The sequence below is a fragment of the Dermacentor albipictus genome, chromosome 2, assembly GCF_038994185.2.
Source record: "Dermacentor albipictus isolate Rhodes 1998 colony chromosome 2, USDA_Dalb.pri_finalv2, whole genome shotgun sequence".
Lineage (NCBI taxonomy): Eukaryota > Metazoa > Arthropoda > Arachnida > Ixodida > Ixodidae > Dermacentor > Dermacentor albipictus.
In genome coordinates this window covers 174964182-175235861 of record NC_091822.1, presented here as the reverse complement: position 1 = coordinate 175235861, position 271680 = coordinate 174964182, and the positions used below count along the sequence as shown (strand labels likewise).

General features: G+C 45.9%; 5 protein-coding genes and 5 long non-coding RNA genes across 34 annotated transcripts; 5 read left to right on the top strand and 5 right to left on the bottom strand.

Moving 5' to 3' along the window:
- Positions 1-2085: 2085 nt before the first annotated feature.
- LOC139055620 (uncharacterized) lies at positions 2086-2892 on the bottom strand. The gene is made up of 2 exons (XR_011511889.1): positions 2658-2892; positions 2086-2553 (listed from the first exon to the last, which is right to left on the bottom strand). It is a non-coding gene; the product is annotated as an uncharacterized lncRNA (long non-coding RNA).
- Positions 2893-5695: 2803 nt separating this feature from the next.
- On the bottom strand, positions 5696-6364 carry LOC139055619 (uncharacterized). Its single transcript, XR_011511888.1, has 2 exons — positions 6233-6364; positions 5696-6128 (listed from the first exon to the last, which is right to left on the bottom strand). It is a non-coding gene; the product is annotated as an uncharacterized lncRNA (long non-coding RNA).
- A 15625-nt stretch (positions 6365-21989) lies between these two features.
- LOC139055618 (uncharacterized) lies at positions 21990-22927 on the top strand. The gene is made up of 2 exons (XR_011511887.1): positions 21990-22352; positions 22457-22927. It is a non-coding gene; the product is annotated as an uncharacterized lncRNA (long non-coding RNA).
- A 41114-nt stretch (positions 22928-64041) lies between these two features.
- On the top strand, positions 64042-116437 carry LOC139056308 (uncharacterized). 18 transcript variants are annotated; one of them, XR_011512266.1, is made up of 7 exons: positions 64047-64305; positions 68315-68361; positions 70321-70443; positions 70757-70850; positions 72381-72632; positions 92342-92668; positions 99313-99415. XR_011512266.1 is itself a non-coding variant. In XM_070534463.1 (7 exons), exons 3-6 carry the CDS (start codon positions 70402-70404, stop codon positions 99343-99345), a joined length of 690 nt encoding a protein of 229 aa, XP_070390564.1. In that variant the 5' UTR covers positions 64051-64305; positions 68315-68361; positions 70321-70401; the 3' UTR covers positions 99346-99375; positions 102056-102144. The 18 variants fall into 18 exon arrangements, 8 of the variants coding, with proteins under 8 accessions (XP_070390566.1, XP_070390567.1, XP_070390564.1 ...); XR_011512267.1 differs by having other exon boundaries at positions 64048-64305; positions 70344-70443; XM_070534463.1 differs by lacking the exon at positions 70757-70850 and adding an exon at positions 102056-102144 and having other exon boundaries at positions 64051-64305; positions 72381-72668; positions 99313-99375.
- On the bottom strand, positions 102280-135582 carry LOC139056310 (uncharacterized). Of its 2 annotated transcripts, XR_011512276.1 has the most exons (4): positions 135335-135582; positions 133769-133920; positions 103054-108355; positions 102280-102689 (listed from the first exon to the last, which is right to left on the bottom strand). It is a non-coding gene; the product is annotated as an uncharacterized lncRNA (long non-coding RNA). The 2 variants fall into 2 exon arrangements; XR_011512275.1 differs by having other exon boundaries at positions 102280-108355; positions 135335-135581.
- LOC139056306 (uncharacterized) lies at positions 122534-134909 on the top strand. 2 transcript variants are annotated; one of them, XM_070534456.1, is made up of 2 exons: positions 122534-129575; positions 134561-134909. In XM_070534456.1, the coding sequence occupies exon 1, from the start codon at positions 124098-124100 to the stop codon at positions 125784-125786; it is 1689 nt and encodes a 562-aa protein (XP_070390557.1). In that variant the 5' UTR covers positions 122534-124097; the 3' UTR covers positions 125787-129575; positions 134561-134909. The 2 variants fall into 2 exon arrangements, with proteins under 2 accessions (XP_070390557.1, XP_070390556.1); XM_070534455.1 differs by lacking the exon at positions 134561-134909 and adding an exon at positions 129675-130829.
- A 189-nt stretch (positions 135583-135771) lies between the features above and the next one.
- Hsepi (D-glucuronyl C5-epimerase) lies at positions 135772-237113 on the top strand. 6 transcript variants are annotated; one of them, XM_070534454.1, is made up of 7 exons: positions 164578-164938; positions 201918-202088; positions 212699-213022; positions 219358-219597; positions 223568-224234; positions 225116-225192; positions 232121-237113. In XM_070534454.1, the coding sequence occupies exons 1-6, from the start codon at positions 164908-164910 to the stop codon at positions 225156-225158; spliced, it is 1476 nt and encodes a 491-aa protein (XP_070390555.1). In that variant the 5' UTR covers positions 164578-164907; the 3' UTR covers positions 225159-225192; positions 232121-237113. The 6 variants fall into 6 exon arrangements, with proteins under 6 accessions (XP_070390553.1, XP_070390552.1, XP_070390555.1 ...); XM_070534452.1 differs by lacking the exon at positions 164578-164938 and adding exons at positions 135772-135951; positions 196948-197032 and having other exon boundaries at positions 223568-237113; XM_070534453.1 differs by having other exon boundaries at positions 225116-237113.
- LOC139056304 (uncharacterized) lies at positions 141415-154351 on the top strand. The gene is made up of 4 exons (XR_011512264.1): positions 141415-141568; positions 142984-143025; positions 146135-146339; positions 149019-154351. It is a non-coding gene; the product is annotated as an uncharacterized lncRNA (long non-coding RNA).
- On the bottom strand, positions 209484-210395 carry LOC139055617 (tigger transposable element-derived protein 6-like). The gene has a single exon (XM_070533154.1). It carries the CDS (start codon positions 210393-210395, stop codon positions 209484-209486), a length of 912 nt encoding a protein of 303 aa, XP_070389255.1.
- A 6616-nt stretch (positions 237114-243729) lies between the features above and the next one.
- LOC139056303 (E3 ubiquitin-protein ligase LRSAM1-like) lies at positions 243730-247210 on the bottom strand. Its single transcript, XM_070534448.1, has one exon. The coding sequence runs from the start codon at positions 247046-247048 to the stop codon at positions 244910-244912; it is 2139 nt and encodes a 712-aa protein (XP_070390549.1). The 5' UTR covers positions 247049-247210; the 3' UTR covers positions 243730-244909.
- Positions 247211-271680: the final 24470 nt, after the last annotated feature.

The following is a 271680-nucleotide window of genomic DNA, read 5'->3' as shown; positions in this document are numbered from 1 at the left end:
ACTCACTCACTCACTCACTCACTCACTCACTCACTCACTCATCACGCGCCCCCATCAATCCCCCGCCGCAAGACGACGAGGACGACGACGCCTTCCTTGGGATAATAAGCGCGGAAGACTTCACTAAACAGCAACGAGCAGACCCGGAGCTAAAAGGCCTCGTCGAGTATTTGGAAGGGAACACCGACGTTGTCCTTGGGGCATTTGAGCGCGGGTTGTCTTCGTTCACGCTACAAAACAACCTGCCCGTGAAGAAGAACTTCTCACCAGTCCGCGGCAGCTACCTTCTTGTTGTACCGTCAGCGCTGCGTCCAGAAATACTGCACGCCCTACACGACGATCCAACCGCTGGGCACCTCGGATTCTCCCGGACGCTGTCGAGAATACAGGAAAGGTATTACTGGCCGCGCCTGACCGCCGACGTCGCCCGTTACGTCAAGACATGCCGAGACTGTCAGCGACGCAAAACACCACCGACAAGGCCAGCAGGATTACTACAGCCGATCGAACCTCCTCGCCGACCATTCCAGCAGATCGGGATGGATTTGTTGGGGCCGTTTCCGACGTCAACATCCGGGAATAAGTAGATCGTCGTAGCGACGGACTATCTTACCCGCTTTGCTGAAACTAAAGCTCCACCAAAAGGCAGCGCAGCCGAAGTGGCGAAAGTTTTCGTCGAGAACATCTTGCTGCGACATGGTGCCCCAGAAGTCCTCATCACTGACAGAGGAACGGCTTTTACAGCAGAGCTCACCCAAGCCATTCTGCAGTACAGCCAGACAAGACACAGGGGGACAACTGCTTACCATCCGCAAACGAGTGGTCTCGCGGAGCGCCTGAACAAGATTCTCGCCGACATGCTACCAATGTACATCGACGTCGAGCACAAGACGTGGGACGCGGTCCTGCCGTATGTAACCTTCGCTTACAACACGGCGGTGCAAGAAACACAGATCACGCCGTTTAAGCTGGTTTACGGGCGGAACCCGACGACGACGCTCGACGCCATGCTGCCCCACATAACTGACGAAGAGAATGTTGACGTCGCTAGCTATCTCCAGCGCGCCGAAGAAGCCCGACAGCTCGCTCGCCTACGGATCAAGAACCAACACAGGACCGTCAGCCGTCACTACAACCTCCGACGACGCTTCGTCGAGTACCAGCCCGGCGACCGTGTTTGGGTTTCGACACCGATACGCCGACGAGGACTAAGTGAGAAACTATTGCGCCGCTATTTCGGACCGTACATGGTCATTCGACGTATTGGCGCCCTGGACTATGAGGTCGTGCCAAATGGAATTTCGCATTCACAGCGGCGCCGCGCACGACCTGAAGTGGTCCACGTGGTGCGTCTGAAACCATTTTACGGACACTGACGAACTTCCTTATTTTGTTGTTTTCTTTGCTACGGGTGTTTTTCATTATTACTTTGGTTTGTATGCAGCATCGGGTCGATGCTTCTTAAGAGGGGGGTATTGACACGTGCACTTATCTTTATCGGGCGACCACGTTTCGCCGCCTAACAAATGTAATCGCACAGCGCGGGACGCGCCTGCATGTATCCGAAGTTTCTGGAAAGTGATCGATGCTTTTACCCGGCTGTCTGTTGTCGCCGAACCTTGTGTTATCCGATTTCATCGCGTGACGCGAATGGTGTAGAACTTTGTGGAAGGCGCGCGGGTCTGAGCGATTATTCTGGAACATTCGACGACTGCTGTATAAAAGTCGTCGCGCTTGACCCGCTGATCAGATTTTCGACGGTCGCCGACCGTGTTCGCCGCTATCGTTGTGCTATAAGTGTAGCCTGTTTTTGTGGGCACAGGTTCGCCCAATAAAAGTTAGTTTTGTCTTTCACAGTATTGCTACTGTGTTCTTGAACGTCACCACCACGTGACTATATATATATATATATATATATATATATATATATATATATATATATATATATATATATATATATATATATATATATATATATATATATATATATATATATATATATATATATATATATATATGCTGCAGATATACACACGAAAATATTAAAACTACGAAGGCGACCATGGGAAAAGGAATACACGATAGTGGAAGGTATAAGAATATATTTATCGACATCATCATCAAAAAAGTAGAAATTTCGAAATTCCGTAAAATAAACGAGCTATTGTAGCACAACATGCACACAAAATGCCTAATTTGGCCACACACGCAGCGTAGAGGCCCACATGTGGGTGTGTTCCGCCCGAGTGTCTGCAGACCAATCTCTACTCATGTGGCCTTCTTCGCCACACCTGAGGCATCCTCGTGGTCCTCCATAGTCAGCAGTGGCACAATCCCGGCTCATGTGCCCTTCTTGGCTGCACTTGACGTAGGTTCGGCCGGCGGTGCCTTTCGCTGATCTTCCACGCTCCCAATGGCAGACGCCCCCGCTGCTGGAAGCGAGCTCCCCCTTCTGTGGGGTTGCCTCCCCCCAGCAGTCCGCTCCAGCCGCCAAGGCACCTCCGTTGCGAAGGTTCTCGTTCCATGTAGATCCCATGGTGCCCCAACCTGCGCCTTTATAGTCGTCATTGTCAGAGCAGCCATCGGCACAGCACCCGAGCAAGAGACAGCAGAAATTGTGACGGTAACGCAGGCCCATCTGCTGCCTGACTACTTACTACAAGGCCGCCGGTAGGTTGCTGCTTCCGTTGCTATACTCTGGCTCCGCGTCCACGGCCTAGCCCAAAGAACGCGGCCGTGAAACTATTCGGGACTTCAGCCGCGATCGAACGTTCTTCACAACAGAGTTTTCTTCTTCTTCTTTCCCTACTTGCGAACACCACTTGCTTCTATGACGGTTCCACTTTCTCCTACAGGGATTACAATGATAGCGTCTAGAGTTGCGTAAATGTGTGGGCTTTTGCTGGCCCTTTTCGGTGTTCATGTTTCCGAAGTTGATGGTCAATGCTATTGGGATCGTATGTGGCGTCTAAAACTTACATTGCGCATCAAGTTCTTCACTTTCCTGAGCAACGACGACGAAGAAGAAACCTGAGACGAGCGGGAGCTGCGAATCTGTTAAAAATAGAAAGAAAAGCAGTCCGTGCACGAGAGAAGCAAAGCACAATGCAAAAATATCTCAGCACGGGGCACGTGATGCCTTCACGCGGTTAACGAACGCGGCAAAAGGCGGTGCAGATCCTCAAATCAGGCCAAAAAAAAGTTTTCGAGATGCAGTCGGCGTCGCATATCATACACGTAATTTATGGCGTGTATCACGAAACAAAGATTCGCGTTAGTTCAATACCGTTGTAATGATGTTATCAACCAAAGCGCTGAATGCGTGAGTTCTCGTGAAGAAATTGCTAGGCTTCGTTGTCTTCGTGATTCACTTCAATGAATTAATGCCAGCAGCAATGTGAGCCGCGACTTGTGGATGCGTCCATCGAATGTCATGTGCGACCTTCATAGAGCGGAAGCCCCGGTAATCGTATAAATCGTTGAGAGAACTCCAGCTCCTCATGAATTCCTGGAAATCACTCGAGAATGCTAAGAGGCATTGTCAATGGTTAGAAGGTGCACTTTTGGAAATGCGACGCCACATACAAAAATATACGGGGCGAATATTTTAAAAATTTTAAGAAATTGCCTGCTCTAGAAACAAACATAGTTCCGATGTGATTCAAACATAATTCTAGCCCTTCAGCTGGATTATTTAGAGAGGCGGACGTTAATTGCAAGAGAAATCGAAGCACATATTGAACTAACGAACAAAAAATCATGAATTTATTCCCGTATGCATAGAAGCACAACAGTAACTGAACACTCATGTATATCATCCCAATCTTTGGGAAGTAATAGGTCGAAACTGATGTCCTGTAAATGCATTTCAAATGGATGTCTTGCAGTCTCGCCGGGTACAGTTTGGAAATTGGAAAATATAGCGTAAACTAATTAACAGGTTCTCTAGAGTTGATTTTTATTTAATTGAATATGTGTTTCAGTGTCTCGTGCTAGTAATGTCAGCATTTTGGAATAATCCAACACTAGGACAAGAATTGTGCTGTTTACCACCGGATACGTTTAAAAAATCCGTAAAACTAGACATTCGTAAACATACACTATTTACGGTCTACGCTGAATTCTGCCTGTTGCGATGCTGTACACACATGCAAGAACAGCGGCTGTATTTCGAAGTGTTTTATTGCGCATTTCATCTTGAACTTGTGCTGCCAGGTTTATCTTCCCGCAAGCCAACCACAATATTCAGAACGCGAACGTACGCATATAAAAAGGCAACGAAGCGGCTGTACGCCGCCCCTGCGAGCCAAGCGCCATTTGCAGACTTGGGGACAGGGTGTTTACAATAGAGCACAGCTTCCACCTCGAGGGATCATTCGCTTTTGGCAATCGCAACATTCAAAATAGATTCACATCGGTCGCGAAGAAAGCGGTCCAGAAATAATTGTCACCGGCATCAACCAGGAGAGTGGTTGGTGCTTTCATTAAAGCATGACTCACGCGCAAATAGACAATGTCAATTAACAGACATGCGTTAATTAAAAGAATGCATTGTTTGTTTCGGTCAAACAAAATTTGCATCGTAACAAATTTTCTTAAGAGTGGTGCTTACTTTATTGCATATAAAATGTATCTATTCTTCAGTGTTTCCTGAAAAAAAAGCGTTCACGTTGTATGAGTAGCAATGCTGTACATGCATGTGGTGTCCGCAAAGGCACGCTAGCAAACTTCGTCGACTACAATATATGGCTCCTCGCACGTTTTCGTGTTTTGGACCGCCCTGTGTTCTCTGAATTTTGCTGGTGCCAGTTTGCCATTTGAGAAGTGCAGTATTTGCGCTGGTGTTTGCGAGGTTGGTTTCACTGTAAAGCAGTGATTTGGGCTTGTTGGTAAGACATGGTGAGGCTTATAGCGCGTTAGCGCCTGTGTGTGTCACGTCTCACCTTGGTTTCACTGCCGTCAACGCGTTCAGTGAAAGCTACTGAGTTGTGAAGACCGTGCAAGTGCCCAATTTAGCTTCTGTCGTGCGGCTGTGGTGGCCGACGGGCTGATCGCCTTTCGGGAAGGTACACCCAGAATCAAACACCGAATGCTTTCGTCGTAACGGAAAGAAGCGGTGCTTTGCTGTATATAGGATGCGATATAGAATGCGGCACGCCGCACGGTCGGTGCTTCCCTGCATCGCTTTCACCGCTAAACAGCTGATCTCTAGTTCAACCGCTCATCTAAGCGGCTGTGAAGTTACCACTGCCCATAGTGGGGAGCCTAATCGCGTCGAGGTGTGAGACATAATAAATGTACTGCATTGATCGCAGGCCTATATGGCGCTATTCACTACAGAAAGTGTTGTAATTTTTCCTTACATTTTACTTTTTTTTTGCGTTCTCACGACGCCGAATGCCCCATATTTGACGAGCCATAAATGTGCGAACACCACACATCCTTCTCGGAAACTTCGCACTTGTGGGCTTTGACGCTTGACAAGCGCACGATTTCTTGTTGGACCCCATGTACTTTCATTTGTTGCAATTACGTTCCATGCAATATAAAGTACCCATGTGATGTCGCATATATGAAATATATATATATATATATATATATATATATATATATATATATATATATATATGCCGCACATAAACACACGAAAATATTGAAACGATGAAAGCGAACATGGAAAAGGAATACCAGATAGTGGAAGGTATAAGACTATGTTTATCGAAATCACCGTCAAAAAGGTACAAATTTCAAAATTCCCTAAAATAATTGAGCTATTATAGCACAAGCGTAGCGGACCACATCTGGGTGCGTACCGCCGAAGTGTTTACAGATCAATCTCTACTCATGTGGCCTTCCTCGCCACACTTGAGGCATCCTCGTGGTCCTCCATAGTCAGCAGTGGCACAATCCCGGCTCATGTGCCCTTCTTGGTTGCACTTGACGTAGGTTCGGCCGGTGGTGCTTCTCGCCGATCTGCCACGCTCCCAGTGGACGACGCCCCCGCAGGTGGAAGTGAGCTCCCCCTTCTGTGGGGTTGCCTCACCCCAGCAGTCCACTCCAGCCGCCAAGGCGCCTCCGTGTTGAAGGTTATCGTTCCTGGTAGATCCCATGGGCGCCCCAACCTGCGCCTTTAGAGATGCCATTGTCAGAGCAGCCATCGGCACAGCACCCGAGCAGGAGGCAGCAGAAATTGGGATGGTAATGCAGGCCCATCTGTTGTCTGAGTACTTACCACAGGGCCGCCTGGAGGTTGCTGCTTCATTACCACTTTGTCTCCGCGTCCACAGCCTTGCCTAAAGAAAGCTGCCGTGAAACTACTCGGGACTTCAGCCGCGATGAAACGCTCTTGACAACAGCCTTCTTCTTCTTCTTTCCCTACTTGCGAACGCCACTTGCTTCTATGACTGCTCTGGTTTCTCCTACAAGGATTAGAAAAATAACCTTTAGATTGAGTTGTGGGATTTTATGGGTTTTCGTTGGCTATTTTCGGTGTTAATGTTTCTGAAGCTGTTGGTGTACACTATCGGGAGATCGCATGTGGCGTCTAAAGGAAATATATATACTTCGATTTTTTTATACTTAGCTCGTCCGCTTACTTTTAGAATGCAAAAGAAGTGGTGAGTTACTGCTGAAGGTCATGGGTTCGTGTTGCCGCGCATAATTTACAAGGAATTTCGTCAATTACTCACTCTTCCTCAGTCAAAATTTAGTTACTCTTCGCATCAAATTCTTGACTTTCCTGAGCAACGACGATGAAGAAGAAACCTGAGACGAGCGGGAGCTGCAATTGCGTGAAAAATAGAAAGAAAAGTAGTCCGTGCACGATGTAGAAGCAAAGCACAATGCGAAAATATCTCAGCACGAGGCTCGTGCTACCTTTACGCGGTTGGCGACTGCGGCCAAAGGTGGTTCACATCAAAAATGCAGGAGATGGAATCGACGTAGCATATCATCCACCTAATTTATGACATGATCACGAAACAAAGATGTGCGTTAGTTAAATACTGTCGTGATGATGTTATCAACCAAAGCGCTAAATGCGTCATTTCTCGTGAAGGAATTGCCAGGTTTCGTTGTCTCCCTGATTCACTTCGATGAATTGATGCGAGCAACAATTTTAGCCCCAACTTGTGGATGCGTTCATAAAGGGTAATGTGTCATCTAGAGTAGGAGCCCAGATAATCGCATAAAGCGTCGAGAGAACTCGAGCTCCACGTGAATTCCGCGAAATCACTCGAGAATGTTAAAAGCCAGCAACTCATGCTGAAGAAACCTGCAGCGTGCATGCAGCAACACGCGCGTGCTGTGCGCAGCACAATCTATTTGCGACAAAAACATGCGAGACACCCGCGGTTACCAAATACCATATAGAATTTCTCACTTTAACACCTAGTGGGAAATCTGGCACCGCCGTCTATGTTCCTAAAGGGCGCTGTGCCGTCATGGGAATGACGGTATGTGTGTCTGCGAGGCTTGTGTTGGCTGGTGTTGTAAGAGGCTTCGTCTAAAACGTGGATACGGCTACACAAATAACGCGTTCTTAAAGTAAAATCTTCACAAAATGTTTTCATTCACGCATGTTACATCTTCCAGTAAAGTTCACTCACCTATGCATAACCAAGCGAAGAAAAGCAAGAACAACCGACAAATTGTTCCAATGCGAGCACGAAGCTTGTCTTCTGTCATCCAAATTTGGCGGCCCGCTGATACTTTTTACGTTTCATATAATTGTACATGCAATAACAAGTTCTTATTGCTAAACAAAACATGTTTTTGCGCAATAGTCAAGCAAAACAGCTTTTTAGGTGCTGTTTTAGTAGAAAATGAATCATTGTGACAGATGGAACGGTGCTTGCTAGGCGCGCGTCTTCAAGGTGTCTTGGCTCTCCAAGAACGATGCCAATCCGAAGTCACAATACATCGGCATTCCCATGCATATCACAGCGAAGCAGCGCCAGATTTCCCTCTAGGTAATATATAGAGGAAGTCTATGTCAAGCACCCCTCGAGGAGGCCCTTATATGATCCGCTTCACAGGCAGTCCAGCTTATCAGATTCAGGCGACTCATGCAGGGAAAGCAAATAAATCGTATTGATCCAATAAATAACAGCACCTCGATGAATTCATGCATACCGTTCGACTGTGCACGACTGGAGGCGCTGTGGATATGGCGCACAAGGTGAACTTGACAAAAAAAAGTACCGTCGCCCAGAGGCGTAGCTAGGGGGGGGGGGGGGAGGCACATGGGGCTGGAGCCCCCTTACCCCCCCACCCCCCCGCGCGCCCGAAATTTTTTGGTGCTGTCATGCGCCGCCAACCAAAACAACCCCCCGGCGCCGGAAATCATTCTGGATTTTGTCTAGAATGTACTTTTCATGCACGAAAATCCATTTCGGTGAGAAGGTTGTGAACTCGGGCTGGATTCTGTGGCAACGCCCATGCACCTGTAGTCACATAACGCAAAGAGCCCCATCTGAGCACAAAGTTTCACGGGCGTTTTGATGGCGAGCGGACTCGTCGCGACATCTCGCGGAGGGAGCGGAATATACGGAGCGCATGGATTTCACACTCTAAAAAAAGTTTGCAACCTTTGGGGTGTATATCTGCCACACAACGACAATTGTCATCTGCCTTGACGCGTCTGCTTTCTGTAACACTGCGAGCCCGGTATACTTTCCAGTGACGAACGGAATGCGCGTTATCAGCCTGACATAGCATTCCCGAAAGGGAAGTAGCGGACGCGGCGTTTTCAAGAAATGAAACGCGTCAAGACAGATGACAATTATTGTTGTGTGGCAGAGATACCCTCCAAAGGGTGCAAACTTTTCTTAGAGTACAATTCCGAAACTTTATAGGTATAAATTTCCCACAAACGTTTGATGCGAAAGGTGAATTCACATTCCCATGCTTTAGATTTTTAATTCCAGTACTTTGTGAGTTTAATGTTCTTACAAGCATTTGACGCCAAAGGTGCGTTGACTTTTCTAAAGTCGTACATCGGACCGCAGAGCGAGACAAGCCAAATCAACCCACTATCAAACAAGTTGACAAAGCACGCAGAGAGGTCCGATGAGGTAAACCGTTGTGAAGTTCAGTGTTTGACGGAAGCCCGTTTGGGCTTCCGTTGTGATGGTTCATTTGCGCCGTCATGTCACAGAAAATAATATCATTTTTTTCACCTGCGCCAGAGAATCCATGTCAAGACACCAAAGCCAGCAAATGTAAATACTTTCTTATTTATTTTTTCTACTTTGACTTTTATTCGCGAGGACACATTAAGCCTCTTCAATTTTCTTCTGCTGCCAGAGCCAGCCAGAGATCATGCGCTTTTCGCGCTTTGCCCTGACCACTGCGCGACCCACTTCGGTGCGCGTTTGTTTTTCTCTGGCCGAGTGGATTTTGGCCTCACATAGTTTTGGATGCTTCCTGGCTAGCAGACGAGAAAGAGGATCAATGGTCAATCACCGCCATCACTGTGGGGACTCGACGGATTGCAACGCGCTCACTTGAAGGCATCACCTTCATTTCGATGTTATCGCAACCTCCGGAAAGTCGTTTGTCTCGTCAGTGTATTTTTTTTTTATTATGTTCCCGTGTCCACTCCTGCTTGCAGTCCAATCGTAGTCCGCAGTATCGTCAAATAAAGAAATAACGAGCAGCATGCATATGATTCTCTGTGGACCAAGCGTCTCACGTCTTCTTCGATATTTTCGGCAGCCACATTAGGTGCCCAAAGTAGGCATTCGATTGTGGCCAACATGCTTTCCTTCGCGTTTTTTTTTTTCATTTCGGTGCCCCGCCCCACAAAAGGAAAAAAAAATACATTGCTGCGGCGGAGAATCGTCGCATGGTGAAAGTTCCATATTGTTACTTCTTTTGCGGAATGTAATGGGCCACGGGACTCTTCAGTTGCCGGATGCTCTCATTATATTACTGCGGTAGCAATCATATGGACACTCAAAGCGCATTCCTGTCGTCGTCGTCGTCGACGTCATGTTCCGCATCAAGTCCAAGGATGATAACATCGTCATCGTGCGCCGCATGCTGTGTGTGCGAGTGAAAGCGTATACGGAGCGCGGATGGGGTGAACCGACGGTGGGGGCTCAGTCTTGTGTGCGCAACTAGAGCGTGCATAGACAATGGTCGAGTGGGACAGACGGCGCACTCCCGCCGAGGCGCCGCGCGTGGAAAAAGTTTGCGAGGTCGCTGCGAGCAAACAGGATTCGGGTGGAGACGCGCTTCGCGGCAGATACAACGTAATTTCGCTGCGGGCGTTGAGACCGATTGCGCGCATACGCTCTCATAATGGTGCTTTATTTCAACTGCAAATTTAGACTGACACTGTTTTGCTACGTATATATATTTGACGCATGGTTTATACAACATGGCGTCTTCAATTTTGCTGTCGCTCTTAGGTGCGTCGTCTGCTAGCGAGCGCCCGTTCGTTGCCCGAATGCTGGCGCACACCCAGTTTTCCTCGCACCCCAGAACGTTCAATTAAAATAACGAACTGGGACACTTTCCGGCGCAACAGAACCAAATCTGAACAACACGACCCGCCATCTCTACGCGAGTGGACACAACAGGTACAAGCAGATTTTAAAGCAGCCACTAAGCAACAGACATCTGCTCCATCTCTGGGATGCTCGAAGAGGCCTGACGAAACGATGGAAGAGGCAGAGGCACAACCGTAGGCTGAAACAAAGAATCGCCCGGATCACAGCAGAAGCTGAAGAATACGCCACCAGCCTCACTAATAGCAATTGGCACAACCTCTGCGACCGCCTTAATGGCACACTAAGTAGTTCAAAAACGTGGTCTCTCCTCAGAGCACTACTCGACCCAACGCACACAAAAACGCACACAACGAACACAGTCCGCACTATCATCCACAAAGAACAAATGAATGATGACGCGCTCCTGCAAACACTGCAACAAAGATACATTGCTACAGGCCACCGACCGGAGTACAAAGAGTATCCACACGAGGAAGAAACACAATTGGACGGCGACATTACAGAGACGGAAGTGAGGGCAGCCCTACAAGGCATAAGACGAAACACGGCGCCCGGAGCAGACGGCATTCACTATGCACTGCTACGCAACCTCGACGACCAGTCCATACGGCAACTCACTGCATACTACAACGACAATTGGCAAAACGGAACACTTCCACAGGAATGGCGACACGCCGATATCACCTTAATTCCGAAACCCGGGAAACCACTGTCCCTCCAAAATCTCAGACCCATTTCCTTGACTTCGTGTATTGGCAAACTCTTCTAGCACGTTGTTCTAAATCGCCTCCAGCCTCACCTCGAAGCGAACCAATTCTTTCCCAATACCTTATTCGGCTATCGACCAGGTCTGTCTGCGCAGGACATACTCCTAAAACTTAAGGAGGATGTTGTGGATGGTTCAAGTAAAGCTCAAACAAGAGCAATTCTGGCGTTGGACCTGAAAGGAGCCTTTGATAACGTCTCACATGACCTCATTCTAAACAACCTTGCATTCTCCCGATGCGGAAAGCGCATCTATGATTATGTCCGAGCCTTTTTATCTGACCGAACAGCCACCATCGGCCTAGGTGATATTCGGTCGAATATCATAAAACTTTCCGGCAGAGGGACGCCCCAGGGTTCGGTTCTCTCACCCACCCTGTTCAACGTGGCGATGGCAAAGCTACCACCGCTCCTCGACAAACTTCCGAACGTGCAGCACGCCCTGTACGCCGATGATATTACAATCTGGGTGACCACAGGGTCAGACGGCGCCATTCAAGACGCACTACAGGAAGCCGTAAATATAGTTCAAGATTATGCAACTGCCGGAGGACTCACATGCGCAGCTGAGAAGTCGGAGCTCCTGCTTGTATTCAAAAAACGGAACAAGGCCGATATTCCACCAGCCATCACATTGCATCTCAATGGCAACGTTATTCCAAGGGTAGACAGACTACGTGTACAAGGACTTCACATACAATACAACGGGAAGGCCACACATACCCTACACGTGCTCCGCCAACAAGTTGCCCAAATAACGCACATGATAAAGCGCATTACAAACCGCCGACAAGGACTGAAAGAAAAAGACGTACTCCGAATCATGCAAACCCTCATAATTAGCCGATTAAGCTACCACCTCCCCTATCATAATCTGACTCAGACTGAGATGCGCCAGATGGACACCCTCCTCCGTACGGCACTAAAGGCAGCGCTAGGACTACCCCAACATGCGTCTACGCAGCTTCTACTACGGTTGGGGGTGCACAACGCCATCCGCGAACTAGTTGAAAGTCATTTTAACAGCCAATTACAACGTCTGCAACGAACAATGCAAGGGTGCGCCACATTCTATCCCGGCTAGGATACCAAATACCAAGAACACCACAACAGGAAAACCGCACACTTCTTCCGCTTAGCATTCGCAACAAAATTCACGTGGCCCCAATTCCCCGAAATATGCACCCTTACCGTCATAAAGGTCGACGAAAGGCAAGAGCACAAGCCCTGGCTCGCCTATTTGGCGATAACAAATCAAACACTCCAGTCCTATACACCGACGTGGCCCGCTACCCACAGAAACGCGCCCTATGTCTGGTCGTACTAGATAGTGCAGACATTCTGAGAGCTTCGGCCACGCTCAACACTGTGGACAGTGGCACGGCGGAAGAAGCTTCTATTGCCCTAGCCATCGTACACGCTTCAACCATGCCTTTCAACCTCCCTGTCTTTCCTTTGCCTTTCTCTCTCTCTCTCTCTCAACCATGCCGGCGCCGGATGTACCTATCACAGTGGTCACTGATTCTCAGACCGCCTGCAGGACTTTGGCACAAGGGAAGGTGACACCCTACACACACCGCATCCTTACATCATTACACCCCACAGCGTTACACAGGGTGCGTATCGTCTGGACACCTGGACACGCCTCTCTCCATGGTAATGAACGCGCTAATGCGGTAGCCCGAGAGCTCGCTAACCGGGTGCCATTGGAAGAGCTGTCCAACCCAGACGACGCACCGACAGAACCAATGAACTACACTAAAACTGTACAATATTACAGGGACACCAGGAGACACTTCCCTCCACCACATAATTCTCTTAATCGAGAAGATGCCGTCGCGTGGCGATAGCTTCAAACTAATTCATTTCCCTGCCTCTTTTATCTTCACCTCTTCCACCCCACACACTATCCCTCATACTGTCCCTATTGTGGAGCAAAACCCACAGTATATCATTGCACCTGGGAGTGCCCACACCCTCCGGGCTACTCCCCTTTTCCTTCACCTTCCCCTTCCTCCTGGGAGACTGCGCTGACCAGCTCAGACCCGCAAGAGCAGCGACGGCTGATCCGGCGGGCACGCGGAGTGGCGCGAGCCAATGGGGCCCTGAACTAAGGGCTCCACCCTGCGAGGAAGTCGCCCAAACTGATGATAAATAAATGTTTTCTCTCTCTCTCTCCTCGCAGAAAGTCTGTGCAGCAAAATTTTTTATGCTTTTACTGGCTTTGGTGCGCCCGCTGCTCTTGTCAGCCGGTACAAATTGTAGTTTTAGCCAGTCGAACTGCTATTTTTAACATTGTTTTCTAAATGTAAGACGTAATTTTTACCACATAAGCCGCCTATCTGCAACATGAAGCTACGAAAGAAAATTTTACTCATATCGTGTCATTTTACGTGCCCTTCTTGTTGGTGGAATATTGATCAGGGACAACGATCAAAGATGACAATATTATAGTGACATAAGCCAGGTTCATTAACTACGTGGCGCGAAGAGATGCGGGTGACCAATGCACTTCTAGGTAAATCTAAGGGTGTATAAACATTTATATCCACAACTTATATGCAAAAGAAAAATTATCAAGTATTATAAGTGCACTGATTGAAAAAGTTGAATCCCGAACGGAATAAACGTGTTTCTTTTAAAATCTGCACCAGCGCCAGCTAGGTGAACCAATCGACTTTCCGAGAAAAGGAATCAAGGCAATCATTGGACGTTAATAAGATCAACAGTGTTAGGGAAAAGACACTGTCTATGTACTCAGACTGAATCAGGGAGACCGGGAAGTCTTTACCAAAGTAACCTCCGTGACTTGTCTGGCGATCTGCTTCAGCGTGCCAGCAGGCAAAATGAGGTAGAAACAGTCTAATCGAATGGTATTTGCATTCAGATCGTATTCGACTTCAGAATTCACTGTTAAAAATTACTTAATAGCCGTTTGCATTCGAATGTAACTAATAACAGCACTTTTGAAGTCTCGAAGGTGAGTGGCCAATGCAAGTGAGGGTTCTTATCCCGAATGATTGTGCTGCTGAAGAGTCGTGGCTGTTGCGCAGAGGCGCACCAGTTCCTGAAAGAATTAATGCCCAGGTGCCAATCAGTTCTGCTGAACAAGTTCCTAGCTGTCATTGAATATAAACAGCCTGTTTTCGGACAGGCTGTAAATCTGCAAACTTGATTGAGGCAAGAAAAACATTTTTTTGACAGTCACCATGTCTGCAAAACTGACACCCATTAAAAATGGGCACCCAATGTGATACCACACTTATCTTCAGCGAAAACAGCAGATCTACAAATATCTCTACGTGTATGTGAGGCATGCCGTTCCTTTAAATGGTTCATTATTGTCCTTATGATAGGTCACCGGATAACTGAAAGCAGCCGTTTCTAATACAGAAGCTGCTTAGTTAAGCGGACTTACAGCTGGGAACAGCATTAAATTTAGGTATGAAATATAATACAAGCAGAACATGTTTTTCTCAGAGGTCAGACTCGAGCATAATTTCTGTCGTTTACACCCCTAAAGAAAGGCGAACGATGCCGCTACTTCCTTTTTTTTTTGCAGTTTATTAGTTAAAAAATTCTGGCGTTTTACATCTGGCGATATGAATATGAAGCACCCTGTTCAGTTCTCATCACCTAGGGTTCTTTAACGTGCACATAAACAGGAGTACAAGAGTGTTTTCCCATTTCGTTCCCATCGAATTCTGCGACCTGGTTTAAACCCGCGAGTCAAGTCTAGCAGCACAACGTCATATCCACTGTGTAGTAGCCACTAATTGGGATACCGCACCGCCTTTTTTTCTTTCTTGTTGTTAAGCATGGACAAGACAAAAAAATTCACACGGCTTATGGGCCAAGGATTAGCATGTATAATGGCTACCTACAACTCTTTCGGCGCCCGAGGTCCGACCACAATAAAAGAACCCGTACCAATTACTCCACATTTGTTACGCGATGAAGAGAGATACATGAAAGAAATCGGGCGGGAATTTTGCGTGTATTCGCGGGGTCCTTTCACGCTCGGAAAAACACTTTTATGTAGCATGTATTGAGCAACAGAAAGCTGTATAGGGAGTTTTTCGTGTAATTAAAATATCTGAGAATTTCATTGATTAATTAAGACTAATTATGTAATAAGCGTGAATGAAAAAGAAACATGCCTCGCTAGGAAAATGACACTGGTAACGGTGGCATTGGGCAAATTATGAAAATTTTTGTAGCCTGGTTTGCTGCCGAAAGTTATGCGTGAGTAAATCATGTGTAGGACAACCAGGAAGGCAGCCCGCGAAAATGCACTTAAGGCCAACCTCCATGGAGCGAACTTTCGCGACGAATTTCACGTGACGAAAAATCCAGCGTGTTCGTCGCACCACAGTCCATGCAACCGAGAGCGGGCGAACACCGCTGTTATGGTGGCTAGAACAGCGGTGTTTTATAGTCACCGCTGGTCACCTTTTAGCCACCGTACCGCTGTCGATGCAGTCGAACGAGAAGACGCCGTCGACGCTAGTCGACGCAGCCTGCGAGGAGTCATTGTGGCCAGACGAGCTAGACTGCGAAAGCAACGTCGCGGAATGAAAGCAGAAGGCAAACATGCGCATAAACCAATATTTTTTTACACGCAAGATAACGCAACTGACTTGAAAAAGTGCGTTAATAAGTGTTCTTTGTTAGAAAGAACCTATTTAGGTTGTCCCCCTGTGATTGTTTACGGCTCGCTGCATGGAGGAAGGAAAAAGACAGGAGGACATACAGTAACGCGATTGAAGCCAACCTGGCGGCGCAACTAGTGGTCGCACGTCGAAGTGCGCGGTGTGTTTTAGTGTTCCCACTCTGCAGGCAGAGCCACGACGGGGCGGCCGAACAGACGCGCGCCGAATAAACAGTGCTGGCATAGCTACTGGGAACCGAACGTGTCGGAAAATCTCGAGTCTTGCTCCGTGATTTCGACGCAAGAGGTCACGTGCTGGGCCACCACGGCCCACGGGCGTTCAGGAGGCCAGAGTAGGTGGTAATGAAGACGGTCCTTTAGGGGAACCTCAGAATAGCATCGCCGTCAATAACAGAACAGGGAGGAAAACGAGAAAGAGGGCTCGCTATGCAATAGGCTACACAAACATGCAGGGCGGCAGAAGAAAGGAAAAGTGGGCAGAGATTGAGGAGCAGTTAAATAGAGAACAGATAGCGGTGTATGCGGTTGCAGAAACGCACCTTACAGACTCGGAAGAGCCGCCATTGATTGAGAATTATGTTTGGGAACGGTGCGATAGGAAAAAAGAGCATGAGGAAAAAAAGAACATGAAAGAGAACCAGATGGAAAAGGGGCTGGTGCAGACAAATTTCAACTGGAAGGAAGAAGAAGAGAAAATTCCGAAGCACAGAGACACAGGGCTAGACGAGGTTCCCGTTAGGCTGATTGATGAACTAGGATCATGAAGTAAGGAAGCTCTGGTGAAAGCAGTGGAAAAAACTTTAAAAGGTAGACGAATATCAGACAGTTAGCGACAAATATAATGAATTTATTTATAAAGGCAAGGGGGAGAAAGACAGAATTCACTCGTATAGACCGTTGACCATTACATCGTTAATATACAGGCTAGCAATGCAGGTAATCAAATTAAAGCTGAAAGCATGGCCAGAGAATAATGGCATTTTGGGAGAACTTCAGAATGGCTTCAGAATAGGTAGGCGTTTGGATGAAAACTTATTTGTTCTTACTCATTGTATTGAAATATCAAGAGTAGAAAGCAGACCATTATATGTGGCCTTTTTAGACATTACAGGCGCGTATGACAACGTTGACCACAACATGTTGTGGGATATTCTGGTCTAGAAGGGGAAGGCTTAGGCGACGATTGTATACAGCTTTTGAGAGAGATTTACTAGAAAATACCGTTTGCGTTCAATGGGAAGGGATGAGGAGCGAGGAGAAAGAGGACAAAGAAGAAGCGACAAGACTTTGAAAGAAGCTTATGGGCGATACCTTTTATGCGTCGCTGCTGTAGTATCTGGATAAAACTGGCCTGCATACTGACAGGTAATTTTTTACCGACATTGTGACGCCTGGTAGCCCAGATGGATAATAGTAAAGTAACAGTTGCTACTGATCACATGTCATTTAAGAACAGCAGCTCTGTTTATACACAAGTGCCATACACCATAGGCGCATCAACTGACGTGTTTTCAAATGCGACTCGGTCACAACGAGCGCGCAATATTCAGCGGCCCTTTGAAGGCCAAATTTTAAACAGCCGTTCAGTGGCCACCAGGCGGTTTTTTCTGAAAACACCCCTGGCAACTTTCGAAAATACGTTTATATCCCTTATAAACAGAGCTGCTGTTTATTAAAGCGGCATGCTTAAAGGGAAGCTGAAACACTTTTCGAAAAAAATGAGTTCTCTGCGGCATTCTACAGTTTTGAGTCCCTTGAACACGAATATCTCGTTCAAAAAGGGCGGAAACAAGCGCAAGCGGCTGTTTTTTCATGAAAACGCGCACCAGCGCCTCAGGGTATCGCGCGAACGCCGCTGTTGCCCGTGATTGGTCGGAGCCGCTGTGACGTCAGTGGCGGCAGTCGCCGGTCGGCGCCGCCGATGGCCGCCGTTTGAGATCGTAGCACTCTGTTCTGTTCTGGCTGCATACCTGAGTTGTAAGCATTATGGAACGTTCTCGCTGTCTCGGACAGCTTGTATTTTCGCCGTACATGTTCGAACCGACAGCCGATACGGAAAACGATGGCGGCAACGGCGGCAACGACGATGTTGAGTGTGCCAAAAGCGAGAGCGATGTGTACACTTTCTCGCGCGCTGGAAATCTTAGCTGTTACGTATGCTTTTTTTTTCATGTAGCTGCACGTTCCAATGACGGGAGAAAAAATGCGCTAAAGTGTCACTGGGAACTTGCTGCTGGAAGAATGCCGAAGCACTAACTTCTCATTAGATTGTAAACACGGGTACAATTCCGCGATGTCAAGCACCTTGCCGCTGCTTGTCTGAAGTCCCGTGGTTTTCTGAGCGTTGATACACGATCGCGAACATAAGTGCCGCGTTTCAAAGCGCGCACATGCAGTGCTGCGAGGTACAGTCATGGAAGTTGCTTATCATACACATCCAGATCGAGATGGTCAGGGGGATTATATGTGCAATATTCAGAATATGGTTCGACGACTTTGCGATTGTGGCTCGATCAAGAATCGGTATGCGCGCTCCATGCTAGTGTTGACATAAAGATATTAGGCAGTTTTAGCACCGCCGTGTGGTAAACATGATAACTGCAACCGTTCGTAGAATGTCACTAGGCAAGCCTATACTCCAATTTATACCTCAGGTGCAACGCTGTGGAAGCTACGCACGAAGTCCGGTTACCAAAATTTATTACTGCGCGCGTTTCCGTCTATGGTTCGCAGCGTGCCAGCGGCATTGTCTCGCGCGAGCATGCACGTGAAGCTGCCGCGACGGGCTGCAATTAAAGAATGCCGAAAAGAAAATTGATTTAAAAGAACGTGTTAGCAGCCGTATAAGTACACGGATTGTTTCTATGGGTAAATTCTTTTTTTTTTCATTCAGAACTGAGCTTATATATGAAAAGTTTTCTAAAAAATCGGGTCAAGAAACACCGAACTTTTTCTAAGTGCGAACGCAGCCACTGCAAGAAGTATCTCAAGCCTCCACAGCGTTGCACCTGATGTATGAAACGGAGTATAGCAACGCTAGCAACAACGCGTTTCCGCGTTTGTCGTAAGGCTATCCGGCTATCGCGGAAATGGTCCGAGCACAGCACAGTTGATTTCGTCGGCACGAACTTATCTCTCCTCACCGCACTGCGCTGCAAGCTTCTTGTGCTTCGGGAACCTGTGAAACACCACATCGTCTCGCCCGCGTGTGTTCGCGCAGCCGAATGTTGCACAGAACGAGGGCATGTTGGGCGCCCGTGGCTGTAGGCACTCACGCAGCACAGAAGGAAAGAACAGTTTACGAAAATCGCAAAACAAACGTGAGCGGCGGCGGCGGCAAATCTCTCGTAGCGTCGTTCAGTAAAGCGCAGGACGGAAAGAGGCATGCCAGCGCATGCCAGCACGCCGGTCCGGCAGCTCGGTCCCCGCCAGTGACGTCACTCTCGCCGGTTCTCTCCTCTGGTAACCTCCTCACCCGGCGCTCCGGGAAGCGATGGGGGCGTGTCCGCGGGGTGATTTAGAAAGCGATTTCCGCCCCTTATATTAACAAAACGAAGAAAAAAATTTCGGAACCGTAAATTATTAGGTCTGTTCTTCCCAATCCCAGCAATTCATGCAAATTGAAAACCGCTTCAGCTTCTCTTTAGCACGGGATCACATTGATTTAGGCATTTTTTGTGATCTACTTTGCTTTCTTGCGTAGCCACGTTTCGTACTGAGTCAGTACTTAACCCATGACAACGTGTTCCCATGGCAACATGTTTCCAGAAACGTGCCGTAAAGATACCATGTCATTCTAATGTTGTCGAATGCAACCAATAAGTGTTGAAGAATGTATAAATTGCGTTTTGTATTATTTTTTCTTATGTCAGTTGACATAGCTACATGTATTCCACGTGTGTGCAACCAGTTTTTTCTTCCTTTTTATTTCTTCTTTATTTTTTCTTGCTATATCCCCATGTCCTCTTTGCACGTAACGCATCTTCGAAATCGTACCCACAGATAGCCTCTTGTTCTCGTTTCAACTGTTTTTCGCGAGCTTTGTAATGATTTCTGTAGAAATATATCCACGAAGAAACGCGAAAGTGAAGAAAGCGTTCTCCAAGGTTCCTCCATTTCCGCCCTGAGGACAGGATGCAAAGAGGACAGGCCATGCTGCTTCCAGTCGACGAGTGAATGCCCACCATTTACCCTGACGCTGGTCATCGTACATCTTTTCTTCGCACAATGTAGCGGCTGCGACGGTTCTCAAATCTGTCGTAGGCGAGGCAGCTGCCATAGGCCGTTGGGCCTGACTTTACGAAGATTCCGGTTTAATGTCACGTGTCGAGAAAGTGTACGCCAGATCGCGAAGTGCGTTTCAATACTGCCGCATTCAATGACTGTGTCAATGTGCTTCAAATTTCGAAGTAACCAGCGTTTTTGGGCCAGACATGCAAAAAAAAAAAAAAGAACTGGTTATAATCGGGTCTGGCGCAGCAGTCATGAGGCACGATGCAGGATATATTGTTAGAATGCAGGAGAGGGGATGTTGAGATTGTTAAAAGTAAACGTATGTGGAAAGATTGTTTAGTCAGCGCGTCAACAACAGAAAGAAAAAAAGAATATTAGAATTGGATGTCTTCTGTTCATTTCGACGCGCTGCTTGCTGCACCATGCAGGCTCTGGCAGATGGTGTTGCGGCTGTTGCAACTTCCCACATGATCTACCGACACCATCTGCTTGGACTACGACATAAATTGGACTCTCAATAGCACCAGGCGCACACCCCTTTCCTTGCTTGCTGGAACCTCTTCTGTAACGGTGTGTTCGAATAAAGAAAATTACGGATCGTAGAAAAACGACGTCGAAATACCAAATCGAATATAGAACACTTTCTTCTCATTTCTAAATCAATTTTTAAAAAAATTTTGCATAGAGTCCATTCTGGCAAAAAGGATAGGACTAATAACATTACTTTATAAATGCATGTAATGCCTACCGCTAATGGGCACCCGCTTAATTGACGAGCTTTTAAATAAGAAACAACTGCTATTAGTCATTTCGTGTGTCATGAGAGTGATAGTAATAAAACAACGGAAGAACACGTCAACAGGTGCGCGTGAGTGCTGCGTTCGCTGGAGGAAAGAAGTGAGCAGATGCCACAGCGCATATTGTCTCAAAAGGATTCAACTATGCTGATACTGGCCGAATAATAAATTTATTTGCCCAAATTTAGACAAGTTTGAAAATTAGGCTGCGAAAAGTGAGGAATTCGTGTTGAGTGAAAAGAGTGGGCAGATGTTATGTTCCCCGTGCGTTAGCTCAAATACCGCAGTGGCTATCGCCGCGGTTCTCCTATATACCGTAGCACCGATCGGAACAATCCTCGCTCACATGGATCCTCTGCCTTCAGACTGCAAAAAGTATTCTTATTTCTTACATTCGAACAGAAACGAATAATCGACCATTAAGGAGAGTACTTTCTCGATTCGAATGCGAATGAAGTAGTAGCAAGGACTATTCGACTAGCATTGAATATTCGAATATTCGTACATGGTAAGCAGAGTGCCTGATCTACGGCCACGTTCGAACGGATACGACATGAACGTTGCTCCTTCTCTCTCTCCCTATCAACACACACACACACATTACAATATATATATATATATATATATATATATATATATATATATATATATATATATATATAATAACTGAGTCAACGAAGCCTGGCAATTTCTTTACAACAACTCGCTCATTCACCGCTTTAGTTGATAACATCATCACAACGGTATTGAACTAACGCTCATCATTGTTTCGTGATACACGCCAAAATTACGTGGATGATATGCGACGCCGTCAGCATCTCGTACACTTTGTTTTCGCCTGATTTGAGGATCTGCACCGCCTTTTGACGCATTCGTTAACCGCGTGAAGGCATCATGTGCACCGTGCTGAGATATTTTTGCGTTGTGGTTTGCTTCTCTCGTGCACGGACTGCTTTTCTTTCTATTTTTAACAGATTCGCAGCTCCCGCTCGTCTCAGGTTTCTTCTTCGTCGTCGTTGCTCAGGAAAGTGAAGAATTCGATGCACAGTGTAACATTTAGACGCCACATACGATCCCAATAGCGTTGACTATCAGCTTCAGAAACATGAACACCGAAAATGGCCAACAAAAGCCCACAAATTTACACAACTCTAGAGGCTATCATAGTAATTCTTGTAGGAGAAAGTGGAACCGTCATAGAAGCAAGTGGTGTTCGCAAGTAGGGAAAGAAGAAGAAGACTCCGTTGTGAAGAACGTTCCATCGCAGCTGAAGTCCCGAGTAGTTTCGCGGCCGCGTTCTTTGGGCTAGGCCGTGGACGCGGAGCCAGAGTATAGCAACGGAAGCAGCAACCTACCGGCGGCCTTGTGGTAAGTAGTCAGGCAGCAGATGGGCCTGCGTTACCGTCACAATTTCTGCTGTCTCTTGCTCGGGTGCTGTGCCGATGGCTGCTCTGACAATGACGACTATAAAGGCGCAGGTTGGGGCGCCATGGGATCTACATGGAACGAGAACCTTCGCAACGGAGGTGCCTTGGCGGCTGGAGCGGACTGCTGGGGGGAGGCAACCCCACAGAAGGGGGAGCTCGCTTCCAGCAACGGGGGCGTCTGCCATTGGGAGCGTGGAAGATCAGCGAAAGGCAACGCCGGCCGAACCTACGTCAAGTGCAGCCAAGAAGTGCACATGAGCAGGGATTGTGCCACTGCTGACTATGGAGGACAACGAGGATGCCTCAGGTGTGGCGAAGAAGGCCACATGAGTAGAGATTGGTCTGCAGACACTCGGGCGGAACACACCCACATGTGGGCCTCTACGCTGCGTGTGTGGCCAGATTAGGCATTTTGTGTGCATGTTGTGCTACAATAGCTCGTTTATTTTACGGAATTTCGAAATTTCTACTTTTTTGATGATGATGTCGATAAATATATTCTTATACCTGCCACTATCTTGTATATTTTTTCCGTATTCGCATTCGCAGTTTTAATATTTTCGTGCGTATATGTGCGCACTATCCATGCGACGTCAAATGGGTAATTTACACCGCATGGAACGCAATTGGAGCATGTAAAAGTAAATGCTGTCTAACAAGAAATCATGCGCTTGTCAAGCGTCAAAGCTTCGAAGTGTGAAGCGTCAAAGCCTACAAATGCGATGTTTCAGAGTTGGATGTATGTTGTTCACACATTTATGGCTCGTCAAGAATGGGGCATTCGGCGTCATTAGCAACGCGAAAAAAAAAAAAGAAAATGAAAGAAGAAAAATTACGTCACTTCTTGTAGTCAATGGCACGATTACTGCAGTATACTTAATAAATCCCAGAAGTCGACGTGATTAGGCTCTCCTCTAGGCCCTGGTAACTGCACATTCGCTTAGATGAGTGGCTGAACATCGAGATCACCTGTTTAGCAAGGAAAGCGATGAAGCGAACACCGACCTTGCGGGCTGCCGGATCCTAACGCATCCTTCTACAGAGCACCGCTTCTTTCCGTCATGACGAAAGCATTCGTCGTTTGGTTCTGGGTCTATCTCACCGAAGGACGATGAGCCCGTCGGCCACCACAGCCACACGGTGGAAGCTGAATAGGACATTTGTGCAGTCTTCATAATTCATTAGTTTTAACTGAACGCGTTGACGGAAACAGAGTGCGCACATCGTCTTGGAAGGCATAGTCCTAATAAAAAGCCGCCAATAATGGTCAAGTTTCTTTCTTTTAAGGGAAAGCCGTGTTATCAAGCGCAAAGAAATGTATAGGTTCAGATATTAATATACCATATATATAATAAGTGTGTCCTAGAAATGAGAGGACGGAATAGCTGCAAAACGCGAAACCTGCGGTTGGTGCTTCTTCGGTACCATTATCAAGGTACGGAGCTGTCTCTTCGGTTTGTGACAGGCTTGCAGTTGCTTTCAATCAACTTATTTGAGGGTGCTGCTTTATGGATGCGGGTGGGAGCGCAGTCACGTGGCATTCCTTTCATATTTCGTGAGGCTTGTTAGCAGTCGGAAAAAATTGCGCGGAATTAGTACGTCGCTGAAAACATAGCAGTTAGATGTCATTTTGGGGGTGCCTACAGATGCCTCATTGACACTTCGATAATTAGGACAGTAGTTCCAGAATTAGACATTTAATTACAATATCGAATCAAATTTCAGGAACGAAAGAATTACTGGCGGCTACTCCACTGTATTGGAAACAATATGCACAAGTTGTTGTTCGAGTAACGCAACTGCTCTTTTTTTTAAGTCTTAGTGCATGATAGTTGTGGCACCCTGCAGGTATAATTCACTCAGTAGCCGCAATGAAAACAAGCCGGAATCACTCGAAATCTGAATCAACAGCAGTCATGCGCAGGAGCGCTTATAGTCGGATGGCCCACCGCAAATCGCCCACCAACTAAGGTAAGTCCACCCATATTTTACCCTCCAATTCAGCTTGGCCCAGCCGCGCATCACACCCATGGTTAGGTTAGCCCGTCCCCATGTCAGCCCCAAATTTTGGTTTGCCCACCCCCATATCATCCCCAAATCCAGGTTCGCCCACCCCCATATCAGCCCCAAACTTAGCCTAGCCCACCCCTCTATCACCTCAAATTTAGGATGGCCCACCGCAAATCACTCCCACATTTAGGTTAGCCCACCCCCGTATCACCCCCGATTCAGCTTCGCCCAGCCCCATATCAGCCCCATGGTTAGGGTGGCCCACCCCCCCATATTTTCTACTCGGCAAGAACAGTTGTGTGACGGCCAATGCGTTATTCAATGGTTGTAAGTGTTCATGTTTTTATATGCTAACTTCTTGTTTGTGCGTTGCTGTTTTGCTCCCATTGTACTTTTTTGATGATCATGTGCCCACTCCTGTAACAATCCCTATCGGGATTGAGAGTGTTGTGAAATAAATAAAAAATGTATAACCTGTGCTGGTGGTTTTCGGATTTGTTTTACTTCGGCTATGTGCGACGTAGCACTGGGCATCGGCCCCATCTGTGATGACAGCCGCTCAACATGGCCAGCCAAGAACACGTCGGCGTGATAGCGTCTGTGTGGGGACGACCCAACGACGACGATATAATGAAAAAGAAGGTATGGTCGAAATGGAACGACGGAGGTGGCACGACGGCGACTTCATGACTTCAATTGCGTTACGATTGTGCGGTGATGGCAATCAGATATCAACCGCGTAAGGAGGAGCGCATGACGAAGCAGGAATTGGAGGACGATAGCCCCCACCACACTGCAAGGATGGTTTGACAACAAATGCATGATACCCCACTGTACGACTACAACGGCATCGGCGGAGTGATTGCATTTGAATGACGACAGCATGAATACGATATAGAATGAGGGAGATGCAACGATGAAGGCTGTGTAACGATAAATGCATGACGCTTCGGAAATATAAGGACGATGGTAGGACAACAGTGCGTAATTAAGGCCGTGCACATGACGGCAATAAACCGTCGATGACTGTATGACGAGTCTGGTGAGACAACCATGGCACGAGGACAACTGTGTGACGACGTAGCACGAAGACCACGATGTGAGAACGGTAGCGTGACGACGACGGGGCGACAAGAATCGCACGAGGAAACTAGAGTGACCACGATAGCACGCCCCCGACGGCACTGCGACCACGAGCACATGCATAGTGACTCAAGCTAGTACAGTCAGCTTGGGCAATTCGGTCGGCGTATCAGATGCTGGATAGAATCAGAGTGGCCTGGTGTATAGCGAAGAATGCTAATCGCAGTAACAATCAGACACCGGTTTTCAGTCCTTTCCTGCGTTGTGTAGAAATTGTTTCATGGTCCACAATCTTTGTTGAGTACGTCTCGGGTGGGTCCGTAAGGACCGAAATTAAGGCTCTTGGAAAAATGGGCTGAGACGTAGGTGGAGCCCATCTACATTTCCGACATGAGAGACGCAGTATATACGCGTCCCTGTACTGCACGAATCGCGAGGCCGTTAGCGCGTGCTGTCAAAATGTGTCACCCGGGAGAGATCGGTGCTCGAGCCAGACACGGTCACGAGGCGAGATGCTCGCGACGCCGAGGAGCAAGAACCCAGGGTAGCCCGACGTCGTGGAGTGGCATGCACACCATAAGAACCGTCGCGTGAGGAAAACGATAAAGGAGCACCCGTCCTTTTCACGGGCGCTCCGATTTGTAACCTTGTATCCTCTCGTCTTCTTCTTTAAATTTCGTTAGTGCTGTCCCAAAACCGGTCACTCCACACAATAAAAAACAAAAAGAAACTACACAGTATGCAAGCGCGTTGTCTGGGCCGTGTTCAGTCTTCAATTAGGGTTAGAGAGGGAGAAACAATTATTTCATACCGGTCCCCTGTCCGGGGCTACTAGGCGTATATATAGGGTAGTGGTGAAAAGCTCCTGAAAACGAGCGTGATGTTGCGACGTGGGTAGCTTCGACTCTTGATTGGGCTTGGTCCGATTATTGTGGTACTGCGAGGCCAAGCTCCGTTAATGCGGCCACACTATAGGTGGCGGTAGGTCGGCCGTTGACTCCTCCAGCGCGTGTGGTCTTTTATACGTTGCATATTGCAATCACTCAGTTCAGCCCTTGGGCGCGGCCGGGCAGCCACCATTGACCTTTAGCGCAACCACGTGACCTGACGTCACGAAAGCCGGAGGAAAAGCTGCGCCCCAACTCGCGCAATATGCGGCGCATTCTTGGCTTAACCAAGCTAAGCCTGGCCATTTTTTTTTTGGTGGTGTCCCAAGTATAGATCGCAGCGCGTGTTCACTTCCCGTGCAGTCCCAGGGTGTATAGGGTGCATTGGGGTATCCCCCGCACTGAGTGCACTTTGGGGAGCCGTGTTTGCTGGCTATGTAGTGAAGAATGTTTTGTGTGGGTATAGGCAGGGCGTTTGGGCTTGGCAAGGGGCTGCGGCCTCGCCTGTTCTGGGGTGAGGTGGAGCTGGGAGAGTATAGTTTCTTGTTCATTCCTGTATCTTTAGGCGTCCTATATTGGAAGGTATTGCTTTATTCTGTAGATGTGAGTCCGTCTGCCCACTGATGTCGAATAGGCCCCGAATATTTGCGCGGGATACAGCGTGGGCCTTTTTGTGGCGCTCGATGTTACACTGGCTAGGCACCCATTGAACACTGATATGGTGCGCCGGGCTATTCTTCGTATATTGACACGTACACTTGTTTATCTCGTGACAGCGCTTCACCGCATAACAAATATTATCGCTGAGCGCAGAACGCGCATGCATGTACTGGAAATTTCTCGAACATTATCGATGGATCTATCCGCTGTCGGTTGTCACCGAAACTTGTGCGAACTGATTGCATGTATGCGCGACGCGATTTGTACAGAACTTTCTGGAAGACACACGGGCACCAGCGATTACTCTGTATCATTTGACAACTCATGCATAAAAGCCGACGCGCTTGACTCTGTAAGATTTGGAGTCGGGCTTGTAGGACGATCGGAGGAACTTGGGGCGACCGGACTAGGCGAGCAGGATTTATTTGCAGTATTTACATTTTAAACATGGCATACATTTACACAGCCTAGCGTGACTCCCAATGGAACACACAAAACGAAGCATACACCAACCCAGCACACAGCTCACGAGTATATTGACGAGCACAGAGCACGAAGACGAACACACCGAGCAGCCGACAAAAAAACGTTTGTAAACACTTCGTCTTCCCTGAATCCCTAGGTGAGGCAAAACGTTCGACGCCATCGTAAACAAGCCGCCTCTCTGCGGGACGGTTTACATACACACGTACGCACAGTTTTCACTGCCGACTAGCAGCGGTAAACGTCAACGCAGTCGACCCGCCGCTTGCCCATTATCTTGAGTCTTGAAAGGCACGTTGGTTCTCCGAGCTGACCAGGCTCCATGCCACCGGTTGTCCCTTCCCACGAAACACAAAACCTCTTAAAAACTTCTTGAAATGGCTACAAACGGCTATAGACGTCTTGGTCTATGATAAGACTGAAAATAGAATTTCTTCTAAACATAACCTCAGCACTTGGAATATGCTAGCATATATTCTATCTGCGGCAAAACCCACTACGGGTGTCACTAGAGTCTGTTTCGGTAAACGCATTCAGAATGTCTCACTCAAGAACTTTTCTAGATCTTTTTGTCTAAAAGTGCATAAAATGCCAAACGACGTGTTAAATGTGCGGTTACCGTCGGCCGTCGACGTTAGCGAATAAAAGACGCCTCAGACAAATCGAACTCGTTCGAAGCAACATAAGTTAATTGGCTTTAATATTAAATAATTTCACACCAGAACTTCAACAATCAAGGGCGTGTTATTGTTTTCCATACAGGGCGCGCACACGACGCCTGGAAACCATTCTATGCTCGCGCAGCAGCAGGAGCGAAATGCCGGTGTTGCACAGCGGTGTCACAGAGCCACCGCGCTGCGACCACTTCGGCGGCACAATCCAAATTTGTCGGACATCTCATTCTGTGCTGGGAACACTGGGAGGCAGGAAGTTTGAAAAAAACGGCCACTCCCGCCCGCAATGTCTCGGTCGTGGGTTCGTTATGCCAGTTGTTCAAGCCGTTCTGTACATTTATACTGGATATTAACTGGAGTCATTTAGCTGTGCTGATGCTGTTTGCCGTGTGTTTTGCATCAGTGCTTCGTGACATCGGCTGTATTGCGTGTTTTCGCCGACGGCTTACTACCACAATGGCGGGATCTGCGTTCGCCGCCTTCGTGTCTCGGTGCGTCTTTGTACGTCGCACGTTCGGATAACACTTTTTCCGGTAAGTGAAATACATTGCGCTTCGTTTTTCGTCAACAATGTGAATATATTTAGGTGTTACCCGCGGCAATTCTTGATATATGGGCTCTTCTACCCTGCGAGTTTTCGTCGTGTTCAGCCGTTCAGCACTACCGCGCTCCACGACTTCCGCAACAACAGTCAGAACTTTGCCCTGCTTGTTGGTCTTTGTGGTTAACGTAGCACGAACCAACCGAAAGGAGTCCATTCGAAGACGACGCGCTGGCTGTAATGCTGAACCAGACTGAACTCGCCCTATTTTGTGTCCTTTTGTTCTTACGTGTGCGCGCGTGTGTCAGTGACTATGCAGTTTGTAGCGTTCCCACTTTATAGCAAAACAAAAAATATAACTGCAGTGTTTACTTCATCTATACAATTCCAAATTAAATCGTCTGCTGATGTACAAATTTCACTTGTGTTTTGTTCTAAATAAGCAGCAAAACCTTTACTAGTAGGTGCTTCATCTGGGAGTGAAATCACGACAGCTTGGCATTTATTAATGAATGACTGTGACTGGGTCACCTTATGTGTAATTGCAAATCTGCCTTTCAACTGACTTGATGCTATCTTATTTTGTCCCTTTGACTCTATAGACGGCTGGACATCCTTCTTGTACCTTGGCGCTAGCTGGCTGACAGGACCTCATCATGATCAGTGTAAGCCAATGTACTGTACCCTCTCTGGTCCTCCCAGTGCTTTTTATGTGGGTTAAGGCCAGGGAGCGCTTCGTGGTAAAATAGCTAGTTGGTGTCTCACCAACGGCCATTTTTTAGCTCTGGTCCATTATAAGCTGCCACTATTATAACCAATTTCTCAGTGCCAGTGTACATACACAGTTCTACTAATAATTAGTTTCCCTAAGCCTTACAAAATTTACCTGTAGGTAGTCATTGCTATGTAAGAACTCACAAATTAACTCTGCTGTGTCATAGAAGTATTCCATACATGAGTAAAAATTTTCTACAACAGTGTACATTACACCTTGCTTCCCTAATGCACAAATGTATTCAAGCCAGTATTTGATTAGTTTGGTATTCTAAATGTTTTCTGTGTGATTTAGTTTCTTTACAGGAACTTACTGTACAGCATCAGCAAGCAGTCTTATTTAAGATTTATGTGTGCTGTAAAAGGTGTGCTTTGCCGCTAGAATTGATAAAACATGGGCCAAGGCTTCCATACAAGGACAAACTTCAATTTCGTTCTACCACCATGAGCACTTGGCTGGTGCTTGCAAAATGAATCGCATCAAGTAGCTTGTGCCAGACTGTTTTTTAACCTAATTGTGAGGAGATCACAAAGTGATCTGTGGATGCGCCTGCGTCTGAGATATAGATTGCGCCGCAACATATGTGCGTGTAGAACAGGCATGATGCTGAGGGTTCCAGCAGTTTGCAGAGGTGCTTTTAAAATTTTGTGATGACTGCAATTTTACCTGTGCTGTTTTTTATCACCTATTTCAATAATATCATTGGATGTGTTATCAGAATTTATCAATCTATTTGCCCTGGCCCATTAGCCTGCCACATTTGCCTCTTCACTAGGTGGGCAATTATTCTGCATGGACCATTACTTGAATACACCTTTTTGTGTGCAGTAGCTTCTCAGTTGCAAGTCAGCATAGATGCTCAGAATTACCTGAGAGTATAGATACACTGATAATTTGCCACCTATACGAATCACTTCGCGCTTTCTCACGCAAACAGCATGTTCAGCGGGCAATGTTATCGTTTGATCACATCATGAGATACTTTCAACTTTGTATGAAGCATCATCCAAGGTGTTGCATCATTTGTGTGAGGTATTGCCCGAAGCCAATTAGGGTCACTTGAAAATATATCAACAAAAGTGATTGATCCAGCTAGGAGTGTTACTTTGGAACACTACTTTATCACCAGTCCTCCTTTGCATGCTACCTGCTTACTCTGTACTGTGTCATGTTTAAGTTTGAAAGAAAGGCAACAGCTAGGCAGCGCAAAATGCCAAACTTGCTTTTAGTTCAACAATATAAGACGCTATTTAACTTAATTAAGTTAGTACATCATTTACCTGCAGAGTGAATTACTGTTTTAAACTGATTATATTTTGCAGGAAGCTTCTCAGACTTGTTTGACAGGTTGATAAGTGGCTTTTTAGCCACAAAACACCATACAATAATTTAAAGGCTGACTTTGACTCTGCTATGCAACTTAATGACTATATGCCAGGAACAAGGCCTCTGAGTTGGGGCGCTGGCTAACACTCCCAGTGTTCTACTAGGACACATAAATACCCAAGAAAGTGGATGGGAAAACGACGCCGCTGTAGCTCAATTGTTAGACCATAGCACGCGAAATGCGAAGGTTGTGGGTTCAGTTCCCACCTGCGGCAAGGTGTTTTTTCATCCACTTTAATTTCCATTACTTTATCGATTCTTTATTTCATTTATTAAGCACAAGTAATTTCCCCTATGTTGTCCTTGGTGTCAGTGTTTGTTGGCTTCTCATGATAGGAAATATACTAGTCAATTTAAACATCATCGCATACATACCTTAAGATACCCATAATTTAAGAGAAAGGAATGCTTAAATTTATTTTTAATGCGAGCCAAACTTCTTACGTAGCACATATTGCTAATTGAAGTTCCAATTTCAACATTCCCATTTCCTCCCTTGCCCTTTTTTTCCTGTTCTGTGCAGGTATTGCTTTCCTATGTCTACAAGAACCATCACGGGTGGCCTGTGACAGCAAGCTTTTGTGGGCAGCCAGTGCTCTCCTACGAAGGCTGGCCTACTCTGGCAGCGGCGGCAATCATCTTCAAGATTTATCGATGATCACCTTTGCTGCTATTTGTCACTCTTCTTAATTACACTTTCTGCATCTTTTCTAATCTATTAGGTAATAAAGTATGAGTATGTGACATGGTGTGAAGTTGATGCCTTGCTGCATTTTAGCTTGCAATCACCTTTTATGCATGAAAAGCTCATCATACAATTTATGAAAAAAATAACAGCATATTATGATTTATCTTTCAGTATCTTGTAACATGCAACATACAAGGAATTCACTAGTGGATGGTATGCCGAAGAACTGGCCATTATTTCTGCGTGATGCTGTGCAAGCATTTGGCGTTACCTTACAAGAGGCACCCGGAAAGTAAGTTACAATTTACTTTTAAATGAAGCATGGACATCAGAAAAAATATATTTATATTGCTAGTTAGAGTGGTTCGCAGAGTGTTTTTCCAGATGTGTACTATCCTTTATTTCTTAACTCATTGCAGCACAGTGTTCTGTTTCGTATACTGGTGTAAGGCTATTGTGCCCCCTGTAGCTGAAACCAGGATATAATTTTTGCCTGAACTGCAGCATCACTGACAAAATTTTTCTTTGCTAGAAACTGAATCGGCAACACTCCCCCACATGCTGTGGGAGTGCAAACACCAATACCAAGACCTTAATCCCGTGACCCTCTCGTCGAGATGGTACGCCGCCCTGCGCAGCTCCCACCTCGACGACCAACTCTGGGCGACCCAGCAGGCCTACGAAGCGGCGAAGAGGCAAGACCTCGACGTCCCATCGTGGGAGGCCTAGGCCCAGCCGACAAAACTGCTGGTGCTTATTAAAGTTCACTCTCTCTCTCTCTAGAAACTATTTCAATTTGGTGGAGACCCAGCAGGGCGAAGTTTTGTCAATAATGGTGTGTTTCACGCAGAGATGTTCTTGTTTAGGTCAATGAGTGAACATTTGAAGTATATCAGCATACAATACAGATCTTGTTTTATTTGCAAAATAATTCTGACAGGTGGCATTCAATTGATTGGTCTAATTAAAAAGCACAGATTGACCAATGAGGCTGTACTACACTATTCCCATGTTTCACATCTGGAAAAACTACCTCTGCATCACTCTATCCGACAATATAAACTTTTTTTTTTCTGATGTCCATGCCTCGTTTAAAATAAATTGTAACTGTGGGCAAACGTCGTGTTACTGTAAGAGCTGCCGCAAAAATTTGAGGGAATGTCTAATAAAAGTCTTCAGTTGTTCTTGTCAAGCTGTTCATTAGCCAACTTTTAGCGTAACGTTAGCAGGGCTAACTGAAGTACTTCTAGACGTCCATGGCTACAAAATGTCTTGATCAAGACAGCTACTAGGCTTTTGAATTAGCCGTTGAAGACATCTTTTAGACATCAAATAGCTGCTTGCGTGTTTCGTGGGTTGTCTGGCGCCTCTAAATTCCAGAGTGGACCTCGCACAGTGGCCTTCAACGCTGTCCACTGTCTGCCGTCTTCAAAGGCCCGTGAAAAGGCACCGCAAGGCATTTCCATCCAGGAAATCCCCCTGCTTCAGTCGAACCGTGACGGCGCTGGCGATTTCACTGACAATAGTTGATCCGCCGATCGCGTTTAGTCATAGCGGTGCCAAGGGGTTGTTGACGCGCCTCCTCGGGGTCCCTACGAAACGAGTCACCGCGGCGGGTGTTCAAGGCTTCTACGGTATCTTCGGGGAAGCTCGCCACGCTCGCACCTGCAGCGGGCTGCGAAAATTTGCATGTTGCCACCTAAGCAGGCCATTCCTAACAACCCACTGACCATATTTCGACGATCGCTGACCGCGTTCGCTGATATATCGCTGTGCTTTGTGTGCCACTTGCTTTTATTGGGCAAACTTGTGCGCCCCAAAAGCAACTCACACTCAAAGCACAGCGCCTGGGAGCTGCTGCTGTGCTATTGTACCCGCCTGTTTGTATGAGAGATTAAACCCGATACTACTTCCCTATAGCTCCCTTTCCATCCTCACCACGTACATCATAAACTGCAGTGAGGATGAACTGGATATCAAGTCCCTTATTGATATCAACTTTCTCCTCCCACCTCATCCCTTCCCATTCAACGAAAACGATATTTTCTGGGTCAATTTCTCTCAAAAGCTGTATACAATCGCCGCCTGACCCTTCCCCTTCCAGAATATACCCCACAATATGTTGCGGTGTATACGTTGCCATACGCTCCTCTAATGTCTATAAAAGCCACATATAAAGTCTCCTTTCTACTCTGGATGTTTCCATACGCTGAGTAAGGACAAATAAGTTATCATTCAGGGGCCTATTCTTCCTGAAGCCATCCTGAATTTCTCCGAAAACGCCATTCTTCTCTGCCCATGCTTGCATCCGTAATTCAATTCCCTGCATTGGTAACCTGTACATTACCTTTGTAATGGGCAACGGTCTATATGAGCGAATTCTACCTTTTCCCCTCTCACATTTATAAATTAAGTTCATTTTACTTTCCTAACAACTGTCTGGTATTCAGTAACGCTTGTTGTTGGGCGAGCTGTTTCGTACTGCGAGGAAACAAATGCACTGCGCGGCATTCCAGACAAGGACAGAGTAAGCGACACGCACAAGGGCTGACTTTCAACTAACTTTATTCTTCGTCGCTCGTCAACGTATCTATATACTATCTAAAACAGTAGAGGTAACATTATGTCCCCGATTTATGTTATTATCTATCCCTTGACTTCCTTTACCTAGCCTCCCCTTCGTTACTGCCACTCTTTTCTCGTCTATTTGCCCTCGGACCCCGGGAAAACCTAATGCCCCTTCCATATCTGCCACTGTTCCCTCTGCCATGGTCGGGCGAAGGGCTGTGCATCTCAGCACTATATGATCAGTGGTCTCCATTTCGGCTCCGCAAGCTGTGCATTCGGTCCGCGTCTTCAAATTTAGCCCTGTATGTTTTCGTTCTCAAAACTCCCGTCCTAGCCTCGAATAACAGTGAGCTGCCCGCGAGTTATCAAATAAGAGCTCTCTCTTAATCTCCTGTTTTTGTGACCTATACATTGACAGCGATGGCTTTCCGAGCATTCTTTCTTCCCACATTTTTCTTTCCGTCTCCTTCACCTCCTTTCCCACACTAGAACCACTTTGGACCCCCTCCCTCAGCTGTAGGTATCTATTCCTCAGCTTCCTCGTTCTGAGTGTCCACTTTGTGTTCAAACTGTTCATGTACAGATATTTGTATACTTTTCCTGCCCACCTTTTTTCCTCCAGTGCTGGGATCGAGTCTCTGTTCAAATTTTAGTTTACTTATTGCCTCTCTACCTTCAAATGACGTCCATCCCATGTCCCCCTGCACTCCCTCATTAGGGGTGTTCCCGTGTGCTCCTAAGGCCAACCTGCCTACACTTCTCTGTCTCGTTTCCATGTATGCCTGAACTTCCGATTTCATGCACAGTACTGAATTTCCGAATGTGAGGCCAGGTACCATAACCCCTTTCCATACCCCCCTAACCACCTCGTACCTATTATATAGTTCCAAAGTGCCTTGTGTTTCATTACAGCCGAGTTCCTTTTCACTTTTTCAATCATAGTTTTTTCCTGTTCTTCCAAGTACTTTTTGCCCTCGTTTAGCCATATGCCCAAATACTTGTATTTTTCAACATGATCAATCTTAGTGCTTTGTATTTCCAATGGTTCCCCCCTTTCTTCATTGTATACTATTATCCCAGACTTCTCTCTACTGAATGGCAGTCCCAATTTTTCTCCCTCCTCTCCACATATGCTCATTAGTTCCTGTAGCCCTACTCGGGTGTCAGCAAGCAGTACAATATCATCTGCATACATCAGTCCGGCTAGTACTTGAACTACCTTCTGCCCTCCCAGCATATAGCTTATGTCGGTTCCTATTGTGCTCTGTTCTAGTCTCTTTTCCATTTGGCTCATGTAGATCATAAAAAGCAGAGGTGACAATGGACAGCCCTGCCTGAGACCTCTTCTTATTTTAGCTGGCTTTGTAGTTTCCCCCTCCCATGTTATCTCTACCTCATTATCTGTATAAACTTGTTGTAGGAACTCAATCATCTTTCTCTCTAGACCATATTCCCTCAACTGGCTCCATAACTTTTCTCGGTTTACATTATCATAAGCTCCTCTAATGTCTAAAAAGGCTATCCATAGCGGTTTCTGCCTGGCTGTTGCTATCTCTATGCACTGTGTTATAACAAATAAATTATCATCTAGCCAGTAGCAATGCAGATGGTGAAGGAGAGAATGGAGGAATGGGCAGAACGTGAAGAGATCTTGGGAGAACTGCAGAATGGATTTAGAATTCTGTTCCTTCTAAATCCATTCTGCAGTTCTCCCAAGATCTCTTCACGTTCTGCCCATTCCTCCATTCTCTCCTTCACCATCTGCATTGCTACTCTGTAAATGACTGATGTGATAGTTATTGGCCTGTAGGATTTAATGTTGTCCTTGCTTCCCTTACCTTTGTAAACTAATATCATTCTACTTGATTTCCAGTCCTGTGGAACATCTCCCCCTACTACTCTTTGTTCAATAAGTTGTCGTAGTTTTAATTTACTTTTCTGGCCTAATATGCTTATCAATTTCATAGGTATGCCATCAGGTCCTGTCGCTGTTCTCACGGGGACCTTGTGTTCAATTCTGTCCCATTCCTTACTTGTCATCCTTCTGTACTCCTCCTCTAATTCTGTCCTGCTGTTGTCATTATTCTCCACTTCGCTACCCACTGGCTCTGCAAATGCTGCCTCTATTGTTACCCTAATATATTCCTGAGCTTCCTCTCCCTCTACCTTTGTTCCTTCTGGTGTGGTCAGTGAGTGCTGAAGCACCTCTGTCTTCTTACTCTGTTGCCTAATGTGTTCCCAAAATTTCTTAGAAGCATTTCTGTCTTTTTTTCGTATCTCTAACATCCACTGTACCCCAGCTTTTGCTATCTTGGCTTGAATTAATGTCAATGCTTCTCTTTTCATTGCAAGGTAATCCTCCCATTTTGTCTCCACCTCTTCTGGTGTGGCTCCCCTTTTCTTCGCTGCTCTGTGTTTTCTGCACGCATCTTTGCGTTGCTCTATGGCCTCCTTAACTTCTCGGTCCCACCAGCTTTTCGGTTTATATTTTCCCTGCTTACTTCCTAGTTTCCTAATCTGTCCCTTCTCTAGCTCTCGTTTAAAAATACCTATTACCTCGTCGTATGTCCATGCCCTTTGTGGTTGCTTGGATACCATGCTTTCAATGTTTTTCGCCACTTCTTGTAGCTGCCTGTCATTCAATTTGCTCATACCTTTCATTTCTTTAGTTTCTACCAGTGGTACTGTCCTTCCAAAACTGATTTTGATTCGTTTGTGATCACTCCCCAGGCTTTTTGTACCTTCCTCATCAATTTCCATACATCCCAACCGTATACAGCTTGTGGGACATTAGGCAGTAGTCGATTGTCGAGTGGGTGTTATTTCTTTCCCATGTTATTTTCCCATCGCATTTAATTTCAGTATTAACTATCACAAAATCATGCACGAAGCGACGATGCCGATTGGTTCTTTGCGGCGCGTACAGGTTTCGGTTTTAAAACCTAAGACTTTTCGTTTTAACAAGTGGCATGGGTTTTCCAAGAAAAAAAAAAGCGGTCTTCTGGCGGAGACTACAGACAAATACGAAGACACTAACACTTGAATAGACTCTTAAGAAAGTTTGCACTCTCTGTGGGTAATCTTGTCTCACAACGATAACCGTCATCTTTTCTTGCGTTTACTTCCTTGAAAACGCTACGCTCGCTACTTTCCTGTCGAGAATTCCACGTCACTATGATAACCACGCGCTAAACTTGAACAAACACGAGGAAATTACAAACAAAGACCCTTCAGGGCGTCATATCTATTTAGAATGTTTCTTTCTTCCTTCTTTTTTTTTTGGCAACGAAGAAGGAGAAAAGGTCCGTTGAGTTGTTCGGGTAATGGGTGATACATCCCCGCCTAGGCGACGGCTTTGAGCCCTTGAGCGCTGGCGGCTTCCTCGGCCCGCTTAATTGGCGGCTCAGAGTTGGTCTTCGAGGGCAGAGCTGGGCATCTCCCAACGCGTTTGGTTCGAGGCTGCGCCACCGATGCGACACCCCCCCCCCCCCACCCCCGATCTTTCCAATGCTATTCACAGCGCGTTTACAGGAGGCATTCAGAGACCTGGATTGGGATGAATTGGGGATAAGAGTTAATGGAGAATACTTTAGTAACTTGCGATTCGCTGATGAGTAACTCAAGGTACCAATGGGTCTCTTGCATTGCCCAGGGATGCTGCGAAAATGGTGCTAAAAAGCGCCCTCTTTCCTGAACTGGGTAGTACCAAGCTCGGTCGTCTGCTTCGGAAAGCACGTTTACAATAGTGTTCCTGTATATGCTCCCTGCGGGAGCATATACAGGAACACTAGTTTACAATATGGACCCACCATTTTCGGTTTTGTTGTACCACGGCTTGCAGCTAATATCGGGCGCCGAAGATTTTTTTTCAGGGGCGGCACGCTGTGTAAACGCTATAAATTATGCAACTCCAAATACGTGTACGCCGTTCAAGAAATAAGCGGCGAAGTTTTAGCGCGGTGTCAATCGCAAGTGAAGCGAGCCGCGTACGAACTTGAACTTGAGGTAAGATTTGCACGCTGCTAGGTTCAGGCGCACAAACGCGAGGAAATGCTTGCTATAAATGAATTCACAGCAGCGATAAGCCGTCATCATGTGTACGGAACTGGTCGAGCGCACGATCGTACGCGCCGCGAAGGCAGCGGTCTTTCGACATGCCGCGCAACGGCGGGCCTCCTGCAATCTTTGTTGACTGCATGCCGCTGGACAAGGGGTTATGCCTGCACTGTAGTAGCGGTCATATGTCCCTTTAGCAACTGATAAATAACTGATGCAATGCATATGAGCTCGCAGTAACGTACCTGCGAATCGCGCTGCAGCGCGAGCTGGTGCTGCTCGCTTGATGTAGCTTTTAATGACAGCGCTCGAGCAAACATCGATGTGCTGCGATCTATACTACCTTGCTGCGCTGCCTCAGCGTGCTGGCTTGAGGTCAAGGATGAACACATTCAACTCTCCAACCTGTGCCGCTCGTAGTGGGATAGTGAATTGTCACCGAATCAGCCCGACCATTTGTACTCATTTGGACGCACCTGGTCACTTCACCACTTCGCACCGATCGAATTGTTAATTGTCGCTGTGGCCGGGTCTCGAATCGTGAATCACTAGCCATGCCTGCTGCTATGTCGGTCTGCTGTCGGGGCTGTAGGTGCAGAAGACCGAATTTTAGAACGCAGATAATCAAGCAAGCTTCAAGACAGGCGAAACAGTCAACATGGCGCGAAGTTTCGCTTACCCAACGCGACGAACTGCAGCTATCCAGCGCACCCGACGCCCCGCTTCGTGAGGCCTTGAAGGAACGCGGTAGAATTTGATGTTGGGATTCAGCTAGGCCTTCTTGTTCATGGCAGCCCACGACGCAGAAGTAACGACGATGACGCTTTTGCGAGGCTGAGCTAGGTCGCCGATTCCTTCTGCTTCGAGCATTACGTACGTTCCACGGCACACGAAGAGTCCGTTTTCGTTAAGCTATAGGCTGCGGCGAGCTCGCAGCGTGGTCGGCGTGGTCAGTGAGAAGCGACGAGCCTTGTGGCACTCGCAACAGGGCAGTAAAAAGCGCGCATCGACGCAAAGCTCGGGCTAGAAACTTTTCCACAGTCAGGACTACCCAAGCTTGTACTACCCAGATAACGTTTTGCGCGCCGCCACCAGGCGCCCCTACTATACCTCAAACTCCAGCGCAAGACGCCCATATTGCAATGCATGCTCACTGACTTGGAGAGGCAAAGCAGAAGGGTGGGTCTGAAAATTAATCTGCAGAAAACTAAAGTAATGTTTAACAGTCTCGGAAGAGAACAGCAGTTTACGATAGGTAGCGAGGCACTGGAAGTGGTAAGGGAATACATCTACTTAGGGCAGGTAGTGACCACGGATCCGGATCATGAGACTGAAATAACCAGAAGAATAAGAATGGGCTGGGGTGCGTTTGGCAGGCATTCACAAATCATCAACAGCAGGTTGCCACTATCCCTCAAAAGGACAGTGTATAACAGCTGTGTGTTACCAGTACTCACATATGGGGCAGAAACCTGGAGGCTTACGAAAAGGGTTCTACTCAAATTGAGGACAACGCAACAAGCTATGGAAAGAAGAATGATGGCTGTAACGTTAATGGATAAGAAAAGAGCAGATTGGGTGAGAGAACAAACGCGAGTTAATGACATCTTAGTTGAAATCAAGAAAAAGAAATGGACATGGGCAGGACATGTAATAGGGAGGGAAGATAACCGATGGTCATTAAGGGTTACGGACTGGATTCCAAGGGAAGGGAAGCGTAGCAGGGGGCGGCAGAAAGTTAGGTGGGCGGATGAGATTAAGAAGTTTACAGGGACAACATGGCCACAATTAGTGCATGACCGGGGTAGTTGGAGAAGTATGGGAGAGGCCTTTGCCCTGCAGTGGGCGTAACCAGGATGATGATGATGATGATGATGATGATGATCGCAGCACATATTGAAAGCACATATTTTTTCATTTACCTTTGATGATCTGCGATCTTCTGTCGGTTTAATGTCCATAGAGGTACGAAACTCCTTTCCCCACTTCACGCAGGTGATTTCTGACTCGGCGCAACATGAATGCACCTGCGTACCTTTGGACGTCAGACACACTTTAAAGAAAGTCAGGGGCCCTATAATTTAAAACTATTCCAATATGTTTTTATTCAAATCTCCTGACGTCAAATTTGCGTAACCGCCGACGCAAGGATCGGACGGTCACCCGCAGCGTTGTTTAAATAGACCAATCAAACACTCTCCTCGTTCATAGGAGGTCACTTTTGTTTGCTTGAAAGACGAATAGCATTGCCTACACTGAGCAGCTTGTCTTATCTAATTGGCTGACAAGAGGCGAGGAGCACGCTCAAGTGGAAAGGGATTCGATGGGGCCGAGCCACTGCACTGAAAATCGATAACCAGATCAAGAGGGTGGTGCTGGCGTCTGCGGTTTGTCCGCTTTTCCTTACTTAGCTTGTTGTGACTCGTCGAAAATCGCGGTGGCATGCAACGGAAGCTTAAGAATGACGCTGAAACTGATCCTCAGCAAAGAAGAGTTGGCAGAACGAGGTCGTCAACGTTACAGGGCCATGCAAGAAGTTTTGTTGTGCGCAATTAAGCCCATCCTCTCCGGCAGGTGCGAGTCGCCATTGCCTGGGCGATCGGCGGCAGCCATCTTTTATTGCTTTCGGAACGGGGCAGCCTGCAGCTATTCCGTAAAAAATTAAGTTTTGTTCGGCATATTAATGCATCTTTATCGCGTGCACGTCACTTTGACGCGGTGACATATTGCGGTTGTGTGACGTCGCTTGACAGGCAGGTGAAGTGGGTGCAGCCCGAAAACTTTTTAACCAATAGCCGAGGGCTAATGGCGAAAAGGGGTCGAATCAGAAATAAGTATCTTTATTTTGTTCGATCAAATCATGCATAATCAGTGTGTACACGTCGTATCACATGGGGAGCTATCACGGTTTTCGTGACGTCGCGTGACGGACAGGTTAAGTGGAGGTGGTCCAAAAAAGTTGTCGACCAATCGTGGAGGGCTGATTGCAGAATTGGAATATTTTTACGTTATAGCGCCCCAGGTTTTCGTCGTTATACGATCCTACGCAATCATCCTACCACTTTATCGCTTTTTGCTGAACCTGAGGTGTACACGCAGATAAATTTATCGGATACTTTCGATTTTGGGCACGCTGATGCACAATAAGTGGTTGGGCCCCAGGGACATCGCGCACTGGTTATTGCAACGTCGCAAGCACCAAGCACGGTCGACACCGCTTCAACGATGGCTCAGTGCTGATCGTTTGGGATACGAGCGCTGCAGCGTAGACTGCCTTAGACGTCGAATCTACGTGTCTCTTCATACATTCATTTCTGCTTGTTTTTGTTTTTGCCCATCGTAAAACGCGCACGCATTGTTGTTTATTGGGCGCTGGCGGAACTATGTACCTAAGAAATCTTCAACATTAGGCGGGGGCAAAAAATAAAGGAAAACCCTGCCGCATTGGTCCAGATCGCAATTCATCAAGAATGCCGAAGTGCAAGTCTATTTTTACTAATTCTGTCAAAAATGTTTTGAATCGTCGTTGAAGACGTCTGCACTGCCCTCAGACTGGAAGGAAGGTGGTTCCCGTGCATAAATCGGCTGATGTGCATTCTCGCAATAACTGCCATGCCGTCTCATTAATTTCCATTCCCGTTAAAATGTTAGAGAACATTACATTCGTTTATTTTTATTGATTCAGAATACTCCTAAACACCCTCGTGGGAGGATAATACATGGAAAGGGGGAGGGAGACATGCAATAAAGGAGTGGTTTACAATAAATAAAAGTAAGAAAATATAGCAAGATGGTTGCAGGATACAAGTGCTGCAGCAAAATAAACTTACAAGGTAATATATCATGCTATATTTACACAATAGATAGCATAGGTGAGAGTACTCGCCTCCCCCTACTCCCAATATAGTAACAAATAAATACTAAGAAATGCTAGTGCCGAAAAGCCCCATCGACGCTCCATGCCGGGGGCCTTCAACCGCTCGACACTCCTTCAGAGCCATTTTTTCCACGTCTGGCAACAAGTGCGTCGCTGTGGCGACAGATTACGCCACGCACTAAGCGATCACCAGAGCACTTCCAGCAAGCTGTGCCAGAGATGTCGCCGATTTTCTTTTACGCGGCGTAAATAACCTGCAGCATGGCGCTCAACACCAATTGCTCACTGACCGTGGTCGAACATTTCTTTCTAAAGACATCACAAGGAACGGAAAGGGTTATGATGCGTATTAGCTGCAGGAGCAGGGCGTGGGATTGTTTTGTTTTTATGAGTGCGGTATAGACGTCGGGTGAAAGGACATCGAAGTTCAAAAGTCAGCGCAACCGCGAAGCAACGACTGCGGTACGCGTGAGTGAAGTCAAGTAGTGTGTCTCGTCGACACTAGGAGTACCACACGCGCACCGATCGGAAGGGCTGAGACGGAAGGTATGGAGGTAATAAGGAAAGTGGCCGTGTGCAGTGAAAACAATGGGTGAAAAAACGAGCCGGGGGGAGCCAAGATGGAATTGCATATACACTACAGCAGGCACGTACCCAGGATTTTTTTTCGGGGGGGGGGCACCACCTCCATCATTATCATCATCATCATCATCAGCCTGTTTTATGTCCACTCAAGGACGAAGGCCTCCCCCACGATCTCTAATTACCTCTGTCCTGCGCCAACCGATTCCAACGAGCGCCCGCGAATTTCCTAATTTCATCGCTCCACCTAGTGTTTGTCGCCCTCGATGCGTCTTCCTTATCTTGGAGCCTATTCTGTAACCCTAATGGTCCAACGGTTATCTAACCGGCGCATTACATGACCTGCCCAGCTACATTTTTTCCTCTTGATGTCAATTAGAATATCGTCTATACCCGTTCGCTCTCTGATGCAAACCGCTCTCTTTCTCTCTCTTAACGTTATGCCTAGCAATCTTCGTTCGATCGCTCTTTGCGCGGACCTTAACTTGCTCTCAAGTCTCTGCCCCATATGTCAGCACTGGCAAAATGCACTGATTGCATGCACACCTTACTTTTCAATAATAATGGTAAGCTTCCAGTCGGGAGCTGGCAATGTCTGCCGTATGCGATCCAACTTATTTTTATTCTTTTGTGAATTTCCTCCTCATGATCAGCGTTCCCTGTGATTAATTGACCTAGGTAAACGTACTCCTTCACAGTCTCTAGTGGCCGACTGGCGATCCTGATCTCTTGTTCCTTTGCCCGGCTATTTATCATTATCTTCATCTTCTGCATATTAATATTCAACCCCACTCTTACACTTTCACTGTTAAGGTCTCCAGTCATTTGTTGTAACTCGTTTGCATTGTTCTTGAATAGAACAATGTCATCGGCAAACCGAAGGTTGCTGAGATATTTGCCGTCGATCTTTACTCCTAAGCCTTCCCAGTTTAATAGCTTGAATTCTTCTAAGCACGCAGTGAATAGCTTTGGAGAAATTGTGTCTCCCGTTTGACCCCTTTCTCTATAGGTATCTCCCTGCTCTTCTTGTGTAGAATTAAGGTAGCTGAAGAACCTCTGTAGATATTCTTACGCGAAGGACGAGTCAGTAAGACGAGAAACTATTTACATATTATGTTTACAACAACGGTAGCAGCGAAGACCAGTCAGATTCACAGCGCGAGCCCAGTTCGTTCTTCCTCCTCTTTTCTGGAGTGATGGCGCCCACGCACCTCGTTCAAACAAACAAATACCACACGCATGTAGCAATATTTTCCAAGCTTTTTACGTGAGCGTTCTGTACTCCTTGAATACGTAGTGCCTCTATGACTGCTGGTATCTCTACTGAATGAAATGCAGTTTCGTAATCTATATAAGCCACATAGAGAGGCTTATTGTACTCTGCAGATTTCACGACCAGTGGCGTAGCAACAGGGGGGCCGGGGGGCCGTGGGCCCCGGGTGCAGGGGCCAGAGGGAAGGGGGGGGGGGGTGTCATACGCCTGAAGACACCCCTTTTTCCGCCGGCTTGACTGGGCGCAAATGGCAAAGAATGCTCCGGTATCCAGTAGCCCGAGCTCATGTACCCGATGCGTTGCGCCGCAGAATTGTCGGCTGCAGCTCTATCAACACCCCATGAAATAATTGCACGAATGTGCGGGCTAAGAAATTTAATTCCCAAAATGGTCGCTAAACTATTCGCCTTAGCGGAATGTTTCATGTGGGGTGTGCCGTGCGTTCATGCTGGGAGCAGGAGTCGCTAAACATACAGTCGTTGAGGCTCTTGGGTCCCTCTTCCGTTCAGAACGCGCAGCGAAGACGAACAGACAGCAGCAAGAGGGCGTTCAACGAGCGCGCCCGGCGCTCTCGTTTACGGCGAAGCGTTCGTTGAGAGCGACGTTGCATAAGTGCGGCCGTCAAACGTCGCGAATTGGATTCTCTGCATCGTCTTTAGACTCGGTGCGGCCGAAGAGTTTGGCGGCAAATGACTCGACAGGCTGTATACAGTCGCGGGCGCCGCGATGTTCAGCTCGCTTTTACTTCCCGAACTCTCCCGCTTGCTCCGAGAAGCCGCTGCGAAACCTGCCGTTATGTTTCACGCTTTTCTTCTTACCCTCGAAAGTTTCAGAAAACCGTTGTTATTGTGTGACTTCATGTCAAGTACAGTGTGTGTCAGCTGCACAGAATTAATAAAGAACGTGAATTTTGTAAGGATATTTCCGGATATTCTATGAAGCTATGTGTCTGTGATTACTAGGAACTCGGTAGCGTGGAAAATATGGCAGGTAAGTGATAACCATATCCTTAATATTCCCCTTATTAGAGCTTATAGAGGAAGTACGTACTTCAATTCCAGAATTGAGGATTCAAAGTCATATTATTACCTCAACAAAAACTTCTTAAACAAAATCGTTTTGTGTGCTACAACCTACAGTACTTCGGCACTGCGGGCGGCACCTAGTATGGCAGTAGTGAAAGAAATGAAATAGTGGACCAGTCAGGTTGATCCCTCAACCTTCTCCATTGCGAGTGCAGGCCAACAGGTTTCGCTGGCACGGGCTTCATCGAGGTCCTTTATTTTTTTTTTATGGTGACGCCAAGAATCGACGCGAAGCGTGCTCTATTCTGTTCCCAATCTTTTGGTAGTACCACAGCTAGGATAATCACGTTTGTCCGTATAGCAGCAAATAAAAACAAGGCTTTATTGATCACAATAAAGTGAAGTCGTAATTGTCATAACATCGGCGCCCGCGCAGCAGGGAGGCTGCAGGTGGCGTTTTCCGTTTTCTAATAGGGTGGGGAGATCAGCGTCACTGAGACATAACTTAATTTTCGTTTTCGTTCAGGGCTGCCCACAGCCAAAATACTGCGGGCCATAGTACCTACGACGATTTTTGTGAAGTTGTTGTTAAGCAAGATATGAATGTCGGCCTTCAATTTTGCAAATGCAATGTTGCCGCTAAAATTGGTAAGTAAAACTTTATAATTTTTTTTTTACTTGTGACGTGAGCCGTATTTGCGACGATGTCGCATTTGTATTGTTTGCCTAGCCTTACAGTCTGACAGAAGATGGGCACATGCGCTTATCACAAGTTATCACTGCAGCACACTGAGTTATTTGGCGCAGAAAAAAACAGCGTGTATTGGCTTCGAGCTCCACTATGGTATAGCTCCACCACTGGAAAAGCTGGCGCATCGTCGGCGTGTCGTGCTATTAGGGATCACGTGGACATAGCGGCCGCGTCGGCTGCTTCGGGAGCGCCGAAGCAAGCTGAAAAGGAAAGTTTAGGTTCCCTCGTACGCTGCGGTCCTCAATTATTGGCGGGATTTTCCCGCTTCGAGTGTCTCCTTTACAACGATTGAAAGCACTAGAATAGGTAGTGGCTGCCTTTGAAGGCGCGCAACATGGTAGGCTACTGCTCGGTGCCGCAGTGCCAGACTTACGCAACGGAGCCCGGTGTCAGCATTATTCACACGTAGCCGCAGGACAAGAAGCTGCGTGAAGCTTGGCTAGCGAAACATAAAACTGGCAAACGGTCATCGGCTACGACTCGGGTATGCAGCAAGCACAGACGCGAGGAAGATTTCTGCTTGTGCGCTGTGTCTGCAATGTTCGAAAAACGCGCACTGAGACGCTCGCCCGAGTCCGCTGCCCGACTAATGTCATGACGGTTTGGTCTATGAACATGTCGATGCTATATATACTGGCAAGTTCACTGCAGTGGATAAGGAGCGGTAAGAAGCACAAGAAAAAAACGCATGGCATATGGTCATGTTTGTGTTATGAAATCATGCACTGGATTACAAAAAAAGAAGCAGCGGGAAATCGCACGCTGAGAACACCGATAAACATATAGTGTGACGCAGCTCGGGAAATAATATTTAAACGTCCAAGAATTTAGAAAAAAAAGCAGATTGAATCGTCGCGACATCCGGCACATCAGTCCCGGTAGGCGTCGAAGTATCTACAATGAAATTATTTTTGAACAGCTCTGATAGCGCCCACGCAACAATGGTTGCTTGTATACTGCCAAATGCTCATAGTCTGCGGCCTAAAACTCATGGCACGGTGCGAAAACGCGCACGCGGCGAAAGCGAAACAGTGCGCGCACAAGCATGCAGACGCACGCAGTCGGTCGCTGCGAAGCTGTGCGATCGCTGCATTGAGGCTTCATTCTATTACGCTCCATTTAGATATACAAACACTATAAGACCATATTTCACATAGTTTGGTCTCGGCGTTTGCCTACCTTTCACGCAAGAAGCCGGTTCGGGAGACTAAATCGCGGCGACCGCGCACAGTGGCGTTCACTGTACGTATTCGGTAAAGAGATAGCATCTGTAAATGATTCTGTGCTTTCAGTTTGCCCAAGATTATTATTTAGACAGTAAAAAACTTCTCTCGTTTCGAAAGTACTTACAGAAATGTCCGGGAGAGCTCGCGCGTGGTGTTTTCAGTGAGCGCTGACAGCAAAACCTATGAGGAGCGCGCCGCGTGATCCCTCATACTACGCCAGCGAGGCGCTTCTTATAGATGGCGACTCCGTAACTCCTCGCCGCCAATACCTGCTCCATTCGCGACCTCTGAGAAAGAAAGCGAAGGAGAGGGGGACCCGGGGGACGTGCGCGGTGTACAAGGCGGCTGTACTGGTGCTGAAACCCGGAAATTGTCGATATCCTCGCCTTCCTCGAGTACAAACCGGGGGGGGGGGGGGACAGAAAACCTGTGGGCCCCGGGTGCCAGACGACCTAGCTACGCCACTGTTCACGACAACCTCATTGATGACATGGATGTGATCTATTGTAAAGTATCTCTTCCTGAAGCCAGCCTGTTCCCTTAGTTGACAAAATCGAGTGTTGCCCTTATTCTATTGGAGATTATTTTGGTAAATATTTTATATAATACTGGGAGCAAGCTAATGGTCCTATAATTTTTCAATTCTTTAACGTCTCCTTTATTTTGGATTAGTATAATGTCTGCACTCTTCCAGTTTTCTGGGACCCTTGTAGTCGATAGACACTTCGTATAAAGAGCCGCCAGTTTTCCAAGCATTATGTCGCCTCCATCTTTGATTAAATAGACTGTTATTCCACCTTCTCCTCCCGCTCTTCATCGTTTCATGTCTTGCAGGGCCCTTCTGACCTCATCGCTAGTTATAGGAGAGTTTCTGTATCCTTTTCATCACTGTTTCTAAGTGAGGTATCGTGACTCCTGTGGGTACTATATACAGGTCAGCTTAGAATTTTTCCGCAGCTTTTACTATATCTTCGAGGTAGCGGATGATATTATCCTTCTTATCTTTTAGTGCATACATCATGGTTTGTCCTATGCCAGGTTTCTTTTTTACTGATTTCAGGCTGCGTTCATTTTTTACGCCTTCTTCAGTCTTTCTCATGTAATAGTTTCGAATATCAGTTATTTTCGCCTTGTTGATCAGTTTTGACTGTTCCGCGAATTTCGTAACGCTGTGCCGCCGCCAGTCCCACACAACCGCGTAGAGCGCAGGACTCTACGATTCTAGACGTTCTGCGCTCACCGCGAAAGGTTAGAAAAACACCCACATAAGCACAGCAGAGAAGTGGCTACGTGAGGCGGTTCGACGGATAACTGTAGAAGCGTCATTCAAAACAAGTAATTGTTCTCCACTTCCGGCGGCGTTTTCTATATTTCCTTTCTTAATAAAAAGATGTTGATCCATAAATATTCTCATAAACAACGGTGAACTTTTTTATTATTCGCTTTTGCTTGCAGTTTGGTTGTTGCCTTGACTCTCCGCCTTAGTAGATCGCTTAATTTCTCAACTCCTTGCGATTTTCGCTTCCAGTTCCCAATTTGGCACGAAAAGTGCTATAGAATTAGGGAAAAACAGACGAGGTAACGGGCGACAGTCATCTTGCTTATGGGTTTAAGGGTTATTGCAGGGCTTCATGATGGACGCTCTTTCACATTATTTTATTTCCCACCTTATCGAACCCATATCACGTGTATATGGTTCTGGGCATCTGCCAGCGTCGCGGCGAGCCGTAACTCAAGGAAAGAATGAAGCAAAGGGAAAAGTTAAACGCAATTGGCATTTTCTCCGGCCACAACTCGTTCCATGAGAGTACAGACCAGCTAACAGCCGCATCCCTCTCCTGGTCCCAGGATCAGCCTAAACAAAGAAGGTTGAACTAACAAAAGCAACAGCTATGCGCGTGACGGTTGAATAGATGGTGACAAGTGAACGCATCTCGAGGTAATCGCGCGGGTGCGGAATCTATAAGACAACTGTCCTTCACATTATAAGAGATGCCGATAACTACCGCCACCTGAAAAGAGTGAAAAAGGCAGCATAATGCTGACCGATGAACACCTGCCAAGTCTCAACATTGATCTGGCGGCGCTTTAGGAATGTGTGAGGAGTGGTGGCGGGGGTGGGGAGGGGGAGTATGCCACATGATTTCGGGGGGGGGGGGCGCCCCCCCCCTGGGTACGTGCCTGCACTACAGGCTGCTATCTTTGCCCTCTCGCTCCCAGTAGGAATGCCATTCGTGCAATGAGGCGTTAAATAATGACTTGCCGACCGACCGCATTGAGGTGGGACAATTGGCGGCGAGGAGTTACGGAGTCGCCCTCTATCGGAAGCGCCTCGATGCCGTGGTATGAGGGATCACGTGACGCGCTCCTCATAGGTTTTGCTGTCAGCGCTCACTGAAAACACCACGCGCGAGCTCTCCCGGACATTTCTGTAAGTACTTTCGAAACGAGAGAAGTTTCTTACTGTCTAAATAATAATCTTGGGCAAGCTGAAAGCACACAATCGTTTACAGCCGCTATCTCTTTACCGAATACGTACAGTGAACGCCACTGCGCGCGGTCGCCGCGATGGAGTCTGCCGAACCGGCTTCTTGCGTGAAAGGTAGGTAAACGCCGAGAGCAAACTATGTGAAATGTGTTCTTATAGTGTTTGTATAACTAAATGGAGCGTAATAGAATGAAGCCTCAATGCAGCGATCGCGCAGATTCGCAGCGACCGACTGCGCGTCTGCATGATTGTCCGCGCACTGTTTCGCTTTCTCCGCGCGCGCGTTTTCGCACCGTGCCATGAGCTTTAGGCCGCAGCATATGAGCATTTGACAGTATACAGGCAACCATTGTTGCGTGGGCGCTATCAGAGCTGTTCAAAAATAATTTCATTGCAGGGACTTCGACGCCTACGGGGACTGTGATGTGCCGTCGCGACGATGCAATCTTTTTTTTCTTCTAAATTCTTTGATCTTTCATTATTCTTTCTCGAGTTGCGTCGCACTGTATGTTTATCGGCGTTCTCAGCGTGCAATTTCCCGCTGCTCCTTTTTTGTAATCCAGTGCATTAATTCATAACACAAACATGACCATATGCCATGCTTTCTTTAAATGTGCTTCTCACCGCTGCCTTTCCACTCCACTGAACTTGGCAGTATCTATAGTATCGACAAGTTCATAGACCAAACCGTCATGACATTAGTCGGGCAGCGGACTCAGGCGAGCGTCTCAGTGCACGTTCTGAGAACATCGCAGACCGGGCGCCGTAGCAGAAATCTTCCTCGCGTCTGTGCTTGCTGCATACCCGAGTTGTAGCCGATGACTGCCGGTTTCATGTTTCGCGAGCCAAGCTTCACACAGCTTCTTGTCCTGCGGCTACGTGTGAATAAGGCCGACACCGGCCTCCGTTACGTGCGTCCGGCCCTGCGGCACCGAGCAGTAGCCTACCATGTTGCGCGCCTTCAAAGGCAGCCACTACCTATTGTAGTGCTTTCAAGCATTGTAAAGGAGACACTCGAAGCGGGAAAATTTCGCCACTAAATGAAAACCGCAGCGTACGAGGGAATTTAAACTCGTTTTCAGCTCGCTTCGGCGCGCCCGAAGCAGCCGACGCGGCCGTTATGTCCACGTGATCCCTCCTAGCACGTCACGCCGACGGTGGCGCCAGCTTTTCCAGTGGTGGAGCACGAGGCCAACGAGACCAGTGCGTATCGCTGACGACGCGGCCGCGTCGGCGAGTTCATTACCTACCACGCCCAGGTGACCAGGGACGTGGAAGAGGCGGATGCTTCGACCCACGAGTTGAAGGCTCGAAGTCGCCGTCAAAAGGCACAGGCAGTCTGTATATAAGTGGGTCATCACAGCATCCGCACACGTTCATATGGAATTCCAGAGCTTCCCCGCAAGCAATGGACTCGGCACTGTAGGCGCTGGTGGCGTTCTCGATTCTAAACTTGCACACCGCGATAAGGCGGCCGCGCGGGTCGAATGCCACGTACGTCGCTCCCGCCGCGACTGTCGTGAAGGCGCTGCCTGTGTACACGTGGTATGCCGGCAAGGTGGAAAGTATGGCGGCCTGGGTGGTCGTCAAACGCGTGAACGAAAAACGACAAGCCGCGCGCGGGTGATGCGACCACTCGTCGAATGGACGCGCTGTGGAGGTCGGGTGGAAAGTGACCTGGCCATAACGGGTGATTTGTCTGAGCGTCAGGATGGATAACTCCGCCCCCAACCTATCCAAATCCACATTCAAAGGTGGACCGTCGGCCAGGACATGCAGTGTTGTGGTGCGCGCCGTGTGATATGCACCGGGCAGAGCCCCGAGAATGGAGCGCTGTACAGACAGTACTCGGGTGGTTAAGAATGACGATGGAAAAGCAGGCCACCACATCGGAGACGCGTATGCAATCGCAGGAAGCAGAAGCTGACGCCGTATAAGCACGCGATGCAGCGAGAAGCGCATGCGTAGAAATTTCAGAGATCTCGCAACCAATACCTCGGCTTTGGTCTTAATAAAGTCAACATGGGCATAGAAATTGAGTTTGTCGTCAACGACCACGCCGAAAATTTTAATGTTCGTCTTTGTTTTTTCGATAAGCGCCATCCAATCTAAAGGACGGAGGCCGCTTAGAGGTGCCAATGTGCCCATTGTCGAAAAAGACGAATTATGACTTTGGTGACTTATTTTGACCTTGTTTTGCCCGGCCCAATTGCAAACCAAGGTGAGTGCATATTCTGCGAGAGCCTGCAATTGCAAGCGCTATGGACGGGAAACGGATATGACGGTGTCGACTCCATGTGCCTGGATATGAACCCCTTGTAGAAGTGGGAGGTCTGATAACGAGTAAATCACCAAATTCCCCAGCAAGAGGCTAATCGGTGAGCCCTGAGGACTACCAATAGACGGACGTGCCGATGCGTCTCCCGCGTGATCTCGAAAGACTACTTGGCGGTCCGTGAGGAAGGATTTAAGGAGGTGGTAAACATTGGCGGGGCAACAGTGTAGGCGCAGAAAAAACAACACCGAATCGTGCCACACGCTTTCAAACGCGCCGGTGAAATCAATAGAGGTCAGCACCGTCGGTTTCTTGTTTGCTTTCAGCGCACAGAGACGACGTTTAATGGCATACAGAGCCAGAGGGGCGCTCCGCGCATCCGTGAAATCGAATTGACGAGCGTGAAGGAGGTTGCGTGAGCTCAAAAAATAGTACAGGCGAGAATTTAGGAGACGTTCTAATATCTTGCCGCATACAGAATTCATCACTATGGGGCGATAAGCAAAAGGGAGAGAAGGGGGATGACCGGGTTTAGGGATGAAGATAATCCGACCACCTTCCACACGGAGGGGAAGTGGCCCAAACGGAGGGAGGCATTAAAAACGTCAAAAAAGAAACGTTGGTGTAATAGGCACAGATTGCGAGCGAACATGGCGGTGAGCCCGTCTAACCCCGGCGCCGACTGCGGATTCGCCCGGTAGACCACTCGTTCGATCTCTGCTTCGCTAAATGGGTAGTCATCCCGCACCTCAGGAAAGGGACTCTGTACAACAGCCCGGATGCGAGGATGGTATAGTCGCTGTCAGCTGTTGAGTCGTCCGAGGCTACATGTGTGCGTAATAGGAGGGCCGCCGAGTCTAAGACAGACGAGGTGGGAGTGCCGTCTGGAACTTCTAGCGAAGGAAGAGATAGTAAGGGTGGTAAGTTGTCAAAGGCTGTCCTGAAACGCACACCAAAGAGTGCCCGTGTCGTAATGTCTTGGGCAGATATATATCGGGCAGATGCGGCAGATATTGCGCTTGTACATCGTGTAGGCGGCGGCATACTGGGTACGAAAGGTCTCGCGCATGGCGGGATCACGCGTGCGCTGGAAAAGGCGTCTCATCACCCGCACCCTAGCACGCTCTTCATGCAATAGGGGTGACCACCAGTCTGACCACGAACCCTTCTAAGGTGGCGCTTGCATAAGCTGTTATAGATAGAGCAGAATACCTCTAGCACCAGGTCGAGCATTGCAGGTGTTGAATAACGACACCAGGAGACGCCGCGGAACCACTGATGTTCCCGGAAACACTCTAAGATTTGGCCGCGCGCGAAATTCATGAGACGACGCACGGTCGTCATCGTGGCAACGTAAAGAGTGAATTCGATACAGCGATGGTCCGGCAACGTCTTCTCCTCGGATAGCGACCAGCTATACCCCTGCTCCGTCAAGGGAAAGGAAGCTAGCGAAACGTCGATCCATGATCGAGCGTAAGGTGTCTCGAAAGCTGGTAACGAGTCGGAATGGTTTAAGATTTGAAGTTCATTTCCGCACGCGAATTGTACTAGTTGAGCCCTCCGCACATCGCTCACTTCGGGCCCCCACTGCGCATGTTTGGCATTAAAATCACCGCCCAAAATTAAGCTGTGGGTGAAATGCCGGGAGAACACCCGACTCAGTTCGTCCAGAATTGGGTCCGAGGGGCGATGGGGTGGCGCACAAATAGCCACAACGACGAACGCCCTCCCAGCACATTTGCAGCGGAGCGCGACGATCAACTGGGAGGCGTATACTGGGAATAGGTCAAAGTCGGGGGCCCACGCTAGCAAGACGACGCGCGGGTGCTCTGAAGCGTGAAATGGAGTGATCGAGCGGGGCAAATTCTGGATGTGGTTGCTGCGCGTATGCGGGTCGGACACCAACGCGAAACTGAATTCGCCCACGATCATGCGCTCCACAAGCAGCTTGGTAGCATCGCGCGTTCCGGCGAGATTAGCCTTGATGAATTTCATGGGTTTTTCTCTACCCATGGCGGATGAGCGCATGGGTGTCGGCGAGAACATTATGTGCACCCGGCAGACGCCACGAGGAGCGCCGTCGAAGGCACCAAGACCTCGCGCACGAAACCGACACCGCTCACGGAGGTAACTTACTAAAAGAGGGCAGCGCTGACGAGCAGCGGTGATCGGCCCAAAACCGGCCACGCGCACAATTCTGCCCTGCCCCTACAACCGTCGGACATAATTGGAAAAGGTGGTGATGTGAAAGAAGAAAGGATGCAAAACAGTGTAGACAGGGACATAGATGGATATTTTGAAGAAAAAGAAATGTGGACACGTGTAGGACGCCGCAGGATACATGCCCGAACGGATACACGAAATTAAGACTGGGGAGAGGCAATGCAACGTACTTAAATGGGTGACTAAGGCGCAGCGGCCCTGCACCCGCCCGTGGCGGCCGCGTGCGCTGTTTCCCGCGCACGCAAAAGTGGCCGACCGCCGCGGACGAAGTGGAGCCACCACGCTGCGGCAGACGGCCCATAGGATCGAGGTTAGCCATAGTCCGTTCTCACACGCAGACGGGCTATCCGGGCCATCAGAAGAGGGCAGCCCCTATCAACCGTCGAGTGCGCGCTCGGCCGCCCCGCCCGACGGCACTCGCTGCAGCACACCGTCGCATCGCCCATCCGCACCGTGCGCTGCTCGCCGATACGTTGGCCGGCACATCTGGTCCAAACTGCCCGTTCCGGTTGGTCGCGCAGAGGACACGCGCGCCGGGGCTGGCCGTACGTGGCGCAGAACGTGCCCGTTGGGACGTGCAGGTCCTCCACCACGGTGGCAGACGTCCACCCCATCGTGACGCGCCCGCGATTCGTGAGCGCTCGGAACGCTGCGGGACTCACCGCAAACAAACGTGTGAAGTTACCCTTACATTCCACAAATGAGCCTCGCACCTCGCAAGTCGAAGGGTCGAGGTTTATGTCGGGATTTCGCGAGTTGACCTGCGCAACAAGGTTTAACTCCTTGACATTGGGGTCAACGCCAGCGATCTTGACCTGAGGTTTGCGTCGGTCAACAAGCCGCACCGACATAGTCGTTTTCGTGATTACGTTTTGCGCGATCGGCGTTTCGAGTCTGTGGACAGACGCTAGGTCATTGGTAAGGACAGTGAGGCCGCGGGACGTCTTTCTTATAGTTTCGTCTCCTGTTTGTTCTTTTGCCTGTCGATGTTAGCTTTCAAGAATGTTTGAGAGATCTTTCGCAGGAGTATTGGTTGGGGCTAGCGGCGACAGAAACATAACGTGGGCGTGTTCTCGCCTCGGCAACTCGTCCTCCGAGAAACAAAGTCAAACAAGGGAACGACAATTACAAAAGTCTTTGCGGAAAGCTATCGAAGAGCTGACCAAACAGGTAGTAGAACTCAAAAAGAAGGCACAGCCCAGCCCTGCCAGCGTAGTAGTTGCCAGGCCAGTAAGTCAAAGCAACGAACAAAGCGAGGGAGACAGCTCCCGGCTACGAAAAGAAGAGCAGCAAGCCCCTAAACTGACTCGCTTTTATCAGTCCTCATCGAGCTGAAAGAGACGGAAAGAACAAACTTTAAATTGGATAAACTATGCAAATGAATGTTAACGGCCGAATAGTGATACAAGAAACTCTAAACGAGATGCGACGACGACGAATTCTAGCCGTCAGACTCAGAAAGCGTAAAATCGCTCAAGAAAAGAAAACGGTCGCGGGTAATAGCTAAATAAACCCATGCAGTAATTATGGATTGTGCCCACAGTTTTAGTTTGGAAGCGGAATTGTCGCGTATTCCTCAACAAAAAGGCATGGGTACATCAAATCATTAGAACGATCGGGGCCAAATCAAAAGTAATTCTGCAGCAGGAAGCCTTAGCGGACGAAGTCAAGCTAACCGGGTACAAATCGGTATGTAGAAAAAAAGATTGCGGGAGGGGATGGGCAACCCTCGTTGAAAAAAAACCAACCCTCTATCGAACACGATATCCATCTTGGATTAACTAAAATTGAGTATACCCTATTCGAAGTACTCAAAAGGCACAAGGGCAGGGCGCAAAGTATCTTCTGAATAAACATTTATAGTAGTGCCACCGACTAGAAACAAACCTATAGGGCACTTTTCAACAAGGCACTCGCAGTCGCAAAGAGTTCCCCGCTCATCTTCCGAGTGGATTTTAATGCTACCTACCACGCGTGGGGATACATGTTTGGAATGAAAAAAGGTGAGTGGTCATGGAACTTTGCCATGGACCTGGGACTGCTTGATCACCGATCCGGCTTTCCCCACCCACTGTGACACGTCCACGTGCAGGGAGTTTATACCCGACCTCCCTTTTCTCAACAACTCGAAACAAGCTAGTTTAGAAAACAGGGTGACCGATCTAGGCAGCGACCACTATATCAAACACACAGGTATAGGTATGCCGAAGCAAGAGACTAGAGCCTTTCTATGCACAGACTGGGACCTTTTTACGAAAGTTAGAGCAAAGAGACAAGAATCGGAACCGATAGAGGCTGGCAGACAGTCCTTCGACACCTAGGTCAACCAGCTCGAAGAGGACCTCAGAGAGGCCACGAAAAGAATTATGACCGAAGAAAACAGAGCATTGACAGTAGGCTCGCGCATCTGCTCGAGGCCAAACAATCCATCCTGCAAAAATGGAAAACGCAAAGACTGAATCGAAGGCTCAGGAAGACGATGGCGTTGCTAAACAGACGGATCGAGGAGCATTCTGGAACACTCGCGAAACAGAAGTGTGACGAAGTTTCCAACTTGGCAGAAAGCACACTCAAACGATAGGGCAGTTGAAACATCCTGAAACACTTATTGAAAGAGAGCGAAACTAAGTCAAACAAGAGAACAGCAATTACAAAACTAATACATCAGATCAGCCAGTACAGAACTGAAGATGTAGTCATGAGACAGCTCGCGGGCAAATATCTCCCGCTCAAACAAACGGGCGAGAGCGAAGAACGCGTAGAGAACTTGGGAGGACCGTGCAATGAAATGAACCGCGATTTCACCCAGGGTGAAACTCTCGAGCAAACTCTTAATGAATCTAGACGACGACTCGATCACTTTCCTGACGGATCATTTCACCAAGTTGTGGAGAAAAGGAGACAATACGGAGGAATGGAAGATATTCAACACCATCCCTATACTCAAATAGGGCAAACCGCTCCCTCTGGATAACCTACGTCCAATCTCGCTTACATCGTGCATAGGTAAAGCTATGGAACACGTTATTCTCGACAGACTCACTAGATACGTCGAACAAAACGACGTACTGCCGTATAACGTGATCGGTTTGCGCCCCGTGCTATCGACTCAGGAAGCCATGCTCCTGATCAAACACCACCTCAACCAAGTCAACCCGGTGCACGCGAGAGCGATCTAGGGACTGGACGCATAAAAAGCTTTTGATCACATAGAACACAAGGCCATCCTCGAGGTCCTCTCCGAGATTGGGTTCGGCGTGAGGCTCTTCAGCGTAGTCAAAGCATTTCTCGGCGGTAGGCAAGCGAGCCTCATGCTAGGAGAACTAAAATCGAAGGTGATGGACCTGGGAAACAGAGCCCCCCGCAAGGCGCCTTGCTCTCGCCCAGGTCATTTAATCTAGAAATGACCAGAGTCGCGAGGAAACTGGAGATTATAAAAGATATACACTTTGCAATATACGCCGATGACATAACCACATGGAGCGCCAAAGGTAAAGTATAGGCCAAATGGAGACCTGACTGCTGGAGAGCATAAACATCATGGAAAGTACACTAGGTGAGATGGGACTAAACTGTTCGGCGGCAAAATCGGAGTTTTTGGTCCTAAAACATCGACGCAGGGGTCGACGACCCAGGGGCGCGTCGCCAGGGAGGAACCCAAGATTATCTTATGCTGTCACGACGGATCCGTGATCAAGCATGTCGAAAAGATTAGAGTTTAGGCTTCCACATAGCAGCGGGTGGTACCGAGCTCAATGCCATTCAACACATTTCAAGCAAAACGGACCGTATCATCAGGTTACTAAAGAGAATCAACAACAGACACAAGGGCCTGGGTGCGGACGATGCTCTATAAGGATAGTGCACGCCTTCGCTCTCTGTAACTTCACCTACGTGCCAGGTCTGTTCCAATGGTCGCTGGCCGAGCTGAACAAGCTCAACACTATGATCAGAAAGTTAGTCAAGGCTACCCTAGGTATACCCAACAGCACCTAGAACATGAAGCTCATGAACCTAGTCGTACACGATGCGATAGAAGACATGGCGGAAGCGCAACAGATGTTGCAGCAGGAGAGACCGGCAAAAGAGCGAGCGGGCAGGATTATACTGAAAGCAATAGGGACAGACCCCAATAGATCGAGGAACCCGAAGGAAGGCGAGGTAGAGTTGAATGCGAACCTTAGAGACGCGATCAGAACTACCCCCTTTGCGAGGAACATGCACCCGGGACACAATGTTATCAGGAGAAAAGCGAGAGCGAAAGCTTTGCTGAAAAAAATTGAACAGCTAGGACAACAGGCGGCGCTGTAGACGCTGCCTGGGTCAAAGGCAAAGAGGCCTTACACGGCCGTGGTGGTCGACAGCCGGGGCGAGGCACGGGACGCCTTCACCATTTTCACCAAGGCCTCCAGGGTGGCGGAGCAAGCCGCTATTGCTCTAACCATCAGGAACCGTATATGGTCTTTCCTTTACAGCGATTCCACAGGAGTGATTAGCAGCTTTGGCAAAGGCTATGTCGCTGTTACTGCATCTAAAATAATTGACAAGGTCGAAACTACAAAAACGGAAATCAGATGCTTTCCTGCACATATGGGGCAAGTGGACGAGAGTCGGCTGAACCTCAACAAGGCGACAAACGACGTGGCACAAGGACTTGCTTGCCGTGCCGGTCAGAACCGAAACCGACGCCCACTACCATTCCGGGGAAAATAAAGATAATTTACTAACTTACAACGACATCAATAAATACTACTACTTGGGGCGTTGACAAATCCCACTCCTACACGTAAAGTTGAACGGGGCTCAGGATGTCACGCTACGTTTACAGCAAAGCGGGATGTATACCGCACTCCTTGGTTCGTAAATAAAATTCACCCCATAAGAGAAATTATGAAGGAATGTAACGTGCGCGATGGCATTATTGATATCAGACACATGCTGGCGGGCTGTCCCGCGACTCTAGCAGACCCCGAAGAAAAATTGCTTCACTGGCACAAGATGATATCAAGCTCTTCATATAAATATCAACTACGGGCTGTCCAGAGGGTCCACGATGGCGCCATAAGGCTCGGCCTGACAGTGCTGACGTGGACGCGGCCCGCCTCAATCTGAAAAGACCGGGCTTCAGGACTGTAATAATGTTTTGTGAATGAATGAATGAATGAATGAATGAATGAATGAATGAATAGCGGCCAACATTGACGAAATCTACAGCATTAATGAGAGGGTAGCAGTAATCGTAATCAAACCTATTAAGAGGTATAGATTAAAGGTAGTGCAAGCCTAGGCTCCATCGTCCAGCCACGACGGTGAGGAAGTAGATCAGTTTTATAAAGATGTTGAATTAGCGATGAGGAAAGTGTAAACTTGATATACAGTTGTAATGGGTAAGTTCAACTTAAAAGTCGGGAAAAAGCGGGCAGGTGAACGGACAATTGGCAATGACGACGTCGATTCTGGGAACGCTAGAGGAGAGATGCTGGTACAATTCCCAGAAAGGAATAAACTGAGAATAATGAACACCATTTTCAAGAAGCGTAACAACAAAAGTGGACCTGGAAACACCCTAATGGGGAAACAAGAAAAGAAATTGATTTCACACTTTCTGCCGATTGCCAACATAATGCAGGATGTAGAGGTGATAGGTAAGGTTAAGTGCAGTGATCAAAGGTTAGTGAAGGCTAGGATTTACGTTCATTTGAACAGAGAAAGAGTAAAATTAGTAAAGAAGAAACAGGTCACCTTAGAAGCACTAAGGGTAAAAGCACAAAAATTTAAGCTGATATTTGCAAATATGCAGCCTTAGAAGAGACAGATGATGATGATGATGATGATGACATAGAGGTAATTAATGAAAACGTAACGAGGCTGGCTTCAGAGGCAGCAATTGAAGTAGGGGGCAAGGCACCAAGTCAACGAGTAGGCAAGCTCTCCCAAGTAACAAAGTACTTAATAAAGAAACGACAGAGAATGAAAGTGTTAAACTCAAGAGATAAGATAGAATTCACGGAACTATCAGAACTGACAAACAAGGCGAGATGTATGCTCTGAAAGATGTGTGCAAGGTGTATGCACTGAAAGATGACCATCGTAATACCATCAAAAATCTCGAAAGTATAATAAATGTAGCGGAATAATTCTATACTAGATTTTCTAATTTTACTAATTTACTAATTCTATACTAGATAATAATTCTATGCTGGAACAACTGGCGGCTCTCTATACAAAGTTTCATCGACTGCGAAGGTCCCAGAAAACTGGAAGAATGCAAACGATATACTAATCGACAAAAGGGAGACGTTAAGGAATTGAAAAATCACAGGCCCATTAGCTTACTCCGTGTATTATTTCAAATATTTCAAACCAAGGGAACAGGCTGGCTTCAGGAAGGGACACTCTACAATGCATCACATACATGACATTAATCAGGTTATCGAGAAATCCGCCGAGAACAATAAGCGGCTCTATATGACTTTCACAGATTGCGAAAACTCATTTGATTCAGTAGAGATACCAGCAGCCATAGAGGCATTGCGTAATCAAGGAGTACAGATCTACCCTTTAGGGAAATTGCCTGGAATATACCTACAGAGATTCCACTGCTACCTTAATCCTACACAAGGAAAGTAGGAATCTAGCTATAATGAATGGGGTCAGACAAGGTGACACAATCTCTCCTATGCTATTCACTGCGTGCTTGGAAGAAGTATTCAAGCTTTTAAAATGGGAAGGTTTAGGATTTAGGATTGACGCCGAATACCTCAGCAACCTACGGTTTGCCGATGACGCTGTTCTATTCTGCAACACTGCAGACGAGTTACGACAAATGATTGATGACCTTAACATGGAGAGTCTAAGAGTGAGGCTGAAGATTATTATGCACAAGAAAAAAAAAAGGTAAGGATTAATAACCGGGCAAGGGAACAAGAGTTCAGGATTGCAACTCAGCCACTAGAGTCTGTGAAGGAGTGCATTTACCTATGTCAACTAATCACAGGGAACCTTGATCATGAGAAGGGAATTCACAGACGAATAAAAATGGCTTGGATCGCACACGGCAGACAGTGTGATTTCCTGACTTAAAGCTTACCGGTACCATTGAAATGGAAGGTATACAACCAGCATTTACACCATACTTTATGGCCTCGCAGTGTCGTGTCGAACTGACTGTTTTTCTTTTCTGCTTAATATTGTGTTTTACGGTTGGAGGATTTTTCGATTTCTTGCCGTTCGAAAACGCATGCAAGAGTGTGGAAGGTCACTGCATCGTAGAAAAATATGACACGTTTGACACAGCATTGCGTGTTTTCACACTTTGTATTTAAATCAAATAGTACGCTTTGAAAGGAACAATATTAAAAGAATGTAATGTCAATCAACTGGAAGCATAAAATAACATCCACACCACGTACGCTCCTGCAGAGCGGCGTAAACACCCCAAAGTGGCCTCAGCTGCAGGACGCACGATGCCCGTAAACGGATCCGTCGGGTTGCGCGGGTGCAGACCGGAGGAGCAAGCCGAAGTATCCTCCTGCAATGCGCGTGCGATTGCAGGCGGCTAGCGGAGGTCGCGAACACCGCGGAAGCCGGCTTCCACAATGGGCGTTATCGGCACGACGACACAGCGGGAGCCCACCCAAAGGCTCTCGGTGTCGTTGACGTCACTCTTGCGGCTGCTCTCGCACACCGGCCACGGACGACGGCGTCGCGCCCCCGATTGTTTAGCCAGGACCCCTGCACGGGGCGACGCACGACGTCGCAGGAGTCTGCTCGGCGGCGGCCACCTTGTGACGGCCCTGTGCACCCGGTGTGCCTTCCCTCGCAGCCGCGTGCTGGGCCGAGCGGCCGCCGACCAGTGACGCCCACCGTCGAGGACTCGGTTGTTCGCTCGTAACAGTCGTCCGTTGTGTGCATTGGCCTGGCGAGGATCGTGCCGAAATTTTGGGTGCCGATAAGAACCGCCATTCGAAGGCCACTTGGGGAACCAAGAAGGGGTGGTGGACATTCTCTCCTTGCTCCCTCTCACGAAGTACCGCGCTGACCTGGAGCAGTGTGGAGATGGCCTTTTTCGAAATGGCATATCACGAATCAATTGAACGGGAAACTCGACGTGTCGTTCCGTTGATGATGATCACGCGCTTGCTTTCTTTTTTTGCTTCGTATACCATTCTTCGTACCCACTACGGGAGATCGGTGTTGATGATGATGAAGCCTCAATTAATGGCACAAACCCACTATGTGGGATAGGCCACGAATTGGGTGGCATTATGTTTGAGAAAATAAAATAAATTAGTTTACAAATAAATAACGCCTAAACAAAGGAAAATAATCGGCCAAGAAGCCTGCACCACATTCCTTCTCGTCTTCATCTTCGTCTACAAAAAAAGGGCGCGACAAACGTCGCTTTATGGTAACGCTCAGGCATGTATTGAGAAATATTGCGAGTAATATGACTTCAGAGCTCTTTAGAGAAACACCCAAGAAGGCGTTTAGTATATTGTCCCTCCTATATGAACTCTTATTGCAGGCCCTTACTGTGCAGGTTCTTTATGGGGAAAGACAGAATCCCGGAAATAGTCTTGTTTTAACAAATTATGTAGTATATTGCAATGTACCTGCACAAAGAAGGCAAGCGGTTCCTTTACTGCAATACGCCGTGTAGGACATGAAGTCACTTGCGCTTTACTGTGAAGAAACAGTGCATAAGACCAACGGAAAAAGAACGTGAAAAGCTTCGCGCGCGCAGTTGGAAATAAAACGACACCTGGCAGATCACTGTGTATTTCGAGGTTATTGTATTGAAACGGCCCAAGATACCTTCTCTTCACGTAGATTTCTGCAAAAGTTGAAAGCGCTTTTCTCAGCACCACACAAATTAAAAGGCGTGCGCAAAAAAAAGTGAAAACAGAACGCAGGCAAGAAAAGCTTTTCAGGCCAAGCACATGACCTAGTAAGTCGAATGAAAGAGCCTGTGTGGTGTATCGCATTCAACTTACGTGCATTGGTCCGACCAGATGCTGCCCTAATGACAGATTAAGGATGCATAAGCGCAAGTGTCAGCTCATAACAACGCCTGGCAACTTGGTGGCCCACTGTAAATAGCGTAAATGCTTGCCCCTGCCAAATGGGGCCACAGTTATCAGAAAAGCACAAATAGAAAAAGGAGGAAGCCCTTGCAATACAAAAAGAAAGAGACCAGTGTATAAGCACTCCCACTATCATGCTCACAGAAGCTGAAATCGAGATCGTTGGACGGAATGGGCGTAATTGAACTGCCTGGTCATCCCACTTTTACAGGACATGTCACTGCTCTCCCCTCCCCCGCACTTATCAGTGTGCATCTGAACACTTTCTCGAACAAAATTAAGGAGTTGGTAGTTTTGCGCTTCGCCCGCCTGCGCCCTTGTTCCCTACTCCAATTTTTGGCCGGCGTAAACTAAGCGCAACATAATCACGAACGTGCACCAACTAGCCTCTTTCATTGCTTTAACAGATTATTTACTTCGGGTCGTTTCGATTCACCCTGCGCTTCATGAACTGGTTCCTGCCAGTTCAACGTCAGTTCTTGCTCGTGCCACACTGCCGTGGCACCTGCTGCGGACTCGTCCTGCATCGAGTGAAACCAGCGACGATGTGCAGACGCCACAAAGTTAAACTGGTGAAACGAATAGCAAAGTGCAGCACCTGGTGAAGTAATTAGAGGGACACTAAAGCGAAACAATAATTCAGTTCAGACTAATGAAGCATTGTTTAAGAACCCTGGAGGCAGACATTTCAAAAATACAGTTTGATTATTGGATGAGAAAATGAAGGTCCAAGTATCAGTACTTGAATTTCGCGCCAAAACCCCAGCGCCGGTACATCAGCGTGACATATCAGGGGTTCCAAAGTACGTTTTCGCATTTTTTGTGCCACGTTGGCTGAATAAAGGTCCCCGAAACTTGCCATGTTTAATATATGGTTCCTTTAGAACACAATGTAGTGAATCTGTACCACAATATATAATTAGTAGGCCCTGGAAGATGCCATCGAAATCAAAGACGTCACAGCCCCCAGATGCACGAGACGGTCATTTGCGGAATCGCCAGTTCACGGGATTGGCCAGTCGTTTCAGCGGGTGCGAGAGAGAAAATCTGGGGGCGTTTGCGCCTTAAATTTCTCCCTTTACCTAGGTACCACGGCGGAGCAGTTTCTTTGCTCGTTCTGTCCCTAGGCGTGCCTTGGCGTGGAGGCATTTTGCCATGTGTCGGCTGGCGATCCGTGCGTCGTGTACAAGTTTTCCTCGTGCGTCTCCTTGGGTGTTGCTGGCACAGTGCACTGGCGCGAACGATTGTTGTCGTTTGGTCAGTGGTCTCCCGTGAAGGCGAGTATGATATGGCGTTGCCCTGTCACTACCAGTGTCACACGTATACTTCTGATCGCGATCGGCACCGATCCGGATCGAAATTCTCGACTGTGATTGGGTCTCTCGCTCATTTTGTCCAAAGGAGGCAATCACGACCGCGAAATTCGATCAGGATCGGGCGTGATCGCGATCAGCGGTGAGCCAGAACACAAGATACACACACAGCGCACACTGTCAACAATTTCATTGCGAAAGCATTGCGACCTTTGAAGATTAGAGCATGGCACTAGTCACTTGATAGATATAGCATATATTACATATATAGCAAAATATATAGCATCTTTACAGTTTGCCCTGTGTGCGCGTTTTCGTTCCTTGCTTGTGCCTCTGTCACACTGGTATCTTACCGTCCTCGCGAATTTTTCCATGCGTCGAACGCTTCGAGAGGGCTCAGTTGCGCGTTATTCAATTGCCATAATTTAAACTTTAAAATACTACTAACTTGTAGCGTGGGGTCCTTTTTTTCACGTTTCTGTGTCTTCGTCCGCTTCCGCTGCTGCCTTAGTATGTCAAACGGCAAACTTCTGACTGCTGTTGCAGAAGTCTTGGCGTCACAAGTTGGCGGCTGGACGTAATAATATTTATTTTAAGTCCAGCACGCTTAGGCCTCCGCCACTCCAATCTACGGACTATCCTGCTTCCAGCTTTGATCTCCCCACTACCCCTTGGGTGCCCTGGGGATCCTGCACCGCCTGCTTTATTATAACCTCAGGTCCTCTCCTGAGGCCTCCGGTTGCATGTGCCCTCCTGGAGCAGTGCTTGTAAAAAATCCAATCTATCGTCGCGACTTAAAAAGCGACCTGCGACTTATACTTATACAACACCAGTCAGAACCTTGCCTGTCGAACCAAGTCATTCTCACCTAATTATTTAAATGATTAAGCGACTTCTGTAGGTGTCGGTCAATGTCATATTAAGCGACTGGTGAATTTGTTCTCTTTACTGGACGGATCCTGCATCTCGGCATGTATTTTGTAGCTGTGTATTCGTATAGATGTAGGAGCTCGGTGGGAGATCTATCAGTGCAGGCAGCATGTGCTAACACCATGTGGCAGATACTGCTTGATAATTTCTAGTATATCATACCCGCGCGCAGCTATCGTGTGCGCCACAGCCCTTATAAGTTATTTGGCTCAGCCATAAGTTCCAGCTTTGCTCCGACACCACTTAAGTGCTGGTTTCCCATGTCTGTCTGTCCACCCAGTTCTTTAAGCTGACAATGGCCGCTGTCATATTAATTTTCATTTTTCGTTGCCAGGATCGTGATCCCCAACTTCACATTGCATTGGTACAAATAATAAGAAAACTTTGACCACTATTGTCACCACTTTGATTAAAGTTCAGGTCCTTGCAATAATGTGCATTTCACTGTTCAGTGAAAAAGCGCTGAACAGACTTGAGTGCCCGACTATAGACATCCTACACCTAAGTTCTCTCTCTTTCACTCCCCATTCCCCTCCCCACATGTAGGGTAGCAAACTGGACTCAGTCTGGTTAACCTCCCTGCCTTTCCGTCTTCCCTTCTCTCTCTCTCTCACTGTTCAGCTACCCACAGCACTAGCTATTAAGCACTTTTGCTCCATTGTATATCTGTCATGAAAAACTAGCATCAACATACATAATTACGGACGCTATGATTCAATTATGCACTCAGCATCTCTGTAAACTTGCAACATTCACCCTCTCAAGCATAAAGCGCACTCTCAAGGGCCATCATAAAACAATATCTATACATTTCTTTTCTTGGTAGTTCTTTGAAAGTATATTTTTTTCACTAGAAGGTTGGTAACAATGAGCACCTCACCGTCATGGGCTACCAGTTTGGTGCAATGTCCCACTCATTATAAAAATCTTATACTAGATGGATCGTCATTTGAAGAAAACCAATTCTTTAACAAATGGTCCATTCTGCGTTATGGTTCTACCTACCTGTCTTCTACAAGCAATGCATTCACATATGAAAGAACTGTACATAATGATAGTGATGAAGCAGTGCATCTGAAATAACCTTTGACATCATCACAGGAACTTGGAAACAGGTACCACATAGTGATAACTTCGATAATCATTAATCATGTCTTATACATGGCTGGACATGTTTTCGTTCGCTTCCGGCCTTCCTTGGGTCACATGATATTTTCTGTACCTCACAATGAGACCTTGAAGCATAGGCATCTAAGGCTTTCACCTTAAAATGGAAGGACGCAAAATTGATTGCTTCAGTGTTGCTTCCCCTGAAAATGAACTACTTGTACTTTGTTTAATTTATTCACTTGAGAAATGCACATATAATACCATACATATTAACATAGCAGCATAGGCGGAGACTATGTGGGGGGCTCTGGGGCCCGAGCCCCCTCCGGAGATTTCCCGGGGGAGGGGGGGGGCTGAGCCCCCCACCCTAGGCGAAGCCGAAGCCTCCCTCCCCCTTCCCCCCCACACACACACCTAAAGTGCCAATACCAGTGCTTTGTCACCCACATCATTTGAGGTTTCTTTTCACTTTCCTCGACTTTTTCCCTTGAAATTTTGCTGAGGCTAATAGCTTACTGCATCCTTGTTGGCGCAGACTTGAACGGCTTTTAATTAATATTTTCGATTATTTCTGCAAAAAAGAATGTTAAATTATGCGGTTTTATTTGCCGAAACCACGATCTCATTGTGAGGCACCGCATAGTGGGGGACTCCGGAAACTTGGACCACGGGGGGCTCTTTAACATGTACATAAATGTAAGTACATTGGTGTTTTCACATTTCGCCCCCATCGAAATGCGGCCGTCGTGGCCGGGATTAGATGTGGCGATATCGAGCTTAGCAGCCATATTATCTCGAGCTTAACACGAGATAACATGGCTGTTAAGCTCGAGATCTCGCGATCTTGAGCTTAACACCATAGCCACAAAGCAACCACGGCGGGTCACTTTATTTCTTCAAATCCTGACAATAGGGGGACACGGCCATCAGAAGCACTCGCGGTGGCTGCCTTATCCATACTTTCTCACTTCAACATTATTTTAAATTTCCACTGTAAACACCATGCACATATGCAATATATTTAAATATACACACAGGACAAAGTTTATAATATTTTTGAAAGAGATGGAGGCAGCCAATCAAGAATTATTTATAACGGTACGGATAGCCTATGTCTAGAGAATGAATATGTTGTTGTATGCTCACGACGCTTCAAATTGTTTTGCGTGCTTTTTTGATCATGAATGAAACCTATGAACTTCACTGACTCCGTCAGCAAACTCTTTTATCAACGGCGTATGAAATGCACGTGAATGTTGTGTGTCTCGGTGTTGCTTCTTTTTACAGTAAGTAATGTCAACGACTCATGAAAAAAAGAACATTTCTAATAACTTACAACATTTATTACGGATGGTAACATCATCACTTACATGTAAACGTAAATATATAGAGTGTCCCAATTAATTATAATGCACCAAGATTTAAAAAGAGAGCAATGCTTTACTCGAAGAAAACCTAGCGAATATTGTTTACAGTACATTGCAGTAGCTGCTAGTAATTTTTTCGTGACAGATTTAATTTGATCATTTAATTAATTATCTAAGTCGACATGTACTATCCTAATTATCAAATTATAAATGAGGCATCTAAAGGCACAGCCAAGGGACATCTAACTGCGATATTTTCAGCGACGTACTAATTGCATACTAATTTTTTATGATAGATAAATAAACCCTGTGAAATATGGAGAATACCACATGACTGTGCTCCCACTCGCATCATAAAGCAGCGCCCTCGAACATGCTCCCTCTGAGTAATCCAGGATGAAATAAAGGAAATAAAGAAAAATATTGTGATCGACCTAATGCCTCATCTGCCGCATCCCTGCTGAAGTAACACGTCTCGTTTGGTGTTACCTGGAAAAAAGTTGTGATAGCTGTTGTTTTAGCGTAGATAAAGTGCACGGATTTTTTTTTTTTTTTTTTTGCTGCAGAACCTGTCACCACAAAAGTGAATTGACGTCAGTGCAAAGATTTAAAGGTACGTTTTGTTCCATCCCATTTGCCATGTGTTTCTCTAATGAGCACCCAGTAAGCATGATCCTCGCCTTGGCATCTGCAAATGGCAACAAGAGGAAGACTGCAAATATGTATATCACTAATGGAAGTGTGGCGGTAGACCAAATGCATCGACTATCATCAGAAGTTGTGAAAACCTGAGACAAACCGGCAGCTTCAACAAACCGGCTGAAGACTCCACGTTTGAGTCCTAGCCTACGCAGGGATGTTCTAGCATTTATGGCCTCAAATCCTCATGCTAGCATGCGGAACGTGGCCGCCCAGGTACCAATTTCCAAGTCAGTTTGGAGAATTCTAAATGACAGTCTTTCACCCGTCCCACCTTAACCAGCAACAATGCTTGGAAGATAGGGACCCGTAGAATCGTTTAAATTTCTCGCAAAAGCCCATGAGTCATCATACCTTTTGAGCAACATCATGTGCACAGATGAAGCCAATTTTCGCCGAAACGCCTAGGTACATTTGCATAATGCGCACTAGTGGAGGGACTCCAATGCACGCTGTGTGAAGTGCAATAGGCACCAGTACCAGTAGTTGCCCAAATTGTGATTCAGAATTTATGCTGGTGCTATAATCGGTCCCATCTTCTTTGATCACATACTCACTGGACAGTGTTACATCAACAAAATCCTTGAAGGAGTGATAGATGAGTTTCTCTGTGAAGTCCCGCTGTCACCTCTTCCGCTTCTGTGGTATCAGCAAGATAGGGCACCCGCACACAGCAGCAGCCAAGCACGAAACTGGTTGGATGCGACTTTCAATGCGCAATAGATTGGAAGGCACAGGCCTGTGAATTGGCCCGCTAGGTCATGTGACCTCTCTCCACTCGATTTCTTTCTTTGGGGTTATTTATGTGAATGATCTTGCTTACGTAATTGAGATAGAGTCAGATTAGTTCAAGGCAAGGATAACGGATGTCTGCCGTAGAACTCCGGCGTCGGTCATCAAGAAAGCCACTGAAGATGTTTCATATTTAAAACAGCACCAAAATACACGGACAAGGAAGGACACAGAACGAGCGCTGACTGCCGACAACACCTTTATTGAAGTGTGCACAAATATATACAATTCGCAATGGGCATAAAGAGAGTAAAAGAAGAAAGGCAAGGCGAGTCATTGTCGTTCAACTCCTGCTGCGCATGCGTCAATAACATTAAACTTGAGCAAGGTTAGTGACATGTTAGTCGCACATTCAGCCACACAAACTATAAACAAAAATACTAGTGACATATTTCACTAAGTGCCCCTTAATTCATAGAATAAGGGTTCTCTCTTCTTTAACATGTCCAGCCTGCTCAATTGTTAGCGGCGGTGTGGTGTACAATCTTTACAACGAAGTAACCAGTATTACGAACGATTTTGGAGGTCCCAGGCACTTTCTTATGTCTTTGACTGTACATGTCAATGCCCATGTATCTGTAACCCTGAAGGTCCAAGCCAAGTAGGTCCACTTGCTAAGTTTCTGTTACTGAGTAAGATGCATGCTAATCCCATTTTTTTTAAGACTTGCATGCCAAAGAACCAGCAATAAGTGCAACATTTTTGCTGAAAGTATAGATCAGAAGACACTTCTTGAAGCAAACCAGCTTGGTGCCTTTGTACAAATGCTGCTTAGTCACTAAAAGTCGTACCATAACATGTTTGAGGAAAATCGATTAGAACATTGATGCTTTAATGCAGTGCTGCTGTCGTGCTTAACACCGCACTGTAAGTCAATTAGAACGCAGTATTTTCTCATTCCAGTTACAGTGGAATCTTGCTAATCCCAGTGGTTCTGAGGCACCACAATGCATTATTGCTGTAAAAATTTTGCAAAGCCTTTGCCAGTAGGCATTGAGCTGTCATGCTCATTTCAATATGCCTTTGTCTTCTTCACAACCTTGTGTTATACTGTGAGATGTGGATCCTTCAAATATTACAGGAACTTGCATGGCTTGTGTACAGGATACAACATTTCTTGGGAGTGTTCTCAGCCTAGGTTGTGAAAGACTGCTTTAAACTCATGGGGACAACTGAGAGTGACAAGAGGCATTATTTTGTTGAGGTAAGCAATCCTTAAGCTAAACCAAGAGGTAGTATGCATGATTGGAACTGAACTTTCATATTGAGTGAGCAATCCTCTAGCAGCACTGGCACGATGCTTAGATCTCTGTGCTTCGTGGCAGTTCTTTTTCTTTGCCTTGTTGTTGCCACAGTGTTTCACTTTCCTGCATTCGTGTCATTGACTCTTGCTAAGCTTGTGCAATTTTTCCTCCATGCAAGCATGGACTGATTTATCTTCTGTTTGGGAAACAGTCATAGTTTGTCCAGTGACCCACTGGGCTATGTGAATAATGTACACAATGATACCATTTCAGACTTTTCAATCATCATGATGTCAATGGCACTGTCTTCAAAAATCACCATTGGATTGCCCCTCTTCAGCGGGCAAGGCAGCAGCAGCACCAATAGGTGTGGTACCATGATAATGCTTACTGCATATGTTCTGACCATCCCTTCATTGCTTCATAGCTTCATTGCCCACATAGTCGGTGCCTTAATTTTATTCCTACATATGCCCAGGTGGTGTCCCAATCCTGTAGCCCTCTGGTGAGCGGGGATATTGAGATGAACCATCGCCCTATTAGACCAACTAAATGTCCACAGGATAAAAATTGTAATCTTGGTCCCCCACTTGATTAATGGCTAATGTCATGACTATTGTAGGGTTGATAGCTCAGATATGTTGAAATAATTTTTGCTCTTCAAAATGAGAAAACACGACATTGCTGAACTGTGGCTGTTCGTCAACTCTTGATATTAAACAATAAAAAATCTTACCGCCCTCAAATAGTTTGTGCGCGGTTTACAAGCTGGAACATACATTCAACAAACTTTCTCCTCAAAACTTAATAACCGCTTCTCAGAATTACAATATTGAAAATTGTTCATGGCAGAACAGCTCTTTTTGCATCATTTTGTGGAGTCTTGATAACAGCAATCCCTTGCTATTGAAAGTTGTAACATTCTTTTCATTAACAGTGAAGTTCGAATTCTTTCAAGTCCTTTTAAATAAAAAAAAAATAGGAGGCTTGGGACATATTGTGATATAGGGCCTATGCAGGCATTTTTAAACTACTGGAATAACAAGTTAACATTCACGAATGCTTGTACTGAGAAAAAGGTACTGAGTTCGATTTATCTAAGCAGTGGTTCATACACACCTCTAACACCACCCCAGGAGGAGCCAAACACTGCCAAACTTTTTCCAATATAACCCCCCCCCCTCCCCCTCCTTACTTTCTCCCGCACGCAAGAGGTATTTGCCAAATGCCAGTTAGGTCAGAAGAGACAAAATAGAAAGGTGTCTTTTTGCACCTCTTGTTCATCGAGCAATGTTTAAGAAAAAATGAGGACATACAAGGCACTGTTTCCAACTAAATTTTTTATCCAAGAAAACCAATATACAGTAAACTACCACTTGAACGTCACTTGAACAAATTATTCAGCTGTACGAACTTTTTTATATCCCCCATCGAAACGCCATTCAACCCAATGCAAATGCCTTTCAGTTTAACAAAATTCAGTACAGTGGCATTTCACTTCTGTGAACATATTCTGCTACATCGTCATCATCATCATAATTTTTATTTTCACCACTGGATACAAGGTGAAAAAGGGAGAGCCGGAAAAAAAGCCGAATTCTCTTCGGCTTGACAAAGTTCCGGTCTCCCAGACAGGCACGGAAGCAGCTGGTGTAGCAATACAATTACGGATAAAGTGTGGATATAAGAGTTTTTAAGCGCAAATACATATAGAAATTTTCATGTTATTACATGGAAACTAGTTGTAATACAGTTGTGTCAAATGACTCCCAGTATACAATTATAATCTGTTATCTTGCATATTATTATTTAACACAGGCTCAGTTGCATATATCATAGTGGACTTGGAAGCACCAAACGAGCGCGGATGCTGATCAAATTTTTTCTGATCGCACAGATCGTGCTGTCGAGGACTGGATTCGTCGACGCAGGGTCTGAGCATGCGCTGCATCAGGCCTATCTACTGCTACCTCTGGCTGTCTGCCCTGCTGGCTTCATCGGACGAAACAAGTCGCAGGAAGCTGTACCACGTGCACTGCACTGGGACCACCTGACCAGCACGGTGACGTCGACAGAGACACCATGGCACCCGGATAAAAGCAGCAGCCTTTTCGACGTTACCTTCAGTGGACTTGGAAGCACTGAACGAGTACGGATGCTGATCGATTTTTTTCTGATCGCGCAGGTTAGTGACCAGCATTTAGTCTCTTCAACTAGAGACAATGACGTAACGTTAATGGTGCTCCCAAGTCCACAATGCTGTGTTGCTATTTTGCAAGATTGTTTTAATGTTGTCTGCTTAATGTTACTAACATTCGGAGACGTTGAACAAAATCCAGGTCCTGGCTCTGATTCAGATGAATGTTCGCAGCGGGAACTAATGAAACGCATTCTAAGAGAACAAAAGGAAACGAACAAAACACTGAAACAACTGTCTTCAAATATCAAGCACGTGGAGACAATAGTTGCAGATTTGCAAGAAAGAATGACAGTTATTGAGAATGAAAGGGGATTATGGAAAGAATGCGAAGACAAGATAGTACACTGCGAGGAATCTTGTAAATCTACCATGACGCAAGTAGAATTTCTGGCATCGAAGGTCGATGATCTAGAAAATAGAAGTAGGCGGAATAACCTAGTAATTTATGGATTAAGAGAGAGCTCTGCTGAAGATGTTAAAACACTTGAAGAAGAAGTGCGAGACGGTATATTTAGGAAGATCCTAGGAATAGAAGTTAACTCAATAGAACGACTTCACAAAATTGGTACAAAGCAAAGCCAAAGGACACGCCCTGTTATTATCAGGCTATTCAACTTCGCTGAGAAAAACAAAATATTATCAAGCTGCTTCAAGCTGAAAAACACCCAGATTTCAATATCCGAAGATTTCTCAAAGAAAGTATGCGACACACTTGCTAAATTATGGCGTTCTGCAGTAAGTGACAAGGCGAAAGGGGCAAAGGTATCTCTGGCATTTGATAAACTAAAAATAAATGGCAAAACCTTCATATGGAATGAGTGTGAGGACAGAAGAATTGAACTATCTAAACCGATAACTTCTGCACATGCTGGCTCAGCAGCTCGCGATTGCACGTGACAACAATGTACGAAATGTATCAGAGTGTTATCACTGAATGCGCGCAGCGTAGTCAATAACTTCAGCCTACCTGAAAGCATAGTTGCAGCCCATCACCCACACGTTATAGTCATCACGGAAACCTGGCTTCACGAAAGCGTCCAGGATTCCGAAGTGTTTCCGCCTTATCGGCTCATACGGAAAGACAGAGAATCGCGGGGGGGAGGTGTTGCTGTCGCAATTAAATCTAACATAAAATTCACAGTTTTAAACAGCATACCTGACCATGAAAGCGTATGGTGTAAACTTACATTTAATGGAAAAAGCATATTTCTGGGTGGCCTATATCGACCTCCGAATGCGCCCCCTGTATACCTAGACGTTATGCACAATTACATTGCACAACACACTAATTCACGTTCCAATATTATCATCACAGGTGATTTCAATTTACCAGGAATCAACTGGTCTAATCTTTTGCACAACAGCTGTGACGCAAAAAGTGCTGAATCTCTGTTGTTCATGTCATTTACCTTTTCTCTAGACCAGCTAGTTTCCGAACCGACTAGAATAGCTGGTCCGTCATGTTCTGTGCTTAATCTGATGTTCGTAAGCAGTCTATTTCAAAATAACACATTAAACGTTGAAAATAGCATTTCGGACCATAAAATGATTGTATTCTCCTGTCCAATTTTAGGAAACCGTGAACGCGTTAAGCCATCGATTGCTGTTATCAGGGATTACTCAAGAGCGGATGACAATGCTATCTCAGAATATTTAAACGCCTCCTTTCTGCAGTTTTCATTACTTCATGACGTAAATTAATTATGGTTATGTTTTAAGCGTATTGTGCACTTTTGTGAAGAAAACTACATTCCCTCCAGAAAGAAACGAGTGAACAGAGAACATCCTTGGGTATCGCGCGAAGTAATATATTTAAAACGAAAAATTAAGAGGAAGCGCAGAAAGAAAACCACACGTGACCTTCAAGATCTCATACGCTTACTACAATATAAGATCCATATGGCCAAGGAGCGTTTTTTCACTGTTACTCTGCCTTCTTACCTGACGAATAAACCACAAAAATTCTGGCGCTACCTATCGAGGGAGCGGCACACCGTATCGCAGATTACTGTTTCGAACGAGACAGTTGTTCAGCCTGACGTCATAGCAAGCAAATTTAATGAATTTTTTCAATCTGTATTTAACAGAACTACCTTTAACGGTCCCTCTCCACAGTATCAGTTCGAGAATCCAATGCCTGAAATAGATATTGACCTACAAGGAATTTTTTTACTCTTACAAAAACTGGATGTAAAGAATCCCTGTGGCTCTGATCTTATATCAAATGCTTTTTTGCAAAAACATGCAGTTTGGACGTCAAAATACTTACACGTAATTTACAGGCGATCTTTGGAAACTTCAGTGATACCTGATGACTGGCGAAGGGCCAAAGTAATACCTGTGCACAAATCTGGCTCTAAACTCGACGTAACTATAGACCTGTTTCATTAACATGTACATCCAGTAAATTGTTTGAACATATTATTTATAAGGCCATAATATTGCACTTGGAGAATAATAACCTACAATACAGCCGGCAACATGGATTCTGTTCAAGTCTAAGTACTATTACTCAGCTGAGTTAACCCATGATGTAGCTACATCAATAAATAACAGAAGCCAAATAGATGCCATTTTCTTAGATATTTCAAAGGCCTTTGATGTTATTCCTCATCCAGATCTTATTACTAAACTAATTGCCATTGGTGTACACGAGAAAACAGTATCGTGGATCAAGAACTATCCCGAAAACCGAAAGCAATGCGTAGCTGTGAATGATATTACATCTGATTACATCAACGTTTTTTTTCTGGTGTTCCGCAACGCTCGGTTCTTGCGCCCCTCCTATTTCTGATCTACATCAATGATATTCGTTCATGCGTTCAGCCGCCTATTCAAATGCGCCTATTCGCCGATTAACGTGTAGTGTACACAACAGTGAATACTGTAGCACGGCTGAATCTGCAGTCGTCACGGTGCACCAGTAATCCCGTGATCTGTTACGTCACGTAGGCTTCACTATATATGTAACTTGCGCAACCGCAATAAGGTTGTTGCTCACCCAACTGCTGGCCTGGCTACATGGTAGCAGCGGTGGCAGCGAAACCCAGCCAATATGTCGATGGCGTCCGCGCTACTACCGCCCCCGAAGCCTATGGATCCGTCGCACGACCCTTGGATTGCCTGGAAAACTTGGAAAAGTGAGTTTCTGCTGTTTTCCATTGTTACGCAATTGAACAAGCAGCCAAAAGACGTTCAAGCAGCCACATTGCTAGTTACCATAGGCGAAGAGGCTAGGAAGTCGTATAGTACCTTCAAGTTCGATGAAGCGGAAGACAGGAATGACGTTGAAGTTCTGATTAAGAAATTTGAGGATCATTACAAGCCTGCAACGAACTTAACATTCCAAGAATTCCGTTTCGGTTCAAGGAACCAAAAAGAAGGCGAGATGTTTAACGAGTGGCTAACAGAACTGCGTGTGTTAGCGAAGAACTGTGAATTTGGGGACGCACCAGTGATCCCGTGATCTGTTACGTCACGTAGGCTTCACTATATATGTAACTTGCGCAACCGCAATAAAGTTGTTGTTCGCCCAGCTGCTGGCCTGGCTACAGATACCAGAGAGGATCAGGTAAAACTAAATGATTCGTTAGCTGCTGTACAAAATTGGTGCAACATTTGTGGTGTGACGAAGAAGATCGGCAGGCTGAAAAGTCCCGTTGCCATCGCATGGCACGTACCCAGTTCGTTCGCTGGCTGTGCCCTACCTGCTGGTGCTGAGTTTGTCGCTGCTGCTCTACGAGCCGAATAAACCCCCTTTACAATTGGTGGAGGTGCTGGGTACGTGCCACGCGATGGCAACGGGGCTTTTCAGCCTGCCGATCTTCTTCGTCACAATCACCTACTCACGTCTCCGCCAATCTTGTGGCATTTTGATCCCAGCGCACCTACAGAACTTCACACTGACGCCAGTGGTGTCGGCCTTGGTGCCGTGCTCGCACAACGCAAGAACACTAATGCCGAATACGTAGTCACCTATGCCAGTCGTGCCCTCACGAAACCTGAGGCCAATTCCTCAGTAACAGAAAAAGAGTGCCTGGCTATCGTATGGGCTCTTCAAAAATTTCGTCCATATGTCTACGGTCGATGCTTTGATGTGGTGACGGATTATCACACTCTTAGCTGGTTGTCCAACCTAAAAGACCCATCGGGCCGCCTCGCTTGGTGGGCCCTCCGAATCCAGGAATATGATATCCGTGTCGTTTATCGCTCTGGACGCAAACACGCTGACGCCGATGCCCTCTCGCGCTCCCCAGTGACTTCAGACAGCAGCACTTCTACCGACAGACATGACATCTCACCACTTGACATCCTGGACATGGCATCGGAGCAACAAAAAGACCCATGGATCGTCATGGTGTTCGACTTTTTGTCAAATCCTCCGGCAACTTCGGCACCTCGAGCGCTACGTCAACAGGTGCAGCATTTCACAATCCGGGATGGACTTTTATACCGCCGCAACTACCACAATGACGGCCGCAAATGGCTTTTAGTAGTACCTCGCCACCTACGACAAGAGTTCTGCTCCGCTTTTCATTCTGACCCACAGTGTGGTCACGGCGGAGTGTCAAAAACGTGCACACGGCTTTGCCTACAATATTATTAGCGAGGGATGTACACCTTCGTCCACAAATATTTACGCTCCTGCATTGCCTGCCAGCAATGCCAATGTGTCCCGCATCTCTCCACCGCATCTCTCCAACCACTTCCCTGCCCAGCTCAGCCATTTGACCGTGTCGGCATTGATATCTATGGGCCTCTTCCATCTACTGGCGCGGGCAACTGATGGATTGTTGTCGCCGTAGATCATTTGACACGGTATGCTGAAACCGCTGCCTTGCCTGCCGCATCAGCAAAAAACATCGCCTCGTTCATTATAAACAACTTCGTTCTCCGCCATGGCACACCATGTGAACTGTTGAGCGATCGGGGCTGCGTATTCCTCTCAGATGTCCTGCAGTCACTCTTATCTGAATGCCAAATTATTCACCGCACTACTACTGCTTATCATCCACAGACCAATGGCTTAACAGAACGATTCAACAGAACTCTTGGTGACATGCTATCAATTTATGTTGCATCTGACCACTCCAACTGGGACCTTGTACTTCCGTTCGTCACTTACGCATATAACACTGCCTCTCAAGCCACCACCGGATTCTCACCATTTTTTTCTGCTTTACGGCCGGCCGCCATCCCTCCAGCACCATTGATACGGTTCTCCCATACCGGCCGGACCCTGCTGAATGCTCACCTGTTTCTACGGTTGCTCAGCACGCCGAGAAATGCCACCAACTAGCCCGTTCGTTGACGTCTGCTCAACAGTGCCGCCAAAAAGAATGCCATGACCTCAATCCTCCCCCTCACCCCTGCCCCGTCGACTCACTCGTGTGGCTTTGGGTCCCGCCTGTTGCTGCTCCTGGCTTTTCGTCCAAGCTCCTCCCGAAGTACCACGGGCCCTACTGCGTAGTTGCACAAACATCACCAATGAACTACGTGGTCGAACCCGTATCGCCATCTTCCGATCTGCGTCGTCGGGGGCGAGAGACTGTGCACATTGACCGGCTGAAGCAGTATTACGATCCGCCCACCTCTTCCTAGGTCGCCAGGATGGCTACTCTTCAATTCCGGGGGTGATTGTGACGAAGAAGATCGGCAGGCTGAAAAGCCCCGTTGCCACCGCGTGGCACGTACCCAGTTCGTTCGCTGGCTGCGCCCTACCTGCTGGTGCTGAGTTTGTCGCTGCTGCTCTACGAGCCGAATAAACCCCCCTTACAGGGGGATGAAACTGAATGCATCAAAAACTACCAGTATCTCCTTCACTCACAAGAAAAATGCGCTTCAGTTTACATACACAATAAACAATATATCACTAAGAAAATACGAGGAGGTCACATATCTCGGGGTCACTCCTACAATGAAATTAGATTGGGAAACTCATATAAATAATGTGTATGACAAGGCCCTAGGTAAACTACATTTCTTGAGAAGAAAAGTTAGAAACACACCTCCTAGTGTTAAATGCACACAGAACCCTCATTAGACCCTCTTTAGAGTATGCTGACATTATTTGGGCCCCACACCAGAAGTATTTAACCGAGAAACTAGAACGCATACAGAACTTAGCATTGAGATTTATATATTCACAATATTCACGTCAAACGAGCATTACAAACCTGCGCGTCAAGGCTAACGTTCAATCACTGGCTCAACGTAGAATGATTTCCAGATTAAAATTTCTATGCTTACTTTATCACGGTTCCTATTGAGTACCACAAGCAACATACATTCAAGCGCCATTCAGACTTTCTGCCTGAACCAACCATAATAAATCAATACGACACCATCCCAGCCATAATAACACTCGCAAGTACTCTTTATTCCCACACGCCATTTCCCATTGGAACATAGTACCCTCTAGAGCCGTAAATTGCCCATCTGCCAACGCAATTATTGACAGTATTGAGAATCTGGAATTCGAATGGTGATATTGCCTGTATTTCATATGCAGCCTCTGTAGATGCATTCTTATGGTAAACGCTGTTTCGCCTGCTTCCCGGACGGCTCATTTAAACAGTGTATATATTTATTGAGTATGTTCATTTTTGTGTGTGCTAATGCTCTTTGTTTTGGATACACTAGTTTAAGTTTATTCTTTTTTTTGTACTGTATTCCATGTTGTAACCACTCCTGCATGGGCCCGACAATGGCCTGCAGTATTGTAAAATAAATAAATAAATAAGAATGCAAAAACAATATATGTATACATATATACACATATACATACACACACATACATATATAGATATAACAAATTTCACAGAAGTTTACAATAAACACAAGTTACCATCAGGAAACGTTCTTTTTTTTAGAAATTATTTTACATACTTGCAAATATATATGTGCATCTATGTTAAAAAACATAAAAAAAGAAAAATCTGCATATAGGCTGCTGCTTTCGCGACAGACATCTCGGCAATGTAGCCCAGGGCGTCGTCACATCCTTGAATTTTAACAAACGTGAAGACGCCCTTTGCAGCATCCAGTTTACGACACGAAACCCTGCCACGTGGTTTGGGCACAATCACTGCAGTGGAAACCTGGATTCTAGGAATAGTAGTTACTAGTGTGAACGTATAAACAAAATGAGAATATATGACAAGTTCTACGGAACTGTTGGAGCAGTTGACAATACACATCTATAAGAACAAATCCAATATTTTAGTTATGTTTAGAGATAACACATCAACATGTTGGTTAAAATAGTTAAGTAGGGAAGGTAGTGTATGTTTAAGGCATTGGCAGCCATATTTAGTATGTGAAAAAGGGATCTGCCATGGTGCCTGGTGACGATATGAATATGCACTTCTATTTTGTTGTAGAGTTGCCGGGGCTAGGAATGAATCGAGTTTTCCCAGCATAGTATTTCTATAGCTTAGTAATGTTTTGAATTTATATATGTCACGGGCTCTGATTATTCTGTTTTGTTGGAAAAGCTCTTGCGTATGCTCGAAAAAACAAACGTTCGCTATCACCCGAATTGCTTTCTCATGAAGTATTTCCAGCATTTGAATATTTTGCGCTGTAGTGTTACCCTATATAAGTGAACAGTAACTGAGGTGTGGATGGAGAAGAGCATGATAAATGAGACGCTTAACTTGAAAAGGTAATGCACTTCAATTGCAATTTAACACACCTACAACTTTTCATACCTTTGAGCAAATATGACTAACGTGTTCATTCCAGGACATATGCTCTGTGAGTATTATGCCTAGGGTTTTTATGGATGACGTAATGTTAATTTTATACAGACCCCACACAATATTATCTGGCAATGTAGTAGAACTTCCCAGAGCATGAAAAACAACGCATTTTGTTTTGGTTTCATTGAGGATGAGGCCGTTTGCCTTAGACCATGCTCAAAGTCCATAACAAACGGAGCTTGCTATAGGTGTTATTTCTTTTAAATCTTTACCTGTAAAGAAAACAGAGCAATCATCTGCATATGTGACAAATTTACACATATCGCTCACTTGTACAATATCACTAATGTAATACAGGAAAAGTATCAGGCCAAGAATGCTACCTTGGGGCACACCCGCTCTCAAAGATTTTATCTGCGATCTGTTCTCATTAATTTCAGAAAACTGACGTCGGCTTTCTAAATAAGATCAGATAAGTTCAAGTGTTATTCCTCGGAAGCCATATTTTTCCAGCTTTATCAGCAGCAATTTCTGGTTGACCCTATCAAAGGCTTTGCTGAAGTCTACGTATAACCCTAAAGTCAGAAAATTTTTTTCAGTGTTCTCTAGAATAAGCTTCTTCTGTATACTTAAAGCAGTTTCCGTAGACCGCTTTTTCTTAAACCCGTGTTGACAGTTGGTTAGCAGGCTATGTTTTTGCGAAAAATTATCAATATGAAAGTTAAAAATTTTTTCGAGTCCCTTTGATAGCACAGGAAGTATAGATACTGGCCGATAATTGCCCATATTACTTTTGTCACCTCCTTTGTGAACTATTACTCTCGCTACCTGCATATTACGCAGGAAAACTCCGGTTGACAGGAAAATATTAAAAATGTGCATTACTGCAGTTGCAAGTAAGTCTACGACGTACTTAATTGGCCTAATTTCTAAATCATCGACGTATCGACTATGGCTATTCTTCAAGGATGGAAATGTTGTAATCATCTCAGGGATGCTAGTAGGCTTTAGGAATAAAGATTCTCTTAATGAAGCGGCATGCATTGTATCTTGAATGTCGTGATCTATGCATCCTACTTTAACAAAAAAATTGTTAAAATGGTCTGCAAGTTCTGTACCACCTACAAAAGTGCAATCAATGTTCAACGTATTTGTTTGTGTATCGACTGACTTCCGATTTAGTGCTTCGTTTATTTTCTTCCATACTTTGACACTTCTGCTATTACCTCCATGGAGTTGTTAGTTGAGTTTTCTTCTCTATTAGTTGCATCGTCTATTAGTTGCAGGTGTGCCTAATACAGTGTTTTCACTTTAACCTCCTTATTTGCCTTTCTTCACTCTCATTTCCACTTGAAAATTTTGAACTTTGAGTGCCTATAACCTATATTAGGAAGTAGCCGCTAGCAACACTTGGGGAAGCAGTGTTCTTTTTTATTTTAAGCATGAATGGCATTGTCATTCACTGAATTTTGTGTGTAGTGCACAAAGCATCACATGGCAATAATTTCTTTGTTAAAAGAACTATAAAAGACAGACTGGCAAAGATTACTGCATATTTCATTTGGGATAAGTAAGTTGAAAACCTTGTATTGTTTTAGAATGCTTTTCTTCCCAATTAGATGTTTTACAGGAAAACATTTTGCAGCAGAAAACATGTTCCTGTGTCGTTCTTCCAAAAGACATAGTGAAACTTGTGATCCCACTTAGTGTCTGCAAAACTGAATGAATTGGTTTTATGTGTAAGATTAAATTGCCCAAATTATACGGAATTTTTAATGTTAATTATTAAGCTCAAGGATGTAATTAATGCTTTGAAACATTCGTTCTATGCTTCCATATATGTAAATGTAAGCTTTCACACAGTGAACACACTAAATTAGAAATATGCCTGCTATCCATGCTTTTTGCGCGTTGAAGGAACTTGCATGCTTTTGCATGTTTAGGAAATTGCCTTTCATTCTGTTTATACGGCATAATTTTCTCACCTATACTAGTAGCTACAGTGTACTGAGGTTGAGTGCCAAGGCAAGGAACCCAGAAGTTTTATGGGAATAACTACCCAAAATTACTGTCGATGGATCTGGCAGTGGGGGCGGTTCAGGAAGTGCACTGAAACTTGGAAATTAATGTTCAGTGTGACCTGCAGCATTCTGGAGTGAGGGTCTGCGCTGGAAGGAAACTATGAAATATGTTAGCAACTAGTCAAACATTGTTTTAACTCCAATGAGTGCTTTTAATGGTGCACAATGGGAAAGGACAACCAGTGACATCGATGCGAGCCTTCCGACTCTAAAGTTTGCTCTATGCATTCCTCTGTGTCGTTTCATCAATGGCAACAGGGCAGGCGCGTACGCTGTAATTTTTTTCGAGGGGGGGGGGGGCAACCTTAGGTCTCCTTCCTATGCAAATTAGGGGAAGGGTACCTTTATTATACAAATATGAATAATGCCCACCATTCACCATAAAGACACATAAGGCCTGTGAGATGCACCTCTCCTTTACATGGCAAACAAGGAACCACATCAAATGGACTCACGCTGGAAAGAACTGCAGGAAGAACTCTACCAAGAACAAGTAAACAAGTGAAAATGTAAATTAAAGATTTCTATAGTAGAATACATAGCAAGCATGGCACGTGAACCGCGCGGGGTTGTGTTGCTTAGCCAGCCAATCACAAAACAAACAAAATCATCGTCATGTGGCCTTTTCAACAATGCATCCTACTTGATAGATCCGGAGAGTCTGCTGTTCTTGAAGAGCCTTTTCATCGGCGGAAGCAGTGAGGTGTGCAACAGGCATGGACAAAGTGTATGGAGTCTGAGCATTTCACTCTTCAAAAGTCTGCGGTACAGTTCATTTCACTGCTGAACCCGTTTTACTCATGAAACTTCACTGCCAACTGCACTGAAACTTGAAAACAAATAGTTGCAGCAAAGCAAGCATTTTATAATTTTCAGTTCGAAAAGAATTCGACTTTCGCCATTATACTTTAATAAGGGAGGGAAAATGTATAAAATTTTGCGCTAATAATTTTATTTTTGTGGTCACCGCCTTATTTGCCTAACAGGAAAAGTTTGAAGTATGAATTGTATTTGCAGCCTCGCAGAGGAACAGTGGCTGGCGGTTATGAGGCCGTGGGCGGGGCTTCGCTGCATACTTAAGTTGCATCCGACTATAGTTTCGTTTTTTGAATTACCTCTAGAAGAATGATAGAGAAATATATATTTGCGGAACATATTTGCGGAACAATCACATTTTTTTTTTGATCCCTCGTATACTGCTCTACTAAGTGCCAAACTGACTCTTATTGTTATTTGGGAAGTTGTGTAACGATGCGTGGCCACCAGTCCCGTGCAACAGGATAGACCGCAGGACGCTGTGGTTCTGGACATGCTGCACCCACTGTGAAAGGTTAGAAAAAAGCCCACATAAGCACAGCAGAGAAGTGGCAACATTAGGCGGTTTGACTGATAACTGTACAAGCGTCATTCAAGACACACGGAATTCTTCCTCACTTCTGGCGGCGTTTACAGTAACGAACGGCACACGCGTTATCAGCATGATAGCATTGCCTGTTACTTTCCTGTCGGGAATGATAATGCGCATGCCGTTCGTTACTGGAAAGTACCGGACTCGCCGCGTTAAAGAAAGGAAATGCGGACAAGCAGATGACGATTATCGTTGTGTGGCAAGAGGGTGTAATTATGCCTAAGAGTGTATGCTAGCCACCATACCCTTAATATAAACATATCTTCTCTGTAAAAAAAAAAAAAAAGTTTAACACAGCGATTTTTGTCTGGCAACAAAAAAAAAGAAGAAGAAAGTTGCTTCCAAAGATTGTGCGCATCTATTAGCGGCGAGAATTAGGAGTGGCGCCCTCTCGCGAGTGACGTCACGGCCAAGACGCCGCTCGCTCCGGCTCGCTCGGCTGCCGCGCGCGCTCGTTCCCTTCGTGTATGCTTGAGGTATGGGTGGCTCGAGCCGTACGTATTGAAGAATACGTCGGCTTCTTTCAGCTGCCATACCTTAACCACAGTTTCCTCTTCAAAGGCGTGTGAGTCGAGAAACTTTGCGGCTTGGATATCGCAAGCTAAGTAGCGTTAAAGGGGTCTACTAGGTTTTGCAATGCATATATGCGCCGTGTGTATCGGTAAATTTTGACTAAAAAAAGAATATCTGCAAATTCAACGCGCGAAGTTGTGTATGATGCTTCGCTAAACACTTAACAATCATTTAGTATTTAGCTATGAGATAAGAAAAATTTGGTAATTGGCATCAACATGTTATCCGATGTTAGAAAGACACTGCCAAGCGAAGCTGTCATCACGATTCCTATTACTCTGGTGTGTTGTTCTTTTCAAATATGGCCATTCATTGTTGCGTAAAAAAATAGTTAGGCGTGCATTTCTTATGAAAAAGTTTGCTGCTACTTTCATCCCCCTCTGAAACAGGCCTCCAAAAAACGAATTGCTCATGGCTGCTAACACGACGGCGCGTCATGTAGAGTATTTACATAGTTAATTCACAAACACCATAGTAGCAATCACCTGAGAGATAAGTTTCGTTGTTAAGATCGAGAGCCACTCAATTGAAAGTGATGAAATGTTTCATAGTGGCCCTCAGTAGCCTTTATCGACAATATGGCACACCCCTGATCACGTAACGGTAGCAATCGACTGTCCGTATGGCGAGGCACGCTATGTTCGTGAAACCCATCAGTTCACTACAACTTCGAATTAAAACCATAAAGCATTTTTTTACAGCGCCAACTGGAATGGCTAAAGTATTCTCGAGCTACTACACCGCAGCTTAGATTGCCTACAAAAGGAAAATTCAAGCACCTTCTGTCTCACAATGTCTCGATCCAGCGTTATTTAATTATACAAACGGATAACAATTCGCTTCGTCGGTACATAAATTAAGGCTAAATTAAGTTTGCTCCAATCCAATCGCAAACATTCATAAAGAAAGCACCACAAGCCTTGCACATACTTTCACTTGATTTCTGACCCTCCACCGGGGGAATTTCGATATCTTGAATATGTCCCATACTACTAGTCATTGACGCTTCGACGTCTTTCTGGCTGCAGCTATGCGGTCCAGCAGGCATGCTTCACTAAAAAAATTGGGCCGAGCAGCCTGTGTCAGTTCGCCAAACAGATTCGTCATGTATATTCCTCAAGCAACAAGCACCAGTAAATTTCTCAAGTGAGTTTGATTTGATTTGATTTATTAATTTCCATTTACACACACACATGTACAGAGGAGTGGTAGATGGAGGTGGATGAGGGAAAAAAGCCGCACAGACGTGGCTTGAGGTAACCTCACCCCCTTAGGTACAATATGGCTGCATGGGGTAACACATCAAGCGCCATATAAATTACATTTATATAGTGGCCATAAAACATTGCAGTTATACAATATATGAAAGAACAGTAAAATATTTCCACAATAACAATGCAAAACACACTGTGGCATTGAAATAAATAAATGATATACACTAGGTAACATAGACAAAAAAAGAGGAACATAACATACATTATTAATCATTAGCAAACGCGCTCTAAAGAGGCGAGTTGAACGTGTAGCACGGAAAAGGGAATATATATTGGTACATTCCTATTTGTACTCTGTAAATAGCTGTAAGCCTTCATTAACTTTACTTCAAGTTTCCACCGCTTAAAAAAAAATAAACATGTGAAGAACCGCCTAATGTTGACAAGCAGGTAAAGAAGCAAGTGAGGCGTGTAGAATCTAAGCTCCAGTATTAGTTAAGTCCCCGTGCTACTGCCGAGCGTTTCTGTGAGGAAATGCAAAAATTCGATATTATGCTATGAACTACTCGTCGTGAGCAAACCTGTTTTAGCGGAATAAAATCAACGTGACTGCTGTAGAAGTCATATATAGCCAGCTTTGTGACATACTTGTTGCACCGCGGCAGGTATGGTATCATAACTGGATTCCTATAGGCTATGCTTTTGTGATTGTCTATCCGCGTATGAAAAACCCGCAATGGGCTGGTCTGCGTCGCTTCGGCTGGCACTGTAGCGTTGCCTTCGAGAGCTGCATTGTTGTCTAAGAACTTAGCTCTTTGAATAAATGTTCGCAAAGAAAGACGTCGTAAAAATATATTTGAGACGACCACCATAAGTATACAAGCAGAGAGAACGAGGGTGAACAAACGAAAACACCGCAGAAAGCGCCCGGACAACGCCCGAACTGTAGCAGACGACAGGCGCGAGTCCGTGCCCTGACGTCACGCGAGCGGCGCTCGCAGCGCCGCTCGTGTTCGTTCTCGGGGCTAATAGCCAAGCCGATCCATGCCTAAAGCTTCCCAAAATGGCCGATTGCATCGTCGAAGTCGTTAATACACTCTAATCGTTCACTTGATTTTTCGCTGCATTGGAAATGCAAGCGGTTAATTTCGCCGAATGAAATGTCTCGACGCTTTTCAGCGCCCGTCTCGTGCTTCTGAAAAGTGCTTGCGGTATTGGCGTGAACAGACAGGCAAGTGGACGTATTTATTCTACAGTTATTGAACAGTTACTTATCGATGCATCTTGAAGTTAGCCTAGAAGCTGTCGTTAAAAGTTCCGTCTTTCAGTAGACCTTGTGCAGCGTACTCTCAGCTCAATACGAAATTCTTGACTGCGTTCTCGAGTTTTGTTTAACGGCAATGAGAAGGAGTTAGATAATGCACAAAGGCAAGGTTTTGTCTGGTCTTGCAGGAGTCCCAGGTGCTTTTTGCGCCGCGTACACTGTCGCAATCGTTACACGTCTGAGGAACCAGACTGGCGGCGCATAGGTAAAGCCGGCTGCCAGTGCAAGCCGCAGTCCCCTACATTGTCGCTATAAAGAGGAAATTTGTACGTGTACTAAGGGTACGCAACGTTTCTTTGTTCAGTATAATTTGGCGGTGCCTCCAGCAGAGAAAATGTGGATCCCGTACTGCTCCTTCGGTTTGGGCTCGGCAATGCCTCCGCGTGGCGGGCGCGTTTAAGAGGAAGTTTTAGCTCGGGTGTTCCAATCTAAGTACATGTAAACGGAGTATTCGTTTTTCTCGGCAACCACTGCACCAAATTTGACGAGGTTTGTTACATTTAAAACAAAAGCTTAGAATCTAGAATTTCTGCTGGGTACACAAAAGATTTAAGCGAAACAATTGAAGCAGAGCGGGGCATGGTGCTTTCAGTGCCCAATTTTTTATAGAACATGTAGTTTTCCATTATAAAGGGGACTGTAATGCGATGTCTTGTAAGTAGGGGGTTGTCTTATATTCAGAGTCGACTTATGTTTCAATATGAACGGGAATGAAGTGTTACGCAGTTCTTTTAACGAAATTTACCTCTGCTGTTTAGTTTCCATATTGTGCGTAGAAGCAACAGTGCGTGCGCTTTCAGCTGCTCAGTTTATCTTCAATGCTGCTCTCAGTTTGTAGAGTTCATCACATGTGCATGTGCAACACATTGGCGAAGGCAATACGAACTGCATTTCTCGCTAGCTGGACAAGTTGGAATGGCAATGCACCTTGGAGAACAAGACTCGAATAGTGAAAGTCTGGTGGTAAGTCTGAAGTAATATATTTTCATTTATATTTGGTGTTAACTTTCCAGCGCAAACTTTCTATCCTATTGAAGAAACATTTAGCCCCCTGTTTGGCCTATTTTTTGAGGGCCTTATACATCAGGCCCCCTAGCAAGTTTTATAGCGTCCTCAATCACCTTGCCCCGGGGTTGCCCCGAAACCAGAATGATGCGCCTTGCACCGCTGTGGTGGCGCACTGCAAAGGGTCAACATCGAGGACAAAACTGCACCCATTGCAGGGTGCTTGCATGCAGCGCTATTTTGCCCCTGGCGCGCAAGACGTGCGCGAACACGCGCGCGCACACATTTTGTTGTTTGCAGGTGCTGAGCATCTGTGGCAAGCGCTCGAACCTTGTCAAACTGCGTGCTCTGACATACCTGGTTGCAAGCAAACACCAATGGATCTTATAATTAATCCTGACTACCCGTTCCTGACGACCCTTTCAACGAACCTGTCCACTTTCGGCCGCTCTTCACCACATTGTTTTTGGACGAGGTTGATAAGCATGCCGTCTTCGCTGTCAGAAGAACTTGAAAAAAAAGCTCATCGATTGCGGCAATTAGCAGCGCTTCCTTTCTCATTGCCGACATCTCCACTGGCTAACTCCGTTGCAACCGCAGCTATCGGGCCAGAGCATCCACGGTTCTGAAGTCGGCAGTGCGCGCGCGCGTCCCGCAGTGCTTGCTGGGGATTGCACCCTGGCGCACCGCCGATTTTCTCGGTGTGAGACGGGGCAATGGAAAACCGCTCCAACAGGGTGTGCTTCCGGTGATCGAGGATGAAAGTGCGCACCAAGGCGCCCCGGTGCGGGTGATCGAGGACGCTATTACTTTACACTGCAATTTAAAGCTTCTTGAGACCCGAATACAGCCATGGGACATAATTACTTTTCAAGCTGGTTATTATTGCCTCCAGGCATGTTTCAAACATGAAAGATGTTTTTTTAATAACATAGTTTTAAATAACTGGCACCTTTTTTAAATATCACAGTCATACGTAGACAGGCTAAGAGCTGCATCTCCAAGTAAACATCTCATGCTCGCTATGGTAAAAACTGCATTTCATTGCCTGAACGCAGAGGTGAAGATGGAGTTATGTGTAGTAGACTGTTACTTGGCTGCTGCATCCTGGATTTTCATGCATTAATGAGGAATTCAAAACATACTTCAAGGTTGCTTCCTGCTGTTTGTGACAATGCAGAGGTCTACATCAATTTAGTGTGAAATTTCTTGAAAGTAGATGAGAAGAATATGAGTGAACCACTTTCGACAGTTCCGCATGCATTAGACTTCATATCCACGATGAATGTTTGGAGTAACGACTTCAGACTTCTGGCATTTCTTTATCGAAATAATCTTTTAAACTGGTTTGTTATTAGAGGAGACAGCAGAAATTGAATGCCCTCTTACCACACCACCATGAGGTGAGCGTGACTGCCAACAGAGAGACACTCTCCCTCTGCCTTGAGTAGCCTCCGCAAGCGACGTTCCTTCCTCACCTTGTCACATACTTGAGCCGAAGAACCACATCGGGTTCACGTGACTAGCACCACCCGCTTTTTTTTTCTTATCCAGTTTTGTTGCGTGGCACATTTTCCACCGTGGCATTGCGCATCCTGAATTGGGCGATTTACCGAAGTAATGCATCATGGCGAGCGACACTTTTAAGACTGTGTTTTGCATTGCACTGTTTGTTTGTGTTGCCTTGACTCTGGCTGGGTGTGGCGCTTTCTCAAGAGGGAGGAAAGTGGTGTTTCATTTGAAGTTTCAGCTGTCTGTATGACATGCACAGATTTGTCATGAATACCTGTGTCATGTGCTGTAAGGCTGTAAACTTAAGAACAGCATTAAATACATTCTCTTAGTGGTGAATGCAACGCATACTTATCTTTTGCGCACAAAGAAAATGTGAACAGTGTACAGTGCTCCCACTTCTGCGTCAGTCTGATAAAAAGGTCAACAAAGAGTGATACTGCACTAAATCAAGTATCTTGAAATTGGGAGACATACTAGGGATGCTTCTGCAGCAGACATGATTGGCCAGAAAGGTTAACAATGTACAGCTGCTTGCAGTGACCAAATGCACAGCACCATCAGTTTTGTGCCATGCTATAGTTCTATCAAAACCGCCTAAATTCTTGCAGCTTTTTAGGAAAGGATTAGTGGCACATAACAGTGTGCCTATTTTTCCTGTTTTTTGAATGTATATTTTGCTCCCACGTAGCTGATGTGACTCAAAGGTTTATAGTCCTGAAAGCTTGTTTGCTTTGTTATGAATGTTACCAAAAACTTACGTGTACAAGCTTACCCCTGCCCACACTAACGCAGACCCAGTGAGTTTATTTAGTATGGAAAGCTAAAACAATGTAGTGACTGCACTATTGTTATGAATCTGTTGTAATGATAGATGTTGCTGATTTTATGGAGTGCTTGTTTTCATCACTCAGGATATCACCCAAAATGCTAGGAGGCAAAAAAAAAAAAGATGTATATATTGTTCACAAGATATGGTTGAGTAGAGACTGGGTGGTGGCAACCGATTGAGGGAACGAGCTCGCCTGCGGATCTTGCGACAACAAGAGGTTCAAGTAGATTTTATCGCATTAAAGTGCAACAAGTGACTAGAAAAAAAAAAGCCTGGGCATGTCATCAAAAGATACCGTTGGGAACAAAAGTCTATGGATCTACACGCACCATGAAATACCCAAATTTCTTTTATTACTTCCCGTGTTGGCATACACTGGTCCACAGTAAAGTTGCAAAATGGGGCGGGCCCTCCATTTCATTCCTACTTGACAAAGTTGAGATTTCTTAATTCCACTCTTTTTAACTCCCCAGAATGCCAAGAGTTGTACTATTTCTCCAACTTTAAATGAAATTCTTACTATAGTTGTTTACTAGTTGTGCCTTTGAACAAAAAACTTATTTTTGAAGTTCTAACAACATTGCAGATAATGTTATGCTTCTTTAACGAGAACATATTTGCTTTGTGACCTTTCATTTTTGCAGTGCGTTGCGAGCTGTATAATCTCTCATATCTACTCTTGACAGTACATGCATGTTACCTGCGCAAGTGTAATTTATGAATAAATAATGTGATTGCAGAATATATTCAGTAATGTTAATCTATAATGGCATCAATTGGGCAGATGTAGTTGGAATGGAACTGGCACAGTCCTGTAGTGCTAAACCTTCACTAGTATAAGACTGCAAAACAGGTATCTTTGCCAATTACTCTAAATTAGACTAGGCCAAATTTTTTTACATTTATAAGTTTTTACTGAATACTGGCTCTTTCAGTATCTACCTATAGGTCACTATCTCTGCCGTGGTACTTACCAACAAAATGGTATTCTACTTATTGTGAAATTCTGAAGTCCTGGAGACTGTTCCAATGAGGAGCTTTAATTGCACTTAAACACTAACCTTTAGTTGCCAAGAATGATTCTATTTAGCAAGAGCATGCTTGACTATGACACAAGGATGGAGGCCAAAAAAGTTACTGCCCTTCCACTGCTGTGAAGCGGGGTGCAAGCGAAGCTTGGGATCTGAGGCTCTTTGTAACGCCTCACGGCGAGGGCGGCACGTCAACGTCGACCCCATCTAGAATGAGTTCCCGGTGGCATCAATCAAACACTGCCTGTTCTTTGGCCAAACGCACAACACGTGGCCTGCTCCCACTGCCATTCCTTCAATGCAGCCTGCTCTTTGGCAGAACAGACCAAACGCGGCCTCCCCATCTGACTGCTGGGCCTGAACTGGTGTGGGAAACTGCGGGTGTCGGGCGAGCAAACACGCGAACACACCCTTTCCCTCCTCCGGAAGAAGGGGATGCCCGTGATTGGCTCATGCCTTGCGCTGCTTCTACTTACCCATCTTAAAGGCAGCGTTTGATGAACTGACAGTGGCTGAATCTGTTAGCGTGGTGGTCTCGCGATCCGGAGGTCGGTGGTTCGAATCCGCAGCCTGATAAGCAATTTCTATTTTTGCGCAGCTTGGGTTTTTTCGCACGGTAACACCGACACCAGTGAGGCAATACAAGCTTCTGTTAAAAAGGTCGCAAATGGTTGCATCTTATGCCCGTTCCTGTTGACGTGGACATTCAGTGTTATTTTTCACTGTCAGAAGTATCCTTGAAGAAGGGGGGGGGGGGTCAACAAAGTATCGGCACTAAAGAAGCAACGTCGACGTACATGGTAGTTGAAATAAATCGATGATTAAATGTTGATTATGCTGTCATGTACGACGCACAAATTGTTAGATGGATCTGGCGAGCTTCAAGCTCACGTGTCAGCACTCTCATTGGCCTGTTGAGCATGTTGAGCCGACGCCGCTACGACAATGGGACGCTCACCGCTTCTGTTGTAACAGTTCCTCCTGCTCGGGCTGACCTGCCGGCCTCCCGTCATTCTGGAACTTGGCTCCGTGGGTGTGTCACGTACCTTGGACGCGCATGCGTGGTCCCCTTGGCCGAGCCCTGTCAACAATGGTATCGTCGATCTACCGCAGAACGAGGGAGCGCCTACGTGGCATGCGGCACCAGCTTTGGCGGATGACGGAATCATCACCTGGCAACGCGGGCAATGCACCAGCATGAACATCGGATCCGGCGCGCAATATAAAAGCCCGCCACAACTGCTCTCTGCTGGGCACGACGCCGCTACGACAATGGGACGCTCCCCGCTTCTGTTGTTACAGGTTAGTTACCTGGACAATACCAGTGGCTATAAGTGCAATAATCGCTGTCTAATAGCGGTGTCGTGCCTGATTGAGCTCTATGACAGTGTCAAACGCGCACTCTGCTGCTTTGTGCGACTTGTTGCGGTTGATGCTGTCTGGGGATGTCGAACTTAATCCTGGACCTGAAGATTCTGTTTTAGACATTGTACGCAGGATAGCAGCAGGCCAAACTGCAATTTTGGTGGAGCTTAAGGGGATAAAAGAGAAGCAGGACGCCACAGACGTTGAGGTGAAATGCCTTAAGGACAGAGTCGCCACTCTCAAGTCCACCCTTAGCCTACGTGAAACCTTTGGGACAGACATACCTGACGGCATCCAGTCATTTTCACACCAGTTAAAAACCATAGCTTCAAGGTGCGAGGACGCCGAAAACAGACTACGTAGATCAAATTTACTGTTTTTTGGCATCAGCGATGAGTCCGGTGAAGATTGGACGACTTCAGAGCAAAACGTCGTCAAACTCTGCACTGAAAGGCTGGGGCTTACTTTATCAAGCGACCAGTTTGAACGAGTGCACAGAATTGGTCGATTCGCTCATGACAAATGCAGGCCAATAATCGCTAAGCTGGTCACATTTAAAGACAAACAGAATATTTTGGCTTCTGCAAGGAAGCTAAAAGGCTCCCGCTGATCTGTCCGCGAGGATTTCGCGCCAAGCACTCGCTTAGCAAGAAAAAAGCTGTTAGAATATGCAAGAGCACAGGACAAACCCCGCAAACTTTCACTTGACAAGATGCGCATTAACAACAAGGAATACATGTACGATGTTGATAGAGACACCGTCGTATTATGTAACAGATAGCTAAAGAAATCTACGGGGGCGCAGGTCCCTAAACTTCCCTCTTCTACTGAATCATCTCGTTTGCTCACAATATCGTACACTAACATACGCAGCATACTAAATAAGCGCGATATATTTTGTTCCTTTATAGAAGATAGCAAACCCGACGTTCTAGCTCTAACAGAAACATGGCTACACCACGATGTTTCAGATAGTGAAATTTTTGTAGAAAGTGACATATTCAGCATTTATCGGCATGACCACAATGATAAAAAGGGCGGTGGTGTCTTACTTGCAATATATAAAAGGATTTCTTCTTATGAAGTTGACACCTCATCATCACTTGAGATTATCTGGGCTACCTGTGAAACCATTTGTGGAAACATATTAGTTGGTGTCTGTTACCGCCCACCTGAAGTGTCCCTTCCATTTGTTGATAAACTACGCGAAAGCATTGTCACTGCCATGCAGAAATGTTCAACTACCGTATTTACTCGCATAATGATCGCACTCGCGTAATGATCGCACCCCTAAAATTTGTCGTCAAAATTCGATTTTTTTTATTTCCCGCGTAATGATCGCACCCCGAACTTGCCGCAGCGATATGTCGTGTGCTAAGTCTAGCGAATAATGATCGCGCTTACCACCTGTCGAATGCTACGCGAACGACTCTTCAAGACAAGCCAAGCGGCCTGCACGCACTAAACATTCTTAAGTAGATGCCTCATTTCATTACTTTCATCACTTTCCGCACTTCCATGACAAAATGAGGTACAACCAAACTTGCCTTTATTATGGGTTGGCTTTATAATGGCTGATGTCAACAAAAACAATAAAGGCGCATTTCGATTCTTTTCATCTGCTTTTGCACTCGTGAGCACGCAACAAATCGCGCGCGGCAATGATAGTAGCCACGTTTACTCTGATACGTTAAAAGTGTACCCTATTCATACGCCGACGCTTGTAACACAGCTAAGATATTCGCCCACCATTAGCGGAAAGTAGTGAAGACAGATGCCGCAGTTTCCGCAGCATGCCCGTCATGTGTTTCTGTCACTGGCAGCTAAGCGCGCCCACCTATTTCTGTCCCCTCAAAGTGGACATGGCTACGTTATTGCCGCAAACTTGCCGATATTAACGATATTATTCATCACTAATACGGAAGAAACTGTTTCAATGCACGTAATGTACTCACGAGAAGAAAAAAAAAAATCGCGTTCGGCTCGCTCCGCTAGCCGCCATTTTTGTTTTGGTGTCCCGCACCCGCAATCTCGCATCCCGCGGCAAACGCGGACGAAAAAAAAAAATTTTTTTTCCCGGGAAATTTAACCCGCGTAATGATCGCACCCCTGAATTTGCTTCAATTTTTCTGACAAAAAAAGTGCGATCATTATGCGAGTAAATATGGTAGTTATGTTTATCTGCTTGGCGATTTCAATTTTCCCCAAATCAATTGGCCATGCTTGTCATCGTCGTGCAAGCACGCAACCGATTTCATTGAATTAACCTTGGACTTAAATCTTTCTCAGGTAATCAATCAACCCACCCATGACAATAACCTCTTAGATTTGGCACTAACTACCGCACCTGAAACCGTGTGTCCTGTGTTAATTTCTGACGGTTTCAGTGACCATAAGCTGCTTCAGCTGACGCTCCGAATTCCCATGTTATTCACTGGGTTTCAACATAAAAAAATTCGGGATTACAACAAAGCTAACTACATTTTCATCAACAGTGACTCATTCTTTCCGTCTTTTTCCCAACGTTCCGTTAACGAAAACTGGATACTTTACAAAGACAAATATATTCCGTACGTTTCGGCAGCGAACGACAAATCTAAACCATGGTTCAATAAAAAACTTCGAACACTACGTAATAAAAAAAAAAACGTCTGTACCGCAATGCTATAAATCGGGAGAGTCCTCATGGAGCAAGTACAAAAATTTCCTTAGCGAGTACACTTTAGCCTTACGCACTTCTAAAGACAAGTACTTCGCTCACGACTTACCTTCTCTCCTGAAGACTAATCCGCAAAAATTTTGGCAACCGTTAATACCCGGTCACACTTCTGGTATTTCTCTGCTAGACGACAAACAACCACCTCTTTCAGACGGGGAATGTTCATCACTATTTAATGCATATTTTTCTTTTGTTTTTACAAGGGAAGACCATTCCGATATTCCAGTGGTTCCGGATTACGATTACCCATTTATGGCACCTATAAATATCTCAACTGAAGGCATTGTTAGCCTCATTAACGGACTTAAAACCACATCTGCTTGTGGTATTGACAATATTAACACTAAGCTATTAAAAAACACAGTATCTACTTCAAGTGTCATCCTATATCATATCTTTAAGCAGTCCTTGTCGTCTGGTGTCTTGCCCGTTGAGTAGAAGATTGCGAAGGTTTCCCCATTTTTAAAACTGGAGATAGACATAGGCCTGAAAACTATCGCCCAATATCGCTAACATCTGTGTCATGCAAACTATTTGAACACATAATCGCCTCGCACATTTACACGCACCTAGAAAAAAATAACTTTTTCTTTCAGAAACAGCATGGCTTCAGGAAAGGTCTATCTTGTGAAACACAGTTACTAGAATTTACCACCGATCTACATAGCAGTATGAACAACAGTCAACAAATAGACGCCATTTTCCTGGACTTTTCAAAAGCATTTGATCGCGTTGCCCATTGCTGGCTCATTTCTAAAATATCTCATCTAGGTATCGACTCACTAACCCTTTCTTGGCTTAGAAACTTTTTCTCCTTCTCCTGTCACTGAGGTCACGTCTGGTGTACCACAGGGGAGTGTGTTAGGGCCTCTGCTTTTCCTAATATTTATTAACGACCTACCTTCAAACATTTCCTCCGGCATACGACTGTTCGCCGACGATTGCGTTGTTTACCGACAAATTAATTCTATTAACCATCATACTGCCTTGCAGCATGACCTTCACATTATTACCGACTGGTGTAATATATGGAAAATGTCTCTTAACCCTTACAAATGTAATAATATATCGTTCTCACGCAAGCGCACTAGCTCCATATTCACATACACCATAAATAACACGAACCTGTCACGTACCACTACTTACAAATACCTTGTGTAAACCTCACTAGTAACCTTTCTTGGTCTCCGCATATCACTACAATTTGCGCAACTGCATCTAAAACCTTTGGCTTTCTGAGGCGCAACTTGCAAAATTCATCTGCTGACGTGCGTAAATTAGCATACCTAACATTTGTACGCCCGCAATTAGAATTTGCATCAGCTGTATGGTCACCACACCAAGAATATTCAATAACCATGCTGGAACGCATCCAGAACAGAGCTGCCCGACATATAACTCGGAATTTTGATCGAAAGTCAAGTATAACGCAGATCAAGCTCAATATTTCTTTACAGCCCCTAGACATCCGCCGGAAGATTGCTTTGCTCTGTCTATTTCACAAATATGTTCATTCCGTTAAGCCATGCATATTACCCCTCGAAACCCCCGTCCGTACGTCCTCAAGATTACATAATCATTTTAGCTTCTAGCGCATTTTCGGTAAAACCACTGCTTTCAATTTATCTGCTGTACCTCGTGGCATATCCCACTGGAATGGTCTTCCCAATGATATCGTCACGATAACTGATCGTAAAATATTTCGTGAACGCCTGTGCGTGCTTTTTACATAATCTCCTTCCTTTTATATATCTGCTATGCTTGATCATGCTGTGCTTTGTTTTGTTTTTAGTTCAGCCACTGTACAGTTGTCTTAGGTTTATTTTTGAGTTGTTTCCATTGTACTTAACAGTTCTTTGTTACATTGCCCCCCTTACTCAATACCCGACAGGGCCTGTAAGGTGTTTTCTAAATAAATAAATAAATAAATAAAAAAATGTGCAGCGTCGGTAAGATTAGCATTTCCTCTCTTCATGGTGGATCTACACGACGGACGGCGCATCACGTGACTACGCGTCACGAATTTGTGCCGTCCGCGCGTCATCCGCGACCCCCACGGACAACAAATGCCGTGCTATTTTTCGCATCCGGATTTTGGGAGTCGAATGCTGCGGATTTAGCCTAGCATGCTCTACAGTCTGGCAACAAGCGCGGCTTTGGGATCTTTCTGAAACAGCTTCATCGCTGCTGACACCATTCGTGTCTGTTCGCGAGCGTGCGATTCGCACAAGAGCGACTGAAATGAACCTGAGTGGATGAGGTAACTTTGTTCTTACATCTCGTGGAGCAGTTCGCCGCGTTGTGGGACATGGCTCTCACTGATTACGCGGACACGAGAGCGTAACAAGACCTCTTTCGATGAAACAAGCACTCGTCATCATCCAATTCGGACAAAACGACAGCCATTGCGGCCAACCGTTGTTTCCTTTCGATTGCCATTTTCATTCAGAGTGAAAAACACGTATGACAAAGTCTTTGTTACACCGATGGCGCCATCTAGAGTGAGTAGAAACAAGCAATCATAATAACTTACGTCCACTGAGATCCACCCGGGCCGCCACAACATCGTCGAGGCCATGTTCAGCCATACAGCCACTCTAAGCCTACACGCAGAGAATCTGAGTATCTCTTTCGGAAACGGTGCCCACTCATCACGAATAGATTGCTGTCGAAGCTTCTGGGCACAAATATAAACCAAATACAAGCCTCAGTTTGAAAATTACGGGTCACACAGTGGACGACGACGACTTGACAGGTTCGAGGCGGACGGCAGTCGCTTCGGGTGGTGTCGCCATGTTTATTTTTCCGGCGCGGTCGTCTGCTCAGTCCGTCCGTCGTCTGGATGGGCTTCGCAGCCAGACGGGCGGCGGATTAAGCGTCCGCGGCACAGATTTGCACGGAGCCGTCCGGCGTGTGGATACACCATCAGCGTTGACTGCTGCATTGTGGCGTGGTGGAGCACTGCCATTACGAATCCCCTCACAAACTATGAGCTACCAAGCTGCACTAAGACCAGTGCACCAGTTTCAAGGATTACAGCACGCATGCATGCGCACTCAGATGTGCATACATACAAATTGTTGATTACGTCTCTCATTGTACTGTTACACTAAGGTACGTTTTAATACTGGATAAAATTGCTGCTTACTTTGCACATCACATAGCAGTAATTATAAAAAATTCAGCATGTGCATATTATAGCCGGCTATAAAAAAAAAATTTACGGGGCTCCTTCCAACACATCATGCTATGTTTCGCAAGCTGTTCCAACAATTAAATAGATGATTACACAATGGTGGCCGCTTTTCATAAGTTAGCTTCGCTGGAATACATCCGTGTTAGTGGCAAAGCATACGAATTTGGTTTCGTGTCTTGGTGAACTGTGCAAGCTATTTCCGGCCCAAATTTCTTTTTAAAGAGTTGCACGCATTCACCATCATCATCATCCTACCTTAAAGTTCAATGCAGAACGAAGGAGCCTCCCTGCAATTATCATTGTCTTGCACTAGCTGATGCGAACTTGTGCTTTCAAATTTCATCATCTCACCTAGTTTTCTGTCATCCTTGGCGAAACTTCCCTTCCCTTGGCGCCCATTCTGCAACTCTAATGGTCCTCTGGTTATCTACCCTATTCATTACATGGCCTGCCCAGCTTCATTTTTTCCTCTTAATGTCTACTAGAATATCGACCATCCCTATTTGCTCTCTGATTCAGACCGCATTTATCATTGCATTGCTCTTTGTACGGTCCTTAACGTGTTCTCGAGATTCTTCGTTAACCTCCAGGCTTATGTGCCATACTGCATGCTTAGAAGAACAATGTATCCAAGTTGACATTTTCAAATTCCCCGATTTTTTTCAGGTTTTCACCAAGTTTCACGTCAAGATGGGCTGACACCATGTCACCTGATGCTGTCACTCTCTGGTAAGCATGTTAAAAAAATAAAAACAATGCAGTTTGAACAGTAAGGAGTAGTGTTTATTTTATTCAAAATAGAAAACTGAAACAAGGGGTTTGTAAAATGCACAGCTACTAAAATATCTTCCAAAGAAACTCGGTGCCCTTTAATCTGTGAAGGCTGACCAGCGGAGCTGCGTATGTGGGCCCCTTAATGGTGAACTGCACTTCTGCCGCGGGTCAGCCTGGTATTGCACTACCTATGGGATTGGCCCATGTGTGGGGAGTGCTTAAAGCCTGCTTCATATCCGCTGCAGGTTGGACTGGCATTTCATGACCTTCGGGATTAGCCCACATATGGGGAGTGCTTAATGCTTGCTTTACTTCTGCCTCGGGTTGGCATGGTATTGCACTTTCTTCGGGATCGGCCCATCGTATGAAAAATTGTTGGTCTATGCGCGGATGCGATCTGCCAGATCTTAGCAATAGACAGCTTCACTGTAAAAAAAAAGTGGTCTAGCTCACAGCAAATAGTCAAACATTTTAAAATGCGAATAAAAAGAGATGCATACAAAAGCAAATAGAGCTACCGTATTTACTCGCATAATGATCGCACTCGCGTAATGATCGCACCCCTAAAATTTGTCGTCAAAATTCGATTTTTTTTATTTCCCGCGTAATGATCGCACCCCGAACTTGCCGCAGCGATATGTCGTGTGCTAAGTCTAGCGAATAATGATCGCGCTTACCACCTGTCGAATGCTACGCGAACGACTCTTCAAGACTAGCCAAGCGGCCTGCACGCACTAAACATTCTTAAGTAGATGCCTCATTTCATTACTTTCATCACTTTCCGCACTTCCATGACAAAATTAGGTACAACCAAACTTGCCTTTATTATGGGTTGGCTTTATAATGGCTGATGTCAACAAAAATAAAGGCGCATTTCGATTCTTTTCATCTGCTTTTGCACTCGTGAGCACGCAACAAATCGCGCGCGGCAATGATAGTAGCCACGTTTACTCTGATACGTTAAAAGTGTACCCTATTCATACGCCGACGCTTGTAACACAGCTAAGATATTCGCCCACCCTTAGCGGAAAGTAGTGAAGACAGATGCCGCAGTTTCCGCAGCATGCCCGTCATGTGTTTCTGTCACTGGCAGCTAAGCGCGCCCACCTATTTCTGTCCCCTCAAAGTGGACATGGCTACGTTATTGCCGCAAACTTGCCGATATTCACTAATACGGAAGAAACTGTTTCAATGCACGTAATGTACTCACGAGAAGAAAAAAAAAAATCGCGTTCGGCGCGTTCGGCTCGCTCCGCTAGCCGCCATTTTTGTTTTGGTGTCCCGCACCCGCAATCTCGCATCCCGCAGCAAACGCGGACGAAAAAAAAAATTTTTTTTTTCCCCGGGAAATTTAACCCGCGTAATGATCGCACCCCTGAATTTGCTTCAATTTTTCTGACAAAAAAAGTGCGATCATTATGCGAGTAAATACGGTATTTGTATCAACTGATAGCAAGCTCATTGGTATTATGCCCGAACTTTGTCACATATCAGATTCTCCAAGCAACTGGAAAGTCAACCTCAACTGTCCTGAGATACTCTCAGACTGCGCATAATGCTTCAGTGTTGCATTTCACTGCTTTAAGGGGTTTATTTTGGTGTGGATGTGGGTAACCTGCATCTTAGTGTAAGCCAACACTTTGCTTTTTGAGCTCAAGCTCCTTCAAAGAGGCGGCGGCACAGTTCCTTTCCCAGTCATTCCTCAATGCAATGGTCCTTCCTATTCTTGTCCTCGTTCCGCTGCGTGTTCGCCCCATGGACCATTTGAAGCATCCTTTTGGTCAGTTGTACAGTCCGATTTTTCAGAGTCCCTAAGGGCCGCTACAATGTCAAAAAAAAATGAATGCATGTCTTTTACTGCCCTTAAGGGCCCAAATCTCCACAGGCACGTCCAAAAAAGCTCTGGTCTGCCAGTACACTGATTAAGAGTGTCTCAAGAGTGTCTTGCTTCACTCTTGAGCAGCACTTACTGACTGCACAGTAATAACAAGCTCCACCAAAGGGCTAGATTACTTCTGTACTACTCCAAGTGTTCCAAAAAAACTTTTGGAACACGAAGTAGAAAAAAAAATTCTGCTCCTAAACTGCTCCAGAATGACAACTTTGTGCTTGAAATCCTAAACTGTCTTGACCACCACCACTGAGGGGTTAATCTTCAACATCACTTACGTATGTAAGATAAAATCTTAAGTAACACTTACTGGTTGTCTAAACATTTTGAAATGGTTTCACAGGTTCTAATTTAACACTTCTTATATGCACTTTTTAAAACATAACAGTGAATAACGATTTTGGTATTAATTTCGGTAACATATTTCAGTATTCTGCAGTTGATTTGGAGGATTATGCGTCATCACTGGTCTGCAATTATGGAAGTTTAGAGATAAAAAAGTGGGGGCAAGAATGCCGACGTTTTACACATTGTCGTTGTACAGAACAAAACCTATGCAACTTGCTATAAAACTTGTTTATATAGTATTTGAAATTACCCTAAGAGAGTATGTAAACAGCTGGGGTTTCATAGTTCTAGGTTCTTATGTTTTCGACTAGCACCTCCCTTTAAATGGCAGTAAAAGGCATGCATTAATTTTTTTTTTTTGGACTGCCTGATTTTCTAAATGTTTTGTTTTTGCAGTCCTCAGGGAACCACCCCTTGCCGCCAAGAAAAAGCACCTTTGACTGTAGCAGTAATCAGTGATTCGCCTAATTGGCAAACAGTTCAGTATGCCAAACAGCCTCGAGACAGCTGTACCTCTGACAGAAGGCACTAATACACAGTGCAATACACTGTTTCTGCACCCTAGACTGTGGGATTCTCATCCCGTACTCTTGGGTCAAAGGAACGACAATACAGTAGTACAAACAATCACAAAGGCATTTATTGCACCTTTCATTGATCAATGCCTGCTAGCCAAGTTGCTATCCACAAAACATGCCAATGGGCGCGCGACAAATCGCGGAAGTCCGACTCACCGTGACCGGATAGCGAGCGAATATGTTCGCCCCTTGCTGGATCCCAACGCCTGGTTGTTCGCGTGTACGGTCACGCGAACGGTCATATAAGGCCTCACGAGACGGTCTTGCAGAAGCATGGATCGGCGCACGCCTGGCACGTCCGCGCTGCTTGCCGTCCCGAACCAAAGAGGAAGCGTGTTCTCCCTTGCGCCCCCAAGTAACCCTGCCGTGAGGCGGCGTTGGCAGCGCAACACTCGCGCCATCTCTCGCATGGCCTGGGGCCCGCGGCGAAGCCGCAATGCAGGAGACGGAAGCTATACAGGAAAAACAACATATCAGGGGACGTGCGACAGTCGCTTATCCCCACAAGACAAATGTGATAAGAGCTATATTATGTGACCTATCATAACTGCGTGGTGCCAATACAGACAGGATATGCAGGGCATGTAGCGATGTGGACAGTAGCAATGGAATGATATCACCAGTGTACAGAGCGATGAATTCATTCTTTCTCTGTTACTGATAATCGAGAACTGCATCAATTAAAAAATGTGAGAAAAATTAAGAGAAAAATCATGTGTGAAGGAATACTACTCATCATATCTATTGCAATTATTCTCAGACAGCATTCCCTCTTTTTTGCTTTTATTATTAGTGCATTTATATAGTACTGCTCACCTGCTGTTCCATGTGTTCCATCGACACATACACGATCAGTTCCAAGCCTCTTGAAAAGCTCCTGTTGTGGTGTGGTCATGATGACTAGCATAAAATATGTCATCCAAAAGGTCCTCATTTTTTCTCTAAAAGAATGTCACTTTTTGGTGTTTAAAGAAGAGCAATGGGTTCTCCTTTTCACTATGCATCCTCTCAACCCAGAGTTGCACGCTCACATAGTCATTATCATGCAGCCGCTCGGTCTTTGAGACTCTGGCATCCCTCATTATGTTGCGGAGACCCTGCTTGCTTAACAGGTTGATGCAGTGCAATGTCTCATCCACGTTGGACCGCACATTATCCAGTACTGCATCAATGGACACGCCTTCTCGCAGCTTGTCTTGAGAGAGTAGAGAAAAAGTGTATATTAGTTGAAGCATAAATAACTATTACCGAGCACGCAAGGAAGTGAAATGGGCACTGATGAACATTTTTTAATATCATTATTTAGAATTCCTTTAATTGAATAATGAGTTACATTGACTTACAAAAACCTTTTGCAATGGGGGGTGTTAAATAGTTCAAGCTGTCGCAATTTTTGTTCTTTTTAGGCCAGCTCTTTGCAAGGACATGGTGCTATGCAGCCTTCAGCTGCTGAAGAGGCAAAATTACATTTCTGAATTACACTACACGGTTACATTACATTTGAAGAGGCAAGATTACATATTTAAGTGTTTCAATGTTTGGTGTCATTGATAAACCGTCATAGGGATTATCTGCACCAGTGTTATCAGGTACGTAAGTGAAGAAATTTATTGTGTGTACCAAGTTTACAGCTAGGCTGCCAATTTCATCCTTCACTGTTGGTAACCTTGTTCGCACAAAAGACATTACTGAAGCATTGTGAAAGCATTGCACTGGACTGGACATGTGAAGATTGTGGTTCATATCCTACCCAGGGCAAAAATGTCTTCCACTTTTATTTCCTTTACTAAATATTGCCATTATTTACAATTTCTATCCTTCAGTTAGGACTTCATTTTCCAATTGCATTCCATAGCAGAAGTTATTGCCACTTCCATAGTGGCATGCCACCATAGAAGGGCAAAACAGAGTCGGCAATCGAAAACGTGCAGCATTTCTAGATTAACTTAAATATAAACATCACTGTTACTGACTGCATTGATGGACATAATTTTATTAATGTCAATATAAAAACTGTCAATTAAAGCTTTCAGCAATTATTTATATAGTTGATTTACGGAGCAGACACACCTGTGAATGTATGCTTTGAAGGCTATGCAGTCATGTGGGTTTTTGAGTTAAAGGTATTATTTCAGTCAAGTAGAGTACTGACTGGACACTTGAAGCTGTTTTACGAGTTCACGTCTAATACTCAGGGTGTCTACCAAGTTGACATTTCGAAATTCCCCAAGTTTTCCCCGAGTGCCACTGCAAATTTCCCTGAGTGATGCAGAACTGTTTTATATCAACACGGGCTGAAACCATATCGCCTGATGCTGTCACTCTCTAGTAAGCACATGAAAAAAAAAGCAACTTAGTCCAATTTGAATACTAAGGAGCAGTGTTTATGTTATTCAAAAAGAGAATAGACGGCAGGGGTTAGTAAAATGCACAGCAAATAAAGTGTCTTCGAAAACAATTGCAAATAAGGTCGGACATTATCAAATACGAATAAAAAGGAGATGCATACAAAGGCAAATATTTTCTAATATGAGCTATTTCTATCAACTGATAGCAACCTCAGTGGCATGAGGCCTGAACTCTGTCACAATTGAGATTCTCTCTCAACAGCTCGTATGTCAACCTCAATAGTCCTGACATACTCTCAGCCCACGCACGACGCCAGAGTGTTGTGTTGCACTGCTTCAAAGAGTGTATTTTGGTTTGGATGAGGGACACCTGCATCTCGGCATCAGCCAAAACTTTACTTTTTGAGCTCAAGCTCTTTCAAAACGGCGGCAACAAGCTTCCTTTCTCATTTATTCCTCAATGCGTAGGTCACTTCTGTTCTTGTCCGCCTTCCGCCACTCGTTTGCCCCAAGAACCATTTGAAGCATCTTGATCAGTTGCACAGTCCACGACCGATTTTTCGAGCTCCCTAGGGGCCGCGAAAACGTCCGAAAAATCGGCCAGTTGGAAAAAAATAAATGCGTGTCATTTACTGCCCTTAGGGGCTCAAACCGCCACAGGCACGTTCGAAAACGCTCTGAAGGCCTGTCGGTACACATATTAGGCATACCTGTGCTCGTACTGTGACAGGAAATGCCGGGTGCCCGCGTGCATAATTAAGATATACATACTGTATTCCGTGGCGCCCCTTCCCACGCTTGTTATGCTTCACTGCAATACTTTTCCGTAAGCTTTACCGAGTAACATTTCTGTACAGTGGCTGACTTTCACGAACCGGCATTATGCAACACACCGTGTTTTCCAAGTTTCTAAGCCAATCGCAAGGACCACAAAGGTGGAGTCCGTGCCATTGCTGACAGCAGCGAATTCTTTCAATAAAAAGTTCGGCACCCAATGGCAAGAAGCTTCGTAGCGAACGTCGAAGCAGCTAGGCCTAGCGTTGCCGCAGTGGTGGCAACGGGTGCCAGCGGATCTGCGTGCGAGTGCCGGTTCGAGGCGGCGAAGTAATGAAAACGGCAGCGGTGGTGCCTTTGATTAATGCCGTTTCGAACCTGCGGTCGCGGCAAAACGTCCGGAAAATCTAACGGCAAGGAGTTCTTGCGTCGGAAATTTGACACGTTCTGATACGTTGACATTATAGGGTACGAGGTGGCGCCGCGAAGCCGTCCAAATTATCAGGAATCTGGAAAGTCGCTCGTTGACTGTACACTGGCAACTCCTCCTGCCAACGACGAGTCATTACAATTCCTGTCTGCTACTCGAGCCAGCATATTACCGCGACTTTCGACCCTTTCAATAAAATTGCCGCTAATTTTCCCTGATAGAGGCCCAAATTCCCTGAGTTTTCCCTGACTTTTTCCAGACTACTCAAAATCCCTGAGAATTCCCAGTTTTCCCGGTTGGTAGGCACCCTGAATACCCCTGTCACACGGCTAATCTAATGTCATTTACAACGAATGACATTTGCTGATAATGCCATTTCTTTAGTGTCACACGGTAAAACATAAGAACATTTTCGTATATGACATTTACAAACAAATGAGTTCGCCAAACTCATTTGCATTAGTTTGGAACTGAATGTGTATCCTCGACACCACAAGTTTACCAGTGTTTTACAAACAGTACATGCTTCTTTGTTGTTTTAACAAAAAATCACTGTTATTCTATCCATTTTATTACCTAATTATTGCTTTAACGACGTTAAAGTCCATCACGTGCGTAAATACAGAAAACTACTCTCAGTCCAGTGACCAGACAGCCGTCTTTAGCTTTCGCTGCAGCAGTTGTGTTGGTTCTCACCGGAGCATCGGCCGCGGCCACTTCAATTGACTTGGCATAAAAGCGTGCGCGTGTTTACCTGTGGCACGCACCAAGAATGAGGATATTAGAAGCTCGCATGCACATCAGAACGGCGATGACATGCAACTGCCCTTCTTTTACCACTTTAGCAGATGTAGCGGACGCACGTATCGTTCTCTTCGCCCTGTTGCTTGCCTTAGCTCGACTCGACTTCGTTGGCAATGTCGACAAGTTAGTGATCGAATGCTACGGTTTGAAAGCAACGATCACGTATTATAGTGAAATTTAGCACATTGGAAAATAATTATTGGACAAAAGTGAGTTTGAGGCGTGTCTTTTTTTTTTTACTATCATCATTTTCAAATGACAGTTTTCGCCTTGTGGCAGCGTGCTGCAATAATGACATTAATCGCAAGAAATGTCATTTGTTGGAAATGACATTAGATTTGCCGTGTGACAGGGGTATAAGCCTAATTATCGTGATCGTTCCAATCATGTTTCATTCACATAGCTGATTCATGAGCATTCAAAATATTTAGGTACCATATTTTCCAAACCATAGGTGCCACTATTCTTTTCATTTTCGTCCAAGCGTATTATACAACAGTGTAACTTATATATGCAAGACCAACATGAGACACTCTTTTTCTCCAGCAATGTACTTGCAGTTTATTTTACCTGCTAGAATGTGCGGCTCATGAAATTTTTTTTTTACTGAAGTTTAGTGCCCTGAAATAGGTAAGTACGACATATTAGGATAAGTGTATAAACATGCACAATCGCATTTCACGATGCTGACCCAAGTTAAGATAGATGCATCTTATACAATGAGTTATATACACATAATTTTTCTTTGAAGGTTGTGAAAAGAGGGGGAAAGGGGGTGACTTGTACAACAGTTCAAATTATAGTCCAGAAAGTATGGCACATGGTTTGTGAGCCCTACATATAGTAGAGTAAAATACAACTTGAGCTGATGAAAGTTTTACATGGAAAGCACATCTGCTGTGGATGACCTACAGTAGTGGTGAGAGGTCGCAGTTTCATCGATGTCTGTAATACTTGCACATCAGTTTTGGCAAAATGGCAGACATAATTATGTACAATGCACCTTAAGTAATCCCAAGTGGAAATTATTCCAGCTTACTGCTATTTTGAGACACTGAATCCCACTAGGATCATAAGTCATACCAATCCAGTTAACTGCAAGCCTGAAAAATAAAGCAGAAAGAGAAAAAGCCACAGTCTGCTGCGTGGCCTACAGTGCACCAGGAGGCACTACACCTTCCTGCTTGGTACATGAAATGATGCAAACAAGTATAACTAAAGTTGTTGCCTGCAATAAGAATAGCCATATAGGTCAAATATAGGCCACTGGCTGTGCCAAGGTAGTTGTTACCACTGTGAAATTGGAGAACGGTTCCCTTTTTTCTCTCTCTCTCTGAACTCTTCAGGCATTGATACAATGTAGCAAAATGATAAACATGTTTATGATGTCATTAACTATAATGCCCTGCAGTCAGTAAAGGTGGCCTCGAATGATGTGGAAATCATGAATTTCAAGCGCACTAACATGTGCTCCAAGTTCACTGCATGGTCTGGCATGAGTATTGCCTTGTATTTGGGGTGTTGAAAACTCAACAACCACTCTTTATGTATTATAAAGCAGAGCAAAAGTGGTTTCTTACCAGCAATAGCAGCTCATTCCGACTTGGACAGAAAAACACTACCCAGTTCAATGTCGTGGCCTCTGTGCTTGAATTGGAAAACCACATACATACCTGTGTTGTCTTCGGTCACAGCCATTGCCGCAAAACATCTTTTTCCACACTTAACACTTGAAGGCCGCTTCAGCTTTTGTTTACTGTAGCTGTGGAAAAAGATAACCGGGTGGTTTATTCTAACTTAAGCACTGGACTTCCAACACATGCTTAATGGTGGTTCTACTACACCATTTACACCATTTAGCTACTATTCAACTTGCCTGAAACCTGGCTACATGAACTGCGCAAAGGTGCGGTATTTTCACGCTTTCAGGGCAACGCAGCGTTTTCAGCAGGGGTATGAGAAGAAGACTTAAATATAAGAAACAAATAGTGAACGTGCAAGTAATTCAGTTTGAGATGGATCATCTACTAGACTTTTCAAATAGTGAGTAATATTTGCAGTAATGCAATGGATTGCCTGAAGTCAATGCGCTGCATGCAGCATTTCAAGGGCACTTGGTTTGTCTCTAAACAAGAACACAAAACAAATCTGCGTTTTTACATGCCAATACCACGATCTGATTATCAGGCATGCCTCTCTCAGTAAAAGTCTCGTCCTGGCTGTCAACACCAATCGAAGGAATTACTATATGCAATGCTAACAGGGTACGGTGACAAAATCAGCATTCATAGCAAGCACAAGGCATGCGCTAAGACCCATTGACCACTGGAAGGCACACAGTTTGCATTGCATACATGTATTCTTGCATGTGGTTCAGAACTGTATGGCAATTTTCAATCAGCTGCTTTCATTAGCCCACAAAAGTTTTATTTAATTATTTACAAAGGCTTTCTACCTACTCAAATAAAAGTACTTGCAACATACTGGCATGGTACCAATTGGCTGGTTCTGGGTGTTAAAATTTTCTTAAATGTGTAAGCATCTCTATGCTTACCAAACGTCCATCACGCAAGATAAAAATGTGGGCCGATCCCAGAGATAGTGCAATACTGGGCCAACCCACGGCGGAGGTGAACAGCCTTCAAGCACTGAACAAAGTGAAAAGTGCACACAATATAGATAGAGCATGCAGCAGCGAGTGGCTTTACCTTTGTTCTGCCTGTCGCTACCACGAGATCGCTCGCAAATCTCTCAGCACACACCGCACCCTGCCCCTTTCGCAGATCGCTTTCAAGATATGGGCCCGCTCTTCAAGGCAAAGCGACGAGAACACGGCGTTCAAGATATGGTCCACGCAACGCATAGTGGTTTGACGTAGATGGATAAGGCACTAAAGAGCAGTATCAGCTTATAATGATCAGAACGTCATCAGCACACCTGGCGCTGCCGTCTGCAGCAGTCCGTGTTGCTGCGACGCTCCTGTTTATACCGGTCATATTAACTTCCATAACACTTTTTTTTTGTTCAAGTACTCTAAAGAGCCCAGGAGGCATAGGGGTGGGGGATGTTACGATTGGCTAGCGGGGATAGTGACCTTCTGGCTTCGCTGCAATGAATCGCTTCGTGAAGCCAACAACATGCCCCCTTCGAATAGCCCTTCGGAGCCAGTAAGGCTAGACACGTTTGGCGGACAGGATTGTTAGCTGGTTCGCTGTCACCTTCAGGGACCAATTGGAGCAAGAAAACTCCTGGAAATGTTTGTTCTATGGCGTTCGCCCATGTACTCTGGTAAAAGTCACAGTCATGACAGATTCAGCAGCTAACTGCAGAGTCAGCTCAGGAACCAAGACGTGCCAGCTTGAGTCAAACGTGACAACACCTGTCTATGAGGCCCCACTCATTTTGGTGTGTTCAGTAAAACAAAAGTGCAAGAGAGTGTGTGAACCTTCGCCCTCAAAGGCGGGTACTTCGACGACTTTGGACGCTTTGGTTGGATGAAGGTTGGATGGCAGCTTTTCCTGGCCTAGGGATCTAGTTTTTCCTGGCCTAGGGATCTAGTAAGGACAGAGAGTGTTTAAGCAGACATTTTCGGCTGTTCAGTGTGCATCTCAGTCATGCTAGACTGATCAGATGTAATGTTCTCCACTCTTCATGTAGATATTGTAAATAAATCCCCTACTCCTCATTCTTAACGAGAACAAGTTCCTCCCTTCAACAACATCCTTAGCATGAATGAGTCGAACAATGGTATGGGCCAGGTACCCTTTTCATGGCAGACACCAACTCTTACAGGGATTACAATGAAAGGAGCAAAAAATACCAAAAGTACACAACTAAACAAGAAATATGAATTGGAACAACATGAATTAGTGCAAAAAAATGACTTATTACAGGGTATATACAATGTGTGAAAAAAACATAGTGATGACAAGGGTCAAGGTTCCTAAAATACTTATCACAATGAGCTGTTTCACATTACAAAACAATGGAAAAAAATTTAAGTATAGATTACTAAACAGGAAAGCAAAATTGCATATTAAATAAGAACATCAAGAAATGCAACTGGAACAGAACAGCAAGGTAAGAGGTAGTTCAGATTTCTAGGAACAACTTCAAATTATGTACAAATGAGTCGTGTCAGATAGCGAGGAGGAGAGGTGAGTGGAAAAACGGATTAGTGTGGGCGAAGATGGGTGCGATTTTAAGTTGGTGATCAAGCCGTCAAGACACGCGTCACAAGCTACTCTGATATTTAGAGTAACGTGGGATAACCGGTTGGAGTAAATGAAAGAAGGACAATAGTGTCAGAAGCCTGCGTATATTGAGAGGAGCTAAATTAATTTAATATTTGATTTCCGTAACTCTAGATGTATGCGAGTAGTTTCTTGTGATGAAGCGAGCAACCTTATTTTGCAAAAGACTCGAGTTTGTGCTCGAGGTAGGCCTCGACACAAACTAGAGTCAGCGTCAATTAAGTAATTAATTAAGACACAAACTAGAGTCAGAGTCAATTAAGTAAGCGAGAAATTTTGTCTTGGAGTTAGCCGAGTGCAAATAGTGCCTTATGAAGCCAAGAGATGTGGTTGCTTTAGTAGAGTTTGCCGTTTTTACACTCTGCTAAGCAGCTGAGCGGAGCGGATGTGCGAATGCACATGCGCCCTCCACTTAGCTGCAAGCGGGCTGGCGGAGTCAGAAACACGGTCCGCTTACAAGCTGCCTGAACAGAAGGTTGCTGCCATTTTTTCCTAGCAAGGTGGTCGATGCACACACCCACTCTGGCTTGTGCATCGAGGCACCTTGCCTGCCTTGCTCTTTACAAGATAGATTTGCACAGATGAAGACTTATGTCTGCTAGAAGGTGCGCATGCTGACCCATTTGAAAACCTCGCAGCGCGGGAGTATGTGATGCACGCTGTGCAGCATGTTAGCATCAGAAAGGATCAGATTGTATGCAAAATGCAAGCTCGCTGGCTATCACGTGGCATTCCCCAAGATGGGGCTTTATTTTCCACTGGATAAAATGGACCGGTAACACATTACAAGTTCATGTTTAGATGCTTTATGGACAAACAAGCTATATGTATTCGTTTTACTTATAAATGTTTTACTTATAGGTGCTTTTATTTTGTTTCATTACCCTGAATTCGGCCAGAAGGCACTGCAAATACGAAAGGAACATCAAGCGGAAAGCCAGAGAAGCCGAGATAATCTCGTGGGTGGCGGCAATGGAAAATAAACCTGCTACGAGTAACTACTGAAGAGGAAATAAGGATATCGGGAAAGAAACAATCTATTATAACTCAAAGGGAAGTTTATTACTTTCTGAAACGAGCTCAGGATGCCTTAGAACACGCACTTATACAGCAAAATATAAGAAGGAAGAAGCATGTGCTTGCTGCGGTAAAGCTAGGGAAACAATAGAGCATGCTTTACTAGAATGTGAAATATCTCCCCAGCAGTAGATTTAGGCACCACTGGCCTATACACCATTAATAAAATATATCCAGAGAGGGAGATTAAGATGGACTGCAATGATTGTAATGGCATCATTGGAATCGGACATATGCTGGCGGGGTGTCCTGCGACTCTCCCCAACCTCGTTGAAGAATGGACACAGTGGGAGAGAAGGATACAAAGCGCATTGTTTCAGGACCAACTAAGGGCAGTCCAGGGGGCCCATGATGTCGCTGAAAGGCTTGGCCTGACAGTGCCAACGTGGGAGCGGCCCGCCTTGGCTTGAGAAGTCAAGCCTCTGGACCTCATTACAATAAAAGTTTTCACACACACACACACCATTGGCCTGCTTGAAGCCCTTGGGTTCAGCAAGAGCAGGGGGAAAGTAAAAATGTATGCAGTAAAGATTGGTAAGCAGCGAATGGAAGATTGGTGGACAAAAAGTAGGGAAACGACAAACAACAGAGGCTTGCAAAGACAAAGTTCAGAAAGTTTGGTTATGGGAAGTCATCGTGGGTTTTTTTTTTTTCTTTGTTAACATAGGTCGAACATTAGGCAATACAAGAGCTTCATGGCGCAACCCACACCTCTTTCCAAAGGGGACACTCGTAGCACCTATCCATCCATCCCTCTGCTCTGCTAGGCTAGACATACAACTAAAACGTGCAATCACCCACCACTCCACCATGTGGCTAAGCGGGGAAACTTGGAGCGGGGAGAACTGTAAAGACACTAAACTAAAACATTCTAGTGAAAATCACATCTACGCAAATGTTCCATGACAGATCGAATGACAAATGAACACCCAGATATTGTGAATACCAAGGCTACGGGCATGTTTTATAATTTTGTAATTACATAACACGGGTTTAGCTGTAGTCCTGAATCTGATAGCTTTTGTAATATTAATGTTGATTTCCGCTTGCTTACTGCCCCACTTACAGAGATTGTCTAGGTAAGATAGAAGGTAGCAGGTATCCTCAGGGTTACTAGATCACGCAATCATCAGCAAATAGTCTATGACCATAAACGCCTACCATTACTAATATCGTTAATGTAATCTAAAAACAAAATAGGCCTGAGCATGGAACCTTGCGGTACTCCAGATTTGACATGATTTAATGGAGACAAATGGTCATTGATGAAAACTGATTGCTACCGGTTAGTTAAAAAGTTGGTAGTCCACCTAGTTATTCTCACATGTATGTTAAGATCTGTCAGTTTATGAATAAGCCACAATTGAGGAACCTTGCCAAAAGCCTTCGCAAAGGCCACAGATATTACATTGATTCGATAAAAAAGATAATCAATCGTGTAAAAGTCCATGCCAATTGATAAAGAAAAAGTTTTGTTCTGTAAGAAACTTCATTAGAGCAGATGAAATGATGAGTTTGCAGTACATGCTGGTAAAGAAATTAGTCTGTAATTTGATGGGTTAGACGAATCACCAGATTTAAATATGAGAATTATGCAAGCTGCTTTCCAATCATTTGGGACGCATCCCGTGTCAATACATTGCTGAAAAAGCTTGGCTAAAATGCGACATATTGCAGGTTTGAATATCTTAAGAAGTTTAGGGCAGATGCCATCACAACCAGGAGCAGAGTTAGTTGGAAGACAATCGATACAGGACTGTACTACTTCAGAAGCGATATTAATGTTGTGCATGCTTGAATGCAAAATAGGGGCCTGAAAGCTTCTAGGTACACCAGTCTCATCTGTGAAAACGGATGAAAAAAACTTGAATTCAATAGCAACACGTGCCGGAGAAAGAATGTTACCATCCTTAGATAACGGTACCGTCAAGTTCGATAATTTGGGTTTCCTAAATTTTTGTGTCATTGCTAAGCATGTCTGAAATGTCATGGTTGAAAAATTTATCTTTGGCTGTTGTTGTTACAGTCCTGCATAAGTGTGCGTGCTCACGATAGGGCCTCCAATCTTCCACAGATGCTCATAGTTTAGCTCTGCAATATAATGGTTTCACATGCGTCACAAACCAAGTGCTTTCTGTGCAGGCTGTTATTTTGAATTTTGGAATATGCTTTGCTTTTAAGTGTGATCAGCCCATCACGAAGTACCCAGTTTGTGGCCGTATCCTTGAAAAGGGGTTGATAATGACATTCGGCTGCGTGGAGATGAGCAAGTGGTACAATGCTTAAGCGTACTTAAGTCCCAGAGGAGTTTCTGCATGAATTTTTCAATTGTTTATGAAGGTTTCTTACCTATTCAAAGGAAAGTGTTTGCAACATACTGATGTGGTACTAATTGGCTGCTGCTGGCTGTTGGCCTTGGTATCTTCCTTTGCTGTTGAGCAGCATTTACTGAGTGCGCAGTAATAATGAGCTGCACCAAATGGCTACACATTACTGCTGTACTACTCCAACTATTCCAAAAGGACCAATTTTTCTGCTCCAAAATGCACCACGACTACTTATTTCCTAGTCCAAATCCTTAACTGGCTAGGCCACCACTGCATGCTGACACACCACCCACTGTGGGTGTGGGCTGTATTAGCCAAGTCTCAGTAAGACAAAAATAACTGTGGCACTGTTCTTTTTGAGCTTTGTTACTTAATGAAAAGGCTTTGAATTCAGGCCACCAGTGCTGCAATAAAGTATTCCTATTCCAGCCGCCCCACTTGTTAAGAGCTGCATGCCACCTGCATTACTGGCTGGGCCAGTCACTTGAAATCGGTGGACTATAAGGTTAGAGTAGAATCAAACAGAAGAATTTTTTTCATATACTGGCTTTGGACGTCCCCAAATTTTTGGGATGGGCCTGCTATAAATTTTACGTATTCATAACATAGGAAGGTTATGACGACATGTAACCCAGGCAGGCAATGCTTTTGGAAACGAACTTTAAACTTTGCCACTCCGACAGTGGTGAATAGAGTGATCTGTTGTCATGCTTAGCAGTACTACTTGCATCTGACCGCTGGATGTATTGTGTCACTGTTCATTATTTATTACATGTGCTTATACCATGTGCTCCAAAAAGATGTTCCAATCATTGGTGCAATCTACTAATACCAGCTATGTACTTTCGCAATGTCTCTGTAGGCATCTCTTTAAATCTTTTTATGTCTAACACGATACACAAGGACTCCCCTGTAATCACTGACACAGAAATAGTACAGTGAAGTTCTAAAACAAATGTGCTTAACTCATATTGGTGACAACAAATAGTTTAACATTGGTGCTGTCATAGGTCTGGTTTGCGATTACAGCCGACGTCTTGTGGTTGATTAAAGGAGTTCTTTAACAGCAAGGTCCAGCATTACTAGAGCCTGATGGCTTGTAGACCCACCATGTTGTATTAGTGGTTTGGGTGTTGCGCTGCGAAAGTGAGGTTGTGGGATCACATCTCGGTCGTGGAGGCCACATTTCGACGGGGTTCGATGAGGTAAAAATGCAATGCCCGTGTACCGTATGTTGAATGCACGTTAACGAATCCCGCGAGGTGAAAATTAATCCGCAGTTCACCGCTACAGTGTGCCTCATCAGATCTTGGCTTTGGCACGTGAAGTGTCAAAATTTGAATGTTTTATTAACCGCAGGTACGGTTGCTGCCTAGTTCCTGCGTCATTTTAGATTACCTTTATCGTTAATTTCTACCTCCGTTTCCTCTGTTTGGGCTCCCTGAGACTAGGCCATAGTGGCTATGGCTAGACGCACCAATGAAAAAATCTACGAGTCCAGAAGCGTTGCAAATTTCGGTTCCTTAAAGTCAACTTTGCCATCATACACTGCGGTGAAGTATACCACGAATGCAAAGGGGCCACTGTGAGGGGACACAGCACGAATTCCTTCATTATACACATGCATTCCAGTTTTCTGTCACAGTATGAGCACGGAGACAACTAATAATCAGAACTTTATTTCTAAGAAGTCGTTACAATTTGTTGGGGTCCGTCAAGCGAGAAGCTGTTGCAAACAGCTTGAAAGTGCTTGACAGCACAGCAGTCAGTGTAGAAGAAAATAAAGCACGCATATAATTATATATTATATATTGACACGTGTATACATACATTTATCGGGCGACCACGTTTCGCCGCCTAACAAATCTTATCGCACAGCGCGGCACGCGCCTGCATGTATCCGAAGTTTCTGGAAAGTTATCGATGCTTCTATCCGCTGTCTGTTGTCGCTGAACCTTGTGTTATCTGATTTCATCGCGTGACGCGAATGGTGTAGAACTTTGTGGAAGGCACACGAGCCCCAACAAGTCTGGAACATTCGATGACTACTGTATAAAAGCTGACACGCTGGACCAGCTGATCAGATTTTCGACGATTGCCGACTGTGTTCGCTGCTATCATTGTGCTTTAAGTGTAGGCTGTTTTGTGTGCACAGGTTCGCCCAATAAAAGCTAGTTTTGTCTTTCACAGTACTGCTGCTGTGTTCTTTAACATCACTACCACGTGACAATATAGTGATATACTACATACTATATTAGCTCGTGCTTAACAATGGTAATTGCACAGTTATAAAATAGTAAAGAGGGGTGGACAGTGCAACTGTATGTCCCAACCGAAACTAACATGAACACTGTGTGTACAATATATATATACATATATACACTGTGTTCATGTTATGTCATGTTCATGTGTGTGTGTGTCTGTGTGTGTATATATATATATACATATAGAGAGAGAGAGAGAGAAAGAACAGCGCATTAGTAACTTCCAGTGACAGATATCCATACATTTGTTCCCGCGTGCAGGCATCATGTAATGAATGATTCTAGACCAAAAATTATTTCGCGTTTCCGGATAAAGACATGAACATTAATAATGCCTTGGTTTTCATACTTATTTAGAAGTTAAGGAACATTACAGGTTAGCGATTGCATTAGATAAATTGTTAGCCTTTTTGGCACGAGCCATCTATCCTGGCTGTAGTCCCGACAGTAATTTTACAAGTGAAGAGACTTTGTTAGAGGAAAAAATATGAATACAGTAAAGGAAGGCCATTCACATCTGGCAGTTTGAAAAGTGGTGATGTTGTGTGGAGGTATGGAATGTTAGAAATAATTCCGACGAGCACGTTTCTGAAGAAAAAGCTTGTGTTAGTGTTCACGGTGGTGCCCCACACACGCATGCAGTAGTTAATGTGAGACGCAAATAGTGCTGGGTAAATTTGTAATTTCAACTGTTCTGGAAAGAAATAATATTTTTAAGGCTGTTGTGGCTGGACCATCCCAATGAAGTGGAAAGGAGCGCGTTCGCTTTAGGAATGACATCGCAAGCCTCCAGACCAGAGACAAACAGGCTGGTATCATCCACATATAGAATGGTTGTTGCCTCGGTTTCTGCGAGGGTTCATCGAGCAATAAGGTTCCCAAAGAGCTCCAGCCCCACGGGAAGGTGCGAGGTGAAGTCCGGCAACACTCATGCATGCGGCTGTTCCCCCACTCTCCATTCCCCCCAGCTGCGCTTTGCTTCGCTGCACCGCTCATTCTTGGCTCAGCAGCCGTCCGACATGGAGGTTCCCATTGTTGATCCCGCCAAGTACGAGATTCGTTCCGTAATTCGCTTTTTGCACGCCAAAGTGACTCCACCCGTGGATATTCATCATCAGTTGACAGAGGTGTATGGCGACAAGTGCATGTCCGTTCAACACGTCCGAAAGTGGTTCAGGGAGTTTAGTGCTGGTTGAAAGAAAGTCCACGATGAAGAACAGAGTGGAAGACCGTCAGTTTCGAAGGTGGTTATCAAGATGGCCCAACGCAAAATGCTTCAATCGAGGAGGATCAACATCCGTGAACTTATTGCTCAAATTCCTGGAAGTTCTTACGGTACAGTGGAAAGAGCTTTGACTAAAGTATTGGGGTATCAGAAGTGTTGTGCTCAATGGATACCGCAGCTATTGACATCAGACTACAAGGAGAAACGCCTTGACTGTGCTCGCCAGTTTCTTCAAAATTGTCAAGAAGATAAGGAAGGATTGTTGGACTCCATTTTTATGGGAGACAAAAAGTGGGTGTTTCATTTCACTCCTAATATGAAATAAAAATCCAAAGAGTGGCGTCACCCAGAGTCACCAGTCGCAAAGAAGTTCAAGCTCCTTCTGCTGGCAAAGTCATGGCCACTGTTTTTTGGGATCATAAGGGGGTACTGCTGATCGATTTAATGGAACGTGGGACAACAATGAACTCTGAGAGCTATTGTGCAACACTATGAAAACTCAGGCAAGCTATCCAGAACTGCCGGCGAGAACGACTGGCAGCCAGTGTAACACTGCTTCACGACAACGCTTGACCTGACATCTCCTGTCAAACCCAGGAACTTTTGACAAACTTTGGGTCGACTGTCATGCCCCACCCACCGTACAGTCCGGACCTCGCACCTAGTGATTATCACTTGTTCCCCAAGCTAAAGGAACATTTGAGTGGCCAACGCTTCCGGAGCGATGAAGAAGTCGGAAGAGGTGAAATGCTTCCTCAACGGGTCGGCGGCAGACTTCTGTGACACTGGGATACAGAAATTGGAGCACTGTATACAAAAATGCGTAGAAAAAGATGCCGATTATGTAAGTTTCATCTTTCCAATAATGTAAATTTCTATGAGAATAAACAATGTCTTTTTCTAAAACTGATGGGAACCTTATTTCTGGATCAACCCTCGTATGTCTATCATGTCATTAACGTAAATGTCGAAGGGGACCTAAAATGCTGCCCTGTGGGACACCGAACAATATTGCCCTGTCGGAGGAAATACTATTTCCAATGACAATGTATTGCCTGCAATCAAGCAGATACGAACACAACAAAATGTGTCATTCCGTGTACACCGTTGGCAGTCAACTCTGTTAATAGAATCTTGTGTTGCATTGTCAAAAGCCTTGCTGTAGTCAATAAATATCCGGACTACTAGGTTTCATTTTTCTAGCTTCTTGATTAACGCCTGCTGAACAAGCAGTGCAGTTTCGGTAGAGCAGGTCATCAAAGCTGTTTCTCCATCGCCAGGGTTCGTGTCATGCTCTCCAACCATGATTCCTCGCTCCTTTGTGCCCTCCAGAGGGGCATGGTCATGGACCCCCAAACAAGGGGCTTAAATCACCACAGCAATTAAACTGCAATTTTTCGCTTTTAATATGCTTCAATGCAATACACTGCATAAGCTTCCTTGCTTAACTCAACTGTAATGCGGCAGAGGTGACTTTAGGAACACTTTCTAGACATACCAAACATTATGTGCATTCTGGTCGGAACTACACCTGACTTAACATTCCGACACGTCGACATATGGATGGCCCTTGTGCAGTTTAAGAGCACGAATACGCATGCTGGTTGTGGCTTGAGGAAATGTGATTGCTTAAACAAGTTTCAATGCCAATGCCCTAGACTGAGCTTCACCACAATGCAGTTGTGTTATGCACTGGAGCTTCCGTTATGTATTGCGGTCCATCACTGCAGCAACGTCAGAACCAGCTTTGAATGGGTGTCAGGTGAGTTATTAGATGTCTCGGTGCTCATACTGTGACAGATGACGGCACATGTGCGCATGTATAGTCGGGAACATGTGCAAGGCTGTGTTGCAGTCTCGTATACGGAGCTTGCAAGATGGGCGAAGCAAGGGCCCAAATCACCACAACCCTGCCGGAAATAGCTCTAAATCCCTGCCTGTACACTTCTTAGGGTCTCGGTGCTTTTACCGTAACCGGAGATTGCACATATAATAGTATATTTTCAAAACTGAGCTCATTGGAACATCTTCCTGTTCATGCTACGCACACAAAAATGAGGAAAAAGAGAAAAATTATGCAGATCCCACACCCTGTGGGAATTGATGTAAGTGAAGCTTTCCATGCTGGATGCTCTGATTGATGATAATTAGCAGTGTTGACGGCTAAAGCTTAATTTCTTCAACATTTAGGCTAACATGAGATTGGTGAATTGATGTTAAACGTTACCTTGTGGGCACCACTGCTGTTTGCCTGCGTAATAGGCAGAACACACAGGGAGAGGGGTGTTTGCATGAGGCATTTTAGTGGGCCATATCTTATAACCCCTGAGAGGGTTGAGTGTTGTCATTTCCTCATATGGCACATCGCGTTATGGCAGAAGTATTAAACTTGAATTGGATTATGGGGCTGTACGTGCCAAAACGACACTCAGATTATGAAGCACGGCATAGTGGCAGACTCCAGATTAATTTTGACACCGTGATGTTCTTCAATGTGTCCCAAAATCTAAGTGCACATGGGTTTTCTATTTCGCCCCCGTCGAAATGTGGCTCCCACGATTGGGTTCAAATCCATGACCTCTCGCAATGCCATAGCAGCAAAGCTAATGCGGCAGGCACAGAAGTGTTGATTTGACGGTCAACCACTTCTGTAGTGTTTCCTGGACGCTGCGGTGCATTTTAATTAATGCGGCTCTGCTTCTGCACGCCCTGTGCGAGGTGCCCGCTTGACATATTTGCATGGTGTTTATTTTTTCAGAAATAGCAGCAACATATTGCACTGTGCCTTGAACATAAGCACCCCACAACCGCTGTTGTATGTTAGTGGAGTTTCCTTGCCTTCTCATGTCACTTCCCCCATCTTATACGGGAACTGCCTCTTCTCCTCCCTCTTCTCTCTACAGTTCTGTCTGTGTCCCCTCTCGCCTCGCACGTAAGCGCTGCAGTTTCTTCTGTGCTTCCGAAAGGAGTCACGGATAATTGCAGCTGTCAGGTGGCTAATGTGACAACGGCCAGGGAGCTCCAGAGGGCATTGTGCACATTCGATGCAGTGGGGTGAAAACAAGCTTCTCCCATCTCCTTTCCTCTCTTACTTGTGCCTGTCATGTATATACACACTCTGAACACTCCCCCCCCCCCCCCTTCCCGACGTGGCATGTGTGACATTAGCAGCTGGAGTGGGAAAGTCAAAGGAAGAGACACATGCGTAAAGGATTCTATGCTTACCCAATGAGGAAACCCGTCCGTCACGTAAGATGATTACTTTCAAGATAAGGCCGGCATGAGCGAGCTAATTGTAAGATCGGGCCTGCGCAGCCGCGCCATAAGCAGCGGCCGCTGATGTACAGTTGATAATGGTTTGCATCGAGAGGAGGCAGCATCATTGACCACATCTACGTATGACGTCTACCTAACGTGACACTGTTCAATTACGTCACGTAGAACAGCACGCATTGGCCAGTGCTCATCTTCCATGAAGCAGCAACATCATCCAAACGCACCATGATATAAAAGGAGTGAACAGTGCTACTACTGGCCTCTGCTTCATACTCATGCTGGTCTTGGTTTAACATTTTGGTGTTGCATCTGCGCTTCTCCATTTCATGATTTTTTCGTGGCATTTCTCGCAATTATATGAAACGCAGCAGCATATGATGACAAAACAGTAGGTGATCAGTAGCAAATGCTTATGCGTCATTTAGATAACTCCGACAGGATACTCTGCATGTAATTTTATCTTTTTCCACTTTCAGTATGCTTCAGCGCTATGGTATGCTTGACCGCGTAACCTTGCTATGTCCAGTGTTTGTGACCCTTTCCCACTGTTGGTATACTTCATCACAATGCTAAGTGCATAGTTGAATGCGTAACACCACTGTATTGGGATGAAGCTAACTTATGGGTCTGACATTAGACAGCTTTAAGCAGCTGTAGCGTATGCCATAGTATATATAGCGTATGCTAATCAGCACACATTTTTTTTAGTTTTAGTTGGCCTGTGAGATGTTCAGATCTCAGAGGCCATGTGCCGTCATTGCGGCTATCTCCCGACTGTAGCTATAGGTGGTGCTAACATGTCGGATGTTTCTTTCGTTAGGCTTCGACTCACTCGAAACGAGAAGCGATCTCGAAAACACTACAAGGTTATCCATAATACTCTGTCATCGTAGCAGCCTGAGACTAAGCGAAAGCCATTTACACAGTCAGTTGCTAAGAACGAAGTCCATATACAAAAGCAACGCCAAATTCAATTCGAAGCTGGCAGCCGGGGCCGCCGCCATGTTTCACGCAAATTCCGCAAACCACACAAAGACGCTAATGCTAAATCTGAGAAATAGTGTGTGTACGCTATATGCAATGGGTCGTTTAGCGTTCTGCGCATGCGCAGTGATGTACGCTAAACTAAAACTGTCTATTATGCAGCACATTTTAGATGCTTGCTGGTTTTAAAGTCCGAAAGCTGAGATACAACAGCGTCACACACTATCACGTGAGGAAAACGAACCGCTGCATGCAGCAAGTAGCGTCAGCATAAGCACTAGATTACAATCGAACAGCTCTACAATGAAGACCACAATTAATTTGCCTGTGAAACAAAGAAACTTATGCGTCCCTGGCGGCTGATTTATGTTTATAAAACGAATGCCGCAGCAGTGCCGCCACTGCCCCGCGAAGATGTCACCAGCGTAAGCTGTGCCCTAGTGCTAACAGCAGTGTATTTGAAGAGCGTGCTGATATTACTAGTTCCGTTGCTCTGCCCCAGGATTCACTCACCTCTTATGCTACTTGTAACGGACCAACGGCTGACGAATGCATGGATAGGCCGCGAATGTCAACGAAGGCGACCAAAAATTTTGTAGCAAGGGAGGCTTAGGGGCACTAGACAATCGGGGGCTTAGCTTTGCATGGTTCCTGCATTTGCTTGGAGAGCAAGCTGGGAACCTCAATGGAGCACAGCGTGGCTACAGTAGAACATGCTGTCAAGGATATTTTGCAGAGAAAGATTAGCGGTCTATTTCATTAAGCCTCTCTTGAATTCTTGTTAAAGATTTTCTTTTGTTGAAAGTGCTTAGCTATTGTGAGCAGTGAGCTGCGCAACCTTTAAAACAAAGTGACCTGCATAGCGAAGGATTTTGAAGGTGCGAGCACTTTGTTAAAAAGGCTTTGACAACATAGATACATTCAGAGCAGCGCTTTCTGCCCTTTAGCCCATGCAGAATTTGTAGGTCCTATTTGCGCCACCAGGATCTGCCAATGTACTGCAGTGAAGCCTTTAATATGTGTCCCAATGTCCAATGCTGCGGAGTTCAATATATCCATTTACTGTCTGAGCAAGTTTGATGTATGAAGTTTCATATACATGTAGTTCTCTTGGTGATTCACCACCTGTTATTTAAGCAATAATTCTATTTATAATTGTTTCATACAACAAGGTTCAATTGTAATGAATTATTGCTATATGACATTCTTCCCATTATTATAACTAGTACTCTCAAGCTTCGAACCTCCTAGCTTCCTCATACAGTTGGCCAATGTGACAGTACACCTGACACAACAAGCCATGTCGTACACTTACTCTGTGCATGTTCACAGCCCATGCAAGCTTGTGCTGAAAGCTTGTTGCTGCTTGCAGAGGTAAACATTTCACTTGACTGTTGTAATGATCTCGCTGACTATGTGACAGAATAAACAGTTACTCCACAATAAAACATAGTATGAGGCCATTTTGTAAACACGAGTTTGAAGTAAAACTGTGCCATGCATCGTCGAAAAAGGAAAACAACATTACAGGGATGAGCATAGTTATCGTGGGCTTGTCTCTATAGCTTTTATGTCTTGCTTTGTCCACATTATGCTGCACAGTTTTAGTTGAAGCGGTTATTGGCTGGCAGACGTCTTCCCATCATGTTACTACGAGTTTTGATGAAAGCAGTCTTGGCTAGCCTCTCTAGCCCTGGTTCTCTGGCTTAGGTGCTGGTGCCTCCAGTAGTTCAGATTTGAATGGGTGCAAATTAATTTTCCCTCTCAGTGAAATCAGGGGAGGCGCTGCGATCGCCGAGGAGTGTAGACGTGCTCGCGTCGGCTCTGTGTTCGTGAAATGATTTTGCAGCATTTTCTTGCGAATTGTGGCCTAATTTTTACACCAGTCGATCCGTGAAGATACCAGGACTCCGTAGACGCCTCATTTTCAGGTGGAACACTCGATTTCCCTGTGCTACGGACATTTTCCTGTGCTGCGAACGTTTTTGTGAATCGCCCACGCCGCCGCCGCACGTGCACGCCGGGCGCACCGGATGCGCGGCGCGCACTCGAGCGAGTTCCGTATCGCCGATCAAGTTTCTCTGCCCCAGCAACGAGCATGGAGCTCGAAGTGGCCGCCGAGACGGGCTGGCGAACAACTCGCCTTCGCCAACCGGCGAAGCTGAGGGACGACTCTTCACCCCAAAATGACTCTACCCAAACCTCAAGCACTCGTTCTCGTTCCAAGACCAGGCCACCAGTCAAGGCACAAGTTCTAAAGGCTGGACGCATGCCTCCGCTACCTTCCAACCAAATCAAAATTATCATTCGCCCCAAGGGAGCCCTCAACATTGCCAAAATTGGTAGTCCTACCGTGACTACAGCCGTTCTCCAAGCCGCACAGCTCAGCCCAGCAGATATTCAGCAAGACACGGTGTGCCCCAACACCCAACAAAACATTGTCGTTGTAAGTACGCCAAGTCTGCAGAACGCCGACCGGTATGTCTGCATAAAATCAATTCAAGTCAGTGGGGTCACGCACGATGTTAACGCGTATGAGACGGCCGCCGAGGACACCACGAAGGGAGTCATCTGCGGAATCCCCCTCTCCGATACCCCACAGCAAGTCAACGCCAATATCATCAATACCCACAACCCCCTCGCACTAGCCGCAAAATGCATTGGAACAACAACCACCGTTGTTATCGCCTTCAGTGGCCCCGACGTGCCATATCTGGTCTGTTACGGAGCTACCTTAATCCCATGCTCATTATTCCGCAAGCAAATAGAAATTTGCTACCAATGCGGCCGCCTCGGACATCGCATGGATGTCTGCCCTTTTCCCAATAACAAGATCTGCAGAGGTTGTGGAGTCCGCAACCCACCTCCCGATCACACGTGTAACCCCAAATGGTCACTGTGCGGCGGCCCTCATCTTACAGCGGACAAATCGTGTACGGCTCGCTGCAAGACACCATACGTTATTCGCAAGCGCGTTGGGGAACGCCGAGCTGCAATGCAAGCCACCCTTCAAGAAAGCGACTTCCCGCCCTTGAACTCCAAGCCCCGCTCCAGATCTCGGACTCCATCACGCTCGAGGCAACATTGTTCCCGGACCCCTTCACGTTCGAGACAGCGCCGTTCCCGATCCAGATCTACCTATACCCCACCCGCCAAGTCTCCTACTAACAAGGTGAGCTTTGCAGAAGCCCTTAAGGGCACCTCGCGAGAGGGTCGCAACACACCTTCTCCACAGTCCACGAGCACCAATGATAACGCAGAAATAGCTCACCTCAAAAAAGAAAATGCCATTATGCGCGACCTAATTCACAAGCTCTCGCAAGAGGTTCGCGATCTTAAACAATCCAGGACACCTGCTCCTACACCACCCACCAAAGCGTCCCACTCCTCTAGCCACGACGCTCTACTGACACCAGCCCCCAAAAAGCGGGCCCTCCAAGAGGGAGCCACAGGCCAAGTGCGCTCAGAGGTTAAGGACATGCTAGTCTCACTTCAAAGCACGATGACCGCACTCCAGAACGCAGTCAAATCCATGCAACACGCCGTTCTCGCACTGGCACAGCGCGTCACAAACATTGAAACCCACGTACAAACTCTCCCCGTGCCCGCTCATCCTACCCTCCAAACCCCCCGCACTGCCCCTGACGGCATCCCCCAATCCCCATCATGGCCCACACTAACAGAGATACACTTATCTGGCAGTGGAACTGCCGAGGCTATCTCCGCAAACAGCCAGTCATCCGTCAACACCTTCGTACCCTCACCCGGCAACCGGACGTCATCATGATTCAGGAAACCCATATCGATTCGGTCACCCTCCCAGGTTACCAACCTTTCATCCCGATACATGCTTCTCGCCGCCTCTGCACTTTCGTCCACAAGAGAATCACCGCCATCGAACACAATCTCCACGACCGAAACATCGAACACCTTCTCGTTGAACTTATCCCCACCAGGAGATGTAAGGAAAGTATTTTTCTCCTTAACGTGTACAGCCATCCCTTTGCCAAAGTTCGAGGCCGTTTTCTCACCCTCTTCCAGAAGGCCCTTAACGTAGCTGGCACCAACCCCCTCGTTATTGGTGGAGACTTCAATCTCCCCCACACGGTATGGGGATATGGCTACTCGACGACGGCGGCTCAAAACCTTTGGAAAGACTCCCAAGATCTCGGCCTCACTTTCATTACAGACCCCACGTTCCCCACACGCCTCGGTAGCTCCACTTCCCGCGACACGACCCCCGACCTGACATTTACCAAGAATGTCACCAACGCTCAATGGAGCAACACACAACATGATCTCAGTAGTGACCATTCCATCATTGCCATACTTATCCCTCGGATAGCTGCAGTTACTGCCAAACCCCGTGAGTTCACTTGGGTTGACTGGGATGCATTTCGCAAGCATCGATCCGCTGACCAGCACGCGGAACGCATAGAGGACATTGATGCATGGACCCGAAATCTCCACTCCGATACCAATGTAGCCACGCGCACCGTTACAACCGATGCCCCCGTCGAGCGCATGGACAGTAGATTGGCCCATCTCCTCGCGGCTAAAACATCCATCCTATCCCGCTGGAAAGGGCAACGTCTCAACAGGCGCCTCCGCGCTAAAATAGCCCTCCTCAATAAGGAAATCGAAGCCCATTGCCTCACTCTGAGCCGTCAGCAGTGGACTGAACTGTGCAATACTGCTGACGGACAGATCCATTGTCCCTCTTCTTGGAAGCTTATCAAACACCTCCTCGATAGCCAAGCCACCCGCTCTTCCCAACAAGATCGCCTCACTAAACTTCTCTATACAGAAAGGAAGAAACGGCCGCGCCCAAGTCTTAGACTACCTCACCAACAAGTATCTCCCCGTGGGCCCAGTGCAATCTCACGGCTCCTACACCGGGGCCCCCAACCCCCCACTGGACGAAGACTTTAGTGTCGCTGAGATCCAAGCCACCCTGCATAAATTAAACAGCCGTTCTGCCCCTGGTCCCGATGGGGTCACTAACAAAGCCCTCCGTAATCTGGATGATGCCTCCATCACCCACCTGACAAATTATATCAATGACTGCTGGCGTAATGGTGCCATTCCGCCGGCCTGGAAAACAGCAAAGGTCATCCTTATTCCCAAACCTGGCAAACCTTCTAGCCTCGATCATCTTCGTCCCATCTCACTAACCTCATGCGTGGGAAAGGTTATGGAGCATGCCTTCCTCACGCAAATCAACACCCATCTGGAAGACACTGCAGCGTATCCTCACTCTGTCATTGGCTTCCGGGCCCACCTGTCGACCCAAGACGCCATGCTACAACTTAAGTACCATATACTAGAAGATAGAACACGTAGTACTAAAGCTATACTCGGCCTCGACCTCGAAAAAGCATTTGACAGCATAGCCCATTTCACCATTCTTGACCGCATCTCACGCCTTAATATCGGTGCGCGCGCTTATAATTACGTCAGAGACTTTCTCTCTAATCGCACGGCCTTCCTTTCGGTGGGGGATCTCCGCTCCGACGCCCAGACTTTGGGCAGCGCGGAAACCCCCCAGGGCTCCGTTATCTCCCCAATGCTTTTTAATCTTGTCATGATCGATCTTGCCAAGTAGTTGCAGCAAGTGGACGGTGTCACCCACACCATATACGCTGACGATATAACCATCTGGGCCCACAAAGGCAGTGACGGCGAAATAGAAACGGCGCTACAATCCGCCATTGAAACAGTCGAGACCTATATCCAAGGCACGGGGCTTCGCTGCTCCCCTGCAAAGTCCGAACTCCTTCTCTACAGGCCTACTCTCCGTGGCCGCCATCCAAAATACTCCACCGCTAAACGCCATTACGAAGACATTGCGCTTCATCTCACGGATGGCAGCCCCATACCCCTCGTCACCAATATCCGTGTGCTCGGCTTGTTCATAGAGGCGAACGGAGCGAATGGCATGGCCCTCGCCAAAATCAAGAGAAATACAGCCAACACCATGAGACTTTTGAAGCGGGTCTCCAACCGCCGTGGGGGTATGAAAGAGGAGAATCTGCTCCGGTTAATCCAGTCGTTCGTAATTTGCCACATCATCTACGTTGCTGCGTATCTAAACTGGTACAAGGCTGAACAAACCAAGCTCAACATCCTCCTACGCGGTGTCTATAAACAAGCCCTCGGCCTCCCCGGTTGCACCAGCACTGACCTCCTCCTTCAACTAGGCGTCCATAACACACTGGACGAGCTCATCGAGGCCCAACGTCGCTCTCAGCTGGAGAGACTCACTCTCACAGCCACGGGTCGCCATATCCTCACCTCGCACGGCATCACCTACCACCATCAACACGGCCATAAGCACTAGATCCCCTCCACCATACAAGCTTGGATTCACGCTGATCCTATCCCCAGAAACATGCACCCCAAATACAACCACGCACGTCGCACAGCACGTGCCACGGTTCTCACCAAATCGCTTACTCGCCACGACGGTGTGAGTTTCGTCAACGCTGCCGAATATCCCCACGGTACCCGCTTTGCAGCCGTCACCACGCGTGAAGGGTCTCTCCAACATGCTATCAGCCTAGTAACCCCACACGCTGAGGAAGCTGAAGAAGTGGCCATCGCGCTAGCCACCCTAGACCCAACATGCCATACCATCGTCTCTGACTCCCGCTCCGCCGTTATCAACTATATCAACGGCCGTATTTCACACCAAGCCTTGCGCATCTTGCAACAAGAGCCCCGCTCAACCGACCATCAGGTTACACTCGTCTGGTTCCCGGCTCATGCAGGCACCGTCCACCCGCACCTCCCCAACCTCAACGAGGTTACCCACTCCCTAGCGCGAGGCCTAGTTGACTGCGCGGGAGAAGGGGAGGCTGCCCCCACCGGTAGGGATCGCCTGACACGCTACAATGATCTTGTGAAGTCCTTCTACTTAGAGCGTAGAACCTTCCCCGGCCCACACAACAAACTATCCCGAGCGCAGGCTACAACTTTCCGCCTGCTACAAACCAATACTTACCCCTCATTACAACTTTATAACAAGATTTACCCAGACATTTACCCCAATCCCACGTGCCATATCTGCAAGACACAGCCAGCCACACTTCCACACATGCTTTGGGACTGTAGGCACCAATACCCCGACACTAACCCCACGACCCTCTCGTCGAGATGGCACGCTGCCCTGCGTAGCCCCAACCTTGACGACCAACTCTGGGCGACCCAGCAGGCCTGCGAGGCGGCGAAGAGGCAACACCTCGACGTCTCCATGTGGGAGGCCTAGGCCCAGTCACCATCTCTTGCTGGTTTCAATAAAGTTTATTCAGTCAGTCAGTCAGTGAAATAATACCAACTTTCCCTGGTTACCGGGCTTCTACAATTCCTCCTGAGATGGACTTGTTCAACAGCTCTACCGAGTACTTTAAGTAGGCAGTGTATTCTATGTCGTAGGGCAAACAGAAAATTAGCATAAGCACTCTTGCTTTCAGGCTGCCATAGACTTCGAGTTAAAAGTGCAGTCCAGATCAACATGCCCGACCTTGATCCCTCCAGCCTATGTGCCAGCCTTCCCTATGAGCCAATACTTGTGCAGGTGAACATACCTTCTCTGTTCCATGCAAAACATTTTGTTAACTGTTTCCAGGAAAAAGTACTTCAAGCATAAATGGCTAACACATGCTCTTCATACCAGGTTGCCATGGATAATGGAGACGATAGGAAAGTACAGGCCAGCGTCGCTGTCCCAGATCCATCCGGCAGCTTCTCTGTCTCTGTGTCCTAACTGCTGGTCTTCAATGGGAGTTGACACTGTCTCCTTCTATAGGGGCATTTTCTGACACGCTCTTCTGTGGGAGAATGCCCCATTCATAAAAAGAAACAACAAAGATTGGACACGAAATGGTGCAGCTCAAAAAAAAATTACTTGTTGGGTTCGCCACCGGGCCATATGCGTCGGCGCTCGTGACTCGACAAAAAGCAGCCGCAGCGGCACGCGCAAGCTCAGGCTTCACATAGTTTTGCGCCCATCGCAAGAGAGGCACCTCACGGCTACATTCGGATATTGCCAGCGCACAATGAGGAAGTGCAGAAACATGCACGCTTGCAATCTCGGAGGGATGCGCATGCGTGCAAACTCGATACCATGGGTGCACAGCTAGAAGGGGAGAAGGGTCGTTTTGCCACACGCTCGCACACCCTGTAATATTTTGGGGGCAAGTGTACATACTAGACATATTGTCTGTAGTGCTTATTTTTGAAATGTGATATTTTGGGACATATAATACATATAATATGCATCTTGGCTTTGTTGCACATTAAGAATTTATTTTATAAGTACTATATAATTATCTGAAAAGATGAATGTTTCTTTAGATTTCACACATTTCTTTTGCTACATTGTAAATGTATATCCTGATAGATTAATGTTTCGTATGTTATATGTTTGCCGATAGGAGACTTACTGCTGCCATGCGAGGGCCTTCAGGCACATTAAAGCTGTATGTTGCAGCTTTTCGCCTGGAGGACAGCCAACAAAGTTTGTTGGAAATAAAACCATTTCTGGTACGACAAGTCGAAAATTCTATTTGAAGTCGCTGCCTCTAGACCCTTCATGCCAACCGCCATTTTGGCAAGGCTGTGTGATGTCTGGGAATAAGGCTGCTTCGATGGATTTCAAGACCAGATAGCAGCCTTCCTTCACACACTCTGGCACCAAAAAGGGCAGCACAGGTGTCAGTGTTACTTGTGCTACAATTCCTTCACTTGTGCTATAAATAGCAGCAGCAAACTGCCAAGATGCAAAAGCAAAACAATGAATGAGGGCCATAACGTATTTCCCAGCTCCTGAAATCAGTTCCAGTTTTTGCAGTAGACCAAAGCATGGCCTTCAAGATCAACTTCGATTACCAGTGGGAACAGTTTCCGAGGGTGCCAATTCATTTCATCAAGACTCAGTGTTGCCACACTGCTTTTGATTCAAGTGTGAGAAAAAAAATTGAAGTGAACATTTTCTAACACATTGAATGCAGTCGAATTTTCTTTCTGTTATGCTTTCCTCTTATTTCAAAGCAAAAAAAACCCCAAAAATTTAAGAAAACAAGAAGCAAAACAGAAAGAAAAATATCTCAGTATAGGGCGAACATCATTGCACAGTGTTGTGAAACCAGATGTGCATGCCTGTGAGGGTGATGATTGAAGTGTGTGCACTATACATTCAGTGATGCTACAGGCACGCACTGTGCTGTTTGCATTTCATTTGATGGTGATAGTACATCCACACAATGTAGCCGCAGGGACAAGTGAGCAGTCAAGTGAAGCTTTTTGAGATCATGTTTAGTTGGATCATGCAAATAAAATGCATTAATTAATCATATGCCATGGAAGAATCAAGCACAAGTACACAAATTACTGTGCATGACAGGAGTGGCTGCGAAGATGTATAAGGCTCACACAAAGGACGGACAGCAGACAAGGGACGATGATATTTAACTAATTTCGCCATGGAAAATGACTTCGAAGTTTGTGCATCAAGTACGAAGAAAATCCGAGGACACCTAAGCACTTCTTATGAGTTGTGAATACTTTAATGTCCAACTGAACGCCACTGAGCAGGCCGAGATATGAACTCCTCGCAGGCAAGCGGGCACGTTAAGACGCTTGGCATATATTGATTTAGCCTTACCGAGGCGCAGTTAGAACACACACAAGAGCTTGAGTAGACAAGGAACAGGTGGTAACACAGGCTTGCGAGAGGGAAGGTGATGTGTTGTCGTAGCAATGCACTCTCCCCTCGCGAAGTAGCGCAGCAGCAGATGTTCCCCTTCGCTCGCGTTCCTCTGCTGAGACACGAGCCAGCAAGTGCAAGCTAGTGTCATGAGCGCGCCTCGTGTGCTCACATGGTGTCACAGTCAACGGGAAATTAGGCACCGTTTTGCTGCTACAGATGCTGCCGGCTTTTTCACTGAAAGAACCATTTAACTCTTGCATTAAAAAAATCCTGTCACTGACCACATAATAAACAGCAATAAAGAAATTCCATTAAAAGTATTGCATCAAACCAGCTCAGAGCACAAAAAATTTACCAGAACTGTCAGGCTTGGCTGCTGAAAATTAATGTCTTGTAGCAAGGTTTAACGAGCACAAATGATATGCAAGAATACTCAGAATGATGCGAATGCTCAGATGCTAAGCGCTGCTCTTGTGCAGGAGCTTGGCAATGCAGCTGGCATAAATGCCAGTCTTCTGACTACTACACTGGTTTCATGAAAAGTAGGTTATTCTGGCAAGAGTATCACTGCAACATCACTGCACTACACTTTTACTTCACTGTGTCAGATAAACAAGTCAACAGACGTCTGAAGTGGTTCAACCACAATTCACAGCTGGAGAACAGGATAGCATCCATAGAATTTGGCGAGATTATTAGACAACAGGCAAAGGAGAGTGGACAAAAGTTGGAGGTGAAAGCTGTTCTGTTTGACTGTGACGAGGTGTATTGGAGTCGTCAAGCAACAGGCAATAGCGATGGTTCTTCCTAGCGTGCCGATATTGTTCTGGCTTCAAGGCACATAATGGTGATTATTGCATTTTATAGTGTCCCATTCTTCTTTAGATGACAAATTATTTAAATCTGTGTATTGGTTACATTTGCAGTGACGTCCAAAATCTAGATTTGTACTGGGCAACGACAATACTTAAAAATTAAGCTCAGTGGTTTTACATGCCAAAATCACTAAATGATGATGAGGGATGCAATAGTGAGAAACTGGATTAATTCTGAGCGCCTGGGTTTAACGTGCACCCAATACATGGCGCACAGCATTTTTTGCATTTTGCCCCGATCGAAATGTGGCCGCAGGGGCGCAGGACCAAAGCCACAGCACCAGTAACATTAAAACAAAGCAGTGATTTGATAAAGCGTGTAAGAGCACAACAGTTTTTAAGCATTGCTTCATGCTAAGGTCTAAGTCATAAGCTCGGTACCGTCACACAACAGCCACATTAACGAGATGAACAACGGGGATAAAATGCCAAATTAAGCTGCAAAATTATGAAGCAAAAGCCTTTGAAGCTGTGAAGTTCTTTAGGAACTTGGAAGGTGTGGACATTTGGACATGCAAAGGATGCAGTCTTTGGAAACAACTTGCCAAGTTAATTAGTTGTTTTTTACCAAAGCAATATTTCATCACAAAGCAAATAGCTATAATTTAAATATGCTCCAAGATTGAATGCCCTATGATAAAAATTTCTATTGCATTTTTAGCAAGTTATATGGAGCAACCAAAGGTAAGAGACATTTGATGCTAGTGTTCAATAAATTTCAGTTATTAGAAAGCCCTCGTCCTGTGCCCTTCTGTGTGTCTTCCGTTATTTCCGCACTGATTAGTAAGTATGACGCTAGTGACTGCCATAGAATACGTGAAGGCCGAGAAAATAGCAATGGCAATGAAGAGCTATTGCTTGAACAACGACAAAAAAAGCTTAGGTGTAGTGACAAAGCAGAAAGGAGAACATGAACGAAAAGTATGTGCGAAGTCATACATGACAAGAGAAACCCAGCAGGCAAGATGTGGTGAGCAGGGGGGCGGGGAGAAGTATTCCGTAAGAGCCGACCTAGTGGACTGTCCATTTTGGCCGCTACTGATTGGCTAGGGCTGCTGGTCTCCTCCTCTCACAGCTGAATCCAATCAGCAGTGGCCGAAATGGACAGCCCACTAGGTGTACTCTTACAGAATACCTCCCCCCCCCCCCCCCCCCGCAGGAGAAAATGATGAGATGGATTCTTGCCTTGTGAAGTGCAGCAACTGTTTTTTTTTTTTTTCTGTTCAGAGCGAACGTGAGTGAGACTGGAGATGTAAAGGCTTTGATGTGGAGATAAGCTGTGGTCTGGGATGAAGCACAATATTGGTTTCCAGCTGTGGATGAATTTCCAGGAGACCCTGCAGATAAAAGTTTTTTTAGCAATTAATAATTCACGTATCTGGCGAAGGAAATCATTACAGTGAACATGCGGCATAAGCAATAGACAGCCAGGCACATATAGCAAAAGACAGTGCCACTGTAGAGGAATGGCGACAGGGAAGAGCAACAAAAAGTGATCAAGTATGTGCAGGGAGAAGGGTACAGAAAAAGTACAAGGGATCACACAAAGGAGATCAGTTTGACAGTGACAACAAGAGCAGCACTTATGAGCACAAATTTCAGAAGAAAGTAGCAAATTAATTGGGTCATCAGTTGCCAAAGAGCAAGCATTTTCTGTCACGAAGGCTACTGATGCCAAGCATCAGTCCTGGCGCTGTTAAAGAAGTGAACGCGCAGTTGTGGCAAGGGATAGCAGCAGCAGGTGTCTCATAAAAATGGCAGTAACAGGCTGGTACACTTGGCTACAGTGAGCCAAGTGTACCAGCCTGTGCTTCTGGAAATCTGTGACCTATGTCGAGTTGAAATGTACTGCTAAAGTGGGTGTACGTCGGAAAGACTTTCTCGCCCGTGCGGCGCTCGTGCCGAGTTGGTGATGGCGGATTATTGATTTAATGAGCCATCTTTCGTCACATTAAAGATGTTTTGTGTCTCTTCCAGGGCGAGGAGTAGGGGCCATAGTGTAGACCACTGGCATATCCCCTTCGATATAAATAAAGGTTCTTCAGCAAAACCATGTGCAATAAATCGGTAAGCGGGAGCCGCAGAGCTAGCGAAGCAGGCACGTCGGACGTAGTACATTTAAATTAAAGTATGGGGTTTTACGCGCCAAAACCACTTTCTGATTATGAGGCACGCTGTAGTGGAGGACTCCGTAAATTTCGACCACCTGGGGTTCTTTAACGTGCACCTAAATCTAAGCACACGGGTGTTTTCGCATTTCGCCCCCATCGAAATGCGGCCGCCGTGGCCAGGATCGGACGTACATTTAGGCAGATCGTCATTGTAAGCTCAGGAGCTCTCGTGAGGGCTCCGTTTGCCGGTGACGTATACCGTCCTATCGCAGTACTGGTGAAAATCCATTATATCGTCGGGACGAAAAAAGCACCCCGCCACTTCTATAACACCAGTCGGAACACTGCGGCCGCCATCACCTTTTAGAGTGGTCTACGACCATAATTTGCATAACGACTTTCGCTTTTCCTAGCTACAGGGTGCTAAATATGTTTCAACATGCAGACATGCATGTTCACGCGAATCTCTTGAAGGGTACAGTATGCACTGACAACCAACGCATGATGGACACGGCGAAATGCTATGGCATTAAAGTTGTCCGATTGATCCTCGATATCACAGGTTCACTGATCAATGATTCACTGATCCCGTCGCACGTTACGCATGTTACCGTTGCGACAAAAAGTGCAACAAACCTACCAGCAACATCCACGGAGACGCAGGAGGAGAACTTGTGGACGACGCACGGCACGCACGGCTTCGTCAAGAACACAGACATCGACGTGAAGGAATCGCCAGCCGACACATGGCAGAATGCCGGCTCGCCTAGGGACAAACGCATACAAAACGAGCAAAGAAACTTCTCCTCCGTGGTACCTAGGCAAAGGGAGAAACTTAGGGCGCAAACGCCCCCAGATTTTCTCTCTCGCAGCTGGCGATTCCGCAAATGACCGTCTCGTCGGAAGACGCTCACCTGTGACAAACTGACAATATATAAATCCTACTGCTCTGTTTCCGCTTAGGGCTTTTTGATAGCGATAATATAAACAGCTTTTGCAGCTTCAGACTTTATTTTATATGCCTCGGTTTAATGCTGTTGCTTTCATTGCTGCGAAAAAAGCACTGGTGAGAAGCCTAAATAGGCGCTTAGTACGCGCATTTGCTAAGAGATGGCGGGACGCCCGAAACCTGCCAAAGCTCAAAACTTCATTGCCCTTTTCTCACGATGGTCGTGCGGTTGAGCGCGTTGTTTTGTGGTGTGTGTATAATGCTCTGGACTTGATAAGTGAACATGTGACGCGCGACATGCCATAAGTGTGAGTAGAAATTCCTTACTGCAGACGATGGCTGTCGGCCTTGCCAACGCAGCTGTTGGAGACCTCCTCATACGGCGCGTCGTGCCGCCGCACCAGTTTTGTTATTCTATCCGCTTCAAGGTTGCTCCGAATGATGATGAAATTTACTTTGTGTCATTTTGTAGAACGCTCTGCTGAATCAAAGTTGTTATTAGCAGTATGCCCTGCTGTTGTTTTTTGAGCACCACCTGTATAGCACCAATGCGCTTGCTTTGTTACATTCGCGCTTGCTTAGCGCGCTGCTGAAACTACAGCACGAGTAGGAGAGCGTCGCCAATTTTGGACTCGCAGCTAGATTGTTGCGGGGGTAAAACGCCGTTGTTTTAGTACACTGTTAACTGTCACCTGAAATGTGCTAAGGACGCGAGCGCTGTGCCTTGTCGATTGTAAACACTGCATTGATTACGTAGCGTGTCAAATTGAGGCGATAAGAAATGAGCAGGCGCGCAGCTCAATGGTGCAGTTAAAAATTAGGAAGGAAAAAGAAGGAGGTGGTGGGGGGAGGTGATGATGGATGTTTTCGTCAATTTCTTCATTATGGACACTCACCCATATGGATTTCCTGCTGGTGGATGCTAGTTTGTTTACGTAGCGTATTCGTTGCCAGAGCTGTTGACCTTATTTACTCGTCGGTAGCTTCAGATTATAGAAAGCCGGATGCGTTTACGCGCTTCTAGTCGATAGCATTTTCGTTAAAAAAGAAGAATAATAACCTTGTGCTATTTGTTGCCCTACCTTTTGCATGAGAAAAGATGTAGCGTGCATTATGTCCAGTCTCCTGACGCCCCAGTTTTACGTGGAGTAAACTTTAAAAACATATATCTTGTTCGTGGTAATTCTAGATTCACCTATCGCTCTGTAACTAACATGCGTAGAGGTCAGCAACTGTCATTATGCAAAGTTATGCGGTAATGCACACGTAGAGTCACCAGTGCCGCTTAATTTTATGTCATACGGGGGAGGTATTATGGGACGATCACTTTCGGCGATACTATCGCCCCGGCCATCAGGCGCACACTGATTGGCTGGTTGAGTACTACTGGCGAAAATTATCGCCAAAAGTTATCGTCCGAGAATCTTATATGAATACTATTAAGCCAGCTGCTTGTTGTGCAAGAGCAACGCGTTCGACACCAAACAGCTGGTACATGTCGGAACAACCGAAACGTTCACCTTGTGTTGTGTTGCTCTTACTTTTTGTGAATCCAAACAAGAAACCGCCGCGGTGACGTACTGGGTACGCATGCTGCTGAGCGCAAGGTTGGGGGCTCGATTCCCGACAGCTGCACTTTGATAGGGGATAAAATGGAAAAAAAAAGAACGTTCGTTCGCATAGATTTATGGACATATTTAACGAGCCAGGTTACCAAAATTAATGCGGAGCTCTCCAATCAATGCTGCGCATGTGTTGCTTTTGGACGTCAAACAGGGTTTATTGACCCCATGAATCAATCAAATCAACCTAAACAAGGCTGGTTTACGCGGGGTTTTCACGCTGTTTTCGAAAGCTCTGTATGGGTGAGTCATTCCGTGTTATGCAGCCGTATGCAAACTGCGCTGATCATAAATTCCTTCTTTTCTTTGCGTGCGCATAACTTTGTAACATTGCTACAACACGCTCTGGCTATGAGAAAAGAGGAGTGTTGCTTTGAGCTACAGAGTTGAAAGACCTCCATAGCTTTTTCAAAAACGCTCTCGCTCTTTTTTTTTCTCTCTCAGAACTTGGAAGTTGCTACAGAACTGGGGAAAGCACACGCTTACATCTGATTAGAATCTGATTACGTATTAGCTACACCACTGCAGCACTTAAATTGTTGTGATAAGCTTTGCGTAAGACTTTGCGTGAATGAATTATGAAAGTGCGGATAAAACTCCTGTGCACGTTAATTGATATTTGCTGCTGGTTTCAGAAGTGCAGCTTTATTTCATTTTCCCTTTCCTTTCTACCGCCTTGATCTAATGCATACACACACAGTGCAAACCCACACACGAACAGACCTAGCTGAAGAGATGTGACTTCCAGCTATTACAGGTTCTAGAAACCAGGACGGACTTTTTGTATCGGGAAATTTTCGAAGTAGTGCTTGTCGAATTACCTGAGTGTCTCTGTGAACATGCCTATGTGAAGTTTCCTGAAAAAGTGTACGCAGCAAGTATTAAGTATTGTATGCGTGATATGGCACCACTCCTGAAGTCTTCGCGTAGTGCTGTGGCAATAGTGGCGGCCGTCCAAATCCACCCCCAACGGCGATTGCCTCTCAGTAACAGAAGCTGATCTCGAATACCGCTCTTCTGTCCCCTGTACGCGTCGGAAGTGATTGCGGGGCCGGAAATACGTCATGACGTGTCAGATCGAGATTAACGGATTCACTGGCACTGCTAAAACCTCCATCAGTTGGTGGAAATTGAATCTCAGCTGTTTTCGCATTGTTCTGAGCGAAATACCACCCTGTAATATATAATATAGGTATATAGGGTAGGGTCTAAACTGTTAACCATTTTTAATCATTCTTTAATGCATATCTAAAAATAAAAGTGCTTAGTGCAATGTTTACAGACAGTGCACTTTCCGGCACTTCTAGCAAAAAAAAAAAGCTCTTCATTCTTGTAACTGCCTTAACGAAGAGGTCACGCGGTCCTTTTCCACCAAGTGTCTTTGCCTTTAAAGTGACGTGCGCAGAATGTTGCCTATGACGCCTCCCCTTATGAAAATGACTGTTGAAATGTTGTTGGCATATTGTTGACGAACTGTTGACTCAATAGCCTTTCAACAATACCTCAACAATTATTGAAACCACAGAGCACTAATTCAACAGTAAAGTTGTTGGGCAGTTCACAACAAAAAAGTCGTTGACTAAATTCTGTTGGTATAGTGTTGAATAGTATTGAGTATTATTGAGCCATTGTTGAGTAGTTTTCAACAATAAAGTCGTTGACTAAATTCTCTTGATATATTGTTGAATAGTATTGAGTATTATTGAGCCATTGTTGAGTAGTTTCCAACAATAAAGTCGTTGACTATATTCTGTTGATATATTGTTGAATAGTATTGAGTATTATTGAGCTAATGTTGAGTAGTTTTCAACAATAAAGTCGTTGACTAAATTCTCTTGACGTATTGTTCAAAAGTATTGAGTATTGAACCATTGTTGAGTAGTTTCCAACAATAAAGTCGTTGACTAAATGCTGTTAACTTATTGTTGAATAACACTGAGTCACGAGCAATATTGAGTTTCGAAGTACATGTGAAAAACACAGGCACATATGTATGTGTGCGTCTTTTTCACATATATGTTGCTTTACTGATCACTTAATCACCATTGCATATATACAGGGTGTTGTTTCACGTTACTTGAACCATAGACGTATATACACGGGTTTCAGCTAACTTCACTCAGAGTTTAAAAATATGCCGATGCACCATAAGACGATGCGACCAAATGCATGTTGCTCACTCTTGTACGTGTCACGCTATTCTTGTATTTTTCCTAAGTAGCTAACTAGTCAAGAAAATTAGCCATTCTGAATGAACAAAGTTAGGCGAAAAATTCCAATTAGAAAGTTCTAGAGCACTTTGCAAAACGTCCGATTAGGCAATTTCTAACTTTCTATCTATTAAGTGTTAGTGTTTTTCAGCTTACTGCGGATGCCCGAGAAATACAAAAAATATCACCTGACATACCCGCTTGCGCGCCGTGCGTGCAGCGCTCCCAAACGAGCATACCATCGAGCAGGGTGTGTTGCCGCTTAAAAGGCGACAGGGCAGTGACGAAGGCGTTGGCTGTGGTATTGATCGCCAGCGACGTGCTTCCCTCGCTGCGGTTCATGATGGCGATAAGCAGACGGGTGTTCACACCTGTGAAATGGTATGTTTTCGTTTGTGCGCAGAATGCTTAGGAGCCGTGCAATCACGACTCGCAGGCGGGCATGTCACGTGGTGCTTTTTGTATTTTTCGAGCATCCTCAGTAAGCTGGAAAACACTAATACTTAACAGATAAAAAGACAGAAACTGTTTATTCGGACGTGTTTACAACTGCTCTGCAACTTTCTAATTGGAATTTCTTCGCAACTTCCTTGCTTCAGAAGTTGGTTAATTATCCTTGACTAATTAGCCAATTAAGCAATATATAGAAATAGCGCGACACGCTACATACCAAAGGGAGCAACATGCATTTAGTCCATAGAGGGCATAGAGCTTACACTCGGCCTAAAGTTAGCAGAAACACCCTGCATATATGTATATATACATATATATATATATATATATATATATATATATATATATAGTTTGAGAAAACAAACGTCGCTACAAGCAGTGATAAACAACCGATGATTGGACGCATCCTGCATTTCTATCGGCGTCCATTATAAGGGGCCAGTGCTGGCTGAGTGTTAGGAAACGGCATTGCATGCCTCCATGTTAAATATGGTCAAGGTGGCGGGGAACGTTAACAAAATTCAAGTCTGGGGTTTGACGGGCCAAAACCACGCTTTGATTATGAGCCGCACCGTAGTAAGAAACTCCATATTTATTTTGACCATCTGGGGTCCTTTAACCTGCACCAAATTTGGTGCAGGTTAAACGCCCAGTACGCGGGCGTTTTTGCATTTCAGCCCCATCGAAATGCAGCCGCCGCCGCCGGCATTAGATTCCAAGCACTCGGGTTAGTAGCGCAACACCTCAGCCGCTATGCCACCACGGCGGGTGCGGCGGAGAAAGGAGTGAACATCGTTTTTACAGAGTAATTTAGCTTAGATGTTACCCGTTAGCGCGCTACAGAACGAAACGAAAAGCTTGGCGGATATGTACAACATGGTGCTCATATTTCACATGGAGGCCAAATTCTTCTCTGTGACCTAGACGGGGTGCTGGCGAATGTGTTGGGAATCTGCTCGGCCACCAAGCACAACCTGCGCTGCTATACGTTCTCGGTGACAACTCGCACAGCGCAGAAGCACACGCACAAATGTTTAAAGAATGGGACGACAGACCGCCTGCAGTTTGCCATGACGTCGAAATAAGAAGCACAAACAGCGACGTTTCTGTACTTTTGTGGTCAATAGTTCAGTTCGCATGGTTGCGGCACGCATTACTTTTTTTTTTAAATACAAACGACGAAAACTGTGCGCGGAAACATTAGCACGGCGTTTGCAACGTTTGAATTTGGCGCCTTTTCCCGCGCATGCCATTAGCTCCGGCCGGTGCACTGCGTTACTGCGCCAAAGAAAGTAGTTCATCAAAGAAGTGAAGCAAAAAACTTTTATACACTTCCAAAGCGCTACAATTTTTCTGTAATAACATGACATTACAGAATTTGTTATCAAATGGTACAATTTATGATAATATAAGCGTGTATTTGTATGAGTGTACATGTATGATTGCGCGTTTGCGCTGTTGAGGCTTGTAGCATTCCGGCGTGATCGTGCATGCCGGTTGTGTGAAAACTTCTTGCGTTTTCTGCGTTCTTTGTGTGCTTCGCTGTGACATCTTTGGAATGTTCCTGCGTGTTGCTCGCTTTTTATGGGCTTGTTGCCTCGAAGATCGCCATGATCGCCTCCGACTCAGCGACATCAAAGGTGAGTTAGTGTTTCGAATTCCCCTTGTTCGTCCGCGCCGCAGGCGCGGACGAAGGGGAATTTCAGCGCCTGTGCGTGTTTTCCGTGCGCCTCTTTTCTAGTTTTCATTCCTAGCACTATCCTTCCGTTGCCAGAATTGGTTGTACCGCACTAGATTCGTGGTATATAACATGGAGCTTTGTCCTGGTTTAACTTTACACTCCGCTTGTGGTGACGTAAGGTAGCTATGTGGTGCCAGCTAAAACAGGGCATGTTGTACGCCATGATTTCTGATACGGTATTCGAGCACCGATTGAGTTAGCCTTATTAATGAGCGCAAAACAATGCGACGTGAAACCATCCGATCTGTACTGTAATCGGAAGATATTTCGTTTGCGCCACGCTAGTACAAGACGTGGGAGCGAGCTTGTAGCGGCGTGGGGCGGTGGGATCGGCGAAAGTGTATTCTGTTGCGCTGAATTCCCTTCAGGAACGAGTGACTTCTATCTGACACGCCGTGCGGCCGATGTTCGCGCGATCGGAAAACACAGAGGAGGCTGTCGCGCAATAATAATAAAGAATTTGAAGGGTGTACATGTGATTCTATGCGATACGTGAGATACAATAGAGGGGGATGCCACAGAGTGCTGCGAAATCATCGAGTTATACGCCTTGCTAACCGCGTGTGTTTTGTTTTCCACCAGTTCGCGCGCATTCAGCTTTCTTTTTTCATCTTCGTTCGACGCCATCGAGTGCTTCGCCCCAAACGGCTTCGCGTAGGCGCTCTTAGCATTCACGGAAAGGCAGATTTCATGTCACTCCAGGTCCTACAACATTCAAAATAACGTAATTTCGTGAAATTGCAGCTTTTCGCACTTCAGTAAGTGATTGATTTAACAAAATTTTAAAATCAGTAGAGGAACGAGATGCCTGGCATATCTGCTTTGTCGTCCCACTGGGTTTCGAGGCGGCATGTATACGTTATCGGCAACATAAACATCAATAATTAGCATTGTTTCTTGTGACCATAGAAGTAGCTAGTTATGTCGAAAAGCTAAGCTTGGAATAATGCATTGTCGAAAGAGCAGTTCTGTGAAATTCTTTCTTTGAGAGTAAGCAAAACTTCAGTAGCATCAGGTAGACGGGGAGTAAAAGAATGCAACACTGTGGTTTTATACGAAGGAGCATCCTTTAATATGTGGCCATAACCATTCAGTAGATGCATGGAAATAATTTTTAAAATAATAGAGGAATGTGAAATAAATTATTTGACAAGCTCACACTGCCATTGGCAAGAGCGGCCACACTTTAGTGTATTCAATGACTAGTCATTTGTATCCGTCTATTTATGTCAGCCTAATGGTCCATGTAGCTCTTTTGATTGTTGATTTTGCTGCATTGTGGCTTCACATTTTAATACTGACATCTTTTTTCAGATTCAAAATGAGCTGAGAGACACCCAAGCTGGAATGCTAAAGGTGAATTCTTTGGCCATCCATTCTGTAACGTCACCATGATCAAATGCAGTGATGCCGTGAAAATGTATTGCAGGAAGCAGAAAAAACAACATTGCTGATGCAACTGCAAGGCATTTGCTCGAGTGATCAATTGGTGCAGAGTGCCTTCATTAGGAGACATGGTGCCTTTAAGCACTCAGCTGAAAGACTGCAACTGCACCGGGACTGGGAGTGAATTTCAGTGTCACTTGTGAACATATTAAAGATAGAATGTGCCTTCTTCAGGGTATATGCTTGATATGGGAGGGGTGTTCAGAAACAGTGTGGACATTAGTGGTCTACGTGAGTGCACATCTTCCTAGTTTTACCTATGTCATGCAGCAGTGCACTGCTAGAGGTATCAAACCAGAGCAGCAGCACCCTTTGAGAAAGTTGGCTGAAGAACGAGCAGTGATCAAAGCTTTCTGCATTTCAAGGGCCAAATTCCAGAAAGATTGATGCCGAGCTGGACGGTGTGAAGTGCCGGTCACCACATACTGTAGCCAGCATGGCATGAATCTCCTTGGCATTATGCCTCGTTAGGATACAGAAATTGCATCACTGCTCATAAAAAAAAAATTGGAAATTGGGAGGTTGAGGGGAAGTGGCAGGGCTCCCCTCTGGAGTAGCCAGTGCATGCCCATTGCTATATTGATAATCCTACCTTAATGAGAACCAGTGATGCATGTTAACCTATTACGCAGCTAAGTGCATTCCTTGTTTTGTATTAAGGGGACACTAATGACACCTTAAACGAATTTAAAATAAAGCATCGTTTTAAATATCTACTTCTGTAAATTTCTTGGTAATTGCTTGATTATTAGAGAAAATAAAGCTCAGCGTTCAATTTTCTGAGTATCGCCCCAAAATCTTCGTGCTGACATCTCATTGTCACATCGTGGATTTCAAGTATTTTTACAAACTTGGGTTGTATTGTTTCAGTAAAAGTTCCTGACGGTTCTTATTTTAAGTTTTTGGAATACAATGAAGAACATCTTTATTTGTAAAAAAAAATTGCTGCACCTGAACAGACATCAAAATCCATGACGTCACAGCAAGCGGGTGTGGTAACTTCAAGGCAGCACTGCCACCAATCTTTCCTCTTGCTGCTTTTACAATTTACTCACCCTCTTGTCATGGTACGAGTGAATCTCTTGAATTGTAGGAAGGTCATTTACAGATACATCTAAAATAATTTTTCTCTTTAGTGCTTTCTTGCCATAGTTGCTTAGGGGTGTTGGCACAGCGCCGCTAAGCACGAGGTCACATGATCAAACAACCGCATTTTGATGGAGGTGAAATACAAAACTGCCCATGTACCTTGCAGCCTGATTTGGTAAAAATTAATCCAGAGTTCCCCACTATGGCGTGCTTAAAGCCTGTTTCACATGCAAGCGAAAATGCTTGCAAATCCTGCCGCCGCGCCGCAGAAATCAGTTTCGACGGTGGGAGCGGCAAGGTTCGGACAAGTTGGAATTTCATCGCAGCGGCAGAGCGGCAGCACTGCTTCCGAACGACCCACCTCGACAGGTGACCAGCGGAGGATTAGTGCTGGAAAGCCTGCGCATAGGATGATGTTTATTTACTTGGTACACGTGGTACAGGCAACATGCCAAGAGAGCTTTTCAACGAATTGTTAAATTGCTAAGCGCAGGATATGTATTTATAAAATAAAAATTTGAGAGGCAGAGACAAAGCTATGTTTATGTTGGTAGTCGCAAACTACCGAAACTGGCTGAAAGTCCTGTGTTTTATGCCAGCAACATTGCTATTCGCAGCAGCGGAAAATGCGCGGCGGCAATGCATATGAAACGAAACTTTGCGATAAGCTTTGCAGCGCCGCGTCGCTGTTCGCTCCATTCGCTGAATCGCTTGCATGTGAAACAAGCTTAAACATCAGATTGTCGTTTTGGCACTTAAAACGCCAAAATTTAATTAATTTAATTTTACTTTAGTGCTCCTTTAAGCGGTAGAATTCATGATCTCTGCAAAAACTCATGCTCAAAGTATTTTCCGTAAAGATTAAATAAACAGTAGATATAAGTGTCTATTTATATTTTGAATTCTGTGATACGTGATGACTATTAGTGGTACGAGACAGAATTGTAATACAATGTGTGACGGCACGATGATGCACATCGAGGAAATGACCGAGTCTCCCTAGAGGTCCTTGACATGGACATCAACTGACTGTCCACAAACTTCTGAGTTCACTCCGTGATCTTGTGCAGCCTGTGCGTTGCGAGTAGATTAATTTTATTGAGATTTAATTTACTGTCCTTGCGGCTTATGTACATTTCATGCAGTGGAGTGGAATCTCGCATTACTTCTGGAGCACAGCAAGCGAACGTGATGTGTAGTGGTAATCTTAGTAATGATCGACAATCATGTCCCACTTCGAGCTCCTAATGCTGCTTGCCAACACAAGCAGCAGCATATGCTCAAGATAGCGTGAAAGAGATTCATTGAAAAGTGGCATATGCCCAGGGTCACATACCCAGTCACCCAAGCCTGTTCCAACGGTTGGTATTGAACTCTTCCCTCAACATAGCAGCCCAATCTCCCCATTAGACCATGGCTACATATTCACACAAATGGATGGGACAATCGAGACAAACACCTGAAAATATGAAGTATCCCAAGCATGGTAATCACAATAAATAGTACTAGATGTGCATTAGCGCAAGCTCTTGGGCCAGTTGGTGCATGATGAACTTGAAAAAGGGGGGTACCAGCAAAACAAAGGACGCGCACACATGGAAAAGGCGTTAGACAGGGACGAACGCTGGTCCTTCCCAATGTCCGTCCATGTCTAATGCCGTTTCCTTGTGTGCGTGTCATTTGTGTTTCGCTGGTGCTCCCCTTTTTCAAGTACTAGATGTTTGGATACGTTGGTTTATTTTTCTTGTTTGTGCTGGATTGTTTTTCTGAAACATGGGGCATCCAGACAGCATCAGAAGCTTGTAAGAAGTCAAGTTTAGCATTTTAGATTTGCAACAAGTACTTTTGTAATTGATTTGCAGTAGGGCTGTTGTGTGAATGTACTTGAAAGGCTTAAAACTGTTTTGCTAACATTTACTTAAACATGCAGGTTCACATACGCTGTAAGAGTGCACATTGAGAAGGTTATCCTGGCCCAGCTTAGCATGGCCTGCCATGGTGGACCAGGAAAGTTTGCAAGGGCCTTGCTTCACCATGTGTTCACAGAGGAGGAGCTCATGGGCCATTTGGGCTTTGGAAATAACACCAAGGGGCAACAGAGGCTCTTGACCCCATCAGGGTCAGTGCTGTTATAGGCAAGTACCATACACCCTTTCCGGTTGCATTTTTACATTCACATTTCTTTTCTAAATTTATGAACTTGCCATTGGCATAACAAACGACTTTCATGTAGCCTGTGTGTGCAGTTGTGTGCTACAATAGCCTACCATTTGGAATGACTGTTCATATGATCTTGAGTGCCTAATGCCGCCATACTCAAATGCTTCCAAATTTAAAAGCTGCCTTCACTGCCGAAAGTTTTTAGCATCTCCACCAAATAAAATGAGCTGCATTTGTGCATTAGCAGTGCTACTTGGCTGTCATTGCAAGGAATAGTTGTCTGTGAAGCACGCTCCAAATCTGTTGGCATGGAGGACATGGTTAAGTAGCCTGAAAGTGTTAATACACGAATTGCGGAGAAGCTATGCTCAAGTGTGGTTACTGCTCAGCTCGAGCAGGAGCACGTTCACCAAATTGCAGAAATCAAAACAAAACAGCGCTCCATGTTCTGAGATGTGAAACAGTAGTTTCACCAATTTTAACAGACCACATCAAATCAAAGTTGCTCCTATCTTGAAGCAGGTCCATGTGATCCGAGACAGCAACCTTTCAGCGGAGGGAACCTGAGTGTTGTGGCAAGTTTCTTTTGGTAGTTTCAATCAAAGAAACAACAGGGACCGAGTTGCCAGCTTCACAGTCAACAGTACTATGTTTAGTGGATGCTTACTTATTCTAAGCACCTAACCTATGACTCGTATTTATTAACATGCACTGTATCACTTTGTATTCTAAGATAAGAAAAAAATATTTGTGGCTTTTCCTCATATACTTCAATAAATGGAGAATAGGCTCTTGGGGCCTAATGTATAAAGCTTCTTACAGACCATCGGACATGTCCACTACTCCCATTCTGAAATTGTTAGAATTGTTTCCTGCTTCCTTACTTCACCTACCTGTTAACACGGTTATGAACCATTGCCAAGTAGATTATGGGCTTAAATTTATCAAAAAGATGAATGGGCTTTTCTGTCGCTCTTGTTTAGCCCGTTGAGGATCACATTTTGGGGAGAAATATGCCTCTAATTTAGGAGTTATATATCTTTTGTAGTGTGCACATACTCAAAACTTTCGACTTGAATAGTGTCCTATTCAATTTAGTCTTTGAATGGTCACTATTTGTAAATGTGAGTATTATTCTAATATTTCGAAACACCAATAAAACATGAGATTTGAGCCAAAGTACGGTAAATTTTCACCTCCAATAACATAGTATAGACGTAAAACGTAAGAACTTGTAAGAATAGCAGACCAGGCTACGTTACTAAAGTAGCTGTACTTTAGAGGCTGTACAGCAATCATTCATGCTTACTGAAGAGTCCTGTGCATGTGAAGAAACTTTTTGCTGCTCCATTTGTGCCTTTAATAAACAGCTCTTCATAACATAACAATGACAGAAACTTGCTAACTTTAAGAATACTAGTATGTGAACCTCATCTTACATTAATTGTGATATCAGCTGTTCATTATTCAGAAGCTATCCAATATTTGATTTGCTTCTGGCATTATTCGGTTCAGTCTCAAAAATCACTTTTCGCGCATCCTTAATATTGTTATTGCAGATTTAAGTTCTTCAGGGCGACTTTCCGAGAAAATAAACTGGTAAATAATTTTTTAAAATAACAATAAAGTGGCAATACCATTTCAGTATTTGCAGTTTTACATGTTTTATTGTTTTATGCAGGATAAAGCAGCATAATTTTTTCTGTAATGAAACTTACGGAAACTTGTGGCAGCACTCCCAAATTAGTGCAATGACAGACACCAAGAAGCTAAGTGAAAAATCAGTTTGGGAGAAACCCAAGGAGCGACAGCACTATAAGAATATTTTCTAGAAGTCTCAGAAGGTTGCAGCACCTCCAGTGGGAGGCTAGGCAACACTTTGTTCTGAAAAGGCAAATTTTTTCAGAACGTTCCATCACAGTGACAGATGTATGGCAGTGAACCCTAAAAGGGTTAAAGAAGTCAGTCCTATGGCATATGGCTCTTAAAAGACAGCATTTCTTCGTATCTGTCACATTCTGCATGTGTCATGCTAAGCAGTTTGGCGCACAACTACACGGAATCCTCATTATAACAGTAATTCAGTCGTTGAGGAAGAAAACATACTTCGCTGTAAGCAGTGTCTTCTTTAATGTGGAAAGTCCTAAGTCATTGTAAGGCGAGAAGTACGTTCTGATTGCATGTGAACTCAGGAAACCTAACATCAAATGAAGCTACACTCAATTATAGTGACATGACACTATTGTATTTGGAGCATGGAAAAGCACAGTGAAGTGCTGCACATTTTAATTATGAAACTTACAAGAAATAATTTTAGTTGTCAGTTCAGGTTTATTTATGAACGACATGAATTTTTTTCGCCATTTTGTTTATCAGCAAGCAAAGTTCACATCTTTGACATTGAAGATATTCATAAAGTTATATTGCTACAGTGTTTTGTTCCTCTTTGCCCTTTCCTGCATTTGACACTTAGTGGAGTCCTGTGCCACACTAAATAAATTTAAATGGTCATGCTGTAAAGCTGTACCCATGGAAAATTGGAATAAAGCAACACAAATACATAAATCAATTTCATTGTAACAAGGGCATATTGCATGCCATTCTTTTGCATGTGGAAGTTGCTTTTTAAAACTTATTCTGGCTTGTTTTTGCAGGCTTCACGTGTCGCAAATTTCCTGGTACCAATATGCCCTATGTAAAGAACTCTGGCCTCGCTTCTCGCATGGGACCCTGCCCCTGAAGCAACTGCCCCTGCCCCTTCACCTCTGAAGAGCCCAAGTTGGACAGCTCAAACCAAAACACAAGTGTTGTGCTTTTGTAACTCGACATTTTTATGTTTTATGTTAGTCTCCTGAAGGGCCCAATTTGGATTTCTCAAATGAGCATACAAATGTTGTGCCTTCCTATGCCTTGACATTTTTATGTTAATTTTATTTATGTTAATTATGCTAGTCTCCTGAGAAGCCCACATTGGATTGCTCAATCCAGAATACAAGTGCTGTGCTTTGTTGTAGTTCACTACATTTTTATGTTAGTTTTTGATATGGTTCCAGTAAGGATAGTGTTTCCTTATTAATATATTTTTTAAGTAGCTTAAGTCATTTCATGCGAAACCACCCAACAATTTTCTCAAGAACTGTTCCATTATGGCAAACCATTTCAAGTTTGCTTGATTTTGAGTAGGTACAACGAGAAAATTTTTGAGAAAATTTGCTTTCATACATACTCTTAAGTAATTCCAGGGCAACCAACCAGCGTTTTTTTGGCCATCACAGATATAGTTGAAGCTCCGAACTCTTGCTCCCCATTTATTTTCCTTCACAAAAATTTTTTTGAATTTTGGCAAAAATTTATTGTTCTTGCCCAGCTAAGCTAGAAGCCACTGATACACGTTTCTTCTGAAAGGGAAATTGTATCATCCAGATATTCAGGTGGTGTTCATGTCAAGAGACTGAAGTGGTGTGACTGCCAAAATTTGCAGTTTGAATTTTCTTCTAACGTAGGGAAATACAGAAGGCACAAAATGAATATAAAATCAGACTGCTTGACTTGGGATAGCAGCAAAATATTTCAAGCCTTGGAGGTTCAGTTTATCAGCTAAAAAAACTGTAACGTTGAAATTTTTTGCAAGCTTCGTGTTGAAGGTAAAAAATTAGCTTTGGTGGTTGGCACAAAAGTATGTCACCCATCATTACACAGCCGTACATGTCTGCTATGCATGTGACATGAAACAAAAAGTGATTATTCTTTAAGTGCGATAAGGTATTTTTTATAATGTTCCTTTGAGGATCACACATACAGCATAAATATAGCATAAATATATGAAGCCATGTCATCTAGCAAGGAAAGGTTGTTAATATATTAGCCACAAGAACTACTCAACAAACTGACTTGTCTTTTTTATCATTACGAAGGCAGGTGACGTCAAGCGCTGCTGCTGCAGTCTCAGCTCGTATTTTTTTAACATGAACGCAAAAAGTGGTCGCCAATGGTGTCTGACCACATCAGACTGAACATGGCACATATGACTTTTATAGATGAGCATGTTCCAGCTCTGAAACAGTGGTAGCAAACAACACCACAAGAATTTGTTCATACTCATGTAGGTTTTCAGTCTTAATTATGAAGGTGTTTTCTACTTGCATCAACATTGGGCTTCAGGGAGCAGGGCACAAAGTGTCCTGCTCCCTCTATGTTGCATTGCAATGCGACATGCCCTTTAGGATGCTTTGTATGAACAATATCAGTGCTCTTTATAGATTTATTGTCTACATAATAGCTGATATTTCTTTTTCTAAACTGCATGAAACATATCTTTTAGCACTGCAGGATTCCCTCACATATTTATTACGTACGAGGTCTGTTAGAAAAGTATTCGACCTTTTTTTGCGAACACCTGATGAATATGAAACAAGCGCGTTTTCATCAGCCGCCCTTGAACCTTTGTGCGCATGCATGAATTTTTTCCCACCTGCCAATAGCGTGAATTGCTGGGACGCAGCGTTTGAATGAGGTAGTACAGTGCGCTCGTCGGTTTTTTATCGCAAGGAAAATGGCAGAGCGACTGGAGCAGTGCTACTGCATCAAATTTTGACAGAAACTGGGCGACAGCCAAGTGGAAACCATCTGGAAGATTCAGAGTGCTTTCGGTGACTGTGCTATGAGCAGCACACAGATTATGGAGTGGTACAACCAGTTTAAAGACGGCCACACATCGGTGGAGAGCGAGCCACGCTCCAGTCGGCCATCAACATGCCGAAATGACCAGGTCATTGCCGAAGTGAACCCCGTGGTGATGCGGGACCGTCGTGTAACTATCCAAGAAATTGCGGAAGAGGTGGGCATCAGCACATTTTATCCACATTCCATTATCACCGAAGATTTGGCCATGAAGAGAGTTGCGCCAAAATTCGTTCACAAGCTGCTCATGGTGGAGCAAAAGCAACTTTGTGTTGAAGTCTCGCAGCCATGCTGGATTCCACAAACAGTGACCCCAACTTCATGAACACCATAATCACTTGTGACAAGTCTTGGGTGTATGTTTACGACCTGGAAACCAAATCCCAGTCGTTACAGTGGAAGCATTCCACGTCACCAACCAAAGACTGCTAAGTGCGCAGCAACGTCAAAGTGTTGCTGACTGCTTCCTTTGACTCCCGCAGTGTGGTACACCACGGATACACACCACAGGGTCAAACAATCACTAAAGACTACTACAGGGATGTCCTCCATGGCCTATGTGATGCTGTATGGAGCAAGATACCGAAGTTGTCAACAGGAAATTGGCACATCCTTCAAGACAATGTTTTTCTCGCACTTGATTCAGACTTTTTTGGCGAAAAACCAGACTCCTGTAGTTCGACAGGCTCCTTGCTCTCCTGATATGGCGGCCTGCAACTTCTGGCAGTTTCCCAAAATCAAGGGGCCATTGAAACAAGCACGATTTCAGACAAGAGAAGACATTATGGCTGCAACGACAGCTGAGCTAAAGTCCATTTGGAAAGAAGCCTTCTCGGAATGCTTCTAACAACGGCAGCACCGCTGGGAGAAGTGGCTGGATTCCCAAGGAGACTACATTGAGGGTGATTAGGTTTCCAACACTTCAGTTATGCCAGTTTTTTTTCTTCAGCCAAAGGTCGGATACTCTTCTAACAGACCTTGTATTGATATTTTATGTGCAATGGCTGTATGGTTTACCTGGCCCACACCAAACACAAGCCTCGTTGCATTAGAGCATGTGTCCCTTAGCAATAAAATGCAGACCCTAACACCGCTTATCTGTCATCTCTGCATACGAAGCCAGCTTTGTCGTCTGCATTCCCGGCCAGCAAGCTGTGCGCACATCAGAGAAAAGTCGGTGCTGACAAAATTTCAAAAAGGAATTTCTCGCTTTTAAAAATGACTTTTTTAACTTCACACATGCATAGCAGACATGTAGAGCTATCCAATAATGTATCACATTTTTTCGCCAACTACGAAGGCTGTTTTTTCCTTGAACATGAAGCTTCTTGCAAAAGATTAGAATTTTTTTTTTACAGGCGATCAGCTGAACCTTCAGAGCTTCATATATTTTTCTGCTATACTATGTCACTTGGGCTACCATTCTGTATTTAATTTCTGTCCTGTGAATTTTTTCTTACGAAAAAAAAACTAACGGATTGCAATTTGACTCATTTTTGCCGGTGCCAAAAGCAATTGAAGTATGCAAATATTTGAAAAATTGGCTGTTTTGGCAGTTGCATCACTTCACCATATTTCCACGCACACCATTTGAAGGCCTCGATCAATACAATGTGCATTTGAAAAAAAAGTATTTGAAGCATTTGAAAAAAAAACTGAAAAGCTAGAGGACATTTGATGCCTCTAGCTCAGCTGAACAGGAAAACTAAACTGTCACCTAAAATGCTACAAAATATCTGGCAGAAATAAATAAAAGTGGGTAACAAGCTTTGAACTCTAGTAAACATATGGCAATGTTTCAGATTTATGTGCGGTGTGAAAAAAATGCTTGTCGATTCGGCATGGAATTGCATACCTGCAAGTGCATCTGTGCCATTTCCAGAGTTCAGTAAGAACGGCATTTTACATAACTTTGTAAAAATGGTTTATTGCTATCTAAAATACATGAGTAAAATTAATAGGTATAAGTCGGCTTAAATTTAATATGCAACAAAACATCTCCAGTAATGGCAATGATGTGCCTTTCATGTTTGCATAAAACCATATCTTCTGAATTCTTTCGTTATTTTTTGTGGCAGCGAATAAAATTGAAATGGAACTCGCACAAGGAGTAACTTTGCTGTATTCCAGCACATCACTAATAGCTGTCTTTGTTTCATATGAAAATCTGAAGCAGTCAATATGAATAAGTCGCTTGATATGGAATTACCTGCGCAGCAACGTTATCATGGCAGAAAACACAACTGGATCATGCAACAGCAATGCGGCATAATAAACTGCTCCCATAGGCATCACTTATTGTGATTGCCATGTTTCAAAAGTATGTAAGGTTTACTGAAATTGGCACACACCATTCAACCAACAAATAAGGATTGTACAGTGATCCTTTTTCAGTTTTACAGATATTTAAGTTGTCTGCCAGGTAGCATAATTCTTGTTCTTGAGCTGGATTATTCAGAGGTGGACATTACTAGCACAAGAAATGGAAACATTAAACTGATTGTCATAAATTTATTAATTCACTTATAACATCACAGCACATATTTCAGTTTGCAAATTGTAGCCAGTGAGTTTGCAAGACATTCACTTGAAATTAATTTCCAGGATGACACCAGTTTCGATATTTTTCCATAAATGTGAGAGAAGTACAAGGGCATTCCGGTTACTTTTGTACTTCGATGCATAGCAGTGCATTTCTACAGCCAGTTTGATGGCATGTGTCTCGTTTCTAGTGTCATTCTGGAAATTCATTCTAAGTGCATACACCTTGTAAAATTACCGGCTACAATTAGTAAAAACTTTATTAGGAACTGAGTTTTTGTTAATCAGCTGACTATGGTGTCTTGTTTCTCATGCAAGTAATGTTTGGCACTCTGTATCTAGTATTATGTTAGCTGCAACAGTCAGTCTTCAATAAGTTCCATGAAACTTAAAGATAACCACCCTGCATATCAGGTCTCAGTTGAGTGCTGTGGGCACAAGCAAATTGTGCCATGGTTATAGTACCACTGGCTACCTAATAGAGAAAGCAAGTACCTTTTTTGAGTGTTCTTATTTACAGTCATGTCAGTCTGCTTGTACATTTATTTATTTAGGCATTTATTTTTTAAAATTTATTTCTTTTGGGAAATGTGTTTTACTTGAGAGCCACACTGACTACATCTTCAGTATTCAATTTTGTTATGGTGTCAAGCTGCAGGAAGTTTGTGCTGTGCGATAGTTTTTAAGAAGTTTCTGATCTGAAACTACAAAGGGTTGTACATTTACAGAGATGTTTGGTTACAAATAAACAGTTCACCTAGAAAAATGGTTTTTGTCTGCATCAGTTCAGCACTCTTGATTTTTCGGAGGGCCATTCACTCTGACAATTGAAAAAAGTGGCATAACAGTACTGCTAGCAGTTTGACAATATGGTTTATTACAGGCAATCTAGGAGCATGCTTTTGAGCCCAGGGTGACAGAGGTCTGCGGTACAAAATGCCTGTACCGGTATTTAAATTTTATCCTTATCCTCTCACAGCAGACATGCCACCGTGACATCAAAGGTAATTATATGCAACATAGCTCAGCAGTATTTTAAGGTAAGTGCAGGTTTAAACTGCTGAATACCCAGTGGGGCATAAAGGGCTTTCAACGTAATTTGTGTTGATGTTCAACAGATCTGCAACAATGCTTCCATGGGCTTTCAATATTGACGAACTACACATTTCAACAATACCTCCATGGGCTTTCAATTTTGAGGCTCAACACATCTGCAACAATGCTTCAATGGGCTGTCAACATTGACAAACAACACATTTCAACAATACCTCAATGGGCTTTCAATTTTGAGGCTCAACACATTTGCAACAATGCTTCAATGGGCTGTCAACATTGACAAACAACACATTTCAACAATACCTCAATGGGCTTTCAATTTTGAGCTTCAACAATGCTTCAATGGGCTTTCAACATTGACAAACTACACATTTCAACAATACCTCAATGGGCTTTCAACATTGACAAACAACACATCTTCAACACTGCTTCAATGGGCTTTCAAGAGTGAAATACACCATAGTTTCAACGATATGCCAACGATCTTTCAAATTGAGAGGCCACAATGATGTTTCGACAAAATGTCGCGGGCCAATTATCAACACTTGTCAACAATTTCCTCAATGATGTTTCAACAATTCGCCAATGATCTTTCAAGGTCATTTGTTGACGTTGACCAATGATATTTCAATAACCTTTCAACAATTTTTTTTGTAAGGGTCGCGTAGCAAAGAATGCAAAAACTGCTGAGAAAATCGTGATAAGTTCTGTTACAAATTAGGCAAAGGCTGCTCGAAATGATGTAAAAGCAATGTTCACAGGTGTGTATGTGTATATATATATATATATATATTGTTACGGTGAAGTGAAGGAAGACGTTGAGTTGGACTAGAGAAAGACGAAGTCTGGCGGTTGCCTGAACGCCATATCCATCATTTGTAAATATAAGTTATTTTACACTCGTGGGCCTGCTTTCTTCCCGCAACATTTTGGTGGAAGGTGCGGGGTACCACCACGGAACTTCGCAGCGGACGTCATCTACCTGCTGCCACAATGGCAAATCAACCGACACAAGCGACAACGCCTCGGCAGCCCGTGCCCACGGTCATCCTCACTCACCCACGGGACCCGGGAACATTTTGCGGCACGGACAACGTCGACGTCGAGGACTGGCTTACGATGTACGAGCGAGTGTGCGACAACAACAGGTGGGATCCTACAATGATGCTTGCAAACGTAATATTTTATCTGAAGGGAACTGCGAAGCAATGGTATGACACACATGAAGCTGACCTAACGAGCTGGGATGTTTGCAAAGAAAAAATGCGAGACCTGTTCGGCAGACCTGTCGGTCGTCAGCTGGCAGCTAAAAAAGAACTTGCGTGCCGCGCTCAGACGTCCACAGAATCCTATGTCGTGTACATACAGGATGTGCTGGCCCTCTGTCGCAAGGCTGATGACAACATGACCGAGGCAGACAAGATTGGCCATATATTGAAAGGTATTGCAGACGATGCCTTCAATCTCTTGATGTGTAAGGATTGTGCCACTGTGGATGCAATTATTAAGGAGTGCCGGCGCTTCGAACAAGCGAAGGGCCGCCGCGTCACTCAAACTTTCGACCGGTTGCCCAATACCGCCGCGACATCTTCTTGCGAAGACCCGCCGCGGTTCGTTCAGCCCGCAGGACCGGAAGAAATAACGCGCATCGTTCGCCGTGAGCTTGAGGCCATGGCCCCGGCTCCCGTTCGTTCAGACTGTCGGGAAAGCGTACCCGCTATCTCCCTTATACAAGCGGTCGTTCGGGAGGAAATAGCAAGTTTGGGCATTCCATCTCTCTGCTCAGTCCGCCATACCAACACCTACCAAATTTCTCCGACCGCTCGCTCCCGGACGCAAAGCTTTCCACCACTCCGTCGCAACCCAGCTGAATGGCGCACAGCGGATGATAAACCCATCTGTTTTAATTGTTCCGGTATTGGACACATCGCCCGTCATTGCCGCAACCACTGGTCGTCGCCTCCTCGGTGGTCGTCTCCGAGTCACTACAGCCAAGTACCCGACAATCGCACTTTCTCGCCCTATACGCCGACTAGGAACATCAACGCCGACAGTGCTCCACCAAGATCCAGCCGATCCCCGTCTCCGCAAGGTCGTAGGTCCCGTTCGCCTCTCGTTCACCGCTCTTCGTCCCCTTCTGCAACCGGTCGCTTCACTTCGGGAAACTAGGCGGTGCAGCTCCCGGAGGTGAAGCTGCAACTCCGACCCGGCCCACAAATCCTCTATTGACCCTGCCTACATGTGGAAACCTGCTGGACATTGAAGTCGATGGCGTTCCTGTTAGATCTCTCGTTGATACAGGAGCGCAGCTTTCAGTTATGAGCGCTGCTCTCCGCCGCCGGCTCAAAAAGGTTCTGACCCCCGCCGTACCGTGCACCGTGCGAGTCGCCGATGGGAGTACGTCACCTGTCCTTGGAATGTGCACAGCACGTGTGACCATTGGGGGCCATTATACCGTTGTTCTATTTATCGTCCTTGAACACTGCCCACACGACCTAATTCTCGGCCTCGACTTCCTTTCGAAACACTCTGCCCAAATTGACTGCTCCGCAGGTGTTGTACAGTTGGACCTGCCGCTTCCTGCCGACGCAACCACTTGTGCTCCACACCGCTTATGTGCTGCTGAATTTGCAAGGCTGTCTCCACAGGCTGCTACAAATGTCCTGCTGACGCCCTGTCCTCCCGTACCTGATGGCGAGTACGTCCTGTCGCCGCTTACTGACGTGGTTTTGTCGCGTCATATTGCCCTACCGAGCACCTTAATTCGGATCCGCGAAAACTGCGCTCGCGTGCCCATCCTCAATTTTGGGTTCTCGTCACATGTTTTGCCACACGGTATCGCCATAGCGCATATCACTCCTTTGGAAGAATTTCAGATTTCTTTTTTGACCTCTGAATCCTTCCTCAGTACGAACGGACCTTTGTCATCCACTCCTTCGTACTCGACGCCTGCGGACGATGTTTCTAAGATAATCGCCCCCGACCTTCCTTCCGAGCAAACAACAGCTCTTCGTCATCTCCTGTCATCTTATCGGGACATCTTTGATTTGGACGACCGTCCACTTGGCCAGACATCTGTTGTCACGCATCGCATCAACACCGGTGACGCCAGCCCCATTCATAGGCGGCCATATCGTGTCTCGGCAACAGAAAGGGCCATCATACAGAAAGAAGTAGACAGGATGGTGGACAAGGACATCATTGAACCCTCCAGTAGCCCGTGGGCATCACCGGTTGTCTTAGTAAAGAAAAAAGATAACTCGTGGCGCTTCTGCGTTGACTACCGTCACCTCAACCGGATAACAAAGAAGGATGTTTATCCCTTGCCTCGCATTGATGACGCTCTTGACTGCCTTCACGGATCCCAATACTTTTCATCAATTGACCTCCGCTCCGGCTATTGGCAGATTAGCGTCGATGAGATGGACCGCGAGAAAACCGCCTTTGTCACACCGGACGGTCTGTACCAATTTAAAGTCATGCCCTTTGGATTATGCAATGCGCCAGCTACATTCGAGCGCATGATGGACTCTCTCTTGCGCGGCTTGAAGTGGTCTACATGCCTGTGTTACCTCGACGATGTGATTGTGTTTTCGCCGAACTTTGAGAGCCACCTACGGCGCCTCACAACCATACTCTCCGTGTTTCGCAGGGCTGGCCTTCAGCTAAACTCCTCCAAGTGCCATTTCGGTCGCCGTGAAATTAACATGCTTGGTCATCTCGTCAACGCCGCCGGAATCCAACCTGATCCACAGAAAGTTCACGCCGTGCGAAATTTTCCTGTACCTTGTTCAACGAACGATGTCCGTAGTTTTCTGGGCTTATGCTCTTATTTTCGGCGATTTGTGAAAAATTTTGCGGACATCGCTCACCCTCTCACTGACCTTCTTAAGAAAGACGCCTCTTTCTCTTGGGGACCGCTACAGGAGAAAGCCTTCTCTACCCTGATTGAGCGGCTTACCACTTCCCCGATTCTCTCCCACTTTGACCCTTCTGCGCCCACTGAAGTACGAACTGACGCGAGTGGTCATGGCATCGGCGCTGTCCTCGCTCAGCGTCAACAGGGTCAAGACCGTGTCATCGCTTACGCTAGCCGCCGCCTTTCCACGCCCGAGCGAAATTACTCCATTACTGAGAGAGAATGTCTCGCGCTCGTATGGGCGGTCGCGAAATTTCGCCCGTACCTTTTCGGTCGGAGCTTCTGCGTCGTCACCGACCATCACGCCCTCTGCTGGCTCTCCTCTTTGAAGGACCCAACTGGACGACTTGCACGTTGGGCATTGCGCCTACAAGAATATACATTTTCTATTATATATAAGTCAGGACGCCTGCATAAAGACGCTGACTGCCTGTCCCGCAATCCCGTGGATCAACCGGACGATACCGATGCAGACTCGGACATCAGTATTCTGTCCCTCTCCGGCTTCCTCCACATTGGCGACGAGCAGCGCAAGGATCCTGTTCTTCGAACACTTATGGACCGCCTAAGCTCCTCGCCCAATGACCCGTCCCTTCGGATGTTCACCTTGCGCGATGGAACTTTATACCGTCGTAGCGTTCGTCCTGACGGCCCGGAGCTCCTCCTAGTCGTCCCCAAGCACCTTCGACTCACCGTGCTCCAGCAACTTCATGACGCTCCTACTGCTGGACATCTGGGCGTCACTCGTACTTACGACCACCTGCGGCGCCGCTTCTTCTGGCCTGGCATTTATCGCTCTGTGCGCCGTTATGTCGCTTCTTGCGACCTGTGTCAGCGCCGGAAGACGCCTGCTATGCCTCCCGCTGGTTTGCTTCAACCCATTGATATACCTACAGAGCCCTTCTTCCGTGTGGGCCTCGACCTCCTTGGTCCGTTTCCAATTTCCATCAAAGGAAACAAATGGATTGCTGTAGCAACCGATTATGCCACTAGATATGCCATCGCACGAGCCCTGCCAACCAGCTGCGCTACAGATGTCGCCGACTTCTTACTAAAAGACGTCATCCTGCACCACGGCGCCCCTCGCCAGTTGCTGACGGATCGCGGCCGCTACTTTCTATCGAAGGTCGTTGATGATCTGCTCCGCTCCTGTTCTACAGAACATCGGATTGCTACCGCGTACCACCCTCAAACGAACGGCCTCACTGAGCGACTCAACCGCACACTCACTGAAATGCTCGCCATGTACGTCTCCAACGATCACCGCGACTGGGACGTCGCTTTACCATACGTCACTTTCGCATACAACTCGTCCCGTCACGACACTGCCGGATTTTCACCATTTTTCCTTTTGTACGGCCGCGACCCCACCTTGCCTTTTGACACGTTGCTACCTTCCGAAGTACAGTCACCCAGCACTGCTTACGCTCGCGAGGCTATTGACTTAGCCGCCCAGGCCCGAGATGTCGCCCGTCATCGCCTCACAGTCTCGCAAGCTTCTCAAAAGCGACGCTACGACCTTCGGCACCGAGACCACCATTTTTCACCTGGTTCCCTTGTCCTTCTCTGGACGCCTTCACGTCGTGTCGGCTTGTCGGAAAAATTACTGTCCCGTTTTTCTGGTCCGTACCAGATCTTACGCCAACTGTCCGACGTGACCTACAAGATCGCCCCACTCGGTCAGCCTTCCGTGCCTCCCAACTTAACCAGTGATGTTGTTCACGTCACCAGGCTCAAGCCCTATGTCCCCCCAATAAGTGAGGCTGTTTAACTTGCACCGGGACGGAGCTCCCCCACCGGGAGGGTGATGTCACGGTGAAGTGAAGGAAGACGTTGAGTTGGACTAGAGAAAGACGAAGTCTGGCGGTTGCCTGAACGCCATATCCATCATTTGTAAATATAAGTTATTTTACACTCGTGGGCCTGCTTTCTTCCCGCAACAATATATATATATATATATATATATATATATATATATATATATATATATATATGTGTGTGTGTGTGTGTGTGTGTGTGTGTGTGTGTGCGTGTGTGTGTGTGTGTGTGTGTAAACGAGGACTCGGAACTTTTTCCGTAAACTTATTTAACAGTTTTCCTAGTCACATTCGCATTTGTTTTCACCCTAAAAGAACCACTAGAAGTCAGGATCTCTTAAAAGTTTAATGTAAGATCTTCATTTTATCCTTGTATGCATAATGCTGTAAGCGGATGCAGCTACGTGTTGTTTGTGCCTGTTTGCTTAGGGATCTACATGAATACTAGCCGAGCTCATAAGACAACGAAGAAGTAACTCACCGATTATACGCGCAGGCGCAAGTCTACTGAAACATCTTTTTTTAATATATGTATAATCACAGCGAAATTGGCTAACCGGATCAAGTTTTCCTTCCAGCAAGCGTATCTTTTGCAACTCGCCAAGCCTTTGTTCGATAATATGATATATTTCCGTTAATGTGGCACGATCGAATTAACGAAACGTGCTGGCAGTGTGGAACATTAATTATATCGACCGGAACATCAGCGCGTGGCCGAATTGAGCGGAAAATCGAATCGGTGGAACCCTACTGTGCACGGGATCCGTGCAAATAAATTTGAAACCGTCGGCACCGCACAGCCTCTTTTGAAGGCCACGATAGAAGTTTTATTGGGTCCAATTGCCTCTATTTGTGCCTTCTAGAGGCAAAAAACTCTCGGTCTTTGTTGCATTTTAACTTCGTTTAACAAGTGACGATGACCCGCCTCGTATTTACAGGTGTGGTAATGTATGTTTTTTTTTTTTGCATAAATGAAATTTGAAAGTACGGGATCTGCGCTGAAGCCATGTGCATGGACATTTTCTCCGAGGATCGCGGCAATCTCGCGTTAGTGCTGCCATGATTTGCATTCGCGTCTCGTGACACAGTGCGCGATGCGACCGAATAAGGGATTTGCGGAACACTGGGTTTGGGCGTTCAACTCCATTCAGTTAGTAATTGCCTTGCACAAGATGGCCGACCTCCCGCACAGGGTACCATCAAGCCGTGTATATATATGCTCGCAAACGGAGAGAATACATATAGTGAAGAAGCGATGGTGGCTATAGGATAGCCATAGAGTTTCTCGCTATAACACCTAGAGGGAAATCTGGCGCCACCGTCTCTGGGAGTTTTCTAAGGGGCACTGTGCCGTCATGGGAATGACGGTATATGTATAGTATCTGCGAGGCTTGTGTTAGCTGTTGTAAGAGGCTTCGTCTAAAACGGGAATATGGCTACACAAATAACACGTTCTTAAAGTAACATCTTCATAAAAGGTTTTATTCACCCATATTACATCTTCCAATGAAGTTTACTCACCTACATTGCATAACCAAGGGAAGAAAAGCGAGAACAGACGACAAACTGTTCCAGAGCGAGCACGAATCTTGTCGTCTGACCTCCAACTTTAGCGGCCCCTTGACACTTTTTACGCCTCATATAGTTGTACGTGCAATAACAAGTTCTTATAATTAAACAAAACATTTTTTGTGTAATAATAAAGCTAAAAGAGCGTTTTACGGGTCGTTTTAGTCGAGAGTGAATCATTGTGGCAGACGGAACGGTGCTTGCCAGGCGCGTCTTCAAGGTTTCCTGGCTCTCCGAGAAGGATGTCAATCCGAAGTCGCAATATACCTGCGTTCCCGTGCATACCACAGCGCATCAGCGCCAGATTTCTCCTCTGAGTAATATAATGACAAACTCTATGAAGATAGCGACACCAGCTCGTGCGCCTCTGCTTAATTATATGGGGCGACGTCCGCCATCTTGTGAAGGTCAGGCGATGCGCGTGGTGGAAGGAAAGTTTCAGAATTTCGGATATTATCCTTTATTACGCTCATTTATAGTATCCCGCTTTTTATTCGTCATTGTCTTGTAGTTCGATGTATTGTATCGATATCTTCACTCAGGCTTGCCCTTCGACAGCTTTCGCCCGGTGCGATTCCACAGACGACGATCCCACGGACGTTTCTAGTAGTTTTCTTCAGAGGCTTCGAAGCCCTTTGGCGACTTGGCGAGATTTTTCTGTTAGGCTTGTAAGGGCTGTCGCTTCGAAACACGAGAGGTGGAGTGCTTGACGCAAGGAACGTTTACCGGGGTCCCCAGCGTTACAGGCTTCCCAACAACAGACAACCCCGGTCAAACTGGCAGTAGCTCGGAAGAGTTTAACAAAGGCTTGTATCTGGCCAGCCGTTTGGGGCTTTGTTCTCGTCGTGTTTTGCAAACCTGAGCGACCCCGAGTTTGGCTTCAGCCGTTTTGGCAGTGTCGTAAACAATCAAGGAGGAGGTTTGCTCTGTGCACTCTTTCCTCGATTGCTTATCTTTCTTTATCGCGCGCACATGGCAATGCAAAAGCGCCGTTTAAACTCTTTCTTTCGGGGGAGCACACTGCTGCGGACGTAGTAGAAGGTCTAGCTAGATCTCCAAATTGTGTGTTTTTCGTAATATTAGTATTTATTATTTCGTTTGCGTCCTGATTATGCCGCGTTCACGTTTCAATATGTTACAAGTCAACGGTAGCGTTGCTGGTATGCGGATTTACGCTGAGGAGCTGCAGATGCTGATGTGCCCGTCTTCCTCTTCTTTAACTACTCCGAGCCAAAGTTATTCTTGAAAACTCTCTCCTCCCCATCTGTTGGATACGGTCGGAAAGTTGCCCGAAAATACTCTGCGCTAACATTTAGAACTCGTGTGACTGCAAGCAGGCAGGGGTAGCGGTATTTTAGCATATACCTCGAAGGTACACGTGAAGCGCCCCGTATACGAGTATGTGTACATACTCGTGACACCGGTTGACCGACCACGCTGACGTCATGACAATAGGGACGTCAGACAAAAGATATGGTGACGGTCCCCTGGGAAGTTCTTCGTGCGCGCTTTCACCGGCCAGCTAAAGAGCGACGGTGGCTCGTGGATGGAGGGACTTTGGTCTTACAGTGAACCACAAGCCTACGCGTAATCCGTTTATTTCGAGCAGACGACCGCAAGGTATGAGTGCCGCGTCACCGACATGGCATCCGCAACGTGTGAGCCGAACGTTGTTCCGCAAGTCATTCTCTCCTTTAGTCCTTTAGTACGTGAATAGCTCGTGGGCACTTTAAAAAGCGGACGAAGTTTACAAAGTGATTTGTTTCGTTGTTGTTGTCTTGGTTGTAAGCGAAGAAATTTTGGCTCCGCATGCTTCCAAACGGGGATTTCTTTTTCGGTTACATAATAACAGTTGTAGATGGTGTATGTTGTCATCTGTTTTCGCTTTCCTCACAACGTAGGCTGGGCCGACTTGTAAAGTGTCTCTTGTGCGTATAGTACAGCGCAACCGAAGGGGTGGCGGTACCGTGTACGTCGGCGCTCGGAGCCGAGAGACCTTTCACGTTGTGTTATGAATTGCGAGGTGGCCTTAAGACTGAGCGATCGTTCAACCGCTTTGACAAAAGTACACTAGACCGCGTAATTTTTCGAACGACGAGAACAGTGAGGCAGTTTGTGGGTTTGTCATTGTTTCGCTTCTCAGCCTGACGTTTTAAAGAGGCGATCTGTTACGGTCACACGCGGTATAGTACGCACCGGACCGCACCTTGCCGTTCTGTGATTCTTGATTGTGTAAGAAATCAATGCCGCTTTATATTTTTTATTAACAGAGCGAAAATCGCTCGAACATAAAAATTCCTTTTATGACAAATATCAACTTCTTAAAGATCGTTCAATTAAGGCAAGTGCTTTCGCAATTGAAGCTGCAGTAAATATACCAGCAGTAATAATGATCGTCGACAACTCGTTTTCGTCAAGCTCTGTTACCAGAGCTCGACGCAGCAGTTAAGACGTTCAGTGCAGTCGATTCGTGTCACTTCCATTTCGGTTGACTCGGCTTTGCGTTTGACTCGACTGACGTTCCCGTGTGTTGGCGAAATGCAAACGCTTTCATTTTTAGGTGCACATCGGATAACACCGCGGTCGTCGAAACTTAAAATTCCCCCGCAGTATCTCAGATGCAGCTTATAGGAGCGGGGGGTCAGTGCTCATTGATCGTCCATGAATGTAACGAAGGAAGAGGCAACGTTACTAGACTAGGTAGTCTAGTAACGTTGGGAAGAGGTGCAATCGCCGAGCGCAGACAAGGTGCAGTTTTCTGCGTCCCTGGTTAACCGTTCACCTGCGTGTCCTCACGAGTTCGTCATTATCCGACAACAAGCGGCCGCCTCCGGCGAACGGGACACCTCCGATTCGTTCCCCGTACACAGCAGCATAAAAGCGTGCGAAGACACCACCGTGCGAATCGCCGGCTTTCGTATCCCACGTGACGGCGCGACATGTGAGCATCGGGCGATCTGCATGGTCTGTTGGCGCGGCGTCATCGGACTGGGTGAGTGCCGGTGGCGTGCGTGTACCCGGGAATCTGTGTCTGCGTCCTTGAGCGAGGTGGTTGGAATCAGCAGACTCTCCCGTTTCTTGATAGGTTCTGCCCGACCAAGGCGGGTGCGTAGCTATGTAGTGTGCGATTTCTCTTTCTGTCCATGCCTTGTTAAGGATTGGTGCGCGGCCGACTGTGCCACTCCACCACTTCGATTGAACTTCGTGAACAGGCTGGCATTACGTGGTACAAATGTGTGTCGCAATGTGTGTCGAGCTAGCAAAAGAAAAAAAAAAGAAGTAGTAGTTCTGGGAAAGTTTTCTCTATATATACCAAACGTACCCACTAATTCCTAATTTGCCCGCTGCACTGTCAAGCGGCGTCCCTTGCGATATTCGCTCTGCGATCTTCAATGGCGCATTAAGTGTGTCATCCTTTTCCATCCATCTTTGTTATTCGGGAGGAAAAAGAGGCTTCTCCCGCCCACACACACACACACACACACACACACACACACACACACACACACACACACACACACACACACACACACACACACACACACACACACACACACACACACGCACACACACACACACACACACACACACACACACACGCACGCACGCACGCACACACACACACTTTGCTTTATCTTTCTTTCTTTCTTGACTGCACTACCTTCGATATCGGCCCGCGTTTTTAAACGCGCTATCTCCGGGACGGGTCCATATTTTTTATTGAGTAAAGCCACACTTCCAGTTCCGGTTTTAGGCGCACGCAGCTTAAACGAGCGCATCTGGGTTCCATTCCAGCCTTGTAATTGTTTTCTTTTTGCTAATTCCGCATTATTACTGTTTCATACAAAGTTCTACGCCAACCTGGTGCGTCTTTTTCGTCCCAACCTTCATTTCGACTCTCCCCTTTCTTGTTGTTCTACGTGCGCTAAAAGGCCTCGGATCGTCTAATCTGGGAGACGAAAGTACTTAGATATATACCCAGATACCAGGAACCCCGAATCGATCTGCAGTCGCCAAAGAAGACCTTGTCTTCAACAATCTACGCTTAGTTATTTGCTTCAGGGTGCGTGTTGCAATCGCGGTGCAGAACCTGTGCGTCAGAGGTACACTAAAGGACAATCGCTGAAGCACAAAAGGCCAAGGCATCCTTTCGGTGGTAGAGGGTTGATTACTAGCAGCGAAAATCGATTTTCACGCTTCCCTTAATTGAAATTCGCGCCGAAACCTCAGGGCGACTTCAAAACAGCTTTCTTGTATTTGGGCCGTCAAGGGAGCGCTGAAAGTTTTCGCCAGTTTCTGGGCCGAGTCATTTTTTTTACTTTTTCCGTTCGAGTGCAACGTGGTCCTTCTTTACTGATAAAAAAAATTATTCAGACCCGGGTAGTCGCCATGACGTCTCATGACGTCATGACTTCGCGGCAAGCTGCAGTGCACTTAGAGAAACGTCGCGACTCGTCTTTTTATTATTATTATTTATTGTCTTTCTTGGCTTAAGAACCCTCCTGTCAGCGTTAGATTGGCAACATAGCACAGTGTGGGTGTAGGCCAGTTGGTGATTCACGATTTTGGGAAGTTACCGCGCAAGCACAGCACGAGACTTGGAAGAAGAGGAGAACACGAAGCGGGCAGCGCTACCGCTTCGTGTTGTGCCTTTCTTCAAGTAGATTGGTCCCCATTTCGCTGTTGCAGAGACATAAATTAGTGGTACATCCGAGCTAAAAGCACGCCTCTGGTGTCCCTCAGTATATATAGCCTTATGTTCATTTGGCGAAAATGTTGGGGCTGAAGCGAGTTTCGCGATATCAGGAGTCATGTCGCCTTTAGCAAACAAAAAGATATGTTGCCCCAGGTGGGAGACGAACGCATGGGGTTCGGCTCCTATTTGTGGCTACTTATCTTCTTCTCGTCCACTTTCGTTTCCCCTTTACTTTGTTATTTCTACACTTCACTTGAACATGACAGCTACCTTGCCCTGTGCATTTCCTGGTTTTATTGTCGCTGCTTCGTACGGGTTGCGACTAACAACATCAAAAAGAGAGAAAAAAAAAGAGTCCCCCTGGATCTCCGGGTTGTTCTCGCTCAACGTCATTCGAAGCGTTTTGCTTGTAGCTGGCTATCTGTAGCCTCGTTTCTTGGTGCGATTAAAAATAAATCCTGCGGTTTTACGCGCTAAAACTTCGATGAGACAGTGAGCCACGCCGCAGAGCGGGGTGATGCGGATTAATTTTTACTACCTCGGATGATTTAACGTGCACGTGAATCCAAGTGTACGAACGATTTTGAATTTCGCCCCTCCATCGAAATACGGCCGTCGCGACCGGGCTGAAACGCCGCGGCCTCGACCGAGCTCAGCTGCGCAACGACTTATAACCACTGGCCTATACCGCGGTGGGGAGAGAGAGAAGGGTAGGAAAGGCAGGGAGGTCAACCAGAACAGCATCCGGTTTGTTACCCTACACTGGGGGTGGGGGAAAGGGGAATAGAAAGAGGAAAAAAGGGAGAGAGTAAGCACTGAGTACGTGTGGGAGGGACACCGTACACAAGATACCGCGGTGGGTTGACGCAGAATGCAATGACGCAAAATGGCCGTGTCAAGACGAGCGGAGTTGTGTGTTGGGCGACACTGACAAGATGGAGGCACGTCGGCGACAACAGTGGCACGACGGCGACAACAGTGGCACGACGGCGACAGTGTAGCGACGACCGCGCGACGATGACGACGACGCGCGCTTGGGTAGTGTATGCTGCTCGGCGATCCTTGCGCGATAAATTTTTGCGACGATGCTTGTTCACCGCCTTCTCGAATGCACTAAAGCAGAAGAGTGTTTTTCGGGCTACCCGTCACCGCAGCGCGTTCGAGAGAGAGAGAGTGAGAGAGCAAGGAAAAGAAAAACAGGGAGGTCAACCAGACGAGCGCCCGGTTTGCTACCCTACACTGGGTGTAAGCGAAAAGGGAGCAGCGCCTTCAGTCTGTAGAGACGGCGCTGTGGAGAAAACGCGGACCTTCAGAAAGAACAAAAAAATATATCAGACGTACACTATTCGTGCACATCTTGTAGAAATGGGGTCAAAACATTGAGCACGTTCGGTTAAAATATTTAAGCATCCATCAAGCGATAAATGCGGACAACGTTGTATGCCTGACCGAGGCTCTGGGTTGAAAAAGTAGTAGGGGATGTATACCAAGTGAAATCTGCGGTGGACGCGTATAAGGTGGCTGGTGGGTTGACGGCGTCAAGTGATGACAACAGGCATTGAAACGAGGTTTATCGTTACGATATTCTCTATTACAAATATGTCTTATTAGACAGCCTATTAGTACTTAATTCCAGAAAGCCCAAGCACCATTCTGCATCAAAGATAAATAAAACAACCTGTTAACCTTCATTTGTGGCTATGTAGAGTACATTTGTGTAAGAAAAAACAACGAAATGTAATTAGTTTATTTTACAATAAATTAGTATAGTAATTAAGCAATACGTAATTAGTCTGCTGAGCTATCCACAACTGAAAGTTTGTTTCAGCGTGGTTATTGCGTTAAATTTCCCGCGCTTAAATCAGCTTATTGGCACAACAGGCACAACATATTTAGGCGTTGTGGAGCTAAAGGTTCAAGATACTTAAACAAAAGGCGTAAATAACTTTAAAAGTATACTTATAGCGTCGTCGTCATCACGTGGTCGAGGAAGAAAGCCCCGAGTCGAGCCCCCCCCCCCTTTTTTTTTATTTAATAAGGAACAATGACTCCAGTAGAGACGGCTCCATGTGTTCACGTAGGTCGCCTAGCTTCCCACGTGTCATGGCGTGCAGAACGCTACTGGAACACAAGCTGCTTCCCGCGTGCCCGAAATGTTGCACACGCGTCTTCGCTAACACACGTACGGTAGCGATCGGGTGCTACTATATATATAAAAAAAGAACGTTGAATAAATCGTACGATGATGACGTTCTAGTAAATGAAACAACTCCTTTCTCGTGCAGGATTGTAGACCGATAGATTGGGTACACGCATGACTGCGTACGAATTGCGGCGACCGCGACAATCGTTCGTCCGGTGATGTGCGAACATGCATTGCCACCAAGCCGCTCTCCAAAAGTTACCGCACGCTGCCGGTATCGCAGCTCCTTCGCAGGCGATTGTGTGTGCCTGAGTAACCCCGATAAGGTTTTGATGACTCTGCGCGTATGTTGCAGGCCACTTGAAAGCTGGCTTTTTCGCAAGGAGAGGCCCCGTCAGGAGAAGTATACGCTTGTTTTTCCGCGCTTTTCAGACAGCAGCCTATCCATACGTCTCTATGGCTGCTTGTCACCACAAACATTATCATCGCGATTGTCGTCACGGAAAAAACGACGAGGAAAAAAAAAGAAACAAAGTTATTCCTCATGTCACAACTCATCACATATTCCTCTAATATTCCGCCAGTTATTGTTACCACGCATTCCGTGACTTCTCCACCTGCACCATGTTAACATAAGCTATAGAATATCAGTTAACCTGCGTTTGCTCAAAATCCGCGCTCTTGCCTTCCTCTTCTTTCGTTTCACCAATTCGATGCACGGTCATATGACGAAAGTGTATTATGGCTTCCCTATTGATGATTTGAATAATGCTTTAATCGCTGTTAATTTCTTTAATCGATGTGTTCCGACTACGACGGCGCCTGCGTGCATGCCATTCAGAACTTGGAACTAATGCGAACTTCAGAGCCAGCGAGACAAGTGGTCAAGTGACTGTAGCCTAACTGCAGCTGTTTTCGTCCGAGTTAATTTGGTGCGCTTGACTTGTGTACACACAAGTAAGGTGTCGTTGACGTGATACTAATGGCAACTGGTTGTTCAAATAAAAGCGCGCTTTTCATTTCTTCAAGGTTATCTTACGAAAATTATTTGTTGAAATTTCTATAGCTCATGCAAATAAATCTACGAATCCGATTAATCGAATAAAGCCTCCGATTGTACGGGTTCAGCGGTATTGTACGCGGTGGCTGAGTGGCTCTGGCGTTCTGCTATGCCGAGCACGAGGTCGTGGGCTCGAGTCCCGACCGCGGCGGCCGCGTTTCGGTGGGGGCGAAATGCATGAACACTCGTGCGCCTAGATTTAGAGAGAGAGGGGAAAGGTAGGGAGCCTAACAATAATTGTTGCTGGGCTTGTTGTGCTCATCCTATATCCCGAAGTTAAGACGCTACCAAGGGCGGAAAATAGCTTTAGGACAGGGAAGAGCGTTCCTAAAGCTTTCTTCCGCCTTTGGTTGCGTCTTCAAGAGATATGAAAGGTAGGGAGGTCGGCCTTGAGTATCCAGCTACTCTGCGCTGGGAAGAGCTGAAGAGGAAAAGAAAGAGGAGCATGATGGGTGACGATGACGGCGCAAGGATTATGCTATGTTCCAAGAACACAATGGACAAGTCTATGGTCACAGCCCACCGTCCAGGCCCGTGCTTCTTTAAAAAATTCAAGTAAGGCCTGGATCGCCCGAAAACTATAGATTCGCAGTGACTTCAAATGCGCGGCATAAGGTCCCCTGACAACAGTTGGTTGCCGAGACGGGCAAGAGCTTCATTGAACCGCTGTCGATATTTTGTGTATATTCGCCGTGGCCTAAAGGCTGGCGCGTCAGGCTCGGCTGCGGGAGGCGCTGGGTTCAAACCCCGCCGCGCGAGTTCCACTGGTAAAACCAGTACAAGCGATTCCCCGCCAGGCGCCCGGTCACCAAATATGAATCAACGCTTGGGGAAGCTCTCTCGGGGCACATGGGTAAAGTGCAGGCTAGGGGGCAGTCCCATAGCGCGTGCTTTACAGATTAATGTACCGTACACGTTAAAGAGCTGCTGGGGATCAAAGTTATTCCGGAGCCCACCACTATACACGGCGTATCTCATAGCTCCAGTGTTGCTTCGGGATGTTCAACCCCGCGAATCAATCAATCAATCAATCAATCAATCAATCAATCAATCAATCAATCAATCAGTTGATCACCATATGAGACCCCTCTCTCTAACGCCGTAAAGGGAATCGTGAATGTTTCGAATGAGCAAACAGCTGCCGGTGATCGTGTAGCCGAGAAGACGGTATGGGTGGAACGATCGGCTTCCGGACATGGGTCACGCGCCGAATCACTCGCTCGGCATGGCTCGAAGCGCGTCGATCTTCGTCACCATCTGCGAGCATTTTTTTCGCTCGCGTGACAGCATCGGTGCCGCGTGGTTCGCACCGGGAAAGCCAGCGGGCAAAAGCGGGGCACGGAGGAGGAGGAGAAGGACTCTCGCGCGGCGGGCCTTTCTGTCGTGCCGGACGCGGCGCGAAAGCGACTCACCCTTTCGCCGCGGCTCCGTTCGTGCGACCGCCGCCCCCCCCCCCCCCCCCACCCCTTCTTCCTTCGGCGCCTTTCGATCGGCGCCCAACACGCCGGCGTCGCGCGCGAGAGAGCCTTTTGCCCCCGCCCTGGCACGCAAATCTGCCGCAATTGTTATAGATGAACGCTTGCAGGTGTCGAAGACGGAGGAGGTCCCGCAATAGTGCGCCGCCAGAACCGTGCAGCGGTGCGAAAGCCGAAAGAGGCGCCCGACGGGGCGATTTCGCATGGGCCTTGGCTGCAGTGAGCGTGCGATTCCCCCCCCCCCCCCGGAAAAAAAAAAAGATAAGATCACTTCCGGTTCCGTGTCCTATGCATCCGTCTACTATGCCAAGAAAAAAAAAATGCTTTCAAGCTAACGTGACGTAGAATGCGCCCATTTACTGGTTTTCGAATGTAAATTACGAAGCTCCAACGCACATCTCGGAATATAAGCTTTCACGAAGCGATTAATCGATTGCTATAAATTTGTCGATTTCATAACCTGCGTCTGTGTTCATAACCAGCACCCGTGCTGTCACACATGGGAACATACGGGACAAACGTGGCGATCATCTTGAAGAGGTAGTTGACGTTGGCATGATAGAAGTACGTGCGTTCGTAGCATAACTTATTATTATTATTTTTTTAATGCGAGCTACAACAAAAAAATGAAAGCGATCGTGGCCTAATACTAAGGGTATCGGGCTGCTTTTTTGGATGACTGCGGTTCGATCGCACCAACGCACGCGTAATTCAGTTTTCTTAGCCCCCCCCCCCCCACTTTTTTTTTTTTTTTAATGGGAGCTATTTGGCAAGACAGTAGCAGCACCCAGCAGCCACGGTCAGGAAAGCCTGGGGATCGATCGCAAAAAAAGCTTCTCTTTGATAGAATTGCTTGCTGTGCTTTAAGCACATATATTTACAACCCCCTGCAGTTACGATTTATGATTGAGTGTTCTCAGGCCTTTAAATTGGTGTGTATCTTTTCTCGAAACCCAGCGCAAATATCGCAGAGCAAGTTTTTTGACCGGTAGCACAGAATATTTAAGTCACATCGTGCCATATTTGCGAGAATGTACGACGAATGTAGGGCTTTTTGTAGATGATGCGTTATATCATAAAAAAAGAACAGAAATAGTTGTTACTAGTGCATATGCCGGTTACATTTAGTTGAATGCATTCTGATGCAAGAAGCACCAATAATTAACAGCCACGGATACGCAGCAACACGTCGAATTTCTCTTCAAGCTAGCTAAACAGTGCACCTCATAGAATACGATTGTTTTCTATTACTCTCCAGCTTTTGGTTAGCAGAGGATTACACTTACATTCAGCGCTATGGCCAAATTTTTTCAATACTCTGTTACTCTAGTAGAAACATTCAAAAGCTATATAGTTGCGTCTCCGTGTGAAAACACACTTCAGCTCGCCCCTGCACCTGTGGCTGGCCTTCGGCTGGTGGTTACCTGGCGGACCTGTCGCGGGAGGTCTTTCCCATATCATGAACGTCTCAAAACTGCATCGGACTTCTTATAGTACTGCGTCGGCCGTTAGGTGAAGGTAAAGCCGCGGTGGCTTAGCGGATATACGTACAGTAAGAGTTCATAACAGATGTATGAGTACTTCAAGCAGACTATAAGAAACAAAGACAAGGAAGCCCCAAGCGGACGAGAAGAGTGTTGCACTAACAAACTGAGCGTTCTCAGATCTCGGAGGCCATGCAGACGGCGTAGACTTTCCTACTAAAGTTACTAAAGGAAACCCTAGAAGAAAGGGGAGAACCGAGGGGGCCCGATTTTTATTAGTCATATCATAATAAGAAGCCAACAAACACTCACACGAAGTACAATAGAGAAAATTACTTGTGCTTAATAAATGAAATAAAGGAAGGATAAATTAATGGAAATGAAAGTGGATGAAGAAACAACTTGCCCCAGGTGGGGAACGATCCCACAACCTTCGCAGATTCTCCGCCTGCGGCAAGTTGTTTTTTCATCCACTTTCATTTCCATTATTTATCCTTTCTTTATTTCATTTATTAAGCATAAAGTAATTTCCCCTGCGTTGTCCTTGGTGTCAGTGTTTGTTGGCTTTGTTACGTTTCGCCTACGACGCGCACTAAAGCCGGCGCGGATGCAACGTACGCCGGGGCTTCGTTCAAAGCGGCGGACATTTTGGCCCGTTCGGAGCGGCCGCGACGCATCCCCGGCGAGCGCGTCCCGGCATGTTCAGCGCCACGTGTCTTTGTGTGTGCGTGTGTGTGTGTGTGCCCACGCTTGTCAAAGCGCGGCAGCCGGGGAGAGGAGCTCCCCCAGTGTGAAGCGAGGAGGTCTGACCGGCGCCGGCCCGTCTGATGCGTCACCTCCTTGTTCCAACGTGTCTCTCAGTCCGTCCGTCGCCGCTGTCACGTGGTGTCATCTCGTGACCTTCCTTCTTGCCCGCGACCCCAAGAGTATAAGAGCAGCTGCCCCCGGACGCCAGGAGAGAGGCTCCGATTTCTGCTCTTGAGTAACGTGCTCTCCTGTCTCTCTACTTCGGTCGACCTGACCGCCCGCTCTTTGCGATGCTAGAATAAACAAGTTGTTCTGTTAGCAGTCGCCTCATGCTTTGCTGGGACCTTCGGATGCTTCCAGTGTGCCCCAGGCCGCCAGGCCAACGCTACCCTTGGGGCTTGCGACCCAGTTGCAATAACGGGCGTCAGCACTGAGGTTCCAACAGCTGGTGGCCGCGCTGAGATTCCAACAGCCGGTGCCATCGGTGCGGTTCAAACAGCTTCTTATGATATGACTAAAGGAAACCCTGGCGCTTAGATGGTTCAGCTGTCTCGAGACTGATGGTTAGTCGACGTATTTCTCCAGTCTTCGGGTCTGCATGGCTTCTGACGTCCCCGTGTTTTCATTCGCTCGGTTTAGCCGTCTTTGATGGTCTAGATTTCCTACCGACCACGTTTTTTTTTTTTCTAGCTAGACGAAGGCGCGATAAGACTCTGGACACACGTAGAATCATTGGTAGTAGTTGCATTTGTAACGCTGTTTATTTTTTTGTTCAGCGTGATCAATTTGCAAAGTCGTGTGAAGCTATAGAACGACGAAATTTAAGAAAATAGTGCGGAAGGGATCTCGGACGTCCAGCAGGCAACACAGTACACAGAAAGTGTACTTTGTGACAGCGCCCTGTCCGCTCTCATACATGTAAACGTATACAAACGACGCAAACACGTAACCGTATGATACCACAGACAACGAGCGAAAATCGGAACTTCGATTTTCGTTTTCTCCTTCGTTGTAATCAACCCATCGCCACGTAATCAGCCCACACAGAGCTTTAAAGGGCAAATACGTTATTACAATGCACACAAGCTGATTTGTCGCTTCTGCTTAGTGTCCCTCTAAAGCTCTCTCGCGGGGCCGCTCTGTGGTGGTGGCTGGATGTCCTCCTCGCCCGCGAAGGTCATCGAGACGCCCTCACGATGCACCTAGTGTTCCTGTATAGGAACATTAGATGCACCGCTTTAGGTGCGCCCCGCATGTTTGTTCGGTGACGTGCATCGCGATGGGGTCGTTAGCAGCAGCGTCTTCGGTGGCGGCGCCGGGAAACCTGGGCCGCGACGACGGAAGAGATTTTCGCCGGCGCACCCTTCCCCGTTGTCGCTTGCGAAGCCACTTTCGCGTGTCGCCGACTTCCCCTGGCCGAGTTCCTGGGCGAGATAAATGGCTTTCAGGCGACTCGCGGAGGCCCTCCACGGGCGAAGGCGGTGAAAGCGGGCAGCAGTCGATGTTGTTCCCGACTTGGCGCGTGGCCGTGTTTCTTTCTTTCTTTCTTTCTTTCTTTCTTTCTTTCTTTCTTTCTTTCTTTCTTTCTTTCTTTCTTTCTTTCTTTCTTTCTTTTTCCTCAGTGGCATGCTATTCGGCTATCACGGCGTTTCGCGGAACCGACGCGCGACAAGGTGTGATTCGATGCCCGCGTCGATAACAATATAAATAATAGTCATAAAAGTAGGATTATGGAGCACGGAAAAACGGTACACCTACGTTTCCGCCTTTTTTTCTTCTCTTTTTATTATTACTTTCGAGCGCGTTTAGTGCAACACGTAGCGAATAAGGAAACGGTGCAGCCCTGAATGTAGAGCAGATACTGCAACGGAGTTTTTTTTTTTTTTTTCATTGATACACTGGCTTTTCTGCGACAGGCACAGAGCTCCGCAGTTGTTATGGGGCCCTAAAACCTGGGCGCAGTGAGCGTCTTGCACTGAACAATGGCTTAGCGTTAAGCTCAGCACACAAGCAGCCGAGGCTGATTAGGAGTACATTGTTTTTATATCAAGGTAACTATTTCAGTGACATTGCTGTTGCAAAATTCGCCCGCTTGGGAAACTCGTCTTAATCAATTTGCGCGAAACAAGCGCCCTTTTTGCACCCTTTCGCCATCGGAAAACTTCCAACAGTGGGGAGGGGGGGTTCAGAGACCTACGAGCGAAACTTTTTTTTAAGAACAGAGTATTTTGTTGTAAAGCATGAGGTAACATTCATTAAAACGTAAAACGAGTAAGTGCGCAACGTTCGGGAGAGCTCGCAGGTGTGGCGTTTATGAACCCTCAAAAGGTGAATATTAATCCGGAGAGCTTCTCTAAGGCGTGCCTCATAATCAGATTATGTTTTTGCCGCGTAAATTTCGACATCTATATATATACATAAAGCTTCGCTTTAAGAGACCGTTCGTGATAAAAAGCGTCAGCGGCACGTTTGCTCCTGCGGCCCGTAGCAAGTGTCCGCGAAGGGAGCATACCTGAGAGCCTGTTCATGGTCCACGTAATCTCATCGTTCGCACGATAGAACGTTAACGTGAATTTGTTTAGCCTTCAGATGGCGCAGACTTCCTTGCTTTCTTTTTAATTCATCAGCATTAGGAGCGTCAAAGCGGGAAAAAGGTCGGAAAACGCACGCACGTAGAGAGAGGGAAAGATAGGGAAAACGATCTCGAAGGCACAGCAAGGATCGAATGCTCTACAAGTATTGTGCACAGGCAGGGTTCGTGCGCACCTCCTTGAGACATATTCGAGTGCCCTTAAAGCTCCTTGAAAATAAATTTGCTCCTTGATTTCATTGAAAACTAGGGGCTGGGAGTGACTTCTGAACATTCAAAGTAACAAAAACCACATCGGCGCTATGCCGTGGACAGTCTACACCTCTTCTTAGGGTTTCGCTAAGCGATTTCACTCTCGCATGGCCACAGCCACTGGCGACAGGCTTCTTTAAATCGCAATCCCCATCGCAGCGCTGTAGACGAAGCCAAATCAAGCGACCAAGCCATACCGCAATTTTTCTTGTTTTGCTATAGTTGGTTGACATTGCAGCGATCATGGCTCCCTTTTTAGTCCTGGGGACATTGAGCTATAGAACGTATCTAGCCTGCGCTTTTAAATGCCTGAAGGAAAGTAAGATTTAGCCATTTGGCATTAACTGGATGAATATTTTTGGGTGAAGTCGGATACTATTAACCCTCGTCAAGCGAAGTGTACCTCGATGAGGGTTAATAGCGTTAAGTAGGCGACTGGCATCGTTACCATGGGAAAGCCAATTTTGAAAATCCGCCTGAACAGCTTTAAACGTGTGCGCGATTCAGTGGCAGCTTAGCTGTAAGGAATTGCAGCTAATAAGATATAGATGTTAAGTTTCTTTTTTTCTTTTTTAGTCTATGTGTATGACTGAAGTTGGTATCAATGTCCTTGAATTTTGGCATTCAAAAATCTGGAAATCCTTGAATTGTCCTTGAATTTTACGTCGTATGCTCTATACGAACCCTGATTGTATATGTTCTTGTGGCGGTATACGTCATTGGATTGGACGTATTCGGTGCTAGCTTCTAGCGGCAGTATGTGGTTTTTGTTTGTTTCCGCGCTTTCATTCCACCGTATCCTCCTGCATCCGGTTTTCCCAACAATTGTAAAGGTTTTCTATAGGTGTCTCTGGTCTCTGCACAGCAGTGCGCGGTATCTTGGACTGGGACTTCTTTACTACTGAGGAGTGACAGTCAGCAGTGACAGTAACTAGCTACGTACATCTACGTACGCTCCGGCGACAACTGCGTCGCTAAACCACGCTGGGATACCCGGCGGATATAGCGAGAATAAACGGCAACGAAATCCGTTGACCTTTCTTTTCCCGTTCAGTTGCTAACGGTTGTTAAGCGGCCAACGAAGCTGTTCACTTGACAGGCACGTCACTGCTTTTGACTAATGGGTAACGCCGAGAGCCTTGCTTCAATGCCTTCTTCTGTTGCTAGATGCCGAGCCAAACTCGCGTTATGCGCGTGTTAAACGGGGCTTAAGCAAGTTGCTACGCATTTAATAAAGGTGCAGTGGTGCGAAAGAAACAATGACGAAAAATGCACTTAACGTGCGCTGAATTAAGCGCCAGCTTTCAACTGAGCGTATTCAAGCGTACGGCTGCTAAAAATTGTTGCATGAAAAATTGCATGAATTGTTTCCGTTTGTTGGTTTGCATCTGTGTTAAAGGTTCACGACAATGAAATGTCGAAATCTGTATAAGCAACATAAGGCGTTTGCTTGTTGAGCAAGTGTTCACACGGCTTTGAACGCGCAGCCGGCTAGCTAGACGAGAAAAAAAAAAAACTCTAAGGAACAGTACGAAAAATATACTGGAGAATACAGGCAGATTTACTTACGACTGATTCATTCGAAAATAGACCAATACGAGTGCATATGAACGACGTGGTAATATACAAATCAATTTTCTCCGTAGAATACTCTTTATACTGTAAGTATCCGTGTTTCAGGCGAGCTAAGCACACTTCCTTTATTAAATTGATGAGGGTGTCTCATCCGCTGAGCTAACTTGGAAACATGCTTTTATTCGGCATAATTGTATAGGACATGAGACCGCAAGTTTTTTGGGCGCCGCAGGTTGACTACAAATCGAACGCCTCTGCAACGAACGCTTCTGTATACAGCGAAATGATTTGTAGCAGGTCCCGACTACTTCGTTATAAAGGCGTTTACTGCAAAGCGCTTGCAAGATCGTCTACATATCAAGCCGCCACTCGCAGGAAGACTCACTTCAGATTACTCGTTCTTCGCCTATATACGCCGTTCCATACATAGCACATAGCAGTCAACGCTGTGGAGGCTAGAGGGACTTCTTGCGGGGGCTTCGTTCGCACTTGGATATAGTTCGATGTTTTTAACCGCAGTTGTGCGCAAGTGTTTTTTATATAGGCTCAGTATTGAGTGAAACAAGTTTCAACCCTTAGAAAGGAAGGAAAAAGCGGAGAAGGAAGGCAGGGAGGTTAACCAGTGCTATATAGCCTAACCGGTTTGCTACCCTACACATGGGAGCGGGATGGGGGGGATGAAAGATGGGAGGAGAGAGAGAGAGAGAGCACATAACACAGCAAAAACATAAAAACACACTGTGATATACGGCTGCTAATACGTTGTTTTAGAACATTTTTATTTTTGTTGTTATTTTCGGGTTTTTTGTTTGCAACCCGTCGCGAGGAGCCTCGCGTGCGTGCTCGTGCGGGCGAACGCTGTTGGCGCGGAGCCAAGCGTGGACGGAACGCGCGGAGTGATAACTTGGCCGAACTTCATGCGTAGCTTCCACGGCGTTGACTGCTATGTGTGGAACGGAGTATAGTTGGGATAAGCAGAAATTCGGTAAGGAACGAAAACATCGGCGCAGGCGATAACTTTTATTACGCTGTGCGATCCACGAAAGACCTCTTTCTTTTTCCGATAGCCATTAATTGCTGTACCTTTGGCATGCCGCTTCACTTCCATGTTGCGTTCTGCGCAAGTCGCCGCCCTATATATACAGTGCGTATATATGGTATATTCGAACATGTTTGTCCCGAGTAAACCAGCTGAATGTTACCGCGCACATGTCGTCGTTTTCGCTGCTAGCCGTATTTTTGTCTTTCTAGCTGTAACCGCGTCCGTTATATGATTTATATACTGTTGAGCCTTCCGGAAGTGCTATGAACGAAACATATAGGTGCAGTTAACGTTATATATATATATATATATATATATATATATAACGATGCGGTTTTGAACGTGGCATCGCGCACTTCCAAGACGCGTAGCTGCAGCGCAGCTGTCGCGACTCGCGGGTTCGGAACCGCTGCGTGCGACGAGTCAGGCGCGCACGCCATCTCGCCAGTCGGTGCCGCTAACGAGCCGCTTCTCGAAACCCCGGCAACGGTATCTGGACGAGGTATTGGCGGCGAGGAGTTACGGAGTCGCCATCTATCGGAAGCGCCTTGCTGGCGTAGTATGAGGGATCACGTGGCGCGCTCCTCATAGGTTTTGCTGTCAGCGCTCACTGAAAACACCACGCGCGAGCTCTCCCGGACATTTCTGTAAGTACTTTCGAAACGAGAGAAGTGTCTTACTGTCTAAATAATATTCTTGGGCAAACTGAAAGCATACAATCGTTCAAAGACGCTATCTCTTTACCGAATACGTACAGCGAATGCCACTGCGCGCGGTCGCCGCGATGGAGTCTCCCGAACCGGCTTCTTGCGAGAGAGGTAGGTAAACGTTGGGAGCAAACTATGTAAAACATGTTCTTATAGTGTTTGTATAACTAATGGAGTGTAATAGAACGAAGCCTCAACTCAGCGATCGCGCAGATTCGCAGCGACCGACTGCGCGTCTGCATGCTTGTCCGCGCACTGTGTCGCTTTCTCCGCGCGCGCGTTTACGCACCGTGCCATGAGCTTTAGGCCGCAGAATATGAGCATTCGACAGTATACAAGCAACTATTGTTGCGTGGGAGCTATCAGAGCTGTTCAAAAATAATTTCATTGTAGAGACTTCGACGCCCACGGGGACTGTGATGTGCCGTCGCGACGATTCAATCTTTTTTTTCTAAATTCTTTGAGCTTTCAATACTATTTCTCGAGTTGCGTCGCACTGTATGTTTATCGGTGTTCTCAGCGTGCAATTTCCCGCTGCTCCTTTTTTGTAATCCAGTGCATTAATTCATAACACAAACATGACCATATGCCATGCTTTTTTTAAATGTGCTTCTTACCGCTGCCTTTCCACTCCACTGAACTTGCCAGTATCTATAGCATCGACAAGTTCATAGACCAAACCGTCATGACATTAGTTGGGCAGCGGACTCGGGCGAGCGTCTCAGTGCGCGTTTTCAGAACATCGCAGACCGGGCGCCGTAGCAGAAATCTTCCTCGCGTCTGTGCTTGCTGCATACCCGAGTTGTAGCCGATGACTGTTTGCCGGTTTTATGTTTCGCGAGCCAAGCTTCATGCAGCTTCTTGACCTGCGGCTACGTGTGAATAAGGCTGACACCGGCCTCCGTTACGTGCGTCCGGCCCTGCGGCGCCGAGCAGTAGCCTACCATGTTGCGCGCCTTCAAAGGCAGCCGCTACCTATTGTAGTGCTTTCAAGCGTTGTAAAGGAGACACTCGAAGCGGGAAAATTTCGCCACTAAATGAGGACCGCAGCGTACGAGGGAATTTAAACTCGTTTTCAGCTCGCTTCGTTGCGCCCGAAGCAGCCGACGCGACCGCTATGTCCACTTGATCCCTCCTAGCACGTCACGCCGACGGTGGCGCCAGCTTTTCCAGTGGTGGAGCTCGAGGCCAATAGGCGCGGCACGTGTGCTCCGACCCCGAGGCACGTTCCTTCAGCGTACGAGCACGCGTCCACTATCCCACTGCGGCAGAGAGAGAGAGAGAGAGAGAGAAGGACAGAGAGAAAGGCCGGGCCGCTTATTAGCGCCATCGTCCAGGATAATTAAAGAGCCACGAGGCGAGCCGGCGCCGGGACGACGACGCGATCCTTCTTCGTCGAGGGAGCTCATCGGCGCTTACTCCCGGGCGGCTGTCAGTTGGCGCGTCGGCAATGTGTCCCCGGTAGCGTTTGCGACGGAACGCGGCGGCATGGGTGACGCAACGCCACCCATGCTTGGTGGGGTGCACTGCACGGGGCAAGTCATCGGTGTGGTGGAGGAGGAGGGGAGGGCGCGGGACAGAACAAACTGCGCGCCCCCGCTGACGGAGGAGAGCCGCGCCCGGAAAGGGACGCGCGACTGCTAAGTGAAAATGACGCACGACGCCAGCAGCCGTTGGCTTACTTTTTCCGGGTCGCAGGCGAGCTCGCTGCGAAGAAGTGATGAGAGAAGAAGCCGCGGGAGCGAGAGGGCCGTGTTATGGGCGTCTGGGCTGCGAACCGTGCCGTCGTCGTACATACGTCTCGTCACACGCACCGCGGCACATCTGCGGACTCCCTCTTCACTCTGCGGCCCATGAAACAGTAGTTTCAACGTTCACTCTTCTGAGTTAGGTCTGGGCTCAGTGGTACACATTGTGTATCATCGACGTGTGATGTATATATAGCCTGCGGTAGCATTGGCCGGGGGATAATTTTCACTTTGGCTAGCGCGTTCAGTGTGTTGTAACTAAATGCTGGACTGACACAAAAGCAGAATAGCCAAGGGAGACAAGACAAACAGTCAGTACTCATTACGCAGTTAGGGAGTCCTTGCTGCCTTCTTTGAATATAACCGGCTCTCGGTTCTTTCCACTGTTTTGAACTAGAGAACGCTAGGCAAGGTATGACGGTACTGACTGGTCACTGTTGCAACTTTTTGATAAGGGAGTCTCAGCCTGTTTGTACACGTATTACTGCTTGCGGAATACGGTGACGTAGACGTGAGCAGTGATGGTGGTGGCGCCATCTTGTGACACTTGAGTTCATTCACGTACATCCCCCGCGACTATAATTGGAATGTCATACTATACATTCCATACTATACGGGACGATTATTTTAAGTTTTACTCAATTTTCAAAAAATAGCCTGTGGCAGATTGCATAATTCTAGTCCTTGAGCTGTATAACTCAACGAAGCGGACATTATTTGCACGAAAAATTGAAACTCAAATTCAACTAGTTGGCTTCCCAGTTGATTACTTCACGACCCATATTTCAATATAGGGATTGTAGCCGGTGGGTTCGCAAGGCGTATACAATTAGAATGAATTTTCGGAATGACACCAGTTTCGAGATATTCATTGCCAAAATGTGAGACTGAGGACATGGACGTTCCAGTTAATTTTGTGCTTCAGTGCATAAAAAAAAAGATGTCTTGTTAAAAACGTAAGAGAAACAACAGTGCATTTTCATCGCGCGTTTGATGGCGCATGTCTCGAAACACGTGTCATCCTCAAAAATTGTTCCCATTGGGTACGCCTTCCAATCTCGCCGGCTAGAATTCGTAAACTGCAATATGCGCCGTAATTTAATTAAGAAGTTAAATAGCGAATTTCCATCAGTTAGTTGACTATGCATTTCGATTTCTCCTACAAGCAATGTCTGCAACCTTCAATAATCCAGCTCAGGGACGAGAATTATGCCACCTGCCGCAGGCAGTTGTTAAAAATTCTATAGAACTTAAAAATTATCACACTGTAAACACGCTCCATTGAGCTGCCGCCGCAAAGGCGTCGTTACATAGCAACGACGTCATTGATTCCCTTCGCCTACGTAACACTCATTCGGCGCAGTGTTTCTAATGTGGTGTGTTTGAATGTTGAACAAACTGCCGCAAGATTTCAGTACCAACCAGTGCTACCGCACCCACCTGTAGTCTAAAGTGTTTCCGGTATATCGGTAAAACTATCTGCATCAGTGGGCACGTTCAGGACTAATCTGAGCACGCCATGATGCAGTGCTCACTGTCTTTCGCGCGGGAGTCGACGCATTGATTGAATTGTTCCCTGTGGAATGCATTACGTGCGTTTCTCTCTCTCTCTCTCTGTATGTGGATGTGTGTGTGTTCCTAGACAAGTCCGCCGACTCTGTTATTCATCTCTCCTTGTGAGTGATACGAAAGCAGGCTAAAGCGAGTGCATTTGTGTGCGCTTAAAGGGTATACCGCTTTGAAAGAGCAAACGGGCACTACAAGCTTTTTTTTTTTTATCCTGGCGCAAACACTGGGACCTGCGTAGGTGGACGATACCGCCGAGCCTTGCACTGGTTATTTATTATTTATTTTTTAGAGCGCAGCTCTTTGGCGTCCGTTCCTGGGTTTCGCGTCGTCGTCGTCGGCGTTGTCGTCGGCCTCGTAACCAGCTCCGCCCCCCTTTCATCCCCCCAGCGCTAGCAGCGACCGACTGATACCGCTGGATGCCGCTGACGCCGCTAGAGAGTCAAGATAACGTGACTGCATAGAACACCGTCGCCGCCATGCAGAAAGAGGAGGAAAGGGTCCCCCCCCCCCCCCCCCTGTTCTTGTGTGGCGGATAGGGTGCTCTTCAGTTGCCGACGCGCCGGTTATTTCACGTAGGCCCCGACACGTCGACGAATACGTGACCACCTTCCCACGGCTAGACCTGGTTCTTAGCGCTGCGGAAGCGAGGGTATCATATTGTTTGTATCGGCATCGGCGGCGTTGTCCCTGAAACCAACTCCGCAGCTGGGGTTGACTCACTATCGGCGTCAGCGGCATCAGTCAGTCGCTGCTATCTCTTCCCTCCTCCCTTTATCGTGTTGTCCGCTTGCTGCGCGCGCTTCTGCCCCCATCGTTTGCCGCTGGGTGTACACGCCGCCCCCCTCCCCCCTCTTCCTGCGAGTCTCCGGTTGTCAAAGCGCCGGCTCGAACTTAATTCCTTTCTTCGCTCCTCCTCCAATGCAACCCCTGTGCGGTGGCAATCAGAGAGCCAGATCGGTGGCGGCGGATCTGTATATGTGCACCGCCCAAGCCGAAATTGCCGCTGCCGTTCGCCCTGTGCGGTGGCAATCAGAGAGCCAGATCGGTGGCGGCGGATCTGTATATGTGCACCGCCCGAGCCGAAATTGCCGCTGCCGTTCGCCACTGCGAAATTATCTGCCAGTTCTTTCTGAGCCATGAGCGAGACGACCGATGGAAGTCCTCCGTCTGCTGCTGCTGCTGCTGCTGCTGCTAAACGAGCTGCCAGAGCAGAGGCCCAGCGCCGTCGCCGTCAGAATCCAGAGGTGCGTGCCGCTGAAGCAGAAGCTTACCGTCGCCGCCGTCGAGATGATCCAGGAGTACGCGTCGCCGAAGCAGAGGCTAAGCGCCGCCGCCGAGAAGACCCTGCCGTTCGCGCCGCCGTGGAGTCTTTGTTAAAGGAATACGTGTGAAAAATTAAAAAAAACATTCTGTGATAGCGCATACATGTGTTGCTCGATTTCTTTGCCTCAATCTATCAAAAAGGTGAAGCAGCTTATTTGCTGCGCTCAAATTTCGCATTAGGAAGTAACGTAATCGTCGGTAATTTTTTTCCTTGTTGTAACTCGCCTCCGCGCCATTCCGAACGGCAGTCTGGCGCAATGGCGGCCGCCATGCATTGCGCTGAGAACAGAGCAACCCCCCCCCCCCCCCCCCCGATCGACCGACGCTCTTTCGGTTACCTGGGTTGGCGGCAAACGCCGTTGGAGCTCTGTGGTCCTGCTTCTGAGAGTCGAGCGCGGTTCTCGGGAAGCAAACGCGCGCCGCAGCGTTTTTTTTGTTTTTTTTTGTTGTTGTTGTTGTTGTTGTTGTTTGACCGTGTTTTTATGTAAGTTTCTAGCTGACACAGCGCAGGTCGCGGAATCAAATCAATGAGGGCGAAATGCAAACGCACACCCGTGTACTTAGATTCAGGTGCGCGTTAACGAAGACCAGGTGGTCCAAATTAATCCGGAGTCCCCCCACTATACGGCGTGCCTCATAATCAGATCGTGGTGTTGGCACGCAAAAACCCCGTAATAAAACGAAATTTTGGTAGACTCGAGACACCCGAAGTCTCGCTGGCGGATATCGACGGAAAGCTCAGTGTCCGCTGCCGTGACTTTTGACGTCACGACATAATTCCATCAGAAGCGACGTCGCTATGGCCGTTCTTACTTCGCTCCGCGCCGTCCGCGTGGCGCGTCCCCTTCGAACAAAATGTTTTATTCAAAACTCAGCGTCCTGCAGGCGTTGCGGACGTTTCCTCGTCGTGGCGTGCGCAGCTGTGCCGTGCGCGTCCATCGCGATTTGGAAGTGTCTTCCATATGCATGCACGTATGTCATCGTGCAGCGTTTTGAAACGCCGAGGTAGTACATGGGGAATAAACAGCGCCCGAGAGAGAGAGAGACGGACGGGACGATCAGCGAAGCCCAACTCCTGCTGTTTTTTCTTGCCCCGGTTGTGTGATCAGCGAGCCAACTTCGCCCAATTGCCAAGTGTACTGGTATGTTTTATGCGAAGCATATTACGAGGGCTCAACCCAGCTCCTCAGGCGCGGCGGTGACCATGAAATCACGTGACACCGTGACGTCACGACAGAGGAGAAGTGGCTTTGGCTCAACTCTTGCAAGACGGGCTGGGTGGGAATCGAACCAGGGTCTCCGGAGTGTGGGACGGAGACGCTACCACTGAGCCACGAGTACAACGCTTCAAAGCGGTACAAAAGCGCCTCTAGTGAATGCGGTGTTGCCTTAGAAACGCGCTGTTTCTAAGGCGTGCGTCTCTTGCTCAGGCGCACATTTCGTTGCCGCGCCGAACGCTGCTTTGCTCGACGCTCACCGCGTCCAATGCGGGGCGCGTAGTCGCTGCCCTGTAGCCCATTGTCTTACACCCCTTGGCGGGTCGACGGGAACGCTGTCGCGTTCCACTCTTGAAGGCGAAGAAGTAATGCATGAGTTGTTTCTTCGTCTAGCCGAACCAAATATAGCCAAGCAACAGCAGTTCACCAGGCTAAACAGTGGTTCAACAACTAAAATAAAGGCTAGTATGCTTCGCATCCTGGGCTTAACCTTACCTAAGCCACAGCCATTTTTTTGAAACGCACTCAAATATGCTTTCGTAGTTATTTTTTTTTTTCCTTGAATCGCCGAGAGAGGTGCGGCCTCGCAGTGGACCCTCTCTTCCCCCGTATGAAGTCGCGATGGCTGCACGAGGTCGCGGGCTCGACTCCCAGCCGCTGGGGCCGCATTCCGGCGGGGGGGGGGGGGGGTGAGGCAGGAAATTTGTGTATTGTGCTTTGAGTAACTCTGGGTGGTCAGAATTATTCCCGAGCGCCTTCCACTGCGGCGTTCCTCACAAGGTCATAAGTCGCTGTATATATATATATATATATATATATATCGGAAACACACGCGTACTCTCGCGCCCCGTTAGAATGTCAAAGAGGCCGTGCGAGTCGGGCTGACATTTTTATTGTTGGAATTGTTCGTTTTTATGTTCCCCCGTCACCTCTATCGTGTTAGACTGCAACATTCACTCGCAGTCACTTCACGGCGATTTATTAACGTAACAAAAAAAAAATTAGAGAGTTTTAGAATTGGGGGCGCAAGGCCCTGGGCCCCCAAGCCGCGTTGCGTCGGTTGCTCTTGGGTCTAGGTGAGCAGCAGAGTTTGAGGATTGGGTCGAACGCAGACAGCGTTGGATGGATGGATGGATGGAAGGTAGGAGCGTCCCCTTTGAAACGGGGCGATGGCAGTTGCCACCATGCTCAGATTTTTATTTTGCCTTTTATTTTTATCTGTGTTGTGTGTTATTGAATTTCTCGATTTTCTTTAAATACGTCTTTCTACCCTTTTAACCTTATGTCACCTCTCTGCTTTTGAGCCACCAATCCTCCAATCGCCTTTTGCTAATTTCCACCGCACATTTATTTACATGACTATCATTATCTCTGAACCCTAGGGCCTCAGGAAGGGTGACTGTGGCCGCATCGACATCGGGATTGATACCATCACATTTTAGTATGAGGTGTTCCATTGTGTCTACATATTTACCACACACAGTACATGTGTCTTCTTCTTCGTTAAATTTCTTTTTATAGCTCCGTGTTCTAAGACATCCTGATCTAGCTTCAAAGAGTAGGGCACTGCCTCTTGAGTTATCATAAAACGCTTCCTTCCTGATCTGCTGTTTCCAGTATCGATATAGTTCTACGCTATGCTTCTTTTCCATTGAATTTATCCAATTTTTTGAGCGCTCGGGGCGCCGCGGTGTGGAAAATGGAAAGGTGCTTGAAAGAAAAAAAAAATGAACCTCTTTTGTTAGAAGTGAAAACAAACAGAATGCATTTTTGAGCAAAAAGAACGAACAATAAAATGTAACAAGCTGTGTTAGTACCAGTTAGCATTACGACTTAAGTGTGCGATTCTAAGCCAAGCAAAGCCAATCGAAGCCAAGTGCTGTTAGTTGGTGTTTTTTTTTTTTTTTGTGACGCGCTGCGAAAAAACTGCGAGTTCACCCGTGTGAAATGGCGAAAATCATTCGAAGTAAATAAAGTTTGCTCTGCGACCATCTGCTGTACGCCATCGCTGTCACCCGCGAGGGCGGCCCAAGACGGCTTGGGGGCCCACGCTAGTTTTCGATTCTTGGGTCTTGGGTTAACGCGAACGCAACAACCCAAGACTGGCTTGGGTTCTGCGCATGCGCACTTGTCGCGCGCAATTTTCTTGGGTCCCCAAGCCGCTTGGGTCCCCAATTCTAAAACTAATGTGGCACAGCGGCACCGGGCCCGATGGGAAAGCTGCCCCCCTGCACGAAAGCCGATCGCTTTTTATCCTGATTTAATGACTCTTTAAAACTTGTGCTGATGCAGTGAGATCCCCACCATATACAGTGTTCCTCTTACTACGTTTCTCTTTTTTTTTTTTTCATGTGTCGTATTGGATGCATACGGATGTAATGGTATTGCGAGTTTGTCGCCGCCAAGGATGCGCCAAGTGGGCCGACGTTTCGCCGCCAGCGTCGTGGCAAGCGTGCCTCGATGCTAACCTGGCCTCGATCGCCCTCATATAGGTGTGCTATCCGAACAAGGCAGAAGTTGTGAACTAAACTTGAAATTCGTCTGAAAAGACACGGACTGTACCCTGTCTTGTCCGCGTACTTTTTTATTTAATTAATGAGGGTAGAGAGGGCTCATTTAATTATTTCTAAACGTGAACAAACTTGTCCAACAGCACGAATTCACTTATTAAGGTAGAAGTTAAAAGAGGAACAATAAAAGTCCTGAAGACTGCGCTTCGATAAGTGGACCTGTGTTCCGCTTTTCTTAGCTGCCGTTTATGTACGCGCACTTCACTCTCAAGGTGTCATGTGGAGGAGAATAAGTTCGTACGTGTATACAGCAAGCTAAGGGTAGTCAAAGTGTTAAAAAAAGAAGGGGGGGGGGGTAATGATAGCGAGTGAACTTGTAGAGGTACTGCGGTCGTTTGGTTTTTGCAAGTCGAGCACTTCTTGACGCGAGGCTTGGTACTGACTCTTGACCGTATGCGACGGTGCGAATATTCGAAAATTTCGAACAATGAATCAGTTATATTTCCCTTTGATTCGATGCTCGAATCTAATAACTAATAATCGAAACACTGCGAGTATTTATAGAATAGTTTCCTAATTAACCCGCACCTATACGTTCGAGCACTCGAAAGAAAAAAAAAAAACTGAAGCAGCCAGGAGATCTTTTTTTTTTTTTCATTCTCGGACAACTCAAATATAACGCACAGCGCCAGCTTTCATTCCTCTCTGGGCACAGTATTGATGTCGGGCGCTATTCGTTTAGTGGTCGTTTGACAGCGATGTTCATGTGCCACCAAGTTTATGTCATTATCGCATGGTTAGAGGTTTGGCTTTATATATCGCATTAGGTCGCGGAGCTTCTTGTTGATCATGCACTGAGCAGTATACTATGCTACGCTCGCTTCACTCGTGGAGCTGCTTTCTTGCTAAACAAGTTGTTTAATTTTAATGCCTGACTAAGTATAGGACATGGTGACAAATCAGCACCTTCGACACCATGTAGTCACTTCTGTATATAGGAGCTCATTTCAGTTCACAGCGTTCTGATATTCGTTTGTTGTCGGTTGGAATTTATGCAATATTTTGCGGGACCCGAGCGCTGCACTAAATGAGCTTGCCGTATTATTCGAAAACTGTTCGAAGAATATTCGATTCGTATTCGATTCGGCTTGAAAGGTTACTTTTAGTACACCCCTACAGCATCGGACTTGCAACATATAGGCTTACGTGCGGCGAGAGAAAGGGAGAAATTTACTATGACTGGAGAGGTCGACTGAAGGAGCCGGCTGCTTCAAAACTTTCGTTGCTTCTCTGACACGATCGACACAGAAAGAAAAAGAACGAATGAATTGAGAAATCGAGTGTCGCTGTAAACAAAGAAGCTATTCAACGCGCGCTGCGGCTTCTCATTTTGAAAGACGCAATCAGGAAACTTCGTCGCTCCCTTAAACGAAGAATAATACAGAAGAGCGCGTAGCTTATAGCAGTCGCGAAGTGAAGCGAGGCCTGACGAAAATAAGTACCGACGGCGGGAGCTGATTGAGTGTCTTGTTCGCAGCGAAGAAAATTAAAAGGGGGCCCCGGAGTTCGGGCGGTGACAGTGTCGCAACAGGCATTGCAGCAGAGAAGCAGTCGTTTCGCGAGACTGAACCAATTGCATGACGCAAGCCTCCGTTCGTTTATAACGCCGGCGCTCGTTTTATTCATTGGCTGACGTGACGGCACGTAACCAAATAGGTTATAACACGCAGGGGTCCTGTTTGGCAACCATTCTTCCCGTCCGATTAAATTCTCTTCTTATATTTCGAGCCCTCCAAGTAGCCACTCCTGGCGGTAACGGACGACGCACGAATCGGTAACGATCGAGGGGCCACGAGAATGGGGAAAGATAGGTTGCGGAATCTGATCTGCATGTAAAACTATCCCGCTAGATTTCTCGTCTCTCTGAGCTGGCGTGGCTCTTTACTTGTTCTCTTCATTTCAATTTCTTCTTTGTGTTTTTCTTATTCACTTCAAGGCCATCTTAGGGCCCTACGCAAATTCCCCACGTTTCTCTTATCTTTAACCTTTCCCTAACTCCCACCCTTGGCATCCTTGCTCGAAACGGAAAAGGCGCCGCATCTGTTGCATGCAGGCTCTGTCATCAACACCGCTTTTGTTTAACGTAAAGTGGCAACCGCGTTAAATATATTTAGCACATAATGTTGACGATGTAAATCCGCCGCGACGCCGGGGACTGTACGTTTTTGAAGCTTCGTAAATGACCGCGTTGTAATCACAGTTGAAAACCGATTCATTCTTGCTGTAAAAACATGTATTCCGTGGTGTATACATGTATACCGGCTGGCCCGGTTAACTTGGACCAATATTTTAAAAACAACCCAAGAGCTCTAGAGAAATCGTACCGACTGCATAGTAGCTGTAGTCGTGTGTACTTACAGCCACTATTTTTTTCATTACGAAATATCCATAATTGCTTTTAGTTAGTGAACTTTTATGCGAAGCATATTACGAGGGCTCAACCCAGCTCCTCAGGCGCGGCGGTGACCATGAAATCACGTGACACCGTGACGTCACGACAGAGGAGAAGTGGCTTTGGCTCAACTCTTGCAAGACGGGCTGGGTGGGAATCGAACCAGGGTCTCCGGAGTGTGGGACGGAGACGCTACCACTGAGCCACGAGTACAACGCTTCAAAGCGGTACAAAAGCGCCTCTAGTGAATGCGGTGTTGCCTTAGAAACGCGCTGTTTCTAAGGCGTGCGTCTCTTGCTCAGGCGCACATTTCGTTGCCGCGCCGAACGCTGCTTTGCTCGACGCTCACCGCGTCCAATGCGGGGCGCGTAGTCGCTGCCCTGTAGCCCATTGTCTTACACCCCTTGGCGGGTCGACGGGAACGCTGTCGCGTTCCACTCTTGAAGGCGAAGAAGTAATGCATGAGTTGTTTCTTCGTCTAGCCGAACCAAATATAGCCAAGCAACAGCAGTTCACCAGGCTAAACAGTGGTTCAACAACTAAAATAAAGGCTAGTATGCTTCGCATCCTGGGCTTAACCTTACCTAAGCCACAGCCATTTTTTTAATTATTGCTTGAATCGAAAACTTACAAAGTTGTAGGGCACCTCAAATAACCTCCGAATCAAGCGTTTACTTCGTGCTGAAGTGTGCCTGGGTGTTCTTTTTCAAGGAAAAAACAAAAGCCCGCTAAATACGTGAAATATGAGATGTGCGCTCACGCGCCGCTACTACTCAAGCGCCTCCAAGCAACCTTTGAAATATATGCGGCTGCATTATCGTTTATCACCGCATCGTATAAGGCTTCATCATGTAGGACGGCTGCAGAGGTTTCGCGACCTAACTAGCGTGGTGCGAAAAGCGTCAAGATTTACGGACGTTAGAAGGCGTATCTGTCGCCCACGAAGAAACATCCAAAGGTGCAACTGGTTTAGCCATTTACAGTTTCTGTCTCTTGAACTCCGGAAAAGAGGCAAAACAAAGCAGTTTTTTTACCTATTTCTATCTTTATCGCAGGTGGGGGCTTTTTAGCCTTCTGATCAGTCGTGAAGGGCATGACTTTCCTTTTGAAGAGCAGGTCACTGGCGTGATACCGTCGAGATCTCCCGTTATTCTTATCTACGCACTGACACGTCAAGCAAAAATGATTTACGCAATCGACAACAGCATATGCTGGCCGTGCAGACCCGCCAAAACGCATTAGATGGACATAGCCTGCGCAAGGTTTGTTTCTATTGCCAAAGGAACAAAACGAACGTACGTTCCGGGCGCGCCTATCTACGGAACAAGATGAGTGCGCAATATTACAGTCCCAAGTGCGCCGTCACGGTTTCCCGGCTTCGAAATCCCCCCTCCCCTACGGCTCCGCTATGCTTATCAATGCCTCACCGGCGCGTTCTCATGTTGCTGCGACTATCACATAGCGTAAAGCCCTGCATCGACGTGCCGCCGCTAGTGATACCGTGTATCCGTGGCTATTCGCTTGGGAGCGCTTGAGTAGCAGCGCGCGAGCGCGTATCTATTTCGTGTTTAGGATGTTTCGGGAGCTTTTGCTTTTTCTCGGAAAAACCAACGAGGCGAAGCTGAACACGAAACAAATGCTTGATTCGGAGGTTATTTGAGGTGCCCTACAACTTTGTAATTAATATGGTTGGGGTTCAATCAATAATTAAAAACTTCATCATTTAAAAGCATTTAAATAATTGATACTTTGTGATGAAAAAAAAATACTGGTGTAAGTGCACACGACTACGGCTAGTCGGTACGATTTCTCTAAAGCTCCTATTTTTTTTATTATTATTCTTTAATCTTGGTCCCAGTTAACTGGGACACCCGGTATACTGTACACGCATTGTGGCCGTGTTTAGCAAAGTGGTCGTAGCGCGTCATGAACGCGCCGACGCCGAACGACCCCACGCTGTAATTAAGTGCGATTCGCGTGCGTGCCGCTAGAGGTCCTAAAGGTCGTATTCACTCTGAAGTCACTAGACTTCGCTCTCGGGAACTGCGCCGCAAGGCCCGCACAGTTTACGCCAGTTTGCTCAACGCAGAGTTATGGCTGGTTGCTGGAGTTTGAATTCTCCGTATGGGTTTCTCGAGTGCCAACAAAGGTTATCCTATCGTGAAGGGACTGTTTTTGTATGGTCTTCCTTTTTCTTTTTTCTCTCTCTCTGTCTCTAGCACGACAGCATTCCTGTTTGCCTGTCTTAATTGGAAGTCGCTCCGGCTCCGCTTACCTCACCGGCCTGCCATGGCTTCTTTTTTTTTTTTTTTCGGCACCGCGCGTAACTTGAGCCGGCGAACTTGGCGGCGTGTTCGACGGCTAGGCTGGCTGCTGTGGCTGCTGCTGCTGTTAGTATACCCGCTTTGATAATTCGGCGCCGGAAATGAGCTGCCCCGAAAGTGCTGCGCGCCGCTGATTGGGGGGGAAACACTTGTTTCGGGAGCCGCGCAGTTCCCTCTTCCACGATGCGCGCTCCTCTCTACACAGCGAACCAGCGGCTCCTTCGGGAAATGACCTTTTTCGGGTCCGTTGCGACGTTGCTTTCGCCTCCCGCCTGACCGCTCGCCACTTCCCCCGCGCCCCTCTTTCTTCTGCCGCATCTCGCTCCGTCTCTCGGCTTCTGTCGATTTCCTCGTTCCGAAGAACGGACGCTGCGTTTGACGTCACCGCGGTTTCCTTTCCGTTTATTGGTATAATATTGTTTTTTTTTCTCCGCAGTTGTCACGACCTTTATGGGGCCTATACCGGTATATACTGCGCGCAGGAAGGGGAGCAGAAAAGAAATATGATGGGAGTGGAGAGATATGACCGCTTTTAGGCTGTTGATCGAATCCTCATGCGCGAGTCCTCTATCCGTCCGTTGGCAGCGGGAAGCCCTGCTCCCCGAGCGCTCATGTCTGTGCGCCTTTTTCTCTCTTACAGTGTGCGTGCGTGCGTGTTTGTGTGTGGGCGCGCCTGTGCGTGAGCGTGTTTACCGAACGCAAACAGGGCAGCGCGCAGACCAAGATTAAACGCGTACGAAAGGGACTGAACGATTTCTCGTTTGCTGCAGAGCGCGGGACCGTCACCGTAGTGCTCCTTTTATTTCTTCTACTGTCTTTGTTCGCTCTCCCCGTAGGTGTTGGCCCATGTTCGTCTCACTTCGTTGCGTGTTTGCGTCGGGGCTAGCGGATACGTCGGCATGGCGGCCGACAGCTATACTTAAACTTCGCCGACTTTCGCAAGGTCGGGAAAATGGACTCGAAATTCGATTTTCGGTTCAGTGAGGCGTGATCGTTCGTGTATGCGGGGTGGTGTCGCCGACGGAAAGTAGTCGTAGTAGTGTACGTCCTGTAATATGCCCGTATTTGCGGCGCCCTCGGCTGATCCCCGGGCCTCCCTTGATCGCGGTTGTGCTCCTCCAAGGTCACGTAGCGTTTTCTCACGGCACTTTTCTTTTCGCTTTCTCTTCACGCTTTAAAGCTTTGCAATACTCGCTTGTTTTTGAAAATTTAATCTAGTTCGCTGCGCCGCTTTCGCTGGAGATGTGTACTTGGGCTGCGCGTGAGAAAATAAGCAACGATTTAGTAAGTGGTCATATAAAGCACGGATGAGCGCTCTGGTAGCAGACATTGAAGATGGAAGTTTTACGTCTGAGCGAAAGGCCCAGAAAGCCGCACCGTCATTCATTCATGACCATATTAGACAAAACTGGCGGTAGTTGGGAAGCCGTGTTTGGGGAAGCTTTCTTTCTTTTATGGCGTCCGTAGGTTTAGAAACTGAGGCTAGTGGTGGCGCACTGTGACGTTTGTCCGTATAGGACGCCTAACTACCGCTGTTCCTCGGCGGAAGGTGGCGCACTCATCGAGGCACCCTATTTGCCCGCGGCACTGGCATTGTGGCATTGGAGGCCCGCGGTAAAACGACAGATTGATTCAGTGCAGGGTGATAGGAGTATGACCCATTTTGAAGTCCGAGAAACACAGAGCAAAATTAGTGCTGAGGAAAGACTGAGAAACATGGACGAGGAAAAATGCAACGATAAACACATGTATGTACCTCAACAGCGTAGATATATACGGAATGGAGGAAGAGATCAAGAAAGATATAGCAACGAAATGCAGGGTAAATGGACGTACAGTTAGACAACCCGGTGATTATGGCCGTTGTCGAATTGCGCCATATTGTCAGATTCGCCGTCTTGTCAGCGCTGAATGGCCCAGGGGGCAGATACAAGCCTCTCTTATTGGCTCAATATGCCGCCATTACAGAATTCGACAGTATGGCGCAATTTGACAATGTTCAGAACAGGAACCCCGGAGCGTTTAATAAGGAATATACAGTAACATATATCGTAAATTGAATGCACTCTGAGGGTGGACGCAGAAGTGTCGGTTCATGGTGTTTATCGAAGAGGCCTTGCTAGAAATCACGAAAGAAAATTTGTAAAACGCAACGGTTGAGCTGGCTGTCTGAAGACAAAAGACATGCAACAGCAATTATTCGCCATAGGGCATGTGTTATGCTTCCGGCGAAAAAAAAAAAACAAAGGAAACAGCTCGGTACGCTGTAATGCAGTGCCAAGATATACAACCAGCCAGAGTCGTATATAGGTAGTGTCCACCTTTCAGAAGCGCTGGAGTTCGTTCAAAGCTGATGGGAGCGCTAACACGTCAGCGGTCAAGGTAAGCAAGGAGACCTTTAGCTTATTGGTGAAAAAAAAATAATAAATAAAAGAGGCCCGGTAATGATGAGGCCGGAAGCTCTGCTGGGATAGTTGTTTTTACAAGATATACGGTAGAGATAGGCAAAATAATAAATTGCAATAACGTAGTAACGCCTGTTTAGCTCGCGCAGGCTTGGCGTCTATTTGTTGCCGCCCCGTTTCAAAAGGCATGCCATTAGGAATGATCATCATCACCGCATGTGTCTGAGGTCCGTCAACGTGGACGGTTGCGGGTTCCTCCGCTAAAATCAGTTTCTCGTGACGCCGCATGGAAACACCGCCGCGTGGCGTCTCCTTATCAGGCTGCGCCGTTCCTTCTAGTCGGTGCTTCCGCACTGCGTGGGATGTGTGATGTGCATTATTTTGCCGCTGTGAACGCGTCGGCCACGTTTCGATGGTTCTACAAGGGCGCAGCTCACGCGAGGACAAGCGCCGCGACGCGTAATGAGCCGCACCGAAAGGCCGGCCTCGTTGGCGGCTGGCTGTGGCACGTCCGCAAGTGACCTCCCAGCCGCTCCGCTCCGTCCGATGAGATTTCGCTGCGAGCCGAGCAAAAGCTGTGTGCACGAGACTTGGACCGCTCGGGAATATCGCATGCTACCGAGCGCAGGTACACTCTAAAAACGGTTGCACCCTTTGGGGTGTTATATTTGCCACACAACGATAATCGTCATCTGTCTTGTCCGCATTTCCTTCCTTTAACGCGGCGAGCCCGGTACTTTCCGGTACGGCATGCGCGTTATCAGCATGACATAGCATTCCAGACAGGAAAGTAAGGGGCGCAGCGTTTTCAAGAAAGGAAATGCGGGCAAGACATATGCACTCTAAAAACAGTTGCACCCTTTGGGGTGTATATTTGCCACACAACGATAATCGTCATCTGTCTTGTACGCATTTCCTTTCTTTAACGCGGCGAGCCCGGTACCTTCCAGTAACGAACGGCATGCGCGTTATCAGCATGACATAGCATTCCCGACAGGAAAGTAACGGGCGCCGCGTTTTCGAGAAAGGAAACGCAAGCAAGGCAGATGACGATTATCGCTGTGGGACAAATATACGCCCCAAAGGGTGCAAACTGTTTTTAGAGTGTACACTCTACACTCTTACAACGATTGCACCCTTTGGGGTGTATATTTGTCCCGCAACAATAATCGTCATCTGCCTCGCTTGCGTTTCCTTTCTTAAAAACTAGGCGTTCGCTACTTTCCTGTCGAGAATGCTGCGTCACATTGATAACGCGCATGCCGTTCGTGACTGTGAAGTACCGGGCTCGCAGCGTTAAAGGAAGGAAACGCGGGCAAGACAGATGACGATTATTGTTGTGGGGCAAGATACGCCCCAAAGGGTGTAAATCTTTCTAAGAGTGTAAGCCCCAAAGGGTGTAAATTTTCTAAGAGTGTTGTGGGACAAATATACACCCCAAAGGGTGCAACTGTTTTTAGAATGTAGCAGTCCCCCCGGCCTGTTGTCGCTGGGTGCAGTGCACTTCCACATACGAGTGTTGAGAACGTGCGAATTATTATGAATATATTACTTGGTTACTTGCTTACTTACTCACCTATTAATTTATTTATTTGTTTTGCACTTCGGCAAGTGTGGAGTCGTCCGACATAGCAGCAGTTGACATGAGACTAGTGGCGCCACCTTTCTACAACCATACGCAGTGCACTGACATAATCGTGGCCTTCGAGATTGCGGAGGAAGCTCTAGCTCTGCGCCAGAGGAGCCTGGGATTTTTTACGAAAACGTGTAAGTTTAAAGAAAAATAGATGCAGGATTTTTACAGATATAGCTGTGCACCAAAAAGGTGTACTGCAGTGTTTTAAAGTGGCAAATTTGATATAGGAATGTACAGGTTACGTTAATTTTTAAAACGTTTACAAGGGTCTTGCGAAATTCCTGCTCACCAGTTAGTGATATACTTCAGAGGGGTGTGTAATACATCATCTTTGTTCGCTTTAGATGTACTTACTAGGTGCAGCTTACAGAAATGTGATATCTCCTTTCATTGCTGACACCTAGAGTTGTAAACTTTACAGTTTCGTTTCTTGAAATATTGCAATTATTATTATTATTATTATTTTGAAGTAAACGGCCTAAATAAAATAAATCAACTTCCTATGATCACTGGATTTTAACTGTTCTCTAAATGTAACAAACCTTATCAAATTCGGTGCAGTGGTGTTTCGCGCGCATATATGATGTGTGAAGTGATTTTCGAAAAGGAGACGGAAGAGATATGTGCAGTGCCGTAACTGTCTCTCACATGAGGACACCTCAACAGCACTGCACAGGGAAGGGGGAATGGGGAGAAAAAGAGGAAGGAGAGAAAGACAGGAGGAACGTGGCAAGGGCAAAAAAAAAAACAAACAGGAGTATGCGAGTGCGGGCCTCAGAGCCGCGCTCTCAAGTGCGTCGCAGTGCAGTAATATAGCACTGCCGAAAGTGCGTGCTTTACGATTGACGAGTGGCATATATGATCATGAATACCTATGATAACCGCACGACGTGTTCCCAGCGTTATTTGCTTTTTTTCTTTTTCGATGGTCGGAGACTTACGGGCAATACCGGTAGACGTTGTGTTCTACGAGTGTGTGTGTGTGTGTGTGTGTGTGTGTGTGTGTGTGTGTGTGTGTGTGTGTGTGTGTGTGTGTGTGTGTGTGTGTGTGTGTGTGTGTGTATATATATATATATATATATAAACCGTGAATACCACCGGCGTGTCCTTATCGTCTGAGGCCTTGAGAGCTATTTTCGTTAGGTAAATACTTTGCCTGCTTTGATTACTGCGGTAATCTAAGCGAGCAAATATTTTTTGAAGCTCTACGCGATGCGTATGCAAGATTCGGAGCATTGATTATACGCGAGCCGCAGGCCCTCGCATAATAAATGTTCCAGGCATAATATGTGTGTTTGTTTTAGTATTATTGTGTTTGCGCACGCGCGCCCCTGAGGAGAAAAAAAAATGACTTTGCCAGATCAGTGTGTTTACGCGAACGTTCACGTCCTCAACCCTTTACGCTTCACGCTCAATCAGGCGAGCATTGTCCAGAGGCATTGTTCACTGGGAACAATACCACTGGCACGTTAGCTGCGCAGTTAGCTCTGTCTCTCTTTCGCCAAATGAGCTTTGTTTTGAACTGAATTAAAAACTTGAGTAACGAGGTGGAGTGGCAGCCATTGCTCAATATGGCATTTAAACGAACATTTCCTTATGAAATGGCATTGTGTTCTGCGAACTCTGCTGTGTCGCTCTTTTTTTTTTCTTTTATCGTTCACCCCGCGTTCTGTCACAAAGGTCTTTCTCTGCATGTGCCCGTACAGTTTGAGTGTGTCCGTGTTTCGTTTCTATTATTATTATTATTATTATTATTATTATTATTATTATTTGTACGTCTCGATTCATGTTTATTTTTGTATTTTCTCCCTCTTCAGAATCTCCGACCTCTGTACCCCTTGTTCTGAAATCGGGCAGGCGTTATGTCCAGAACGGCATTTGCGAGGCAGCTCATTCCGTGCCCCCTTTATTCTTTTTTTTTCATGTGGAATTGTTTTTCTATTTTCAAATTACTCAATTAATACACTTGGCCGGACGCTTATTACGGCGCTAAGCAACAACTATGAAACCTTCACACTGGTGCATTTACCAAGAATTGACAAAGATACGCAGTGTAATGCACACGTGGTAGCAGTAGTTTTCCACCGCAAGATACAGTTGGTTATGATGTTGAAACGACGATGTTGAAGAAAATGGTGATGATGATGATGTTGTGGTAGTGATGATGATGATGATGATGACATGCAACCATTCAAACTATCAAAATTTGTTGGCGAAAGAAAACCTGCGCAGTCAAGGAGTAATGAGTGCCTACGCGGTGGATACGCGCAGCTTCTATTGCAGGTGTGGTGTGGGATACATCGCGTTGCCTCGCGGCTGGCGAAGTGGTCTCCGCACAGCCATCGCCTCTCGAGTGAAACAGCAGCGCTAGTGTCTCCCTTCTCCCCTTCCCTCCCAGATCGAAGTCGTCGCCCGAGAATCCTATTTGCAAGTTAATGAGCGCCGAAACTGGCGGTAGCTTCTCCTTTGTTCGTTCGTCGGCCCTCTGTCGTGCTTCGGTCCTTTTTGATCGTGTCCGCGGGTCCACATTAGCATCGATCCCTCCCTCCCTCCACCGCTTGCGTGTCCCAGAGTTGTGAAAGGAGGGTTGGAAGAGAGGCTAGCAGGTGCGCGCGCGCCGGTCGTGTCCCTGTGGACTGGACGGGAATGGACACCGTGCGCGGTGCGTTCAAACTGCGGAGACGATCTCGCGTAACGTGTCCCCCTCCCCCTCACTTATCTCTTCCCCTCCTTAGATGACCGGTTTCACTTCCCTTTCGTCATCTCTGTTATTCCTGCGCATTGTGTACCTTGCTCTCGATCTATGCAATGAGCCCGCCTGCTTCGATTGCGACGTCCTTGTGTGGACATCTTTCAGTGTGCTTCGCTTTTTCTCTCTCCCTCTCTCTTTTCTCGCTCGCTTCATATCAAAGTGATCTCCGCTTGCGTCCACTATCGCCGGCCACTGCCGCTGTCGTCGTGTGCCGGACGTATGTGCGTCCTAGGCCTCGGCCGCCGTGGCTTTAGCAGCGTCAGCACTTTCTGGGGCCACATGAGGCCACCGCCTCATTTTGAATAGGTTATTTATGTGAGCCAGATTAGACGAGCTACGCCCATCAAGATTATCAATTCTGCGTGCTTTTTTGTCGAGCTTCGTGTGCTAAGCTCGTAGTTCAGTAAGCGATATGTCAACACACACACACACACACACACACACACACACACACACACACACACACACACACACACACACACACACACACACACACTTCTTTCTGTTTTATTGATTCTATTGACTTTGTGTGCACTTTATAAGTGTCTTAATCAGCAGGTTACATTCTGGGGAGATATTGGTGCGCTTGTTGGCTGGCCATTGTTGTAAAAGTGCAGTTGTTGTGGGCACGTGTAGAAACACCGTAAAAAGACAAGCATGACCTCTCGTGTTTGCATCCTTTGGTGTTCGTCTGTGTGTTACAGGCGTGCGCTTTTGCTCTGGGAATCCCATATGCGAAAGTTCAACTCGTATTTATAATGGCGAGAGACATGGTACCTTTACTGTCTCGTCTTTATCTGCCAAACGAGTATTTTAGTGTGATAGTATTGGTTGAAACATGTTGGCGGGCTAGTTGGTTAGAATCCATGGTAGAGTGTATAAGCGCGACTGAACGAGGACGTAGAAATAAACAGATACACAGACACAGAGCTGGAGTGTCAAAGTGGAAAAAAGTGTGTGAAGTGTGGGAAGCTAGTAACGAGGTAGAGGTAGGTCACTTGGCGTGTGTGTGTGTGTGTGTGTGTGTGTGTGTGTGTGTGTGTGTGTGTGTGTGTGTGTGTGTGTGTGTGTGTGTGTGTGTGTGTGTGTGTGTGTGTGTGTGTGTGTGTGTGTATATATTATAGAGAGAGTCAGGACGTGTATGGAGTTAGCTCTTGAACAGCGCTTTGCAATGTGGTTAACGTGGTTTGTATCATGGGTCCGAGACCTCGAAGAGGTGCGACGTGATGCCAAATCCATTTTTCTCGCATTTACTACTAAATTGCCATGAATTTCTCTTTTTTTTGTTTTTCTGGTCTCCGTAAAAAGAAATTTGAGGTGCAACTGGAGGGTACATGTATCCGTTTTCACATATGTTCAGTTGTGGATTATCATTTTTTAACCTGTTTTAACCTTGCGTAATTGATGGTTTGGTCAGAATGAAAACTGTTGAAAAGGCTGTAAATGAGATGCCAGGCAGCAGTGTCTTGAAGGGGAACTTAAGGAAAGTAAAAATAAGTCTTCAGAAAATTAAAATATAAAATAAAAAATATGCAGGTATGTAATACCTCATTGCACATTGAATATACTTGCCTTTATAGAAAGCTTTAAAAAATATAGACAAACTAGAGGGGTAAGCAGAAAACCTATATTGTTCTATGTACATGTTGCAGTTATGTAAGATGACAGTGAGCTCAGCAGGGCAACACGTAAATTGTTACATATGAAATGTCACCGAAAACCTTGTAATGATGTAATAATAATAATAATAATAATAACGCAAACAAAAGGACTTCATGAGATAATAAGAGATATATTCTTGTTATTGTTGTGTGGGTGCAGATTTATTCCTAATGAAACAAAATCATATAGTTTGAAGTCGTATTAACCGTGTGAATAATTGTGTATATTCTCAATGCTCTGGTGTTACATTTATGAAATTCTGTGGGGTGGCTACGAGCATTGATGTGTTATTCTTATATACTGTAAAATCCTTGCACATAACCCCCATAACTTTACTGTATCATGGACAAATTGCTGATGACAATTTTGCCAAAACGAGCACACTACGAGCTCTCATTTCAACATTGGCATTTAAAAAGCATGGAGTATTTCAAGATACCGTTTACAAGTGATATGTTGTTATGTAATATCATAAGAAGCTTCTTATTATATGATTAATAAAAATCGGGCCCCTCAGTTAACCCCCCTCCTTTTCATGTTGTTATGTAAAAAATTTTTGTTGATTGTATCATCTGAGGCTAAAATTTCTGCTCACCACGCAGGTACAGAGCCAAGCAATATGCTGCTGGGAGGTGGCGTGAGGATGCGGACAACCAAGAAGCTGCTGCTTGTGCTAACCCTGTCGGGTGCTGCACTGACACTGCTCTCCTACCTGGCCCGCTGCAGCACACGCAGTCCTCTCAGCGTGGCCGAGCCACTTCTCATGCAGGCAAGTACCATAATGTGCCAGCACCCTGCCTGGCTGCTTAGTCGAATGCGTCTTCGCAGCTACAGCAAAACAGTTTCATGTCTCTCTTGCACACGATGGCACTCATGTGCATGCTCTTACTCATCCATCGCTGCTCCAGTTGTTCATTGACGAACTTATGCTATACTCATGGATGACCTTCTGTGGCAATGAAAGGAATGCTAGGAAGGCAAAGCGTGCACAAATGAGCGCACCTCTAAAAGTAAGTCCCATGTTGGCATCCACATTAGTTTAACCTAAGGAAGAGGAAACATAAGAACTTTATTTACAACAGCGTGGGAAATAAAAATAAGAAAGGACACACCACTGAGTGTTGTTATTCTCTTCGATGTCTCAGAAAATGCGAAACCGACGCACGTGGAAGTTTAGGCCAATTCAGTATCTGCTCCAAGAAACCGAAAGCGCTGTCAAGTGCTGCCGGACTACTTAGCACAGTAACATCTGCAGAAGCTTCACTCCATAGTTCAGATACTATGCACCTTGGTGAAGTCTCTGAGTTTTCTGTGGCGCCATCTAGCATGTACTTGACAAGTGGTGGCTGTCGTCTCCGAGGCTTCAGTGCATACATTTACGTCCTGTTATTTTTTTGATGAACCTTTCTGTTTGGAGTTTATGGATTTTGACACTGTGATTAGTGATTGGACAGGGTTAGTGCGGGGGTCACCTTCAAAGCAAAGCTTTCTTTATGGCGTCTGTCGTGTTAGGTGCTGAGGTTACTGGTGTTGCAGTTTCAATTAGATTGTGGATAGGATGGTGCAGGCTGCGAAGAGGGGAGAGGGGTAATGCAGAGAGGTTGAAGAGGGAGGAGACGGCCTAACTTATGTTGATTGGTTAGTGAAAGCAATAACACCTTCACGCTGCCATGGCGGATCGAGACAGCACACGAGTTGGGGGTGGTGTGATGTATTTACACTCATTCATCTGCATTGGCAAAGGGGTGGCCCACAGTGTCTGTGAGCTTTGCATGAAATATCTTGTTTTAGATTCTTTTTTTAATGATTAGACATGTAGAACGCAAGAGGTTTAGACAAGATTACGTGAATCAGTGCAGACACAACCTTATATCACAAGTATATATTTCCGTGAGTGCAGATCTCGGAGGCACTTATGACACACAAGCGGCTTCATAAACCAGTGCAAGACTTCGTAATAACTTGTTTGCAACATGAATCGAAACAAAATTAAGGCAAAAGATGAACAAGGAAAGCCTCAGGTTAGATCTACCATTTTGACAAAACACTCCTACATTTTGCAAGAAATATAGCAAAAAGAAATAATATGAAAGAGGCATTGCCATTACTCAGCTCTAACATATTCACTTATGTATTTGTTTGTACCTCAGGACAATACGCGAGGGAAAATCGGAAAGTCTTTGCCCATATTTTTTATTAGCCAAAATAAGGCACATACAGATAATTACAAGTATACGTACTATTCTACGTACCTTACACTATTTTTCCACATAGTCCCCGCACCGGTTCAGACATTTGTCACATGGCAACAATAAATTTCAAATGCTCCTGTGGTAAAATTTATCCAGCTGACTGGCGAACCACCGTCATTTTCATGCAAGTCTTCACAGTCTTTTGCGAACTAACACCACCACCTCACACTTCTCAAATCCAGGGCACCTTACCCCATATGTGGACTGCGTTTATCTGTGGATTTTGATGGGCGTTCATTCCTTGCTCCATAGAAAACGAATGACATTTGGTTGTACGTATGCTGTGGACGTGTGAAGCACAACCACAATCTTCAGCAACTGACAGCAGCGCCATGCTGCGGAGCTACTGGCAGATAAGACCAGGCCGGTCCAAGAAAGGTCCACCACTGGGAATGGATATGTTGACTTCGTATTTACAGCCATAATTTGGCTAAAAAAAAGACAGGGGCTGTATGTAGAGGAGGATTGGAATGGTATAGTGGGTTTTCCTCTCCGGCGCTTTCTAGTGGGTTGTAATGGAGCAAAATTGGCAGAGACGTTAGCAAACGACGAAGCTTTATGAAGGCCTCGTTGCACTTAGACAACCGTGAAGTGAGGGGTCTATTGCTTCTTAGTAGCTTCGTCAGGGCCGATATCGTGGCAGTGAAATTGCAGATGAAGCATCTGAAGTAAGAAGGGAGACCTACGAAACTGCGCAATTCTTCGACAGATGTTGGCTTACGGAATTCAGTGATGGCCCGAAGTTTGGCTGGATCAAGGAGTATTACATCCTTGGATACAACATAACCTAGAATTTTCAGCTGCCGAGCTGCGAATCGGCACTTATTTAGGTTTAGTTGTAGGCCAGTGTTTGTTAAACACATCAAAACACACTGGAGCCATTGAAGGTGCATGGTGAAGTCAGGAGCAAAAACTACAACGTCGCCAAGATAGCACAAGCAAGTGTGCCACTTCAACCCACATAGAACTGTGTCCATCATGCGTTCAAAAGGTGCCTGTGCATTACAAAGTCCAAAAGGCATTATGTCATATTTGTATAAGCCACCGAGTATGACAAAAGCGGTCTTCAGCTGATCAGCGTCTGCCATGGGTAGTTTCCAATACCCTGAGCGTAAATCTAGAGATGAAAAGAATTCTGCGCCTTGTAGACTGTCAATGGTGTCTTCTATGTGCTGGAAAGGGTAGACATCCTTGCGAGTGATCTTATTGAGGCGCCGGTAGTCCACACAGAACCTCACAGAACCATCTTTCTTCATAACAAGGACGACAGGGGATGGCCATGGACTGTTGGAAGGTAATATCACCTGGCGGTGAAGCATGTTGTTGACTTGTTCGTTGATTACACGAGGTTCTGCAGGAGATACACGTTACGGACGTTGCCACAAAGGCGGTTGCGAGCCATTGTCAATCCGATGCGTAACAGTTGACGTCCGGCCCATGGAACATTGCCCTACATCGAAAAAACGAAATTGTTCTAAGAGGCACAAAACCTGAAACCGCTGGAACAATGTAAGGTCATCGGCAATAGAAAAACCAAACACTTCACTGGGCGATAAGTCACATAGAAACAGCACTGAGCCCAGTGGAACTAGTACAGTAATGGTCATTGGGTACATCCATAACTTGCACGTCCTCAATCGCTTCTACATTGCCAAGACATTCCCCTCGGAGCAGCATCACATGGTATGGCAGCAGGTTGCAAACGAAAATGGTGCTGGAGCCCTGTGGGATGTCTACTGTCGCAAAATGTAAGAACAGACCTTTCCAAGTGAGGAAGCGGTCAAATGGAGACAGTAGTGCAACAGCGTCTGAGATTCTGCTGCAGTACATGGGCACGACTGTTGACGCATTCAGAGGAACGTGGGAGTAGGCTTACCGTTGACGCCTTCAGAGGAACGTGGCAGTAGGCTTGGACAAGTAGCTTCCCTGAAAGAAATGTTGGTGAGCAGCAAATCTAAAAGCAGCAAGAGTTCTATTTGTGCCTGTGCGCAATGGATGACAGCATTGTGGCGTGAGATAAAATCCCAGCCGAGGATAATGTCATGAGAGCGCGTGGAAAGGACTATGAATTCTATGGCGCATATAACGTCGGCAATGACAACACGAGCAGTGCAAGCAGCTAAGGGGTGAATATTCCGAGGGGTAATTGGAGATTGGACGGAGAGACCTTCATCCTGCAGTGGACAAAAAATAGGTTGTTGATGATGACGATAACGATAACGATTCTGAGCACTGGCTGTGCAGAGCGACAGCCCAGAAAAAGGTGTTGTGACTTTCCAAAGTATACGGCAAAGCTTAGCGTCCATAACACATACGACGGCTCCTGTGTCCACGAGTGCAGATGCGTGAACACCGTCAACAAGCCTGTTGATTATGTTCAAGGGACTGCGTTGAGGACTCTTCGACGGTGTTGCAGCCCTTGCCTCTTGGACTACGACAATCAGTTTTCCACATCACGAGCAACGGGGCGAGGTCGCATCGGCGACAGAGCGCGACAATGAGGAGATGGTGAACGGCGCGTAGTTGGCGTCGGGCGCAAAGTCAGCCACTACTCGGAGCACCACCGACTTTTCACCCTTTTCCTTACTGTACGGTAGGTACCTGTCGCACATCAACACAATTCTACCATACCAGCATGATGCATCTGCATGTGCTCCCATTTCTGCCATGGCAAGACATGCTGAAAAGTACCACGACCTGGCTCGGGTCTTTACCTTCAGTGACCAAGAGCGCCAGAACAGCACTCGTGATGACACCACTTCTGCGCCCACTTTCCTTACTGGCACACTTATGTGGCTCTCAGTTCCTTCCACTGCACCTGGTGGCTCTTCAAAACTGCTACCCAAGTATGAATGGCCCTACGGTGTCGTCGAATGCGCATCCCTGGTCAACTACGTGATCGAACCCGTTGATTGAATCATCTTTGGACATGCGACGTCATGGATGAGACATTGTCAACATCGACCGCCTCAAGACCTACTATTACCCACTCATAGCGACAAGCTGTTATGTCGCTGGGTGGCTCCCTTTTTGTTCGAGGGGGTAGTTGTAGAGGAGGATTAGAATGGTATAGGCGCCCTGCAATGAAGTTTGGCTGCACATCTCATGCCACCTAGCAGCGGCAGCAAGCACCTGCAAGTAGGCTGTCACCGCCATTTCACCATTGACCGTACTGTGCTCAGGCCTGCTTCAAAGCCTCCTTTTCCAATTTTGCAATGGATTCACCACGGCCTCTTGGCAGCTCCTCCGTGGGAAGCGTGAATGAAAAGAACAAGCGCAGATACCGCTGCATTAACGATTGTCATAACCACGAAGGGGGTGTCGGCATCAAATTGTACCGCTTCCCTTCAAAACCGTGCGAAGCAACCTGGTGGCTGGAGTGGATCGTTGCAGTTCATGTTGCTCTTGCAAATTTCTGTTAAATGAACTAAGGCATAAATGTAAAACGAAAAGAAAAGTACCAGCAGGCAGCATCCGTAAATACGCACAGTAAAGTGACAACTGCATAAAAATGCGTGAACTGATTCCCACTGTTGTAAATTGGTTTAGATAGTTTAGATAGCCAAGATCAAGGTGTGACTGCTGGAACTGGGCTTATCCATGCCGGTGTTTCCTTGCACTTAAAGCAACTGAACTAAGGTTGCAGTGCACCGCAGCACACATTGAGTATTCGCAAATTACCATTTCTCTCACACACGCTAGCGTACATCTGTTCAGTCATTGCGTTGTTTAGTCTCAGCTTATTGCTCTCTATTATGTTAAAATGGTGATGACCTCTCACATTGGAGCCCAAATGACAATACTAGGATATGCTCGAGGCACTTTGTCAACGGAGAAAAAAGCACTTACCTGCCAATTCACAAGAACTTCTACAATTGTGAGGTGCAGGGCATGCTCCAAGTAATGAAGCCACAAATGACAGTTGAAAAACATCTACGGCCGTATTTGCTCGCCTTAGGGGCATAAAATAATGATTTGTTAGCTTCCTTTGAGTTCGACGTTGTGAACATGCTTGCTTTGTTGTGACAAACACTTCACGACCTGCAGTCGTTGTTTAGTAACTGTGGTGTCGGGTTGTTAAGCACAAGGTCACAGGATCAAATCCTGACCACCATGGCTGCATTTCGATGTTGGCAAAATGCGAAAATACCCGTGTACTTAGATTTAGGTGTGTGTTAAAGAACCCCAGGTGGTCCAAATTATTCCTGAGTCCCCCACTACGGTGTGCCTCATAATCAGATCATGGTTCTGGCACGTAAAACCCCATAATTTAATTTAATTTAAGCACTTTGCTGTCATGTCCGTGCTGTTTATTTCTTTGGCACAATATACATAGTTTTAGTCGTAAATTTGACATCCTATCTAAAGCATCGGTGGTCCAAAATGGGTCTCGATGTCTTCGATTGTTAAAACCGCAATTTAGAATGACTAGCACGTTTCAAATGAGCGCCGCAAAAGCATGCCTCCGTAGCGGTGGCCGCCTCGGTGTTTCGCGGAACTGTCACGGTGGCGCTGACAGCTGAGCTGATCACTGTGCCAGCTGACCATTTGAATGTCGCCTATAGTGGGTTGTCCCCTCCAGCACTTTCTAGTGGGTCGTTCTCTTCAGCACTCTTGCTTGGAAAACCCTGCTCGTGCAGGAGTTTGTGCCCTTCTCTAATGGTTGGTCCCGAACGGTGGGGACTAATAAACGCCTTTACAGGGCAAAGACTTTCCGATTCGCCCTCGTATATACCGCTGTAGTGGGCACATGTTTTGTTCCTTTCTTGACTCATTCATATTTATAGTACAATTGCAAACGTCCGACGTTTGCAGCAGTTGCATTCCTTAATGAAATTGGCGAGTGAGTTTAAGCCTACAAAAAGCATTCTCAGTGAAAAGAGCCCCTCACCAGGCGCCATAGCAAATTTTGGGTATACACTGAAAGTTGTTACGTGTCCTCTAAGGAGTGTTTTGCCGCAAAAATTATTCAAATCGGCTCATTGATAGCCGAGATAGAAATATTTCAGTGCCGCGAACCCATGATTTCATGAGGAAAGCTCCACTGCATAGCGAGACACACTCTTCACTTGCCCCGTCTAGCCTCCACAAGCAAAATTCCTCCTGCGTTCTCCCATACCGGACCTCGAGGATAGCGTGGCACATACGTCACATGCCCCGCCTTCACGTATTTTTTTTCCCCTCTTCTTTTTCGGTGCTGCAAACGAGCTGTTGTGGTTGTCTGGTTTCGTGCAGCGCACAATTTTACACGCTGTACACAAGGACACATGACTAGCGGTATAGTTCAATGCTACACGAATACTGAGGCAGAACAAGCAGATCGCAGAGCATGATTATGTGCTGGAACATAGTAGAAAATGGCATAGTTTCGGCAGCTGCGCACGACCATGCGAAAAAGCAGACGAAAGGGAAGTACATCTCTCTTGCTTCGGTGGGACGTGAAACAAAAAACTCACAGACATTCCGTTTGTGTGTTTTATTATTTCTTTGTGTGTTTTATTATTTTTACTTCAATTCATTAATTCAAGCAACAGATCACACAAATAACAGATGGTGCCTTGAATAATTCTCAAAGTCACGTGTCACCATGAGCGACGTCACACTGAGGACCTGAGTACACGAGGGACACGAGTACGTCACCGTCAGGCTTGGCGTGCAGCAGCAACGAAGTGAAGAGAAAACGGCGCTCAGATTGAAATTTCAGACCTTGCCATGGCAAGTACAGTCCAGCCCACATATAACGAACTTGATCGTCACGTGGCATTTGTTCGTTGTATCCAAAGTTCGTACTAAGTGGACCACCTATAATACGGGAAAAAAGAGCAAGCGAGACGAAAGTTCACTTTATTTTTGAAAAAAGTCCGTGATGCATGTCTGCTTCTTCAAAGCTGATCGCATCACTGCCGTTTCTAATTTTTACAGCGTGGTAGTATGTTCATCGCCAAGGCCTCTGCTGCACACGAGTTCCTTAAGCGACGCGATGTAACCGATCGCAGTTGAAGCGTTCACAGCAACCGGCGGTAGAGCAGCATCCTCGTCATCGTCCTCGTCGGTCTCTGAGCAGTCAGGAAGGGCTCGCACTTCATGCACAATAGCTTCATCAGTGCATGGCTGTGCAATGTCGCCGCCGTCATCAGCAGAAACGAAATCGTCCCAGGCAACGTCAGGTCCGGCTAGCTGCGTGTCAACGACGCGTTGCCACAAGTCCTCGTGCGACCGGCCTTCCGGTGGGTGATCTATGGCGTCCTCGGTGCCTGGGCCCATAAAACTCGCCTTGTGGAAGCAATTTTCTATGCACTCCGCGGTGAGTTCCATCCACGCCGCTTTCAACATGTCCACGGCGGCAAGCAAGCTGATGCGAACTGGCATGGCAGCATCAATCGCGATCAACAAGCATTGGATGACGCGCCGCCGGTAGCACACCTTGAACGCATGAATGATGCCCATATCCAGCGACTGAATTTTGCAGGTTGCATTGGGAAGCAAGAAGAGCACTGTCACCACACTCAAGGAAGGCTGCACATTGTGCGCCGCACAGTTATCCAGCACGAGCAGGACCTTCCTGTTTTTTTGTGCCATGTCGCGGTCGAACTCGACAAGCCACTCGGCAAATAAGTCACGACTCATCCAGGCTTTTGTATTGTTCCTGTAGCGTACGGGCACGTAGCTTCCAAAACATCGTGGCTTACGTGACTTGCCAATGACAAAAGGCAGGCGCCGGTCACTGCCGTCCATATTGACACACAGAAGAACGGTTATGCGCAACTTGCTGTTCTTCCTTCCTGCGCACTTGCCGCCTTTCAAGGCATGCGTTTTAGATGGCAACATCTGATAAAACAACGCAGTCTCGTCAGCATTGTAAACGTCCTGTGGATCATCGTGTCAGGGGAACACAAAGTGCGCGAAATTCGCCTGCCCATGGTTCGCAGTCCAGCGAAACCGCACCAAACACCGCCGGCTCGGTCAACTACAGGGGCCCGACAGCTTCGCGTTCGCTCTAACCGAGTGTTGAGGCCACAACAGTTCGTTCCATGTGAGACACTGTGCCATTGCCCCAATATATATTTTGACGGTAGCACCGCCCTCGTTCGTACTAAGCGAGCATTCGTTATATCTGTGGCTGTTATAAGTGGGCTGGACTGTAGCAATGTAATTTTTTGCAAACACGATCGTTAGTGCGCATTGTATGCTCGGCTCTTGTCAGCTCAAAATGGCCAGACCTGGTGAGGGGCCCTTTAAGCATTTCAGCCTAGACCACCGTGGCCTAGACTGACCAAAGCAGCTCAATATACAAGTGTATGTTAAGCGTTCATAAGGCAATGAGCTACTGGTGATGTCACGGGGTGCCTACCATCAGGGAGAAGCTGCAATTTTTGAGGGATTTGTTAGTTATGAAAAATTGAAGGGAAAAATGGAATTCTCACCCCAGTTGCTTTTAATCAAGGAAATTGGTAACAACAGTGGTTATGATGAAGCTTGTTGTATCACAGAAGGAAGTGGAGTTTTCAAATGAACCTGTGCAATCGTCAGATAATGACCTGGTGTTTGAAATACAGTAAACCCCCGTTAACTCGAAGCTTTAAAAACCAGAAGCAATTTCGAAATGAGCTGAGTTCCGACATAAGCGATATCACGAAAATAGAAGCCGCCCATTGACCATATGAAGACTTTCCAAAATACCGTTAGTAATACATTCGGTTACTTTTGAGTGCATCGGCACCGGAAACGTCGGCATATATGGGCACCGGCGTTAATGGCACTGTGCCAAGACAGCATGCTTGGCGTTATACATATTACCATAGTAATATGTATATTTGAAGCTAGTCATTCGGGCATAACCGTTTTAGGGCATCCAGAAAAGGCTAACGCTGATACTTTCTGCATAGTAACGAATTCCGGAGAAGTTAACTTCGAAAACGGAAACTACGGAAGAACACAATTGTCACGCCTTTAGCGGACGCCCACTATGACATAGCATTTACTCCTCACCATCGTGCAAGCATGGAGCAAGTGTTTTTATCAAACTGTGATATTGCTGAGACACTGTGAGCTTGTGTGCTGGCTTCTTTCGGGCGCAGCATGTGGTGGGCAGATCGCGCCTGCCCAAAAATGCTGATCATCTTGCCCGAGGTCACGATTAATACCCTGTGACCGCTGATCCACTGGCAGCGTCTTAAATGAGAGGGGAAAAAAATCTGAACGACTCCTAGCATAGTGCTGTCAAAGTGGGAGCAAGCTGCCGAGCAAATGCATGTGAGCAGTGGTAAATATATAAAGGGTACGTGAAAAATGTTCCAATAGCCAGGTGAGCTGATACTTCAAGATTAAAAAAGAAAGAAAAGAAAAACATTGAAATATATCAAGGGGGAAGATAACCAAGGGGACCGTGGCCTGGTGCGCGTCTGGTCAACATGGTCTGGTGCAGCTAGCGAGCTGCTGCTGGGTAAAACGGGAGCGCAAGCGAGGCTGCCAATGTTACCCCGCTGCTTTCTTCCTGGTAGTTTCAAAGTGGAGATTTCCAGGGCCCAGCGCAATTAGCTTTTCGAGATAACAGGTGAAATACAAGTCGGCTGATGCCACGAAAGGGAAAAAGAAAGATAAAAAAGATCTACTTAACCAATATTTTGCGATATCAGAGTTGGAGTTAATGAAGGTTTAGCTGTATCATGAAAGACCTGATTCAGTAAAATCTGATAGTGCATCCCACTTGATTTACAACTTACAGGTTGTTCAAGATTATGGGCTGGCATAGTCATTGGCAAGCTATAACCCACACTTTCTCTCCTCGCACCTGAATATTCAATGTTACAGACTGCCAGGGAATTTTCATACAAACCCTCAGAAAGAGCCTATAAAGGTTAGAGAACTTGAATATGCCAACACTCTGTGTCATGATGTGACAGAGAGGTTCTAAGGTATCATCTTATCCCTATATTAAAACATAGCCTTCTAGAAAATTTTTGGTGGTCCGCCAGTGTGAGAAAAAAATACATACTTGCACGCATAGGAGACCACCATTCACTGTAAATCATGGATTGTTTATGGTATTGCCAGATGATCACTTTGAGCAGCCACGTAGCAGGAGCTTCTAGTCCTGTACACATGCTGTTGCCTTTGTTTTGTGCAGGCAGACACGAGCGGAGGCATCAGCTTGGGAGCCAGGGGTAAGGCACACCTAGCACACGAAATCAAGTGTGTCATAAATGACGACTATGCTGTACCCTGTCGGAAGGAAGGACCAGAAGTGTATGTGCCATTCAGCTTCGTGCGCAAGTACTTTGAAGTGTATGGCAAGATTGCCTATCGGGACGGCAAGGAGGTGCTTGACTGGCAACACAGCTACTCCAAGGTTATGGCACCGACCGCCCCGTACCACACGGCTGGGCCTTTCCTCTGGTTCGAGAACTACAATGTGGCTGTCCGTGACCGGGTAAAATGCATCAGTGGAATGGAAGGCAAGCCTGTTACGTTGTTTTTCATGTTTGCGTTATCGACATGCTCAGGCTGCACTGTGCAAGTGTAAAGTGTGTATTTAGTTGCTCAGGTTAATTTGTGGCTTCTTTCTCAGTGACGGAAGTGCTGCGCCAATGGGACGAAGGAAATCCTGCTACATGCTGCGCCAAATTGGTGTTTATCACAGGTGTTGTGCCAGGCCTGTGCCAACACGCACCTGTTCCGAATCGGGAATATTTTGCGTGCGCGAGAAGGTGTCGTGCATCAAGCCACCATCCTTCGCGACTAACCCTCACACACTTTCCGTCACAGATACCGCATATATGGCACGCGGCCGCCATCTTATCTCGTTTGGGCATTATACAGAACCTCACGACAACGTTGACGCCAATGACAACCGCGGGAATTCACCTGGAGTGCCCATAGAAATGCTATCGAAATTATAATTATGTTATGTAATTATGATGACACACAATTATGATGGCACAGTAGCTCGACGCGCCTTTCTCGTGGTCACTTAGCAGTATATTGACAAATGTGTAAGACGTATTTTATTTCGACTAAGGAGCCCCATCATAGGAAAGAAACAACCGAAAACGGTACACGGAGGTAAAATTAGTAAAATTGCATCTTAGTATAATACCAGATATTGAGTGCAATGTTTCATAAAGTACTAACTTGTACAGTGCTTCGTTGCACCAGAGCAGTAAGTTGCTGCTCCAAAGCATTCTTTTCTTGCTAAAAAAAAAAAATCTTTCTGCTCCAAAAGCATACATTTCTGTTCCAAACTGCGATTTTTCCTGCTCCAAAAGTTGCTCCAAAGAACCAAGTGCCACTTCCGTCACTGCTTTCTTGACATTTCATTTCTTGTTATGCCCTTCCCACCCCCCTTGCATACAACTACACCTTGTGGGGCTCTTCCAAGGCACCACTTGTCAGCTTGGGGTCATGTTGTCGAAATGACAGATGTTGCAGGTGCATCTAAATTAGTTGAAAAGTATATTATGCAAATGTAATGTCCACTGTCTAGCGAAGTGCATTGTTGTGTGAGTAGGCGCATATTTGGGTGCTAAAAACGAGCACAAAATAACAGGTATTAGTGTGGCCTTGCACACCACTTTGCGCTTGTCTCCAGTGTTGATTTCTTGCTTCTTCTTTTTTTTAATTCCACCCATTTCTTTAACTGGTTTCATATGAAATGACACATCAACTTATCTTTTCTGCCAAATACACTTACATTTGTGGAAGGCTCTGTAGGGGTTACTCTACATTTTGCCGCAGACAGAAGCACGCAGTGATGGTATCCCCAATGTTGTGTATGAATGTGGATGCATCAGTTGCTTATATATAGTACATAAGCACAGCAGTAATTGCTGCATCAATCATTATTCATGTAGAATGTGGTCCATTCTTAGGAGTACTTAAGTAATAGAAAAAATGGCAGTATAATGATAGTGTTACCTCAACTCTGCCAGAAAGGGGTGCGTTATGTGTTTGTGTTTGTGTGTGTGTGTGTGTGTGAGAGAGAGAGAGAGAGATAGAGAGGGGGGAGAGGGAGAGAAAGAGATCTAAGCTGGGTGCAATCAGTTGCAGAATGCTTTCTAGGTAAGTGTTCTTAACAGCGGACCACACTGTATATGTGGCTTCTGTAAAATTTAGTGAACTTACATGCAGAAGCACTGTAGCATAAGACACTGTAAACACTAGTCGTGATTTCTAGCATTTGGTATGTGGCAAACTTACATGACATCAATTTGTTTAAAGTGGGATCCTAAACTAACTATACACCTAGCATGAAAAGACAACCTTGGCAATGGATCAGATCAGCCTATTACAGTCTGGGCATGGTTCGTTGTAATATTTACTGGACCGTACATTAAAGCGACACTAAGTCAACATGGACTAGTTAAATACCATTCCAGGAACCTCACAACGTTTGTTTCATGCCAAGAAAAGACTTAGTGTACAAGAAAATTGCATCTGAAGGGTCCGAATAACTCTTTCATAATTAAAATCTCCCACCACCCAACCGGGGGAGTGGTGTGCATACACCATCACCACCCTTTGCTGCTGTCGGTGAGTAAAACGGCTCGCGACAGGCGGTGGTACTGAGGCAAGACAGATGAAATACAAGACAGAGTGGTGGATTCACCGCTGCAGCTGCTTTTTGGTCAAGTGGTGCAGACTGTTCGGGCATCCCATAACATCACATAGAAGTTGAATTCCCTGCTACTTGCAGTTTGTGTGAGTTTCGAAAGCCAGCAACACCAGCGCAGAACTACGCGATAACGAAACTACTGAAATGCCAAAGCGTGGGCAGCGTGGAGTCGAGCGAAAACGAAACCTTTAGACCGCCCGCGTCACTGCCAAGAGTAATTTCAATGAGTTCTTTTTTCTAAAAACGAAATAGAACAGGACAAGTAGCATTTTATTCAGTCTTATAATATAGTACAAGGATGTTTTTTGCAACGAGTGGTTCAGTACTAGTGACACAATTTAACTGAGCAGTGCTTTCGTCATTGGGCAAGTACTTGAATGTTCCGGGGGTGTCTCTTATCATGTACTCCATTTACCTTAATTTCTGGATTATAAGGCTCTGTTCATTGTAACATTGACCCCTTAGAGATTATAGAGGACTAATCTATTACTTTAGCTTGACTTAATATTTGCCTTTACTGTCCGTTTAAAAAGATACGCCATGAAAAGAGGCGATCCAAACAATTGTGCATGCAGGATTCCAGAATCAATCTCGTGCATTTTCTGTGACTGTCCTGATTATTATGGTACTGAATGGCAGACAAGACACTCAGTGCCAAATTTTCTCATTTGGACGACCAGCGTCTTTTGGAGCAGAAGATTCTAGGCACATGGAATGATGCTCAAATTGCATTGCACACAACAAAAACATTTGTGACACTTTCAGCCGAAAGTAGCTTCAAGAAGGTGGAGCAGAAGGAAACAACTTTATTGACATCAAAAACTGGGTCAGGTGAGAGGTGGGGGACGGGAAGAGGAAGCTGGAGAGCCTTCAGGCCGCTCTAGGTGGCCGAAAGTCCTTGTGGTTCGGCGGCCCCTATGGCTCTATTGCCTGAACCATCAGCTTCAACAGTGCTTACAAGGCTCCCACATGTTGTCATGTGCTAGTGCTTCATCTTTTCCTTCCACCCTGATCATCACTCATCTTATTTCTGTCTTCCATTTTCCCTGGTGTAGAGTAGCTGGCTAGGGCAAAGCACACATTATCGCAGAAAAAGTAAAGGCCAGCCGCCCATTTCCTATAACAGCTGACACTGGACTTTTCTTTTTCAGTAGGCTGTACCTTAGGTCAACCTCTCTGCTGTTATTATTGAACTTTTTCTCTCTCCCACAATCTTTTGGGTGTATGGACATTGTGAGCATAACTGTACTTTGACACGTTGTCATTGTCATCTGCATTCTCTCTATCTCTCTCTCTCTTTTACGGGTCATAGTGGCTTAGCAGCAATGGCATTCTACTGCTGAGCAGGAAGTTGTTGGCTTGATTTCCAGCCACTGTGGCCATATTTTGATGAGGCCGAAATGCAAAGACGCTCGGGTACTTAGGTGCATGTAAGGTAAGGTATCCCAGCTGGTCAAAATTAATCCAGAGCCCTCCCTCCACTACAACACCTCTCATAGCCCCAGTGTTGCCTTGAGGTGCTAAAACTTCGCAAATCAGTCAATCGACTCCTTCCCTTCCCTCCCATGTCCACCTTCCCTACATAGAGCGGAAGGCTGTAGATAAAGCTTCTGATAAACTCTCCACCTTTCACACATTATTGGTTCATCTAGAGCCAGTCATAGTAAGTACAATAAGTCATTCATTTCACATTGCAACATGTTCAAGTTCTTTTTCAAGCAAAGCTTGTATTGCCTCACTCGTGTTGGCGTCGCTGTTGCCGTACGGAAAAACTCAAGCCACGCGGAAATAAAATTGCTTATCGGGCTGTGGATTCGAACTACCTACCTCCGGGTTGCAAGACCACCACGCTCACCAATTCAGCCATTGTCGGTTCACCATACACGTCCTTTAAAGCGGGTTTTTATATGCATGAAGAAGCAGATGCAGCACAAGGTGAGAGCCAATCACAGTTGTCCCCTTCCTCCAGAGAAAGTAAAGGGTATGATCGCATATTCGCTTGCCTCGCACCCGCCGTTTCTCACCAGTTCAGGCCCGGCAGTCAGATGGGGAGGCCGCGTTTGGTTTGTGCAGGCTGTGTTGAAAAAAATGTCAGTGTGAGCGGGCCACACATCATGCGCTCAGCTGAAGAAAAGGCAGCGTGTCATGAATGCTGCCAGGAAGTCGCTGGAGAAAAGGCTTATCGTGGACGTGCCGACCTTGCCGTGAGGGAGCGCGAAGCCAAGGCATTACGACAACAAAGAGCCGTGCATCCTGAGCTTTACTTGCACCCCTGTTCCCGGTAGGGGAAGGGTTATCATTTCTTTCCTGCATCTGTGGAGCCATCAAACAACTTATCTAGTTCACTTGTTAATGCTGACAGTGTTGGTGCTTTTGAAGATAAGTTAGAGACATCTTATGAATAATAATGTTTATATAATGTATCAATGTTTATTGATACTCTAGTATTTTAATGATATTTCCCTGCAACTCAGGATACCAGCAATTTAATTGGTCTTGTATGATCATCAAAGATTATGTATAGTAAATTATACCCATCATGACAGGTTATGTAATGGTGTGTTCATTTGCTCATTGTAACAATCTATTTTCCAGTGTTTACCCTGTGGTCCACTGCCTATAAGATCCTGAAAAAGGCTTACAGTATTTCCAAAGAAATGAGTAGTACGTAACAAAAATTATGCAGCTCCCATGCACTGTGGGAATCGATGTAAGCGAAGCGTTCCGTGCTGGATGCTTTGATTGACGATAATTAGTGGTGATGTTGATGGCTAAAGCTTAATTTCTTTAACGTTTAGTCTAACACAAGAATGGTGAGTTGATGTTAAACGTTACCTTGCGGGCACCACTGCTGTTTAGCTGCATAGTACACAGAACACACAGGGAGAGGTGTTTGCTTAAGGCGTTGTTCTGCGCCATATTTCATCTGAGAGGGATGAGCATATTCATTGCCTCACATGGCACATCGAATTGTGGCAGAAGTATTAAACTTGAATTGGATTATGGAGCCATGCGTGCCAAAACCACAGTCGGATTATGAGGCACGCTGTAGTGGCAGACTCCAGATTAATTTTGACACCGTGATGTTCTTTAACGTGTCCCAAAATCCAAGTGCACGTGTGTTTTCTATTTCGCCCCCGTCGAAATGCGGCTGCCGGTGCTGGGATCAAATCCATGGCCTCCAGCAATGCCATAGCCACAAAGCTAATGCGGCGTGCACAGAAGTATTGATTTGACGATTGACTGCTTCCGTAGTGTGATCTGGACCCTGCGGTGCGCTTTAATTAATGCGGCTCTGCTTCTGCACACCCTGTGTAGTTTGTCCGCTTGACATATTTGCATGGTGTTTATTTTTCAGACATAGCATAAACGTACTGTACCGTACCTTAACTTAAGCGTGTCTAGTCTCCCTGCAACTGCAGTCATGTAGTAGTAGAGCTTGCTTGCCTTCTCGGGTCACCTCCCCACCCCCCACCCCCTCTCCCTGGTATGAGAGCTGCCTCTTCTCCTCCCTCTTCCCTACAGTTCTATCTACGTCCCCTTCCCCTCTGGACTCGCACCTTAGTAGAAAGGGAAGCTGCAATGATTCTGAAGGGAGTCGGGGATAATTACAGCTGTCAAGAGCCTAATGTGGAGTCAACCCGCCATGGTTGCTCAGTGGCTATGGCGTTAGGCTGCTGAGCACGAGGTCGCGGGATCGAATCCCAGCCACGGCGGCCGCATTTCTATGGGGGTGAAATGCGAAAGCATCCCTGTGCTTAGATTTAGGTGCACGTTAAAGAACCCCAGGTGGTCAAAATTTCTGGAGTCCTCTACGGCGTGCCTCATAATCAGAAAGTGGTTTTGGCACGTAAAACTCCATAATTTTAATGTGGAGACGGTCAGGGAGTTCCAGAAGGCATTGTGCACATTTGACATGAGGGGGGGGGGGAAACGAGTTTCTAGCGTCACCTTTCCTCTCTGACTGGCTCCTGTCATGTATGCACACGCTGTGACCCCCTGACACCATAGTGTGCCTGACAGCAGCAGCAGCAGCAGCAGTGGGAAAGTTGAAGGAAGAGGGCAAAGAAGGCTTCGCTTTATTAAATTATAATCTTATTTCCCATTGGTGCCATAGAGGAAGGTTGTTGCACAACACGAGTGATGCAGTTTTTGATGAGTCCCTTGCATTCTGCGCAGGTGTACCCATCTCAACGCAATGGGACCCCAAGGGCCATTTCTACCCTGTACAGATTGCACAGTTTGGGTTGAGCCACTTCAGCAAGAACTTGACGGAGCCACCACCATCTGTGGCTCTTCTCGAGAATGGCGTGCGCAGCCAGCACGGCTCCTGGGTTGCCTCCTCTAGGCTCAAGGCAAGCTACTCGAGGCTCCGTGACGACGAAACTGAGGGGCATGTCTTCGAGTTTCGGACCAGTGGTAAGAGTTCCATTTTCTAGTTTTTATTGAGCTGCAAGAGCGTGAGCAGAAGCAGGCTGTTACTTCTACATTTTGTTTTACAGCAGTGGATTAATATTAAAGCACCTCTAAAGAAGGTTATAAGGTTAACCTGAATCTATACATTTTCGAAGTAGTACTAAAAAGGTTTCTCTTACCATATGCAAAGATTTAATAAGCCATAAACTGCACAAAAACAAAGGGCTATGCCCCTTTCAACTTCTTGCACCAGCTTTTCATGGTCATGGATTTTGATGGTATGTTTTCATGTCGCACAATTGTTTATTTACAGAAAAAGGAATACATTGCCTTCTAAATGAGCCTAAGAATACATCAAGGAAATTATTCTTCCACCAGTCTAATACCCCTGACACACGGGCAAAACTAAAGTCCTTTCCAGTAAACCCCTTTTGCTACTCTGAAGGACCCTTTGCAGAAAGGAGTTGCGCCGATGACACACGGCACCGCACTGAACTTCTTTACATAGTTCCTCAGATGAACGCCGCAAGAAAAATAACGCTGGCTGTTAAAGCCACAAGAGAGAAAACATGCTTAAAAAGCTGCGTATTTAATTACGCTTAGCTACTGTAAAACCTAAAAATATATTTTTTTCATTGTTGATGGCTAATAATGCTTATAGTCGTTTATTTTATTCGTGTTCTTGCGTTGTTAGCAGCCATTTAACTTGGCCCAGCAACTATGTGCAGCCGGTGTTTTGCTGTGCGTGCTGTTCATTTTGGTGATGCCCACGTTTCTGTCGTCCTTTTTCACGTCTTTGTCGTCCCTTCCTTTGTGCGCGCAGACGTAACGCGTTTTATTCAATATGTTATTCCAACAACTGTGGTTTCTTCTGGGTATTTCCTTCGGGCGCTGATTGTGCAGTCTCCATCTCGCGACGTGAACACACTACATGAGCGCAGCAAACGACGACGACACTGCCGGAATTCGACATGGTGGCACTAGCGACGTTATGCGAGCGTTTGAGAGTATAGCTAGAGGAAATCTTCACTATCCGACAAATTGTATTACTGCTAACAATTAAAATGCTTTCTCAAGGTAAAAAAAAAAATACCTATGGACACTGTAGTCGTGTGGCAGGTTTCCTTCTTTTGACGAGTTGTGCACGCTGTGTGCGAGAGTAACTCCTTTTCCGCTCGTAAAGTAGTTGCGCAATCTCCTTTCCCGAAAAGGAACCTTGCCGTAAAGGAGATAAACCTTTGTCGTGTGTCAGTGCACTTGAACGCCTTTCCGGTAGATGTCCCCTTACCTAAAGGACTTTAGTGTGCCCGTGTGTCAGGGGTATAAGCTGGTTTAGTGCCGTTATTTTATGTCCCTTTAAGTCACAGTGTTGGGCATTATGTTGTAACTTCGTCAAGGGGAATAAAGTCTCTTTAGTGCATGTCAGAAGAGATGCAATCAATGATGTGTGCCGCATTTCATAGAAATTTGTACAGTTGACTGAAAACTTTTATGGACCATGGGATCTGAGGAAAATCTGGTTATCTCCACAGCCTCACAACGCAGCTTAGTATTTGTATTTCCAGCCTCTACAAGTATATGCGGCCAACATTGTGACGAGCAGTTCTACTGGCTTTGTTACAGGCTGCTCCAAAGTTCAACGTTTTTCAAGACCCCGTGGTTCATAAGCTTTCCTCGTTGGGTGTACATTCACATAGCCAAACTGTGTTACTGCATGCCATGGAGTCCCCGTTAAATAAGTGTATGTGACATAACCAGAAGATTATCGATCATAAATTAATGGCATAACAATGGGAAGCACCACTTGCCTCCGCAACCCTTCCTTATTGGTACCAGAAACTTTCCTGTATGTACAGTAAAACCTCGTTAATACATAGTTGGTGGGGATCAGGGATCAGGTATGCACTAAGCAATGTACTTATTAACCGACGATGGCACATGAATGACATTAAATGTGTTATTCCTCACTCCAACACAAATGCAGACAAGCTTTATTTGCGAGGTAGCAGAAAGTGTGTGATTTTCACTTGCCGCCGCCGTAGCGGCTTTGCAGCGATAATGGCATCCTCAAATTCGGCAAGGCCGCGAGCCAGTTTCCACTACATGACGATCAATGCACTAGCCGTGTCGGATACAGGAGGGCCATCATCCACGCCTTCCATGACAATGACGTGAAAGCACAGAAATCTATAAGAGTAAAAAGGACGTCATGGCTACCACATGTTGACGTCACTATCGGTGGCGACTGCAGTTCAGGAAAGGGCCACGCCCCGCAATTTTGCTATCTATTGTGTGCAGGCACATTTTGCCGATTCCAGCCTTGTACATGCTGAAAAACTAAGTAAATACAGTACTACGCACTAACTTTTCGGCATGCATTAAGCAACTACTGCTTGAGTAGTCAGCCAATACATTAGGTTCAATGGTGACAGGGCAGAGGATTCCTTACGACTATATCTAAATGGAAATTAATGACTAAGTGGGTATGTAATAATGAGGTTTTACTGTATTTATTGATGCACTTTTCATCCTATGTATCTGTGCAGTTCACAGGCAGATTTGCACAGTGATTTTAGCTAAGGGCTTTTGAACTGAATTCAAAGATTTTAGCCTTGAAAAGGGGAATTTCTAACTAGGAAGCTGCACTTCAAACAGACAATTTATCAAGTTCTTTTTATTTAATTGTGATTTCAGCAAGGGTAAGCCTACTAGCATACTTCTTGTGCATTTGTAAATTGCATTGCTAATGCCGTTGTTTCCCCTTCTGGTTGGTCGGCCTTCATACTAAACCGAAATGCCAAAAAAATATCAAGCATCTTGCCTCGACAGTGGTGTTTTTGATGCACGAAGGGGACAATGCTGCCACTCTTCTTGGCAGCTTCTAAATGTTTACCGCTCGCTCAGCTTTTTGGTTAGACATGAGAAAAATTTAGTTCTGTTTATGCTCATATTATTTTTGTTTGTTTTGTTTTTGTTGCTTTTTCTTCCAACCACTCTGCAGTAACATTAAACTATGCATCTGTACCGTTGTGTGTTTAGTATGTCCATAGTGGGCATCATCTCGTCTCTCATGAAACATGGGGAGTAGCATGCCCAGCTGTCAGCTAGGCTAGCAACTCTAGTTTGTAATTAAAGTCAGCATCCCTCTCATATCTCACTGCTTCAGTAATTCAATCATACAGCCTCTTTTACATTTGTGAAAGCCTTTTTTTTTTATTGGGCTTGTAGCGCAGCTCAGAAAGAGCAAAAAGGAAGGTGGAAGGGGTAATGGAAAGGAACGGAGAACAGAGTGAGCTCTCTCACTCTGTTCTGCATTCCTTTCCACTACCCCTTCCACCTTCCTTTTTGCTCTTTCTGATCTGCGCTACAAGCCTAAAAAAGTCATGACATGCCAACTCGCCCAAATTGCCACGCTTGTGAAAGCCTGCGCACCAAAACATGCAGTGGTTCTTTTTTGGCAGGTCATTGATGGGCACAGGGATGTTGTGCTTTTTTGTATTCTTTTATTAATGACCATGAAATGGCAAGGCACTCAATGTACAAGAGAATGAGGCTGAGTGTGGTATCAACAAATGTAACACATTTTTGAAACTGCATAAATAGATGTGAGAAAATTTTCAGTCTACGAAAATACACAGGCATAGGCACATTGCGTTGTTCTTCCTAGACATTTCTGCATAACTGATTTCTCCAATTGTTGTAGCAGTAACCACTTTACTTATTGTGGAAAAAAAAGCTATCAATATTTCAGAATATCAATATTTTAAAGTTATATTAAGGCAATCATTGTGACTTCATTTTCATTAGTGTTGGTTTTATAATCTTTTACTGTGCTAATGCTCATATGAAGCTGACTAAGTGTACACTACATGATCTTTGTTGTGCTACACAAGTATACAGCACAAAATTGTACTTGTCTCTTCTGTCTACCACTTCAGAAAGTAAAGTAATTCCTTGCTTGCTAATCACGCAGGAACAGCTCAGGACCAAGGAGTGGCATTTGCACTCAAGCAAGAGTGCTACAATCTCACCCTGTCAGTTGACCTTAGGGTCATTCTCAACGGCAGCCTCAGTGTAGTCCTCACCGCCGGCAGCACCGACAAGCCATCCCTATATGGAGTCCACTACATCATGACCGACACGCACCTGGCTGTGGATGACCATGATGTTTATTATGGGATTGGCACCCAGCGCTCCTGGATGCACCTCACTCGAGACTTGGCCGTTGACCTGGTCAAAGGGCTCAGCTTTGGGCAACGCAAGATGGCCACTCGGCCTCGCAACCTTCGCGTTCACAGCATTGTTCTCAGGGGCTATGGCCTCGTAGACAACCTCACCCTGACCACCAGTGCACACGAGGCCCACTTCTTCGATTCGGCTGATTGGCTCGTGCGACACCAAGATGACACAGGTGGTTGGCCAATTCAGGTGACACGCCGCCTCTCCAACGGCATGCTGGAACTGGAACCTGGCTGGTATTCAGCTATGGCCCAGGGCCAGGCCATGTCGGTGCTGATACGTGCCTACCTGACAACAGGGCAGAGGCGTTATCTGGATGCTGCCCTGCATGCCACAGCACCATTCAAAGTGCGTGCCGAGACCCACGGGGTCATGACAACTTTCCTCGGCAAGTTTGTATGGTACGAAGAGTATCCCACTGTACCTAGTTCATTTGTGTTGAATGGCTTTATATACTCGCTCTTTGGTCTCTATGATGTCAAGTCAACTTGCGGGGATGGGGCGGGTTTGCTGGAGCGGTGTAGGGATGCAGAAAAGCTTTTCATTGATGGGATGGTTTCACTGAAGCGAATGCTGCCACTGTTTGACACTGGCTCAGGAACAGTCTACGACCTGAGACACTTCTCGCTGGGCATTGCGCCAAATCTTGCTCGTTGGGACTATCACACAACGCACATAAACCAGCTGCTTTACTTGGCGACCATAGATGATGATACCATCTTCAAGACTACAGCCGATAGGTGGATCCAGTACATGAAAGGTTTTAGGGCACCACATAACTGAACGGGTGTGATAACAATCCTGCCACCAGTTCGAACTTGACAGGTCTTCGAGGAACACCTGCAATTAGTTTTACATTACTGATGATCGTGGTCAGTGGCCTTGACCCTGGCTAAAGAAACATAGGCCAGTGCTTAACAGATTCAAATGCAAGCAAAGCAATGGCCATGATTTTCACATAATTTCTGATGCTGCAAAGAAAAGAATTTGAAGTGTGGCAGCATGGAAATCGACACTGCCTTTTGGATAGCTGTCACACAGATTTTGTCAACTATCATCTGAATGTTATCAAAAGAAGTTTGGCGATATTTATGCATGCCTTTTTTATGGTGAATTCCGCTGGTCTTTCTGGAGGAGCTACCTGAATCATCCAGTAAGCACACTAATCAATCTCTTATTTTCAAGTTCAAATGTGCAATTGAGACACAAGAAGCTCTGCACTGTCTCTCTTTGGCAGTTGTCGCACAACCATGATACTTATGTTTCTTTCCACTACATGTAGGCATCAAGAGCAAGAGGGAGCAATCCGTCTTGGAGTGAGTTGATCTGAAATGACCAGTGGAAAATGCAATTCTACTTGTAAGTAAGCAAAAGAGAATAGCTTCGCTATGCAGCAAAAAAAAAAAAAGAGTGCTCTAGATGGACCATTGGAATTCGTCTTTCATTACGCGTTGGCTCGACAGACAGCACCAGAACGACACTCATTTGCTTTGTGCTGAAACTGAATGTTGTTGGCTGCCTTCCACAATATTGTGTGATGTGTTTGCTTGTTTCGGTGAACTGTGTTTGAATAGTTGAGGAATGGTTAGTGCTGACAAGAAGCAACAGTAGCTCATGCTGCTCTTGATTTTTTTAAGCCATCTGTACTTCAAGGAAGTTATCCTTGTTGGGAAATTTCTTTTGGGAAAAGTGGGTAGTAAAAAAAATGTGTTGTTTTCTTTATTGGCTTTTTCGCTGCTTGGCCTGCAGTAATAGAAATTTTCACACTTCGGTTGCTTGATCCAAAAGCATTCTGAAACATCAATTAATAATTAGCAATAGTAGTTATGTGTTGATGTGCGGGAGACGCTGATTATTTATTTGTAGCAACATGCACAAGTTAGACATGGCAATTCATATGTTTTTATCTTTTTTTTTTGGTGCATTGTGTGAATTCATCATTCAAAGCATATGGATCACAAGCCCAAATTCATGTCTTAGTGTAAACCCAATGGCAGTGTTCTTAATAAGTTGTACCCACCTTAAAGGTGTCCTCTCTCACTTTTTGACTATGTTATAGAAGCCATAAGGCTCTTGAAAGAGTTTTTAATTTCTATGTCAAGTTTCCTCATCCTTAATTTTTACTATTTTTACATTGCCTTCCTGTGACTTAAAAGCTTTGCAAGCACACGAGAGCTACGCTAAACATATCTCTGGAAAGCCTTGGTACATGTAGTGCATGTACGCTGTGTCAGTCTTGTCATGTTAGAATAAGGTCGTCCAAGGTTTCAAAAGCTTTATTATCTTGGCTTTTCTAAACTGTCATTGGAAACAAACCTAGGAAAATGTCTTTGACAGACCAGACACTTCAGCCGAACTAGCTCATCAGCCATATATTGTTTTAGGTACATCTAACGAGTAAGACAGAATCATGGCCCTTTTGTTTGAACAAGAGCAGAATGTTGTTCTACTTTTCTTGGATTGAGCATTAACACATTCCTCCATGTGTCAAATTGCAAGTTTGAAGGTATTCTGATGCATTTTTATATAGTACTTTGCCCCAGCCAAGAGCCATTCGGGTCACTGTGGCTATTTCACACTTGTCATTAGTGAGAGTAATCACCAAGGTATGCTCGCTCCACGAAGTGTCCACATGGGTTCTAGTGTGTGTATATATACATATGTACATGTCTCAAACATGTACTCAAAGCATAGTTCGGTGATCATGTGGGCACAATGAAATGCCATTGTCTTTCATCATTGTACTTCTGGCCTCGAGGCTGTTGCTATAGCAGTTGATGCAAGATTGTTTGATGGCCAGCATTCTTGGCAGGATGGGTAGAAGACAGATGATATTAGAGAGACTGAAAGATGGAAATTGGCTACTATAAATATTTAAAGCTCTTTAATGTTAGTTGCCTTCTTTTCTATGTTTACTGCAGCATAAATTGAAAGAATTGGAATGAAGAGAAGTAAAGCTGCAAAAGTTCTCGAGCATTTGGACGAAGCAGTTTTGCTCGCTGGCAAGAGAAAATTGGGTGCACAAGATAAAAAAAAAATTTAGCAAGCATGTCCATCAGGAGCCTGATGCAACAAGACAGGTTGATTGTTTCTGTTACAATAAGTGCTGCATGAACTCAAATGCCTAGTTGGTTGTCTTGTAAATTTTGCTTTGTGGACAGACTGAGTATTTATTGTCTTTATTACATGCAGCTTTTGTGTAATGATGATGGAACGCCTTGGCTAACCCACATCCTCTTAAGGGGCCCCTCACCAGGTTTAGCCATTGCAAACACACAAGTGCGATGCATAGACGAAGCTCCGACAATTGCATCTGCAAGGTATACACCAATGTGCACAATAAGTACAGCTGAAAATTGAAATGAAACCTGCGCACCTTTACTTTGGAGTAAGCCTCACTTCCTAACAAAGTGACATCACATTGAAAACTCATCCACGCCACACCAAATACCTGCAATGTGATTGAGTATAGCATATGGCTTCAGAAAACATCCAATGCAGAATGCACAAAAGCATCTCTGGAAGTGGGCTTCACAGCAAAAAAAAAAGAAAAAGCAAGAAACGGAAGAAAACTGGAAGTGGTGGCTTGTGATGTAAAAGTAGCATGGTCTTTCAGCTCCAATATAGGAGAAAGCAGGGAAGGAATGTCGCTTGTGAATGCTTAGTGAGGCTAAAGAAGAGAGTATCTGTGTTCGCAGTGAAGTTTCCCTTCTAGTAGCATGTCATCTTGACATTTCAATTTCTCCTATCTCCTCTAATAATGAACCGATTTGGAAAATTGTAATGCGCCCTAGATGACATTTTACAACTTCCATTGATAACCAAAATTTTCTTAGTGCCTGGTAAAGGGTTCTTTAAGAGTTAGAAACGGTCAGAGACGATCATTTTGCTTGTCTGCTTGTGAAAGCTTAAATGTCCACTTACATGTCTGGCAATTCAGGATGCCTTGACAACAGCACAATTTCATTTAACCATGTCACTGCCATGATTGTGGCTACCATAGCTGAGTGAAACTGTAGCTATAAGCTTCACTCTTTATAGAGAGAACCTACATCTTGGTACATGTCATGCACGTTGCCCAAGTGGCATGACGCTAGCTTGGCACGTGAAAGACATTTCATAGTCAATGCCTTGATGCATCTTCACTGATGGACTTGCCGGTGCATCGGTTCCTTGATGCACTAAACCTTTACGTTTGAATCTACAAAGGCACAGTTGCAGTTGCTCATAATGATTCATGACATCTTCAATGGCCATTAACTGTCATGCTTGACTTCACCATACGCTGACAGTACTAACATGCAAGGTGACATCAGCGTCTTGCATGAATGCTTCGCAAGAGCCACTCCTACTGCCGTGTTATTTATTTATTCATTGTTGCTTACAGGTTGTTACTCCTAATGCGGTGTTCTTATAGTAGTGGGAGCTTGTGCACTAGGTGCAGCACTTCAATGTGGTGAAGTTGAACAGGGCTGTTCATTTCTCATGCACTAGCTGCATCAAACAAAGGCAGCATTGTCATCACTTGTAGAAGACTTCATGAAGGGCTACGTTTCATGGCCAACAACTAATCCATTTCCTGTGTAACAGTTTGACGTTGCAGTATTTATGCTGTTTTGCTTATCAGGCAGAAAAGGATTCCATTGCCACATTTGGTAATAGCGGGGGCCCCCAACATGCTTTTCTTTTGTTTTTGACAAGGTGAAAATTGTGCCCTTGATTGGTTCCTAATGATTTCTGATAAAAGATAGAAACAAAAATCTCGAGGCAATCTCTCTGCAAAAGAATCGATCGTAAAGAAAAAGTAAAATATCTGTTCTATGCATCAAACATTGTGCGGGGGTCTTTTACTCATTTGCAGAGTACGCACAAATACATGTTTTTTTTTTGTTTTTTTTTTTCTGATTCACTCCCTCATCACCTATGGACCTTAGTCTTCCTCATCCCCATTGCCAATTTACATTGTGGCCATTATGAATTTCTCAAAAGCAGCATGTCACATGCATGACACAGCACGAAGGGGATCCCAATGTCTGGTGTGCAGAATGCATCATGAACTGCAAAGATCCCGTGGCCCCTTGGTTAGCTTAATTTTCCTGGCTTATGCTTTCTTTGCCATTTCCTGTTGATAAGTGGTTTCATTGAAGGCATTACAATCGGTTGCCTCATTTGTCAAAAGTTTCACCCACTGCCCAAAACAGGTAATTGGTGATGAGCTCTACTTGTTATCATGAGAAATTGTCCACAATTAGCTTCTGTCATGTAGCAGTGCGCTGGGCTTCCTCGCACCTCTCAGGCCCAAGGATACACACACACACAAACACACAAACACACACACATATATATACAGTAAAAGCTCGTTAATTCGAACCGCAAGGGGAAGCCTCTTGAGTTCGAGTTAACGAAAGTTCGAACTAACGAAAGTGAAGGAAAGCAACAGTACACTGCGATTTGGAAGCAGTAGGGCATGTCAGAAAGTGATGGCGTTTGCTGCGGGCACACGCCATTTTCAAGTCGAAGCTCTGGGTCCGACTGTGCCCCACCACCGATGTCCACCGAAACGAACGTTAGCCAAGGCTTAACACCATCACAATGAATCGTGATGGCCGATACCTCCTAATCTGAAAACAGAGGTGCACAACCGATGAAGACTGCCGAGACAAAGACGCTGAACATGTGAAGGTGGCGAAGGCCCTGATTCGTTGGTTCTTGATTGCAAGTGCAGCTGCGACGTACTTGATTCGCTGTGTTTTGGCGCTTGCCGTGCCATCTCCGCACAACATTAGCAGCTGTACAAGATTTGTAAAGCCTCCGAGATTCGCAATGGGCAAGAAGTCTCGGAGGTTACATAGAACGGAGAGGCGGCAGCCGCCGCTGGCTTCTGGCTGACCCCGCGCAGGTTAGATTTTTTTCCGATTTTGCCTTCTCTCGCCGTTCTCTCCGTTTCGGAGGCAATACAGCCTTGTGTGTAGGCAGTAGGCGTGTTTCTCTGGCCATGTGCCAGGCGAGCGTAGTTCGAATTATCCGTGAGGGAACCTTCTCGCGTTCGAATTAACGGACTTTCTTATACAAAGACTTCTGTGGAGCTTGGCCGGACCAAATCGAACAGTTCGAATTATCCATAAATTCGAACTATTGAAGTTTGAATTAACGAGCTTTCACTGTGTATATATATATATATATATATATATATATATTTTATTTTTTTTCCCCCACAGTGTTTCACATAGTTAAATTTCTCCAGTGGTGCAGTCGTCAACTTTGCCAATCATTTGTACCTCACATTTCTTTCTCTTCCATTTGGCTGATTCCTTGATTAACTGCTGACTCCATTGGATTCACCAAGATGTATGTGGTACTACTATGGAAACTATTGGCTTGCGTCGTATGTGTACCTTTGATTACAATGAAAGCTGTTCATGTCACTTCATACCTCATCATGAGGTGGAAGAAAGTCATCTCTAGACTGTACTCCATGGCTATGGATTTAGCAGAGGCAATTTGGAATTCATAGACCAGGGTCGACAGCGCATGGAAACTAGATATTTTTGGAGACTATCTGGTTGTGTGGAGGGCTAATGTGGCCTTAAAACCAGGGAACAGCCCCTTTTTTAAATTAAATTTGTCAGCTACTTCATCGAATGCTTTGTAGACAGCTTATGATGTTGTTCACTGATGAATTGGTTTTGCAGTGAGACTTGCAGGTGCAGCACACCTGCGAAATTTTGTGGGCATTGATGGTCATGGCTCCGTTTATAGATTGTCCTTTGTAGTTAATCACACAGGCAATGGCTCATCAGTGTATGTATTACACTGTACAAGTTTCATCCTCGGTTACATTATCATTTGGTTAAAAGGTAATGTATAATTCTTCAGCATCAATGTGAGTGAGAAACACTGAAACCACTCTAACACACCACTCTATGCAACCAAGAGACAAAACACATAAGCTTATCTTGTGTTGAAAGGCCCTCTTTAGTAAAAACAAAAAGCGCTGGTGGAGGGAGCTTATAATGTAGAACATTGCTCACACATTTTTCATGGGACCATGAAAGAAGCATGTCTTTCAAAATGTTGGTATGCTCACATGTCAAAGATTAAATTGATTAAACCAATATTTAATTGACAGAAATGCTATTTTTTGATAGCAAAGCAGTGTCAGATGTTCTTGTGCCAGCAACGACATGCTGGTACAGCTGACTTATGAGTGCATGCTCCAACTACTTCCATTTAATTAATAACTGCGCTGTTACATCCCATGCTCCTTGGATATTTGGGCTGCGACAAGGCAGGTACCTGTTGGTGAAATAAAACACACACTCCACAAAAATGTAAAAGGGCTAAAACTTGACATTCTGGGGCCTGTACTTTTTCAGAATTAACAGCAAAAGCAATGCTTGCCAGACAAGTTTCCCCTCGAACTCTTGATTATTATTAAGGAGGTGCCCATTGCAATAGCTGAGTGACAATACCATTCTGCTTAGCATGAGGTCACTGGTTCAATTCATGGCTGTGATGGCCACAGTTCAAATAGGACAGAATGCGAAGGTACTAGAGGTACTGCACCCAAGGTACCACCGTACCTTATGTGCAGTACATCCACTAATTTCAGATAATCAAAATAAACTAGGGCCCCCCACTACAATGCCTTTCACAGCTTCAGTAGCTGTTGTGTTGCTTTGGGACATGAATCCCCACAAATCAATCATAGCATCATGATAGATTGTTCAAGTGGACTAACATGCAAAACAGGATTCAATTTTTAGGTGGACTCACATGCAACAGTGAGACTGATAATTCTGTCAAAATGTTTAACTTCAAGAGAAAGGGGGCTGCAGCTGAGGAACTGTTCAACATGTATTTCTTTTGGGAGTTGTATCAGTTTCAGTGCGTCCCATCCGGCACAAGCAGCAGAGGCAGACATGAGAAATGAAATGTGTTGGTCGCACGCACTCCCTCAACATTATTTTCGCGTCACTTAGCTCTTGAGTGCATCGTTAGCCCTGGCAGCGGGAGTGTAACTTGCTGGAGCGGGAGGCAAATACCTGCTGCTTGCTGTAAGTAGAAATATCACTAGGTGGTATGTCGCATGAGAGTCAAAGTATAACTACAAAAAGATCGTTAGTGAGTACATCTAATGCTGAATGCCTGTCCGCTATGTTCTTCTGTATTCAGGCTTTCAGGCCATATAAATGAATGCAAAAGCTTCTTTGATGTTGCCGTGCTTGAAATGAGCAGCCCTTGTATGAATGCCCTGTACATACCGACCTGTTGGTTTTGCTTCCAGTGCCAGCAGCTCCTCTCCGAGTCCTTGCTCGCACATTTCACGTTTCTGATCAGAGGAGAGAACAGTCTTCCATGGGTTTGTGTGCAGGTCGGTTTTATGCGCACACAGCGAGATGTAGTAACCTCTGAAGTTTGCATCTGAGTGGTGCATCCAAAGGCCTCCATGCATGTGTGTGTGTGTGTGTCAAAGTTAATGCCCTTCATTATGTGGTTTTTATTTTGTACTTCATTCTGTGCAGTTGGGTCTGCATGCTTGCTGTGCATTCATGCTATATCAAAGCGTCGCTATGCGTCCTTGTTTCGTCAGCAGCCAATCAATTTTGCAGACACAAAGGGCGAGGTTACTATATACGCACTCATGTCAATGTCTTAGGGAAAACAGAAGGCATGCGTCATTGGTAGTCGCATGTTATCTTGCTTGCATCGTTTTTGAGATGCACTAAAGTTAGCTGTGTTTGAAGGGAGCGCAGCTGCTCAGCCATTTTGCATTCCAGCCATTAGGGCACACCCTGAATCTAAGCTGTTGCAAGCACTAAAATGGGAACCATGATCTGCCAAGATTTCTGTAGTATCTCGAGCAGCATGTGTAAGTAAAATTAGCACGACCAAGCTTGGTTAGATATTGTTACATGCTGTATAAATTCACAATTCCTAAATAGCTTTGTTGTTGAAGGAGCACATTTGAAATGCAACAATTATTGCGTTAGAAACTTGTCTTTACCTCACTCTTAAATGGCTGATGTGATTTCTTGTGACAGGCTCTTTAATGTTAGCATCTAACTCTCATAAGACTTCAGGACATCAATCTCAAATGTGTGGACCCTATATGTAATGGTTAATCATAATTCTATCTGGAGGACAGTGAAAAAATGCATTGCTGTCATGATATAGTCTGCCAGAAATCTTATGTGTTTAGATTTCTTGTAAGGTAGCAACTTATGCTTGTTTGGTTTCGTCACTATGAGGCAACACTTCTTTCAATATCAATCTTTTAATGTCAAGTATAACAAATGAGCTGTGTTACATTTGGTAAATGCACACGTATCCCTTTTTTTGCCAAGTTTGCAGCTTTATTGTTGTTTTATCATTATGACACCAACACTGTTTTGGTGCATGCTGTATAGCAGGAGCTTCAAGCTTACCGCCTGCATGCATTCTATTTTTTTTTTTAAATCTTTGAAGATGTCTCTCCAGGAGCAATTTCCTGCTGTAAATACTTTTTAGTCTGCAGCTGCATTCAATGTCGGGAACATCTGGAATTTCATGAACTTTTTTTTGTCAAAAATCTTAGCCACAATGACAGCTGCCAGCTGGCTTTACTACACTTTTTTTATGGACATCGTAAACATTTTTGGGGGAATTGAGCTTGAATCTACTGCCGTACAGCTTGCCTGAGCAAGAATGTCTGTTTGCCTTACAAGCCTTTATTCTCATGATACTCTTTCTTTTCTTTTTTTCTTGCTATCAAGAGATGGTCTGGGTTTTATCTGAAAAGAGAGGGGAGAAGAGGAAGAAAGGTTACTGATCTATAGTTGGGGTCCACCATTTGCATTCTGTCGTCTGAATATTTTGCACAGGTTTCTTTTTTTTTTTAGTTCTGTATGGCAAGGCAACTCATGGTGCTGTGCTGCTGAGCTCGAGGTCGTGGGTTCTGTTCCAGCCGCAGTAGCCACATTTCAATTGGGCCTGAGTGAAATTCCAAAAAACTCGTGCCCACTAAAAAAAAAACCACAGGCTGTCAATCTTAATCCAGTTCCCCACTGCAGCATGCCTCATAATCAGATCATGGTTTTGGAACATAATACCCGACATTTAATTTTCTTTTATTCCTTCTTCTCAGCAGCCTGCTTCCTCATCTTCATCCTTTGATAGAGCTTAATGCACAATCACAAAGACATCTCATTTGCCTCTTGGAGTGAACTGCGCATCAGTATTGTTTTAACCTCTAGCGTATGATTTTGTTGGCATTGTTTGTATTTATAATGTTAGCGAGCAAGCCTTTTTGTTGTTTTTAATATGTCAATATCTTGTTGCCTTTTTTGTTTTGTTATCACACTATTTACATTTCTTGCTTCTGTCTTGCACAGGGTTGATAAATAACCAATTCGTACTCTTACCATTATTACCTGAGATGTGTGTACATCGTTTGAAGCGGTTTGCACTTTTGCAGTGCTGCGCTTGGAGATGGTACTGGTACTTTTTGAGTCTGCAGCAACTCCCCACTTTGTAGTCCTAGACACAGAAGGAACCATCTTTTCAGAACTTGCTGTTGTGTGAAAAAGCACACCGTTGTGCGCTTAGTATTTGTGCTTACTAGACTGTCTCTGGGCTATGACAGGAAACTGCATTGTTTTTTGTTTTTTTTTTCATTTTATTGTATCATCTATAATAAGAAAGCTCTAGCTACAAAGTGATGTTGGTGCAATAATATTCTGGTATGACTGGATAGGTATGACTTTTTTTTTTTCGCTAATGTTGCATGATTACAGGCAGTTTATAACTACACGTAATAGCTAGACAAACATCGCCTTCTCAGAATAGAGGATGACATTTCTATTCTTGGTGCCCTTTATTCTCTCTGCCTTTTCACCTTTCATGATATTTCCTTTTATGCTTTTCTGTTGTGCTTGTTATGTAACCATTAGAACACGATAAGATTTAAATGAAAGAGAAGCATATCAAAGCTCTTACATGAGCCGATGTTGGCTGCATTATCTTTTGTTTACATGCCATGTTTACTAGCACTTGCCTATAAGAAAAAGCACCAGAGGAGCTCCTGACTAGTGTTTTAATATTGTTGCCTCACTTTGTGAGTATTCAAGATCAGGACCTTGCATATCACATCTCGTCATTTTGCCTTCAAACGTATCAACGAATAAGAACATGTTATGCCCTTGCAGCATTGGGATTTTTTTATAAATGTGCATGTGTCTAAGTGTTCAGATCACGGCTGTTTCATGTGCTTCAAAGACTTTTGAATGTACTAGAGATACAGAATGTTAACAGTGAGTTGATAACACCCCAGTGTGGGGCACCTGTAAAATGTTTGTTTTTCCGTTTCCTTGTGGCTCTTGTAAATATGTTTGTGTTCCAGCTGCGTAAGTACATGCATACTGTGGTCTAAATTTTAGCAATTTCATTTGCCTTTCTTGGCATTAAATTAATTTTTGCACAGTGTATGTGTCGTCTTTTAAGATTTCTGTTTCTTATTACTAGTGCCATTTCCTCCTGCGCTATATGAAATAGTCTTATATTAAAGCTTGTTATTAATCTGGCTCTCTGTGAGTAAACAAATTGTTGGAATCACATCAAAGCCATCTACTCAGGGTCATATCGCATGTGTCAGATGCTTTTAAAACAAGCCATTTCCTTTTGCTCCTTCCTTTTTTCTTTTTGTTGAGATTGTTCTAAGCATTTCTGTCTCACATGGAGCTCTTTCTTGCTATGGCAAGTTCATTGTCATTCGCACTGTTCCTGATACTACGGCATCATGTTCACAAGTGACTTTCCCATACTCTCGTTCTTGTGCACATTATTATTAGTGAGCATTGGAATTGCATGGCCGCATTGTTTTACATTGTTTTGCTCATTAAAATATACATTAAAGCTAGCATTCACATTTCCTACCACCACGCTGATTGTGGTGCCTGGCTTGCACTGCTCTTTTGTCAATGTAGCTCGCATTCTTTTCACTAGATTACGGTTGTGGTTCCGGGCAGTAAATATGCCGTTTTTATTCATTGTTTTCTATTTATAGCCATATTTATTTTCGCTCAAGGGTGTTGTTCTTACATTTGCAGTAGTATTTCTCTCCGATGTAAACTCTTGTGGGGGCCCTAGTGCTTGAATATATTAATGGACAGTTTTTTGCGACATGTCACAGGAGACCAAGACATCTCAAAGTGTGTGTGTGTGTGTGTGTGTATAGTAGTATATTTGCTATAAGGTTTGAGCTCAGGGGTAAGCATTTTTGTAGACATTTATACTGCCAATCCTATTGTAGACAAAATGCCTTGGGATTGCAGAGAATTTCTGCATGCTGCATATTTGTGCTACAAAACTGCTTGTCAGACATCATTAGTATTGAAGATATGATCCATTTAAGGACACAAACAGATTCAGAGTGTTTATCTCGTATAGTTGCAGTGAGATGCAAAACAGAAATGTTTCACAATTAATTTAGCTGTAAGAAGTACTCTTTACAGACCAGAGCAGTTTCTTCTGTGTTTGTGTGTGTTCTTTGTTACCCTCTGTTGAAGATGCGGGAAATACCGTCTGTTGTATTCACTGTTCCACTCAGCGCCATTCGTCGAGTTCGTGAAATTGAAACTTCACATGCTCTTCCTGTGTGCTTGATTCCCTGTTGCGTTCAAACAGCAGCATGTATGCTAATGTTGTTATGTGTTTCTTCATTAGGAATTGGCTTTTGTGGAATAATTTCACAAATACTTGTCACTGGAAAATTAAAAAGCAAAACATACCACTATAGTGCTGTGCTTTAGCTCCTCATTTGTCCTGTAGTAACACATACTGTTTGGGGCTTTTAAGATTTTTACCTATTGGCCTGTCTACCACTGCTTACTGCTTGAAAGGCATTTTTGGCACCCATCAGAAATGTAATGAAAGTGTCGAAGTTGGTGAAATTTGTAAGGTGTCCGCACCATTGTATAGATGTCTACTTTATTTTTTTTCCGTCTGTAGTGTGTTTAAGTGGTTTGGTAATGTTACTTTTTCCTTTTTTTCTTGTGCATCCTTAGCCAGAACCCCGTGTAAGCTAGCTGGTGGAGCTTTGGAAATCCATAACTAGAACAAATGCTCAGCATTTGGTCCTTCAGTTGTGCTTACTTTTGATGGTGGTCACGTATTTAAGTGGCTGCTTACGCTGGTCCGAGACTATGGCAGGTTGTTTTAGAAAACTAAGGAGGTTTTTGTTAAACTTTGCTGGACAGATGTGTCTATGGATATTTCGGGAAATAAATGGTTGTGGAAAAGTGCACCGTCTCTTTCTTTTCTTTTTTTGTTCAATGTTCAACTGCATTGCTGCGCCACCATTCTCAGGTGTGGTGTAGAGACTCAACCTAACTTGGTCTAACTTCTAAAGCAGCGAAATAGTAGTTTATGTCTTGCTCACTGCTTATGGTGGTCCTGTACAGTACACGAAATGATGTGAAGAAACCACAGGGCAGGTAAGGGGAGCATGATAACTATGAACAACCTGCCCACTTACTACAAGTAGTGAAATACCTTTGGCAACATCCTAGCCTGGTGATGCAGTTTGTTGAAACTGATCTCATAAGTGAAATTCGCAGGTTCAGTACAAGCCGCACAGCCTACGTAAATGTTTTACATTTATTTTGTCATTGCAATGTCAACATGACTACCATTATTGGGAAACTTGACAAAATAGGCTGGCAATGCAGCCGCAGTCTTCAAAAGATCGCATCTTTATCAACCAAGAACCATCATTTACTCCGTTACATTCCACAGCTTTGATACCTTGCTAGGACTTAGTTTGCAGCTTGCCCACAGTGCAGTCAGAGAAATCACCTAACCAGAATTTTGTTGCATAACACTTTTGCTTGAAAGCAAGAGCACTGCCAATTGCACAGGATGAATCAGGCAAATGTGTTCCAAGTACTTGAAGGTAACCAGCTAAACTTACCATGAGCATCGGAGATTCTGGAAATTGAAATGATGTAAAACGGTCTCCTGTGCACGTCAGGTGCCCATCTTTTAACATGCAACACAGCTAACCAAATATTCTGTCATTGCAGTGTTCCATTTGTTTCCTTTTCTCCTCTAGCCATGCGTCTTTCCTTATTGCAAACATGTTAATTCAACCACAATGCTCTGCACATATCATTCACAAGCTAGGCCAGTTACGAGACTGTGTTTGACAATTTTTTTTTTCCTGCATATTCTTTCTCTCATCGGCCAGTGAATGTGGTCTATTGAAACATTAAAGCAAACTTAGCTATGGTAACCTTTCCACTCAATGACAGTTCCTTCATTCAAGCACATACCATAGAGAACATGAGATATTGCAAAGAACTGAAATGTGAGAAAGAGCTGATCAGGGCATTATGGATTCCTTTTGACACTGCAGACTGGTGTCCATGTTTTCTTTACTCGCCATGAATCACCCTGACCAGATGAGATTCTATAACATTATTAGATATCAACATTTCCAACTATATACCCAGCTTTGCACTTTCCTGCAACATTATTGTGGCCTTCATCGTGTGGAAGTCATCAGTGGTGATATGCTGGCTGTACACTTTAGTTCTAGCTAGTCTCTTGCCACAAGGTAAAGTAAAGGATTTAGGTTGTCAGAGCTTCTTTCGAGCATTGAAGAGTGGCAGAAATTACTAAATGACCACAAAATATATAGTCAGTTGCAGAAGCCACACCATCTTCTGCTTTAACCAGGTGAAGTCTGCAGCAAAGAAACAGTGCTCCATAAAGCCCCACTTATCTATGTGAATCATAAATGTGTTGTATATTCTCAGCTTTATTGAAACACATGAGCATTGCATCAACAATACAATTTGTAAACATTGCTGAAAATTCACAACTTGCAGAGAGGTATTGAAAGCTGTATACAAATGTAACATGTTCAAAAAGACTTGTTGCACTATTAGGAAAGCCATGCAAAATTGCAAAGCAACACTGTGCATAGCCTAATCAAATTATTGCAATCTGGTGCTCTATGTATCTAACGAACATGCTTCAAGTAATCAGCTTGTTCACATAGCTTTGTTCAGTAAATTTTTAAGGCAACGGTTGCAAGCACCATCTTGGGAGTGACTATGTCAACATGCTAGCTCACAGTAAGCAAGGAAATTCAGGATTTTCAATCTCAGCATGACGTATAATCATAAGTGCCTGCAGTATAAAATTGCAGCAAGCTCTTGCACTTTCTGAACTTTCGCAGTCAGTCAAACATAAGCAAGTACGAGAACTGCTGCACACACCTGCATTTCAGTTGTGCATGCAACCACTGCTCAGTCAACAAAAAGTTGGTGCATAATAAGTAGCAGGCTTCAAAAAAACTACAGTGCAATCTACTCAAGCAGTCTTCACACAGCAAGAGAACTTGAGTGTTGCAGATGGTTGTCACTATGTTGGAAATGAACTTTACCACTTAGGAACAGTGCTTACTTGTGCCAGGGCAGATTGTTCATATTCTTAAGCAGTCTCAACATGGTGCCGCATCAAATAGTGCGCATTTTTACATGGTGCAGCTGTGACTATATGTGTGAACCTACACTTTAGCGCTGAATGAATCGTATCATAAACAATGAATAGCAAAAAAAAATTTCTTGTTCCACAGCTAGCCAACAATTATATTTCTTTCAATGAAGCAAACTGTTACATTGAATATTTAGCACTGTGAGGCTGTTTAAAACTATATCTTGCTTCTGCAAGAACTGTAGCTTGGCATTATGAATCTAACAGTCAGTCACTGCACATAATTAGGTGATGAAAGCTGCACAGAATGCATCATATCAGGCCAGATAGTGCAGAGCACTTAGCAGTCCATCTGCAAACACTTCAGTTGAACTATGCTTCATAGTGTTTGATTACTTTGTTTCTCCCGGAGCACTATTGCAGGAACCACCTTTATGAATGCTTGGATGTCATATTCATGCCAAACATGCGATAATTTCCTCGCTGTATATGCCTTAATTTTGTGCGGAACCAACAAAGTCAATAGTATAAATTTCACGCATTGGTTCAAGTTATTTGTAATAGTTATAGCCGATGTAGGGTTATACATGGTATTGTCACACCTGCAACTCTGCCAGGCGAACTCGTATGGCTTTGCCAAAACATAGCCAGGACAAGGGCCAAGTAATACAAACAGGCACACAATCACTGTGGAAATTCTTTCGTTATCATGTTCCCTCCTATGTACATGCCACATCACTATCAATGATGGCAATACATACAGTAGTACCATTAAATGTGTAGCAAAAAAAAAAAAACTTTTATGTGGTTTTCAAGAAATTGTTTTGTTACAACCATTTTCGTCAGTCTTAGAAAACCTGACATTAAACACAATGCAATAAAGCAATTAAACAAACTACCTCCTGCGTTAATAACAGGAAGTGTACACACCCAAGAAACAGTATCAACAGATAACTCGTAAAAACATAATAATTGACATCACAGAATTAAAATGTGCTCTTTAACGGCAGATAGGCCAAATGTAATCACACTGACTGTAGATCAGCAGGTGAAAGAGAAACAGTGCCCCTCATTCTCTCAAGCTTTGGATCTCCGACACAGGTCTCGGTGACGATTCCTGTCCTCTACAAAGTGGCTTTGAAACATTTGTATGCATGCTTCACGAAGTGGGCTATATACCATTCAGTAGTTTCTTTGTTCTGGTTTGTTCTACATGGCACCTTTTACGGTGCCACTAAAGACCACTGTGACTCAGTTATAAATGGGAACAAAGTGGTGCCACATGACAGACTGCATCTAGACGAAACAATCCACATATGAAAGTTGGACTATGGGTTCGTTTCAGGCACTCAAGAGTCATGAATACATATAGTCTACACCCTTGTCACACAAGCAGTTTCAAAGCTCGTTGAGCCATTCAGAATTACAGCAGCCTTTGCTAGACATCTAGAATTGGTTCAGGCTATCAGAAAGCCAAATTAAGTGTGGCTTTGAAATCTTCACTTTGCTGCACTATAAACTCGAAACAATGCTTCACACAGTCAGAGACTTGCATTAGAAAATGGATCCTCTACAGGTGACCTTGCAGAAATGAGATCATCTCTTATGTTATAGAAGATATGAAGTGCACCAAAGAGCATGTACAGTACAAGCACACAAATAAATAAAACACTTTGCTGTCTTTACGTGCAAACTTAGACTTGTACAGGAACATGCGCAAATAAAACTTCAACCAATCACACAAGTACAACTTTTAAGAAGTTACAAAAGTAACCTAAAAAGTAAATATGTAGTCACCGGAAGACAGTGCTATTATTTCTAAAGTGCAGAATACTAGAGGTGACAAAGCTGCTAGACAGTGTGTAGTCCTGTCACATCTGTACCACCAGGGGAGGTATTGTGTAAGAGTCCACCTAGCGGACATGTCCATTTTGTGAAGTGTCGATTGGCTGTGGCGTCTGGTTGCTGCGGACACGCAGCCCAGCCCAGCCAATCAGAACGTCAACAGCAGACGAAATGGACATGCCCACTAGGTGAACTCTTACAGAATACCTCCCCTGTAGCCTTCGTCCATTGTGCTGTAATTTAAAAAAAAAACGAACAAATACCAACTTGCCCAATTAACCCTTCTCTCATGGTGCCCGACATTTCATGTGCTTTTTTCCTTACTTCTTCACTGGTGCACTCAAGTAATTGCTGGCAATTTACAACTTGTCCAAATGACTACTATGCTTCCTGCAGTTCTACATGATGCAGAACTGCATCATAAGGCAATGTACAGTCGCATGCAATATAAGCTGCAACACGGTGCATGTTATTGAAGGGGCCCCATGACTGCATGGCAGTGCCGACATAAGAAATATTGGACTACTAAGCACCATTCTAATCACTGGTATTAATGAAACCAATTTTTCATATGTTGGTGCCACTGTGTGTTTTTGGGAGCGTTCGACAATGCTCAACACCGCGTATGTACACGGTGTACACCATGCTCAACACCGCGTATGTACAAGCTAGAACTCTGTCAGATTCAGAACACTGTCTGGATTGAACGTAGAATTAACGGGCTTTTCTGGTGTAGAAGTGCATGAACACATGCCAGGACCATTTCCTACAATTAGGCAGAAATTTTAACAATAGAAAATTTACAAATGCCAGGTCTACGTCATCAAGACTTTGTAACTGAAATTGAATTAGTTTGCCAACTGCAATGCCATTGAAACTATACATTGGCTTTGGTGAACTTTGAGAAGCAAATAGCTCTGCCTGCTACATGTGGCTGGCCTCTGTTGGTTGATACACCACCTGATTCATGAAACCTGGTAGCAACCCCATAGGCTATGTACCCACAATGTGTCTTGGGGGGCCATTTTAGGGTCTAAGTCATGGACCAACCAGACTATATATACAAACTCTTCTGCAATGATCAGACCTGAAACTAGAAAATAAGTGCAGTGATTCTGAGCCACTACCAGGTGGAGGGTTAGGAGGTTGAAAATGCCCCCAACCATCCCACCTAAGCTGTTTCAAGTGCCTGACTAAGGGGTCCCTGAAACACTTTTTGAGCGCAGTAAGAAAATGTTGCCACTCTGGAGACAATGCTGTCATGAGCACTTGAGCCAAATTTTATTCCGTTGTATGCAGCAGGGAACCTATAATCTAGATTAATAGATTGCTTGCTCTCTCATGCAGCTTTTGAACCGTCCACTTTTATTCACCCTATGCAGTGCCAGCAATGATGCTACAGTGGCCATGGTGGGTCATTGGGCAGACTTCCCCTTTGCTGTTTTTCTAATTCTAGCCAGCTGCCATAACGTGGCAGCAGCCCATTGATGCCAGCCATTGGGTGATTGTTCCCGATGACAAATTACTTCTGATCTTGTGTAAATGCTTGTGTACGCATTCATATATCTCCAGACTGTTCAGGAAACAGGAAGAGGCAGTTGTCGACCCATCCCACCAATCCTGTCGTCACTCCTTTGTTGCTTTCAGGTACCTATGTCAGACTCGGACCTCAAAAGGTTACCATAAGTGCACCAAGGCAAAAAAAATTAAAAGGAAGGAGTGATAGGCATATAATGGCTACTGGCACCACACCTCTCCAGCTGAGAGGAACTGATGACTTGCTGGGTAATCAGGAAAGTACATAGACATTGCACTCTTTGTATCTTCTTTCATGTTAGGTCCTTTTCAAAAACTTCCTTTTCAGGACTGGCATATTCCTTGAAAGGCATCACACTCATTGCAGCATGTCGCTCATGTTTCAAAGAGGTTATGTCTCAGGGCCCCTTTAAGCATTGACAACAGTCAGGGTATTAAAAAAATTATATAGCGCGAAAACCATCAAAGGTGGCCAGCATCGTCCTGTCGGGCTGAAAGCTGACAGTAGCTGTTTTCAAAGTCGTGCTACCCAAGTCATCAACCCCCTTAAACTTTTCAGGGTACACTTCAACTGCAGTATGTACATACAGCGAATGCAATGCAGATTGTGTTGAGCACTCCCCTAATGAGATACAGTAGCAGTGGAATATAAATTGAGTGCATGCAAAGTTCATTTCCATGAGAAAGCATAAAATGGCAATGCTGTTTTCTAGAACAGTGCTTTTACAGTGGCCTTTTGCTTGTGGCCAAAGGTGCAGTCATAATCTACATGCTACTATTCTGGGCACACCTTACACTGCTCATTGTACATCTGATAACTTCGCCCTCTCATCAACTTTTCAAGTACATGTATTTGATAACTTTATGGCCCGTTACCATAAACAGTCAATCTTAAGGGTATTGACAAGGTGTAGCAAAATGGTAAAAAGATCAAGTTTGGTGGAATATGCCATCATACCATTAGAAAGTAGACATTCATAACAATCATCCTTCCAGCAGATTATACGGCAGTGGCATGCATTAGTCAAGTTCAACATCTCAGTGAAAAGTGGCTTTAATGAGCAATTAAAGCAGTTGTGTGACAGGAGTGGCACCTAGGCATCACAGTTTTGTTCATTTATAATCACACCATGCAATGCTGAAGCCAAAACTGCCAAAATTGGCAGCATAATGGCAAGTCAGTACACTCGCCCCGCTGGCAAAACTGCTTTCTTTCCTCTTCTGAAAGCGTTAGCACAACAGGCATTGTTTAATGCATGTTTGTAGTGTAAATAAAATGCTTGAACATGACTAGGCCTTTTAAAACAATGCCAAAGGTGTGAGCATGCACAGCTGGCTCGAGGTTATTGAAACTCTGGCAATTCAGTTGATTAGAACAAATCTCAACATTTCAGTTGATCCACTATGGCTTCAGTGCACCTAAATCCGTGTAATTTGGTGAAGGTTTATGGGCAGTTCAAACAGTTCGGCTTATCAGTGGAGGGCAACATGATGAGGAATGGCTAATCAGGGGGCGTCCTAAGATATGCATGGTCAAAGTGCATCTAAATTTGATCTTAAAGCTGCTCTGCATGTTGCCAGGTGTGTCTACAGACAATGCCACCGATTCAGTCACCCGATACAAGTTCCGATATAACTGAATATGCATATAGAGTAATGCTCTCTCCTCTGCACCATGCAACCTAGCAGTAGTCGGTCAGTCACCCTTGTACATTGTTTATGCGTTGCTTTGCAAGACTTGTGGTTCCAAGGAGTTTGACTAAACATGAGTCGACTGTGCATGCTCGCACAGCACATTCAAGTGATCAATTCAGGGCTGCGATTTTTTTAGCGATGCCTTTTCTGATGCTAATATGCCTTTATGGGTTTGTGCTCCGCCCCACTCACGAACACAAAAAGCACTGAAAGGCATTAGCATCGGAAACAGCATCAACACAAAATTGCGGCCCAGTTTTGTCAGTTATGCAGAAATATAAGAGCACATTTTCCTTTGTCAATAAACGGGGGAAAAGCATGCCAGACATAACACATGCAATTGTTCCGACAATGGGAGGTAGTCCAAGAGCAAATACATCATAAGTGTAATCATCATAACAATACTGCTGTCAAAAAAGTTGCACAACCTCATGCTTTAAGAAAAGACTAGGCTTAGCAGTGACATAAAAAAAATAAAGAAAAAAAATAAAGGAGAACACATACACATTTTGCACATAGCCAGTTATGCAGCTGACAATTTGCCCTCGACGTCCGCTCTGCACAAAGGACACTGGTTCACCCCCACACTGCACTGTTCGCAACAGCACACGTGGCCACATGGCACAAATATGAGCAGCCTTGTCACCTCAAAGCAAATTACACACTCTGAGCTACACCAAAGCCTTAGGGCACACACTTGCAATGTTGAAGAACAGGCATCAGCAGCAGCTTTTTCATCAAGTGGCGATTGTTCTGGAGAAGGTGCACTTGGTTTTGCAGCTGGGTTTTCATCAAGATAGTGATCCTTTGTGGACAACAGCATCTGTATAACAGTGTCAGAGTTAATTCCCAAACTCCTGAAGTCTTTCCACTCCAACTGGACAAAGTGCTCCCAGTCAACATTCTTGCTCGCAAAAAGTGTAGCATAGTGCGACGCATTTGCCAAATGCAGGATGTCACGAATGCGTGAGTCCAGCTGCTCATCCAAGTAACATATGTCCTGTGGTTTCCTGTCGAGGAGCTTCTGGTATTGTATCAACCAAAAATCATTAATTTCTTGCCTTCTGTGAGCTTCTATTGCCTTTAGTTGATCTTGCAATTGCTTCTCCCGTACAGCTTTTTCATCAAGCAACTGTGAAAGAAGAAATGCTAGTTCAACACGATGCTTTGAAAGGATGTCAAGTTCAGCCATAACTTTGAAATCCCGTTTCTTCAACTCAACATCTGTTAATCTCTTTAACTCTTTCTCAATCAGCGTAATTTGCTGCATTAAGTGACAATGCATGTAATCATTTCTCAACTGAAGTGCTTTGAAGGCCTCCATTTGATATCTCTCTTCATCGATAATGCGACAAATGGTCTCATCCTGCTGCTTCGTTTTAGAGAATATAGCACCTCTCAGCAACTCATCACAAGCTGCTTCCTCTTCCTGGATTCCTTTAACAATGCTGTCTTTGGCTTGTCTATAGAGACGTTGCTGTTCTTCCTGGTGGAGCATTTCAGCCATTGAACGCAGGACCTCCTTGCGTCGAGAAGCGTCAATTTCTTGCTGTTGCATATCGAAGAGTTCCTTCATTTCCAGTTGTTCCTGTTCCAAAGCACGTGCCAGCACTTCAGAATTCTTCAACTTCATATCATTGGAGATTTGGTGAATAAGCTCAGCCGAGTGATGTTCCAAGTGCAGCAGTAGCGATACAAGCTTTTGCTTTTCCAAATCTTTCCTGCTTTGCACATCTAGAATGGCGTCTTCCAATGTGTCCTGTTCCCGTGCTATTTCAAGCAGCAGCTCTTGTTTGCGTTTTCTCGTGACTTCCGAGACTGCTGCATGATTCATTGCGCTGTCCCGTAGCTCCTCTTCCATTTGTAACAGCTCTTGGTGGCGCCTCTCTCTCCGCTCTTCAAACTGCTTGTACTGGTCTTCCAGGTCAAACCCAATGAACGCTGTGGTTGCTGCGGCGTCGCCTTTGCAGTCGTTCGTGTCGGGTTCATCAAGCGGCGGGACATATTCGACGCCTGCAAGATTGCACAAGTGCAGCATGAGAGATTCGAGTGGCTGCCCGCAAACCTCGGCGTCGGGAAAGGTGAAGTTGCAGCTGTCCAAGACGAACGAACGCAGCGACCGCAGTTCGAAGAAGTTGTTCGGCAGTCTCGTGATGGCATTTTGCGCTATATCTAAGTGCTGAAGCTTTCGCAGTCGGAGAATCGGTAGCGGAAAGTCTTTTAACTTGTTGTTCCCAAGGTTCAACGACTGCAAACTCGCCAAGTTTGCAAAGCTTCCAGGTAATTTCTTCAGGGCGTTGCCCTTTAGGTTGAGCGCAACCAAGCTGCGAAGGAAACCGAACTCGTCGGGTAATTTCGCCAAGAGGTTGCTTTCCAAGTCTAGCACTGTGATGTCACAAAGGTCCTTTAATGAACCTCCTCCACTAATAGAAGTCAGTTTGTTGTTTCGCAGTATCAAGGTCGTCTTGCGAAACACACGGCACTTGGAAAACACACCGGACGGCACGTCACTGAGTGCGCACTCCGATAAATCGAAAGTGTTGTCCGGACTTTCCTGGGCGATATACAGTTTTCTCTGCAACTTGGTTCGATGATCGTCGGACTCCTTGGACTTCTTGAACAGTGGCATACCTACAGCTACTTGGTTCCCGGCGACAGACATCTGACGAGAAGAAATGTTACAGAAGTCGCTCAAAAGGGTTCCGCCGTACTACGCGTAGTAAACATCGCGCGCACAGCCGAGTTTACTCAACGAAACACCTGCTACTCTACCACTCTACAACCACTACGGCCGCTGGAGCGCGACGCAAAAACAGCAAACATTTGCGCAAGAAATGAAGCTCCTTGCATTGTGCTTCCATCGTGCGGATAACAGCCGCAGTAACAAGTCCTCTAGGATTGCAGTATGGACTGCGCGCGAATCTCAGAAGTTACAACGTAGTATTTTGCTTGCTACATAGATGGGGCGACACGCCTTAAAATATTTTCTTTTCTTTTGCGGGTTGTTTGTTTACTGTTCTGTTTATTTATTTATGCTTTGTGTTGCGTTCCTTTTTCTTTTTTCCATGGCTAGGGCGTGCAATTGGCATAAATACCCGTTGCAAAAGCTGAAGCCGCATTGCATCATCACCGTAGGAAGTCTACATGCAAGCAGCGCTTGCAATACCGAATTAGTCACTAGACCACAGGTGTGCTTTGGTGCGCCGAGCGTTTTCGGTAAACAAGTTGTAATATCTGAATACCACCTTTCTTCTTTTCCTTCGTATAAATGTTGGCGAAGTGCAGCTGAGGCGCCGCTCTTCAATCCCAGCAGGCATACAAGCAGCGTGCGTTGCAGACGACGCAGACCAGCTGACATCTGAGACTGAGATGACAAAGAAGCTACATGTGTGCATAGAATTTTCGTAACTCCATTTGTGAACATCGACTGACGATAGTTCCGTCCAACAATACATAAACATAGCTCCCAACAAGCGTGATATAAGGAACGCACGAAAGTGAACAATTTCGAAGGAGTTGGGCATCGATTACATCGATGTGAGTATACTAGCATTATGGTACATTTTAAGATGTAGTGTGGAACCGTCTATGGCATCTTTGAAAGCATTTTTTTTTTATTGTTGGGAGATGTGGACGATAACATAACCACGCGACTACGAAGCTTGTGATATTCTACTGAAAGCAAGCCTGCACGAGCACGGAACCTCTCGATCGTAACCAACATATATATATTTTGCGCCAGTTCTATTTAGCGGAGCAGTAAGTAATCTGATTTCGTGCTCGCCTGTCGGAAAGCAAAACACTGAAAGTGTAATCGCTGTGCTACATGTTCGGCGTAACGAAAGTGCCCTTAATATGGCATTTTCATACTACTCGCATGTCATCTGCTTGAAAGTGACCGTGAATATACTGCGTTTTCCATGCTCTGCAGAGGAAGCACTGTCACGCACAACGAACCTATTCTAGTAACGTTGGTCACGCAGGTCTCTGTGTGAAAATATAGAAAATATTTATATTCCGTTTTTGTTAAGCAAACAAAAAACGTGATAATTCAGGGACACTTTTGATTATATCTATCCAGCGTGATGATTTACCTTGCTCATCAAGAACAAGCGCACATTCGCGGTTGCACTTCTATCCGTGACGTCATTGCCCCACTGCCATTATGGCCATTAGCAGCGAGAACTTGGAGTGGCGCCCTCTCACGAGTGACGTCACGGCCAGGACGCCGCTCGCTCGGCTACCGCGCGCGCTCGATCCCTTCGTGTATGTTTGGGGTACGGGTGGCTCGAGCCGAAGTTATTGAAGGATATGTCGGCTTCTGCTGCCATGCCTGAACCACAGTTACTTCTTCAAAAGCGCGTTAGTCGTGAAAATTTGGCGCTTGGATATAGCAAGCCATGTAGCGCTGAAGGGGTCTACTGGTTTTGCACTATCATATATGCGCTGTGTCTTTCCTTATGTTTTGCGCAAAAAGAGTGTCTTCAAATTCAACACGCAAAGTTATTTATGATGATTTGCTAAACACTCAACATTCCCTTAGTATTTATCTATGAGAGACTTGGTGAATCACAGACATGGACAACATACTAATTGAAATTATACCATACCATCAAGGAAGACAAATAATAGTATATTCATTCTAAACGTATACAGCAGCCCAAAATGCAAGAGGCACATATTCTTAACACTATTCAAACGCACGCTCGACATAGCAGGTCACCAGAAGGCGATAATAGGTGGAGACTTTAACGCCACCCACACCACTTAGGGTTACAAGTACATCCACACCAAAGGCAAAAATCTATGGCTCGACTCCCAACAGGAAGGTCTAACCTTCGTCATGGACCCAGCAACGCCCACAAAGCAAGGCAACAGCGCCTGTGACGACTCCACACCAGACTTCACCAGACGCTGCATGTTGCAAACACAAACGCAGCTTTGTCGTAGCAGTACTTAACCACAACAGTCAATGCTGCACAAGCTTGACTATAAACACGACACGCATCGAAACGGTGGCGGAAGCGGCTATAGCGTTAGCCATAGCCCAAACCAACGCATACTATATAATCAGCGATTCCCAGACGACAGTACGCAACTTCGCGAACGGCCGTATCTCAGCTGAGGCGCTAAACATACGCATAAAAGGCAAACCAACAAGGGAAGGCAGGTGCGTCCAAATCCTATGGACCACACCACCGACTCAACGGGAGAGGACAACCTTAACGCGGAGGCACATAACGTAGCTCGAGGACTGACTTTCCGATCTACGATGAACGTAGACCCCTCGACAGGGCCCTCCGAAGTATGGGAATAGGAAGACAGATTGACCAGGTTCAGCGACATCACCAACCATTACAAGGTGTAAGGATGCACTTATCCTCCACCCCATCTACAACTCGCTAGATCGCAAGCTGTCCAGTGGCGACAACTACAAACCAAATCCTACAAGAGCCCGATACTAATGCACGCTATTTATCCTGAAATATACACAACAGATAGATGCGAAGTGTGTGACACCAGAGCCACGCTACAACACATGCTATGGGAATGCCAGGAACTAATACAGGACAATGCGAGCGCAGTCTCCATCGACAGGCTCCGCGCGCGATGGCAGGCCGCGCTGCTCAGCTCAAACCTAGAAGACCAACTCTTGGCAGCCAAGCGGGCCAAGGCAGCAGCCGGGAGGCTAGAACTCTTGGCCGTAACCTCGGCGGGTGCCCCAGCCCACTAATTCGCCGAACGCGAATCGTTCTGATTCGAAATAAAGTTTTCTCACTCACTCATTGGTGAAACTCGGTGAATTCCATCGTAGAAGTGTGATGTGGCGAGGAAGTGAGTGAAGTTGTCGCGCAGCATTAGTTCTTGAAAGTGGTATAGGAACCCGCTGATGTTTTTGGTGAACCGAAGGCGCAGATTCATCGGCGCTGTCGTTGCCGACAATTTCGCAGTGGCTTGGAACTATTGAAATACAAAAGTGACAGTGCCCTGCTGTTCAAAGCTAGATCATTTGTACATGCCGTTTGGAAGTGGTCCACAAACTGCTGAGCTTGTTCTGTGAGTTATATCACACTATCCATCTTGTGGCAAAAGCGAAAATTGCCTGTCCAAGGCTTTCGGTGTTAGGGACATTACGTGAGTGTGAGACTTGGACGGATTTAAGGAGAAAACAACCGAAACTGATGGCAGGATGATCGGTGGTCCAAAGTAAAGGAAAATATGCAGTGAAGCTAATTTTTCATCTTGACAAATCAGTTCGGTCTGTATTTAACGATGGTATATACGGATTCACGTGAAAGGCAAAAATAATTACCTTGCTGGCTTGTGCTGCTACCTCCTTTCGAAAAGGATGCATATGTAATAATAATAATAATAATAATAATAATAATAATAATAATAATAATAATAATAATAATAATAATCAGCACCATGAGATAATGAAAGCCATTGCGACGGAAGCTAATGGAAAGGTATGGTCACCGTATCCTCGCTGTACCTATATAGTCGGCTGCCGCTGTCAAGCCGAACACGCACGCCAGAAAGAGAGACTGTCCTTAGGACACTAAGGGTTACATCGCAAACTATCCCTCTGCAGTCCTTTGTACACAGTCAAAAATTTCACTAGTTTGAAGCCATGCGATAGCCATTGTTGTGACGCCTGTTTCTCGAAGCTCGCCCGGCGTTACTTATTGGGTAGCGTGGCGTTGTCGGCAGGCTCCAGGCGTCCGGTAGACCATGGCGATCAGGCAGGGACGAGACGATTTCTAGTGCGAGATTTGCACGCTTTATTCAATGGTTGGCGAAAAATAAGAAGAAAATGAAGTGAAAAAGTACATTGCGGAGCCCCTTAAATAGACCCACTAAAACTGTAGGAAGGAACGAAGGAAATCAACTTTATTCAAGGTCCTGCAGGCCACGAGAGCTTTCGGCTCTCATAGAGTGGGCGTCTCCCTTGACGGAACCGGGAGGTTGTTTCCTTGCGGCGTCGTGGACCTGCTGAACGGCCCAGAGTTGGGGAGCGAGTTCTTCGCTCCGGATTGCTCTTTCAAACTTGCGCTTGTCCGGTTCGGAGTTTATGTGAGCTTGCGAGCACGGCCAGAGTAAATGACATGCATTAAGGGATGTATTGCAATTGGTGCGATAAGACTTGTCGTAGAGCTCAGGCATGTAATGGTGTAGTCTGTTCTGAGTGGGGTATGTGTCTGTTTGCAGCATTCTGAGTGTAACCGCTTGAGCTCGAGTGAGCGTGTGGTGTGGCGTGATATACTCTCTGCGTTGTAGGTAGTAGTGTTTAGTGATTTCATTGTATGTAGTGGGGGCGTCCTTATTTTCCGAGTGGTCGGGTGAAGCCGCGCGGTCTGTAAGCGCGCGTGCAGCCTCGTGTGCCACCTCGCACATGAGGCTGCGTGCGTGTTGTGTTGTTGCGATGATTTGTTGTTGCGACAATTCCATTGCCAGATTATAAGCTTGCCTTGATTGTTCGTTTGCGCTTGTTGCCTTTCGGCTGGTTCTCGCTTATTTGCCTTCTTCATTTTTGCTTTCTACTATGGTTGCGGACTTTACCGCCATTTTGGGTGTGGCGATATCGCTTGTTGCAGTGTTCCTTCAGACCATGGGGGAGGCGGGGAAGTTGACTGGCGCCGTGGAGGGAATAAAGATGGTTCTCTCAAGACCCTCGATCCTGGCGCCGAAGCCCTTCTCCAGCACCTGTACCCTGCTCGTTAGGCCGTCGACCGCCTCTACTAGTCTGTCGTGCCCCTTCTTTAGTGACTCGACATCAAATTGGAGTTGACTTAGGGTACTAAGGATCTTGTCCATTTTACCGTCTATGTCCTTGGCAGGCACGTCGCATTCCGTGGTCTTGGCCTTGCGTTTCTTGGTGGCTGGTGTGCCCGCGGGTGGGGTTTGACTAGTCGTTTCTGATTCCGCTACGCTGGAGGTATTCGGACTAGGTGAAGTGTCCATGTGCATGTCCTATGTCTGTGCATTTGGTATGCTGATTTGCGTTTTAAGCAATCTATTCTCGTTAGCCAGTTCTGTCATTGTGGGTCTGAGTTGAGCGTTTTCGTGCTCGAGTGCTTTGATTCTCTCTAAGATGTCTTTGTGTACATTATTCTCTTGCCGCGCTTGCAAGCTCACCTGAGAATGGTCCCTCAGTGGCCCGCAGTTAGTGGGCAGCGTCCCTGCCGTTGCGGAGGCTGGGATCCCGTTGTCGCCTTGACTCGCTGGGCCCAGCTGTAGGCTCCGGCCGCGGGTGCGAAACGCACCCCCGAGGTGGGGCGACCCCGGCTCCCGGGTGTGCGGGAGCGGCTCCTGCGACCTCTGCTGGCCGATCGAGATCCCGAGCTCCCTCTGGATCTGGAGCGTCCTCTGGGCTCGCGCTGTCCGTCTGGATGCGCGCCGCACCTGCACCGTTCTGCCTTAAGAGACTCGTCGCTTTTTCTCGAAGTTTCTTGGACGCAATGGCTGCCTGCTTGTTCTCGATTCTTCGCTTGCGTACCACGTAAGGAACCTGGTATCTGTTCTTGCATTCCTTGCTGGCCGTGGGGTGTTTCTCGCCGCACAGTGCGCAAGAGACCGCTTCACAAGCGTGATCTGCTCCGGGGTCTGGAATGCCGCAGTCCCTGCAAGTCTGCTTCTCCGGTGTGGGGCATACGTCTCCTTGGTGCCCTAGTTTGCCTCAAGCCTGACATATGGCGATCTGCTTCCTGTAGAGCGAGCATTCTACCCATACAGAGAGAGAGAGAGAGTTTAATGGAAGCTGATGATGTCAGCCCTCTTACATGCAGGGCATCCTATATATACTTGAGGTGTTCGAGATGCCACGAAAAAAAAACAAAGAATACAGGCAGAACAGAAGAGAGAGAAAGAAAAAAAATGTATCTAGATGCTCGTCAGGGAGTATATCTGAACAATGCGTAAGCATTTAGTATAGTAACGACGTGGCGCTGAGTGGTTGTGCGCTGGTGTGTTTGTACAATTGCGAGAACGACCTTGAAAGAGCCGTGAAACGGAGAAGCGCTATTTCAACACCAAACTGCTAAGTGAGACCTGCACAAGATGACGTATAGAAGAGGCGAGAAGCAATGTTCACGTGCTATATTGGCAGCGAGCTCCACCACTGGAAAAGCTGGCGCCACCGTGCATGAGGGATCACGTGGACACAGCGGCCACGTCGGCTGCTTTCGAAGCGCCGAAGCGAGATGAAAACAAAATTTTAAAGTCCCACCTGCGCCGCGGTTCTGATTAAGTGGTGAGGCTTTACCGCCTTGGGTGTCAACTTGACAAAATCTGATATTGCTATAATAATAGGTAGGGGCTGCCTTTGGAGGCGTGCAGCATGGTAGTCTACTGCTCGGTGCAGCAGTGCCGGACGTACGCAACGGAGCCCGGTGTCAGCCTTATTCACACGTAGCCGCAGGGCAATGAGCTGCATGAAACTTGGCTGGCGAAACTTAGAACCGGCAGACAGCCATCGGCTACAACTTGGGTATGCAACAAGCACAGACGTGAGGAAGATACGGCGTCCGCTCTGCGATGTTCTGAAAACGCGCACTGAGACGCCCGCCCGAGTCCTAATGTCATGACGGTTTGGTCTATGAACTTGTCGATGCTATAGATACTGGCAAGTTCAGTGGAGTCGAAAGGCAACGCTAAGAAGCACATTTAAAGGAAGCATGGCATATGGTCATGTTTGTGTTATGAATTAATGCACTGGATTACAAAAAAAAAAAAGGAGCAGCGGGAAATTGCACGCTGAGAACACCGATAAACATACAGTGCAACGCAACTCGAGAAATAATATTGAAAGGTCAAATAATTTAGAAGAAAAAAAAAGATTGAATCGTCGCGACGGCACATCACAGTTCCCGTAGGCGTCGAAGTCTCTACAATGAAATTATTTTTGAACAGCTCTGATAGCGTCCACGCAACAATGGTTGCTAGTGTACTGTCAAATGCTCATATGCTGCGGTCTAAAGCTCACGGTACGGTGCGAAAACGCGTTCACAGCGAAAGCAAAACTTTGTGCGCGTACATATATGCAGACGCGCAGTCGGTCGCTGCGAAACCGTGCGATCGCTGCATTGAGGCTTCGTTATATTACACTCCATTCAGTTATACAAACACTATAAGAACATATTTCACATAGTTTGCTCTCAGCGTTTACCGACCTTTCACGCAAGAAGCCAGTTCGGGAGACTCCATCGCGGCGACCGCGCGCAGTGGCGTTCGCTGTACGTATTCGGGAAAGATATAGCTTCTGTAAACGATTCTGGGCTTTAAGTTTGCCCAAGATTATTATATCGACAGCAAAAAACTTCCCTCGATTTGAGAGTACCTACATAAATGTCCAGGAGGACTGCCGCGTAGTGTTTTTTATTGAACGCCGTAAGCGAAACCTATATGAGGAGCGCGCCGCGTGATCCCTCATACTAAGGGAGGCACTTCCGACAGATGGAGACTCCGTAACTCCTCACCCCAGTAGAGAGCCCGCAGCGGATGTAGACGTGGGGTGAAATGACGCGGGAGATGTAGGAAATGAAGGAAATGTACACTCTAAGAAAAGTTTACGCCCTTTGGAGTGTATATTTGCCACACAACGATAATCGTCATCTCTCTTGCCTGCATTTCCTTTCTTGAAAACGCTGCGCTCGTTACTTTCCTGTCGGGAATGCCATGTCCTGTTTATTACGCGCATGTCGTTCGTTACGGGAAAGTACCGGGCTCGCCGCGCTAAAGAAAGGAAATGCGGACAAGATAGATGACGATTATTGTTGTGTGGCAAATATACACCCCAAAGGGTGCAACTGTTTTTAGAGTGTAGCTTTCCCTGGAACGTCGGTATCGGGCAGCGTCTGTACGGCGTCTTGTTTGTTGCGTACGGCAGTGTGTTGCTATAGTACACCGCTCTGCGCCGTGTCGTCCATTTTTTTCTGGTGTAATCTGTATTCACGCTGATACTCCGCATTCGTGCGTTTCCGTTCTTCATCACTAAGCGGTTGCGGTCGTCGTCTTGGCGCCGCCATTACGGCAAATGCGACGGCGCTGCGGTGACACAAACTGCTGCGGACGGCGGCGCAATGTGAACTGATGAGGCAAGCAAACTACTGCAGGTGGCAATGCGCCAGGTGTGCCGATGACGTTTCGATCCGAAGACAAGGCTGCTCCACATTTCTGGTGCGTGCCCGACTGTACGCGTCACGGGGTCGCAGAGACGCGATCGTAGTCTTCTTCCACAGTTGGCTGGCTCTATCGTCCTTTCTTACCTACTGCCGCCCGATTCATGACCGATCCCCCGTAGTGGCTTGAGCCATATCCGTAGGCACCAAACCAAACCAAACTTGAAAGCCTTCGTCTTACGCGAAGAAGGGACGGACAGACAGTTTTCTCGTTGGGTAACCATGGATAGAGATGCCTACGCATTTAAAACAAGTAACTACTATTATATAGAGAAATAGATTCCAGATGAGTAACAACTGTTCAAAGGATGTCTACAAGACCTAACTCGCGTATAAGATGATGCAATTAGATCTCTATAGGACGATCCCAAAGGCTGTGTTATCAAAGGTGGTGACTTGGTGGGCCGAACCTGACACCAGTGCACGATATATGGCTCCTTGCAAGGATTTTAATGCGGTTTGTAACTCCGTCCGATCCACAGTGCTACCGAAGTCGTGATTGGACCGATCCTAATAATCATCTCGCATTGTGGTCGTTCAGGTGTAGCATGTGGACCTAAGCTGCTTTGAATCTTTCTCCGTGTTTGGCTATCACGCAGCTGAGGTGCGGCGAGGAAAAGCACGAGGAACAGCTGCGATGTTAGCATGGAAGAGTACAAAGATGAACCACTTGCGTAGTGCCGCCGGTTTGCACGTCATAAATGGATTTCGTATTAATTCAGTACGACCCCAGAAGACATGTTCTAACGCATATCGAACGAAGTCGAATTGGGTGGTGCAATCCATCGTTCCGTTGCAGAGGCTGCTTTTAGAGGCGTTACACGTCAAGTGTTACGTGTCACACGTGTTATAAACCCATCCACCTGCACCTTCAATTATAACTATGCAACACACGCGACCACCACGCGCGTCTCGGTATTGAGAGTGTGGTGAAATCGGTCCAGAAGCTTTGCGTCCAGCGATTCCTAAAATGCGCGTGATCCACGTAACCTTTAACTGACTTATTGACGCTTCGCTTAGACGATTAAACGTTGTATTAACATAATTTAGTTGCCTGTATAATTAACTGTTAGCGGAATTTCCTGCGACACATATCCATGCACGTACGCTTAAACCACTAAGCAAAAAAAAAAGCAAAGAAAACATTTGATCTTCCGGGTGAAACCTCAGGCTCAGCACAAGTCAACAAGTAAAACAGCCGAAGGGAAAAGTCAACTGTACGATGTATAAGACAGCGCTTTACATTGAGTCAAGCTGCATCTGTCTCACACACACACAAAAAAAAAGAAAAAAAAAATCTGGCGTCCAATTCACAACCGCACAGTTGCGGAGGAGACCCTTATAGTGCTGTGCACAGACTCATTGCATGCAGACAGTGTGATTCTCTATTTTGCGAGCGTGGTGTCGAGACAAAGATTTAATATGCATATTTCAATAGGCGAAAACTGAATGCTGTTCTTAAGCTCTCTCAACCAAGAACTGAACGTAATGAGGAAATACGGAACCTGCCCTCGTGTGAGACTTAGCCGACTCAAAAGCGTTCTGCAAATGTAATATCTCCAATCACGCAATACACGTACAAGGAGCAATGGAACCGATTAACTAGCGCCTGCAATGCGGGCTCAAACCGTCGCAGCAAGTAAGCTCTCGGTACGGCAGCAAAGCATTTGATTAGATCTGGAGAGAGAGAGAGAGACGAAGAGGGAGAGGTAGGTAAGCTTGTACGCTGCTCTTTGTATTTCTTGACGCCGCAGATCGCTTCTTCGAGGGATATCATGTCTCGAAACCGTGAGAAGCGCTTGCGTTACCAATACATAGCGCTAACCCGTTCGTCATAAGACACTCTCCAGCAAAAGTTCGACCGCAAGAACTTATTGAAAATAATATAGTGCACGAAAAAAGAAAAGTGAACTCACGACACTACACTTCGAATGTGACTTCCAGCGTAGGGAACTAGAAAAAGGCTCCAGCTCCCCAGTTCTCACATTTGGTAGCGCAATCGTCTGTGAGAGAAAACACAACCGCACAGGGACACATCGACAGGCCGTGCTACCCTGTCAGTTAATCCTCGTACGTTTGTGGTTTTTGCACGCCGACAATTATGCTATCGAATATGCACTAACCAGCGCACCAAAGAGTTCCAATGCTCCCATGCTTAAACGAAAAAAAAAAACGTAATATTAAGGAACAAAGGGAAACAACATTAAATGTTTGCGGTTACCACTTGAAACGTTTCTAATGCAAACTTTGCCATCCTCGTTTTATAGAGCCACGCATCTGATTTCTTTCTATTTTCTCGTTTAACGAAGTAAAATAAATTCAGAACGGACAGGCCTTGGCCAAACCCGAATAAATGAATGCATGTGCGCCGATTGGCTGACATGTTGAGTGAATAAAACAAACGCCCAACACGGACGATATGCCGAAACTCAATATTATAAGCTCCGCCGGAATCTTTCGACTTCCCGTTCAAATCTACCCCCCCCCCCCCCCGTTTTTTTTTTCTTCCCCGGTAAGGGATAACGCTGTTGCTTTCTTTCGCCACGACAAACGTTGGCCGTTTTTGTTTGTTTAGTCTAGTTCCTCAAGGCTCGTCGAACGCACGCGGTGCAGCGAACACTTCGCAGCGATTAAAAAGCTTGTCGCCACACGTGGAGGATGCGAAGCGACGACGATGACCCAGTTCTTCCTCTTCCCGATTCCTTTCAGCGAGGAAGCGGCTAAACAGTCGAAGAGGGGTGACCCGCGAGGCCACGACGCTTTCACGCCTGTCGTGGTGTTTGGACGTGTGCGAGAGATATCGCATCTTTTGACACATGGTCGTCGTCGTCGTCGACGGTTTCTTCTCCTTTGGACGAAGACGACGGAGGGAGGCGGAAGGGCCGAAATAACAGATAGGGAAAACTAAAGAAGAAAGAGGGCGAAGCGGCGGAGAAAGCATGCGCGGTCGCATCATCTTCTCGCGCCTTCCTTCCGCAGAGTTTCACACACACACCCTCCACCATGCAACTTCGGCAAAACGTTTGTCCTCCTTCGTCGTCGTCGTCGTCGTCTTCGTCCCGTTATTCTTGCGACAGCGTCGGCTTTCTTCCGCCGGTCCTGAATGCGTGGCTAAGGAAAGGAGACGACGAGGTGGAGCAGAGAGATGAAGAGGCAGCGAAAAGGGGAGAAAGAGGGAGAGAGAGAAGAGTCCCAAACGAAGAGAGCGCGACCTGACTTCGCACCGTCTTTGCACGCTAGCGCGTGACTAAGCGGCTTACGCCCTCGTGGCAAGAGAGCGAGGTGGCGTTGGGGGTAATGTATGCGCAACGCGGGCCGGCCGAGGTGGTGGCGAACGCATTGCCCTGCACGGCATCTCGGAGTTGTTGCCGCGAGTTCCCCCGTCTTACTTTATTTCCTTCGACATTTTTTTTTTCTTCTCTTTCCCCGGCGAAGGCACCATCTGCATCGTCTTTGGCCACAGCGTGTCCTTCCCAGAGAAGACGTCTGTGCGATGACGAAGGCCTCCGACGCCGCTCGTGAATGGTGGCGCCAAGCGCGCGCCGTTTACTTTGGTCGGGGATCAAGATGGATGGCGATGTCCTCGCAGATTAAATCCGTTGAGGCGGAAAGAATAAAAATAAGAAGTGTCTCGGCGCGGACCCGTCTGCCTAAATGTGGCCCGTTGACGGCGGTCCTCCTCCCCGCCCGCTCCTCTGCAGTTGTTGGCCGTTTAAGCTCCCTTTCTTTCTTTCCCTTTCTTATTCTCTCTCGCGTCTCTGACTGAGCGCAGTTCTTCTAGACTTTAGGTTATCCCCCCCCCCCCCCCCCTAAAAAAAATATGCCCTCTAGATCGTCTGCTTTTTCTCCGTCTGGCGATTCTCGCGTTATCTTCTTCGTCGTGACCCGATTTCTCCCTTCTCGACTTTGTCAACCTTGAGAAACGGTTCACTGACGGGTGCTCGTGTGTGCAACCAGCTTTCACCTCGGCGCGGCATCACACCTTGCGCACACGGCTTCCCCGCTATAGCTGCTGCAGTCGCTGCAATGCGAAGCCATCACTGCGCGTGCACAATGGGGCGCCGACTCTTGCATGAGGCCGCGCTTGATAGCTGCGTCGCGATCACGTGCTGGGAGCTGTCGGCACGCGCAGTCCACGAGAAGTTGACGTGCTACCGCAGATCCCGACAAGCTGTAATGTATTCTCGGACACAGTCGGCATCGGAGGAAACACCGAAGCCCACAGACTGGCTGTAGAGATGCACATAAATCCTATCCTGTCACACTAAAAATGAATTCATGGTGGCTGAGGCCAAAATTAGAAAAATAATAAACAAAGCGATCACACATACGTCTATAACTAAGTTCTGGATTCTATGCCGTTTCATATATGAACGCCATCTTTCCACGCAGTTGACCCCCCCTTCACAGTTTCCGAGCACTGCTGGTGCTGGCCGTGACATGGACCCTCTGATCCATTGCCTAAGCTTGGAAGTGGCGTGTACAGGTAGCTTTTTTATGTTGTATACGACGTTCAGCTGTGCTTTGTTGTGCATTTTCGGTAGAACCTAGAACACGTTCTCGCAAGCTGTTCTAAGTTTGCGCAGAAAATGTGTGCTTTGACATCATGAGTCGATCGCCTTGATGCTCATTTGCGTGTAGAAAAGTTACTCATTGCAAGCACGAGCGTTACTGACCCTTCAAAGATTTCTAGAAGTGAGAAATTTTCGCGGAAACGATTGAGTAGAATGTTCAAACGTGATAAGCGCATTCTATTTTTTTTTTACCGGCTCTGGCCAGTTCAATGCCTGGTTTTATGTACCTTTATACTAATCAAATCCGTGCTTTCTTCTATGCGTTGATTTTACCTAGGTATGTGACTAGACTTTGTGTTTACTTTAGTGCACATATGTGACTGGAACTTGTTCTATTATAATTTCATTACTTTTTTATTATAATTTAGTCTTCTTTTTAAAATCACTATGTGAAAAGGAGTAGCGGGCGCCAATTAAAGGTGACAACATCTCCTAAATACCATATAATAATAATAATAATAATAATAATAATAATAATAATAATAATAATAATAATAATAATAATAATAATAATAATAATAATTGCTTGGGCCACGGAGCAATGCGTCATTACGACGATCCGCTCTAAGAGCCTTAATGGTCAGCTTCAATGAAAGTGACATTAGCGTCTCCTTGTGCGTGCTCTTATTTAATTCGTATTGTTTGGTTTACGTCATCAATTACTCTCAGTTTAATTGCAGATACTGCAGAACGTTCGATTTTGTTGCCGTTTATTATTTTCCTGAATGGGAAAATTGTCATGAAAGGGATGACAGGTTTCCCTTTGTGACAAATCGTGAGTATACATTGTGTGATGTAGAACGTATTAGTAGGACATTGACACTGTGTGACACAATGTAACGCCTTCGCAGACTGCGTGACAGCGCCCACAGAAACTGTTCAGTATTGTATGTGTGTGCGTTTTTTTTTTCGTATCCTTTTTCTCTCACATATAGCATCCCTTTGCCCTCCTCCGGTACAGAGTAGCCAGTAAGCCGACCGGAGAGAATCTTTGTTTAACCTCCTTGTCTGTATTCTCTCTCTCTCGCTCTCTCTCTCTCTCTCTTTCATTAACCTTGCCCCACCTTGCATGATTCCGCAGAACTGATTTGCTTCATTATTTTTCTATACTTACTGTTTAAGGACATTTGCAAAATGTGCCCTATTGTCACGAATATTTTCATATCTTCCAGTTTATAATTTTTTTATCCCTGAACAATTTATTGTTTCCACAGAAGGCACCGATGTAATAGTTGTCAACCTTTCCAACTTCATCTGTAAATAAATCATTCATAGACTATAAGGAATATAGAAAACAGACGAACAAATAAGAGAGAGATAACTGAAATCTGCAGTGGGTGAACAAAGGAACCCCAGCCCTAGGCCAACATTTCGACAACAGGATAAGTTTCAAGTTCAAAAGCAATTGTTTTGTACATAAGCCCCTCTGTAGAAATGTTGGCTTCGGGGTGAGGCTTCTTTTGTTCGCCCACTACTGATCAGCTTTTTCACAAGTATTTTGTATGAAACGCACTTGAACATGTAGGCCGCATGTGTACAATGCATGCTCCACCTTGTGCAGAATATTGCGTATTAACAATGCATTATGCATGTGAACAGTGAATGAACCTACGTGCTGACGTATTGTTAATAGACGCAAAGAGTCTAAGCCACGCTCGCTAGACCCAGTTTTGTTCAGCCTAGCTCTGTTTGGTCTAGCGGGATCCCTGTCACAGTCGGTCAGACTGCAATGTTACACAGATGACATTTGCACCTGGAATTCAGGAGTGACTCACCCGCAGGTTCGTGCAGGCTTATAAAAGGCCTCAACGCTGACGTACGTCTACTTATCTTCAGAGACAAGGCCTCGGCATCTCAACAGCAAAAATGCGCGTTATTCGCCTTCACCCGAAAATCGATGACAGGATACCCGGTGTCTATTAATAGCCAGCCTATCTCGCACAAGAGAACCCATCGATCTTTATGGACCATTGTCGACGGCCACCTCTCGGGGAGTCCCCATGTGAGCTACCTAAGGAAGAGACTTCTCTCGATCAGTCACCTTTTCAGAACAATCACTGAAAAAACAAGGGGACCTTCGGTTTGTTCTATGCCCCAAATGTACAAAGCGCTCTTCGTCAGTTTCTTGCGTTACAGCAGTACCGTGCTGTCAAACACCTGGAAGACAAATACAAGACTGCACGCAAGCCCAAACGCTTAGAACAAACATGTCTTAGTTTGCCACAATGTGCCTCGACAGCCGCAACAGTTACCGTCACCAGGGTTCATCCCATCAGTACGTATATAGCCACCTACATGCTTTGAACTCTTGTCTGATACCTTTTTCGGCTCGAGTCTGACTGAACCAGCCTCGCTTCTCTTTCAGAAAGTAGAGCAGACGCAACATTTTCAACAATTGTAGCTTCCTATACCGATCCTCTCTTCCATCCAATTTGATTCCTGCAGCAAGATCACCTTGTCCTTCGTGGTGTCTCCGGTAAGTACAAGAAGTCCGACTTACCAACTTGTGCCCTGAATCAAGCCGCTCTACATCTACTGCATGATTCCAATCGAGTTTACATTTATACCGATGGCTCTTCGACTCTAACCAGCTCTACTGGTGCGGTAGTCATTCCGTCGATGTCAATCTACAAGAAGTTCAAGATCAGCCACGTCACAACATCGATGGGGTCCGAACTTGTCGCCCTCCATAGCGCAGTGCTTTATGTGCACTAAGAGTCATCAAATCACTGGGCTATACTCTGGGATTCAAAGGCAGCCCTACAATCCCTCTTATCAGGTCTTCATCGTGACCCACACGAACGTTGGAGGCAGATATAGAGAGACAGAGATGAAGAGGAAAGGCAGGGAGGTTAACCAGATATCAGTCTCCGGTTTTCTACCCTACACTGGGGATGGGAGACAGGGGTTAGAAAGAGGACAGAGAGGAAAGCGTTAAAAAAAACGCACACGGAGGCACACACACACCAAAGGCGTTCCAGTTAAGGACGTTCACAAAGGCCGGTAGATCACAAAAAGCGGAATAGTGCTTGCACGGCCTTCTTCTGTGACGGTAGGTCCTTTCGATGGTGTAAAATTCTTTTTTCCGATAGCGGTTGGTCGTCCAGCTGGTCAAGTTCGTGATGAAGGCATTCCCTCTGTGGACTGTACTGCGGGCAGGTGCACAAAATATGGTCAATCGATTCTTCATGGCATATATAAGATTACACTAGAATCAAGCGGTGGATAGAGGCTACGATATAATATTTCAGTGGCTACCTGAGCGCTGCAACATTACTGGCAATGAAAGTGCCGACGAAGCTGCCCGTGAGGCACATGGAGAACGCGAAAGCAGCTCGAACCATTGTCCTCGTGGTGGTCTTGCCCATATTATCATTCTAAGAAAATGATATACACCGGCGTTCACCAAACGGCGCCTGTGTGTCATGGACCCACATCTGAGATTACAACACTCACCCTGTTTTACTCGACGGGAAGAAACGTTATTGTGCCGCCTGCGACTAGGGGAACGAACGCCTACTCGTTCCTAATCGAAATGGCCGACGGTGCCAATTACAACACGCGTGGTCCGGAAAAAGAAAACGATCAAGCATCTCCCCTCTGACTCCCAAGCATATGAAGATCAGCGGATTGCCCTTCGAACAGCTTCAGGGTACTTAGATGACAGGCCTTTGACGGAAGAGAATATCTTTGGGACGGTAGCCCCATGAGTTTGCTATGTACAAAGCCACAAAAACGCTGCTGCGTTTCTTGAAATGCACGAGCCGATATGAGCACTTGTGATTGACTCAGAGATTAACTATTGATTGTGTGTGTACCAGTGCAAAGTGTGAACTCCTTCTCTTTCTTCTCATCTTTCAATCCCCTTCTCCCAGTGCAGGGTAGTCTATACCGGGCTCAGCTTGGTTAACCTCCTTGCCTTATGACTTCCTAGTCTCTCGCTAGCCTTTAACTCTTGCGCATATTTCTGTAAGAAACTAATAATATATATGGAACGTACCGATTAAAGCACGTGATCCAAATTCAGCCTCGCCTCTGTCACGAAGCTTTGTTTCGTGTTCTTGTAGAAGATTTTGCGTCGGGCCGAGAATCCGCGTCTTCTGGACGTCCGAGTACAGTACAACTACCGTTTTCTTCCTTATCAGTGCACCTGCGCGATCATTTTTTAACGCGTATCTGCGTAGCGTGATATCAGACTTTAGTTATACGAATTTGTTCGTTCATGAAGGAAAGAAGAAAGCTCGCTCGAGGCTTTAAATATCGAACACCTCGGCGCAGCGTATAGCACATTCCCATGGAAAAGTTCCCCAGATTTTCCGCTGAACCGTAAGTATTCCTCGTAAATTGTCGAACAATAATGGCCTTTTATGCCGATTTATGTCTCCGGTTTCCTTCGGAGCACGCTCTTTGACGACATATCTTGCACGTATTTCCCTGCGGGTCCTTAAACTTTGTGGAAGGGAGCGGGGAGGCGGCGAGTGTTGGGTGGAACTGAGGTTTCTGCGGGCGCGCGAAAATGATCGCTCGTAAATTCGACGCATAGCCTTGGTGGTGTCATTCGGTCCTGCCTTCCTTCCTTTTCTTTCTTTTTGAAATCCCTTTCCGAACTTCGGCCGATGTCTCCAACGGTGGGAAACGGCAAGCACGCCTGCGCAGCCTGGCGCCGGTCGCATTATTAATGCCGTCATCGAGCCAGCCCACTCCAACTCCGTTAGACGCAAACGCGCGGGCTCTCAAGAATGCCCGAGTCCGCGTCCTTCCGAATGACTTCTTGTATTTTTCCGCGGTGCGACAAAGAAATAAGCGAAGGCGGGAGAGGAGGCGAGTGCGTAAGAAAAGAAGAGGGCGCCGGATTTCCTGACGTTCACGGTGAGACCCGCCGAGTTCCCCCCCGCATCTTTACGAGTGGGCGTCGGTTTGGACGCGTAAATTTTCGGTTCAGGTTTTGTTAGCGCGGCTCGCGTCTTCGGAGCGTGTTGAATTCTTTTCCGTAACTCCGCCGCGGTCCGAGACGGAGGCTTTGGAAACGAGAAAGGCGCAGGTCCCGCTTAGCGGCTATATCGCGCCTTCTGACGAAGGGATATTTTTTTTTTATCGTCTTTCGCGGGCAAAAAAAAAAAAGAAGAAAACTGTCTAACAACGTCAGAAAAAAAAAGCAGGAGAAGAAGATGATTGTAAAAGAAAGTACGAAGGGCTGAAATAAAAAAGAAAGAAAAAAAAGAAGTCAAACGAAGCAGTCGCAGTGCCAAATCAGAAAGCGGTGCCGACAGCAGTGGACGGGAGGAGCTGAGGCCGAAACGGGAGGAAATCGTAAATTCTCGAACGGCACCTTCTCTGACGGAAGCTCGCACGCATGACCTCGACTAGGCACCGAGGAGGTGTTCGTTCACTGTGTTCTTTCCATCTTCCCGTTTTAAATGTTTCTCGTACCTTCTTTTTTCTTTTTTTGAAGCCCCGCGTAAGTTGGTTTGCCCTGTTCGCAATGAACGTACACCAGCTCTCCGGGCAGTTTTGTCCACTTCGGCAAAAGATAACGTTTTTCGCGATGCTGAATGCCATCCCGCGCTTCTGAGACTTGCGGTGGTCCAGCGCACTCAACGAACGACTCCACCTCCCAGAACGGCACTCTTTGGAGGTTCTGGGTGCAAGCCCCTCGTAGCCACTGTCTGTCGCGATCGCCGGGAATTATCAAAGACGGGTGGCGATTTCAGATCGACGTTGCGATAGGTACATGTTCTATTTTATTGAAATGTCGAGCATTTTTTTTCCCGTAAACCCTTTGGAATTGAGTGAATCCGGACTTGTCTTTATTCGCATATTCGATATGAAGATCTACCTGCTCTCTTTTCCGGCGCCTCACTATGTTGTTTTTCTTTGCAACATTTTTCGGGTCGGTATAATGTTTAAGCAACGCTTTTTTGTGTGCGTGCGATATAGACTTGCAACTTTATGACAAAATACGCGGGACCTCCAAAGTCCTTCGTTATATAGATGATTTCGTTTTAAAGGTCGCGCCAGTTTCAAAACTTTGTCCAATTTCAAAATGAAACTATATAGAGGAAAACATATCTCCTTGTCGCCACCGTAGCACATTTGGTGTTCAGCGTACGAGTAACGCGAAATTTATGGTTTCAGCTCGGCGACAAGTGATTTATTTCGTCCAATTTCATTTCTCCCTTTCCTCGTTATTTTCTACATTTCAATTTCAACCACAGGTAATTACTCTTGCGTATTCCTTAGCTTCATTGCCGGTCAGCTTTATGTGGCCGTGATTAACAGAAAGTCAAGCCCCTCGGTTTCTTTCTTCCCCGTTCATTTCGCTTTAGAGGTGTTCGTCGTAGAGGCATTCGACTCTGTTATTATATTTGTGTGTGCTGTAAAGCCTTTGTTGTGTATGAATCCAAGCATGGTTTTGTGGTATCTGCTGTCACGTATCCAGTGATCATAACTGATTGGTCGTGGCACTGTAGCGGAGGTCAGCTTGCAGTAGGAGGCGGGAGCATTCCGAGCCTGCACGAGCCCATATACTAAGTGATATGGCATGGCGGACAGAGCGGCCCGTTCCGAGTACATCTGATAACTGGTGCAAAGGGCACCTAAGCACAAGTTTTCCCATCCTATAGCATAAGTTGACAGTGAAAGGAGCACAATTTTCACGGGCGCAGAGAACAAAGAGGGGCTGAGGCGGCAGGGGGATTGAGGGAGGATCTGTATTAGGATGCCTACTTGTCAGCGGCAATGTTATGAGGGTTTACAGCACGGCTTTGAATCCAGTGTACCTTGACGCGGGTACCTGCTTCCTGAGTCAGGGTTTCATAATCGTTCATCAGTATTCTTCCACTCCCTTTCCTCACTTTCCAGTGCAGATTAGCTGACTATAGGGCACCAGCGGAGGCCGATCTCTTTCCCTACCCTGCAAATAATATCTCTCCCTCGCTCTCGCGCTCACGATGTGTATGTATACCCATTGCCTTGCGAACCTTGTCGAGTTCTTGAACAACCGCTAAGGAATCTCTGAAGGTATTCAAGTGTCAAAGCTCAGAGGTAGCAGCTTGCGAAGTTCCATTACCAGAGCGCTGGCTTTCACAGATAACGTTGGTGACCGCGGATAAAATCATGTGTACAGGGCTCATAAATGATGTCCTCCCACCGTTTCCACGGTAGCAACGTCTATATTCGGCATGACGCTTAGCTGTACCGCACTCGACCCCGCTCCGTGTCATATCTGCGCATGGCAAGCGTGTGAGAGTTGTCTTGGGTAGGATGGTGAAAGACGGAATAAAGCATTAACCGCGCATACTGAAACGTTCTAGTAACACAGTAAGCTTATGTGAGCATACCATTCCTACGAATATTTCTCCCATAACAAGGTTCTGTAGAAAGGCGACGCAGGAAGGGATATACAGCGACGATCAACATCATGGATTCTAGTAACGTTGGTACTGATCTCATGCAATAGAAATTATTCGGCTTTCTTCTTCCGCATCGTTGATATACAGCCTCATAAAGGGACCAAACTTACTACGCGGGTTACGGGGGTAGCAAGAAGCAGAACGATCGCCTTACTATGGCACATATGTAATCCAGCCTTCGTAAATCTTTCTAACCACGTCTGATAACCACTCGTGTACCTTCGCGTTATCATAAAGAATCGCAAAGCCGCGTTGCGCGAGCCAAAATGTGGCGCGTATACGCGCATACGTGTTCATTGAAACAGCATCAAAACTATAATAATGGCAGGACCGTATAGGGCGAAGCATTGCAAGCGTAACGGGTCAAGCCTATAGAGAAATATCTCCGTGGTGCGCGTACGGCAATGGCTTTGTTGCGTACCATGCATCATGTGCATACTCATTCCACCTTTATACAAACGTATACCGGAAGGCGCTGGGCAAAGCGCAGACACATTATGTATACGCGCGCGCGAGAGTTTCGTTCGCACGCTGTTTATACGGACGTTCCTTCCCTGCCTCGCCACGCTTTCTCTGCCGCGGCCGTTCTAGGGCAATTTCGAGGCCGAGCAAAACGCAGCGCTCGATTGTGGATCCCCGCATATACCGTATGTGCGAACACCACCGGTCGTTGCCAATCCTCCGGGGCCGCGCCGGGCGGATATCGCTGCACACGCGAGTCCACTGCTGTCGAGGAACTTATGTTTTCGGCCGTTCGGCATGCGTAATAGCATGCGTAGTCGAACAGCAGCAGATCCGCGAGCCAAATAAGTTCCGCGGGCGTTCGTGTTTCTCGCGCGGGTTGGGCACGGGTGCCATCTTGCGAAACAGCGCCGCTCTCGCGAGGCGCCCCCTATCATTCGAGAGACGCTCGCTCGCCGCGGTCCGTGCTGATCGCGCGGGAGGCTATGGCCACAACTGTAGCGCGCACTATGTACTACTACGCGGCTACGTGGAAAGGAGTTGAAACAACGTCGGGACGGGGCACAAAAAAAAAAAAAAACTGCGTATGCAGCGCACGCGTGTCTCGCTTAAAGCGATGAACGTCCAAGTGCGTGCATGCACGCGCGCTGAGCACGGGCCACAGCGCGGCTAGATGTTCGCGGCGATCCTGCGCGCTATAGTCGGAACCCGGTAATCAAGTTGTCATTGGTGCCGCAGCGAAAACTGAAAGTGGCCGGCGATGCCTTCTGGTTGCCGGCGCTCTGGACCATTTGTGAGGGAGTCCCTTTGGGGTGTAGCGCAATCGCGCGGCGTGAGTCTAGTCGAGGAACCGGCAACGCGGTCGTCGTTTTCGACTGCGGTTGCCCTGCTCGCGTAGAGCAAGCTCTTCGCTTGGACCTCCACGGCCTTCCCGCGTGCAACGTCCGAGCCGCGCTCAAGATAAATGGAGGTATAAACGCGTTTATAGTACGGAACGGGCAGGTGGTGCGCATTCCTAATGAAGCGGAGATGTTATATGGAGGGAAGCGAAAAATGCACGTAGCGACAAAAATTGATTACTTGCGCGCGCATACGTAACAGATTCGGTTGTTTGGCGGAGTTCCGAGCTGTGGACTGTGATGCGCTGTTGGTATACAACAATGTTTCCAAAGCTTTGTGGATGCTACGATACATCTCCCGATACTCTCCTTGTGTAGCGGTGGCTGTAGCGATTTGGCTAACAGAGTACATACTACATGTTGTGATCGGCCGTTCACCCCGCGACAACCGCCGGTCACGGATACCGCCTTTACGGAGAACGGGCCGACGGCCTCGTCAGGCTGTAAGACCGGGCTAATTGGTATTCTATGCTGATGTAACCAGCGCAAGAGTAGACACTGCACACTAGTAAGGCGGCAAGGACAAGCGCTCATTCATTCAAAAGTGTTCTCAAATAGGATGACTTATGGCCACCAGTGGATACCTCTGTCAGGGGAGGTTTGGGCAATTAGCGAGGCGACCGTCCTTCACCTGTCAGCCGCCCAAACTCGCGCGTCCACGCCAGAGACGGGGTCAATGTGCTATTCCCCATCCCGTGTTTGTGCACAGTCATGTGCGCGTGTTTCCGACAAAGCTCCCTTCGGAGGGAAAGGGCAACAAACCTCCGGATTGGTGGGACCTGAGGTCATTGGTCTCCTGACGCCGGATTGTGGGAGGTGACTGAACAATGACCACGCAGGGGATAAAAAGAGCGACGGACGGCTGGAGACATCGGCTGCTACAACTTCTTCTTATTCTTATTTTTCTGTACTTTGAAAATCTTATAAATATGTAATATAAAGTTTTGTGTAATACGTCCTGGATATCGGGCCCAGCCCCACGTTCCCTTACTCCTCCACGATGAAAGGATATACCACATCTTCGAACCACGAGTCGCAACAATATGAAGAAGTTATTGCGTTCACTGATCAAACCAACGTGTGACAAAAAATTAATAAAGCGACGCCTCGGAGCCCTTGCAGATTCCTTGGTCACTGAGGCAGGCAAGCGTGAGTCGAAAAACTTTAATGCCATATGACTCAGTGAGCGCGAGCACTTTGCTACTGTGCGCCTTCGATGAAGTTAGAGCCATGATATTAACAAGCACCAATGCCAATGTTTAGTCGTCTTGATGGTCCATGATTTTTGAGCATGTATGTTCTTCAGCAGGGGAAGAGAGAAAGTTAAAAGGAGAGGCAGGACGGTGAACCAATAGTAACGTTTGGTTTGCTACCCTGCACCGAGGAAGGGGGAAAAGGGAGGATAAAAGCTAAGATAGCAGAAATACACCGTCGGGGCGAACACATGACATGCTTGACATCGTTTTAGAAGGAAGTTGCAGAGGGTTGTCTTTCGCAAAGGCTATGTGAAGGGAGCGCACTATCTTTCTACGCTGGCCTGCAGTCGGCGAGGCCACTTTTGAATCTTCTGGGCACGAAATCATGTTAACTTGTGGAGCATTCCTCTACTGAATGAACGGCAACTCAGTGCTTCGAGTACATACATTGCACTTTGAGCAGACGTATTGTGTGCTGCTTGTTTAAGAGCATACAGATAACGTCCATGAAAGACCGCATGTGCTGATATGACTCGTCTATCTGCGACGAACAACTATTCAGCAAGTGTAGTGAGTATTAGAGTAGGCCCAGCACGCTGCAACTCACTGATCATGCGTGCATATGAAAGTGCAGGCCGTTCCTTTGAACACTCAGCCTATCTAAGTTTTGTTTCCGACGTGCCTTCAACTTCGGCTCCGCGCAGCGCTGGAGGAGTAAAATATACAGTGAATGTAGACATCGCTTTCACAGCAGAAGTAGTCTGCCTGGAAGACCATCAGTGGCGACGTCGGTGACACCGGCAAATGCCAGTGACTTCTCTGGAGGTTGAATGTTACCTTATCGTACATAACGAAATCGTTCTTAATTCGAGGACAGCCTTCGGAAGCGGTGCCACGAGAACCATGTGCAGTCGCTTGAAGATGGCCGCACGGTCGGTGTCTTTTGTGCGGCTCTTCGCACATCGGGTGCACAACCCCTGATGCTTGTAAACACGTTCTTCACGTTTCCACTCGTCAAGTCCTTGCAATTCAATCCAATCTTGGCATTGTACTGGGTTTGTAATAAATGGGTGAACTGTACTATGTTGGAAGTGGCCGATTTCTAGATGCGGGGACGGAGTCACCCTTAAACGTAACCGGCGCGTGTCCTAAACAGGTCATTTTTATCCGAGATCCATCACATGCATTACTTCGCGCTAAATAACCGGGGTTAGGAATATTTCGCACAAAGCGCAAGTGCGCAATATTCACGATGGTGGAAATTTTGGATAAGCGGCAAACTTTTGCCTCGCTGCGGCTATCACTTGGATTACGGTGAGACGCAAGTCAAATCATAGAAGCATGCGCTTTCGCTCGAGAACTTTTAGTATCAACACGCCCCTACAAAAAAAAAGTGTCGACATTTTGCGAGCACGGTCCAGGATCATGCGCATAACGCGCTCAGCTGAGTGTGCGACGGCGCTCGGACGGTGTACGAGGAGCGCCGTAATCTGATGACAACAAATACTCTGTATTTATGTAGCACGTCACTCACTCCACAAGCGAACTATCGATAAATTCTTACCTAGTGG

Coding starts and splice junctions, on each gene's coding strand:
- Hsepi (XM_070534449.1), top strand. CDS start 164,908: ATGGTCTGTTGGCGCGGCGTCATCGGACTGG. Junction 202,089..212,698: donor GCCACTTCTCATGCAGGCAA/GTACCATAATGT, acceptor TTGTGCAGGCAG/ACACGAGCGGAGGCATCAGC. Junction 219,598..223,567: donor CTTCGAGTTTCGGACCAGTG/GTAAGAGTTCCA, acceptor CTAATCACGCAG/GAACAGCTCAGGACCAAGGA.
- LOC139056308 (XM_070534459.1), top strand. CDS start 70,402: ATGGGGACAACTGAGAGTGACAAGAGGCATTATTTTGTTGAG. Junction 70,444..72,380: donor AGAGGCATTATTTTGTTGAG/GTAAGCAATCCT, acceptor CTGATCGCACAG/ATCGTGCTGTCGAGGACTGG. Junction 92,669..99,312: donor CCCCGCTTCTGTTGTTACAG/GTTAGTTACCTG, acceptor GATTTTTTTCAG/GTTTTCACCAAGTTTCACGT.
- LOC139055617 (XM_070533154.1), bottom strand. CDS start 210,395: ATGTTGCCATCTAAAACGCATGCCTTGAAAGGCGGCAAGTGCGCAGGA.
- LOC139056306 (XM_070534456.1), top strand. CDS start 124,098: ATGGAGCTCGAAGTGGCCGCCGAGACGGGCTGGCGAACAACTCGCCTT.
- LOC139056303 (XM_070534448.1), bottom strand. CDS start 247,048: ATGTCTGTCGCCGGGAACCAAGTAGCTGTAGGTATGCCACTGTTCAAG.